Genomic DNA, 270232 nt, shown 5'->3' with positions numbered 1-270232 from the left:
GTAGTCACCTATGAGGAATGATGTGGGGTAATTCATAGCTGTTAGTAGCTTTCCATCAATTTATGACGTATGGATGAGACATGGTCCTGATCCCAGAGGTCTGCAGTCCCCTCTAGATAACTAGTTATGACATTTGCACAGAACCCAAGACTTCCTCTCTCTGCACCATGGTCATCCTTCCTACCCCCCCCCCAACCTCCTCCCTGACTGACAGACAAGGATGAGCAGGATATATTACCATGTAGAGCACTGATCACAAGCTGGAGATGACCAAAGCGCCAGAAAAACTGCTTTAAGAGCATTACAGACCCAGAGGCATTGGCTCTGGAAGTTATTCTCCAGCAATAACCTTTATCAAAGCCACAGACTAGATTCAAGTCTTAGCTTACTTGGCTCAGAAGCCTTGAGCTCTCCATGCTCCTTGCCTCCTTGGCTTTTAGAATAGCATACCTTTTAGTTCTTGTCTTACTCCGATGGTCATTCCTTCTCCAGCCCCACTCCTGATTTTCTCTTTGTTCTCACCTCTACTCCCTGCCAACTCAGAGTTTCTACTTAGCTGACAAATCTTCACGTTGTATCTGAGAAGGATGCCTGCTACCTCCTCAGCCCCACCCACAACCATCTCCTATTGTCTGGCTGCTCAGGGCAGAAACCTTGAGATTTACATGGTGTCCTCTCTTCCTCTGCTCTATAAGCAACAGAGTCACCAAGCTCCAATGTTACAGACATGGTTTGACTCCCTCTCGCCCCCTCTACCCCAGCCTCAGGCTGCCCACCACCAGCCCGTCATGAAGAGTCATTTGCCATGACTTTGTGTCACTCTTTCCAGCTCCCTTTCCCAACCCCTGTTCTCCACAAAACATCTAGATCCGTTTCAGCAGAAGTCACTTTGTGTTGCTTTTCTGTTCTGAAGCACAATGGCTTCCCTTTTCACTCCTAGAAAGAAATCATCACAGGGCTCTATGAGGACATTCCACAGACCCATATCCCACCATGCTCCATGCCCTGGGCACTCCCTGCCGTGGCCTCTTTGCTGTATCCTAAACTCTGCTGCTCTTCCCTCAGCATCGTTGTACTTCTTGTCCCTGGCTTGTTCTTTTCCACCATCAAGACTTTTCTCTCGCCTTGTGAGAGAAGCTGTCCCTCAGCTATTTTAAATTATACTATAATAGCCAGGCGTGGTGGTACATACCTTTAGTCCTATCACTCAGGAAGGTGAGGCAGGTAGATCTCTGTGAGTTTGTGGCCAGCCTGGTCTACCTACGAGGCTAGTTCCAGGACAGTCAGGGCTACACAGAGAAACCCTGTCTTGAAGAAACATTTTTTTAAAAACTATACTATAACAAATTCCGCCCCTCTGTCCCTCCCTGTTCCCCTCTCCTGCTTTCTGTTCCTGCAGACAGGCAGGCTGTTGTCTGTCAGACTTTTCATCACCATAACAATCCCCCAAGAAAAACAACTTAATCAAGGAAGGATTTATTTTGGCTCACATGATCAGAGGCTTCATGGTGTATGATTTCTCAGCACCATTGCTTGTAGGCCTATAGTGAGGCAGAGCCTCACAGCAGGAAAACGTGGCCATAGTAAACAAGAAAAGATCTCCTCAAAGGCATGTTTCCAGTCACCTGCTGCCTCCAACCGGGCCCAGACTTCAAGCCCATTGGGGAAATTACAGCCCTTCTGTGTGACTCAATCCCTCCTCAGCACAACACTGCCATCACTGGAAACTAACCTTCATCACACAAGCCTTCGGGAGAAACATTCCTATGAGAACCACAACAGGCATTTATCAACACTTAACGTAATATACCCGTGTGTTTGTTTATTATTTCTCTCTTCCTCTGGAACTGAAGTCCCAGAAGAGCATGTGTCGTTCACCATGTATCCGATACAGTACATGACCACAGTAAATGCTCAACAAATACTTATCAAATGATTGAATAAATTAGTCCTGGCACCAACACACTGTCCATTTGTAAGTAGGTCACCATTTATACACATACTCTTGGAAAACTATAGAGTTTTAATTAGGAAATGCTTGCATTTTGCCAAACTCATTTGGCAAACTCTATTCCCCCGGGGTCATTCTTTCCTTACTTGCAATTTTTTGCCAGTGCATTGATTTTTTTTTAAAATTCCTTTCCAGTCAGAGAACATAGGATTACCAAGGCAATGAACTATTTCTCTGCTGAGAAATATATTTACCTCCAGCTGGGTAGTTTTCTTTTCTTTTCAAATAAACACCAAACTTATGAACTTTGGGAGGAAGAAAACAATGGAAATAGCCAAGAGGACCCACGGCCTCGTCCTGTCAGCAAAACAACACTGACATGAATAGAAATGGAGGGCTCTGCCAGATCACAGTGGGCCACCAAGGCGGGACCAACACCGAACAGCACTAGAGGGAGATAGCCAGCTGCCCGCCATCCTCCTCTCCTAGCCCTGGGGTTGATACTGGGAGTCAAAAAATGAGAAAATGGTAACCAACTCTCTCCCAATGTCTAGCTTCCTCCTCTGCTCCCATAGCAGTGGCTCTAAGTGTTTTCAGGTCACAGACTCAGAATCATGGGCTTTGTTCACTACAGCAGTCATAACTAAGCAGTAAGAAATACAATGCTTTGCAACAAAAGACACTTCTCTCACCCATCTGCAGGCCGGAAGTCCAAAGTCAAAGTGTCCACAAGGCCATTCACCTTCTGAAGCCCTCGAGAGAAATGTCTTCTTCCCACACCTCCTCCAGCTTTGGGCAGCCTAGAGTGGCCATCTTCCTACCGCATGTGTCTATGGCCATATCCAAATTCACCCTGTGCATGAGGACACCAGCCCCATCGAATGAGAGCCCAGCCTAATCACCTCATTTTGACTTAATTACTTCTATCAGGAGTTTATTTCCAAATAACTTCACATTCCAAAGGAGGGTAGAACTTCAACCTATCTGGTTAAGGGGTGTGTACCCCAGTTGAACCCGCAGCCATTGACATTAACAGTTCACTACAACTTTTTTTCTACTTGTATAATGCCAACTCACACCGCTGAACTTACTTACTCTACCTTTCAGTTCTCAATTTGTAGTACTGGGTGGTCATGGGAAAAGGCAGGCACAAATATTTCCAAGGCTGGCTTTTAGCTTTAAAATACCAACAGTGGTCTATTAGTTGCTTCCGGTAAGGATCTGCACTTTAGAATCATCTGGGGAATATGAAAATATAAAAGAATATATGATTCCAAACGCATTTGCAAAATCAACTCGAGATGTACATAGAGGCTACACTTGACCCCAGAGCGATTCAACCGAATTCTCTGGGAGTGATAGCAAGGCAGTGGTGTTTTTTAAAGCTCACAGCACTGAGGACCCTACCCTAGGTGGCTGACCCTTGCAGTGACTGGTCCTATCCTGCGATTGGTGGTTACTGTCATTCTTCTCTATTGAGAGCTTGCAGGCTATATCAAGGACGCTGAGGAAAACTGTGCGGGCTCCTGTACCTCCGAGCGAAACATTCTTGCTCACAAGCCGTGCCTGTTTCTAACCCTTCAAGTGGTGACGATGAAAGGTAGAAATGGAACCAACCCCAGGTGTCTAGATCCCAGCCGGAAATCTGTTTGAGCTCTTTCGGGGTTAGTCTCCCATGTGGTCATACAAGTATGGAGACCAAGAATCAAACATCATTCAGATCAGCCAGGACAGGCAATACGGAAGAGAGAACCAAGATGTTTAGAATTCCCACCTACTAACTATCCATCACTTAAGTGTGGCAGACAGGCCACCAATGTCCTCCTACTGATGAGACATTTGCAAATGGTTCAGCAGGCAAGACCACCAGTAAAGTCTTCCTCGGGCCTCCAGGGCCTGCTCTATCCAGGATGCAGACACTGACAACATTACCCATACGTCTCAATGCACTCTCTCCAGGGTAAGAAGCCAGCACCACCACTATTCTTTAGCCTGTGTTTTTCCCATCTGCCCACAAAGATATCACAGGAAAGTTTCCCTGAGGCCAAAATACAGACACATTCTGTCAAAAAACACTTTTCACTCATACCAATCTTACGATCACACCAGATGAGGATATATGTGTTTGACAAGGCTTGCTTGTGCTAGCCCTTGCTAGTCTTAAATGAGCACAGATTTTTCTTTTCAGAATGCACAAACAATCCATGGGGGGAGGGGAGGGGAGATCTTAGTCATGAGCCCAGTGTGAAAGTCCAGCTTACCAGATGGTAGTTTGAAACCTCTGCCTCCTTCCTCGTTTAAAAGAACCAAGGCATGTTTTCCTTTCACCGAGGCTCTAATCCTGGTCCTGTTCTCTACCACTCTACTAAGACCGCTGACAGTGGGCAGCGGCTTCCTCTGTGGGTCCCCGCCTGAATCCCACCCTCCCACCCCGGCCCTGGTGCCTGGTTATCATTCCTCCCAGCCAAGAAACATGAACTCAGGAACAGCCAGGCTCTCCTCACAACCTCCCTACCCAGCTTGGGTTTCTGCTTCCTCCTCCCTATGCTTTTGACCTTCTAGGCTAAGCTAGAGAAAAGAAAATTCACTCTGGGAGAGAAAATGGGGGCTCAGTTTTGAGTACTTGACTTTGTATCTGGGACTTCTGATACTGTCCCCTTACCTGAGGGCACGCGCGCGCGCGCGCGCCCACACACACACACACACACACACACACACACACACACACAAAACTAGAATCCTGGGGAAAGTTGAGCCTCCCAAAGCACGGAAAAGGCAGTCAAGCCAACTCATCAATTAAGCATAAAGCTATCATCCACTTGATAAGCAAGCCCCTCCTGAAGACGACAGCATCCCCATGCAGGGCAGCTCTATGGGAGTCAGGTCCTAGCACATCCCTGCTTCCTGATGGGCAGCTCCTACCACAGCATCCCCGTGTGGGTGTAGAGGCAGGATCTGTCCACATCTCCAACAATGTGTTTATTAACCCCGAAGGAGTAGTGAGGATGGGTATAAATAGCAAAGTCATACAGGGGTGCTATGTAAAAACGTAAGAGTTTATTAGGGAATCTGTCTCCACTCCTTAGTTCCTAATGTAATCATCAGTTAATTAGCTGAGCTTTCAGATGATTGATCTCACGGGTGGGGCTCCACAAATGGGAACTTTCAATTCCTCAGCTACAAGGAAAGGAAAATTCCTTTCAGTGTGACTATTCCCCCGAGATGCTTTGCTTTAGTAATGCCTGCCCGACACAAAGTGATTGAGCATTTACCACATATCACTCTGAGCTCTTCACAGCCAGTCACCCCTCACAGCTCCACGAGGCTGGCTCTATTTCTATCCGCATTGGACAGGAGAGGAAGCTGGGACAGGAGGCATGAAGAAACATGGTCCAATTCACAAACCTGGAAGCTGGTGTGACTGCTCACTGAACTGGACAGGCTAGCTGGAGAACACAATAAAATCTAATTATTGAACTAAACCATTTTCTACCCTTTCCTGAGTCTTTGCTCAGAATCCTGTCACCAATGTTCAAACAACCCTGTGTAGTTGTCTTAAGGTAAAGAAACCACATGAAGAACAGTTACGTCTTTCTACTCTAGGGCATCCTGGACCAGTCCACACCAACCCCACCCCTAGCAGATCACAGATCTATAAGGAAGTCTAGCCACCATCTGTAGAATCCCTGAAAGAACCACAGATTCTTGAGAAACATGATATTGTTGCATTAAGCAACTAACTAGGGGGTGTTTGTTACACAGCTGCAGAAAACCGATACAAACAATATTGTCTTTGTAACAGGCTTTATCTGACTCTAGCACTCCCTCCCTGTAAATGGATAGCTTCTGCTATGAGGCTCCTTTCTCCAGGTGCCCAGTTCTTTACTTCTTGCCTATCCTGCTACTGTGAATTCATGAAGACATTTATAACTATTCCTTTCCGTGAGTCCCTATTTTTTCTAGAGTTGAGAAGAAGCCAGGGTTCTTGATCTCTTTGGTTCTATTTTGAGCTCTGCTTCCTTGCTGATTCTCTTTGCCCATCTCTCCGTCATTTAGGAGCTAAGTCAGATTTAGCCTAAGTGAATGGTGCCAACACAACGGAAGCAGGGTAATGAGGGGGAAAGCACAGAGAATACTGTACGTCGATGCCCCGCATCTCTGGCCTCTCCTTTTTCCCAGGGTGAGCTTCTTGCTCAGCCTGGATGGGGACTGGTAGTCCCTGAAGACAAACCCAGGCTTCACCACCTGATCCCCAAAAGAAATGTTGCAAAACTGAATTGTCCCTGCCTGCCAGGACTCAGAGGGGCAGCAAGCTGTACCTCCACAGGAACTAATGGCCCCAGCTGCTCAATTCAAATTAGAATGGAATGTGGAAACTGTTCCATAGCTTAGAAATCTTCCGGGGCATGCCTGCCAGGGGCCTCCAGCCACTGGGTGCCCAAGGAAATGGAGTGTTAAGCTCTGGGTTTGGGGGCTATTCCAGAGGCAGAGGAGGGCCATGCATGTAGGGTATCCTGAAGGATGCCCACTAAAAGTGAGGTGTGAAATATCATGCAAAAGAAAGACTCATAAAGGATAATTGTTTTCTATTGGAGTAGATCAAAACTTTCCACCATTAGGTAGTCCATAAATGTGAAATGATGGTAATTCTCTGAGTACTTCTTGCTTTATGAGTGAAGTTTGGATTGTGAAGGTTCATTGCTTAAAGGGCCAATAACTAAGTAACTTAGGCTGGTGAAGAGAAACCCAAGGCTCCCTGGGGCAAACCCATCCTTACTGTGCCATTAAACACCCACAACCCCTCACTCATTACATCTCAAGGATAAGGGTTTACTTTTAATTTCTTTTCCCTTGTATTTTGCAGCCTTAAGGAAAAAATATCCTGTGACAATTCTGTAATAGTAAGGCAATTACTGGCGACCTAGGGCTCCCTGCTGCCTCTGCCCCCCCTCATGACTGTGCAGTGGGGGAGGGCCCCTGCTTCTGCACCCTCTCGCAGCTGGACAGCAGGCAAGGACCACTTCTTCCCATATCAGGATGATGTGGGAAGGTTTTAGGTTTAGAAAATCAAAATCTAAAGGACTCTGCGCCTTTTAAAATACATGACCAAGCCGGATGAAAAGCCAGCCCTAGGATTGTCATCTTTTAGTCCCTGAGGAGAACTTTCAGTCACACAAATGCTTCCAGGGTGACTTGCCTACCTGACACCCACCGCCCACAGTGTGCAGAAATCCAAGAGGATCCAGACCCTGGATTCTCGATGTCTGAATTCCCTTCACTTTTCTCACCCCAAACTCTGCATGTTTCACTTTTACTGGTGATTGAGTTGGGGACAACAGACTTTCCTCAAAAGCAAAACGCAGACTGCTCATTTTTGCACCTCACCTAACTGAGTTTGTGAGAGCAAAGCTAAGGTATCCTAATGCCGAGGTGTGGACTGGACTAAGTCCCCAGTGGACTGGGCGCTAAAGTATTTTTTGTAACCTTAGCTTAGAGCTTAGAAAATACTCTCCCCTATAAACATAATGTTCTGTGGAGACTGAGTCCTTAGCCCAGGCTCTAGAACTTTATTTAGACACAAAATTCAAACAGTACACCCAAAGTACAGAGCGCTGGGTATTATATAGCCTCTTCCTAAAGAGATGCTCAAAAATACTGTTTTCATGAGAAAATGCATTCCCGCTCAGGATGCCAGAAACAGGCTTTGATTTTTCCCAGAGCCCAGAGCAAGCTTTCTCACTAAGAAATAATAGGAAAAAATTAGAAAAGGAGGGCGGCAAGACAGAAGATGTTGGTTATTCCAGAAATAGCCCTGGCCTGTTAGATACCATTTTTGCAAAGAGCACTCCATGAACAGAAACTTCTGGATAACAAGAATGCTGTTCTGAAGCATCTCTCTGTGCTTATGTAACATGTCCTACAAATCTTCAGTTCCAGCACCTAGGTACTCTAAATTAGGACTGAAAAGCTGTTGCTTGAAGAGGAGGAGGGGACAGATTCTAGATGGAGGGTCAAAAATTGATCCATCCTTAGAGATGTCCTGTGTGCACCTATGATGACCTCTGTGTAGCCCTCAATTCCCTGATGAACACAATCACTGGTGCTAATGTAATTTCTGACTTTTAGGTTGCTAACATTGTCTAAAATCGGGATTGGGGGCAGAATGCTCAACTGTAAGCTTTGAACAGGCTGAACCTGTGTCCTGTGTCCTCCAGGGCCATCACTGCTTGGCATAGCATCTGGAAGGATTCAGCAAGCCTGCAAGTGATATAGGTTTTAGGGCCAGCATCCTCATATTCACAGCCTCTCTCCTCCTATGTGCAGACCAGAGCCTGCAAAAGCTCTGTGGGCTTTCAGTCACCTAACCCACAAAAGGACTGGAGATGTCAATGACCTCCCAGGGTCACTGTGGGGCTCCCATACATGTTGGTGAAACACAGAATAGTGTGCCTGCCACACAGTTGGTAGCACTTGCAAGGTCTCTACTGCAAGTCTAGCATCATCCATTGCCCACATTCCTTTCTCATCACCCATGCCAGATGTTCAGGAGTTTTGCCTCCAAATTGGTTCCACTGAGAATCTGGTCACCAAGAACACTAGTTAAAGTACTGGGTCTAATTGTGGCTTGAGACGGACCTCATTTTGAGTCAGGGCCTTTGCAGGTATGACAATGAACACGCGGTTGTTACTCCCGAGATGTGTGATTCTGGATTGGGATTCCCATGTCTGGAGGGAGACTCCTAAACTCTGTGGATTGTGCCCTGGGGCCAGCAGGACCAATAAGTTTTGATTGTTCAAACTTGTTGACTCTCTGCTTATCTGCCGCAGCAACCCCGGAACTCACTCTGAACTCACTCGGCAGGGGGCAGGAGCGCCTGGATTTAGTGATGGAAACAGGAAGCAGAGATGTCCTCTCCTGAGACTCCTCACTGCAGGGAGAGCTAGCTCTCTCTGGGGAAGGCAGTCACCAGCTCTGGAGACTGGAAAGATCAGGCAAGTTTCTACTGGGAATCTTAGGGGTTTTGTTCTGTTTTGTTTTTCTCCTTTTTTCTACAGAGAGTAATGTGGGAACATGAAGTCGGTCATGAGGCACTGATCAAAGCCATCCTTCATGGGGCCTGAGTAAATAAATGCACAGGGTTGTTCTCCGTGCTTGTGTAGTAAACCCACATGGCAACCCACAAAGGTCTCTGTCACCTTTCTGAACCCATCCACAGTGGACAAGGGGAATCATTAACTACAGATTCTGAGCTAAAGAAAGATACATGGTTACCAAGAGACCAACATAATTGTCTATTTCTCTTAACCCTACTGATCCGTGAAATTATAACTGTGAAACAGATCCCCTCTAAAGTGAAATACACACACACACACACACACACACACACACACACACACATACATATATATGTGCACACACACACACACACACACACACACACACACACACACACGCATGCACAAACATACACATATAACCCTTCCAAGCCTTTGGGATTTTAAATGGCATCTTCAAGAAAATAACACGTAAGAATGAAATCTACAGATGCTCAGAGAAACGGCTTCTCTCTCTCTCTTCTAACTCTGGGGGAAGGGGAGGGGCAGCAGAAGCATCGGCAGTCAGGGGTGACTTTTTTGGAGCAAAGGCATTAGACAAGATGACACGCTGACAGGTTCAGAAAACAGTGGATGCCGTGCCAATCAGCAGATAATTTCTGTGTGTTTTCGGCGTAGGAAGAAGTGTGAGTCACGCAGTATTTCAAAGACAGGTCACAGTTGCCGTTTGTCTTCTTGCAATGTGAAGGTCAAGAGAGAGGAGACAGTGGGTGGAAGCTGAGAGGAGACCTGCTCGCGAGCAGATCAACCACAGCCAGACAGGTCCTGCTACATGGCTCTGACAGTGCCCAGGGAGCCTGTGTAATTACTGCCTGAATTGACATCTGAGGCTCTCACCTCCAGCAGCCACAAGGTCATTAATCACAAGTCCTTTGTAACTTCTGAAAGTCACTTCTTCATGACTCAGTCAAGCTTTGCTTCTCTTCCCCCACTTAGTCACTTACTCAGTTTATTTCCAAGAATAAAATAATTGCAAAGGAGAGGCCAGTAGGGAAATTCAAGGAAGGAAGCCTCCAGTTTTCCAGAACCCAGGGGACCATAAAATGGACCTCATTGTTTAATAGAAGAAAATTCCAGTACATTGAAAGTACATGTATTTCCTTTTTCTATCTGAAAATAAACTGAAGCCAAGTAGAGTCAAGAATTTTTGTCACTAATGTTATTTGCAGGGAAGGGAAGGGGGGTAGGGCGAGGGAAAGGAGTCTACCCTTATGAAATACAAAAATCAATAATTCAACTGGATATTTAAATATGTAAATGAGGACTGGCAAATTAACTCAGTGAGTAAGGTGCTTGCTGCCAAGCCTGACAGCCTGAGTTCAATCCCCAGAACCAGAATGATAAAAGTTGTCCTTTGACATCTATACACACACACACACACACACACACACACACACACACACACACCTTTTTATGCCTTCACAATAAATAAATAAGCAAACAAGCAAACAAATGCAATTTAAGACTTTTTAAATGTAAATGCTCAATTTCCTCACTTTCCGTCCAAGAGCTCTTCTTGAGGAAATGATTCAGTTTAGCACTCAGAATGAGCATGCACATTCACACAGCTCAATCCATAACCCTTCACAGAGAACTGTGCCGCTCTGAGGGGATAATTCTTTAAGAACTAACTTACTGAATATAACCCATGGCGTTCTCCCAGGGTTTAGGAAGAAAGCAGCTCTACCGTTTTAGCACGGAGGCTGCATTTCATCGTTTGTTTTTCTTCTCCCTGCCCAAGAATGGCAAGTCAGCCCATTAGGGTCGTGACAATGGCAAATGTTGAGCCCAAAGAATCACACCGACAATCTGCCAAACTATTATTCTGATATCTGATCCAGCATCTGAACAGGAAAAAGAAAGGCAGGAAGTCTAGGGGAGAGTGACAGAGTCTCAGAGTAGGCTGGGATAAAGATTGACTTCTTCCGGTTCCCTTGTTCTGTGAACCATTCTGCATGGAGGTAGGGAGAGGGCTAGTTATCTTTACTCAGATCTAAAGACTTCTCCCAAGATGCAGGAGGGGAGTGAGTGCTAGAATAGAGATGATCCGAGAGCAGAGGCTATGGACACAGAAGTTAGCTTAATGCTGGTCACTGGAGATCAAGGGTCTATTGACTCAATGCATGTACACATTCACACACACACACACACACACACACACACACACAGAGACACCTTTTTAGCTGCCTTGAATTTATTAGCTCAGATGATTTTTTAAAAACATTTCATCTATACATGAATGCATACGTTTAAAAAGGAAAGAATAAATATACCCAAGGGAATCTATTGAAAGTGTATACATCTCATAAAACCGGCTGCTATTTGGGAAACTATGTTGGTACAGCAAGCAAGCACTTGTAACACAGGGAACCACACAGAGAATCCTTGCAGACTGGTTCCTCATCTCTGCACACGTCACTGCCCCCTCTTGCTCCTGTGTCCTCAGGTCCCCTTGAATGCTCACCGGACTGTTAATTAAAAAGCCAGGAGCTTCAGCCGCTCCTCTGATCACTTGTTTTTGTGGTTTTGGAAAAGGCAAAAAGACCAGCCTGGCTTAAGCGAGGCTGTTTTGAGAATGTTGGCTGTTGGTTTGCTCACATCTGGATTAGGTATAAAACGATAATACTACGATGATCACCGCCTGAGAGCTCCATCTGCATATAAATAGGCCTAATCAGAAATGCAAATCGCAATTTCCAGAAATGTGTAAAGGCTGCAGATAGCTGTGCTTTTTGTGGGGATAAGGGAAGGTCAACACGTGTACTGTGACATCAATTCAGTTGCCCAGAGTGTTCCTTTGGAAGAGCTGTTGGGAAAATATAAATTATCTACCAATCTGCCCCCAGGCTGAGCTGGGCTCCCCACCATTTGACCCTCATAACATAGATCAGCTCAACTCCAGTCAAAGAACCACACTGCATGTACAGACCCCGAGAACACACAGAGTAGGCAAGACACTTGCATCTAAATCGCCTCCCAGACTCCTCTGAGAGGACTTCCCCACCGAGGGGTGAAGAATAAAATAGATGTCACTGCTGATCTGAGTGGATACGACAATATGAATACGTATTTTTGGAGCCCCCAAATTTTCCCAATACTACCGTAAGTACACTTCAAAAGAAAACTTCAGTGTTTAGACCGATTATTTAGTTCTAAATCGCATCTGTGTTTCTCTCACGCAAAGCACAAAAAAGAACATTTCAAAAAAAATTGTAGTGCTGGGCATTACATTTCTCACCATTTCTCAGGGGTGTGATTTTGCAGAAACAGCTTCTCCCCCGTGTCCCCCCAACCCTGATTTTTTTTCCTCATCTTTTTTGAAAAGGAAATATATTTCACAATCAAGCTTTCTCAAATTTGGAGAGAAATCGCATACCAACGAGCTTCCCTCCAAAAACGGGTTTCACGAAGCACCGACGAGTCAAGAGCGCCACCTGGTGTCCTACCTTGGGATCTTAAAGAGCATCTTCACAGGATGCATTTCAAAGAGGGGAGGGTCTCCATCGCCCAGCTCGATGGCTGTGATGCCCAAGGACCAGACGTCACAGCGAGCGTCATAGGACGAGTCATACTGCTGCTCACAAGCAATGACCTATCAGACAAAAACAAGACACAGCACATCAAGTCACTGTCACCCCAGATGCCTTGAAAACCCTTTTTTTGCTGTTGTTCCATTGACCGTGGGAGCAATGAGATGTTTGTATGCTAGACCTGGTCTGTGAATAACTGATTCGACGTCTGATACGTTTACTAACTTTGGTCCTCTTCCTTTCTTTTTGAACCTGGGTCTGACGACATGCAGGCCCATTTCTTCTGTTCTCACGTGACAGTCATGCATGCTAGGATTGCAGATGGATTCATCCCCTTTTAAAAATATGTTAGTTCCACTCAGAAACCAAATATTGAACCATCTCAGTACAAAGCATACTACGAGGTAGTGTACGGGAGAGGGGCTGCTCTGTCCTCATGCTGCCTGCCTTTTTTCCCCTTCTAAGAAAAGACTTGGGATGTAGTCCGTGCTTCCCTGCCTGCTGTTAAATCCAAACACAAAAATCAGCTGCTCTTAAAAATGGCTGCTGCAGAGTCCTAAGTGTGTAACTCACCGAGCAGAGGGATGTTGGAAGACCCTATGGTTATGAAAAGTAGCAGCCACCCCACCCTACGGTTTCCCTTTGACCAACATCAGAACCCTCCTCCAACAACCTCAACAGCTGTCATTTTCTGACCTAACTGGGGAGAGAGGGGAATCAGAATGGCTGCAGGCTTGTCCGTGGGTTGAAGAACAGGAATTCTTAGAGGATTTCGTTTCTATCGGTGTCCTAAGTCTCACAGAGAAAAGCAGACTCCTGACCGCCATGCAAGACTGGGAGAAAGGAGCATTAGAGGGTGAAGAGGGACCCAGTACTCCCCTTGACCTTGGTTCTGCCTCCCAGAGCAGGCCGGAAGCTGGTTGTGATGGCTAAGCACCGCGTAGGTGAGCATAGGCAGGGCAGTCTACTCCCCTCGGGCTGTGGTCTTTGGCTTTTACTCTGAGTAAGACAACAGCTACTTATGGTGAGCTGACAAGAAACAAGACAGGCAGACAGATCCCCTGGCTGCATGCTGAGGGCAGAGTCAAGAAAAGGGGACACACAGTCAGTTACAGTGCTATTGTACCATTCGTTTATGAGGAGTGAGAACCAGATCTTGAATGCAGTTCTGAAGGTTGGACCAACCGGAATCCTCTGAAGTGTTTGACCTGAGCATGTACCAGAGACCTGAGGGTAAGCAGCATGGAAGGGAGAGAGGGGAAGTGGGTTCAAGACCCAAAGCTGAAGCTTTTAAATCTCAGGCGTCGGGCGAGTATCCAATGGGAGATAGTGGTTTTAACCCTGAAGACCCCCCAAGGCCCCCTACTGGACATCTGACCTAGAGCGTTATAAGAAAAGTACTCTGGCCTGTATGTCCACCCCCCCACCAGTTCATGTGTTAGAAATGTGATCCCCAATGCAACAGTGATGGGAGGTGTAACTTCTGGGGAGATGTCCAGTCCGGAGGCTTGACCCTCCTGAATGGACTCAGGTCAAGTCAATGCGTGAGAATGGCGTTCTCTCCTTCTACCAGGCAAGGAGAGTAGGAGGCCCTCACAGAATCCTGGCACCTTCACATTCCCAGACCTTATGACTGAAGGAATAAATTTTTGTTCCGTCTTGATTGTCTGCCTTGGACATCCAGTATAAAGTAAATCAGCAAAATAAAGAATGTATATTGTGCCAAGTGACGGTGGCTGGTGGTGCACGACTTTAATACCAGTACTTAGAAGGCAGAGGTAGGCTAATCTCTGAGGCCAGATTGGTCTACAGAGCGAGTTCCATGACAGCCAGGGCTACAAGGGAAACCTGTCTCAAAAGAAAATGTGTGTTGCTTTGGGCCCCTGTATCTTTATCTTGTTAAAATAGAGATAGAAAACTAATGTATCTGCTCTCCTCCACACAGGTCATGTGAAAATGTTCTGAGCCTTCTATCCTCAGACTCAGCTTTGACTCTTACTGCTGCTGCTACTGCTGCTGCTGCTGCTGTCCCTCTCTCTCTCTCTCTCTCTCTCTCTCTTTCTCTCTCTCTCTCTCTGTCTCTCTGTCTCTCTGTCTCTCTCTGTCTGTCTCTCTCTGTCTCTCTGTCTCTCTCTCTGTGTCTGTCTCTCTGTCTCTCTCTCTGTCTGTCTCTCTGTCTCTCTCTGTTTCTGTGTCTCTCTCTGTCTGTCTCTCTGTCTCTGTCTCTGTCTGTCTCTGTCTCTGTCTCTCTCTGTCTCTCTCTCTCTGTCTCTCTCTCTGTGTCTGTCTGTCTGTCTCTCTCCCCCTCCCTCTCTCTGAACGAGAGAACATTCTTCCATGGATCTGTACCACAGGTCTAGCTGCCACCCACCCTTCCATCAGAATAGAATGTCTTCTCCCAGACTATTCTGTCATGAGTTCAATGCATTATTTTCAAAATAAAGGTCAGATAGATCACTCTGAATCTGGAACCAGAGGCTATTTCAATGCCTCTAAGGACCCCACTTTCCTCACCCCAATCAAGCAGTAGCCCACAGTATTTACAAGGGGCCCCAGAGAAGGTTCCTCAATACCTCCCAGGAATGACATTTTTGAAAGCGTGGGACAAACATAATTTTAGACCTATCAATCAGGAGACAGTTTGTCAGTTTACTAATGGCACTGTGATGGGCCTCATGAGAGCGAGAGCGAGAGCGAGAGAGAGAGAGAAAGAGAGAGAGAGAGAGAGAGAGAGAGAGAGAGAGAGAGAGAGAGCGAGAGCTCTACCCTCCCCCAAGCTGGATCTGGGGCCAGTTGAAATATAAAGCGAGCCTCTATTAGTTAAATGGCCGGCTCTGGCAATCACCAATGTCCTCAGACAGTGTGCACTAGCGTGTCTGATAAGGGATGTGGGCTCCAAAAGTAGTAGAGAAAGACTGCTCATGAAGGTGGTAGGAAGTGTCTTGCACTAGTAGTCTGTAGCTTCCAGGAAGACATTCTAGTTTCAGCCTCTCAGATGAACACAGCCAAGCATGGAGCTGTAGACCAGCTGACAATTTCCCCAGCACTGTCATAAAATATTCAGAACTAGTTTCAACTTGTCTTTCCAGACAGACGCTGACTTCATAAACAGAAATACACCTCTTAGCCAATTCGCCTCCCAAAACTCAGCTCATCAGACACCAAAGAAACTCTTCTAAGGAAGTTTGTACCAAAGCATACTGCTAAAATAATTCACAAATTGTTACTCTGTAGCCATGAGCCAGACGGGGGGGGGGGGGGGGGGGGGGGGCTGCAGAGGGAAAGGCAACCCAGCAGTTGAGTCTTCCCAAACAACCCTGAGAGAAGGAAGCTGTTATCTTCTTTATAGTTGTTTACTCAACAAGGGGAAACAGCCCCTCTTGTGGCAGACCTCTGATGGATTTTAGAAACATTCTAAGGATGCTTCCCATGAGAAGGCACATCTACACCTATAAATCTAACAGGAAACCATGGCTCTGAGAGGAGAAAACGCTCCATGCTTCTTAGCTCAGCCTTCTCCTCGTCTGGACTGAAGCCCAGTTAAAGCATGGTGGGACCATTGAGTCCTTGATTCCCTTGCTGCAGGAGAAGGGACCTCACAGAGGACTTCTGGGTTGAATTTTGTTAGGAAGCTCTGCTTAGCTGAGAGAGCAGCCATGGCAGGCAAGGCACTGCCTTGAACCAGCTTGACCAGCTTCTAGAAGCCCTACTGGAAGTGCAGAGACAGACAGGTTAAGATGAAGCTAACAAAGGTCTGGGATCCCACAAATCATCTCCCACCCGTCTGTGTCACATCACCACTCCACAGTGATGAGTGTGTCTTGAAGAGAGAGACACGGTGTCTATGTGAAGAATGGGAATGAGTGTGTGAGAGACTTCGGGGGCTGGAGTTAGAGCTTCATTTCACCTGGAGATGAGGATGGGCAACAGTGAATAGTAACACGCAGGTCCTAGGTAACAAGAAGAGGGAGTTTCATGTTCAGGATTGGATACATCATTTGACTAGCTCAAAGTGAGTCTCTGTTTACCCCTAATTGGGTGTAAGACATCACTGATGTCCTCAAGGTCTTTCTCAGTTTTTCTTCTTCAGCCAAGGACTTGGGTGATTCTGTATTCTACTCCTGAGTTATGTCCCCAGTACTTGGTTTATTAGTGCTATTATTCTTTATTTACATGTGTCTGTCTGTGTATGGGTTTGCCTATGTGAGTACAGTGCCCAACGAAAGCCAGCAAGGGACATCAGATGTCCTGAAACAAGAATTATAGGCAGTTGTGAGTGGCCCGAAGTGTATGCTGGGAACGAAACCCAGAACAGCCATTGCCCTTAACCACTGAGCCATCTTCCCAGTGACCAGCTCTTGGTTGTTTTCTGCTTTGTTTTGTTTTAGTGCTGGTTTCCCTATACAGCCCAGGCCGGTATCGAACTCATAATTCAGGAACTCTCTTGACTTAGAAAATGATAGCATTGGAAAAAAGAACCATTTCTCCTATCCCCTCCGGCCCTAACGTTCTTTAACTTCATGACTTCTAAGTAAGCGACCTTGGGATAGTATTTGAAAAGGAGGGGCTAACGTCCCTGTGCAGATTAGCTATAGAGTCGTGTAAGTTATTCTGGGGCAGGCACTTTCTTGATGGCTGGAACCTTGAAGGGCTTTCATCACTGATATTTTGTAGAAGGGCTTAAAGTCATGGAAAAGGTTCCAGTATCTGTGCTAACTCCTCCGTTAGGGAAGACGGATTTCAGCTAAAGAGCAATTGCTTGGATGCTGGTTAATGGAGCGTGTCAAGGTCCTTACCTCGAAATGCAAACTTAGGGCTCTTCTGGTGGCACTTAAGACTGGACTCTTGCTTATTTTAGGAAGAGGGAAAATACGAATGCTGGGATTACCAGCAGTATCTATGCACTGACAGCTTTAGTGCCCAGTACCAAGATCTATTCTACACAGAGGTGGCCTTCCCAGATGCCAGTTGTAAGCACTTTGGCCTTCAAAACTTTTCTTTCCAGGGGAGACTGGGAACAAGCAAGAACCTTCACAGTGGTTTAGGTCACGGAGAGGATTAGCATTGCAGACCTCAGAGACAGCTCTCTTTAGTCTTCTTCATGGGTGTTGGTGCCAGGTTGCAGACTCTTTAAGGCTTCCTAATCACCTCTTCCCACCCCCTGGTGGATGAGTGTCCTTCCTCTGCCTTCGGGAACTTCCTGGTCACGGAGGCTTTCTTGACTTGATGCCACGTTCACATAGCCTCACCATCTCCTCACCCCTCTCTGCATGGGCAGTCGAGTTCCAGTAAAGACAGCTCGTGGTCTTTTCTTTTGCCAGCTATGGGTTAAGGGAAGGGGACATTCATGGATCCTGAAGATATGGGCCTCTGATTAATAGAGGAAAATGTAGAACCATCAGCTTCATCTTGGTTTTAGCACCCCTCAATGGGTGACTTTGACAATATATTCAATCTCTTTCTTCTCCTTTTTTTCCCTGTACACACTGGGTGGCCCTTTTCTCAAGGACACCCTCCAAAGTACCATCTAGGAAAATAATGATTATCTGACCTTTTCTTTAGCACCAAAATCTTACCAGTAAATAAGTCGGTCATTGCTGCTGTGTAACTTTTAATTTTTTCGCTCCATTGGCATCTCTTGCCTTTTGTTACATGTCTATAGGAAGCATGAGTTATTGTTTTATAATAAAAGCAGCAAGTTCTTCATTTGACCTTTGTCGGGTAAGCACAAACATTAAAAACATCTGCCTGTCTTTTCCTCTTGCAGAATAGCTCCAAGGATTCTTCATCAAGGAACCACTGGGTTAAAGGTGTCATCCTGAGAAAGTAATGGAAAAGGAATGCACCAATTCCCATCCGCACCCATTTCTACTGTGGGCTCGGGGCCGGAAGAACTCTCTCACTTCCTGGGCCTCCAGATCTTGTGCAGTGCCCATGGCTGCAGCTTCATTTCAGCCGAGATAAACCAGTGGGGCTCACTGAAGAGGCTCCCAAGAGGTAGGTGAGAGCTTCTTTTAGAAAAGCCAGGGTTCTCGGAGCCCAAGGGAACAACAGCCCTTCTTATCACAAGGTACCACTATCTGTAGGGGACACCTGGACCACGCTGGATGTCCAAAGGCAAGAAACAGTCCCCACAGGAGCTCCAGAGTCCAGGAACCTAGATTTCCCCAGGAAGTTATTGAGCTTAAACCCTTATCAAATCATATCAAGAGCCGCCAGGCTAAAAAAGCTCTTCAATGATGCCTTCACGGAGATAGCCTTATCCCTAAAATCTTACCGAAGCTGAAATACAATACGTTATCCTTCAGATGTTATTTCCTCACTAATATTTCTGAATGTCATTAGGGATTTAATTAGGTTTGCATTCCCCATTCTGATTTCTCACCTTGCTAGAATCAATCATGCGATCCGAAATTATAACCAGAGGTCGAGATTAAATTTTCATCCAAGTACACAGGCAAAATGCTGTTATCTCAAGAGCTAAATTCAGCTAAATAAGAGGCAAGGCAAATAGACCTAAAGCTATTACTCCTTGGCTGACCTTGAGCCCCAGAGTACGGGCAACAGACTGGCAAATAAGACCGGCCAGGAGGCAGGGAGGTAAATAGGCTCCTTCATTTTGCCTACGCATCCATGCAGCACGACTGATAAAGGCTATTGATCACCAAGCCTTTTAAAATAGAGCGTCACCTCGGTAATCAGACATTGCAGCCATGAATATTCCAGCGCTAAACACTTTCCGTCAGTTTAGCACATGAACATCCGAATGGCTACTTGCTGAGACAGTGGTCTCCTCCCTCAAATGAAACGTAACTCGGAGAGCAGATGTGGCAGAGATTTTAAGGAACTTTATGTGTGTTTGGTTGGTTGGTTGGTTGGATTTTAATTTGTGAACCAGATGAACTAGAATAGATCTCCTCATCCTTCTTTCAAAAGCTCAAGAATGGGTCTGAGTCTATATTTTATGCGTTGAGAAATCGCTGGGAATAACTCAGACTGTTCTTTGACTGTTAGAGCGGTCTATAATTTAACTGCGATATATTTGACTAGACTTTTCCCAAACTTGTAACACTCAGCCAAAGCCTTTAGAGAAATCAATCTCGGTTCATATTTAAAATGCACACAGCAAGCTTATATAATGGCATCAACTTCCCTCAGGAAAGGTGAGAAAGGATGGTGTGGAGTGGGACCCATTCTAGGTTTTCGGCTAGTACACCGTTGACGTCTGCACGTCTGTTCTCAGAGTCCTTGGGTGTGTGTCCCACCTCTGCCTTGTCTGGCAAATCCCCTCCCCAGAATCATGGCTGGCATACATATACTCCTCCAGGAAAAACGAACCAGCATGTTAGTCTGTGCCTGCCTCAGGATTCCAGGGGCCTCATCAGCCCGGAGGCCCAGTGCATTCCCTGCCCTCCCTGACCCTGCAGCTACATCCATGCAAATGGACACAGAAGGACCTTAGGACTCATCAGAAGAGGAAACAGGTCTAGAGTAGGTAGTTAACTGACTTATCCGAAGCCACACACTTGGTTCGAACCCAGCGTGGGTGCAAAGCTTCACGATTCCCAGTACCATCTGAGTCAGGCACATTCTGGCCATTCCTCTAATACAGAAAATCCTGGGCCACCACCAGTGACACTGCATTTTCTTTGAGTGGAAGTAAAAGCAACTCTCCCTTCCCCCTGCCAGTTGTGGACCCTCCTCCAGAGAACAAACTAGAGAGGGTTCTCCAGCTTGGATCACTCTACAGCCGGTTAGGTAAGTACCATTATTCTGAGAGAAGAAACAGATTCAGAAGAGTTAAGCAACCTGCCCAAGGTCACAGAGCAGGCAGGTGAAAATGAAGCATGTGCCCAGAACAAGAAGATGGTGAGGAAAAGCTTGCCTTTCTCCTCCAGGATGCATTTGGAAATCAGGAAGAAAAGCAAATCAGAGGGATAGGATGGTCCAGCTGGACCAATGCAGCAGCATCTTGTTTGGGTCCTCACCCAGCAGACTAGCATCATAGACAATCACAACGCCCTGGGAAACATTGCGCTTCCTAACAGAGTGACTGCTTGACTTTCAGAAAAAGGTACGGAAACCCCCAGGGATAGAGGTCAGTGTTAGTCACCCTACCTCTGCCTGCTTTTGCAAGCAGAGCTTGCAAGGCTCTGCTGGAGTTCTTTCTAACTTGACTGCCTCCTTCTGTGGCTTTCCTCTCAGTGACCACTCAGGAAGCAATGGTAGATTTTAGCTTTAGCATCATTTTCCTTCCGCCTGTGAAGCATGGCTCCCAAGGCGGGGAATCCCCTAGAGGTTGGGACCCTGGGCTCAGGAGAGTTGTATGCCATCTGCTCACGAGAACATTGTGAGGGATGGGGTGGGGACAGTGGGGAGGGTACATAAACTCTGACCCTTCCCAGCTCTCCACAGGGGGGTTGGAGGGCAGCCTGAAAAGTTCCAAATGCTGGCTGGAGGCTGTCGCTTTGACACATACTTTCTACTTAGTGGGGTGGAGAGATCACAGGCATCCGCCCTCACACTCGTGTTCCCGGCACATCTGGACTTGAAGCTTGCAGATGGGGTCCTATACTTAGACCCACCGAGGAGGCTGGTGACGTCTCAGCACCGCCTACAGGGCTGCTTCCCACCTCCACGCTGACACATGACTCAGTTTCTCCACCCAGCTCCAGCTGACGGGGGAAACTTTCCCTGACACCCCGGGGACGTTCTCTCTGGCCCCATCCTTCAACTTTGCAACGTTCATTTCACCCACCGAAGCCACTTCTGAGAGCAAAAGGAAAGACAGAGGGGTTTCTGCTCTGTTTCCCAAATAGGAAGGGAGAGAATAAATGCCAGGGAAACCAGGAAACAGCGAAGGCAATAGAATCTCAAAGATGAGCCCACTGGGAGAGAACCAGAAGTCTTGAAGCCTTTCTCTGGAGTTTCCCAAGCTCTCAAAAGCCTTAATTTCTGATGATGATTGTACTGGCAGATGGGGTCCTCAAGCACCCCAGGTTTTGGCCACGTTCGTGCGTGCGTGCGTGCGTGTGTGTGTGTGCGCGCGCGCGCGCGTGCCCGTGTGTGTACAGCGTGTGGTAACAGGACCTTGTGCATGCTTGACAGGTGCTCCACCAGGAAGTCAAACACTCCACCATAGCCCTCCCAAGATTTCACAGATCAAGAGACACCGAACAAAAGACAGGCCACTACCATCACTTTCCCTTATCCAGACTTTGGTGAGGCTCCACCCCCATTATCCAAGGACCTTAAAAGCCATGGACTGTAAAAACAGAGAGGAACCTTCCCTGCTAAAACTTGCAAGTGTTCTCTGTGGAACATTAAGAGCAACAGAAGCAGAGACCACCCACGCTGGTCTCTGCTCATATGTGAGCACAAGAGGTTCATTGTTGTTTGTTTAGTTTTTCAAGACAGGGTTTCTCTGTTGCCTTGGTTGTCCTAGAACTCATTCTGTAGACCAAGCTGACCTTGAACTCAGAGATCCACCTGCCTCTGCCTCCCGAATGCTGAGATTAAAGGTGTGTGCCACCATGTGTGGCTTGTTGCCATCTAATTTATAAAGGGCAGAAATGTACAATTCTGAAGACGCAAATCTCAAGATCAAGTGCCATTACACTCAGTGCCTGTGGAGAGTCAGCCCCTCACAGACCATATCGCCTCGTGAATCCTCACAGGGCAACACTCCTGCCGCAGATGTGCCCCCTGCCCCCGTCTCCAGCCCCACTCCCACACTCTACTGTGCTATTTTACTTTATCTCTGTAAGCGGTTCTTTTCCTTCCTCATTTTACCTTTTTTGAAATAAATTTATTCCTCACATATTGCATCCTGACTGCAGTTTCCCCTCCCTCCTCTCCTCCCAGTCCCCTCTCCCTCGACATTCACCCCTCTCCATTTCCCTTCAGAAATGGGCAGGTCTCCTAGAGATGTCAGCCAAACAGGGCATTTCAAGATTAGGCACCTCCTCTCATAATAAGACTCTCATATGAGCCAACCTAGTAGGAGGACCAGGGTCCCAAAAGCAGGAAAAGGCATCAGAAACAGCCCCCCACCCTGAGCCCCCTCTATTAGGAATCCCATACCCCCCAAACTACACAACTATAATTTCTTCCTTTTCTCTTTTTCCATTTTTCTGGTCAAAAATATACAGTAAGTTCTGGGCTGAGACAAATTAGTGAGTACAGGGTTGCTCAAGTAAGAGGGTCTGAGTTTGGATCCCCAGCACCCAAGTAAAAGTTTGGTGTAGTGGGGAATGCCAGTAATCACAGCACTGGGGGCTGGCGACAGGCAGATCTCTGGGGTTAACACCTTCAGGAATAGCTGGAACAGTCACCCAAGTTCAGTGAATGACCTGCTGCACAAAACTAAGAGGGACAGCAATAGAAGATTGATGTCTGTCCTCCACACGTTAGTATACACACACACACACACACACACACACACACACACCCGCACATGCACGCACACAAGCACATGCACACACTCACATGAATAAACACATGTATACACATATACTCACACTAATCTTCAACAGTTCTGACATATATATATATATGTATCTCCAAACTAAAGCCATATTTTAAAAAATAAAACAGAGCAACCATTGTTTTTAAACCAAGAACAGCAGATCAAATCTTTTTATTCTCTTAAAATACTTTATTTCTCCAGATTCTTCTTTTGGGTTTAATTACTAGTGATTAGTGTTGTGTTAAAATATTACATTTTCTTCAACACACTAGAGTGAGCATTATCAACACCAAAACAAAGCCTCCTGCATCTGAGCCTGGTGGACTGGGGCTCTGTGTCATAAAGACCAGGCATTCAGGCACCATACTGTCCTAGTAGATACCATAGTAGGTATGTCTACTACTTGCTATATAAATGGAGCAATACATTAACAGGTAGCCACTAGCCAAGGACACTGGCCTCTGCTAAAGGACTAATGTCACCTCTGGGATAGCCCCTGTTACCAGTGTGTGTGGTGGCAGGGATGAACGTCAGAGGCTTGTGTGTGCAGGGTGAGCAAGCTCCCGGGTGCAGCCCCAGCCCTGCATCTGTTCCTCTGCCTAATCCCTGGAACCCACATAAAGGCAGAAGGAGGGAACTGACTGCATGAAGTTGTCCTCTGATTGCCACCTGTGGCTGGTGACATATGCACCCTTATAAACAACAATGACAACAACAGCAACAGCAACAATAGCAACAACGGTGACATGAAAATATTTTAAAGTTTCCCCAAGCTGAAGTCTCTTTGGATAACTGTTGCATTCATGAGTTACATTATAGCACCATGACTTGATGGATAAACGCTTTATTTAGAAAGTTGGCTTCTCTATTGCACATTTTAGGTTGACCTCAAGAAGGATACTTTGATTAATGAAGATATTAATTAATTAATTAATTAATCAAATATTAATTCAAAGATACTTATTTTATTGAGAGCACCAGTACTCACAATTCTTCTTTTTTTAGGACTTACTCATTTTTATGTGCATTGGTGTTTTGCCTATATGTATGTCTATATGGGGACATCAGATCCCCTGGAACTGGAGTTGCAGACAGTTGCGAGCTGCCGTGTGGGTGCTGGGAACTGAACCCAGGTCCTCTGGGAGAGCGGCCAGTGGCATCTCTTTACTACAAACCATCTCTCCAGCCCCAACAACTTCTGTGGAGTTAAGGAGGAGGACTTTAGGGGCTGGGGTGGCTCCAATTATAAAGGGCTTGCTGCGGAAACATGAGAAACCGAATCCAAATCCCAGCACCCAGCACATAAGAAACCTGGCAAGGTAACATGTGTCTGTAACCTTAAAAGCGGGATAGCAGAAATAGGCACATCCTTGGATCTCACCAACCAATCAGTCTATCCAAATTGATGTGCTCTGGGATCAATGAGAGACTTTTCTCAAAAACCTAAGATAGAGGAATAACTGAGGAAGACCCTCGCCCAACTTCAAGACCTGACACTCACATGTATGCAGATTCATATGCGCACAAACATTCACACATACACATGTGCACACACACATGCACACATACACATGTGCATACACACATGTGCACATAGACATGTGCACACACATGCACACATACAAATATATGTGATGATGCTGAAAAGTTCGGAACTAAATATCTCAGCTCCAATTCTAACTGTCTAAGGACAAAGAATGGTTGCTTCCTGTGATGTATTCATCTCACCAGCAAGAAACATTAGGGTAGAAATAGCCCCACCTTCCTCGGTTGGTCCCCGGGATCCTAAATCGAATAATAGACATAAAAATCACTCAGTGCCTCATATGCTGCATGAAGCACTTGTTTGGGAGCCAAACTCACTAGCAGGAGCTTAGGGAATATAAATGGTAATAATGGGGGAAAAAAAAACAACTTTCAGAATGGTAATGTTTTGTGGCTTTTTCAACCCTTCAACAGAAAATACCGCATTTGTCATTTCTATTCCTGGCAAGGCCAAAGGAAATGGCACTGTCATATCATTTAGCCAGGAATGGCATAATTAATGAAGTCAAGAGTGGTTGCAAAAAGCTTGCGCTATTTCTGCATTGGTGTAAGCTGGTTGTTGTGGCAACCGATCCTGTCAAGGACCCTGGGCAGGGCAGAGAGCGTGGGCACAGCGCGTCTGTTTCTCCACTCCGCTGATTAGCTCTTGTTTGCAACAACAAGCAGATGGAAGCAAAAGGCGGATGTTTTTTTCCAGAAAAGAAGCAAATGTTTATTTTATCCACGAGTCTGTTTTCTGATCCAGAAACCGGGTGCTTGCTGCTTTGGAAGGAAGCCGAGTATACCAGTCCTCGCTGCACGGGATGCTTCTCAATGCGCAGCATTGCAACATGAAGTCGGGCTGCACATGGCAGGTGGCATCGTTTTACTGATGTGTCTCACGTGAACTCCAGTTCCAGAGCGTCCTTCTGCCATACGTTTGTGTCTTGTTGGATGAGTGTTTCGTTTGCCGGGAGTGCATCTCCCACACGCAGCACCTCCTATGAACACCCTTAAGACCAAGCGAGCATGAGAATTATTTCCATGCCTTGCACTCTCACACTGCCTGGAAAACCAAATGGCTTCAGCACTTACAAGATAAGCAGACTGGGACATGGCTTCTCCTTCCTACACTTCTCCAAGCTTCGCTTTTCTCAGAAGTGAGATAGAAAAATAATATTTATCACTGAGGCTGAACTAGAAGTACCTAATTAAAAAGGCACCTATCAGAGTCATAGTGTGAGGGTGAGTCTCAATGGGGGAAGGTTTCCTTCCTGCTGGACTCACGCTTAGAAAGTTCCATATTCCAGAAACTCAACACTCAGCTGGCCTGTGGCAGTGGCCGTAGAAGGAAGATCTGCCCGTGCTGGCCCGAAGCTCCCTCCTCCTTACCAAGGCTTTGCCCCTGTAGTTAGTTAAGAGACTGGGGATGTCCTGGGCAGAGGCACGGTGTCTCTGTGATTGAGAAAAACTTGGGAGCTCTGGGTAGCAGGCATGTAGCACTCAGAATGGAGATATGTTAATATTTAATAGCTGCGCACACCAGCTAAGCACAGTCTACGACAAACTCAATGAAAACATCAATGTGCATTCCTTTTCCCAGACTGGTGTCATTTCTAACAGAACACACACAGGCACACACTCATCCACATGCACACACACACACACACACACACACACACACACACACACACACACACACAGTGTCTATGGTCTTCTGATTCTTGCCTATGTGCATGGCACTTGGTTTTCTTTCCACTGCCTCCTATTAACTCTGTTCAGTTTTTCCAAACATGTGATGGCAGCTCCGGCAGATTGTCAACTACCCTCACCCCTTGCTAACACAAAGTAGGCTCTGCCCCTTTCTGCTACTGTCAGGAAATTATCAAGTGTTTGTTGGATATAAATATGGGCTGAACAATACTAACATAGATACTAGCATGGATTATATTGGAGTCTTTTAGTTCACTGAATCATAAAAGATAGATTCCAGTCACCCCTGCTCATTCACCCACCCAGTGTCCCTGGGCACTTGGCCAGACCAAGTATTGGGTCCCTCATAACACTCTCACAGTCATTCTAACAGGCATCTATCTCCCAGATGAGCCTGGGTATTTACAAAATAGCATATGCACACACTCTATGCAATTAAGATGCTGTCATTCATATTGGTGGAATCAACCATCATCAAGAGGCAGTATAGGAGAAAAGAAACAATAAGAAACTGTCTGTGTTCAACACACACAAAGGAGGTCCCTTAGCTAAAATCACAGACCGACACCAGATTCATGCGATGTGTGTGTGTGTGTATGTGAATCTATTTATGTGTGCGTATCTATTCATGTGTGTCTGTGTCCATGCATGTGAGTGCACATGTGTGTGTACAGTCACTCTGGACCAGCACCTGTGACATACAGGGCTTGAAAGAGAGGGCTATCCAAGCAGTTACTCGACAGCCTTAGAACCGTGGAGACAGTGTTATGAGGGAGGGCACTGAGCATTGGGGGAGTTGTTATGGAATGGACTGTGTCCTCCAGGAATCAAGAATGTGAACTTACCTGGAAGCCGGGCTACTACAGATGCAGCTAGCATAGGGTGGGCCCCTACCCATGAGGAGACCAGTGTCCGCATGAGAAGACAGTCACATGAAGGCAGAGACATGCTGGGAGAATGCCGTGGCCACAGAAGTAGAGTACTACCATGCCTCTGCAAGCCAAGAAGCACTGAGGACTGCCAGCTAATCCCCAGCAGCCTCCCCTGGGGGCTTCAGAGGGAACGAGGCCTTCTACATCTTCATCCCCAGTTCCTAACCTCCAGACTAAGAGAGGACCCATCTCTGCAGTGCTGTGTTAAGTTAACCGCTCCATGACATTAGCAAAGGTTTACAGATGTGCACAACTGGCCCCAGGATTGGTGCAATGGAGTCAAGGAAGATTTCTTTCTTTCTTTCTTTTTTTTTTTTTTTTATTAACTTGAGTATTTCTTATATACATTTTGAGTGTTATTCCCTTTCCCAGTTTCCGGGCAAACATCCCCCTAATCCCTCCCCCTCCCCTTCCTTGTGGGTGTTCCCCTCCCCATCCTCCCCCCATTGCCGCCCTCCCCCCAACAATCTAGTTCACTGGGGGTTCAGTCTTAGCAGGACCCAGGGCTTCCCCTTCCACTGGTGCTCTTACTAGGATATTCATTGCTACCTATGAGGTCAGAGTCCAGGGTCAGTCCATGTATAGTCTTTAGGTAGTGGCTTAGTCCCTGGAAGCTCTGGTTGCTTGGCATTGTTGTACATATGGGGTCTCGAGCCCCTTCAAGCTCTTCCAGTTCTTTCTCTAATTCCTTCAACGGGGGTCCTATTCTCATTTCAGTGGTTTGCTGCTGGCATTCGCCTCTGTATTTGCTGTATTCTGGCTGTGTCTCTCAGGAGCGATCTACATCCAGCTCCTGTCGGCCTGCACTTCTTTGCTTCATCCATCTTGTCTAATTGGATGGCTGTATATGTATGGGCCACATGTGGGGCAGGCTCTTAATGGGTGTTCCTTCTGCCTCTGTTTTAATCTTTGCCTCCCTATTCCCTGCCAAGGGTATTCTTGTTCCCCTTTTAAAGAAGGAGTGAAGCATTCACATTTTGATCATCTGTCTTGAGTTTCATTTGTTCTAGGCATCTAGGGTGATTCAAGAATTTGGGCTAATAGCCACTTATCAATGAGTGCATACCATGTGTGTTTTTCTGTGATTGGGTTACCTCACTCAGGATGATATTTTCCAGTTCCAACCATTTGCCTACGAATTTCATAAAGTCATTGTTTTTGATAGCTGAGTAATATTCCATTGTGTAGATGTACCACATTTTCTGTATCCATTCCTCTGTTGAAGGGCATCTGGGTTCTTTCCAGCTTCTGGCTATTATAAATAAGGCTGCGATGAACATAGTGGAGCACGTGTCTTTTTTACATGTTGGGGCATCTTTTGGGTATATGCCCAAGAGAGGTATAGCTGGATCCTCAGGCAGTTCAATGTCCAATTTTCTGAGGAACCTCCAGACTGATTTCCAGAATGGTTGTACCAGTCTGCAATCCCACCAACAATGGAGGAGTGTTCCTCTTTCTCTGCATCCTCGCCAGCATCTGCTGTCACCTGAGTTTTTGATCTTAGCCATTCTCACTGGTGTGAGGTGAAATCTCAGGGTTGTTTTGATTTGCATGTCCTCAAGGAAGATTTCTATGGAATCTTACCATAGCTGGTGCTTTCTCCAGGGGCCACTGAAGTGCCGGGGTGACTCCTGCCTCTCAGATCATCAGAGGTGCCTGTACATCCACCACCAAGGAAGCCCCTGAACTCTGGAATCACCAGCCCCTTGTCCTATCATATGAAAACAGCTTCCTATTGTTTAAATTATTTTTCTCATGGCAATCTAAAACATATTTTCTATGTAGCAGCTCTCTCTCCTCTTCTTCCTCCTCTTCCTCCTCTTCCTCTTCTCCCTCCTCCTCTCCCTCCTCCACCTCTTCAGATTATTTTCCCTGTGGTCACAGACTCCTACCTATGTATTTAGTTCATGAGAATTCGTACTGACCTTGATGGTCAGATGGCCCCTATCACTATGTCCAGCAATTCATTTCCCAGCAGTACTATCTCAGAGTGTAAGCACCTTTAGAACCCTCCCTCTCACACAATGCTCGCTCGGTTTGCAGCACTTTACCAGCATTTTTCTTTGTCAGCAGTGCCTACAGCAGGCACTGAGGGGGAAAGACTGGAGATGTTGACTAGAGCTTCTCACAGCCCGAGAGAATCGTGAGTCTTGACAGCTTGTCAACTTTTGATTGTGGTGTGGTCACATTCTGTTAGCTACCTGGTTTGTGGGATAGCCTATGTGAATTAAATATCACAATTACTCACGCTGGTGCCATCAACATAGAAGGAAATAGTGGTTTAATTTCGCAGAGATAAAATAAGATCAAGGGTCTTTTCGTGATATTTTAAAAATATAGGCCATCTGCAAGTTTGATTCCACTGGCCTTGTTAGGACAGACACCGTTGTGTTTAATCTAAATCCATTTATTCACACAAACTGAAGGGAAAGCATATTACAATCAATATTGCATTCAGGGTTCACATGGAGACAATGATAATTTGAACCATTACTGATCGTACTGTTCAAAGACTGCATAAACGCCCGCCTCACTGATCTGGCAAATGGGGCTCCGAAGGGTTGCAGAGCAGAGGGAAGCTTGGCTGGGAAAAGTGATACACTGTTTCAGAAGTTAAGATGTTGAGGACAATAGAGCGTCAGGCTTCAGGCCAGGACCGACCCTCACCTGTGCCGCAAGGTAGAACCTCAGGGGCAGCCATCGGAACTGCGCTCTGAATGAGGCTCTCAAGGTCCCACCTCTCACACTCCCCACTTTTCATTTCATTCACTGCAGTAGACAGTGGGACATGGGATTGCCTAGCTGAGGAGGAAAACGCGGCCAGGCAGTCTGGGAAAGCAAAGCTCACATGGACCACCTCACTGCCTGTCCATGTGCTAACTTAACCCAACTGAATTGGAGCTACAAACATCTAATAATACACAAAGCCAGGGCACGGCTCTTCTCATCTTCCCCCGAGAAGCGGTTTGCTGAGATTAGAACAGGGATGCCTTCTTCCACATTAAACCACGCAACTTTGGTTAGCTTCCCTTTCGGAACACATCACTTGGAATCTAAAGAGTTAATTTGCCAACCCGATAGCTTTGGCACCTTCCTTGAACTGCACTCCACTTGTCCGATCCCTCTGGCTTCCTCACCAACGTTCACTCATCCAGCAAATATTCTTTGAGCACCTACTGTGGGCCAGCACTGAGTGGAGAGTTTAGTATTCTTCAAGTCCTGGGAGTCCTGCCCCTCCCCCACTAGACAGAGGTCAAGTTCTGGGAGTCCTGCCCCTCCCCCAGAGGGGGACTGAGGTGACTGTGGGCTAATGGAAGGTTGGGGTGTGAAGACTGAAGTGACAAGCTCCTACCCAGAGATAATAAGTAGGAACCTCTCTGTGGCCCAGGGACGAGGGAGGTAAATATGTTGCTCACTACTGTTGGGGAATTAGGAAGTGAATTAGGAGAAAGAAATTGAAAATGAACCTGGACAGATTAAAAAACAAGAGGTTACAATGTGGTAGGAGGGCTCTGCTCACCTCCCAAAGGAACTATGAGCATCCGCCCCTGTGGGGTTCACAAGGTCCTTACAAAAGTAGATTTCTTCATTTTAACGTCAGTGGTTGCATGGCCACAAACCAAACATCCAAGATCATCTGGGAACTATCTGTCATATGGTTTTAGTGCCCACATCCATTCGCTGTGAAGCTGTGCCCAGCTCACAGAACGACACAGCTGGAAGCCAGAGGAGGTACTGTTGGCAAAGAGAGATCATGTGCACTGAAATGCAGCCCCGTGGCAGTGGGTAGGGATCAGGTCAACACGTAACATGTGGTATGCCAGGCTCAAAGAACCCATACTTGTGTGCTGAGACCCAATCGCATGGCAAAACACAACTAACGCACAAAACAATAGCCCGTCTCATTAAATTGCTGGTTTGCAGGTTACTGGCTTTGTAGTTTTCTGGTTTTTTTTTTTCTTTTTTCTTTTTTTTCCCCCCTCCGGAGCTGGGGACTGAACCCAGGGCCTTGAACTTGCTAGGCAAGTGCTCTACCACTGAGCTAAATCCCCAACCCCTGTAGTTTTTAAATATATATATACATATATATTTTACAGATCTGAGAATATATGACAAGAAGTTTAGGTCTAATACCATACTTTTAAACCTGTGTAAGAAACATTTATGATGCGTAAATACTGTAATCTGCCAGCTTTTTCTTTTTGTTTAAAGTGGGTCTATTACTCAAATAAAAAACTGGAAGGCCATATACGGTGGGGAACGCTGAAGAAAACAGAGTGGAGAATTGGATGACCAGAAACTGGCATGAGCTGCCCTCTATCTTAGGAGACCACATGGTCCATCATACAGAAGACTGACTGTGCGTACAGAGTGGAGACAGAAAACTATCCAGGGGAGCGACTGCCTCTGCCCTCCGATCTAAAGAATCCATTTGCTTTCTCCAGAGAGCTGCTTTCAGGTGGCAGTCAGGGTGCAGGGAAATGCTGACCAGACAAACCAGCTGCACGGGTGACTCACACACAGCTTACCCAGCTGGAAAACTCCCGACTTCTGCATGCCTCATCTCTGTATTGAGGCCAGAACTAAATTAGGACCCACTCCTTTTCTATTGCAGAAAGCTTACAATGTACACAGGAGAAGTTGCTGTATCCATGGTCAGAACAGCTAGAGAAACTGCATGCAGCTCTGTAGGCTGCTTAGAGCTAAACTGAGGGCTCACCACCACGCCATAGGCTGTAGACTGTGTTTACCTAGGAAAGGTAGCTGTCGCTAATGTAGACAAAGGCTGGATGGATTTGCCAAGTCACAACTCTGGAAGAAAGTCACCTCTCCCAGAAGGCCACCTTTTCCTAAGGGCATGAAGGTACCCTTAGTCCTGATTCTCTGAGATGATACCTTAATAGTGTCCCTCATCAATGAGGATTTTAGAGTTCTATAAGGATAAAGGATTTTTCTCCCTGAAAACTGTAGAAAGCATGAAAAGCATGAAACTGCCCACAAAAAGGCACAACACCAAGGCACTGAGCAAGTGCAAAGAACTGGATATTTCCTGCTTACCTCTGGAGCCATCCAGAATGGGGTCCCAACCGATGTGTTTCTCCGTAGCCGTGTGCTTGTAAGTTGAGCAGAGACACCTATGGGGAAAGGGTACCAGACTTTACCAGTGAGCATGAGATACTAGATGGAGGTTGGCCATGTTTTCTATAGAAGTTCCGATAGTAGCTATTTTAGGTGTCACGGTCCCTGTCACAACTATTAACTGCTGCCACAGAGCTAAAGCAACCACAGAAAATGTGTCAGTGAATGAGTGTGCTCACACCTAAAGAAAACTTCATTTACGGATGCTGAAAATCTAAATCAAGTATAATTCTCACACATAATAATATATTCTTTTGAGGCTTTAGCAGCCGTTAAAGGATATAAAAATTAGGCAAATCGTGAAAGCACATGTTTGTAATCTTGGCGTTTGGGATCCTGCTGGGGAGAGTCAAGGTTTAAAGGCCAGTCTGAGCTACAACAAGCTCTGAGCTCGAGTTATAAAGACTGTTTATGGACATATATGTAATTCTTAGGTCGTGAGCTACATAAAAATAGAAGGTGGGTCATATCTGTCCCATGAGCTAACGTGAATGGAGTTTTGATCATTTTATCTAAATCATCAGAATTTCTGTTTCCTAATGAATATTCTTGCCCCTGTAAATAGAAATTTGGAATATAAAGAAAAACATCAACAACTACGATCAACCCAAAATATCTTCCTATTCTGTTTCTCAATTCTTTCAGATGATTTCTTTAATAAGTGCTTCATTTTGTGGAGGAGGAAGATTGGCAAGCATTATCTATAATAGAGCATCAGTGTAGACACAAAACGATCCCCATGCCTTATCTAGCCTACAAGACTGGAAACTTGGCAAGAAGGCATTGCTTCTTAAATGGAAAAAGAAATTGACAGTGTTATTATCTAAAGCTCAATGTTGAGGACCTGAATTTTAATATCATTCTAATGTCCTCCAATGACCTCTCTTCTCTGTACCATCAAATGGAGCAGAAGTGGATGCAGGCTGGGTGAAAGGTTCAGAGGCTCACTCGCCTGCCAATTCCACAACGCCCTTTCACTAAGGGTGCGTCCACCACATCTTTACACTTCAGTTCCTCCGTCCTCAAGCAAGGGAGAATGGTAACAGTCATGTCCAACCTATAGGTTCTTCTGAGACCAAATCCAAGAATAATCATGTCATGTAGTTTATAAATGTAATGTTATTTTTTTTACTAAGCAATAGTCTAGCACAGTCCTATAGAAAATGAGGAATTTGGACATTATTGCCACCTAAGACAAGGACTCAACCTTAATACCGTGTGCTACTTAGCAATGGACACACCCTAGAGACCATAGGGCCTGCATGATGTGCAGAGAACCACAGGCTCGCCCCTGTGGTTGCATTCTCTTCCTTAGAGACCCAGGAAGGGCTGCTGTCCCCAGACCCTACACTTAATCATGGACCTCAGCCTTCCAAGTAGCTACATGTCACAGTGCCACAGAAAACCCACTTTACCAAGTTCTCCATAACAATATAGCAAACAAACAATTACACCTTTCTGGTTTTAGTTTCTAGAAATTTCTCTTACAGAAAATGGATGTTCAGGAACTTTTTACTGAAAAGGTTAAGAACATTTTCTTTCTTGAAGCTTGCATAGCTGACACCTGGATAAATTAGATTTAAGTCCTATTAAATACCCTCAGGGCCATGTGGAAAATACACTGCTACTACATTGCTACAGTTCTGTCATTCCTCCTATTGACAGACGAGCACAGCCCAGGACAACTCAAAACATACACCAATACACCTAAAGCAACCTTATTTTTAAAATTGATTTATCTTCTATGTGTAGCAATGTTCGGTCTAGCTGTCTGTATGTGCACCACATGCATACAGGAGACTGAGTAGGCCAAAAGAAAGTGTCATGTTCTCAGAAACTGGAGGTACAGAGAGCTCTGAGCCTCCAGATAGGTGCTGGGAGCAACAGATGCTCTTAACTCCTGAGCCATCTCTCCATTCCCAACTTCATTCATTCACTGCTAACTTCTTTTTCTGAAAATAATTTGCTGACACATTCATATACCAAGTTATTTCTTATGAAAGAAAAATGAACATTAAAAACCACCATCTTCTTTTCACTCTGGTGATGTTGGGAACGTTTAGAAGTGCTCTAAATGGTTTCTCATCGTTTGTAACAATAGCCCGGAGGTACTAACTAATCTTAAACTTATTTAGAAGAGTAAATCATTCTGTATGCCAAAAAGGAGCTCTAAATGGCTTGTGGGTGTAGGACTCACAAAGCAGAAGGTTGGGAGAAAAGTCCACATTCTCCAGCCTCAGGTAGGACTGTCTGCCTTCCCTGCGAATGTTTTCAGGGCAGCCAGCCTCACGTGTTGAAGCAATAGTCAGAATTTCACGTCTCTCAGGCCCAGAGGACCAGTTTACCTTCTGTGCACTGCAAATAAGTATGCCCAAGGCTAGAGAAAGTCATTTAAAAGACCAAACTGCTTTCTCTTTTCATATGCAAAAGAGAGATGAAAAATGTAAATTACAGACAACTGCCCTGAGGTGGGGAACTCTCACAGAAGGCAAAAAAAAAAAAAAAAAAAAAAAAAAACCCAAACACTTTCTGTCAAATTTTTCTTTTGCAATACTTTTATTTTCTATTTTTCATAAAATCGTTTTGAAAGCTGAAAATAATTCACAGAGAGCATCTGGAAGCACTGCCCCCTCTTGGGCCCACTTGCCTAGAAAGCCCCTGAGCTCATGTGCAGCAGAGAGCCCCAGTCTTCAGAGATTGCAATAAATTGTCCCCTTGGGCTAAAAAAAAAAATGGCACACATCAAGAAAACAAATGACAGACTCATTACCAAAGTCAACGAGCTTAACTCCTCCTTCTGTCGTCAGAAGAATGTTATTCCCCTTCACATCTCGGTGGATGATTCGGTGATGGTGCAAGTGCTGAAGGCCCTGAATGATGTCCCAGCACCATTGCAGGACAGAGAAAGAAAGAGGAGCTGTCAGTACATGGACCCAACAGCCCTAATCAAAGCACACACTAGGTTATTCCATCCCAGAGTTTATTCTCCATAGTTAACGTGCAGTGAGAAGCCCAGCAGTACACAGCCATCCCCTCTTCACCACGGACATTCTTACCAAGAGGGATCCATACAGAATGTAGGAGATCAGAGCTTCATCCAGCCGCTTACCACACCTCAGGAGGCCCTTGACAAGCTCAGTGACGGAGCCCCCATTACACAGCTGGAAAGGAGGTACAGGACAGAGAGAGCCATGAAACCCAAACAAAAAGAAAAGACAAATACATTTAGAAGGAAAAATAAAATCTACTGATTACTGACCATGTGCTAAATTTGCAGATCACAAAACTCCAGACTAAAATTAGTTTGCAAATTTCTATTAGCCCACCAGATCGGGTTCTTTGAATAGGTCTGTTCTTTGTCCAAAGTAATGATTTATGAGCGATGATTTATGCTGATACCAAAGGCTGACTTTTTAATTGCCAAGTCAAATATAAAAGCACAAGTTATTACTTAGAAATTTGAAAAAGTGCATCTGTAACCATGGTAACTTACTGGCTACTTTTCACTTTACAGGACTATTGTCTTTAAAGACAACAGCAACATTCATTGTGAGGATAAAGAGAAACCGGAAGAGGAAAAATGAATGCCCTGGATACATTTGCCCAGGGCGGTCAGGAATAAACCATACTAATTGCAGAAGTCAATGTTTGTTTGCTACGAGCCCCTTAAGTCAAGGCATCTGTCAGCAGTGTGGTATACACCCGGGGGGTGGGGGGGTGTTCTGGGGAACAAACTGGGAGCTTCAGATGCCAGCAGTCACCCTTGAGCTTATGTAAAAACCCTTCTTTAGAGACTTGGGCTCCCTGTGGTGCTTTGTCTGAAATAAGAGTCTACTAGTGAGTTGGGGGGTGCTCCCCTGCTTGAGTGGACTGGCTTTCTTACATAATGAAACCCGTGGAAGCACAGGCCAGCGGCTGTGCTAAAAGAGACCGCGACCTATTAAAATCTGTTCAACCTCTCGTTATGAAGAACTGCAGCATTTAGTGAAGGCTGAACCTGTGCTTCGATTTAATATGGGTCCCATCCCTATTCTATGATTGGCAGATTCTAGTACAGTGCAATCAAACAGCTTGGAACGAAACGCTGATGCTTTTAACATTAAAGCTGCTCATAAGGGTGTGACTAAAACTTTAATAGGAAATCATGAAATCCTTAAAATTACCACAAAATTAACTATCAGGAAATATTTTGCAGGGACCCTCAAATAAATGATGATGATGACCCTTTGGGTTTGAGTCTATATTAAGTGACCGTGAGGTCAGCAGTCCACTAATATCAACTTGAACTGGTCACTAAATCCCATTGGCTCTCATGCCCCAAATGTTGTATTCCAATATTCTATCTTCCTATAGTTTAGATGTTGAATGTCCCCCCAAAGTTTATCCATTAAAAAACTGGCCTCCAGGGGTTGGGGATTTAGCTCAGTGGTAGAGCACTTGCCTAGCAAGCGCAAGGCCCTGGGTTTCGTACCCAGCTCCGGAAAAAAAAAAAAGAAAAAAAGAAAAAAAAAAAACTGGCCTCCAGGGTGGCACTATTAGGAGATGCTATGGGTCTTTTGGAAAAAGGGTCTTGTGGGAGGTCTTAGGTCCTTGGGGCATATTCCCCACCAAATGAGTGGTACGGGCCACTAGATGAGCCATTCTACTCAAGCTCCATTGCCATCAGCAGTCCTACCAGAGGCTCCAACCAGAAGTCTTGCTAGTCGTGGACTAGAACCTCTGAAACGCTAAGCTAGCATTTTATCTTTATAACTTAATTATGTCAGGTATTTGCCATAGCGATGAGCACCCAACAGCTCCAAACACAGCTGGAGCTGTGCGTTACAGGACCCTGGAAGGACAAGCAACATTCAGTGTTCATCGTTTTACTCCCAGTGACAGCAATTAGCCTGTTTATCGCCCGTCCATCCTAAGATGACACAGTCTCCAGTCTCAAAGGGCTCTTGGCCCAGAAATGGGCACATAAGTAACTCCATATGCGCTGTGGAGGGAGGATGTGTCCAGGGAGCAGGGAGAGTTTTGTTGAGGTAGAATGAAAGGGGATAGCCTGAGATATTTTCCCATTGGAGATAGCATTCCAGACGCAAGTCTGGAAGGCAAATGGGTTTGGAGTAGGGCATGGAAGAACGTCGGGAGCTGGAGACATCCTGTGCAGAGAGAGGGGGCATGACAGAATGCTAAGCACTACGCTGCCCTGGGGCGAAGGGACAGGGGGAGGGGGACAGAGCATGGGCATCATTGTTCTCTACTGCGTCTAGTGCAATACTACAACATCATGACACGAGGACTGTGAGTGGCTCTAGAGAAGCTTGAGGCAGGAGGTCTTCGGGTTTACATTCTGGGAAGATAGTTTTGGCAGCAGATTGGCATAGGAACCAAGCCCAACAGATCAAACACAAGCTATCATCCATGGGGAATTTTGGAAACATCTCTGGGAGAGGGGCTGAAGAGATAGCTCAGCTGGTGCCTTAGTCAAGGTTGCTGTGATGAAACACCATGACCAAAGCACCTTGGGAAGTAAAGGGGTTTATTTGACTTACATTTCCACATCACTGTTCATCACTGTAGGAGGTTGGGACTGGAACTCTAATAGGGAAGAGATCTGGAGGCAGAAGCTAATGCAGAGGCCATGGAGGGGTGCTGCTTACTGGCTTGCTCCTTATGGCTTGCTCAGTCTGCTTTCTTATAGAACTCAGAACCACCCAGTTCAGGGTTGGTGCCACCATTGCCATGGTGCTCTCCCCTGCCAATAACTCATTAAGAAAATGTACTGTGGGCATGCCTACAACCCAATCTTATAGAGGACTTTTCTCAGCCAAGGCTCTCTCCTTTATGTTGACTCTAGCTTCTGTCAAGTTAGCATAAAACTAGCCAGCACAGTTGGTAAAGTTCTTGTCGTGAAAGCATGAGGAGGGCCTAGGTTCAGGTTGGCATCACCCACATTAAAAGCCAGGTGGTAATTAGTGTCTGTGACCCTGGCATTAGGGAGATCAGTGGCAGTTGGCTCCCTAGAGCTTTCTGGCCATACAATTTTCCTGAACTGGTGAGCTCTGGGTTCAGTAAGAGATCCTGTCTGAAAGAGTGAGATGAAGAGCTACTGAGAAATGCATTGACCTCTAACTTCCAAACACAAGTGCACACACACACACACACACACACACACACTCACACACACACGCTCACACGAATCAAGGCTGACATATATGTCACGTACACAAACTGCAGTAGCAACCAAGGGCGTCGGGGCCCAAAATCAAGTCATGAATTGCTTTCAAAAAAGAATAGAAGGGTTTCTCAGCACCCCTCTGTGGAAGATGAAGACATCGTCTAGTAGATACAAGGAGATGAAAGGAAGCACCCGGAAAGCTCTCTGCATCTCTGGATACAAAGCCCAAAAGCAGGTCCATCGGCACTACTCCCCAGCTGGGCTCCCATCTCAGGGGCACATGAGCTTTCTCCTATTGGAGGAAAGTGCTGAAACCCTATCAAGAGACATTTAAATGGTGGGTGTTGACCCAAACTAATGTGATGCTAGAACGTTCCCCCTGAAGACTCTTGGGAGTTTCTTCCCCACCCAGCCCACTGTGTGACAAGAACAGCTTCAGCATGTTTCACTAAAGGAGCAAATTTGGAAGCTTTCTTCATCGACTCAGAACTTTGGAAGGGATTAAAGGTACCTATTTGTCAGCGGGATCAAAACTCAGCTGTGAATTTAGAAAAACAAAACAAAACCCAAAGAGGTCTTACTCAGCCGGTGCCTTTGTTCAGTAAATGTCAGAGTTAAGAGCTGTCTGACTTTCCCGAATTCACAGAAATGTAATTAAACTGTTCAGGATACCTCAAAGGAAGCTGTCCCAGGAAGCTGAAGAGCCCACTAGCAAGGTTTTAAAAGGGCAGCCTGTGGGTTACAGAAAAAGGCTGTGGTAACTTAGATATGAAAGCTATTTACTGACAAGAGTCAATGTTCAGTGAGATGGGCTGAGCTTTTTGAAAATAAAACAAAAAATTATATTCAAATGCATCAAATAAAATAATCCCCTTAGATGTCAAAGGCACCTGAGTCTCCTGCCCCAGCCCTGAGGGTTGGCATGAAACTTCCCACACGTTCTGCCAGCCATCAGATTCAAATACGGAGGTGTCTCTCCAGCCCACAGTTCCTCCCTCTTCCCTCAGGAAATGAAGCAGCCGGATGCACCTAGAATTTAATGAGCATTTTGCTGCAAACTAAGACAAACAGAAAAATGTCATTTGCCTTCCTCGTCTCATTTTCAAAACATCATTGAATATTGACTCTCTCCCAGCGTGTGCATTTGCCAGGACTGTCATAACTTCAAGCAATAAAATATTCCTTTCTCAATAACCATCTACTTTCCTCTGTGCTGTTAAGGAATGGCCCAGGCAACACAGTCGCCAGACTTCTGTTCTAACCTCAGCTCCAACTGTCAAGTATCTCATATACCACGGTGATGATTTGACTCAGTGAGGTGGCAGAATTAAGGGGAATTTCTCTGCAGTGCCTTGTGGTCAGCCTTTCACGGCTGTAAGGTTCCACAAAAGCACAAAGAGTCAAAAGACACCACAGCATTGCGCCTGCCTCTTGGTAACCCAAAACAGCTCAGTTTTCCACTCAAGTTGGGACAGATCATCTCGATTTTGCTGAATACCAGGTCAAGTCTCCGACTTGCAACTACTCAAATGAAAGCCATGTCCCTTAGGCCCCAGGAGCTCCATTTCCCACAGAGAGATGCTCAGTCCTTGAGTGTTCGCATTGGAGGCTTCCAACTCCCATCTCAGTGTGGTGGTTGGTGGGAAGGATTACTCCCACCAGCTGTTTCTTAATTCTCGTGTGCTGGACACAGATAGCATGAGCCTATGGTAGCTGTTCTGCCTTTCAGAGCTCTCTCCCCTTGTCCTGTCAGAAGTTTGCAGTCTTCCATCACTGCATTCTGGACTCCTGAGTGCTATCATAGCACTCAATGCCTAGGACGAACGTCATCCCACCAACCCTCTACCCTGTCAGACCCTGATCCTTGACTTGTGTAAACTCGATTCGTGCCACAGTGTCAGTGGCTGAAACTGGCTTGCCGTGACACTTCCAGTGACATTTGGGACTAGACTGGACTTCTAGGGCCTGAGAAAAGCAAGAGCTCACTAGACTATATGCTCTCCCAGCCTTCCCTCCCACCCCACCCCCTTCCTTCGTCCTCTCCCTTGCTTTGGCTCTGAACTTATACTTTGATCTCTAGGCAGGGCAGGGGAAGAGATTATTTTTAAGGCCAATTCTTTAACTTAATTTAAAAGCAAATTTTTTTTACTTTCTTTTACTTTGATTTTTTTTTCTTTGCAGCCTTTTCGTGATACTCTAAAGGATTTTTCAAAAGTTGAGCATTTGGTTCATGCTGAAATGATTAGTCTCTACCTGTCAAGGGTTTTGTCCTAAAAGGAGAAAAAGAAAGTGCGTCTTAGTGAGGATTAGATACCATTTTCCAGTGCTGTGCTGCTCTTGAGGGTCTAATTTCTTATTATGTCTTATTTGGGTAAGAGAAAATGGGACTTATGGATTTTTTTTAATTTAATACTTACTTAAAACAAATGCACACTGCTCAACACTTCACGAGTGTGTTATCTCTGTGCCTTCCTAGTGCAGTAGGTGTCTACCGTGAAGGGAGTTTTGTTTGCTTTCGACTAACAAATTGGTCATGAATTTCAGAGCTGACATTTTTATTTGCTTTTGTTTTCAGAGCTGTGGTGATTTGAGGAGCTTATTAATAACCTTTGTCTACCCTCTAAAATTACTCCATGAAATAGCTCCTCTCTGGCCCTCTCATCGCATCCAGCAGACAAAGAGCAAAGGCAATAGAAATTTAGTCTCAGCGTAAGGGACGGGAGAGCAACACTAAACACAACACAGTTATAGTGATTGGGAGTCTCGAAAGGCAGACCTTTAAAAGCCACAGGTGGAGCAGAACCGTGGGGATACACCTTGGCCTGCTGTCATCCATCCTGTGAGTAGGCAGGGGCGCTGCCACCCTGGTCAGTGTCCCCAAAGACCATGTACTAACAGGCTAACCACCAGCACATGGTGCTATTGGGAGGCAGTGGCCCTTTTAGTGTGTAAGGCCCAGTAGGAGGAAGTCAAGTAATCGATGGGGATGCTGAGAGGCTGCTCTCTCCTTTTGCTCCCTATTTTGCTTCCAAGCCACCATGAGGTGGACCATTTCCTCTTTGGTCTGTGTCTATCATGATGTACACTAACTCTTCACAGGCTCCAAAGCCACCTGATCACAGGATGGAAAACTCTCTGACCATGAGAAGAGGCATTTCCTTTTTAAAGTTGTTTGCCTCAGGCATTGTGTTATAGTAACGGAAAGCTGACCGACATAGTTCAAGTCTGCCATGCTCATGGAAATGTGTTGCTTCCCTCTCTGGCCATCCGTGGGATACCAGGAGACTGACGCTAATGAGGACTGGAGACTTCTGCCACTGTTAGAAGTCTAGCCATCCTGTGTTTCTGTGAGAACTGTGGAGGCACTGGTCACAGCCAGCTACCCAGCAGCCTGCTGTAGACAACCAATGCTGAGAGATAGAAGGTGGCATTCCATGACTACCAGCTCTGACAAAGCCACAATGATAAATGTCAGCATATTGCATGCTGAACTACGTCACCCCGTGTCTCTGAGTGGCCTCGTTACTGGACCCTGGTCAGTGGGAAATAGCAGGAGGGTACTTAGCTGGGGAGCATTAGCACAAGGCTCAGGTCACTCTGGCTCCTTGTAATTCACAGCTTCCCCGGCTGTCTGGAGTGCACCTGAGGTGCTGTATCTGCCATCTCACCTCATCAGGAAGAGCATTGACTCATAAGCACCTTTGGCATGAGCAGCCTCCTGCTGGCCGAGCAGCACACAGAGCAGACCCTTGACAAGCCTCGGAGAGTTCCTGAGAAGGTTAAATTCCCTTTGTCTGAACACTGAGATGTTTGGGGTGATGTGAGATGTACAGAGAAGGGAATGAGTAAAAGGGAGATTCATTGGTCACCGAGTCTTCATGATGAAGCTACAAAGAACCATTACAGAGCTATAGATGACTACAACCAGAGCCTCCAGACGCAATGCCATTCCTGAACATGGCATCAGTGTTTAACAGCTTTGCAGCAAGATAAAACCCTAACATTCTCAGGGAAGGGGTGAAGGGGAGGGCAGGTGGTTAATGAAACCCAAAAAAATGACAGGAGAATACATGTATGATTTAATATGACAATTAACATCTCAAAGATGGTTCATAAAAATCAAAACCCCCTGCACTGATAGACTGTGAAGAAGACAGCTAATATGACAGAAATATTGAGACAACCTTCCTCCCACGGTTGCCATGGCAGCCAACACACACTGTCCCATTCTCAGACTTCAAGAAGACAGGGACAAAGTGTCTGCATGTATCATCATTCTGAGGACACGGGCAGGGAGGTGTGAGCTGATTCAGAGGGGCTAGGCCCAAGACAAATCAGGGGGTCCAGTGAGAATGAAGGAAATGACAAGTCCGACTGATCTTGCTACCTTCTGTCTCAATTTAGGGGACTCCATTTTCTGTAACCAGATGACATTTATTCCCATTAATAAAGGAGAAAAAATGGGACAACGGTGTACACATTGTGTTCTCTTTACATCCACTCTGCAGAGCAGATGCTCCTGGGAGAGTCTACTGTCCCCATGCACCTTTCACTAGGAATTGTCCCCTCCACTATAGGAGACTGCCTTCCTGGAGGGCCAAGAAGCAGATGAGAACTGTGAACAGGCTCCTGGGTGTCCTTCTCCCTAGAGAGTTGACTGAGGCCATAATTAAAGCATCAGTCCTCCTTACCCTGACGTCTTCCTCACTTCTCTCTCATCTAGTCTCTTGTAAGGACCACACAGAACCCTCAGACTTACTTTTCAGGAGCTCACAAACAAGAATAGACAAATGCAAATGGCTCAGGCCAACTGCATTGTGGGCAGAGTCCAGAAAGGGACTGTACTGTTGAAACGTGAGCTCTGTGACATGTTTCCGGTTTATAGAACACAATAACGTCTTCCCATTGGATTCCTAGATAGACTCTGTAGTAGAAGAAAAGAGGATTATGTGTTTCCGAAGCATAGAAACAAGAAGCCGGATTCACACCGTGCTCTAAGCACCGCAGGGGTTCACATCTCTTCAGGTATCTGGCACTCAGGAGAGATCGACTCCCCCTGCACCTGCAAACACTCTTCCAGTCCACAGCTACCTGACAGGAGCCTCTTACCTCCAGAACCAGCCACAGCTGCCCTCCCACACAGCGATCAGCTTTGTAAAACATCCCATAAAACTTTACAACATTGGGATGGCTGGGGAGAAACTGCAGAATGTTGTATTCAGCCTCCACCTCCTCATCCACGTCCTAAACAGAGTTCAGAAAAGAGACATGTTTGATTATGACTCATGTGTAAGGAAAGGTACAAATAGAACAGTGTGCTCAAGCCATTAATTAATAAAGCATGTTGATTATGAGTTTGAGGTGTTTTTGTTTGGTTTTTTTTTTTTTGAAACATTATCTCACTGATGACCTCAGTTTCACTGTGCATTCCATGATGACCTTCATCCCCAAGTCCCTCCAAGCCTGCAACTCCCAAGGGCTTGAATTACAAGTGTGCAACACCACACTGGACTCTACTATATATCAAAGCCATCATTGTCATGTATTCAAAGTATCCAAGAGCAGTTCTTCTGATCTCCATGTCAACCTTTGGCTATTATAAGCAATAACATTTCCTTACAATAATTTTCCTTTAACTGTATCATTATAAATATCTTTTTATTGAAGAATGTCTCAATATTCAAAGCTTGAAGGGGCCCACACAGCATATAGCTTCACTGTGCAGACCAGTGCAGAGCTTGGTAACCTCAACACTTTGAAATAAAATGTCACCTCGAATGATTGACTATCATGAGGTTGGTTCATTTTGTAACTTACAGAGAGAACAGGGAATGGAATATTGCATTCTACCCAAGAGAATCATTTTTAATAGCCCAAGGCACTAAAGCTAAAACAGCAGTAAAACAGGCAAAACAACAAAGTCCAAGGGGGTTTGGGGGTTTTGTTTTTTGTTTAGTTTCATTTGGTTTGATTTTGGTTTTTCAAGACAGGGTTTCTCTACTGTAGCCCTGGCTGGTCCTGAAACTCACTTTGTACACCACACTGGCCTTGACCTCAGAGATCTGCCTGTCTCCACTATCACCCCCACCCCTCACCTTCCTACCCCCATCCTTCCTTGTGTTGGAATTAAAGGTATGCTCCACCATGCCTGGCAAGTCCAGGAATGTTTTAACTCCAAGTCAAGTCCTTTCCTTCAGAGGTGCTGACAAACCAGGATTCATTTTGAGATTTCCTGCCAGCATTCATGAAAATTATCGCTAAAATCAGGAAAAGAAATCACAAGCCTAATGTGTTCACAACACTGACTGGTCTTCCAACTCTCTCTATTACTCACATTGACGGAGTCCAGAATCTTCACGGCAGCCAGACTCCCGTCTCTTCTGTTGGCTACCTTGTAGACCTTGCCGTAAGTGCCTTTGCCAATGGTCTCTCTAATCTCCCAGGTGTCCATGGGGTCTGGGAGGGATTCCAGTCTAAGCATCATGGAGTTATAGTGAAATAATCCATACAGGTGTTTCCTGTCGAGAGAATTGTATCATGAGCAGTGGATTGCTGGATTAAAGGTAATGGGTTTCTGAAACAGAGTGATTCCTTTCTTAATCACTCTGTTACTTCTTTGGTTTCTCCTGCATTATCAATAAGGGAAACAAATTCAAAGCATCCACAAGAAATAGTAATAGGAGATAGTGTGGGGAAGTGGCAGGATTCTGACACATCCTAAAAACACAAATGTAAAAGATTATGTGGATGCTGTAAGAGGAACAGGAGGTGTCAGAAGGGAGGTGCTGGCTTTGTTTGAGCAGCTGTATTGCTAGGTGACGAGAGGCTGCTGCCAGAGAAAGTAGCTGAAAGACCCTAAAGTGACTTTGACCTGGTTCCCCAAATGATCCCTGGAAAGGAATCCCCACACTCTGTGTACAAGGTTAAAAGTGCACATACCAGATGTTGGTCTGTGCACAGGGCCCACAAAGCAGTCACAGGGCTCTTTGAAAAGGAGCCAAGCCCATGACCCATCCACACAGCAACACGCAGATCACACCAAGGTGCTGACTGGAACTGCAGGTTCTCTGCCTTGGCTCAAAGACAAAGATCTGCAGAGTTTAATTTCAGTGAAGCAAAGTCCTTTTACTGCAAAGCCCTGATGCTGTGAGAAAGTCCACTCCGGTGACCTCAGGCTGAGAGGACAGTTTTCACCTAGGTTTGCTTCTAAACCCCACAAAAAGGACCCAGGTTAATCCACAAGAGCCATGGCACCAAATCCCCACCTCAAACGTCAGCCTTGTGGTGAATATTCTAGTTTGCACTTCTAACCCTTTTCTAGATAATTCTCTAAGCAAAGAAAGCTCTGTGATTTGGTACAATAATGAATTGGTTTTCCTTTTGCCTAATTGAGAACATTTCAAAAATATTAGAGCTGATCACAGTGGCACATTTCTATACTCTAGCCCTCAGGAGGCTGAGGGAGAAGGACCATCACAATGAGTTCAATCCTGAGCTACACAGTGAGTTCCAGGCAAGGCTGAGCGCGCGCGCGCGCGCGTGCGCGCGCGCGCGCGTGTGTGTGTGTGTGTGTGTGTGTGTGTGTGTGTGTGTGTGACATATGTATCTGTTATAGTTGATTTTGATTTTGATGGTCAATTTCATAGGACTTGGAAATATGTCTCTAGGGGGCAGGTACAGTGGGGGTGAGGTTGGATGACTGGGGCAAGAGTAAAGTCGAGATGTGTCCAAACCCTGAATATCTCATCTTGAGACCCACAAGAATAAGAATCGCTCCCTCCCTGTTTTGGGCTTGTTGCCCAAGACAGACCCCCACAAACCTGGTGGCTAATTACAGGTTTAACCTTTTCTCTCCCTATAAGGACACATCCGGCAAGCACCTGGACTTTCTCTTCATGTAAAATGAAGCATCCCCCTCCCCACTCCCCGAGGTTTATATAGCCCTTATTATGCCTGAACAAAGAGAACTGTATCCCTGAAAACCAATGGCTGGGAGAAGGCTTCTCCCCTCCTCCTTCCTGTCCTCCTCAGAGAAAGCTTCTTCCCCGCCCCTCACCACCCACCCTCCCCCCAGCACTAAAGACAACTAAGTTCCTGCAAACCCACCCAGCCAAGCTGAGCTTCACTCCTGTTCAGGCCTGGTGCTCAATGGTGCCCAAACACCAAACACCCTGAGAGCAGAACCGAGCGCATCTAGGTTTATCTACGGATGTTTCCAGAAAGATTTAACTGAGCAGAAAAGATTCATTGTAACTGTGAGTGGCACTGTCCAAGGTTCTGAACTGAAAGAAAAGGAGAGAGGAGCCTGAACCGCAGTGCTCAGCTTCCTGACAGGGGTGGAGGCCAGGTGCTAGTTGCCTCCGATGCTGAGTTCTCTGACTTCCCTGTCACAGGGGGCTGAATTCCAGCTTAGGCCCCAGCACAAAACCAACCCCTCCCTCCTCAGGCATTTTGTTACAGCAATAGGAGCTAATGCAAAAACCATGAAAACAAAACAAAAAAATAAACTAAAACTTCTCACAAAACCAAACCAAAAACCCGTTCTCCCAAGAGTCTGCTGCCAGCCAGCACCGAGAAGGTGGAGCCTTGGTGCTGCTTTCAAGGTCCAGAGCAGTCACCTCTCCACTCACCCAGCCCTATAAAAGTCAGGGTTTCCTGGACATATATTCACAGCATTTGTGGCATCTCCACACCTGGGCTGTCAGTAATAAATACTTCCAAATCGATCCCTTTTCCCACCAAACATCTTTAAAAGACACTTAATAGCATTTCCCTAAATGCAGAAAACAATGTCATTCACTGCATATCAACGTGAACTGACTATAGTAGAAACAAATAAATTATTCCAGTCAAGCCAGGTACCCCTGGGCTTCAGGGTAACGGTGACCTTTTGTCAACCTGGGAATCACCCGGGGATGAGGAGGAGTTAATGGCTGGCACGCTCTTCCCGTCCTGTCATCAGAAGAAGTGAAGGAGAATTTGTTATCGAAGAAGTAACTGCCTTGCTAGGACTACTGTTCTTTGCTCCAAGACCCTTGTGTTGCTGTTCTTGTCACTGTGGCGAATATCTGGGAAGCAGATGGTACAGGTGGTACAGTCAGTTGTAATAGAAAAGGCATGATGGTGGGGACAGGCCCAGCTCTGTGGGTGGGTGTACAAGCCACCTGGTCACATTGCCAGTAGCACATGGAAACCAGATGTCTTGGGCGAGGAACAGAGTGGGTTGTGACCCTGCCTGTGACCTACTCCTTTCACCTAGGTCCATATGCTAAAGGTTCCACAAGCTCTTCCAAACAGCACACTGACTGTTGGCCAAGTTAGGGAACACTGCACAGTCAAGCCACAACTGCTAGCTTCTTGACCCCTGATAGCATTCTACAAGCATTCCTAATAGCATTCTGGGCTTCCACAAGAGCAAGAAAGAAGACAAACTGGGCTTGTCTAGACAGGCTGAGGAGGCCTCCAGAGCACATTCCTTTAGCCATTTTGCATCCACACATAGAAGATTAACTTCCCACTTCAAGTAACCAAATCTAGAAACTCTGACAGTTGGCGAGGGATATGCCTGCTGAGGGGTTCTAGATCCTGACAAGCTGTCCGTCAGTGTTAACATCACTAGTAGGCCACTGCACTGGGACCTGTGATGAACAGAAATAGAACATGAGCTTCACGTTGGCCCTCATCTCGCTTCCTGCCGGGGTGCAGTGTGACCAGCTGCTTCATATTCTTGTTATCTCGGCTTCCCCTTCAGGGTACACTCTACCCACAAACTCGGACCAAAATAAACCTCCCTCCTTAAGTGGCATTTGTCATGTTTGTCACAGCAGAAGACAGGTGAAGAGTACCTGACTTTACCACTGTCCCAGCTGAAGGCCCAAGCTTGGCAAGCGTCACTGCAGGCCTTGCCCTCTCCCCTTCCTTCTCTCTTGCTAAACCATTAGCCAGCCATGCCAATTACTGACTTTGGCATCCACGTGGTGGTAAACTGAGGCAGGCAGTCATGGGGGTGGGGAGTGTCAATGCTTACAGTCACTGATGGAGGTGGATCCAGATATCTACAAAGGCTGCTGCTGCTGGAAGCCAGCAATTAGAGAAATTACTCAGCAGACTTTTCTCTGAGGGAATGAAGCTTAACTTACTGGGGCTGGCACTTTCTGTGGTGAGCAGAAAAACTCATTGGGACCATCAAGATAAAGAAGGAAAGAGAGAAAACAGAGAGGGAGAGGGAGAGAGAGGGGGAGAGAGAGAGAGAGAGAGCGAGAGAGAGAGAGAGGCAAAAGGCAGAGTGCTATAACTTTATACATACAAATATATATACATGCATACAGACAGACACACATATAGACCTATAGACAGACATACACATTCACACATAGAATGGTTAGAACAAAGCTTCACCAAGCAGGCTCCAAGCATTTCACATATACACATGCATACATACATACATACACACACACACACACACACACACACACACACACACACACAAACACACATAAAACTGGTGTATAGAGCAAGCTCTAGCATGCACCCAGACAAGTCTTACATATATACATACATACACATTGTTGATGGGTGAAAGGAACAATGTTCCAACTCCCCCCTCCACACACACACACTTTATTCTTTCTCCCATAGCTTATATATCTCAGCAAAGTCTTTCTTTTTTTTTTTTTTTTTTTCGGAGCTGGGGACCGAACCCAGGGCCTTGCGCTTCCTAGGTAAGCGCTCTACCACTGAGCTAAATCCCCAGCCCAAAGTCTTTCAATCAGTATAAAATTACAATGTGATTAAGTTTTAGTTTTCTTCTACTAAACAATTATGAAAACACAGTGTGTTCCCAAATACCTTTACAAGAAATAACATTATGTAGTACAGGTAAAGGAAACAAATTATTCCCCAAACCCCACACATTGGTAACTAAACAACTTGTTAGAGAGTAACAAAGTGTGAGCAAGGGAGGTAGCTTTCTCAGCCAGTGTCTCTTACTGGCAGGCTGCAGTTTGTGGTTAGAAAGAGTAACTTCTTATTTATCTTGTAAGAATCTTAAAAGAGTCACAAATCTAAACGTTTAATAAAAATAAGTTAAAGCTGCCTTAAATCCTCAGAATGCCTATCTACTCATCAGCAATTCTTAATAAATCCTATCAGGAAGCCGAGAGCAAAAATGGGAATAAGTAATCAATCAGTCCAGCCTCAGTGAGAGTCACGTCAGCCAGTGCTGCTGTCATTCTTGTTCTCTGACCATAAAAGGTCCCTGACTTAACTAATAAGAGTGTTACTTTCTGAATTTCTTAAGTTGCTTCCTAAGATTTTCTACATCAGAGCCAGGAGTAAAAGCATCTCAAACTAGCTTCACGAACAATTTTTATTTTTCCGAATGTTTTCTAAAGGCGGTGGTCACTGCTGACAATCTACGTCTCTAAGTTCTTTCCTAGGGTGGTGATCAAATCATAATCTGCTCCAGCAGCCATGACAGAAAGAGATCAGGCATTGCTACTGAGGGCCAGAGTTACTGCCCAGTGAGGGCCTGGAAGCCCCCTTAGAGTTTTCATACAATTCTTAGATGAAGAGGGATGTGAGGGCAGCAAGCAGAGCAGAGCTCCATGACAGCATGAAGCCCTCAGGACACGTGGTCGTGCCACACTGAGGCTCACCCATGTGGCTGTAGGAACCAGTGGACTGCATTCCATGAGTTCTAAAGCCATGTATTGTTTGTGTCGTTCTTCCTCCATGGCCCTTGGCACAGCCACCAAGGTCTATTCCCTCATTTGGCCACTTCTTTATGCCTAGGTCCAGCTATCAAAACACCAAGGACCAGCAATCAAAATTTATTGTTTGGCTACATGGGCTAACATGTCCAATCAGGGCTCACTAACTCACTCTACCCCAGACTTCCCCTTTGTCTCCTCAGAAACTGCTCCCTCAGAGATGGGGGATCCTTGCTCCTTAGAAACTGCTCCTTGCAGAGCCACCTGCTGCTGTCTTTGCCCCATGCAGAGTCAGTCCTCTGCTTGTCCCTCCTGGGTAGATAAAATCTCCTTTTGCTGAGAATTCAGTGTCTGGGTGTGTTCTACACTGACTCCAAGGCCCCTTCAAAATGACCTGTGTCCCCATCATCGAAACCTGTACCCAGGCTCAGCTCTGGACTCATCAGGACTCTGGCCAAATTCTGAGGACTTTCCTGCCCCTCCCCTGACAAGCAACGAGCCTCAGCTAAGGCCACAACCTCAGTCTCACCACCTGCATCACAGAGTGGCTGTAACTGCCCTAAATCATGTCCCCACGTCATTCACAGAACTGCTGCCTGGATTGGAAGGGGACAGGGTGCGGTGAGCATGGGGAGCACTCGGGAGCATCAGGGAGCACCAGGGAGCACTACCCAGCATCACCAGAGCACAGTGAGATCTGCCTCAGGCCCACCAAGGTTTAGGAAAAGCGTTTTGTTTCACTTCACTTTCAAATACAAACCAACTGTGTTTTTTCTTCAATTAATTTTGGACGTGAATAGAATTCTAAGTTTGGACAATACTGTCAGATAGTGTGGCAGCAGGAGTGTACTAGACCCCTGGACCTTAGCACAACTGACACCATGTTAGAGGCAACACTCTAACCTTAAAACTCAGCACATAGTTCCCAGCATCTGCCAAAATGGAAACAAATATCTAATCTGCCAAATCCCTAGACCATAGCTTCAGGAAGATCCCTACATGGACTAACCTCGCTTTTTGGCTTCTGTAGTTGTGCTTCTTAGTACTGGAGTGTGACAACCTGGATGTGGTGTTTTGTGCATAAAAGACAAAGAGCTATGAGACTCGGGGCTGTGAGATTTGGGCAAGTCCCCTATGCAGCAGTTCAGACTTTCTTTCTGCTTTAATGGGGTATTCTCTGGTGGTCTTAATCCAAACATGGAGGACCACGGAGACTATCAGATCTAGGGGATGCTGAGGTAGAAGCTCAGATGGAGGAGGGCAAGGAACCAAGTGCTTGCTGCATCCTCTCTGGTAGCCTAGAGGGTGACCAGCTACCCTGTGTTGCTGTCATATTAGCGGTTTAGGAAATATCTCAGAGCAAGCGCTTTTTCTCGCCAGCCTCTGGAGCCTTCCAAGGACATGGACACTAGCAATCAGACATGATTAATAACCAGAACACTAGCAGGAAACCACCTGTTGAACTGAGCACCTCACTGCAATGACAGCTGAACTTGTGGCACCCTCTTTAATTAATATTTTGAAGTCTCAACCCTCAGCATCTCAGGACAAGACTGTACCAGAGCCTTTGCACGGGTAATTAAGGGACAACGAGACCAGCTGGGGATGTGGCGGATGCAGCATGACCTGTGTCTTAGAGAACAGTAGTTTAAGTCTCAGACACTTGAGCACACAGCAAGGTGTCCATGCACACCCAGGAAAGAAACTGACCGTGTTCACACCTTGACCCCGCTTCCAGAACACCAGCACATGGTTAAAGTAAGCCCCATTGTTCGAGCCAGCCACTCAGCCTGTGGTCCTCGGTTTCAGCAGCCTTTGTGAATGAATGCATCCTATTTTACAGAAGTTGAAACCCAGGCTGGTGACCCAGCTGTTCAAGGACAATGCAAAAATGTCAATCCAAGTTTGCCCCTGTCCAGTCCTATGACCTTTGTTCCACAAACTGAATGGGATCTGACAGTTAACAATGGCCTGTTTCCTCTGACCTATCTACCATTCAAGTATTGGAAAGTTCTATAGGAAAATAACTCCCAATCCCAGGAAAGTCAGTGCCCGTATATGCCTAAAAACAGCAAAGTGGGTTCCCCAAAACAAGCACAACTGTTCCAAAAAGTGAATCATTTCCAGCGAATATTGATGACAGAATCAGAGGGCTGGCCACCCAGGATCCCCTGGCCTGTCCATCAGGTACTTCTGGGCGTTATCAGACAAGGTTAAATAAAGGAGTGATAGGACCAGCCATTTCTAACAGCCATGCCTGTCTTCACTCTCTAAAAATCAATGATTCTGTAAATGCTCTGGCAATTGATTAAATATCAACCAGGCAGCAGCTGTTCTACGGCCTTGAAATGAAGATAGTGATCTGATCTAGGGAAGCAGCGTGAATAGCCTGCCGGACAGCCCGACAGCCCGACAGCTGCTTGGGTTAGCCTTGGGGCATTGTGGGCTCTGTCTGTGCTAGGCATGGTAGGATTGATGGAAAATGTTACAATCTACCATCATGGACAACAAAGGAAAGTCTAGGAGTAGTTTGTAGTGTCAGGGACAGTGCTTTGAAGCTCAGGATACCCTAAAGAGGCATCTAGACCTCCTACGGTTCTTCACATAACTACATATGAAATGAAAAGAGTAAACTCTCTAAGCTGGACACCTCAGGCTACGCCAGCTCCATTCATTGGAAGAGCGAGGTCGGTGGTGACCCTCATCCATACAGGAAGTTTGCAAGCTGCTAAGAAACCTTGTGCACTCTCTCTGATGGGTCTCTGCCACTACTCCCAAGCGAAGAATTAACAAACTTTGTAATACTACGCCAGTCAACTCCACAAACGGAGTTCTCATCTATACCGCACTTTGGAAGCAAAATCTCATGTCTTCCTTGTCCCTGTGTTCCCCCATATTCTTGTGTTTTCTGAACCCGTTCTCTACCAGGGACAACCAAGTCAGTAGCAAGGCAAAGGATCTCGCCTCAGAAGGGCGTTACTAGTCAGCAATGCAGACAGTAATGGAGAATGAACATTCTCCCATCTGCCCACACATCATCAGCCTAATGTCTGGGAAACACACTGTTTTCTCATTACCTAAACCCCCGTCTAAACAGATATTCATTTAGTGAGAGGCTTCACTAATGCAGCACCTTGGAAATTCAAAACAACACATTCTTTTTTTTCTATATAAAATGAACTCCTGATAGGCAGAGCTGAATGTCTGGTATTTGAAAAACTGCTCCCCCTCCCCCGACACATATGCATTTGCACACACACAGATTATGGCTTATTATTTTCTAAGATTTTCATTATACGTAGCACTGTTACATAAGGACGTTTTTATACAAATGCATACTGTACTCTGAACACATCCTTGCTCTCAATTCCGCTTCCCTCTCTTTTTCCCCCAAGGAAGCTTCCTCTTTCCTGTCCTATGTATACATATCATTTGATTTATCACATAAAATCCAGTGTGACAGATAATCTTGGTTGCCAACTTGACACTCAACTGAAGAGTTGTCTCCATCAGATTAGCCTGTGAGCACATTTTCTTGACTAATTGATGTAGGATGGCCCCGCCCACTGTGGGCGGTCCAGTCTCTAGGCAGGTGGGCCCCGGGCTGAATAAAAAAGAAAGCTGATATGAGTGAGCTTGGAAGAAAGCCAATAGGTAGCATTCGTCTATTGTTTCTACTTCAGCTCCTGCCCAGACTTCCCTCAAGGATGGATTGTAGATTGACGCAAACCTTTCCTCTCCAGGCTGCTTTTGCTCCTCTCTTTTCTCACAGCAACTAGAAATCTGACTAGAGCATCCGGTAACCACAAATGAGAAAAGGCACGGTATTTGTCTGAGATGCTTCGCTTTGTATGACTATCTCCTGTTGCATCCACTTTTTTTTAATGCAAACCATATTACTTTATTCTTTATGAGTGAACATTTTTCTTGTCTACACACACCCTGTTTTATTTGTCCATTGCTCTGTTCTGGGACACCGTGATTGGTTTCCTAACTTAGCTACTGAGCGATGCTGTGATAACCACTGGTGAGTGAGTGCTCTGGGACATGTTTACTTAAACCTTAAGGGTTGGTAGACCTGGGTCACAGGGTAGATTTTTAAGCATTTTTTAAACTTTATTTATATTTCCATAGTAGCTGGGTTAGTTTATACACCTCCCAGTAATATGTAAGGGTTTCCTCTTGTCCGCATTCTTGCCAGACTATATTGTTTTCCTTTTTAAAAAAATCTATTATAGAACCCAAGACAGCTGACAATGGATGACTGTTTAGACGTCAGTCTTCCTCGAAGGGTCAAAGCCACCATAATTTTATCTTTCTGTATCTTTCTAGGCACACTAGGACTTGAATTTTTGTTTTTAAAAGAGATACACTAATAATTAATTAATTAATTAAAATTAATTATTAAAAAAACAGGATTTCTTTGTGTAGCTCTGGCTGTCTTGGAACTCAATCTGTAGACCAAGCTGGCCTTGTACTCACAGAGATCCCCCTGCTCCTGCTTCCCAAGCTCTGGGATTACGAAGTAACAACATTCAGGGTTTCTAAACTGTCATCACTAAATATGCCCTGTATTTCATTAGAATGTCTAAGATGTGCTTGATGGCATATTACTCTTACCCACTTGGAAATCTGAGGCAGGCAAATCCCAAATTCAAATATAACCTAGGTAGAAACTGGGTTCAAAGTCAGTTTGTGAAAATAATTAAAAACCTATCTTAAAAAAAATTTTTAAATATAATAAGGGAAGGGAAACTGTGGCTGGGATGGCTAACTGGTTGGGACATATTGTATGAAAGAACAATCTATTTTTAACAAAAACTAATTAAAAATCTATTACAACTTTATTATAAGGATCTTACAAATAAAAAAGCATCTCACACACGCATAAGTGAAATTAACCATTCCCACAGTTTATACATCTTAATGAACCTCTATAGCTAGAATGGCCAGTCTGAAACAATGGGCCTTCATTTAATTTGTAAGTGTGTGGCGGTGTGTGTGTGTGTGTGTGTGTGTGTGTGTGTGTGTGTGTGTGTGTGTGTGTTTGTATGGATGTGGGTATGTGTGTAGATTTGGGAACATGGAAGGAGAGAGCATCACACGCCCTGGAACTGGAGTTACAGGTGGTTGTGAGTCACAACACGGGTGTTGGGAGCTGAGCTTGGATCCTCTGCAAGAGCAGTGAGTGCCCTTATCACTGAGTCACGTCTCCTGCCACGTTATCTGTTTTCTTCACAATTGTCCCTGACAGTGGTGAGGTGGACTTTCAGTGTAGTTCTGTATTGATGATCAGTGGGACTGAATGGTGTTTCATGTTCATTGATCATTTGTCTACCTTCTTTGGAGAACCGTTGAGGGTTTGTTGCTGCTCTTTGGTTTGGGGTTTTTGTTTGTTTGTTTTATTTCTCTGTATAGTCTAGATATTGATCCTCCATCAAATGTATGGCCAGCAAGAAGTTTTCTTCCATTCTGTAGGCTGTTTCTTTACCCAATTGTTTCCTCCACTAAGCTGAGACTTTTCAGTTACATACGGTCCCATATGTTGATATGTTTCCTGAGTGACTCTTATTTCCTTCTCTTCTGCTAGTGCTCTATGTAAGACATCAAGGGTCACATTGAAAAAGAGTGGACACCCTTGCCTCTTTCCCCGCTTTATTAGAAATATTTTTGAGTTTTTCTCATTCAGTACAATCTTGACTATAGATTTGTCATTTATATCCTTTATGTTTTGGGGTTTTTTTTTTTAATTCTTTGTATCTCCAGTACACATGTAACAGCAGACAACTCTGGTGACTGAATTCAGTCTAAGGGGATCTGATGCTGTCTCGTGGTCTCTGCAGGCACCAGGAACCCAAGTGGTGCACAGACACACAGGCAAGCAGAACAACCATAATTCAGAAAATAGTACAGTAAATACTTTTAAACCTTTTTTAGAATTTGTTGAGATGATCCTGTGATTTCTGTCCTTGAATCCACATACATAATATATTACACTTATTGATTTGTATAAATCAAACTATCTTTGAATTTCTGAAATGAAGCCAACTTGGTCACACTTAATTATATTTTAGTCACATTCTTAAATTCCTTATGCAAATATTTTACTGAGAATTTTTGCCTCTATGTTCATGAAGGAGACTGGCATAGTTTTTCTCATTTGTTATTGTATCTTTGTCTGTTTGGGTATCAGAGTAATATTCATAAAAAAAGAATTTGGCAGCCTTCCTTCATTTTCTTAATGTATGTAAAATAGCTAGGATAAGTTCTCCTTTGAAGTCCTGGTGGCACTTATTCTGTCTTGTCCTGGACTAGTTTCAGTTGGCATTTTTTTTATTACTATTTCTGTCTCATTGGTTGTTAGGAATCTGTTTAAATTGTTTATTTTAATTTTGGTTGTATGCACCTAGAAGTTTATTTTTTTAAACATTTTCTACTCTAACGAGTCTAAGTTTTTAAAGTCCATCCTGATGATTTTTCTGCGTTTCATCTTTATCGGTTGTAACGTCTCCCTGTGTGGGGCATGCGCAAGACTGCGCGTGCGCATGTGGCGCCACGAGAGGATAATAGATGTCGCTATCATTTTCCACATTATTACTTCGAGATAGGGTCTCTCACTGAACCGGAAACTTGCTAGTTCAGCAAGGCTGGCCGGTCAGTGAAAATCTCAGGATCTGCCAGTCCCTGGGGTTACAGACAGACGCAAGCCAGGCCTTGCTTTTTACACAGATGCTGGGGATTCAAATCCAGGTCTTCTTATGTGCACCGTAAGTGCCGTTTTCCACAAAGCCATCTCCGCACTCCAATGACTCCACTTTCATCTCTGATTTTATTAATTTGCATCTTCTCTTTTCTTTACTTTGGCCAAGGGTTTCCCAGTCTTGTTTACCATTTCAATCATTTCATTGATTCTTTGCATGGTATTATATTGTCTATTTCTAGTTCATTGAGCTTCGCTTTGATCTTTATTCTGTCTTTCTGTCAACTAATTTGGGGTTTGCCTTGTTTATCAAGTTCCTAAGGTAGCCCACTAAATTGTTGTTAACCTGAGATCTCTCTGGTATTATAATATAGGAAGATGTAAGATTACTTTTCGCTTCTAGCACTGATTTCTCTGTATCACGTAGGTTTAGAATGTTGTAGTTTCCTTTACAAATTCCTTATCTCTTCAGTGATACATTCATCATTCAGAATGTGTTATTTAATCTCTATGAGTTTGTGCATACTCTGCCATTTCTCTAGCTGTTGATTTTTAGCATTATTCCACTGTGATCAGCTAGAATACGAGAAACTTCGATTATCCTATATTCAGACTTGTGTCCTATTGTACCATCTATCTTAGAGAAAAGGCCCGTTGGTGAGGACAACTGCCTCTCAATAACATTCTGTTGACAAGAACAAACATACTGACGTCATTGACACAACGGCCGTCTGAGATGAGCAGCAAGGAGGTTGGTCTTGAGAAAAGAGCTCAGCTCACAAGCTCTCAGCTCACAGGAGCAGTGACCAGTCAACATCTGAACATGTCACTCAGGGTAGATAGCCCAGTCTTCTCAAGGCTAAGAGCTCTACCATCCTAAGGGAGGGGAACCCAACTTCTCAAACAAGCGGAAACAGTACTGTTCCAGCGGAAGTCGTGTCCACTGGGTCGATGGGGTTGAGTAAACTGCACTCAGGTTGGTGAATGGTCCCAACTGTAAACCGAGCATACAACCATGCTTTATCTAATCAAGATTGAATGTCTAAAGACTTCCCAGGAGTGTTAGTTTCAATCAGTGAACAGCAGAAGACGTGCTTTAAAAAGAAAAAGCCATGAAATACGGGACAGTTTATCAAACATCCTACCACAGAGAATTTTTCAATTCCTTAAATTGGAAGTGTAATAATAAGCAAGCCAGGTATTTTGCCTCCTGACAGAGAGTACCCCACTTTCTAAGAAGCAGATGGCCTGCCTGGTCCGTTCTGCTGGGACAGACTGCTAGGTAGTCTGTTCCCAGAAGAGGTTTATCTTCAGACATACCAGAGGATCCACTGCACTCAACATTCACTTCTCACAGGACAACAGTGTGACTGCTCCTCTGAAGACCCAACAGTCTGAAGGCCTCCCAGGAGATCTGCTGCATCCAGGGCAGCAAATCAGCAGCCTCTCTGCCCCTCTGAAGACTCCACAGTTGGAAGGCCCTACAGGAGGGCTGGTACAGCCAGGGACACAGGCCTACCAGGAGACCTGTGGCAACCCAGGGACAAAAGAGGCAGACTCTAGAGTCACCCAGACCAGCAAACACTAGGGATAACCAGATGGTGAGAGGCAAGCACAAGACCATAAGCAATAGAAGCCAATGTACATGGGCATCATCAGAACCCAGTTCTCCCACCGCAGCAAGTCCTGAATATACTAACACACCTGAAAATCAGAAATCTGACCTAAAATCCTATCTCATAAAGATAATAACGTCCTTTAAGGAAGATATAAATAACTCAGTGAAAGAAATACAGGTAAACAGGTAGAAGCCCTTAAAGAGGAAACAAATAAATCCCTTAAAGAAATACAGGAAAACACAAACAGGTAAAGGAATTGAATAAAGTGGTCTAAGACCTAAAAGTGGAAGTAGAGACAATAAAGAAAACACAAATGGAGGCAAACCAGGAAATGGAAAAACTAGGAAAGAGGTCAGGAATTACAGATGTAAGTATCACCAGCAGAATACAAAAGATAGAAGAGAGAATCTCAGGTGTAGATACCATATAGGAGATTAACACAACAGTCAAAGAAAATTCAAAACATAAAAAATTTCTAACTCAAAACATCCAGGAAATTCGGACACAATGAAAAGACCAAATCTAAGAATAATTGGAATAGAGGAGAACAAAGAATTCCAGCTCAAAGGACCTGAAAATGTCTTCAACAAAATCATAAAAGAAAACTTCCCCAACCTAAAGAAAGAGATGGCTATAATTGTACAAGAAGCCTACAGAATAACAAATAACAAATGGGACCAGAAAAGAAAATCCTCTTGTCACATAATAGTCAAAACACTAAATGCACAGAACAAAGAAGAATATTAAAAGCTGCAAGGGAAACAAGCCAACTAACATATAAAGGCAGACCTATCAGAATTACACCAGACTTCTCAATAGAAACTGTGAAAGCCAGAAGAGCCTAGTCAGAAGTCATGCAGACTCCTAAGAGAACACAAATACCAGTCCAGGTTATTATACCCAGCAAAACTCTCAATCGACATAGATGGAGAAACAAAAATGTTCCAGAAAATATTCAAAGGAAGCTTCAATACCAGGAAGATACCTATACCAAAGAAAAGACAAGATATTAAGCATCTCACGACAAAGCCAAATGGAGAAAACCACAAGCACATAAAGCTACCTACAAAAGCAAATATAATAGGAACCAACAGTCATCTGTCTTAAGTATCTCTCAATATTAATGGATTCAACTCACCTATAAAAAGACATAAGCTAACAGACTGGATACGCAAACAAGATCCAGTATTTTGCTGCATACAAAAAACACACCTCATTAACAAAGACAGACACTATCTCAGAGTAAAAGAATGAAAAAAGGTCTACCAAGTAAATGGTCCTAAGAAACAAGCTGGAGTCGCCATCTTAATATCAAATAAAATAGACTTTCAACCAAAAGTTATCAAGAGTGATGAGGAAGGACACTTCATATTCATCAAAGGGAAAAATCTACCAAGAGAAAATATCAATTCTGAACATCTATGCCCCAAATGGAAGGGCGGCCACATTCATAAAAGAAACTTTGGTAAAGTTCAAAACACGCATTGAACACCACACGATAATAGTGGGGGACTTCAACACCCCACTCTCACCAATCGACAGGTCATTGAAACAGAAACTAAGCAGAGACACAGGGGAACTAATAGAGGTTATGAAACAAATGGATTTAACATATTTCCAGAACATTTCATCCTAAAACAAAAGAATACACCTTCTTTTCACACATCATGGTATCTTCTCCAAAACAGACCATATAATTGGTCACAAAACAACCATCAACCAATACAAGAAGATTGACATAATCCCATGCACCCTATCAAACCACCACAGCCTAAAGCTGGTCTTCAATAACAGAAAAAGCAACAGAAAACCCACACACATGTGGAAACTGAACAACTCTCTACTCAATGATAATTTGATCAAGGATGAAATAAAGAAATTAGGGGTTGGGGATTTGGCTCAGTGGTAGAGCGCTTGCCTAGGAAGCGCAAGGTCCTGGGTTCGGTCCCCAGCCCCAGAAAAAAAAAAGAAATAAAGAAATTAAAGATGTCCTGGAATTTAATGAAAATGTTGATATATCATACCCAAATCTATGGGCCACAATGAAAGCAGTGCTAAGAGGAAAATTCATAGCACTAACAGCACACCTGAGAGCTCTAGAACAAAGAGAAGCAAATTCACCCAAGAAGAGTAGACCACAGGAAATAGTCAAACTCAGGGTTGAAATCAACCAAATAAGAGAACAATACAAAGAATCAGCAAAAACAAAAGTTGGTTCTTTAAGAGAATCAACAAGATAGATAAACCCCTAGCCAAACTAACTAAAGGGCCCAGAGACAGTATCCAAATTAACAAAATCAGAAATGAAAAGGGAGGCATAACAGAAATGGAGGAAATTCAAAAACTCATCAGATCCTACTACAAAAGCTTATTATCAACAAAACTGGAAAATCTAGATGAAATGGATAGTTTTCTAGACAGATACCACAAACCAAAGTTAAATCAAGAGCAGGTAAACGTTCTAAACAGGCCCATATCCCATAAGGAAATAGAAGTCATTAAAAACCTCCCAACCAAAAGAAGGCCAGGGCCAGATGGATTTAGTTCAGAATTCTACCAGACCTTCAAAGAAGACCTGATACCAATATTCCTCAAACTATTCCATAAAATAGAAACAGAAGGAACACTACCTAATTCATTCAATGAAGCCACAATTACTCTGATACCTAAACCACACAAGGACCCTACCAAAAAAAAGAGAACTTCAGACCAATCTGCTTATGAATATTGATGCAAAAAATACTCAATAAAATCCTCACAACCCAAATCCAAGAACTCATCAAACCATCATTCACCACGATCAAGCAGGCTTCATCCCAGGGATGAAGGGTGGTTCAATATATGAAAATCCATTAACATAATCCACCATATAAACAAACTAAAAGAAAAAAATCACATGACCACCTCCTTAGATGCAGAAAAAGCATTTGATAAAATACAACACCCCTTCGTGTTAAAAGTATTGAAGAGATCAGGAATTCAAGGCCCATACCTAACAGCCAATATCAAATTAAATGGAGAGATAACTTGAAGCTATCCCACTAAAATCTGGGACAAGACAAGGATGCCCACTTTCCCCATAACTATTCAATATAGTACTCAAAGTACTAGCTAAAACAATAATACAACAAAAAGAGATCAAGGGGATACAAATTGGCAAAAAAAAAAAGAAAGGTATCACTATTTGCAGCTGATATGATAGTATACATAAGTGACTCCAAATATTCTACCAGAGAACTTCTCCAGCTGATAAACAACTTCAGCAAAGTGGCCAGATATAAAATTAACTCAAATAAATCAGTAGCCTTCCTTTATACAAATGATGAACAGACTGAGAAAGAAATTAGGGAAACAATTCTCTTCCAATAACCACAGATAATATAAAATATCTTGGGTAACTCTAACCAAACAAGTGAAAGGCTTTTATAATAAGAACTTCAAGTCTCTCAAGAAAGAAATCAAAGATCTCAGAAAATGGAGAGAGCCCCCATGCTCATGGATTGGCAGAATTAACATAGTAAAAATGGTCATCCTACCAAAGGCAATCTATGGATTCAATGCAATCCCCATCAAAATCCCAACACAATTCTTCAAAGACATGGAAAGAACAATTCTCAAATTCATCTGGAAAGGCAAAAAACCCAGAATAGCAAAAATAATTCTTAATAATAAAAGAATGGCTGGGGGAATCATCATTCTTGACCTCAAGCTCTACTTCAAAGCAATAGTGATAAAAACTACCTGGTATTGGTACAGAGACAGGCAAGTTAATGAATGAAACAGAATTGAAGACCCAGAAATAAAACCACACACGTACACACACTTGATCTCTGACAAAGAAGCCAAAAATATACAATGGATAAAAGAGAGCATCTTCGATAAATGGTGCTGGTCTAAGTGGATGTCTGTATGTAGAAAAATGAAACTAGACCCATATTTGTCACCATGCACAAAGCTCAAGTCCAAGTGGGTCAAGAACCTCAACATAAAACCAGATGCCCTAAATACAATAGAAGAGAAAGTGGGAAAGAGCCTTGAACTCATTGGCACAGGCAGAATTTTCCTAAACGGAACTCCAATGGCTCACACTCTAAGATCAAGAATTGATAAAGAAAATGTGGTTCATTTACTCAGCTATTAAGAACGAGGACATCCTGAGTTTTGCAGGCAAATGGATAGAACTAGAAAATGTCATCCCAAGTGACATAGCTCAGATCCAAAAAGAATTGCATGGTATGTTCTCACTAATAAGTGGATAGAAACAGTGGGAAATGCTGCAGAAGACGGAGATTCTTAGTTTATAAGAATACCAGAATATGCTAATTACGAAGATTAACCCCTCTGCCCTCCTTTTTTTTTTTTTTCATCATGATAAATGCAAAGCCTACAAAAGCAAGGAATATTTTTGGGAGGCACACCAAGTGTAAAGTGTAGGTGAGTACTTTGCTTACAAAGGAGAAAGTTAAGCCACACTTATAAAAGACCAGCAACATCTTTTTTTTTTTAATCTTCACTCTATACTAGGGAATTAGACTGAGAAGAAAAAAATGTAACACCTTCAGTCATATTATCAAAAAGTGACCTTCTCCGTCCACTATCTCTGGGGCACAGCCCATCTCCCAGTAAGGTTGCTGTCCCAGCTAAACGCAGAAATGTAGTTAGGAAAAACTAATTAACCATTGGAAGGCACATGGAAAATCAATAGAAGAATAGAGTGACCTCCTTCTGCTTGTGGGCTCCTGTCCTCTCTTCCCAAGGGAAGGCAGAATGAACATCCATACTGTGAAGAGTGAAGACGCCACCGTCATCACCTTCCTCATCTCTACAACGTGCCATCACCATGAAGGGGAGTCCACCCACAGCTGTGGTCACGGGTGTCACAGAGCATCGCAGAACTGTGCATGACCTCACTGAGATGTCCCCCAGCAGCCAGGGGTGTGCTGAGGAGAGAATAGTGCAAAGTAAGCCTAGTTTTCAGCAGTAAGAATCCAAGAAATGAATTCCACACCGTGTCCTTAAAATTGATGTGTTTGGTGAAGAAAGATAAAAGATATCTTTCAGAGCATAAAGGTGCTCCTGACAGAGTCCCTACTCATCTACCTGGCCCCTCTCAAAGGCCTGGAGCTGGTCTTCCATGCTGGATCAAAAGCAGTAGAAGAGAACCAACTCTTTCCAGACCATGGTGAGAGCTTAGTGGACTCATTCAGATGTGTGGCTAAGTCTTTCATGTACTGCTGGGTCCTTCTATCACCTCTCAGATTTATCCACACCCAAAATGTGGGACTGGAGATATAGCTCAACAGTTAAGAACACTGGCTGCCCTTAGAGGGTGCTCAGTTCCCAGCACCCACGTGGTGACTCAACATCTTTAACTTCAATTCTAAGGAATCCAATGCCCTCTTCTAACCTCAGTGGACACCAGACATGGTTCACAGCCAAACATGCAGAAAAACTTCATACACACACAAAATAAAAATAAATACTTTTTAAAAAACTGAGTTGCTTATAGATAATGTTTAATCTTCTCGTCTTTCAAATTGGGTCACAAGTTAGTGAAAAGTAGCTAAAATATTATTTATGCATTCAGTGAGTAGGTATTAATTGCTAGTTGTATTCAACTATAAACCGTTCTATAAGAAACTTGAGGACAGGGGGAGGAGGAGGAGCAGGAAGAGAAGGAGCAGAAGGAGAAAGAAAAGAATGAAGTGAGGGAGCGGAGAAAAAGGAGGAGGAGGAGGAGGAAGTAGAGAATGACCGGAGGAGGAGGAAGAGGAGGAAGAAGAGGAAGGAGGAGGGGAAGGAGGAGGAAGAAGAGGAAGGAGGAGGGGAAGGAGGAGGAAGAGGAAGAGAAGGAGGAAGAAGAGGAAGGAGGAGGAGGAAGAAGAGGAAGGAGGAGGGGAAGGAGGAGGAAGAGGAAGAGGAAGGAGGAGGGGAAGGAGGAGGAAGAGGAAGAGGAAGGAGGAGGGGAAGGAGGAGGAAGAGGAAGAGGAGGAGGAGGAAGAGGAGGAGGAGGAAGGGAGCTCTGACCTGTGTTTAGCCTAACTTCATGAGTAAACTGGCAAAAAAGAGCTAGGCTGTTCCCTTCTCTAGGACCAGATGAAGAGCACTAACAACACAAACCCCAAGTGTGACTGACAGCACAGTGCAGTAGCAAAAAGCAAACAGAAGAGGATGTCATCTTTTTAAAGTAGATGACTAGCTGTTTTGGACACAGTAAAGGGACAACTCTCCCTTGTTAAGAGATAGAGTGAGTTAGCCATGGGAAAATGGATCAGAAAACAAGTACCCAGAGGCATGTGCCACTTCTCTGAGTCTGCTAAATGCTGTCACCTGAGAAGGGATGGGCTCCTCTACTGCTGTCCATCTTGTATAGGGGATTAGCTCTCAGGCCTTCGAGAGACTCAGGTAAAGGAACAAAGGATAGGAGTTTATTAAAACCCCTTTACCTGCCTTACCTAATGTGAGGCTTCTAAATGGAAGCTGAGGAGTTGGGCGTCTCCCATTCTAACCAAGGAACCTTACCAAAGCCACAACCACTGTATAAACGGGTGTTTGGGCACTAGGTGTATGTATTAAGTGAGGATATGACTTCTCCAAGGCATGGTTGAGGATACGGGGTTTTTGGGTTTGGGTTTGGTTTTGTAGATATGAGGAAGAGTCCAGAGCAGAGACAATAGTAGACTAAACACAAGCAGTAGACTGAACAGAACCATAAGAGGAGAAGAGGAGCAGAGCAAGAGAGGAGGAGCAAAAGAGAGAGTGGGAGCCAAGAGGACAAAGAGCACAGGGCCGAAATGACAGAGTTCTATAGGAATAAGAAGCTGGGGGAGGGGAAGCCCATGGGCTGGACAAGTTTAGGGTAGGGACTGGGGTGAGAGGGGATGGGAGGAGCCAGGTCCCAGCATGGATTCTGTAACAGGGATTTGCAATGCTGAATTGGAATGCTAATAGGCACTACAGTTAGACATTTGTCTGGAATTGTTTTTGGACTCAACATTCACCAAGAGCAAAGACACAGTACTTGAACATTTCAAAAGGAAAAGCAGCTGATTCCCAGCAACATGATGGCTCTAGTGCTAGGTAGATATGGTACTGAGGGAACATGAATACATTTTGGAACACAGACATTTCCTTGGGAAATTACTGATTAAGAAAGCAGAGAAGGAATTCTTCAGGGACCTAGGACACGTGTGTGTACACACACACACACACACACACTTTGAAACTAAAACCAGAACAAAACAGTTCAGTGAGAAAAAGGTGCTTGCCATCAAGGCTAAGAATCAGAGTTCAATGCCTAGGACCCACACAGCAGAAGGAGAGAACTGATTCCAGAATATTGTCCTCTGACCTCCATGCATGCCCCTTATCATGTGCACACACACTCATGTACACAAATAAATGCTTAAAATTTTTGTAGTGAAATTGAGATTCAATTATCCTATTTGAAATTATCAAGTTTGCAAAGCAAAACAGGATTAACAATAAGGAGGAAATACATCTGTCAATGATTCTATTTTATGTAAGTAGACAAGAAATAAAGGGCAGAGGCTAGACCTACAATATAAAATTATTAAATCTCTAAGAGCTCTACAAATAAGTTTTACAAATTTGACATTATCATAAGAAAATCCCACTCCAGAGGTGTGCATATGACAGAGACAAGTTAATGCGTGGGATGCGAGATAAGAGGTGCTATGGGTTATGGGGAAAAAAAGGGTTAAAGCATTAAAACTGGAAAATATAATGTAATATAGAAAGTACCAAAAATAGACCACATAGGCCCTTGGTTTAATTGCTACCCCCCAAACTCTAAGGTTAGAAATGTGTATTATATCAGGATTGCTTTTAAAAAGTCAGCCATAAACCAGGTAAATGTACTAAAACCAGAACTGTAATGTTGATCTGAACAAAATAACTTCATCATATAAACTGTAAAAGTAAAAGGCACATTCAAATATCTCAGTAGATATAGAAAGGGCCCTTAAAACTACAAATTCAGCTGATGAGATGGCTCAGTGGACAAAGTGCTTACTATATAAACCTGATGACCTGCATTCCATTCCCAAACACAGTTACAGTTAAAAGAAGAACCTCACAAAATCGTCCTCTGACCTCCACACATGAATACCCAACCCTGTCATATACACATACTAACTATAGTAAAATATAGTTTACAAATTAAGAAAAAATAATCGAAATAAGATAATAGTGTTTCAAATCAACCAAAAATAAGTCAAAATGAAACTTAAACACAAAAACAATCATCTAATAATATTGAACATCTACTCATGATTTTAAAACAATAAATTTAAAAATTAGAAACTGTCTCTTAATTTAATAAACAACATCTTAGGAAATACAAATACATTCAGGACGAACATAATTTAAATAATAAAACTCTTCTCATAGTAAAACAGATGGAAACCTCTTAAACCTGGTGCAGACATTTAGAAATGCCTAAAATCATCCTTAATGAGAAAAGAAAAGTGAACATTCCATGTAGGATCAGGAACAATGCAAATGTTTCTCTTCCCATCCTGTCATTCAAGTACCGTGTAGACCCCAAGCAATAAGACAAGAAAAGAAGTTAAAAGCCTGGAGGGAGAAGTAAAATGAATGTTACTTGCAGATGGTTTGATCATCAGCATTAAAATCCTAATGGAATTTTGTTGGATTCTGCTAAAACTTACTAGTCAGTGTGTTGAAATTAAAGACCCATACTTGTTTTTTTTCTATACACTAGAAGGAAAGCTTTTCAACAAACAGTACAGAAAAATTATACCAAAATGTAAAAATATGTCCTTAAACAATGTGTAAAAAATAGATTATGTTAATCATGGAATAAATTAAGAGCTAAAACAGTGTAATCTCTAGTTGGTAACTATACAAGGATCTCTAGTGTAACATTGTTTCCAATAAAGGAACTAGACATAACTACAATTATCTGTTATAATTATTACATAAAATGAAACGCCATCCAGCCCCTTGTTTGTTGGTGATGGGATGTTGCTACATAACTCAGGCTGGTCTTCCACATTCATCTTCCTGCTCCTCCACCAACCAACCGCTGTTAGAATCAAAGCTGCCTGGCATCACCTTAAAAGGTTTTTATTTTCATTCTTTTTTTTTTTTTTTTGGTTCTTTTTTTCGGAGCTGAGGACCGATTTTATTTTCATTCTTAAATTGTACAAAGGAAATGATAACTGTGTTATAGAGTGTTTATATTTATAGCTAATTTATGCAATGTTTCTGAATTTGTGTTTTTGTAAATCTGTATGCTATAGAATGTGTGTGTGTGTGTGTGAGAGAGAGAGAGAGAGAGAGAGAGAGAGAGAGAGAGAGAGAGAGAGAGAGAAGTTTTGCGTAGGGTTTTAGAAGGGGCAGAGAAGTTAGGAGGAAAGATTAATCATCAAATCCAGGACCTCCTGCATGCTAAGCACACACTCTCCCACTGAGCCATGTCCCCAGCTTAGACAAAAATTCTCAAACTTTAGGGAGTGACACCAGGAAGAAGAGGCATCGGGAAAAAAAGGAAAATAATATGTCTTCTTTTACACTTTTTTCTTTTTTGCAATGCACATGTTTACTCTATTTTAAAAGATAAATTAAGGAAAGGGGGAGAAGCGAATGAGAAATCTCTGGAAGGGGAAGTCTTCCTGTCTGGATTTACGGTGAGGTGGGAAAGGGGGTGCGAGAGGCTGGAGAGTGAGTGCATGGGGTGTGGGGGGCAGGGACCACAGGAAGCAGGAGAAGGCCACCCTGAGAAGAGAAGACACAGGGAGGAGCAGGAACCTGAACAGACCCTACCTGAGACAGAAGGGACTGGCAAGTTGTCTAGGAATTCCTCATCCCTGCCCTCAGAGGGCCACCAAGCTTAGGTCCTTAGATCCCACCACACCTCCTAGGCCGTTCTTTTCGGAAGTGTCCCCCACCCCCAACACACACACAAACCAATGTGAGATTCTCACAAGCTGGCCTCAGCCCTTACAGAATATCTTCATTTAGTCCTAATGGAGGTGTCTTACCTGCGACAGGTTCAAATCAAAGCAACCTGCAGCCTGCGCCCGCCCGGACCTCCTAGGGTTGGTCAAGCCTATCAAGTAGGATATAAATAGAAACCTGTCCGGCAACATTCTGTGCTCAGGAGACTGACGCCATTGCAGAATATTGCTATTCAGAAGCCTCTTCGAGATGGTAGGTAGAGCACAGTATATATAAGCCACAACTCAGGAAAAAGGTTTTCAAATCTATAGAACTTTTAGGAAGAGGAGCATTTTAAAAGGCAGAGGGAACATACATATTGTATATTATCATACATTGTCATATAGCACACATATAATAATATATACTAAATACAGCGAACATCCATAGATATGCACAGTGAGAACACACATCCCTGGCAGCCATGAACACACAAGGGAATAATTCCTGACCTAAACACAAGCTAGCACCACATGGTCATACTGCCAGAGTAGGAACTGATTTCTTCACCACAACTTATCTGCACACTGATAGGACCCGTTCAAGCAAGCTCTGACGGCATCTCTTCGGAAGGCTGCCCTCATGTTCCTGCTGACAGGAACCTTCCTTTGATGGCCCCACTGATTAGATACTCTTTCCTAGTTCTTACCGCATGGCCTGACATTTCACTGGTTGCACATTGGTCTTCTCCGCCAGTGAGTTCCCTGTACATAGAGGCCATGCCTTAGTCCCGTACTCTGACCTATAGGTAAATAGCTATCAAACCAATGCTCAATAGATGTTCCATACTGGAACAAAACCCTGTGAGGGTGATGGTGTAAATCTCAAAGCTCGAGAGGTCAAAGTTGGAGGATCAGAAGTTCAAGGCCACCCTGGCTATGTAGGGCATTTAAGGCTAGTCTGGACTACATGAGATGCCATGCTGGCTAGTTTTTATGTCAACTTGACACAAGCTAGAGTCAACTGTGAGGAGGGAGCCTCGCATTAACTTAGTCAATAAAATGACTCCATAGATCAAGCTGTAGGCAAGCCTGTAGGATGTTTTCCTAATTGTGACTGATGGGGGAGAGCCCAGCCCATTGTGGGTGGTGCCATCCCTGGGCTGGTGGTCCTCAGTTCTGTAAGAAAGCAGGCTGAGCGAGGTATAAGGAGCAAGCCAGTAGGCAGAACCCACCCAAGCCTCTGCATCAGCTCTGTCTCCAGGTTTCCACCCTGTTCCTGCCTTGGCTTCCTTCAATAGGCCATGACATGTAATATGTAAGGCAAATAGACCCTTTCCCCCCAAACTGCTTTTGGTCGTGATGTTTTATCAAAGCAATAGAAACCCAAACTAAGACTGAGTGTGTCTCAACTAAACAAATACCAATTAGATTTTTCTCCTTGAAAATAAAACCTTGTTGGTCTAGGTAGATGGCTCAGCAGTTAAGAGCACTTACTGCTCTTGTGGAGAACCTGAGTTCCATTCCTAGGACCCAAACCAAGTAGGTCAGAACCACCTGTAGTTCCAGCCCTAAGGAATCTGATGTTCACTTCTGGCCAGGGCGCCTTCCTTCACATGCTCCTACCTACACATAGACGAACACATATACATATGCTTTTTTAAAAATTACAAATCTTTGTAAACACTGATTCCATGCAATATTAGTAAACTAGAACATTTACTAAATCCTACAGTTCAAATACTATCTTTCTTAATGAACATATTTCTACTGTTAGGCATGGTGACGCACACATTTAATGCCTCCTAGCATTCAGGAAGCAAGGCAGGATGTTCTCTCCGAGTTCGATCATGTCTTAACGTGAGCCAATCATGGGGCTCAATGCCTCTGAGCAGGGCAGCAGATGACTTGAGGTGGGGAGGTCTGGCATTTTGTACTCAATAGGAGCCTGGAAGTGAGGGCCGTCAGCTGTGAAAGTGCTTTGGGTGATGTGTGGGAGCAATGGCCAGGGTAAGAAGTCCGTCCCTGACCTACTAGTCAGGACTCTGGAACATTCATGGGTGTCCCAGTCACCCTATTCACAGAACCGCACCCCTTGGGCAACCAGGCTCAGCCAATAGTTGCTCCGCCTGGGTCGCTGCTCCGAGCTCCGGAGAGTCCTGGGTCCTGAGCTGGCAGGACAAGGAAAGTGGATGCACGCTAAGTCTGATTTACAGAGAAAGCAGATAAAACGACAGTTTTCATAGGCTGGTCATTTGTCCTATTGCCCTACTCTCACAAAATAGCTTCTGTGGATTGCAGTCTTAACACAGACCTTACTTGTAGAAATGCTCAAAAAGCCAAGAGTAACTGGAAAAGCACGAATAATCCGTCACAACCCACTCTGTAAAACACTTGGTTTGCCTCACTTCTTGCGCTCCAGGATGGAAAGCTAACAAGTGGTAGCATAAATCAGAAGAGAGGGACAGGAAAGGTGGCTCAGTGGTAAGGAGAACACGGTGCTTCTGCAGAGGACTCAGCTTCAATTCCCAGAACCACCACGGCCACTCACAAATCTCCCCGTAACTCCAGAAGCTCTGATCACTTCTTCAGACCTCCCAGGGCATCAGGATAGACACATGCAGGCGAAACTCATGCTCATGAGATTAATAAATCTAAATATTTTTATCAAAATTAAAAAATGCTATGATTAGGTCGAGGAATCTAAATGAGCAAGAGGGATTAATTAACCCCAGCAAATCCCAAATTGCTTTACGGATAGGCAACCTGCTTATGAAGGCCTGCTTCTAGGAGAAAGTGCTGTCAGCTCCATGCTGAAGACACATCTGTAGCGTAAACACCTGTCACCACTGCCACCGTAAGTCACATTAGAAAAAGATGACCCTGCAGCAAGGGAACGCAACCTTTTGCAAGACGCATGGCTTGGCAAGCAGAGCATGTCTGACTCTGGACCTCTTATCACCTCAGCTACCCCTCTGTCAGCTGCTCTTCCTGCCCCAGCCCCCTGCACCGCATTCCCACACAGCTGTCTGCCATGGGGTCTTGTGAACCGTGTGAGTCCATTAAATAACTATTGCTTTTATAACAGGGCCCTAGGATCTCCAGCATCCATCCACACAGGCCCTTCAGATCTGCCGCTCTTGTCCTCTTAACGCCTCTTGCTGTTGACCCTTCCTCAGCTTCTCTTGGGTCCAATACCCTTGTAATTCCTTTGACCACAAACCACTGTCCCATTCCCTTCTTGCCAGGGCTTCCCAACCTCATTTAACTCATCTTCAGAGGATGCTTCTAGAACCATTGCCATAGTGTGGATTCTGATATGTGGGCTGGCACTGACATCCTGTCTCGGTGCCTCCACAGAAACACAGTGTTAGCACAGACATCAAGAGGAAGGGGACCACGAAGTGGCAGGAGAAGATGTACAGTTCCCTGAAGTGGGAACTTCCTGAGGGGTTGAGCTGCAAAAGACATGAACTTGCCTTTGCCTTTTAGTCGTTTCTCCTAACCCAGACCTTTGGTTGGGTGGAAGGCCAACCTTTTGGGGAGAGGGGACTAGGAGTGGCATGCATGACTCCCTCTGACAAGGGAGACAACGGGGCTAGAAGAAGCAACAGTGGTAGTGGCATGGTGTATCCTTCCTTCCATAAGGATCCATGTCCCCACTGCTTATGAGGGGCTAATGACCATGCGGGCTGACTCCAGAGCAGGAACGTGAAGCATTACTTCCTTAAGGGACACTGGCACCAGGAACAGCAGCCATGTAGATCCCGGCAAATCTCTAAAGTCTCTTTGCCTTTAACACCCTCCCTCCCCTCCGTCTGGAAAATGAAGTAGCTGAACTAGTCTCTCAAAGTTTATTGTAGTCCATCCTTGCTGAGTTGATCAAACCTGGGGCTGTTGACCCCGAACCTCCAAGAGAGACACCCAAGCTTGAAGCCACCGATGCCCAGGTTGACTTCTGAGTTTCCTTATACAATGGCCGATGGATTTTAAACGCTAAACATCAATAATACCAGGAGAAAGAGAGATTTGTGACATAATGCGATTTGCTTAATATTGTTCAGATTGCTACCTAATTCACAGGCCAGTCACGACGTAGCCACCACTAAGGAACAAAACGTAGCCATAGCCATGACAATGATTAACTAAATGATCAGATTTTTCACTTCCTTACCAAAGCCTAGGGAAATCTGAGCTGTGGCTGCCTTAAACCTCTCTGAGTGAAATACGTTTAAAAGCAACTGCAAATTACTGATGACTAATGCCCTCCAATTTGGCCTCAAGCTGAGAGACTATGTGCAGAAATAAAGTGTTTTATATTCCCACAGGCTTGCTCTATCAAAGACTGCAGGGGACAAATCAAGTGGCTGTGAACATGTTAGGTGCACGTGTGTGCTCTCTGTGAGCTATGTCCATGATGTATACAGGGGTCACAGTTGTGATTGTGTGGCTGTAAGGCACATGTGGTGTATGTATATGTATGTTAGTGTGGAAATCAGTACTGAAAAAGCACATTTCCCCTATTTAATGGGAGCTCAACAGCTCAGACAAGGGCAGAGCTAGCTCTGAGGATCTGGGAGGCCTAACAGGGGCCCAAGGCCAAAGCCCCTCTCTCTCTCTCTCTCTCTCTCTCTCTTTCCCTCCCTCCCTCCCTCCCTCCCTCCCTCCCTCTCTCTCTCTCTCTCTCTCTCTCTCTCTCTCTCCTCCCTCCTCCCTCCCCGCCCCCCCACACACACATATACACCAGTTGCCTTTCAGCCAGGGTAGCCACATCTGCCCTTTGCAGAAAAGCAATCTCAAGCGAGCCCAGACGAAAGCTTGAAGGAAGATAACTGCAGCTCACGTGGATGACCTATTTTCTGGATCCAGCTTTTGTGCAGCTCTCATTTCTTCAGAGAACGGCAGACCTTTTCAGGCCCAGAAAACAAAGCAGACTGCATTGACTAGAATGTATGGAACACCGTCACATCACCAAAGGACTTTCTTTAAAGATTATTCGGTGCATGTGTGTTTTGTGTCAGTGTTATGTCATAAGTGTGTTATTGATTTCTGAGCCATCTCCCCAGCACCAGAGGAAAGGCCTTGCTTCCCATCCAGGTCCTGAGTGGGTTAGCCTCAGATGACTATTATGGGAGGGACTGACACATCCATCAAATCCTTGCTGACTTTACTTCCCCATTAATCAAAAGATTAACTTGAAGGCAACAAGCAGTGAGTGAACCTACTGTGTGTCACATCAGCACATCAGGCACAATGACAGCCACTCTTGAGGGGTCCCCATGCATGTCATTTGATAATTTAAATTCTTTATGTCCGAACTTCAGGGGGCAAAGGCCCTTCCTTCCCAGCACTGCCCAACCAAAACAAATCATCTCCGAGTTCTGGGCTCAGTCGCTGCAGATCCAGTTGACAGGGTCTCTTTAGAATTACAGATGTGACAGGACCCATAGCATTATTAGTGGGTAGTCTCTGAAGTTGGAGGAGCATCTGATAGCTTTCAGTGACACACCCTGGGATGTTTGTAGAGGACTGAGGTAAGGAGAGAAAATGGAAGCCAGGAATAGGAAGCCAGGAAGCTTCCCTTCAGGTCAGCATGCCACCTGAGACCCTCGAGCCCTATCCGAATCCTGCAGAGCCGCAGGAGCCCAACAGTGCTGTGTCTGATGAGCCCACAGATTCACAGGAAGCAGCTGATCAGCTCAGGATCAAGGCTCAAGTTGGAGGACGTGGACGTGTTCTGGAGGACGCAGTGAAGTGGTTGGTGTGGACACAGAACACACAGAGCCCAGGGATGCACAGGAGGATGCAGAAGGCAAGATCGTGCCTAAGAGACCAAGTGCCTTGCTGCTATTGGTCAATAATGATCTCTCACCTTTTCATTTACTGCTATAGGGATCTTATATCTCAACATCAATGGACTCAATGATCTTAAAGGGAATGTGGGAGCTGGGGCGATGGCTCAGTGGTTAAGAGCACTTGCTGCTCTACCAGAGGACCCAGGTTTGAGTGACAGCTCCCACACTGCAACTTCAGTTCCAGGGTAGTTAGTGCCTTCTTCTGGCTTTCACAGACACCAGGCAGACATGTGGAACACAGATGGACATGCAGGCAAAACACCCATACGCATAGAATAAAGAGAAAGAAAGGATGTGTTCCCCATCTCTGTAGTACCTACCGAATACATAGCAGTCACACACAGGCTAGCTCAGAGACGCAGGCTGCCATCACTGGAATTAATGTATTCACCATCTTGTCTGCTTGGGAATAAACTAAAGACTATGAACAGGATGCTAACCAGACCAGTCTGGTTCCAGAAGAGGGATCATAAGGACACTGAACAGTAGCACTGGATTAGAGTTCAACAGTCCCATTGGGGCAGAACTTTCCCACAGCATGCATGGGGAGCTGAGATCTTTACTTTAGAAGTGATAGGAGAGCTACTGGTGAAGGGATGCTGGGAATCTGGTTTAAGAATGAAAGGGAGGGAGGGCAGATCAGGGAAAACAGCAGGGTCCCAGATCAGCAGGGAGTTACAGCCTGTGAAACAGGGACACAGAAGGTCACAGTCTGCCCAAGCTGAGGGTAAAGATACCAGCTGCCCCTGCACAGGAGTGGCCCAACAGACTGCACTAGGATTGTCCCTGCCTTCCTAGAGGGTTTGGGCCTGGTAATAGACCTGCCTCCTCCCTCCTCGCCTTAACCGGAACAGTACTTCTTAGCTCAGAGGGACCTCTAGAGAGAGAAATGGGATCCTGAAAGAAGTTAGCCAGCCGTCTACTCTGCTCCACACCAAGCATTTCCACAGTAAAAACTGAGGTCCCAGTCCCAGTGTGAGAGCAGCTGCAGCCTGGCAGCCATATCCCTAACTCCTCAGCCAGATAGAATCTATGCATTTTAGATTTGCTTGGGCTACTATCCCCAGTGGAGCTAACAACAAAAGCACCATAGAAGCACGCGTGTGCGCATGCGCAAGCACACACACACGCACACGCCCCATACACCTTACCACCAGCAGCAGCAGCAGCAGCAGCAGCAGCAGCAGCAGCAGCAGCAGCAGCAGCAGTAGCAGCAGCAGCAGCAGCTCAGAATAGAGCTTTGAAAATGCCCCAAACATCACATAGCATCATATAGACAGGGACCTACCATACCTCGCCAGAGCCTGTGCTAGGTGTGGGACCACATAAAATTAAAATAGATCGATGATCAGATGAATGAATGAATGAATGAATGAATGAATGCAGTTTTATTCCACAAAACAGGTAATATACCTGACAAATGAGGGTATGAGATTCATTTTTTCCTAGTAAAAATAGATTTTTTTCATCACACTGGTTCATAATCAAATATGCTCATGTGTATGCACAAGAGCAACCTCCAACACTCACAGTGTAGAAAGGCTTGGTTCTCCAGAAGGGAGGGCCATTGAAACCAACTTCCTTGTAGTTTTATGGAATTCCAGCTACTTGGTGGCTGAAAAATTGCAAAGGGAGACAAAAGTGCTAACTTCTGGCTTTCCCCCTCTAGGTCCTTTCTCCTAAGAAGGTCCTATTACATTTCACTCTAAACAGATGCATTTCAGGCAGAAGCGAATCATCCATTTTCTGCTCTATTTTACTATCCACATTTTCATTTCATGGGTTTTATTCCTCAATTCCAAATGACATTCTAAGTCAAATGAGAATTTGACCAATGTCACCAACTAATAGCTTGTTTGTGGTTTTTTTGTTTTGTTTTGTCTTGTTTTTTAAATAAATCTTAGTGGTGAGAAGAGGGCACTGGGTATTAAAACAGGATAGGCAATGTATGCAGTGACAGATTAAACACTATATGAATCAGAAACATACCTATATCTGTTGCCCACATATATGCTCAGTGTTAGACATGTGAAGACCATGCCTGTGCTCACACAGACACAGAAGGAGGAGAGACCTGCTGAGGACTGTGGCTTCCAGGTGGTTTATGTAACAAGGCAGCAGCTTTAGAGAAGCCTTCTCCCACCATCTTAAATACTTAAAACTGTGTGACACTGTCATACCCGTTCCCTAATCAGACTTTGGATGAGATTGTGTTGAAATACTTTTAGAATCCACATTTTTAAAAGAGTCCTTCTAATCCACCCTTTAATCGAAGGACGGTGTGTCTTATTCTGTCAAAAAAAATATGCAGTGGTGCCTAGGACAAGACCACTGGTCTCATGAACGTTTGGCAAAGAAATATAGGGTGTTATAAGCATTGGGGATAGAAGCCCTGTGGTGGTTATCCCTCTGGGACACACTGAAAACATCTGGGGAGATTTTAACATCCTTAGCCTCAGGTTCCAGCCTTGGGAATTCTAGTTCAATTGGTCTGGGCTACAGCACTGAGAAGCTTTGGGTATTAAAGCCTCCCAACCAAAGAGACAGGGTCTGAGGATCCTGGTGTGTTCCCCAGTCCTAGCCAGCGGGAGAAGCCCTGCAGACTTGTTCAACAGACTGTCAGGGTCCTGACACTCCCTGAGGATGAAGACCCCAGAGTGTGCATCTCTTAGGAGTTAACAAGAGATGTGGGAGCATACCATAAGAAATGGCGCACCAGGGATGGTGGAGGAAGGGAGGATGATCTGTGCTCTGTCGAGGAGAGCACCATCGAAAGGCCCAGGGAAGAGGCTGAATATGGGCAAGAGACTTCCTGGAATCAAGGGTTTCCTGTAGCGCCAGTTTATCTGCAGGGCAATAGATCAGTGTGCAATGAGGTCTAAGGGCAGGTGGGTGTCTACCTAGTTCTGGCATCTGTAGTTTTCAGTGATGGAGAAATGACTTCTCCAGACGAAAGAGACAGATCCTCCCCACCCCTCTTGCCTGTTTGATGTTTTATTTTTCAATTACATTTCACCAAACTTCACAAGCTGTCCTTGAACTCACTCGACAGTCTAGGTGAGCCTTGAACAGGCAACCTTGCTGCCTCAGCCTCCCGAGTGGCTGAGATGACAGACGTGGCTTACAAATATCCTCTCGAAGGAATCCACGCAGCAGGAATGTCCCATGAGTTGGCCCTTAACTCTCTGATCACTCAGACATCTAGGCTGGATTATTTTTGAAAGACAGGAAACACTTTGTATGTATGACGTTTCATGTCTCCGTGGTCCCCTTGCAAATGCCACCTCCTCCAGTTCTTACAGAACTCCCGGAACGAGGGCTGAGAGCATCAGTTAGTGTTAGAGGACTTGTCTAATATGCCCCAGGTCCTGGGGCTAAACCACCACTGCCATGGAAGGGAAAAAAAAGGAGGAGGGGGAACAGAAAGAGGGAGGGAGGGAGGGGATAGAGAAGGAGGAAAGGAGGGAGGGAAAGAGGGAGGGGGATAGAGAAGGAGGGAGGGAAGGAGGGAGGGAGGGAGGGAGGGATGATAGAAGGAGGTCCATAGGCCTCTACTGTGTGCTTTCACCAAAGCTCTAGCCAGCTAACCACTCCTGCTCCCACCTGCCTCCCCAATCCCCTCCCCACTCCCACCTCCCAACCCCCACCTCGTGAGCATTTTTCGAGACCGTAACACTTTACACTCATATGTCTCTACTTAGTGATTTTAGGTTAAAGTCACTGCTGGAAACATGACTTGAGCATGCAAATGGTTTCTGCAACCCATTTAGGAAAAGACATAGCACGACTAGATAACCATCTGAAGACAGTCCCCGCCCCCCCACCCCACCCACCCCCACCCCCGCATGTGAGCTGTCTGCAGCCCTGGCTCTGCTGTCTTTCTCTTCCTCACTTAGGTGCTGAGCAGGGCTTCCGTGGTGCGCTCCCATCTACCTGACTTGCCGTCTCAGGAAGACCAATTAATTAGCTTCTTAATTCTCCTAAGTACCTCTGGCCCTCTCTAACTGCCCATCACAGAAAAGCTTTCATCTCTCAGTCCTTCCCAGTCGGGAAAGGCTACATACACTTGAAGACATGCTGTCTGCCCAGGCCAGCCCACACCTGCTATTCTTCAACCCAGAGAGGTTTCCTTGGCAACCATCCACATCACTACCCCCACCGTTCCTGCTTGGTAAGCCCTGGTATTAGCAAAGAACACGACCTCTTTATCGGGATTCGGGATCTGAAACGTTCCTTTCACAATGCCCACGCCCTTGCCAGACTATATTTCCTTGCAGACTGGGATAGCGCCTAACACCAACTGTTCTTATCCCAGTGTCTGGCAAGGGTTCTCAAAACATGTTTGCTGGGTGAGTGGATGTGGTTTAGCAAGCTCCTTTCTGTATGCAAGACTTTAAGTACCCAAAGGGCTTACGCTTATTGGGTATTTAAAAACAAACTTGACAAAGCAGTTTGCAAACAGGCATATGGTGGTTACCTCAGAGGAGATATGGAAAATGTGAGCATTTGACTTCCTCTGACTCCATTTAAAGAATCAACAATGCATTAGGACGGCTGTCTAAGAACGCAACACAGAGGAACCTTACTGCCTCACACTGGGGTTTCAAGTGGGCAATTGGAGAGGTTGTGCATTGCTCAAAGTCTCCCAGCCAAAAAAAAAAAAAAAAAAAAAAATTAACAGAAGCTAAAAACCCAGCCAAAGGCTCTGCTCACAATGTGTGTGAGCCCTAGTTCATCTGGGCTTCATCTGCCCAGAGAAAAGGACAACTCTTTGAAACCATCACACAGCCATAGTTGCACACCAGGCTGACCACTCTTCCATAGGTCACATAAAACCAAATGTAGCAGCAGCCTTTAAGATGGCAGGTACCGTATCAATGCACACTAGCGAGACTGAATGAGTGCGTTGCTAACAGATACACGGAATGCTGTGAGAGAGGAAAAGTCTCAGAAGAAGCACGACACTCTGACACTCATTTGGAATCAAATATCACTTCAGCATTTGAAGAGAATTCAGATAATGTGCTTCCTCATTTAATAAGACAAAGAGGTTCTAATAGGTCACATAGGCGTCTAATACAAGAGTGATGCTCTTAGCCAAGTCAGAGGTAAATTTAATTTTGTGTTAGCTTAGGCCCCGAATAACACTTCAGCATCCTAAAGGACTCGCTATTAAGTCTCCAACGAGAGCAGCCGATGATGAACGGGCAGCTTTGCAATTTAATTGAGACATGAATTCCTACAGGATCCTTGCACTGTACCAAAGGATTTTCCGTATCTGTTAGTATCGAGAATTCCCCCCTAACTTTCAAAATTAACTCCGATAGAAGAGAAATAAATCAAACTTATATAAGATCTATTAGATGTCGGGCTGTTCTTTCCCTGGCAGAAATTCTAATCCTTTTTTTTTTCTTTTTCGAGAAAAGATTAATGACCAAAGCAACTTAGTCTAAGATTAAAATTCTTCATTTATATTAAATTTATATCGTGTGTCGCATATATCAATTCCAGAGGGGTAATTTTCTGTGTTGAATTATTTATAGTCTTTTGTAATAAGATAGCTGATAAACTTTTAAATACTCATGTATCAACGTAATTCCGAGATGGTAAGTGAGGCAATACGGACAACAAAAATCCTGGGACCCTGCAGGATTCGTGTTCGTCTTTTTGTCTACTCGCACGTACGCTCGCTCACTGACATAATTGTGTCTGCACTATGTGGTGAACCAAAATGATCGTAAGGAATAATGAGTGATGGTGGCTATTGAATGGTGAATACATAGAATAAATTCTGTGACTTAAGATGACAAATCAGATAATGTCCACTGTGGTAGAGAGAGCAATAAATTATCCAATTATTTGGGTTGTCTATGAATTTTAATATACCTGACCCTGTTATTGTCATTTCTCTAGGAAAGTCTGCCTGGTGTTTGATTTCTGCTACCATCCTAAGACTCTCGTGGTACAAATAAATATTAACTACCATATATTCATCTGCAAAACAATGGGCTGCGTTGTGACATCTTCATAAATCTGCATCACGGACTTCGCTCGCCTTCCTCCCACCTACAAACACGGCTTCACTTGGCCATAAGGACTCCCAGTTAAGACACAGCTATCAAAGAAGAAGAGGAAACTTGCTCTGGGTTGGTTAACAGTCACCCCTTCCATTAGTTTCCATGGCTGCTGCACATTTATACAAATTTCATACTTCAAACCAACACCAGCTCGGTCCTGTGCTGACGGAGGGCAGACGTCAGCAGCGGATCTGAGTAGTCATGTTCCTCCTGGAGGCTCGGGTGAGAATCTGCCTTCCCAGCTCATGGCCCCTCCATCTTCAAAGCCAGCGGTTCTCAGACTCCACCCTTGACTATGGCTTCCCTTTCTTCCTCGATGGACCATGTGATGACAGTGAGCGCTCTAAGGTAATCTCCTTATCCTTCCTTTAACTACAACTATAGCTTTGTTTGCCATGTCTTGTGGCACATAACAGTCTCAGGGATGAGGATACAGGCATCCCCCAGGGCCATCACTCTCTACCACACCTCCCAATTCTATAGTTGGCATACTGGCTGGATGGTCTTGTGTGTCAACTGGACACAAGCTACAGTCATCGGGAAGGAAGGCGCCTCCATTGAGGAACTGCCTCCATGAGATCATTCTCTCAATTAGTGATGTATAGAGTCTGTTTTAGACCATGGTGGATGGTGCCATCACTGGGCTAGTGGTCTTGGGTTCTATAAGAAAGCAAGCTGAGTAAGCCATGGGGAGCCAGCACCCTTTCATAATTCTGCATCAGCTCCTGCCTCCAGGGTTCTCTGCCTTGTTTGAGTTCCTGTCCTGACTTCCTTCAATAATGAACAGCAATATGGAGGTAGGTGTAAGCCAAATAAACCCTTTCCACTCCAACCCGCTTCTTGGTCATGGTGTCTCATTGCAGTAAGAGAGACCCTGTCTAGGAGAATAGTGTTGCGTGCTGTCCCAGAGGTGCTGTGTAGAACTGGACTATAGAACATACTTGGGGGATGAGGGAAACCACTGCTTGAAGTTTGGCTTTAGCCACTTGCTGGCTGTGGGAAGCTGATCCGTAGACTCAAACTCTCTGAGTTTTTAATCTGTGAACAGAAGCCCATGCTTTCAAGGATTAAAGGAAAGATGAGCACAAAGCAATTAGCTCCCAGTCCACTGTAAGACTTGAATACACAAGAGTGCCCGTCTCCCTACATGTTTAAAGGTACAGCAGCTTGTAACAGACTACATTCTACTGTATTGGCATGTTAAAGAGAGCGAAGAAAAAGACAGTTGAATAGTAGATTAGTGGGTCTGTTGGACAACACCTTTAAACATTCAAAAGACTGAAGCAGTTTAAATGCAACCTAATAAAACCGTAGATCTTTTAAATTAGTCTATCTCAGTATTGATCCTCATTGTTACAGTAGCGTGCATGCATCCGTGCATGCATGCGTATGCATGTGCGTGTGCCTGTGTGTGTGCGTGTCTGTTTCATTCAGCACATTTTAAGAGCAGATCTGCTGCAGCTAAGTTTGGGGCTATTACAAGCAGCTGCTATGGGTCTCGTACAAAGCTATTTTGTGTGTAGGAGGGAACACTTTCCTATTTTGTAGATAAATACCCAGGGACAGAATTGTTGGTTTGGCTTCTTATTTTGCTTCAATTAAACTTTATGCTCCCCCCCCCCCCGCCAGCGTGCCACTAAGTTTGCAGCATTTAAAAATCTAACCCACAAATCAAAAACAGAGCCAGGCAGTAATGGAGGGAGGGCATGGGAGTCTTGTTCACTCCACCTACCTCACACAGAGCCCTCCAGAAGGTTGGCTAATGTCCTTCACCACCACCAGGATCCAGGCGATTCTGCCCATGACACCCACACCCCCTACTGCCCCCCACCTCTCCCCATGCTTGATTCTCTTCCTGCCTGTATGGCAGGGCATGTCAATCAGCTTCTAGAAGACACTCCTAGCAAAGCGTCTCACAGGAATCCCAGGCAACAAGGGCAAAATTTCAAAGAGCTGTAAGCAGAATTCAGGGTTCCAAGAAGGCTGGAGATTATACAAAGGCCATTGGCCTTGCTGGTCAGGGCTGACAGTGGGCTTCACATTTGCAGTGGAAACAGAAGCCAGCCTGTAGATGAACAGAAAGCACACAGACACAGCTTGCTCATATATGGTGCTGGAGAGTGAGTCATGAGACCAACTGAAATTAGGAAAAAGAGACGCTGGAGTCATTTTTTCAGCAAAGGCTAAAGAAACAGATCAGGGCACCAACGCCTAAGGTGCAATATCGTGTCTCGTTGATGAAATATTTATACCTATTTGTCACCAAGCATGGACTTCACCTTTCAGAAGCTTTAATGAATAAGTGGGGCCTGTAGGAATGTGCTCCTGGGCCCGGGTCAGGATGACGCAGGCTTGTGTTTATACACGCAAGTCATCTTAAAATTACAAGCGCTGGAGGACTCTTCTGACCCCTTTTGATTGAATCCAACTGGCATAAAAACAAGTAATTGGAGTATTAAGAATCAATTAACGGTGAGCCGGCTGATTGCCGTTATACCTTTAATTAGCAGTATTGGCTTCAGAAGCGTGGGCCTTGGTCTGCAGCTAGGAGTGAATGGATTGCACAGCCACCAGCTGACATTTTGAGAACCTTGATACATCATCACTTTTTCCAGATGCTAATTAAGATCTATATCTCCCACCGTATTAATACTGCAAAGGCCTTCGTGACAGAGACAGGGGAGGGGGGCGGGGGCGGTTTCCACCGCCTTTGTTTAGTTCATTCCCCGTCTGGGTGCAACAGTAAACAGCATCAGGGAGTCAGCTGGGAGAGGAGCTTCTTACATTCCTTCCACAGACTCCCATCAAAGGACCCCTTGGCCCAGGTCATTGAGCCAAGTGGCAGGGGGGGGATGGGGGGGACAGTGCTGAGACAATAGGGCGCTCGCCCTAAAGTTAAGAAGATGGGGGAGGGGAGATGCAGACACACCACTGCACCAGCCTGGGAATGACAAGGGGGTAGAAATGTCAACCAGAGCACAAAATGGAGTGGTTCTTGCCGACCTCTTTATGTGTGTTGTCACAACCATGCAGCTGGTCTTCCTCAGACCACAGAGCTGGAAAGGGGCCTTTTGTCCTGGAATTCCAGGAGCAGCCAGTGCACCCGTGTGATGAAGACAGCTCATCCAGGAGCGAGTGTCCCCATCCAGACTCGGATAGAGCGAGAGTCCAGTCAGAGAGAGTAGTGTGCTCTCTCACAGTTTCTCTGTTCTTCCCGTCTCCCGGGGACAACTGTCATTTCCACAGATGGGTTCTGCTCTTGTTAACATAAACACAAATCCAAGTCATTCTGAAACCATTTTAAAAGCTCTTTTCCAGGTCCTTTTCTGAGGTAGGTATGGTGGCACATTAGCAGGCCCAGCCTTTGAAGAGCTGAGACAGGGGCATCGCTTGAGCCAAGTAGGTTAAGACTAGCATGGGCAATATGACCATAATAAGAATAGTAACCATCACCTTCAACAACAACGCAGACTCCACTCAAGGAGATTTTGTCTAAAGTAGCCCCTGATATTATTTTGATACTAGGGATCACCAGTCTGCACCTCAAGAAATTCAGCCCCACCCCCACCCCCAGCTGAGGCAAGTAGCTTCCCCTAGGACCTAAGTAATGACAGCAAACGCTGGTGTGTGACACCTAAAAGCCAGGTACAGTTCCAGATATTGGACGTATGCAAACAGATGTCATCCATTCTGTCCTCTAGGTAGTGGTTGGGGTTGAGGACTGAATTAGCTTTCTCAAGGTTCACTGACCTTGAACTCAGACTCTCTGACACTAACGTCCTCACAGCTACTACCCCTGAACCCAGATGGGTACCCAAACAACCGTTCTCTCCAACACCATGCTGCGTTGATGGTTGTAAGTCTCCAGTCAGGACTTCAATCAAGGCCTTTGCTGATTGCCAGGGAACATCAGGGATCTTTCCAGAAAGAGCTGGCTCATTTCAGACTTCCCTTGTCACTAGCTCTTCTTAACTGAACTCTCCACTTGCTCAAGGCACCATGGGAGATAAGAAGCCCCACATCAGCACGGCAGTTCGGCTTAGCGTTAGCCAGCTCTCCCTTCGAGTGTTTACAATGATGTGTGTAAGTAGCAATTCCAGGAAGGCCAGGACAACCATAACCTGCACAACGGGTAACTGAGTGGGTCCTGGAGACCCCAACACTACAATCCCAGTTGCTTCACTGCTGAAATTCTGAGTCTTCTGTTTTTGAACTGGTTTGGAGATGGAGCTTGTCAAGGGAGTTTCAGGGAACTGAAAGTTCCAGATCATTAAGAAGAAATCTGGGGAAGTCGAGTTCACAGAAATGAGCTCAAAAAACAAGAAGCTCTGTCCACAGATTCAAGTATTCCCATCTGCACAAGAGACTAGCCTTAGTGAGACATTTCTCTTTACGGCAAGCTGTAATACTGATTGAACAAGAGCTTTCATTTCTGAGTCCCTTCGATAGAAAATAAAGAACAAAGCCTCGCCCACCACCTTGCGAGTAGAGTCGAGTCATTCCTCGATGCCTTGCAGCTCTCTCTGATGGTCTTAGTTCTCAGCCGCTTGCTTCCTGGCTGTCAGGAACCTCATTTCAGGTCCCTGCTGCTCCGCCGATGAAGATGCTGATGGCCGGCTTTCTTTCCCAGGAGACTTCCAAGTTCACCGTCAGCTTCTGTTCCGGGAGCCTTATCAGAGCCTGGATCCCCGTTTAGCAAACCTGTGCTCCACCTGCACAACGTTCCTTTCACAGTCTCGCTCCCATAATTGGCATAGACACATCGTGCAGGCCACATGGTTCAAGAACCCAGGCGCACTTATCCTCGAAACAGCTCCCCGGCTCTGGGTCAGGGATGATGAAGCAGTTTGGGGAATAGCGTTGTCGCTGGGATGTTGTCGCTGAAACATGAAAATGCAGCCATCCAGGGTAAAGTGACCTGGAGTATAAGGAGTCTGATGGTTTTACCACACCCAAGGTTGCCGTTGATGTCTTCATCAAAGAATTTCCCTTTTATTTCTAGTTTTCTGTCTGTTTTGTTTAATCACGAATGAATATTGTGTTTTTCTAAGTGATTCTTCTGCACTGGGACTGATGACCTGGTGGTCTCCTTAAGACTGTTCACAGGGCAGACTATATTAGCTGGTTTCCACACACCGAACTAGTCCTGCATTTCCAAGTTCCTCTCTGCTCCATAGTGGAGCTGTGTGTGAGCTGCTGGTCATTCGGTGGCTGTGGGTAAAAAACGTTGGTCTGCAGCTTTCTTGTGTTATCCTGATCCCGTTCCCAGGTAAAGCTGGCATTATAAAATGCAATGGGAAGTGCTTCTCTTCTGTTTTCTGAAAGATCCTGTATAAGACTCCTTTCTTTAATATTTGATGTATTTTGTGACGTGATACTTTTGCAAGGGTTTTGGTTATAGATTTAATGTCTTTTGACCTTTGTTATCATGATGTTTATGCGCCTATGAATAATGGTGCATGCCTCATACCCAAGAAGTCCAGAAGAGAACAGTGCATCCCCTAGACGTGGAGTAACAGACAGTTGTGAATCACCATGTGGATGCTGGGAATCTCTCTAGCCTCTACTCTTACCAGTTGTAAACCATTCTGATTCTCTGTGAAATCTTGGTTTACGCATGCGCGCGTGTGTGTGCGCGTGTGCATGTGCGTGTGTGTATACGTGAAAAATAGGCCTGTTTCACCTTGAATAACAAATGTATGCCAATAGGAAGCTAATGCTTCTGGAGAGGGGAGGGGCATATGAATTCTCAGTCCCAACTGAGGACTTACTGGCAGCTGATGATGTCTGGGGAAGGGAGAATCGGTTTTCCTTAGCTGTGGTTAGCCGGGAAGGTCCTCCATGCTCTAAGGATGGCGCCACATCCTTAGAGATCTGGACAGCACTAAGTGAACTCAACGGGAGATAAAAGGTAAAGAAGACAGAGATTGGGGTTGGGAGGGATGGGAGGTGGGTTTGAGAGAACTTAGGAGGAGGAATGGGGCATGGGTCTGACCAAGATACATCGAATGAATAGATAAAATTCAAATAATTTATAAAAGTATTGAATTTATTTAAAAATAAAAGAAACCAATGCCTCCATCCTTCAGCCACAAAGAAATGAATTCTGCCAGCAAATTCACATGTTCTACCTGTTGAGCTCCTGGTCACAGCCCAAACAATGTCCCAAAAGTAGAAACCCCAGATAAGCCACACCACGTTCCTGACATGTGCGACTCCAGGGTGCCGAGTGTGTATTTGCTTGTAATGTAGAAAACAAGGATTCTACCTTCTATCCATGTCATAACAAGACCTGGGTGTCTCAGAGACAGTATATGCTATCTTTTAGCCACTCACATCTAGTAATCATTGATAAGTTTGCATTAATTAGGTCCAGTTAGCATTTGTTTTTATTTGCTTTTCTTCTGTCTAGTTGTTATTATTGTTCTTGGTTAGAACTTTTTGGTTAATCCATTGGATGATCAAATTTTTTGTATTAATATTATCTGGAATTAGTTTTCTTATCTTACCTTCTTTTGGATTTTCACTCATTTTTCAATATATTCCATAAGTTTATTTACTTTGCTGTAGCTATTCATCTAGAATTTTTAGTAGCTGTATAGGGAATGCACTGAGCTAATTTTCCTGAATCAATGAAGGCTGGGAAAAGGTCTCAGTAGTTAAGAGCACTGGACCTGACTTTGATTCCCAAGACCCACATCGCTGCTACTTTTGCAACTCCAGTTCCAGGGGATCCAAGGCCCTCCTCTGGCTTTTGCAAGCACATGGTACACAGAAATACATGCAGGCAAAACACCCATATACATAAAATAAAAATAAATAAATCTTTTAAAAGATCTAAATGTACTCCTGGTTTTAAAGATACAGATTAACAGGTAAAAACAAACTCCTGGAGAGTCTCTCATGACTGCCTGATGAACGGGTCAAAGAAGAAATCAAGAAAGAAAATTTTCTTGGAACTAAAAGAAAATGAAAGCTGGACACGGCAAAGCCACGTTGAAGGCAGTCCTAGCGGCGAACACAGAGCTCGCCATGTGTAGTGGTCAGTGGAAGTCACGCTGAGCAAGGTTCACTGGGCTAAGATCCCAGCCGGGTGACTTCATCAAGGCCTGAACTAGTGCTCCACGCTCGCCTCTCTGTTCCTCTCCCCATTCTTTTCGATATGAAGTAGAACAGCAGCCACGCCTTCTAGTTGCTGCCCCCTCCCTGTGCTAAGGACCTCTCCCCACCCCCGGGCCCGTGGTTCTGTTCCCTCTGTAAAGATGCAAGGATGTCTTGAGGTTTCGACATGAACAACGTACACAGTCACTGAAACAGCACAGGTGACAGGAGGGATGCGCATTGCGCAGCTAAAGGGGTAGGTGCTCCCAGACGGGTAAGTGTTCCATTCTCCCTTAGACACGCGCATGCACACACACACACGCACACACCTGTGCATGCGTGGCATCCCACAGGCTGCCCCGTAGATCTTCGTCAAGTCCTGTGATAAAGGTGACCTTAGTCAGACCCATTCAGATGCACCTAAGAGCAGTCAAGGGAGAGTCGATATTAACAGTTCTGACCCTGAATGTTTAGGGAGGTTGTAGTCCATGTTCCCATACTGCTTTTTCCTGTTTCTCTCCCATCGATTTACAGTAGATAACAAGATGAAGAAGCTCACTGCCTAAATCAAAGGGGGAGGCAGTGAATTTGAGAAAGAGCACAAAGGAGGAGGGAGCACAGGAATGAGTGGAGGGGAGAAAAGAAAGAAGGGAAATAATGTAGTTATACTGTAAGTCCACAAGTGTTACTATTAAGAAGAGACCAGTGCTGTTTAATTGGCTTCCCCAAGCCTACATAGAGTCAGAGGGCATGTGCACAGAAGGAGCACATCATTTAGAGTCTTCAGGAGACACAAGTCATTGCTTAGTACTGAAAAGATAAGATTCAGTTTGGGGAAGCATGACCCTTCTCCGTAGCTGTCCGCTGGAAACAGGCAGCCCGCATGTCTGCACTGGACTTTTTCCCCTCTGTTCCTTCATAAGTATTTGACAACTCACTCCCTAGCGGGCACCGTGTTAGGTCCTGGGATATTTATCTGTGGTCCCAGAACCAGGCTGGGAGAGTTAGAGAACATCAACTGCCAACCCAAAGCCATGTTTTCTCCATTCCCACCTCGCCCCTCCCCTCCGCACCCCATATTGTGAACACTGCTGAGTCTGCAGACTTGGGGGAGGGGCAGCAATGTTTGTGCTTTCCACCATGAATCCTGGGAGGGAAGGTGTGCATACACTATCACTCCTGACTGAAGCCTTCAAAGCAAGGAATGCTTCTCCAGGTTTTCTTCTCTTCAGCATGGGGGGGGGGGGGGGACACGACAACACGACTGAGTGGCTTGCAGGTCCTAAAGATGGAAAGGTTGTAGCTTTCCCCACCCCCCACCCCCTAGCCTCTGTGCCAGGGAGATCACTGAACAGGAACACACATCAATTACCTACACTCATTTATGTTTGAACCCTTAAACAACTTACCAACTGAACTGTATCTTAACTGTCTCTGAAGTTGATATTTTGAAGTGGAGAGCCGGTGTTTTGAAAATATATATAATAAACTATGAGAAGCAGGCAAGTCATCTGGCACTGGATAGCAAAATACACAAACGTGTGTGTGTGTGTGTGTGTGTGTGTGTGTGTGTGTGTGTGTGTGTGTGTGTGGTGGGCTGGGATGAAAAGCTGGAGCTTTTTTTTTTTTGAGCAAAGTACTGGATAAAACTGGGCTTTGTGTTAACGTACAAGGTTAGCCTGAGACCTACCAGGCCTGTAACTTTGGCCAGGGGTCAGAATATTATGATCCATGGGACAAGTTCGACCTGCTATTTCACGCGCACACAGCCGTGCTGGTCGCCCACCTGTTTGCTGTCCACTGTGCATTACAAAGGGGAAGCTCGGTGCTTCAGAGAACCATGTGGCCCTCAGAGGGGGGATGGCTACTGTTCCGCCCTGTAAGAACGTGCTCACCCTTGAAGACAGCAGTCATAGGACACGGCTGAGGACAGAGCTACCAAAGAATCCCACTGTCAAATGCGCAAAGATGAAGTGTGTGGTATTTCAGGCGTTTTGTACTTGGAACTGGCTGGTCAGTTTGTCTCAGCAGAGGAGCTCGCTCTGCACGTGGGAATATGGCCGCAAGTCTCCCTGCTCCCCAGGGCTCTTTCCCGTGACGCTGTGTGGTTCCCTCACTCCGACCTTCCATTTTGGGTTTAGCGTATGACCTGCAGCAGCCTCTGGGACGTTAGCAAAAATGAAGCGAGGGAGGGTTTGGAAACATGCTCGCTTATCTCTACGACCTCTGACTTTGCCGTGAGAACGGATTCACTGGTTGGGGGAGGAGGAACATGGAACAGCCCCTAAATGTGGGAGCCCAAGCAGGGCCAGCAAAGCCACCCGAGCAACCTAGACATGCAGAAGTGAACAGGACCTTTAGCTGTGAGGAACACGGGGCAGCGTAGCCTAATGGCCGTTGCGGCTCTGAGTAACTGCACATCCCTGACTCATACACTGCTGCTCCCTTATAAGCCAAGGTCTATTCTGGCGTCAAGCGACTGCAAATCTTATGAGGCAATTACCATATTTCCGTTTTATGTGTGAAGGAAAAGGCTCAAAGAAGAAAATTGATTACTCCAACCGGCCCCAGCTGGAAAACGCCAGAACTTGAGCTTTAACCCTAACTCCACCCTCCAACGTGCTTTGCTTCAGAAGTCTAGCGTCTCATCGAAATTCTTGCCTGAGTATCATGAACTCAGAGGCAGGAGCCAGGCCAGTGATGTGGGTAGCAAACCAGGGGCTGTCAAGAAAGGCTCGGATTTGGGGACTGGACAGCACGTGACTGCAAGCAAAGACAGCCGCGGCTCAGTGTGGTATCCACAGTCAACACACAGAAATGTACCAAGTCACAGTGTGTGGTTTTGTTTCAGGAGAAGTCAGAAATCCAATATTTTCTGTAAATTGTTCAATTTTTTTGAAGGTCAACTCTATCTTTTAAAAACAGAAGTCTACCCGGAGCTGAGAGGGGAGAGTGGACATCCGCTCCCACTCCAAGGCAAGAAGCTCTCTGCAACTGATACCCTCAGCAAAGGGAAAAAGTAGTTTTCCAGTGGAGCCTCATTGTGCATATTAATCATACTTCATAGTAAAGCCCCAATCCCAGGAGGAGCTGGGCAATGCAAAACAAACTTAATAGTATTTTTGTAGACATTTTATCTCATTTTGCTTTGCTTGCATAGTTTCATTTCCAGTGTTTGCTTTTATTGTTTCTGTAGGGTCTTGTGTTTGTTGTGGGTTTTGTTTGTTTTTAAAGAGAAAGTAGTCACGAAATTGAGTGACTACTAATTGAATTTGGGGAGAATCTGGGAGGAAAAAAGCATTTTCAGAACATTATATGAAACAAATACTTTTCAATTAAAAAAGAATACAGGTCCAGGCAGCATATTTCTGTACACACAACTAATCCCACCTTTCAGGAGGCAGAGGCAAACTGATCTCCGCAAGTTCAAGGCCAGCCTGGTCTATGTAGACAGTTCCAGATCAGCTGGGAGGACATAGTGAGATCCTGTCTCAAAATAAATAGATCTACAGAGGTCATTGCAAATGACACATGTGGGCAGCATGTAAAGTGCCTCACAGGGTCTGTCCCTCCTGTGAACCCTGCAAACAGCTGTGCAGACATCTTGTCATTTCTCTCTTATGAAGGTCCCAGAAAGACAGGGAAAATAGATAGATATCATTACTGACACCCCTAGGGACATAGAAACGGGCACCAAGAGAAGGCCAATCACTTGCCCGGGTTCATATGATGGGTTGATAAACAGTGTCGATATGCCTTTAAGTTTGAAGTAGTTCATTCCCTTTGCACATGATGGTGAAAAGTTTCCTGTATCCCAGGTGGGGGATAGACAGAGAAAGCTCCGTTATTTCCAGAATTGAGGTTGTAGTCTGGCGGCCAAAGCTCTACTCTCTGTTTAGATCTTTGCTTAAATTAGGGAACTGATTATAATCATTTCCCAGTTCCCTTTCTCTCATCTCCTTCTCCTCTGCAACTGAACCACATCTATTTATTTAATTCATATATTTAAAAAAATGTCTACCCATCAAACAGCCTTAGGCTAGAAAAAACAAAGAAAAATCTTAATTAAAGCATTAATAGAGTTTTTAAAGCTAGCAGAAATACTGATAAAAAAACCACAGGCATCAAATCTATAAATTAAGCACAAAATTACATTAAGAAATAATTTCCTCCTAGTATCCAATCAGGGTGACTAGCAGACTGCAGAGGCAAGACCCGTCCAATCATCTCATGAGCAAACGGCCCTCATCAACACAAGCGTGTAATTTCTGCACCGGCGGAAGCAGACTGATTTCACTCACTTGGCCTTTAACCATTTTTGTAAGTCTACATTGAATGAGAAGAATGGAAGAACAAGTCGGAAGTAGAGAAAGTTGAGATGACAGCGGCCACAGAAGCATCCTAAGGCCAGCCGTTCCTGGGGTCACCTTTCTGTATCTGGGGTTCTAGTTTCTCAGATGAGCCCAAGAGGCTGATGTGAGCACCATAGGCTCATGGGGACGGTAGCAGCGGCGCCCAGCGGTGCCCACCGAAATCAGAGAGATTGCCTGCTGTCTCCACCGGAAAGGGTATTCTCAAACAGAGAGATAGCCTGCTGTCTCCACCGGAAAAGGTATTCTCAAACAGAGAGATAGCCTGCTGTCTCCACCGGAAAGGGTGTTCTCAAACAGCGCGGTCCGGTGAACCAGATCAGGATCTTAGACAACAGCGTGGAGGCTTAAACAAGTGGGCAAACGACTCCTGCCCCAGGAAATGTTTCAGGTGATGCTGATCATAAACTGAGAAGTTCCCATGTTGAAATCTCAGACTTTTAGGATATTCTAACACTTAAAAAAAAAATCCCACACAAAATTATTCTCCACCTGCCCAGTGAGTAAATCACTACTCCTTAAACAAAAGCCATGCCTCAAGCCGGTAAGCAATTGTCACCAAAGCAACTCTTAGTCTTTGCCAATTGCTTGTCCAGAATAAAATTAAAAAAAAGAAAAAAATTCACTCCGCAAAAATACTCTGCAGACATCACTGTGGATAAAAATAGAGACAGGACAGCTAGACAGACTCGGGGAAAGAGTACGGATGTGGCTTCTCCACCACTAACGTCCCAGAGTGCTCAACCACAGAGGTAGAATTTCAGGGGACTCCTGTACCCAGCAAGCAACATCTGACATGACTCTTTTGTCAGAAGCAGCTTCGCGTTTTACTGACTGGCTAACCAGTATCATCTTTAGACCAGACACTTACAGGTGGCTGGTTGAAAGCTGCCCGCGGGGGTGGCATCCGAGCGGGGGAGCTGCCTCATTCACTGCTAGCCCATCTGCTCCGCCTGGCTGAGCACCAAGATTGTGTGGAGTGGGAGACAATAAGGTCAGGTCCCTCCCTCCACAGGCAGCCACCAGCTCCAGAGAAATCCATTAGCCTTTCTCCTAGAAAGAAACTGGCTTGTCAGGGAGAGAATGGCTGTTTCCCCACACCCTACGCTGGCTGTTACAGGTATGTTTAAAACACACGACAAAATACTAACATTTAGGATTCCCATAGATGACACATTTGCTTTTTAAAAATAAATTAAAAGTCAGATTTATTTTTCTGTGGATACAACCACTTCCAGACCTTTGTTCTTAACATTATTTCTAATAAAAGATTCTTAGAGCTTAAAATTAAGAGTCTTATTAGATCCTGCCTAAATCATATCTTTTTAGTTATAATCTACTAACATTTTACTTAATGTCAAGAGGAATGAATTTAATGGAAATCATTTGGAAAAAGGAACAGTTGTCTCCTGCAGACTTCCTTCCCTTCACCATAGAGTCTTGTCTTTAACTAGTCATAGAAACACATAGAGAAGCCCACTGTATTTATGCTGCTGCCCTAAGCCCAAGAGACCTCGGTTAACAAGTCACCATCCCCTAGGGCTATAGTCTCCGATGCACCTGCTTGTGCCTTTTCACATCCCGCCTGTGCCTTTACTTGTGAGATGATTGGGATCCAAACTTTTATATTCATTTCTAAAGAGAAACATATAAGATATAATATATAACATATGTTTCTTTTTAAAAATGAATATAATCCATACATATGTATATATATATATGAATCATGTATTCACTTTAGATATTCAAATTTAGATATCAGTGAAGAAAAGCAAACTCATGCATGGTTTCCTCACTGAGAGACAACTGGGGGGGGTGCAAGGAAGACAGCCATCTAGAACTTTCTCAACAAATGCACACACAATTAATATTCTATTCTGAAAAATTTGCTGTTGGAGAGAGAAAGCGTAGAAGAGGGAAGAGAAAAGAAATGAGGTACAGAGGAAAATGGAGCATGGAGCAGTGGCAAGCTGGTGGTGTGTTGTTACGTCATCTTAGGACTCCTCCTCAGTCTTGGGGTCCTAGACAACTAGTTAAGAGGCCCCTACCCCCTGTCTTATGGCTCTTTGGTACACTGTAGGTCATCACACCTGGTCCTGCAGTAGCCTCTTGTCCACTGACACAAGGCCACCGAAAATGACATCAGACCTATTTAATGGGGAAAGAAAGAAGTAGGGTGGAGGTGGGGGAAGGTGATGGGGTGGGAGGAGAGAGGGAAAAGTCACCATGTTTTTCTGGTACTGGTTTAAGTAAAGGGCTAGGAAACAAGCCTCATGTCTGTCGTAGAGTTAGAGTGCCACGCTGATTTATCTGTGTATTCTGTTCTCCTCTATGCTTCTTCAGTCTCGGGTCATTTTCTCACATCACCCACCGTTTTTGCAATAAAGTTTATTTGGCAAAAGACAAAGAAAATACCTATTCGTGACCTGGCAAAAGATTCTGGCTGAGGCCATGATCAGAGCTGTGGAAAAGCAGACTTGGGGTTTTCAAATGTTCAGAGCATGAGTTTTGGCGAGAAAGTACTCGTGAGTCACAAGTCGGAGAAATACCGAGAGGCACGGTCTTATCCCTACAGAACCACAGTGGCTTTTGCTTCAAATGGCAATCAGTGTGTTCTATTCCGGTCAGAAAAGCAGAGCAAAGTCTTCAGTAAGACCCAGTTGGAGAGTTGGTTTTAATGTCAACCTGGCACGAATTAGAATTACTGGAGTAGGGAGCCTCCATTAAAGAACTTTGTCTTAATTGAGGTAGGAAGACCTCCCAACCATGGATAGCAGCTCCCCATGGCAGCCCAGATGGTTTGTTTATTTGTTTATTTATTTATTTATTTATTTATTTATTTATTTATTTATTTTAGGGCACAGCAGAAGAAGACTGCATTTTGCCTTCTTGCCCCCCCTTCCCCCCGCATGGGAAGGTTTAATGAGAGAAGAAGGGTAGAAGAGGGGAGAAGGAAAGGCCGGCTATGGGCACATGGAGGGAAGCAGGGAGGGGAATGGGGAGAGAAGGGACAAAGGGGAAGAGGACAAGAGGGCAAGAGCAAGAAGCAAGAGCAAGAGCTTGGCTTTCGCTTTTGTTGAGACATTATCTACCCTGTTGCAGCAGCACCATCGCCACTGCCACCAACACCACCACTGCCAACACCACTGCCGCCAACGCCACCGCCGCCACTGCGGCTGCTGCTGTTGCTGCTACTACTCATTCACTCATTGACATCAGAACCGGTGTTTTCAGACCTCCATTATTGACCAAGGCACAGCAGCTCTCTGGGCACCTTTGAGGATTTCAGCAGCAGCTTTAGACTGCTGAGATGCTCAACCTCAAGGATCAAGCAGGATCTCAGCCATTTTTTTACACAACCTGATTTAAAAACCATGTCTTCTCTAGGAGCTGCACTGTCTACTCATGAATGGTACCTTTCAAGCTCCCTTTGAAATATAGAGGGTGGGGGTGCTGGAGAGAGCTCAGCAGTTAACAGCACTTGGCTTCTCTACCAGAAGACGTGTTTGGTTCCCAGCACCCACATCCAGCAGCTCACAAGTGTCTGTAACTCCAGCTCCAGAAATCTGATGGGCCATTATGGGCACCAAAACTCATATTCGGACACTCACATGTAAACATATGCATCTACACATAATTTAAAAATAATAAAAATAAATAGTGGGTTCCCATAACATTTCTTCATGTATCCTTAGTTTTGATTAATCCAACCTTCTCCTCTCCCCGACTCTTCTATCTACACTCAAACCTTTAACCCCAGTAAAGACGCCCCCTCCCAAGATACTGTGTTTTATTGTCCTCTCTAGCTGAATTTTTATGGTCTTATCCTTTATAGTTAGCCCCTGACTGCCACAGTACTGACCTGCTAATGAGATGTACCCACTGACATGGTAGTGGTAGGAAGTTTTCAGGGGTAGTCAGCCGCTTTCTGATTAGACATGAGGCCTGATCCACAGGAGGGATTCTGTGCCTGGTCCGTAAACCTGGCCCAGAGCCCATGACTAGGAAAGACCACAGTCCCTAGGGCAGAACCCACTGTTGTTTTCCTAAATGGCCAAGCTATCAAGCTACATTCTAAACATGCATGTTTATACCCATGGGTTTGAGCTGCTCTCAATTTCGGATAGAAAGTTTCCTTTTTTTATTTCATGGTAGTTAATATGGAAACTCATACCTCGTTAAAGTGCTAATTATAAATAACTCTTAGTGCCACCCACATAGGCCTCGCCTTCCGAGTCTCAGAGAACTTTACAAGTTCATGCAGGAGCCAGCAGACGGAGAGGAGAGCTAAGATGCTGACGTCCACAGATGACATCGTCTACATCCTACACACCGACTCACAGCAGTCACAATTCCAGCATGACTTAAGGAGGGGGACCTGAGACTCCACTGCTGTTAAAAGAGCATCGGTGGCAGTTGGTGGTGGCTGAGGGAAGGGACAATCACTCTCGATGGCCGCACATCATTGATTGGACTTGGGAGTTATCGACCATAACAAAAGAAAAAGGGTGTGGCACTGGAAGAGAAATGGAGGATCTGAGGGAGGGTAGTGGTAGAGGAATGTGGTAAACATACATTGTATAAAGATACAGGACTTTCAGAGAAAAAAAACACTATTGTATTATTATTATAATTATTAATAATTTTAAGAAGCTTCCTAACTACACGGCTTGGGGACTGCTCTCCCTCACCTCCTTTCTTCTGGGGATGACTGTAGCCAGCCTAGAAACATGAGGCCATCCTAAAGCAGCGATTATAAGAATAAGGAGAGCCACAGGCCTCTCTTTCCCTCCACTGTCCTAACAGTGATCTCACCACTGTCTTAAAGATGTGGCCTTGCATAAGCCTGCTGTTCCTCAGCTGTGGTGGAAGCCTAGGGGACAGGAGGTGGGGAAGGCAGAAAGAAGCAGAGGGTAGAAAGTCTGAGACCAGCCTGAACTACATAGTGAGTTCATGGCTAGCCTGAGCCACGCAGCAAGACTGTCTCAAGCAGAAAAGAGAGAAGCCTTCCATCCTTTCCCTGTGTTTGGGATATGTCCTGGGATTCATTGCAGGCCAAACGTTTTGTGCTGCAGAGCAAAACTCTGCATTATCTCAGCAGAGCCCCCAGAGAAGAATTTGAGCACCCAAGGTCTGAACAACAGGCATCGTGCTCACAGAGGTTTGACCGTGGCTCCCCCTTGTTCACAGCTACTCAGCATCACTCAGGCAGGGTGACTGCAAACAGCCCCAAAGAAGAGAAATTTGAAGTTCCTGAGTCTGACAGCAGCAGGACTGAGCCATTATGTGAGACATCTAGAATTCCAGCCCTTGGGAGGCAGAAGCAGAGGGTGGAAAGTTTGAGACCAGCCAGAACTACATAATGAGTTCACTGCTAGCTGGAGCCACATAGCATGACTCTGTCTCAACCAGATCGGATAGAAAAGGCGTGAAGATGTTAGTGTCCAGAAGAATACTTGTCTAGAGGTCACAAGGCCCCAGCGTCTCACTTTTCCACTGCCCTCGCGAACGCACAGACACACACACACACACACACACACACACCACACAAAACACACACAACATACATACACTCACACACAACACACACATACACACACACAACACACACACAACATACATACACTCACACACAACACACACATACACACACAACACACACACAACATACATACACAACACACACACACAACACACACACACACACACCACACAAAACACACACAACATACATACACTCACACACAACACACACACACAACACACACACAACATACATACACTCACACACAACACAGACACACACACAACATACATACACAACACGCACACACAACACACATAACACACACACAACACACACACAACATATACACACATAACACACACACAACACACACATAACACACACACAACACACACAACACACACATAACACACACAACACACACACACACACCACCACCACCACCACCACCAACAACAACAACAACAAACTGTTTAGCCGGGAATCTAGTTAGACGGCAAATAATTTTACATGCTTAATACTCACCTGGAATTACATTAAAATTCCAAATTGTTGCCTTATTTTTTTAAACAGGAACGCATCAAACAAAAAAGGGGCTAGATACACAGCGAGTCATTCTCAATCACACTTAAATCAAATCTACTAAACCTCACTAATTTTAATTCTGAACAATAGCTGGCATAATTTTGGTCAGTGTGCGTGTGTGTGCACATGTGCGTGTGCGTGTGCGTGTGAAATTTCTTCAGGATAAAAACAAATACAGCAAAGCAGAAAGCCTCCCACCTCCTCTGCACATCTGATGGCTTCAGACTGGCTCTCCTAAGTGCAAGAAGGGACAGTTAGAAATTCTTTCTTACCCTGTTTTGTCCTCTGCGTGCTCGCCGCTCACCTCCGAGGCTGCTGCAGAGGACAAACAAAAGCAGAATCATGACAGACACCTGACACCGGAGGCCCTTGACTGGTGCCAACACGCTGGGGTCGCCCAGGACACCAGGGTCTGGGCATTAGTTTTCATTCCATTCCTGGCCGGAGCAGGAAGTGCCTTACCTGCCATTGTTCAAGTGGCCTAGAGATGGGACTCAACCCAGAGCAGGGAAGCAACAAGAATAAAAAGATATGAATAATGAATACAACGCCAGAACTTGAGGCGGCCGGGAAGCAGGAGGCCCCAGTGGAAGAGGGAGAGAATGTTAAGTGGGCTCTTCCTAAGAGGGCTCAGAGAGAGGAAGTCCATGCTCTGTGATGAATCTGAGGCTCTGTATCAAACACCAGCTCTGGATGGAGACCTGGCTTTAGAGTCCAAACATCCCAAAGGGCGGCTTGTACCTGCTTGACCTGCTAGTGGATGTTGGGGACCCATCAGTGCTCCTCCCTGTCCTAATGGCTCAGCTCCTGGGAAATCTTATTTTCAAAACGGTTTACATTGTAAGTACAATTACTCAACAACCACGGTGTGTTCGCCCACCCGTCCTTCTCCCAACAGGTATTTATGAAGCCCCTCTCTGTGCAATCCTTGGACCCGAGAAGAAGAAGGAGGAGGAGGAGGAGGAGGAGGAGGGAGGAAGAGGAGGAGGAGGAGGAGGAGGAGGAGGAGGGAGGAGGAGGAGGAGAAGGAGAAGGAGGAGGAGGAGGAGGAGGAGGAGGAGGAGGAGGAGAAAGAAGAAGAAGAAGAAGAAGAAGAAGAAGAAGAAGAAGAAGAAGAAGAAGAAGAAGAAGAAGAAGAAGAAGAAGAAGAAGAAGAAGAAGAAGACAACGACGAAAGGGCCTGAAATGTCTCCAGACAGGGAGTCCTAGTCATAGGCTAAGCACTTATTTTGGTGGCCTGCTCATGGCTTAGCAGTCCAGGTTTCTCTTGTGAACACAAACTCACCTCCAGGAGTTCATGTCTAACATTCACCATTTATGTCCAAAGCCAGACTCTAAGCCAGCTCAGCTTACAACCCTGTCTATCTTGACGAAGGGCAACCCTGGGTTTCACTCAGCTTGGGTCTTTCAGAGCTGTTTGGAAACAGACCTCAGGCAGTGGTTCTAACGGAGATACTCATATCCCTTCCTGAGCAAGGGACAAATGGGGAACTCTGAGGTATCTACTGCAAAAGACAGTCTCTGCCCAGCACTGGGTGAACCAAGGACTGGAGTGTTGTTTTACTTAACACAGGCTCTTGCTCTGTAACCCAGACTGCACTATGTGGCCCAGATTGACCTTGAATTTGTGGCCAATTCTTAGGTTCAACCTCCCCAGGGCTGGGATTACAGGTATAAGCCTCTATATCTTGATAATCTAGTAGTAGTAGTAGTAGTAGTAGTAGTAGTAGTAGTAGTAGTAGTAGTAGCAGCAGCAGCAGCAGCAGCAGCAGTAGTATTTCTGATATCCTTAAGGCAGGTACCACAGAACTGTACCTGACTTCTGAGAGGAACTACAGTCACAAGTGCTCGCCATTTAGGGGCCCTTTGAGGTATGGAGAGAGCTAGAACTTGCAATCAGCAGTATGGTCGACATTTGTTAACATGTTTTATATATAATCAAGTTGGTGGTCAGGATTAACAGGGGTGGCGATGTTCTCTGTTCCCTGGACCCTTCTCCAGGCACAGTGGGCGCTTAGGATGGAACCCCCGCCCCATATATAGTATGTTATGTATTATGGTGCCCATTCGTATCCCATGATGCCATAGTACTCATGGCCACAACAGTATCAGGCTTGATCCTTAGCAGCATAAAACCAGTCAACTCTCTCTTTGTGATTCTCTCTCTTCCATTTTTCCAGGACCTGGTATTCTTCTGGCTCCCATTTTCTAGCTGAGTGTTTTTAAAGATTTATTTATTTTATGTATATGAGTACACTGTCACTGTCTTCATGCACACCAGAAGAGGGCATCAGATCCCACTACCGATGGCTGTGAGCCACCATGTGGTTGCTGGGATTTGAACTCAGGACCTCTGGAAGAGCAGTCAGTGCTCTTAACCACTGAGCCATCTCTCCAGCCCCGTCTCTGAGTGTTTTTAAAGAAGATGAACCTGGGGGAAAGACCTACCCTGAATGCGGACAGCACCATCTGGTGGGCGGGTCCTGGATGGAATAAAAGGAGGGAACCAGCCAGTGCCCCACCTGCCTCCTTCACAGCTGCCCTGGTGTGAGCCGCCATGGTGCTGTGCTGGGGTGGACGTAAACCCCTGAGACTGTCAGGCCAACACATCCTTCTCAAGTTGTTTCTACCAGGCATGCGGTCGCAGCAACAGAAAGTCCGGCATACCGTTAAGTCAGACCAAACCCAGAAGCAGTCTAGCAGCCTTGGAATTTGGATCAAAGACTTCAAATTCTATTTCCAGAGCCCTCTTTTCAATTTGAAAAGCACCAGATTCATCCAGTCACTTGTTAGTAGCCCCGCATGGGTTCTAGGTGTCAACTTGACAGCTCGGTCCTGTGGCTCTGAGTCGTTCCTGCATGGATCATATTGATGCTATTTTCAAGTGTCTGTGTGAAATCCCAAACTATACCTCTCAAGGCAGGAAATATAATTTGTAGCAAGAATAGACTGGTTTAAACCCAAACACACCTGTGCTCCAGCTGGCCCTTGTCCCCTGGGTCATATTAGATGAATAAGTTTTCATGGACTTGCAAGTTTAATCATTGAAACTTCCTTTTAATTTCACTCCTATGAGGCAAAAAGTTTTCTGAACAAATATATCCCAAGTTCCATGACAAAGTAAAATGACCATAACTTCTAGTCTAGAAACTCAGAGTCACAAAAAAAGTTACTGACAACTGGTCAGATCTAGAGAAGACAAGGCTATAGGGATCATTTAACGCTGTACTAAATGGGCCCAGAATTCAGTTTGGAGTTTAGGACCGTTGCAATAGTCATTTCGATCAGTCTTTTCACCGCTGGGAGTAGTTCCTACCCATCTACTTATCTTGTGTCTTGCGTATCTGAGAGTTTAGACACTTCCTTGGGGGTCCCTGTGAAACTCATGTGAATGACTTCTGGGTGCAGGGTGCGTCACGTGGCATAAGCTGCCCCTGTTCTGGTGCATTTCTGACAGTGAGCCTGTTGTGAGTGACACAGGCCAACTCCTGTCCCATCCATACTGGCTTCTTGGATGTTTCACTGTTCTTGCTTTGTTTTTCTCACATCCTGTTTCAGTGACCTGGTGACTCTCGTCACGCTGTACATCAGTCAGGCTGGTGGCCTGTAAGCACTCTCTCTCTCTCTCTCTCTCTCTCTCTCTCTCTCTCTCTCTCTCTCTCTCGGATTAGTTCTAAGTGCATCACTCTTTCATTAAGCATCACGTGAGTGCATACGGTACCAGTCACTTGCGTCAGTTAACTTAAGAAAAGCTTCCTGGGGAGCAGGAGGCAGAAAGGCCCCAGGAGGAAGACACGCGCACACACACACACACACACACACACACACACACACACACACACACAATGTCCTCATTCTTACAAAAAACTATGGAATGTGAGGCCTCTCCCCAGCCCAGAGAAAGCCTGCTCCACAGGCTTGGTTTGGAATGGGCCTACTGTGTACAAGAGGAAGGCCAGCTGCCAGACCCCACAATCCTGAACCCTGAATAAACAGTTCAAAAGGTGGGCCTCTCTTCCTCTGCCTTCTCTTACTGCAGACCCCATATTTCTCTACACCAGGAGAAATCCCCCTGCTCGACGTTCAGTACCGTCTTGGGGAGTATTATCAATGGGTGAGTGAGATTCCTTAAACAGCAGAAATCCCAACTGTTCCCGGGAGCCTGAGCACTGAGTCGGAAAGAGTCCCGCTGCTTCAGCCTTTCCCCAGCCCCTGGCATAGATCTGCCGAGACACTGGGTTCCCCAGCCACAGGGACTTGTGTGGGCAAAAGGCCCTTCCCAACTTTAACAAACTCCTGTCTGCAGACTTTGCTCCCTGGATAGGGTAGTCTAGGAACAGCTCTCTAGCCTTTTCCACTGGGCCCCTCAGGCTCATCTGACCTAGTTCTACAAGTTCAAGGCAGAGGACAGAGGCGAATATCCAACCACTACATGTTCCGTGTCCTGCCCCAGCTATAAATTACACTGTCAGTATGAGACACCACCTTTGAGAAGTGCCTCGGGTTTGTGGTCATGTTTATGCACGGCCAACTTATATATAATAAAAGTAAAATAATCTTTCCCCAGTATATTTCATATATATGATAAATATGTATATATGTATATACATATACACACATATGCATATGCATACATATGCCAGGAAATTAAGGGTTTCCCGATTCACCATCAGGACAGAACTCCCTTTTATTACTGGGGAGTTTTAGCTTCTGTTCTTTTCTGCCTCCATTCCAGACAGAGTTACCACTCAAGAAAAAGCCATTGGTCCAAAGGGTGGATGGACTTCCAGACAGACAGACAGATAGAAACGTGTTTATGTTGTTCTCTCCTAGGTGCCTTACCATCACGGTGTAGAATCCTCACAATGTGTTGGGCATTTATTCAGGACCTGTAAACCGAAGAGCACATCTCTTAAGCCTACCTGGTGTTCAGACAATACAATGCAGCGATGAAGACTCTGGCGTTTGCTTTTTGATTTTACCTAAGTGCAGGAGGAAATCCTGGCCACCCAGGACATGGCTGGGCCTCCTAAGTGAACCATTGGATGGGTTTGCTGCCAGTGCTGCTGAGTTCTGTCGGGCTTCATGTCTTCCGCCTGGTTCTGAAATGGCTGTGCACGGTTTGGAGTCTGTACAGAAGTTCAGATGCCTCCTCTGGGGTTCAGAAAGAAGGTCAGAGGTTTCTCTCCTGTTCTGTGGAGTCTTTTAAAACTAAACTCCCATGCTACTTTCTTAATCTTTTCGGGGAGGTGGAGAGCAGGCAGAGTACTTGCCAGACAATGGAAACATTGCAGGACACCTTAACTCGTCCAAATTAACTTCACTCTATGGGGCAGATGCTATCCTGCTGCTCCAGATGCGATACCCTGGATGAAATACCTACATCAGCCACCACAGTGATAGAACGACAGTTAACACATGTGGATGATCTGCTCTTCAAACAGAACGGCAATCCGGTGAGGAGTGCTTGGAGTGTTGACATCCCCATTCCAGGTCCTTATCTACAACACCAAGTGTGGAGACAAAGCCTCTATCCTGGTCCATAAGAACTCAGCAGAAAGAAAGATGGATGAACGTAGGCAGTCAGGGCTCAAAGACCCTATACTGTGCCTCTCGATCTGTTTTCCATGCCAGAAGAGCAGCTAATTAAAAATGAAGCATCCAATCCCAAACGCCAGGCCCTATCCCTCTGGATCTCCGGGTTTAGCATTGGGTTAGCCAATTCTAGCCGGAGGGACACACAGCTACAACTACATCACTCTGTAGTTTTCTTGACAGTCAGTCAGCCTGCCTCCCTCACCCCCAGGTTGATGCTGCTTCCTTCCGGAGCTCCACATTTGCTCCAGTCCATTGAGTCCTGGCTCTGCCACCCATTCACTGTGCGTTGGTAGAGGTTATTGCCCTTCTTTGGGCCCCTGTGGCTTCATCTATTAAGCTTGGGTAATAATTTATATCTCACGGTGTTAGTATCAACTCCTTTCCATCTCACTGAGGGGCATAAGTAACAGACCTAAGATTTGCCATTCGAAAAACAGCACATATATAACCAGTCACTTTGCTCGCAAGTCCATCTATTGATCTCAATTTGAACATTTAGTTAATGGAAAAGACTTCAGACACAGCAGGGGTTCCTCAAAGACATTTTTCAGAGGGTGGCTGGTTTTAAGGAGTCTCCAAGCACTTTGGATAGCAGACAATTAGCATGCCTTTCGCCTGAGAAATCAGACTAACCACTGGCATTGCTTGGTTAATGGAGTCTTTTGTGGATTCTCATCCTAAATAGGAAATCTTTAACTCTCTACAAAAATCTCAATCTCGTTTTTCTGTGGATTCCTAGTATTTCTAAATAACTGTTGGCCCTCTGGGCTTTTGCAGTCAAATCACCCATATCAAACCAAGCTCCTCTGTGAGAGGGGAACAAGGTATGTTGTGAGAATCTATGGAAAGGAACTTGTAGAAGGGGGCTCAGCTTGCTTGAAGGGTGTTGTGTTAGCCCATCTAGGAAGAGGTACCTCGCTGAGCTACTTCACTGGTGAATGATGACCACTGTCTGTCTCCCTCACTTAGAGACAGGGTCGGACGGAGACAAATCCTCTGTGACTAGGGAAAGGAGACAAAGAAGACTTGACAGAAGGCAAAAGGCTGAGGAGGCAAGAGTCATTTGAGACACAAGACACTTTAGTCATGGACATTTCCCTCCATTTCTGTAGCAAACATCAGTCACCTAGGGATATGGAACCTTAGAGCTCCCAGCACCACACACTAACTACGGGATAGCTCGCAGCCAGGGTCCACAGCCCACGACAGCGGCTGCCTCTCTCTAATGATCACAAGGGAACAAGAGTCCTAGCTTCCATGCAAAGCCATCCCAGTGGTTAATAGCTCTTAAGTGTAGGGAATCTCTTTCTTAAATTTAACCAATTCTCTCTCTGCAAGACTCATCAGCTCCCATTCTGTTCTCTGTAGAGATGGAAAAGCCAGTTGGTGCACAATTTCAAACCCTTCATTGAATCACAGCATTGGAGCTGAGAGAGGTGGCAGACATTATTATTCGGCGTTACTTTCCACCCAGGTGGACGCATGCCCAGAGATGCACATATATTCAGTGGGCTTTAGTGTCCACTACACGCAAACATTGGAGGGGAAGCAGGGGGTATCTGACTTGACTAGGCCCCTCTATGCACATTTCTACTCTACGGTGTCTCCATAATTTGAAGGGGCACCTGGAAGCATCCTTCTAACCTCTGCTGGCAGAAGGATTTGAGTAATGTGTTCGTCTCGTCTCACCTAACTGAGAAATATCAGCAGCCCTCTAGAAAAATCTGTTTCAAAGAGAGTGAGTCTGCACCGACTGCATTTCTTTACCATTATCTACCAATGGTAAAGGACTATTGGCACTGTGACCGGCATCAGTCATTCTTGACACCATTGCTTCCATTTGGAGAGTGGAGGCCTCAGGGTCAGAGAGCAGGGTAACCAGACCATAGCCACACAAACCCTGTTCTTGGTTTGGCTCCTTCGGCATTGGCATTGACCCCTTCCCTACCCTGAAGTGGAAATTCCTGGTTTCTTTGAAGACTCAGTTGTGTGCTGTGATGCTTTTCTTCTGGAAACTGTCTTACCAGAGGATGTTTTTGCTGAAGCAGACATGCAGGAGGATATTTTTCTGAGAACAGACAGGTGGTGTTTCTCTGGAGGCAGCCTGGGAAAAGGGCATGTGTTTTGCTAGAGCAGATGCTTGTGAGAGAACACATGATGTTTGGAAAGGATATACACATAACCCAACAGTCAGTGGATAGCTCTATGTGGTATTGGTGTGCCTTGCCACCCTTTGCTGACTCTGGTCTTTACTGATGATGCTGTACATGGTATTGGTTTGACTTGCTGGTCGTGTTGGTCATCATTTGCCATGACATCATAGAGAGAAACATACCAAAGCACTTCTGGTGGTATTCTAGCAGCTTCTTGCCATGTCTGTGGACCCGGGCAAACTGGCAGAGCCTCATGGTTTCTTCTGGGACTACCAGTGCTGATTTGTAAATGGTGTTTGCAAATGGATTGTGCTACCACTGCTGATTCCTGAGAACTAAATTGCTGATATCCTGACAGTGTAGATTGGATTCACTCCAAAGAACTTTTTCTAAACAGGTCCACATCCTCCTTTGTTCTAGTAACCTTTCCTTTTCACTACCTCTGATGTGGCGGGCTAGAAGGGAGGTTAATGCACTTAAGTACACTTATTAAAGAAGGTTTTGAAAAATATAAGTCTACAAACACTCATTCTCCTTGTCTGTCAACATCAGTATTTAGAGAATGCCCTCAAGATTACCCCTGGATATGAACCTATTTCTCTATTTCTATTTTTGTACACAAATTTTAAGTGTCCATAACTGGTTTCTACTGTCAGTTTAATTCATTTCTCCCCTCTCATCCAGTGTGTTTTGGGGACTCTCCCTGCCCTGCATATTCACCTCGTGGCTTTGACAGCTGTGTATCACACTGAGCATGCACTTCCTTTCTCCTTTCTCTCTTACGATGAGTGTCAAGTGAACACCCCAGAGAACATGCAGAAAGGGTCTCTGAAGTACGTCCCTCCACCCGAGTGGAAGTGGTGCTGATGTAAAACACTAGTGCCACAATCCCAGGATCCAACAATGGACTCTAAAATCCTGAGTGGACAAGTTCTCTAAACTCTGAAATTCCCCAAGAATTTGGAGATCTGCCTTCAGATTTCTGCTGTCATTGTACTTGATTTGACTTCATTCTTGAATATTTGTAGTCAGATCTTCAGTTCACGAGCTCTTTCAACATTGTGTTTTCCTGCAGCCTTCTGGCTTTTGGTGTTATTGAGAGGATAGGAATTTTTGAGGTAACTGATCCTTTCCCACAAAGCAACCTGGTTGTTTGGTTGTTTTACATTTTCATTGCGGTGCCTCCATGCTTGGGACCTACTAGGTTATGAATCTATGGCTCACGGCCACTCCCTCATCACCTCAGGGAAGTCTTCCTTCCTGGTGGTTTCAGCCTTGTCACTGCAATCACCTAGCCTCATTTTCCAGGACCCTAGTTAAAAGTATTTGACAGTTACTAGGGGTTGCCATGTCTCCTACCTTTAAACTGAATTTCTATCTTCTCTGCCTTCTTCCAGGTAGTTCCTTCTAATTTAAGATCCAGCTAAGTCTTTCCTTAGTCACTTTTCAATGGGTATTCATCACATCCACTGAGCTCCATATTTGTTATATTTTTAATAATAGGATTTCTCCTTGGTTCTTCTCAAATATAAAAATGAAAAAAACTCATGATTGCCTGATAACTTCAACATCTTGAATTCATGTGGCCTGTTAGTTTTCTATGGGTCATAGCTTATTATATTTATTGCCCTACTGTATTCCTTTACTTTATTTGAAACACGTTCAGGGCTGCGGGCATAGCTCAATGGCAGAGTACTTGTATATAAAGCTCTGGCTGTATTTACAACCACAAAATTCTTTCAAAACTAACTCAAGAATCTAGATAATGTCATCACCCTCCGGAGGACTTTTCTTTCTCTAGCACCTTTGTTCTTGGGCTACATTATAACTAGTGCCTCAAATCTATCCGGGATCTTGTGGTTGCTATATTATTACTATTATTTGCTTGTATTGCAGACTTAGCCTACCCTGCCTTTTTGTTTCCAGTCAATAATTCCCTTAATAAGATAAAATTCAGCCTCACTGGGCCCCACTAGTCACTGACATTCCATGGGAGTTTATTATATGCCTTGCTAGGGATGGAACCCAGGGACTTGTGTCTACCAGAAAAGCTCTATACCTCTGAGCCATGCCACCAAGGCCTTTAGGCTGTTGTTTTCATGTTTACAACTAATTTTCTATGGTCTACGTATACGGAGGTCAGCATGATCTAAAATAAAATCTCAGGGTCTTTTGTTAATTCTGTTTTGTCTGGCTTTTTAAGCTGTGAAAAGCCTAAGGTTGGTTAATTTTTATCTTCATGGTCTGTGGGCCCTGAAAACTTATGTCAGTTTTTCAAGAATAATGTTGAAGTTAACTGTTGTGGTGGATTGAATAAGAATGGTCTCCATAGGCTCATATTTTTGAATGCTTAGCTCCTAACTGGTGGAGGAGTTTTAAGAAAAACAACGAGGTATTGCTATAGGACATATGTCACTAGGAATGGGCTTCGAGGTTTCAAAAGCCTATGCCATTCTGTCAGTTTTTTCTCTGCCTCCTACTGGTAGATAAAGATGTAAGTTCTTGGTTTAGTCTCTGGGAGCTCTGGTTGGTTGATATTGTTGTTGTTATGGGTCACAAGCCCCTTCAGTTCCTTCAATCCTTTCTCTAACTCCTCCAGTGGGGACCCTGTTCTCAGTTCAATGGTTGGCGGCTAGCATTCGCCTCTGTATTTGTCATGCTCTGGTAGGCATCTCAGGATACAGCTATATCAGACTCCTGTCAACATGCACTTCTTAGCATCAGCAATAGTGTCTGGGTTTGGTGGCTGTATGTGTATGGGCTGGATCCCCAGGTGGGGCAGTCTCTGGATGGCCATTCCTTCAGTCTCTGCTCCAAACTTTGTCTCTGTATTTCCTCCTATGAATATTTTTGTTCCCCCTTCTAAGAAGGACTGAAGCATCCGCACTTTGGTCATCCTTCTTCTTGAGCTTTATGTGGTCTGTGGATCGCACCTTGGGTATCCGAGCTTTTGGAAGCTTTCTTATACATCCTTAGCCATCCTTCCCTTGTGCTCACAACTCACACATTCATAGCACAACCAGCAAAATCAGCTGGCATTAGCTTACCACTAACTAAACAGTTCTCACTTGAATTTTGTCAGTTTCACTTTTATTTATTTTGGGGATTTTATTTCACATTGTATTCAGTTATTTTTTCCATAGTTCCTTCCAGTCTTGGCACTCTGAGAACAGTAGTGCTGACAACTTGTGGAACAAATTTCTAATAGAGACTGATGGTTCTACAGGATTGGAATGAAGTCATGATGATAAAAAAAAAAAAACAACTAATTTTCTATGTGTTCATGTTTGTGCACATACACTTGAGTGTGTGGAGGCCCCAGGTTGATGTCAAGTGTCTTCCTCTATCGCTCCCACCTTTTTACATTTTTATTATTATTCTCTATGGGGGCTAGGAGGGTGGTATGCGATCATGCTCATGGGGAAGTCAGAGGACAACCTTGTGGGATGTAGATTCTAGAGACTGAACTCAGGTTGGCAGACTTACATTGTGACAATGCCTTCCCTCTCCCAGCACCATCTCATTGGCTCCTCCACCTAATTTTTTGAGGCAGGATCTCTCTCTCTCTCTCTCTCTCTCTCTCTCTCTCTCTCTCTCTCTCTCTCTCTCTCTCTCTCTCTGAACCTAGAGCTCCCCATTTCTAAACTGCTGGCTAGCAAGATCCCAACACTTCCATTTCTGCCTCCCCAGGGCTGGGATTATGGGCACGTGCTGTTGTACCTGCGTGCTGGGGAACTGAACTCGGTCTCATGTTTGCATGTTTGCTTTAGACTTAGTGAGCCCTGTGTGTTATTAGTAAGTCACATTAAGGAGAACAGAAAATCAAAATGCTTTATTTTTGGCTAAAGTGCTCTCTGATTTGTTTCTACTGTGGTGTCTGTCTTCCTCTTTTCCTTGTACTTAGCACAAATTTGGGGAAGTAGCTTTTGAAACACAAGTAGCTGGGTGCTGTGCAAACAAGCTAAGTCCTGGCTGTGCTTGGAAGCGCTGGAAAATTATTTTCTATCCTCTGTGTTATCCTCAAACTTCATTGTTTTACTGCAGAAGTCATTCTGGCTTCTACCTGTACAGCTCACCAAAGCTGTCTGACCAAGGCATCAATTACTTCATCACAGAACTTCCGACACCCTCTGGGTTCTTGTCTTAACCTCCTCTCAATACTTGATGCTTGCAGATGACTTCTTTTTCTTAGGTTTCCTTCCTTCCAAGATTCATACACCAGTTTTCTTTATCTACTCTCGCCTTCAGCCCCAGTCTTTACATAAAGACATTATTTAGAGTATTTCTTCTCTAAAGAAATCAAGCAGCTTCAGTACAAGCCATGTGTAGCTGTCTTCCCCGTCTAACTCTGCATCTTACAATGCTAACAGAGCGCCTCACCTCGAAGACACCTCTTACCAACAGCTAGATGTGACCAATAGGAGTCTCATATTCAGTGTCCAAATCTCGGTACATCAACCAAATTTGACCACCCCACCCCCCCCAACTGCTTTCTAGTTCTTAAAAAGCTGCCAACACTGACTATAACACAAATGGTTTCTGTTATTTTCCCAGGACAAACCATCTTCATCTCTCTTTGGCTTCTGAAGCATGTTTCTACCCTTTCCAGATTCCTTTGGATCTTCCTTACACCAAGAACTAGCAGGTTTATAGCCCATAGCCCTCATTTGTATGTTTTTATTGGGACACAGTCATAGCCACTCACTTAAATATGCCTATAAATGCTTTTGCCTTTCAAGAGAGCTGAACAGTATGACAGACAGCCTCTGGTCCTTACAGAATAGGTTTGCTGACCTATGACCTGAGGCTAGAGCCAAAATAAAGGCCATGAAGACCATAAGATGGTTCAAGAGGCCAGGTTTTTCTGCACCACCTTCTTAGACTTCAGTCTGCTTCGTCTCTACCACGTGCTGTTACTTTAGGACCTACGTGTTGAACACTTAAAACATACCCTGACTTCCCACCTGTCAGTGGCTCACCTCTACTCTTTTCTCAGTCCTCAACTTAAACATCAATTTTCCTATGTGACTACTCATGAAGTCTCCATGCTAAGGGCTCATTGGTTCCCAGACTTGTCTAACCTGCTAGTAACTTCCTGTTCCCCTGCAGTACAATGTTACACCTTCTACTAGAGAGTAAAAACAGGACTTTTCATGCCTTGGCCAGCATGGAAATCACAGCATCTACCTGAGTTTCTGACTCATGAAGTATTATTTGTCCACTCCGAGTACTGTTAAGACTCTTGTGATTCTGTCCACACCCTTACGTCCCCAGCACAAGTTCCCTTGCTGAGTGCTGCATTTAGACTGTAAAGGCTCCAGTCTCCCACCACTCACTTTTTTCCCACAGTTCAACCAACTCCCATAAAATAAAACTCTGATCATACTATTCAATCATCTAAAGCCCCAAGAACAATTTGCTACCACTCTAGTAAAAGTATTAAACCATCAGAACAGCTTACAAAACACTTGTATAGTCTACAGTCCAGGTTGCACCGTCCTCTCAAAACCACCTATGCTCAGGGTCAGGATGATTTCTTCTCAGGGCCATTGCTACAGGTATTCTTGCAACTTTGGTCTCTGAAGTAGGTCTGACAGCTGTCTGAAGTTATTCCTCATACCCCCATAATGTCTATTCAGTATTTAGGTGTCATCTCACACATCCCTATTGCCCAGAGCCTGATTCATATGCCCCTAGTCTGATTAGGAGTGGCTCTTTCCTTCTCCTCCTGCCCCCAAATACATACATACATAAATAAATAAATACATACATACACTCTCTCAAGCTTTTATCACACCCTCAATCACATATACACCACACACACACACACACACACACACACACACACACACAATCTTTAGCCTTTATCACACAAACACACAAGCATATTTTTTAAAATCTGCTCTTTAAATCATATGACCTCATTACGTCCTTCAATTCATTCCTGATTGGGAGTTCTATAAAGTGTTGCGAATAATGTCTATTCAGTATTTAGGAGACACCTTACAATCATGCTGCTCATCGCTGTTGAATTAACAAGTACTTACTATAATCAGTCAGTTATAAGGCCTGTTAAAGCACTGGCGTGAACAGGAGGGCAGAGCCACACTTTATTTATCTCCTCTCCGAGCTGTTAACTATCAGGTATATCACAGAAGATTTATCTTGGTGATTTGATTCTCATGGTCTCATAGGTTTTGTTTTTGTTGATACTTTATTTTGTTGTTTTCAAACATGAACTCAAAAAAACAAAAAAACAAACAAAATAAAACAAAACAAAACAAACAAAAAAAAAAACCACACAAAAGGAATTTGAGAATGAGCAGTTACAATCCCAAAGGCAGTATGGAAGGTCTTGGGTTACATCCCCTTCAGTGCTTATGGTCAGCATCTTTTATAACTACCTGGTGAACTACAGGACAGAGGTGCACTGAAGAGAATGGTGAGTTCATGTAAGACCACAGACCACTCAAGACAAATGCCCTTAGGAAGCAGTTTCCAGGCCTAGATGGGAACTCTCAGCAGATAGCAGGCAGGGACCAGGCCAGCATCATGCTTCTGCTCTCAGCACAAACACTTACTCTTAGCAAAAGTGCGATCAAGAGACCACAGAAAACAAGCAGGACCTGGTCCTGCAGGAAGCAAGAGAGCACAGTGAAAGGCAGGTCCTAATTATGCCATCCCTCTCCTGTGTCACATCATTGGAAAAGAAAACATAAACATTCAACATTTTAAGGATCTTGCACAAAGCAAATGACAGTAGGTTTTATTAACATATCTTACAATGTCAATTATTCCTAGTTTTGTAATTTCTGCTTAATTATAAAGGTTGATTTCACTTCTACAGTAATGTACTGTATTTAAATGATCATTCATACAAGATCACACCAGTACATGTTTTTGAATAATATACACACATCACTCTAACTTGGACCTGTTATTTTAAAAGTGGGTTTATAAATGGGACTTATAAAAGTTAGGGGAAATGGAGGCTCTAATTTAGCAGCATGCATGTACGTTTTCAAGTACAATTTCAACCAAGTGCTTTTTTAAAATTTACTGGTGACTAATTCACCAATATCAAAATAAACACTATCAAATATCCAAATTTTAAAGTTAAGGCTAATATTTTCACTTCACATCCATATGCAACACCATAAACATTCCATTTAAATATGTAGTGATCAAAGTCTGAATACATTATACCATGTATATATAGCATCAGAGTTCCAAACTGTAAAATTGCTCAAGTTCATGAGTCCTGTAACAGTATTTACTAGAGATGTAGTTAGCATTTGCTCTTCAACCACACTTACGAATGGTCTGCTATTTATAATGACCAAAGCAAAAAGGTAGCAGGCTGAGCTCGTAGCACAGCGTTTTAAGGAGCAGGTGTAGGAAGGACAGGGATTTACCTGAACAAGTCATTCTTGTCTTAACAAAGTTATCTCACCATTTGGAAATGTATATAAAAATAGCAAGCTATTCCCACATATTTTCTTAAAATGCCTCAGGCAGTCTTCTGACATTCTGAAGACATCTGTGTGTGTCCTTCTCTGTTTCCTGTATTTTAATGCAAAGCCACTGTTTTACGTTAATTTCATATTCTGTAATGCTGTGTCAATTCAAAACATTTTGGAACATGGGTCTGATGTTACTTTGATATTTTCTTATTCAATATTTCTTACTTTCACAAGTAAAAAATGTAATTTTATGTAATAAGCCTTGGAAATCAGACGTACCAGGAATTGCTTGATAGTAAGTACTACGGGTGAAACAATCACCTGGAAAAATCCTGGTTCCAATAAAATATGTTCTTCTCCCTCTTACTCAGAGGATTTTAGCCCACTCATTCCCATTCTGAATTAAACCCCCACACAAGCTGACCTTCACAGCCATGTCTAAAGCAGAAGCATGGCTCTTTGGCAGGGTCAAGACCTCTGAGCCTTTTCTGCCGGAGGAAAGCACACAGAAGCAGCCGTGAACTGTGACCCTGCAGGACTGTAACACAGATGAGCTTCTTCAGTCAGTCAGGGGAGTTCCAGAACTTAAAGTTCATGTGTTGGGACAAATGAGCTTTTCGATCTGATCATATAAATAAAGGCTTGGTTGGTAATAAAAGGTGGGCATGCACAGAATCAAAACTCTGCCATGTATATGTTCTTAACCCTTTGATTTTATTGTAACATCTGCTCGTCACTAACAACTCTAATAATTCATTCAGTTGAAATGGCAAGTTGATTTTGTGTGTGTGCGTGTGTGGTGCTTAAGATGAAACTCGGGTTCTGTACATGTTAGCCAAGTAAGCATTCTGCCACTGAGCTACACCCTCAGCCCACAAATGTTTATTTTTAAGGACCCCCGACCACACATACACCTTGCCCCGCCTTGTGCGCTGCACTACACTGCACTATATTTTACAGCTAGTTCAATTATTTACCCGGGGAAAGCATTTATGAAATTCCTGAGAATGAATTAAGTTTTCAGCAAAGCCTTAAACTTTTAACAGATTCCTCACAATAAGAAAAAAATTTAAAGTTCTACTATTAGACCAAGTTTTACTATACAATATTTCACATAAATCATGTTTTACATTTGTTTCTAATTACATACAGCAAAAATCTCAAATCAACACAAGGATGACAAAGGAAATGATGCATTGTGTTTAGCAGATGCAAATAAAAACACAAAAAGAGCAGTAAAACCTCAAATAAATCACATCCTCTCTGTCAGTGAACAACCGCTAAGGGCATTGCAGGGAAAATCATTTCTGAATGATTTCTGTGGACAAGTTGTGCTTTTTATTAATTGTGCACTTAAAAGTGACCACTGCAGGATGATCTAAGTTACTGTTGCTGAGATCCTTTAGAAGAATATCAGACCATTGATGTGGTTGCCAAGCACCTAACTTTGGGAAGGCTTCATAATGGATGTTTACTTTTTATCTCTCAGCAAAGACATCAATCCCCCAAATTAAATTAAAGCTTATAGTTGATGAAAGTCAATCTCAGTGAAAATGATAATATGTGCGATGCTGAGGTGTGTGTCACAGCCCATTGTAATGTGGACCCCATCTTTTATTGATGTGGTCAAAAGTGTGGGAAACCCACTGCTGCTCGAGAACTCGGTACCGCTCCTCGCAGATGTAGAGAGGCTTGCCCCGCCTGCAACACAAAGGAAACACACAGCATTAAGTCCTAAGGCCCACAGCTTACCCATGCATGCTTCTTTAGCACTCTATGGCAAAGATGACATTATAATCTCATTTTATGTGTCCTGTATTTTGGATAGGAAAAATATCTCAAAGCTAGAAATAACTAATTAAATTAATGATTGCCATACTTTGTAATGTTTTAAGTTATAATTGCAAAACCGGGTGTGGCACACTGGTTTCTACTGCTGAAGCTTCAGGAAAACACTTGACACATCAGGCAGGGCTAACCTGAGGTCCCGGTCCTCTTCTCCATGAGCATCCAGATAGACAGAGCCCCAGAGGCAGAAGCGGTGGCCTCGGATGATGATAATCACTGACGCATTGATTAAAAGGAAAATCCCTGTTCCGGCACCACAATTCTGAGAATGCTAAAAAGAGTAATGTAACAATGTAGTCATTAGTACCATAGAACTGTTTAATGTTAAAATAGAACTTTCTCTCTTTAAACCTGTAACTCCAGCCCCACCAGCTGACTAATACCTTAGGAAGAGTTTAGGGAAGCATAGTGTAGGAAGCAACTAACAGCCCATCAAGCTCCAAGGCTAGTGCCACCCTCAGTGATCAATGAAGACTGCTTCCCAGGGTAGAAAGTGGGCGACAGAAAGAAGAACTGGAACTGTACTTAAGAAGGGTGTTACTTCTTAAACACAGTCTGAGTTTTACCAAACTCTCACTGTGCTATAACTCACAGACCGGCGAGCTCAGAGTTTCACTGTGCCACATTCCCCAAGACCTGCTGCCCGGCCGAGCCTGTGCCACCTGCTTACCAGCACACATTCACAGTAGCTCTGCTGCTTGCAGCACAGGCCTTTCAGGCAGACGAAGGCGCCACACACAAGACAAACAGCTGGGTCTTTAGGAACCTTGGTGCAGACACTGCAGGTTTTTCTGTGGTAGTACTGAAAAATAGTGTTGTAATTCTCGGGCAGCTGTAACAGGTGTGGTAATTTCCATCTTGACTCTTGGATTAGCAAAGCCTAAAACATCCAAAAGTAGTCATCAGCCCTACATAAACAGGATACCAAAATTATATATTCAAATTTTAAAATGATTTTATTTTAGGATGAAAAATTGGCTTTCAAGAATGTGAGTTATTTATTAAAAATATTTCTTTTTCCATTTGACAAAAACAGCCCATTAGCAATTATTATTCTTTATTTCCATATAGATCTCAATTATAGCAGATGTAAAACTTTATAGAATAAGCACACTAAAACACATTTATTATTTTAAGAAAGAAAAAAGTATCCCTGAACATGCATGAAAATAAATCTCTAAACATGCAAAATATCAAACACTTCCCGACACCAGATCCTGACCTGTAATATATATGATTCTTCACCTTCTCCTTAGCACAAGTCAGAGCCATAAGTCATTATTCCTATTTTAATGCTTTACACGAATTCTCCCTCCCTCCTAGAATATGCTATGTTCATATACCTCAGGCTATCAAGATCATTTGTATCCGTAAGTGCTAAAGGCCTGAAACTCTTTGAATAAACTTCCTGTCTAGGTATGGGAACTCCAAGCTAACACTTCCTGCAGGGCAAGTTCTATTTGCTATTTGCAGTTGTAAAAAGGTACTGGTGATGTTTTTCTAGATATTACTCCATTCACACTATAATTCCATGTATTTATTAGCTAACTAATTTCTATGAAACACTTTCTATGAATTGGGGAATTACAAGAAAAATAAGAATTTTTGTTTTGTGAAGTCTTCATTACATTAAAGAAACAAATGTGATAAAAAGAAGCTAAGCTCTGTGACACTTGGGGATTCAGAGCTCATCACACGAGGCTCTGGGCTGACTCCTGTCCATAACTACAGCAATGCTTATAGAGAGGTGCAGCAGCAGAGATGGAGAGGTTGGGCTGAAAAGAAGACTGGCTAGCAGACAATTCCGCTGGAAGAGGCAAGGCCTAAAAAGCAATGAACTGCACAGAAGACAGTGCTGCTGCTAGGGACAGAAGCAGCAGCAGTAGGCAAGCTCACAGACACCTTAATGGCTGCAGTACACTTACACATATTTGTGTCAAATAGAGCAAGGTGGCAGATTCATGGTATAACAACAATGGAAACACAAACAAGATGGTGATGTCTCTTGACCGCCAAGTGGGGACCCAGTCAATTAGACACAGCAAGAACATGTTCCACAAGAACTAGAACATGCAATGATATCATCTGAGATCAGAAGTCACCAAGGCTATGTGTTCCTCTCAAATGACTCTTGCAATAGTTACTTTCTGACTTCTACAATCAGAAAAGTAGTCTGGACTCTCTTCACCTCTGAACAACCTGGGGATGTATCGTCTTACCTTGTCTACTAAAAGGTCAACAGAGGACCCTGTGAAATAAGGTTCCCATTGTATGAAGGCTGTACAGAATCATGGCAAGGCACTAGCCTGCTGCCTGCCTCCACTCTCAGTCATTGGTCACCACAACCCTTTACCAACCAAGCTGGCAGCACAAACCCACATTTAAGTGTTACAGATATAATCTTTTAGTTTTCATATCAAATACATTTAAACAGGAGACAGCTCTACAATTAAGAATATTATTTATTAACTTTAATTTTTTTTATTTTCCAACAATACTATAACGGATGCTTAAATGATTTAATTAAAATCATTAATTAAAACTTAAGCTAAAAGTAACAACTAATACACTTTTTAAGTCAAATATTTCTGCTTTTTTTTTTACTACTTATAACTCAAATATTATTTCAACTTTATCAGTTTAAAACCTGCTGTCACCAATGACCTAAATTTGACTTCTTCCATTGGTCACCTCCCTCGAAGCACATTGTCCCCACTCTTTCTACATACCTTCCCTTGTTCTGCATGCCTCTCTGTAAATGATCTTATCTCAAAACACCACTGAGTTATAATGTCAAATGCTGCAACTGGCCAGTCCAGACACGAGGCACTGATGAATGGGTGATCTGTTTGGTAAAAAGTTGGCAGAAGTCCCAGGCAGCTGGCAAGGACTGAAAATTCCTCTTCTTCCTTTAAGACATGAAACAGAATTCTCAAGATATTTTAACTGTGATACTCACCAATGACTTTGGGCCAGTGGGAAACCAAGGCCGCTGACCACAAGTGAAGGGAGCACAGGTAACAGAAGGAGAGGAGTCTCCTTTTTCCCTTTATCCAAGCATCCTCCAAATACTTATCTCTAAAATGTAACTCCTACATGGTTCAACATCTGCTTCTCTTACACAGCTGTCACATACACACCTGATGAATAGTTTACCGGCATTAGCCACTCTATAAAAGCACTTCAGACGACAGAAGAGCTATTTTGGGTTTCAGAAGCATACAGATTGATCTCTGTGTGGTGGGCAGCCCTGTACTCTAGGAATATCAAAGTTCAAGTTTGTAGAAAGACTCTGAAGGCAGCATGGAGTATAAACAACGAGACCGTGTCTTAGTAACCGAGCGCTGGGTTGAGGGGCCCGGTGCTTGAAGGCTCTGCATCTGGTCTCCAGCCCAAAAGATAAACAGGGCTGTGATGGAGCGCCTGCTAGTGTACACGGAAAACAACAAAGTCATAAAATTCACAGAAAGAGCTAAATGATTTTTTTGGGCTCTCAATACATATGAAACAAAAAAAAAAAACATTTTAAGTGGGCTGGTGGTGGTGGTGGTGGTGGTGGTGGTGGTGGTGGTGGTATTGGTGATGGTGGTATGTGGTGTGCTTTTTTAAAATTTATAGAATGATCGGTCCCAATCTGAAACTCTCTTCACTAACAAAAGAATTAGAGAAATTAGAATGAATAAATTATATTCATTTGTTTGTTTTTCTCCCCCTTTTTGAGATAGGCTCCTATTATGTCACCATGGCTGGCCTGGACTCTCTAAACCACACTGACTTCAACATTTTATTTTCTGAGACAATACCTCATATACCCAGGTTCATCTCACATCTCCTAAATAGCTATGACCTTAAATTTTGGTCTTCTTGCCTCTACCTCCCAAGAACTGGGACTAAACACAAGGTTCTGTGCATGATAGGCAAGAATTCTTCAACTGAGCCACACTACTAGCCCTTTAAGATTTCTTTTAAAAGTGTTTGTTAGTCTTATAAACACAAATATACATCTTTCAGACTCTATTTAATCAAGACTATATTGGAGGCTCATAGATCTCTTTTCCTTGTTTGCTGGATCAATTCCTATTCCACTCAAAAAGAAACCAACCCTTCCATACTTTGAAAATGTTTCAACTCCAGCATAGAATGTGAGTGTGAGTGTGTGTGTGTGTGTGTGTGTGTGTGTGTCCACACTCTTGACAACCAGCAACCACTGATATTCTTTCTACTATCACAGTTTTGACTTTAATTTTTTCATATAAATGGAACCATACTCTACAGACTTTTGTATCTGATATTTTACTTAAAACAATTTTCAGATTCATACATTGTGCATATCAGCTTTCTACATTGTTCCACTTCTGGAGACAGGGTCTCACTATGCAGCCCTGGCTGGCCAAGAACTCACTAGGTAGAGCAGGCTGACCTTGACTTCACAAATATCTGCATGTCTATGTCTTCCAAGTAGTAGGGTTAAAGGTGTGAGTCACTCATCTGGCAAGGGGTAGCCCAGGCTGGCCTGGGATGCATGATCCTCCTGCCACTACCTTTTGGCATATCCCACCAGTATATGCCATTACAACCAGCTACTCTTTTAATAGCTCAGTGTACAATACAGACATACTAAATTTCATTTGTGTATTCCTAGATGTCCGAACCAATCTTCACTAGCATGAATCAGGCTATTTTAAATATTTATTTAGTCTTCATATAGATAGATACCTTCATTTATTTTGTTGTACATCTACAAAAAGAATTGCTGATTGCTGAGCTGTAAATCAAGCACATGGCTAATTCTTAAAAGAAACTAAGAGGTCTTTTCCAAACTGAGCGTCCCGTTGGGTGTCTCTAACGGCAGTTATGACAATCTGACTTTCAAGTCTCCAGCAATACTTGACTTAACGGCGGTAACTGGATGCCATCGCCTGTATTCGCTTGTGCTTTTTTTTTTTTTTTTTTTCCGGAGCTGGGGACCGAACCCAGGGCCTTGCGCTTGCTAGGCAAGCGCTTGCTTGTGCTTTTTGAAGAAGCAATGCACTGAACACTTTTCCTGTTGGCCATTCATATATATTCTTTTCACAAAGTGTCTAATATTTTTGTTCATTCTTTTACATTTTATCACTGAATTTTAAGATTGCTGACGTATGTTGGATGCAGGTCCTTTGTCACTATATTGCAACCACACCTGCTTAGACCCACTGGCACACTCTAACTCTAGGATAGCTTTATATCGTCTGTGGTGATCAATTACTACCTAACTTCATTTTTATTTATACTTAGTTATATCTATTTATCTTGAGACAGAGTCTATGTATCCTTGACTGGTCTGGAATTCACTTTGTAGAACAACCTGACCAAGAACTCAGAGATCTGCCTGTCCCCTGCCCCTGATAGCTTAAACTGATGGCAGGCACCACCACACCTGGCTTATATTCATTTTTAATTAATTATTTGCAAAGTGTAGAAATAAAATTAATCTTAATACATATTTTTATGTACTGAAACTTTGTTAAACTTGTTCATTGCTTAAGTATATTTTTTCAATTACTTGTGAGGCTGGAGAGGGGGTTTAGCAGTAGAGTACTGGCTTTACCCTCTTTCTGACTCTTTCAAACTATGCCTAATTGTACATGTTTATCTCGGTCTACATACACATCTGTTGCTCTAGAATTCACTGATAGTGACACAAATGCCATGCCAACTTTCAATGGCCAAATCCAGAGCATCTGCCTCCAGGGACCTTCCAAGTTAGAGGGGAGCTACCTGCTAATAAAACAAATGGAAGTGAAGTATAGGGAGCAAGCACAGAAACAACCCAGTGAGTAGCCTGCTGTGCATACAAAGCTCAACAAATAAAGGGAAAGGCTGACTTTCCTTGGGCAATCTTCATGTTTAAAAATGTTCTGCATATCAGAAAACAAGCTATCTATAAAATTAAGATTTTTTTTTAAAAAGCCAAAGAACTCAAAAAAAGAAAGAAAGAAAGAAAGAAAGAAAGAAAGAAAGAAAGAAAGAAAGGGAAAAAAAGGAGGGAAAGAAGAAGAAAGAAGTATTTTATGGTTAAATGTTTTAAATTTGACGACATCATGTAACTCTAAACAGATGCTAATGGTAACAAATACATAGGTAACCTTGGGGAATTTGATAAAAGCCAAACTATCTAACTACTTAACATCACATTCAATTACTCAAGACAGAAGAACAGAAATGCTATTTTAGTCTGATATAAGTCTAAAGGCCATAAATATGGTGAGTTCTGATTTCTATATCAAATTCCTTGAGCTGGCAGCTCAAGTCAGGACCAAGTTAACACGTACATTGGGCTCACTTACCTTTAGTCTCCTGCCCTATTCCTCTCTTGCCTGTTCTTTTGACCCCCAGCTCTATAGACTAGATTAAACCTGCAGTAATTCAGTAATGTGGTCTAACGGTTACTCTTCTGAGCAATGCACCTTTTTTTTTTTTTTTTTTGCAGATATTACATTTTTTTTTAACTTGAGTATTTCTTTTTTTTTTTTTATTATTATTAACTTGAGTATTTCTTATATACATTTCGAGTGTTATTCCCTTTCCCGGTTTCCGGGCAAACATCCCCCTCCCCCCTCCCCAATGCACCTTTTAAACGAGTATTAAAAGCACGAAATGCCAGGGATAAAGTATTTTCAGAATGAACATCATTCTTACTCAAGCATTTGGCCTGGATCTAACGAACCTAATCTAAAACTGCTCAACCATCCCAAATTAGCAATGTTATCAGAAAAAAAAAAAAGTGGTTGCTAGTAACATAAGAGAGTTAGTATTTGGGATTATCTAGTGTTTTGGGGTAAACTGGCTTATCTTCATAACACGCTCTGCATATTAAGAGACAAAAGTGGTCTACTATGCACAAGTACAATCTGGAAATCAGCCTACTGTAACAACAAGGCCACATTATACCTGGCAACTGGGTAAATCTTCCCCAAAGAGGTGGTGCTGAAGAAGGCTGCTGATCCTGAGGAAAGGTAAGCAGAAATCCTGTATGTATCTTTCCATGGACTCAGGAGACCAAGCAATAGGACTGACCTAAAGTAAAAAAGAAAAATGGAGGAATTCGTGCTGCAACAGATGCAGCTTTTCAAACGTTCACTCTTCGAGGCAATAAGATCCAAGTTAACAGACATACCATGGTACACTCCTGAGCGCCTTCTTCACAATATAACTTCCCTTTAGACAGCTCACTTATGACAAAGCCCAACAATACTTCGTAAGACTTCTCTGCATCACATGTATCCTGGGAAAAATTAAAATATTAGTTTTACATGGGGTACTGAGAAATTACAAAAGGAAATTCCCTGGAAATAATACCCTTATGTAGTAAAACTGTAATTGAATTATATCTCAAACACATGAATTTCATTACCTCTAAATCCAGGTTAACTTTGGAATCAGAATAAAACTGAGTAGGTGGTTAAAATTATTCTAGTTATATCTTTAAAAGACAGAATGTAGTATATATATATTTATTTGTAGACTACATATTATATTACCATATACTTTTATGTATAATTGTACACACACACCTTCTACTGCTGAGAACTTATCCTAAGGAGTTGCCTGACCTAGGGAGCATTGACTCAAAAATACTTCACAGGCAACAAATACAACAAATTTGAACCACATGAAAAATGTTTGCAATCTGAATTATAATAATTATATATAAATCAGAAAAAATATTTTTCTATGATGTCATTGTACTCATTAACTATACTTTTAAAATATAAAGAATAATTGAATAAATACCAGGTTTGTCCTGAACTCTTACTGTTATGTTTATTAATTAAATTTTAAATTATTTTGCATTCATAAATGCATACACTACGTACTGTCTCCTCTCATCAACCACCTTCTTACCATCTCTGTCAAGTGTTTCCCTCCAGCAACCAAATCCAGAGCTTAGGCATGCTAGACAAGCGCTCCACCACTGAGCCCCATCTGCGGCACCATCCTAACACTGACAGCATCCCTCGCTGGACCACAGATCCGTTACTTGATGATGCTTGTTCTTTTACCCTCAGTGTTTCATCCATGTTGCTCTATTCTTTCCCCGGCAGACTTCCAACTCCAAAATGTCTGCTATGCTTTCTAGTTTTCACAAATTCTTCTTCATAACGGAACTCTAGCAACAACTGTCTTCTAGCTAATGAATGGAATTTATCTTGATAATTTTGGAGCTTCTGGCTTTGGAAACTGACTGAACATGCTTTTTTACTTTTTTTAAATAATCCTTTATTTAGGGGTTGGGGATTTAGCTCAGTGGTAGAGCGCTTGACTAGCAACCGCAAGGCCCTGGGTTCGGTCCCCGGCTCCGGGAAAAAAAAAAAAAAGGAGAGAGAGAGAGGGCCACCTGGGCATTTAAAAAAAAAAAATCCTTTATTTAAAATTTTTTCTTCTGCTTTCTATTATGCCCAGTCATGTATATTGTGTTCTAATTCTAAACTACAAAAATACTTCTAATTCACAACTGCTCTTTTTAGTGTGAATTGCCTTATTCTTGCCCAATTAACAGAATAAATATTTCCTAAATATGACCACTATACATTTCACATAATTTACACAAATCAATACCTTGATAACTATCAGAATAGTAAAATGTTATTAAAATCTGTTTGAATCAAATCACTTCATGGATTGGCTACATGTGAGTCAATAAGATGAGAACACCAGCCAGCTTCCAAAGTGTAGTCTACTCTTTAGAATTAAGTATTTCTAGAATATTACAAAAGGAAAGTTTTAAAGAGTAACATTATGCTCAGATCACTGAAATAAGTTACTAGTGAGAATAAAGTTTTTGATTTTTTTTTTCTTTTTGGCTTTTTGGTTTTTCAAGTCAGAGTTTCTCTGTGTAGTCCTGGCTATCCTGGAACTCACTTTGTTGACCTTGTAGATCTTGAACTCAAGAGATCCTCTGCCTCTACCTCCCAAGTGGTGGGATTAAATGTGTGCAGCACCACCACTCATCCTGACAATAAGTTTTAAACCTATTATCAAATGCATATCAAATACACTGTCACATTCAGAAAGCTGTGCATCACGATAGAAAGCTGGCTTGACGTAATAATTACGGTTTACATTGTCAACTCTTTCTTACTAAAGCAGTGCTGGAACTTTTGAGGATTTCACACAAGTACTGTACTTACATAATTCCACTCCCTCCTCCTTATCTATTTTTCCTTGTACCCCTTACTTGTTCTCAAATTTATAACCTCTTCTTTAACTATTAGTGGTGTGTGTGTGTGTGTGTGTGTGTATGTGTGTGTGTGTGTGCGTGCGTGCGTGTGTGCGAGAGAGAGAGGGGGGGAGAGAGAGAGAGAGAGAGAGAGAGAGAGAGAGAGAGAGAGAGAGAGAGAGAGAGAATAGAGAATGAATAATTTCTGGGTCCACTTAGTCTTGCTCCTATGTGTATGTATTTATGCTGTACACTTGAGATTAGATGACCTGTCAGAGGGCTTGTCCCTGGAGAAGACTGTTCTTTCCTTCTCAACAGCCACTAACAGACTCTAACTCTTCATCTTAGGAGGAGGCTGTGGGAGACTCCTCACCCCCACATTGGCATGTCAACTGGATGTCACTGTGCAGGTCTTATTTAGGTGACCAACCATATTGTTGCAGTTTTCTACATGCAGCTTCCCTATCATCTACAGACAATGACAATCTTCCTGTAGACGTGCTGACCCTCAGGCTCTAACCATCTTCCCAGTGCCTTTTCTGGGAGTGGTGTGGGATGAGAAACTTTATTTTATGTATACACAGATACAGGCAATTTTTGGCTAATACAGAGTGGACTCATGAAGCTTAGGATAAAACTAATGAGAGCATAGACTCTGAAATCAAGAACTGACAAACTAGGGAAGAGGTAGCAAAAGCCAATGGATAAACAAAGAATGGCATCAGAATCCACAGGCACAGGACAGAAGGGACGCTCAGTGGTTATGGGCTCTTGCTACTCTGAACTCAGTTCCCAGCATACACAGAGGGTATCTCACAACCGCCAGTAACTCTAGCTCTAGGGAATCTGGCATGTTCTTCTGTCCTCTTTAGTTACCCATATGCATAAGTGTACACACACACACACACACGCACACACACACACACACACACACACACACACACACACACTTTTGAAAAACATTCAGTGATGCACAAGGTCTATCAGCGTAGGTTCAAAGCTTTTGTCTAAGCACTGCTTTGTGAACTTTGGGACGGGGGTCATGTCCTTAGAGCATATTTCAGATACTATGATCCTACTTTAAACAAACAACAACAAGTATTTTGAAGTGTTTGTTTTGAGACCGTCCCATGTACTCCAGGGAGCCCCAGGCTCCTTATATGAAGCAGGCTCCAACCCAGTTTGAGCTTACAATCCCTCTGCCTCTGCCTTCCTTTGCTAGGAATGCTAGCAAATCCCTAAGAAGTCATACAGTCTGGATCTGCAGTTTACCTTTAAGAAGGCTGAGGCTCAGACAGTTTTCCATTCTTTGTCTAAAGATGTAACATCTGTCTTCAAAGGCAGACTGGCACACTAACTAACTTCAGTTTGATAGGCGATTGGCTGATACCCCACCTCAAGGCACAATGCACTCTGATATGCTGTGTTAAATTTCTGGGCATATGATTGTGATTTGGGAGTGAACTGGCAGAACAGTGAAGGACAGTCAGCACATTTCATGCACTTACAGGTGGATTTAGCTCTTTTGGACCAAGAGATACAATTTGAAATCGTGCATTTTAAAAATAACTTCTCTTCTATTAAATTTGATAAAGGCCAAATTTAGAGATACTTTCTGTATCTAAAACAGTGTATAACTGCAGTATCCTGCTTAGTTTTATCTCAACTTGACAAAAGCTAAAGTCAAAGAACTGAAGGAGCTGAAGGGGTTTGCAACCCCATAGGAACAACAATGCCAACCAACCAGAGCTCCCATGGACTAAATCACCATGCAAGAGTACACATGGACTGACCATGGCTCCGGCTGCATATGTAGCAGAGGATGGCCTTGTTGGGCACCAGTGGGAGGAGAAGCCCTTGGTCCTGCCAAGGCTGGATCCCACAATATAGGGGGATGTCAGGGCGGGGAGGCGGAAGGGGTGGATGGATGGGTGGATAACACCTTTATAGAAGCAGAGCGAGGGGAGATGGGGGCTTATGGATGATAACCAGGAAAGGGGATAACATTTGAAATGTAAATAAAAAATATCCAAAAAAAAACAAAGAACAAAAAAACAAAAAAACAAAAAACTAGAGTCATCTTAGAAGAGGAAACCTCAGTTGAGGAGATACCTGCCTAAAACTGCACTGTAGGCAAGTCTGTGGGGCATTTCCTAAAACTGCACTGTAGGCAAGTCTGTGGGGCATTTCCTTGGTTTTTAATGGGGGAGGGTCCAGTTCATTGAGGGTGGGGCACCTTTGGTTGTTGGTCCTGGGTTCTATTTAAAAAAAAAAAAAAAAAGCTGGGCAAAGCTCTGAGGACAAACAGTAAGCAGCACTCTCCAAGGCCTCTGCATCAGCTCCTGCCTCCAGTTCCCTTCTGGTTTTGAGTTCCGACCTTGGCTGCCTTCAGTTTACTGTGACTCAGGATATGCAAACCAAATACAATGAACCTTTCTTTTCTAAGTTGGTCATTTTATTTTATCACAGCAACAGTAACCCCAAGTAGGACATGCAATAAAACATTTTTAACTTTTTCTTTCTTTTTCCCCCCATAAGTGTTCCATTTCCAATTAAACCCATTGTTAACTCTTTTGTCTCTCTAACGACCGTTCTTGGGCTAGGCTGTAGCTCGCTGTAGAGCACCTATCTAGCACTCAGGTGGTTTGCACGCAAATCTGAGCACCTCAAAAGCAAAACAAAAAAGTTCACACAGAAAACATACTCTCAACTGACTTCCACTCCACCTTACAGGCCTCCCCTGACGACAGAGAACTCAGGGACGAGACTACCTTTTTAAGAGCTCCAAGGTGTTTCCAGGCTGACCGATCCTCTTCAGTGCCCTTCACTGAGAGCGCTGCCAGGGCCTGGGTGTAGAGCAGGGTGAAGAGAACTTTGACAATGCAGGTGAAGTGCTCTGCAACAAGAAAGACAGCACCGGCTCTTTGCAATGCACATCTTTTGAACCAAAAAATATCCCACATGCTTATACCTTTGCCTGTGTGTGTAATTTTCCAGCATTTGTGTGGTTAATGAGATTATACTGTATTTGTTCTATTGATCTTATTGCTAGTACGACCAAATATTTGACATAAACAACTTAAGGGAGGAGAGAGTTGCTTTTGCTCAGCACTTCAGTTATGGTGTAAGCCATGGTGACAAGAGGGCAGATGCTGGGACTGGCTCTCAGCTACTTTCCCCTTCTCCCCTTTTTCTCGTTGGCACCAAACTTGTGGGATAATTCTGGTGACATTCATGGCTGGTTTCTCCTCCAAGAAACATGCCCACAGATACAACCAAGTTGTACCTCCTTAATCTCCTAGAGACAGGTTCTCACTATTTCTGCAAGGCAGTTCTTATAGTTCAATCAAATAGGCACCCAAAACCACCCATCACACTTCCCAACAAATCAAATTTATGAAAGCACTCTATCATGATGCACACCCCTACGAGATGTGTCAGTGTCAGGCAGTGTCTTCTATAAGGGTGTTCTCATGTGAGCCCGGCAGAGCAGGGCTGTGATCCCAGCTACTTCGGAGCTGTGAGGCAAAGAACTGCAAGTTCAAGCCTGCTCTTCCTGTAGACTGAGCCAAGGCCAGTCTGAAAAATCAAAAATACTTCTAATTCTACAGCTGCTCTTCATAGTGTGAATTGCCTCATTCTTGCCCAATTAACAGACTAAGTATTTCCTAAATATGACCAATATACATGTCACATAATTTACACAAATCAATGCCTTGATAACTATCAGAACAGTAAAATGTTATTAAAATCTGTTTAAATCAAATTACTTCTTAAATATTTAGGCAGAGCTCACTTCATCCAAAAGGTTTAACTCTCAAATTCAAACAGCACCCCCGCCACCACACACACACACACACACACACACACACACACACACACACACACACACACACAGAGTCCATGACTTGGCACAGAGAAACCTTGACTTCCCAAAAAAAAAAAAAGAAGCCTCCCAAAAACCCTTTATTGTCACTAAGTAACTTATTTCAGAGATTTGAGCATAAAGTTGTTCTTTAAAACTTTGTAATATTCTAGAACTATAAACAGACTAAACTTCGGAAGCTGGATCATGTTCTAATCTCATTGACTAACATGTAGCCAATGCACGGAGTTAAGAAAAGAAACAGATGGGACCTGAGGAGGCGGCTCAGTCAGGAAGTGCTGGATACACAAACATGAGGACCTGGTTCTAGCCACTAAACCCACACACCTCTAATACTGTATCACTGGGGTGTAGAGGAGGAAGATGAGTTCAGTGACCAGCCAATGTTGCCAAAATGTCAAGCTCCAAGTTTAATGAGAGACCAGCACCCCATAAAAAATCTTAACTGGGAAGCCTTTCAGACATAGTGCCCAGAAACACTGCTTAAGTAATTTCTTCTCATAATAAACTGTGTGTTATTAAAAAGTAATCCAGCAAGAGAAGTAACAGCTACTATAGCCAGTGTTTTAGCCATTTCTTGTAGAAAGTCTTAATTCAACCAAGCAGTAGTACCACAAGCCTTTAATACCAGCACTTGGGAGGCAGAGGAAAGTGAATCTCTTGAGTTCTAGGCCAGTCTGGTCTACAGAGTAAGTTCTGGTTGCTTCTTGGTCATGATGTTTTGTGCAGGAATAGAAACCCTGACTAAGACACAAGGCTACACAAAAAAACCCTGTCTAAAAAGCTAGAGGGGCAGGGTTCTTATTTTTAATCATTTTTAATATCCTTAAACTGACAGTTTTTAAAGCCATTGTAGTTCCAAGTTTTGGCATTCACTTATGTATTCACTTATATTATTATGTAATCTATTGATGGAATTGATATATTCCATCTACTGATGGAATAACTCTATATGTGACACCAACATCTTTCAGGGACTTTAAACAAGGAACCACTGTTCAGAAATGAATACAAGTAAAGCCATACAAATGCAATTCTAAAAATTTTTTAAATGAAAAAGGGGATTGTCATGTCCAGTTGAGTAAATGTGCCTAAAACAGAGAAATCACCATGAAAACTGAAGTTGAACAGAAGCTCCATCCCTACTTAAAATGCTTGTGGAGCGAGAAGACCCCAGCTACCATGCCAACTTCAGCTATCACAGTGTACCACACCTTAGGAACAGGGCCCTGGCTCTGTCTCTGCTACTAGCTTGACAGTTGCACAGTGCTCACATGGCAGGCATATGCTGGGGCTCAATGCCAGCACAAGACACTATTAAGTAGAAGCAGTCTGTTCCTACTGTTTACCAGGATAAAGAAGGTGGTATGGTAGAAATAGCAACATGGGGAGGGAATGGGGACTTCTGGACAGGAAACCGAGAAGGGTAATAACATTTAAAATGTAAGTAAAGAAATATATCTAATAAAAAAGTTTAAAAAGGGGGAGGGGGACAAAAATATTCATAGGAGGGGATATGGAGGCAAAGTTTGGAGCAGAGACTGAAGGAACACCCATTCAGAGCCTGCCCCACACGTGGCTCATATATATATACAGCCACCAAAACTAGATAAGATTGATGAAGCCAAGAAGTGCAGGCTGACAGGAACCGGATATAGATCTCTCCTGAGAGGTACAATCAGAGCATGTCAAATATAGAGGTGAATGCCAGCAGCAAACCACTGAACTAAGAACGTGGTCCCTGTTGGAGGAATCAGAGAAAGGATTGAAAGAGCTAAAGTGGCTTGCAATCCCACAAGAACAACAATTGCGGGGTTGGGGATTTAGCTCAGTGGTAGAGCGCTTGCCTAGGAAGCGCAAGGCCCTGGGTTCAGTCCCCAGCTCCGAAAAAAAAAAAAAAAAAAAAAAAAAAAAAAAAAAAAAAAGAACAACAATTGCAACCAACCAGAGCTTCCAGGGACTAAACCACTACCCAAAGACTATACATGGACAGACCCATGGCTCCAGCTGCATATGTAGCAGAGGATGGTCTTGTTGGGTACCAATGGAAGGAAAGCCCTTGGTCTTGCAGAGGTAGGATCCCTAGTGTAGGGGAATGTCGGGGGGGGGGGGGGGGGGGGGGCGGGGCGGGGCGGGGGTGTTGGGAGGGGAACACCCTTATAGAAGAAGGGGAGGGGATGGGATGGGGGCTTATGTCTGGGAAAACGGGAACGGGAATAACATTTGAAATATAAATAAAAAAATCCAATAAAAGTTAAAAAAATAAAATAAAGAAATAGCAACATGGGACTTACAAGGTGAATTTTTCCTTAAAGTTACACATTGTTTACATTCCTAAATTCCTATTCTTGAAAGGGCTAAAACAAGAACAAGCTGCCATACCTGACCCATTACATTATTTCAGAGTAAATAATATTAACAATTTAAATAAATAATATGTTAAAATGTCCCTACATTTGCTGTTTTTTTTTCATAAGGATGAAATCTTAAGATTATCTTAGAATAATTCAAAAGGCATTGTCATTAATTGGGAACTGTGTCTGACTCTAGACTGATATCAAGAGAAGCTCACTGAGCATTGCTTTACTGGTTAATGCAGGAAAACACAGAAATATTGAAAATTTGAGTACTGACTGAGCTCAATATTGAACGAAACTGAATATTTGACATGTGACTATTGCATTCTGCACTTTGTATAGGTTTTCCAGGGAAATCTACAAGGCTCTGGAAACAGCTACATCCACTGATTTTCTGGCTTGCCTGAAGCTTTAGGGCTTTACTGCACGTAACGAGGGAATGGAACGTCAAGCATTACAAAAGCTCTTCTCACACAAACTGTGTTAGAGCTAAGATTTATAAAATGCTCTAAGTTTCCCTTTAGGCTGAGGTAAATATGTGAACCAAAGACACTATGGAAAGAGCACTTCTGAAACAGGAGAAGGTGTGAAGATGCATCAGATACTTTATTCTTTTCCTAAAAGCACCATGAAGTTTCTTGTAAAAAAAGAAAAGCACTTTGCACTACATGGAAATGCCAAATTTTCTCACTCTTCCCTTCTCTCGCTTAAAGTTACTAGTTACATGTTGCCTGAGCCCTTACTCAAAGAAATAAAGCCTACAAAAATTCATTTCTGATATGCTTTCTTGGAGCGGAAGCTACATCGTATTTTCTCTTTGGTGAGTGAAGAACCCAAGTAGTTTAAGAAGATTTTATTTGGCTTAATCACGATAGAACTAAGAGAAGATTTCAGTGCACCTCATACTTAATAAGGTAGTTAACACTGGCTCCTTGAATATATTTCAGGCAACTAGATATTCCAATAAACTACCAACATTCCCAAAAACACATTACATAAATGTGATCACAACAGGGGTGCTAAAGATTAAAGTGTGAGCAATAATAGTGTTTTTGAATTTCAAATAAGAAACTATGCAGAAAATAAAGGTCATCAGATTTTTGACACAATCATTGCATTCTGCAAATATTGACTAACTGCATGGTGGTTTGAATGAAAGTGGCCCCTGCAGGCATTAGAAGTGTGGCCTTGTTGGAGGAGGTGTATCACTGGAGGTGGTTTTTGAGGTTTTAAAAGTCCATGCCAGGCCCAGTGTCTCTATGTCTGTCTGTTATCCATCCCTCCTTCCCTCCCTCCTTTTTCCCTCCCTCTGTCTCTGCCTCCACCTTGTGAACAAGATGAAAGTTAACAGCTTCTGCTCCAGTGCCATGCTTGTCTGCTTGCTACCATGCTTCCTGCCATGATCATGTACTGACCCTCTGAAACTGTAAGCAAGGCCCCAGTTAAGTGCTCTTAAGTCACGGTGTCTCTTCACAGTAATCAAACACTAACTAGTCCATACTGTAATGTCCCAAGTGGCAGGGATATACGAGAGTTGGTCTAGTCCTGGAGGAGCTGATAGCCTACAGGGGAAACACTCAAGAAAACCTAGTGACAGTATGAGTGTCAATAGTGAAGTGTGGGCAGGTTAATATGGGAAAAGGAAAGGGATGTCTAAAAGAAAGGTTGAAACATTGGGAGTTAGTGAGTGAAGAATGGAGAAAAAGCAAATACTTTTTTTTTTTTTTTGGTTCTTTTTTTCGGAGCTGGGGACCGAACCCAGGGCCTTGCGCTTCCTAGGTAAGCGCTCTAACCACTGAGCTAAATCCCCAGCCCTGAAAAAGCAAACACTTAAATATACTCATTGTGTTCCCTTTTAGCCGCAAGCATAATAACTGCCATGGGTTTTGCCCAACAATTTAACCCCTTCCTGTCCATCACTGCCTTCACCCATTCTCTCTACACCTCTCTCTCATTCTTTATTCCATTATAATTTGTTATTACCATAACTAAACAACTTCTTACTGCTCTTCTTTATTATAGAATTATTTCTAGTCTATGGCCAGAGATCCTTAAGATATTATCTATACTATCAATATACTTTTAAACCTGGTAAGAACTATTCAGAAAACGTTCCTATACCAAATTTTCCCATACAGTGGGAAACAACAATTTCCCACTGTACAGTGGATTCAACAATTAAGTGTAGAAGCAGATTAAAAAGCCCCGGTCTAAAACCACCATCAAAGGTCTAATGCAATTAGAGATGAAGGCAGGCATATCTCTGGGAATTAAAGACTAACCTGGTCTACATAGTAAGTTCTAGGACAGCCAGGAATACATAGAAAAATCACATCTGGGGCAGGTAAGGGGAAAAGAAAGAAGAGGAGAAAGAGGAGGAAGGGAGGAAGAGCAGCAAGAGGAGGAGAGGAGGAAGAAGAACCAGCAGCAGCTATGTGGTCAGGCTGACCTGACATGTAGCATTATAAAGAATATAACACTACTATATCTTCCCAGTGCTGCTTGGTTTTGTTATTTTAAATACTTGACAGTTTTGTAGAAACAGCTTGGATATTAAGCATCCCTCAAAGTCTAATATAGAAAGTCTTGCCAGCCTGTGCCAGTAGTGGGAGGTGACAGAGAGGGTGTACACTTCAAAGGAATACTGGGACGCTGTCCCCTTTTCCTCTTCTCCCTGATTCATGGACACCATGAAGCAGCCTCATCTCCTACAGCCTTCCACCACAGTACTACCTTGCCACGGGGCCAAAAGCAGTGAGACAAAACAAACGATGGACTCTGGGAGCCACAAGAACTCTTCTTTTAAAGCTGATTGCCTATCACAGTACTTTGTCACAGGACGGAAAGCTACTCCAGATAAACACCACAGATTATTATGAAATTTTAAAGTACAAGTTTTGGAACTAATTTAACTACAGGCAAATTTAATGACTACTAGATAATCATCTACTGAGTCCCCAAGGGCAAAGTCCACATTTTACTCATCTTTGCACTTCTAGTATCCAGTAAAGCGTGTCTCAACACAGCACATAGTAGGTGTTTACTAAACATTTCTTGGGCCTGTGAAATGGCTCAGCAGGTAAAGGTGGCCACCAAGACGGATGATGAATTTCACCCCAGACCCCAACTACAGAAGGAAGAGAACTGAGTTCTATAGCTTTTCCTCTCACTTGCACCTGGTTCAGTGCATATGTGACCTCATGGGTACACAGCATCACAATGTAAATTTAAAAATGTTTTTTTAACCAAAGCAGACAACGACTTCACAACTTAGTACTAAACCAGCATTTGCTTACTAAATCTGTTCACAAAACTACTTTTAAATGACATTAAGGAATGATTTAAGGATCACTTACTAACAAAATTTTATACAGATTTTTTTTCCCTCAATCTAGTCTACTCCATTTATTTAACCTAGAAAATCCAAACTTGTTTTAGAACACAACTTTAGGATTTGTTTCTACTGAATAAGAATCTGTAGGATCAAAAAAACTCAGCAACTGAACTCTCTCCTGTTTCTGAGTAAGCCTAAGGCCAACAACAGTCCTTTCTGCAAAACGACCCAGCAGCTAATGAGGCAAGCATTCGGGCACCGTCCTATACTATATAGTTCCTTCTACACAGCAAGTGCCTTCTCTAATAGGTCCTCTGGTTTACATGAAAAAACTATCCCTATAAAGGAAATGTATATTGAAATGCTTAAAATATAAGACAAAGCAACTTTGTGTAGGTTAAAGTATAATATACTGTGCATTGTTTGAATACATTAGGAAGAAACCACCGTGAGCCCTAGCATGTTTTCCTAAACTAATAAAAACTAACCAAAAATTTTCCCCGTACACATATGAATATTAAGAAATTTAAAATTTATTTTGTAAAGAGACTGAATCAGGTTATTTGACAAGTTTAGGTTTTAAAGTTTATAAATGAATAAATTCATAGCTATAGACAATCTCACAAAAACAGTATTAAAAATATCTACTGAATGTTAAAAGGAGAATATGGGGTGTAACTACTGATATCATTCCTTTTGTGTTGATTAAATGTTTCTGGAACTTAGTAAAGGTAATTAAATGTCAATGGAACCATAATTGTAAAAGATGTCTAAGCAGCACACCGTTTGCTATGTGAATATTGTAATTAAAATATAAAATCAAGCCAAGTGTTGGTGGCATGTGTGTTTAATCCCAGCACTTGCAAGGCAGAGGCAGGTGGATCTCTGAGTGAGAGGTCAACCTGGTCCACAGAGTGAGTCCCAGGACAGCCAGGGCTGCACAGAGAAACATCTTACAAAAAACAAACATCAACAACAAAAATTAAATCAAAATTCAGAGTTGCTGTAAATGTGACTTACATATTAATGACATTTTACCATTTACCAAGTATAATTTACTTGAAATATTATAATTTGTCTATATTTAAAATAAATGGTCATTTCCTACCCCTAAGTTGATTTTATTAAATTATTGAAATATACGCAAAGACTGTTTTCCACCGGGAGCATTTTACACCAACATTACACTGTGACTTACAACAGGAAAGCAGGGCTAGGCATGGAGTGTACCATTAACCCCAGCACGCCAGAGGCAGAAGCAGGGGGATCTCTATGAGTTCCAGGTCAACCTAGTCTATACGGAAAGTTCCAGATTAGGCAGGACTATATAATCAGACCCTACCTCAAAACAAAATAAAGTAATAAACCAATTTTTCAAAACAAAATAAAGTAATAAACCAATTTTTCAAAACAAAAGAAAGCTTATTAGCTGACAAAATATTTTAAATGCTTTAAAGTAAAACCTATGAAAACTAGCAATACTCAAAATGTTGCTAATTTAATATTAAAGTTGTTCATCCAATATTATGATGCTAACACTAATTTAAAATGATAGAATATCGCATTTTTAATAGAACTGCAATTACCTACTGTGTACATGTAGATTCAGTGGGGATATTAAACCTAACACTTTGTTTTTTAAATATTCTTTTACATTAATACTTCGATTTAAAAAAAAACAATATTTAAGGTAATTTCCTCAAGCATTTTACATCTTATTGAAAAAAAATTGACAAGTTTTAAAAAACACCTTTATTTCTCTCTCACCTTCCTGACTGCAATAAAAATATACTACTAATAAAATACTATTTTTCATTAAAAATTTTTCTTTTCTTTCTTTTTCCTCTATTTCTTTTTAAGAAAGATTTTACTTGATTTAGAGCTTGAGGAAGAGTCCCTCCTAGCAAGGAAGCGGGCAGGGCACACACGGCACCCTGTCCCATTGGCCTGTAGGGAAGGACAGTGGAAGAGACCAAGAGTGAAGAGTGGTGCACAGCTTCCGTCCTGGGCCAGATCCAGTTAGGAGTCCAAATGTGTCCAGCTGGCTTCCCAACTCAGGATAGTCTTCACTGCTTAGTTGACACTTTTCTCCATCACTCTCATGGTCATTCTATCAGCCTGGATGTCCTATTTGTCCCTAGAATCTCGACAATATCCCAAAAGTAATCTGAGAGTGTGAGGTTTAAAGACCCACCTTTCTGTAAGGGCTGTGGCATCATTAAGATCTGGATGAGCAGGAGCGATGTCACATCATGATAAAGGACTGGAACTTCAGGCTGCTGGTCTTCACTCCCCACCCTAAAAGAAAAACCGCATGGTCACGCTCTAGTGTACAGCATATCTTTCTAATTCATTTCACATATAACATGTATATCTACAAACCAGAAACAGAAACAATAAAGAAATCTTAACAGAAGTACTTGATGACCATATTTTGTTTTACTATTATTATGATTGTTTTGGTAATGCATATATTTTCTTTGGCTAACTTGAAAACATTACATAAGAACTGTATTAAGCCTTACCAAAGTTAAACACCTGTACTGTATTAAGGTTACGCTGAGATTTTTGGATCACTGAAATTACAGAAACCAAGGAAGGTATTGAATAGACACAAGAAAACAGGTCAGATGAGGCAGCTCACAGATATAATCACAACTAGCTCAAGATAAATAAATGCTCACCTAATGAAAAGGCACAGGCACAGATCAGCAATCTGGTCAGGGTAATATTCTCTTTAAAAAAGACTTAGCTGTCTCCTGAGAGGCTCTGCCAGAACCTGACCAATACAGATGCGGATGTTTGCAGTCAACCATGCATCAGACTGAGTGCAGGGAGCCCAATAGAGGAGTTAGGGGAAGGACTGAAGGAGCTGAAGGAGTTTGCAACCCCATAGGAAGAGCAACAATATCAACCAACCAGACCACCACAGAGCTCCCAGGGACTAAACCACCAACCCAAGAGCACACATGGAGGGACCCATGGCTCCAGCTGCATTATGTAGCAGAGGATGGCCTTATCTGCATCAATGGGAGGGGAGGCCCTTGGTCCTGTGAAGGCTCAATGCCCCAGTGTAGGGGAGTGCTAGGTTAGTGAGCTGGGAGTGGGTAGGTGGGTGGGGGAGAGCACTCTCATTGAAGCAGGGGGAATGAGGGGTGGGATAGGGAGTTTTGTAGAGGGAAAACTAGGAAGGGAAACATTTGAAATGTAAATGAAGAAAATAATCAATAAAAAAAAATAGAAGACTTTATTGCTGACACAATTTCTAACAAAAGCCTTAACATTTACATTTTTAACACAGGATAATCAAAGTCGAACTTCTCACACACCACAAAAGGTATCAACCCTAGAGATGTGCAGCAATATGAAAGCACAGACCTCAAAGCAGGACTTACACTAAGTGTGTATGTGAGGGGGTGGTTTCCTACCTAACTGCCTGCCTGACTGTAAGTGAACTCTGAGCCTCATACACTCTATATATCTAACAAGCACTCTATCACTGAGTATAGTCTTAATATTGGAAAGTGAACTATTTTTATTATGTTTAATTTTTCATAAAACAGTAAAAGTAAATCTCAAGCTTCCAAACCTGGCTAAATTCTGAAACTGTACTTCTGACCAGGCTTGAGCAATACTGTTTGAGCCTGTGATTAGGCTCTATTACCAGCAAGGCAATCAGGAAATGCTGGTTACCTGTTTAGTACCAGGCACTGGACAAACAGCCAGATAAGTTGATTCCTGCGTCTATGAATCTTCAGACAATAGATGAAACATAGCACTTTGAATTTCACCTTTCCCTATAAATATTTCTCATCTACTGTACTTATATTCCTCTCTAAGGCTACAGCTCCTATTATCCTATGTACCAGGCCCCTTATTTTATAAAACTGGGTAGGGAAGGAGGAAGAGCACCACTTAAGTGTCAAAATCCCTCACAGGAATCATTCTCCCTATGATCAATAGTGATCTCTTAATTATAAAGTTTAGTGGACATTCTAAATCTTCATCTCATTGATCCTTGACCTTAGATATACTTGAGTACAACTACCTGAAATTATTTTTATCTCTATCTGCCTGCAGATGGGAAAACTGACTGCCCTTCTACAGGTCCTAAGTTCAGTTCCCAGCAACCACATAATAAGTAAATCTTAACATATGGAGATAGCTCAGCAGTTAAGAACTCTTACTGCCCTTACAGAGGACCCAGGTTTGTTCTCATATTTTTATAACAGACGGTGATTGATACAGACACTATCAATCAAGACACAGAGAAGAAAAGACTGTGGCATGCCCACCTCTAAATTGGACAACTCTATCACATTTGCTCTCCCTAAGGCTCAGGGATCATCACAGAAGAATGAGCAGAGAGAGTGTGAGTGACAGGTAGTGGGCATCACAGTGGCAGTATATGTGACAGCCCCACTGCACATATAAGTTCAGTGGCTGTAACTCCATGTCCAAGGCATGCAGCAGTTCAAGCAACCATCATCCCAGCACAGAGAGGGAACACATCAAGTCCCATCCCTAGATGAAGAGCTATTGATAATTGAGGGCTACGAGGCGGGGACAATCAATTATCTTTGGAGAGGTGGCCCTGAGAAGCTACAACACATCCAGTAGGTGTACAACAGGTACACCTTGCACATACAGGTACCACTCAGTAGTCTCAGTGAGGACAAAAGGAAATTGGAAGGAAAAAACGGTAGTGAGTCTAAGGGAGGAATTGGAAGTATGTGTGTGTATTGAGGGTGGAGGGTGCTACTGATTAAAAAGGATTACATAACTTGTATAAAATTGTCAAACAAAAAAGATTGTTTCTATCTCAGCACTTTTAGGTAGTAATTTAAAACTAAACTCTAGAAGTAGACTGGTGGGGGAGATAGCGAAATTCAACCATTGTAAAGAATACTAGTGATGTGTACTTATAACTCCAGCCCTAGAGAGGCTCGGAAGACCAGCAAGCCCCAGGCCAGGGAAAGACCTTATTTCAAACAAGACAAAACCCACGTGGAAGGAATCCAATGAATAATACCTGGATTTATTCTCTGGTCTCCACATGCACATTGATCTGCACATGCTTCCCCAAAATAAACAAGCACACGTGTGTGCGCACACGCCCCCCCACCAACCCACACACAAACAATACTATTACTTCTATGAATGAAAACAGAAAATAAAATAGTGTTAACAAAAATAATTTTCCCATTTAAAAAATTTTGGGGGCTGGAGAAATGGCTCAGGGGTTAAGAGCACTGACTGCTCTTCCAGAGGTTCTGAGTTCAAATCCCAGCAACCTCATGGTGACTCACAACCATCTGTAATGAGATCTGATGCCCTCTTCTGGTGTGTCTGAAGACAGCTTCAGTGTACTTATATATAATAAATAAATCTTTTAAAAAATTTTGATTATCAACAAAAAGGAAATAATTTCCATTTGTATACAATAAAACTATATTTAAAAATCTATCAAATTAGACACAGAAATTTGTTAGAAAGACATCAGAAAATAAATATCTTTCCATTTTAAAACTATAAAAATGTAAAATATAGATGATGTACTATAAAGCAAACTTTAATGTTACAATTTTATGACCCAGTGGACCATAAAAATGAGAGTAAACACAGGGATGGGGCATGTCAATCAGGCTTTCCTGAAGATACCCAAATGGACAGGGTCAGCGTAGGTAAAGCTCAGTCCCAGGTCTGCTCCTCAGTGGCCACGCCCCTAAAACACATAGGAGTAACCTTTCTAAGCCGCCAAGTTCTTTTATGTAAAAGATGGGTTGATCGTGATGATTAAACACAGTGTCTGGTGTGTAAGTAAGTACTGTGAAATTGTCTGCGTTACTACTATCCTAAGGCACATTACATGAGGCTTGAAAAGGACCACAGCCTAAGCACTAGGTAGTGTGGAAAGTAAACCCCTGCTTACATCTTCACCCTTCTAGAGGACCAGCATTAGACCTAGAAAAGTTTTGTTTGCTTATCATCCTTTAGATTCAGGAAGGAAGGCATTCTCAGACTTTATTTGTATTTACTGGATATTTGTCCTTGAGTTTCCAACTCTACCTAAAAAGAAAAGTACTACTAATTGGCAAGAAAGCTGATTTTCTTTATTATGCAAAACATTCATAGCTTGCTAAGCTTGGCTAAAAACATAAAGTATATACATATACAAAGGTTTGCTTTGTCTTGAACACACACACACTCATTCACATAGATATCTTGCCTCAAGCATCTTCCTACATGATACTCTGCAAATACAAAGAATAAAATACCTTCCAAAGGGAGAAGCCCAGCAATTATTCCCACAGCAAATGATCAGAGTTATAGGTCATGCGACAAATCGATCATGTCTCCTGATATTACACACTAAGAATACCTTAGTGTGGTGATTCTTCAAAAAAGTTTATAATCTGAGTCTGATCACTGGGACATACTGAACAAAAAACAAAAGATAATCTATGAAATAACGGGCCTAACCCTTTTATAAAAAACAGGTCAATGTCATGAAATACAAAGAAACATTCAGAATCAATTACAAATTACAAAAAACTAAAGAGACACAAAAGATACAAGCATGATCTTTAAAATCTACAATTCTTTTGCTATATACTTTATCAAAGTAATAGCCAAATCTGAATAGAACGTGTGTGAGTAACAGTCAGTACCGTCTTTCATGTGACTACTCAGTCACCATAGGACAGTATCAGACAGATGCTCCTCCAAAAGCTTGTCTATCATAAACTCAGTATCTAGACATACTGTGTTTTTCATTCCTCAAACACACACACAAATACATGCACACGCCCACACTAATTTTCTCATTCTCTCCAACCTTTGTTATACAGACAGTATAGTATACTCTCCATTTTTTCTCCTGGCTGTTCTCTTTGAACATTATAGATCTTTCCATAGCAGTAACCAAAAGCATCTTTCCCTTTTCTTTCTTTCTTTCTTTTTTTTTTTTTACATTTTTTTTTATTAACTTGAGTATTTCTTATATACATTTTGAGTGTTATTCCCTTTCCCGGTATCCGGGCAAACATCCCCCTCCCCCCTCCCCTTCCTTGTGGGTGTTCCCCTCCCAACCCTCCCCCCATTGCCGCCCTCCCCCCACCAGTCTAGTTCACTGGGGGTTCAGTCTTAGCAGGACCCAGGGCTTCCCCTTCCTCTGGTGCTCTTACTAGGATATTCATTGCTACCTATGAGGTCAGAGTCCAGGGTCAGTCCATGTATAGTCTTTAGGTAGTGGCTTAGTCCCTGTTCTTTCTTTTTTAATTATAGTAAGTTCATTTAAATTGGCAACTATACAAAGGTAAATGATATTTTACAGCTATATAGAAAAGTAAACTAAAATTCTATGGATTATACACTATAATAATTCCAAACGGATCAAAACCCTTAATGTAAAAATTAAAACCATGCAAGCACTAGGAAAAAACATGAGTAAACTGCTTCATAAGAATAGAGTGGGAGAAGCTTGTTGACCCAAAATGAATAATTAATAAATTGCTAATTTTAAAACTTTAACAAAAATAAACAAATCAGGTAAAAAGACATTTGAGAACTGGTGGAATATATTTTCAACTGACAGCACAAAGGACCAACATTGATACTATACAAGTATGGCTGGAAATGAGAAAACTGACCACCTAAGTTTTACAACTACTTAACAGATCAGAGGCTTCACAATAAGTAGTCCATGTGGATGGAAGTGGAAGACAGAAGTATCTAAATTTACTTGATTGTTTTTACTTTTGAAAATGTCCCATATACCAAAACATATCAGAAGAAAGGTCAGTCTTTAAGTAGTGAGGAAAAATAAAGAGACTATACAGCAGGCTGATGATCAGTAAAACAAAACTTCTCAAGTTACTGTAAAAACTTTTTTCTGTTTGCTTTTTTACTATATACTCCTAATGACACATATTCTAACAACAAGGGGGAATGTCTGATGGAGTGGTTAATGCTGACCATCTACTTGATAGGATCTAGGATCACTGAGGAAACAAACCTCTGGATGTGCCTGTGAGGGAGTTTCTAGTTTGGGTTCCATGAGGTAGGAAGACCCACCTTCAATGTTCATGGTATGGTCCCAGACACAATAAAAAGGAGAGAGGAGACACCAACAGTATCAGATTCTGTCTGCATATGCACTACAGCAAGCTACCTCCCACTCCTGCCACTCCCCATAGGACAAGTGATGCCTTTAAACTATAAGTAAGATAAACTTTCTTCTTCAAGTTGCTTTTGTCAAGCAACTTAGCTTAAAGTTACTTGTTTATACCAATGAAGTAACTAATTTATGTTTAGCAGTAATAGTGACATTTAAAATCAACAGTTATGCAAATGAGTAATTACATTAAAATAAAGAATAAAGATTTTTAGAACAAAAAAGATAAACATGACAAAACGTTACAACTTAAAAGCTTTGCAATACTACAATATGCCTGAATTAGAAATACCAGTGAGAACTCAAGATCTTTTTAAACCTTAAAAAAGGAAAATAGAAAAGAGAGGGTTGGAGAGATGACTCAATAGTTGGCCTTGCTTCCAGAGGACCAAGGTTTGGTTCCCAGCATGTATATCAGGTGGCTTACTACCCTCCCATAACACCAGCTACAGGGAACCCCACACTCTCTTCTGACCTCCATGAGTATACACAGACATGGCTTATATTCACTCAAACCCATATACATATAGAAAGTAAATCTTACAAAGAAAGGGGGGATGGATAGGTGGGTGGGTAGGTGGATCGATGGACAGGCAGACAGGCAGGCAGGCAGGCAGGCAGGCAGGCAGCAATGGCCTATAAACAATGATAACCCAGTAGCTGTATCAGGCCCCTTAAGACCAAGATCATGGTTTCTAAGCATTATTAAAGAATTACATAGGGAAAGGGCAATTCCAGGTATAAAGTGACCAGTGTTCAATATGAACACTACCAGGAAACAAAGATATTATGAAATACTATATATAACATGTCAAACATGCAACAGCCAACCTAGAAGGATTCTCTCTCAACTAAAAAAGGAACAATGTGAATTGAAAAGAATGACTAAAATAAAATGAAACACATTACATATATAAAAAATATCATCATAAAATAAACAAGTAAGTGCAACTTACTGGTCATCAATGGGCGTTACCAGAGCACTAACTTATTACTTTCAAAGATTATAAACTGGGAAAGACTCAAGCATTCATCCTGCCGAACTATATATAATTTCAGAACCAACAAACAGTCTGTATAAGAAAGTTCTTTATAGAAACAATCCAGCTAATACCTATCAGATGAGCAGATTCTTCTCTATTACTATTTTATGACACCTAATGAAACAGAGGACTCAGCGAGGACCACCAGGGGATCATACCATCAGCTGAAGAGTACTAAGGATCTTTCAAGAAAGAGTGAAAGGCTAAAGGAACCACGGATCAAACTGACATGAAGTAGCGACAATCTCTATGTACTTCTTCTCGAGTGCTTCACTTACATATAACCAATAGGAGTCCTCAAAAGACTGTCCCACTTGGCAAAAACTTTTGTATAATTGTTACGGAGAGTATAATTGTGAATTGTTTTAAATTTTATTGTACACTTAATGTTTCATAAGGAAATATATTCACACAGAAATTTAATACCATTTTTAAATTTAACAACTATTTTTCTAAAAACGATTTTAAGTGTTTTTAATCTTTCAATGATACTTACTGTGAATTCATCTCTTCCACTAAGTGGGTGAGTTTTTTCCATGGATTACACTCAGAGTCAATGGTATAAAGCCGCATGTGCAAGGCTAATACATGGAACAGCTGATCTAAATGAAGGGGAAACACTAATGAGAAAGTTGACACACTTCTTCCAGAACAAAATGTTCTCAAGTTTTAGTTACTTTTTTGAGTAGCTTTATTAAGGAAATTTTATCCTTTTAATTTGTTCAGTCATTATAATTAATCAACTTTACCCTTTGTCTTGCTTAGGTTTTTCTTGCTGCAACAAAATTACTTTGGTGAAGAAAAGGTTTATCTTAAAACTCTCAGGTAACACTCTATCAGTGAAAAAGTCAAGGCATGAACCTGGAAGCAGGAAGTGACGCAGAAGCCATGGAAGAACACTACTTACTGGCCTGCTCTCCATGGCTTGTTCAACCTGCTTTCACAAACCATCCAGAACCATCTCTCCACTGCCCCAATGAGCTGGGCCCTCCAACATCAAGCACTAACCAAGAAAATGCCTACAGAGTTGCCTACAGGCCAACCTTATGAAGAAATGTTCTTTATTAAGAGCCCCTCTTTCCAGACATGTCTAGGTTTGTGTCCTGTTGACAAAACACAACCAGCAAACCAAGATTGGCCATCATAAGCTACAACCGCTTCATTCCCTTCTACAGTGCACTAACCATAACTCCCATGATGCCTCATAGAATCTAAACATGTCCTTCTCCTCAACCCTCTCTCAGAAGTGGTCGCTTTCCTCATCTGCTCTACATCTGCTTTCCCTCCACTTCATGCTGCAGCTATGCCTGTTTGTACTTCTTGGTCCTGTAGTCTTTTCCTAACTCCAATTTGCTACCTTCAACTCCAGACCTGGCTGAGTATTATGGACAAGATATCCTAGCAGTGCAGATAAAAGTGAAGTTCTTCTGTGGAGAATCTCTCCTTCCAGGTCTTCATTCTTAACAATTAAACTATTTTAAGTTGTCTATACATTTTAAATTGCTGTTGTAAACAGCATACACAGACAGAAGTTATTTATATAGATCATGAATTAGATCTACATTAGGTTAGAACTTCACAAATCCAAGTGTGAGAACTAGAAGTCCCCCGAGCGTGTGACTAAAGTTTAGACTAGTTCTGTGTTCCATTTTGTTGTTGATGATGATGTTTGGGTGCTGAGCCTGGAACATGCCAGAGAAGTGCTACCACTGAGCTAGACTCCTAGAGTCCAGAATTTAATCCTGGTGAAATCCTAGAATCCACTTGAGATGCAAACTGTGGCTTCTCAGCTACAGTAATCAGCAGAGAGTCTCAGAGCCAGGTACACAAGAGAGTTTATTTCCTGCCAAGAGAGAACTGTCCTCCCCACGATGCCCAGATAACCCTTCCAATGGCTTCAACAATTTCTACTTCTGGCAAAGAAAAACCTCAAAGTCTTCCTTAATGTCACCAGAATCTATGGAGTTTCATATCTACTTTTCAATCATTTTAATGAAGTAAACAGAATAAACATTAATAAAAACTTTCTCTTAATAAAAAGTTATACCTTAATTTTTACATTAGTTTGGTCCTACATCTATTGAAGTCATATGGATATGAAGTTCTTTTGTCTAATTTGCAACAGAGGCTTTCTCATTACCTTTCAAAGCCTTGTTGAAATGCCATGTCCATGAAAGCTTCACTGGTTCCATATAGAAATGATCCCCACCCTTAAAATTCCTACAACAACAGTCACAGGCAACCGCTCATCTTATAATCAAGGCCAAGAGCCAGGCATGTGCTGTACACAGTGCCCTGTGTCTGGCAGACCTGGTGGACAGGGAGACCTCAGGGTCTGACTTAGGAACAGGAGCAGCACTGGACAGGAAGTTGCTACAGATGCCCACAGGTGATACTCCTCAGGACCAAGGGAAGTCAGTGGTTAAAAAGAGAGAAAAACCAGAAGCCAAAGAACTTGAGGAAAAAGCCACTGGAATTTTATTCCCTCATGTCAAGATTATGTATAAATTCACTAATTCTAAGCCTCTGAATTAATGTAAGTCTCAGAAGAAAAGTGTACAAAACTCCCCAAATCCTTTACTGAAAACCTTCTAAACAACACTTTCTAGAATAGTACCAAAACTATTAAAACTTATTTAACTGTCCTATGTACTAACTCAAAGTATAAACCACACTTTCTTCATCTTAACAGTTGCCCATTTAAAACATTATTATACCACAGAGCATCTAAATGCGTACATTAGAGGTCACTAAACACTCAGCAAAAAAAAAAAAACAGTTTCTTGAATTTTATTCTAGAAATAAAGTGGTAGCCCAAAATAAATAATAATAGTATCCAAAATAAATAATATCCAAATCTATTATAAACATTAAAAAATGTATAAATAACTATCAAATTTTCATGATTGTATTTTTATGGTACAAAATTTTAGGTATTTTGCTTTTAAATCAACCCTAATACATACCTTTGCAAATTTTTATATATATACATATATATGTATAAATATATATTTTTATTTATATCTGGTTTAAATTTATATATATATTTTAAAGGCTTATATTTGCTATTAGATATTATTTTGCTTTAGAAAATATATTCATTTTCAAATATACTATGTATTCTAAACAAGTTTAATTCCTATGCCAGCACCTGAGATAACATTTCAACTCTACCAATTCGGGGTTAATAATAAACTATATTGTGACATTAAGTAATATCATTCCTGGTATTCACATCAATTCTCTAAACAAGTATGAAAAGTCATGTTCATAAAAAAAACTAGTCTGAACTGTAAATTAAGCCTCTCTTAAGATATCTTTATTAATAGTGTTAAAGAATTATATCTCTAATGTAAAGCATATAAAGGAAACAGGTGGTCTTTTAATATATTTAATACATATATAGCAAAATATAGTAAATCTCTTCATTAATAGCAACAATATAGTAGGAATCTATAAAAAATAATTATCTTTATAAAACTATATTTTAAGCAAATCAAAGTAAAATTTCTTTCAAAAACTTTTTTATTCCTAAGAATAATACATTTATGTAATCTGATCAATTAGACATTTATATTGCTGACCAACCACAAGATAAAAAAGGCTGAATAGCCATATTGTTTTTCTAAGGATAGCAGCATTTTGAACATTTATTACTTTGAAAATTGAACTATATGGACAGAATTTGAAAGAAAACAAAACACTGAATGACCACTTTGCCTATACAGACTTTCCAAACTGACACAGATAGAAATCCTGTAAAATGTAGCAGTGTTCAGCACTTACTCAAACAAGACCTCTTCCCAGCCGTGCTTGCACCGCCTGAGCACAGGCTGCCTCCTCTGTGAATCAGCTCCAGCTCTAAATTGGTTCTGTAAGCAAAGCATTGACGTCTCTCAGTCACGGGCTAGGGAGACTGCACTGATAAACAATCAAGGTGGAGAATACCCTTCAACCTTATTATTTGCAAAAGCACAGTTTATGCAGTCTTAATTTTTTTCTTATACTTAGCAATTAAAAAGTAACAATTTATCCATCTTTCCTAGATGTTTAAATTTAAACCTGTAAAAGAATTACACATACAACTATGTAATTGTTGCAGTCTCAGTCACTTGCAAACTAAAAACTGGGCCTTAACAACAAAAAAAATTCCTGCAACATACTTTATAAGCCTATATATAAATTTAATGAAAAATATGTACTTCAACTGTCAGCCAGCAGGTAGATAATTACTGTCATTAAAAAAATACAAGGCATACTGATTTTTCTAACAAGGAAATGGTTTTCATTCATTGGCGATTAGATGGTATCTGGAAATTAGTATCATGAAACAAAACCACCAACACTGAAGTGACTATGATCAACACATAATTAATCATGGTCTCTTTTATGGATTGCTACAATTTCAGTTCTATTAAAATATGCTGTGTGACTATTGATAGTGGTAAAGATCAGCACTGCTCACAAACATCTGAAATTACAAGGCATTTAGCATTTATTAGCTTACCAAAGAGCAACTACGAGTAAACTGATGTTTCAAAAAGCAAACCTATACAAAACCGAAATACTCAGAGTAACAATAGAACAATTTTACCAAAATAAAAAATAAAATTTGAGTTATACTTCAACTGTGCTGTATTTCAACCATATCACCTTAAATATTTATTTTCAACAGACAAAACTGAATTAACTAGTTTATAACCAAAGTATGCTAAGGAAAGCCCCACCTTAAAGATAGGTGAGGCTACGAGCCTACTCTGCTGCAAATTCAAAAAGGACTATATCCTATTTAAAACAAAACATTTAAACTGGGTTTGACTATATTTCAAAATGATATTTCACATATAATACACAAACTTTAGGAGATTAATATCCCTGCGTCTGTACATCTGCCACCCATTTCTAACGGGATGTTTCATCTTCTTCTCAGGGTGGGGAAGATGCACTTTAACATGGGTAATGGTCCTGCTCAGAGCTCCATCTGGCTGCTGCTGATAAGGGCATCTGTGTGACAAGGGAATTTTCCACCCTTCAGGCGATTTGCAATGCTCACTGAACTTCTAAAAACCTACCAGCAAGGAAGCAGGGACAAGGATTTCATATTAGTGGACAGAAAGCGAGCGCGGAGACCAGCATGTGTTCCTTCATCAAGGGAATATAAATGAGATCAATATATTTTGTTTTCACAAATCTTCTGTTGCCTAATCTGTAGAAAAAAATTAATGGCTATATTCTCTTATAAAAACTATGATTTCCTAGATAGCACTTTTTAAAGTACCAACCAAATACACAAACAAATCTTACAAATCAATGTCAGAACTAGAATGTCAACTTTCATCTCACTATATTTATAAAAATGTCACTAAATTATAACAACAGTTCTGTTTATTGGACCACCAAATATACTTTAAAGAATGACAAATAAGTTATTATGAATTTTACTCTAAAGAAAATAAATCTATTAAGTCTGACATTATTTTAAAATATGACTGGAAGATCTATGCAACATTTCTATTTCATTTTGTAAAACTAAACAAAAAGTTAATGCATAATATTTAGAATTTTAAAAAAAAATCAATGTCAGAGGCCCTAACCATCAACATTGCATTGCTTCATTTCCACCCAAACTTTAAGACTCACTAGACTAAGCCATCCAAGTGGGCATTTCCCCTATTACATTCCACTGTTGAAAAATCACAGCAATCTGCTTTTCTTTCCTGAATGTATAATACAAAAATAAGCATAATTTGGGAGTGAACTTTTTATGTTTTTTATTCTTGAAGAAAAGTAAATTCTATTTTCTATACTTTCTACCACAAACATACCCTCTGAATTTGGCAGCAGAGAAAAACCTCTACATTTCAAAGAATGACAAGACTGTAGAAAGCTATCACTGGAGACTTAGATACACCAAGCATTAAGAAGTCCTTTAAAGAAACATCAGCCCCTTTATCCATGCCCAAAGTCTGTGCTCCTCTTACGTTCCCCTTCTTCCTGTTATTTTTAGGGCAATAATTTGAAACAAAAATGTGCAGGCATACATACACACACACAACCACATACATATACACACACAACCACAAAACACAAATGTGCAGCATACATATACACACACAACCACAAAACACAAATGTGCAGGCATACATATACACACACAACCACAAACCAATGTGCAGGCATACACACACAACCACAAACCACAAATGTGCAGCATACATATACACAAACAACCACAAACCACAAATGTACAGGCATACATATACACACACAACCACAAAACAAATGTGCAGGCATACATATACACTCACAACCACAAAACACAAATGTGCAGCATACATATATACACACACAACCACAAAACACAAATGTGCAGGCATACATACACACATACAACCACAAAAAAAACCAAATGTGCAGGCATACATATACATACACAACCACAAAAAAAAAAACAAAACAAATATGTGTGTGCATGCACACGCACACACACTCACACTCACACTCTCACACACACACACACACACACACACACACACACACACACACACACACACACACACAGAATGAGAATCAAACCAAACTGTAACAATAGAAAGTACAAAGATTTTAGAGAACAGATCTGAGGCCTTGAACCAGCCACTTCATTGTCTGAGAAAGTTATTCTGTTGGGTTGCCAGCCTAGAATGAGGACATAACTCTTCTAAGAAGCCTTTCTGAGAGAGAAAACAGATATTTCATACACTTTGTTTTAATTTGTTTATATTCCCTTTTGAAGTTCTATAGCATTTTACCAATATAACATTTGTAGAACCTATTTTATTCTGTTTACATACAATGTTGCTTAAGCAACCATGACTTAGTATCTAAATCCCTAATGATACTTACCAATATGATTTATTTAAAAAAAAAAAAAAAAAAAAAACAACCAACCAAACAAAAAAGAGCCATGGTCAGACTGGGAAGATGGCTCAGTGGGTATGATGCTTGCCTTGCAAGCAGAACTCTTACACCTACGCAAGGCCAGAAAGATTTACCAGACCCTCTGAAAGCCCAGCATTCAGGAACTGGATAGAGAATCCCAAAGCAAGGGGCTAGTGAGGTACCTAAACAGAAAGCTCCAGGTTAGGTGACTGAAGAAGAGACTCCACATCAACTGCAGACGACACACACACACACACACACACACACACACACACACACACACACACACGGGGTGGGGGGAGGCGCACATGCACACACGCACACATACACACACACAAAGACATACTGCACACACACTTTTATTTATTGATTTGTAGTTGATCTCCTTTTGTTTTATTCCAACAATCCTTAAATGCAACAACAAAAGAGAAAGAAGTGGGGCAGGCAGACTGTTTTCAAGGGGAACATTACCTCAAAAAGTGTTTTAAATCAAAAGCAAAAGACTAAAAGAGTTCAGTTTGACACTGGGTATGGAGGCTTAGGCCTGCAGTCCCTACAACTCAGGAAGCTGAGAGGGAAGGATTGCTTAGCTCAGAACTGTGCACTCAGCATGTGCAGAGAAGCCAGTGCTTCTTATAAAAGCCATCATTACTTGGCATTTTAGGAAGTACTCCTCTAGTTTTCAACATAACTACTTTTAAAGATCTAGACTTACAATACAGTATATAAAGATATATATTCACTCTACTGAATACCAATCCATTCATGATTGCATCTCAAAAGGCTCCTGTCTGTGTCTTCTCTCTACCATTTCCATGTCCTCACAGTTACACACACAGAGCTATAGACCAACATCTCTAACGTGTTTGTGACTTAGATACAAAAGTCCTTGGTGGGAAAATCAAGTACTGAAAGTCTTGTTTCCTTAGTTTCAGTAATGCAGTAGTGAACGAATACTAGAGGAAGCCTTCTTACCTAGTATAATCTTTTCATAATCCATTTTCATGACTAATATTTGCAATAGAACAAAAATTTCATAAATAGGTTGAAATGCATAAAGTTGGTATGGTTAATTTGAGAAATAATTTTTAAAAATACAGTTTCCTTCTGTTGCTTTCAATTTTTTTTCAAAAGGGTGCTCATGTAAATCAAATTAAAAAACAAAGACGTGTACGCTTTCCATAAAAATACTAAGTTCTCCAGTCAGCAAACGGAATATTCTCTTCCCAAATATCAAAATTTTATGCTCCCTGAAGAACAAACAAAATTACTTACAAAGGAGAAATACAACTCAAAAACCAGAACTGTGTCCTACTAAAATGCCAAATATAAATGTATCTTCAAGTTCTGGGAATCACAAAGAATTAAAAATTAAGTAATTTCAAAGTAAGTTTGAATTACAACTTATTTCGTACTTACTTGAATAACATTGAATTGCAACTTCTTTCATAAATAGTTAATAGTTTCAGAAATATTTTTTCTGAAAGGTAGGTATTAACATATTTCATAGGATTTAAATAATGAAACAAGTTGCATGTTAGAGTGAGATAAAGGCCTAGTATTGAATCTTGGCATTATGTTCTACTCGATATGATGACAACTTTTTTCTTCATTCAGATTTAAATTTTGAGTCACTTTGGCCTTCATTTGTTTTCTTCAAAAGAGCTAAGTGAGACTTAGGGGGGACTGCAAGCTCACTGTGAGACTGTACGTGTTTGATTATTCTAATCAAATAATCACTGTCTCACTGTTTTAGTTTATTATTAGGGTTCAGAGAAGGGTGGGATGTTAGTATGACTTTTCTGTTTCTCTCCCTGTACCTTTAGCATCTGACCCTGTCCTTGCTTCTCTATAAGAGAGAGAAACATATTGTTACTATAACCTTTTTATAAGCTATTTCTATTTTAAGGCAAAAACAAGGACCTAAATTTCAGTTGAATTATACTTTAATGAAATTATTTAATTTGTCATATTACAAGAAAATTCCATGTATTGACCACTCCCTTTCAATCACGATCTCAGGATCTCCCAATAATGCCAACTCTAGTGGAACTGAAGGCATAATACACAAGAGAGATGAGAGACAGACAGAGAGAGTGTGTGTATGTGTATGTGTGTGTGTGTGTGTGTGTGTGTGTGTGTGTGTGTGTGTGTAAGTACAGCAGTTGATCTGCATTCAACTGAATTTCTATGTTACAATTCTATATTATATAGAAGCTATGCATGATCCTAGATCCTTAGTAACATTAACTTATATTAAATTTAGTTTTATAAGCATATTTACTTATAAGCACGCAATAACAGTAACTCCCCAGAAACAAAATAATAATTATATTCCTCACCACCCAACAAAACCAAAAAAGCATTCTAGCTACACGACAGCCTAGGAACACATGGACTGGGAGTCATTTTCTGGTGCACAGATACTCCACATCAACCTGGGTCTAGCACTCATGATTTCAGCCTGAGGAGTACGGTTCCTTCTCTCGAGCTCTAACTTGCTGGCTGAACTCCTTCTCAGTCTGGACCCACTTCCCTGGTTTAAAGGTTACACAGATTCTTTCACTTACTGTTCTGTGGCACTGCTATGGGAGTGGGGCAAAGAGATTAAAAACAGAACACAGCCTATGAAAGGTAAACACAAGACAAGAAGATGACTACCTGAAAAAACAAAACCACTGAATTCTGACTCAAATGAAGTCCAGCCAGTAAAGTTGTTGAATGGCTTCAGGTCCCATCATCTCTCTAAATCTTACCAACCACACTATTATTTGAACAAAATAAGAAGTGTGCTGCAAAGACAGACACGGCTCTGCAGTGCCGGCTTCAGCAGGGCGTTTGCTCATGTCTAGCTGTATATACCTCCTTCTTCCCTGTTTCCCTCTTTTACGGCTCTCCACTTTCAGACATTCTCCAGAAGTCCTGCTTAGATGTGTGCATTGGATGATCCAGCTACTCAGCAACTCGGCTAATTCCCTAATTCAGAAGATGGAAACGAGTGCTGCTTCCCTGAGTCTGCCAGCCAAAGGCAGAGGCTAGCGCACCTGGCTGCTTGTTTTGTCTGCCTTCGCTGGCTTTCTAAACCACCTGGCATCTCCTAACACCAGGAGAGCCCTCACTTGGTTCATGTAAACAAAGAAACAAGTTCCACTCCTGCAGCTTTCATTTCTGTAATGAAGGCATATAACATGAGGTTTTAGTTCTCGGCATAAGCACTTAACAAGACTCCATCATACATAAAATGCCATATGTTAAGGGACTTATCTGCCCCAAGTATTAATAATATACTTTCCCCTTATGTTCCATGATGTTCAACAGCAGCCAAATTGTGTATCAAGTAATTTAAAAATAACTTCAGAAAATAACCTCCTGGGAGGCTATAAAACTAGCTAGACTCTTAACCAACATTAAAGATACATAACCTTTCTTTACACAAATACAAATGGTAACATAAAACAAAGATTCACTAAACAATAAAAAACTAATACTAAGGAAATACTAGTATCTATTACACATACCTACCTAGCAACAGAGTACATAAAGAGAAAGTCATTGTCTGGCGAGCCTGGGGTCTTGCTATAGTCTCTGTATTTCTTCTGAGTGGTGTTTTTTATATCTTTCATTACAGACTCCATTTCTTTACTTAGGTTGGTTTCTGACTATAAAAAAGTGAACATACATATAAAACTTATATTAATTCTCTTTAATAACAGCTTAAAACTGAAATATTTGACATATTAACATACTAGAAAATTCACATTAAATCAAAGGAGATGGAACATGAACAACTTTGCACAATTTAGTGCACAAAGAAAAATCAACCAAAACTGAATCTATCTTATTCAAATTCTGAATGGCAACTGATAATATCCAATTATGATAAAAACCAATTATGAATTATTATTTTGAGTTAGCAATACAAACTCTAGTCTAATCTAATGAGTACATAATGCTAAATAATATTTTAGAATCACTTCCATGTTTCTAAAAATGATGACTTTATTTAAGTTGAGTTTTCAAAGAAATATAGTATCAATGTCCTTTACTTTCAGGAAAATTTTAAATAAAATTTACACACCAAAAGCCCCTCAGATTCTAAAGGTAGTCTTCATTTGAGAAAGTAAATGCCAAGATGTAATCTGGATGGTTTAGTGTCCAAAGTTTTGTTTCATGGCAGAGCACTTGCCTAGTATGTGAGAAGCCTTAAGTTCAATTCTCAACACTACAAAAAAGTAGAATGGCAGGCATGGTAGAGGAGTAGTAAAGTATGTCACAGCCTTTAGGGGCTGTAACAGAAGTCTACACTATAGGTAAAATATATTAAGAGCTTAAACCACACAAATCCTACTGATGGGGATTAAAAAACAGAATCAGTTAGCCAATTCACATTACAGAAGACGAACTTGTAGTGAACAGTCACGTAGCATTTTCTAATACACACACATAAATAAAGACGTGTGTGAGAGTTGTTAATTTTTATTGCGTTCACTTGGCATGTGGACACATGCATACATGTACACGAGTGGGCTCACGCGTGCTACGGCACACGTAGAGAGGCCAGAGGACCGCCTGGCACCTTAGCTGTCTACTTCTGCCACGTGATCCTTAGGACTTGAACTCAGGCTATCAAGCTGAATCTCAATATAATAATGATATATTTTCAAACATTATATTTGATACTTATATGCTATATTATATTTGTACATTGAGACAGAGATAGAGTCGCGTACCATGGTACAGAATAGGCCACATATACTTTGGTGGTCCCTTAAAATTATATTGCCTAGAGACATCAAAGCCATTTGGTTTGTATAAATATATTCTGATGTTCACACAGAACATCACAATGGCAAAATTATCTACTGATGCCATTCTTGGAATCTATTCATTGCTAAAAAAGCAAAATAACAAGTATGTCTTTGCTTTGCTTTATTTGTAAATATCCCAACATCTAAAGAGCCTAACCATACTTAAGCTTGTGCTGGCTGGCTGTGTGTCTACTTGACACAAGCTAAAGTCATCAGAGAGGAAGGAGCCTCAATCGAAAAAATGCCTCCAAGGGATAAGGATACAGGCAAACTTGTAGGGCATTTTCTTAATTAGTGATTGGGGTGTGGGGGAAAAGGGGCCAGCCCTCCAGATGCAGAGGCAGGCGAATCTCTGTGAGTTTGAGGCCATCCTCTACATCAAGTCCAGGACAGCCTGGGGTAGTTATACTGAGAAACCTGTCCCGAGAGAGAGAGAGAGAGAGAGAGAGAGAGAGAGAGAGAGAGAGAGAGAGAGAGAGAGAGAGAGATAAGCAAGTCATGGGGAGCAAGCAAATAAGCAGCACCCTGTATGGCCTCAGTGTCAGCTCCTGTCCCCTTCATTGCCCTGTCTGAGCTCCTGTCCTGACTTCCTTTCATGATGAACAGTGATGTGGAAGTGTGAGCCAAATAAACCCTTTCCTCCCCAACTTGTTTTTGGTCATAGTGTTTCATCACAGCAATGAAAACCCTAACTAGGACAAAACTTAAGTTCATGATCTGGAAGACAATCTTAATACATTAAAATTATAATGATTTTGACTAAAGAAAAGCATAGCATCTGATAATTCCTTCTACAATTTTCATTCTGCTATTCAATAAGCACAAACAGAAGATATGAACTATAAAAATCAATTTCTACTAAATGTACAAAGGTCCAGGGTAATTTAGGAAAAAAAGAAAAGACTGTAGGGAGCAGGGAAGAGATGGGACTAAAGGGAGGGAGGGAGGAGGGAGGGAGACTGAAAAACAGACAAAGTTAATAAGTTAGCCAGGATATTTCTGCCTTACACTGATGCTTACTGGGAAAGCTCCCGGCCGTCCCTGCAGCTCCTCCACTTCCTTTATGAGATCTTGTGTGCTTTTGTTACTAGGACGTTGCCAAAGGTTATTTTCCACATTGCTTCCAGGATAACATGGAAGAACGCTGTTAGCAAACTGTCTGCAGAGTGGACATGTGAATTCTCCTTTGTCCACTGAGAAGCCCTGAAGAACCTGGTCATTCTGAAAGATGAAATAAAGAAATATCTGATTCAAACATTTGTAGTAAACACAAATTACACTACCATATTTTACAATAAACTGGCATACCATACAAAGAAAGGCATCTCTAAAGTGTCACAAAAAATAAAGTTTCTGGTTTAGTTGTCATGGTTAACAAAGCACTTCTTATAATACAGCATTATGTCATATTCACATGCAAGACACTATCCTTTCTTAAGTAATACCACAATATTTTTCTGTATAAGCAAACATTTAATATCTTTTTTCTGAGAAAGCTATATAAAATCTCAATTATTTATTTACATGGACCACAAAGCCCTTTACAACCTGGTTTCTCACTAGGTCTTTGGATATACAGATTTAAATGATTCAAAGGTACCTTACTACATCAAATGTTCGGGCACACTTCAGATGGTCACTATACCCTGTGTATACTTTAAATCAGTTAGCACTTTGTCCACCAAATACTGTCCACCAAATACTGTCAATTTAACAGATCAGAATCACCTAGGGGACAAACTTCTAGGCATGCATCTGAGGGAGTTTGTAGATTGATTCAACAGAGATGAGAGCCCCACTCTAAATGGGAGTAGCAACATTTCACAGACTAGAGTCTGAACTGGGAAAAAAGAAGGGGGGAAAGCAAGTTCTTGTCTCTCTCTGCTTCCTGTCTGGGAAGCAATATGTTCAGTGCCTCATGCTCCTGCTGCCATTCTACTGTACTCTCAAACTATGAGCCAAAGAAGTCCACCCATCCGTCTCTTGTCCTTCCTTCCTTCCTTCCCTCCCTTCTTTGCTGCCTTCTATTGCTTTTGTGAGGTATATCATCACACAATGAGAAAAGTAACAAACACACATCATAAACATCATAAATTCTTGAATAAAGGATCTGTCTTATTTATTGTTGTGTCCCCAAGATTCATCCCAGAATCTACAATACTCTAGACACTAAATAGTTATTGAAATGCATGATATGCTTAAGGACCATTTATTAGTTATTAATTAGCTTATTAATACTGTATCCTAGCCAGTCCCTTCTTTTCTGCTTCTTGGAACAGAAGTCACCCCTGCTTCTGCTGAGAAGCAGCCTCCCCGTGTGTGTTGTAGGAGTCCTTGGTCTACAGCCCTGTGGAGCCTTGGTCACTTGGTAGGTAACATCTTCTTTCTGTGTTTTGTTGTCTCTCCTGTCCTTTTTCAGTACATAAAAGTGTTCCAGTCTGCCTCATTCAGAATCTTGACCACACATCAAGCTGAAGTTAGGATAACTAGTTCATTAGCTTATTAGTCCTGAATTGATGAAAGCACAGCAGAGACCACAGGCAAAACTCAGACCATGGAGTGAGCACATGAATGGCACTAAGAGATAAAGTAAGGTTCATCCTATCAAGAGGAAAACAGGAAAGTATTGGCAAACCACGGACATATTTTAAGAAGGGAGTGAATGAAATAGAGTAAGAAAATCAGTATTGAAAGCAATCACAAAGAAGTCAAAAGAGGGCATACACAAAATATTAGTGGGAATAATGAAGGTAGATTAATGCCACGTGGTTCTCAAGAACAACCAATAGGATCATGGCTAGGGAATGAACAATGAAGAGCAGGAAAGAGAGAAATGCTTCTGAGTTAGAAACCAATAAAAAGAAAATTTACCTTTATAGTAGAAATGTTTTTAGGAAGATGAACTGAAAGACTGAAAAAGACTTCAGCTGTATGCAAGGTCAAGGGAAGGATTCTGAACCAAGAGACCACGACTTCTGCAGGGCTGTAGACAGGGACCTCTACAGCACACAAGGGGAGGATCTCCTCAGCAGAAGCAGGAGTGACTTCTATTCCAAGAAGCAGAAAAGGGGGCTGGAGAGATGGCTCAGCGGTTAAGAGCACCCGACTACTCTTCCAGAGGTCCTGAGTTCAATTCCCAGCAACCACATGGTGGCTCACAACCATCTGTAAAGAGATCTGATGCCCTCTTCTGGTGTGTCTGAAGTCAGCTACAGTGTACTTATATATAATAAATGAATAAAATCTTAAAAAAAAAAAAAAAAGAAGCAGAAAAGGGACAGGTAGGATACAGTCCCTTACTAGGGAATTAATTGTACTGTAAATGTAAGGAGAGAAGGGAATGTGTGGTGAACACACATGGATTTCATCAGAAGAAACAAAGGCTGGGGGATGGGGGGGTTGAGTTCTTAGGATTTAAGATTAAAATGTCTGGGTATGGGATGGCAGACTTGGTATAACTGCTGTGGCAAACAGGAAAGAAACAATGAAAGCAGGAACCTAAATTAGTAAATGTATTTATAGGCCATGGACATAATCTCAGTCTCTGAAATAGGAAATCTTGTTTGCATAACCACTTAGTTTTATGATTTTTTTACCATCTTCTAGTTTACTTCTATATCTAAAATCAAAAGAAGCTGACTAATGCCTGGGAATAAAGATAAACTAGGCTCAGCACAAGAAAGTGGGGTTAGGAAAGAGCTAATGAACAAGGAAATATGTAAAGGTTAAAAGTGCTGAAGATAACCCAGAAATGAACCCACACACCTATAGTCATGTGATCTTTGACAAAGGAGCTAAAACTATCCAATGGAAAAAAGATAGCATTTTTAACAAATGGTGCTGGTTCAACTGGAGGTCAGCATGTAGAAGAATGCAGATTGATCCATGCTTATCGCCCTGTACAAAGCTTATGTCCAAGTGGATCAAGGACCTCCACATCAAACCAGATACACTCAAACTAATAGAAGAAAAAGTAGGGAAGTATCTCGAACACATGGGCACTGGGGAACATTTCCTGAACAAAACACCAATGGCTTATGCTCTAAGAACAAGAATCAACAAATGGGACCTCATACAACTGCAAAGCTTCTGTAAGGTAAAGGACACTGTCATTAGGAAAAAACAGCAACCAGAAGATGGGGGAAAGATCTTTACCAATCCTACAACTGTTAGAGGGCTAATATCCAAAATATACAAAGAAATCATGAAGTTAAACTCCAGAGAACCAAATAACCCTATTAAAAACTGGGGTACAGAGCTAAACAAAGAATTTTCAGCTGAGGAATATCAAATGGCTGAGAAGTGCCTAAAGAAATGCTCAACATCCTTAGTCATCAGGGAAGTGCAAATCAAAACAACCCTGATATTCCACCTCACAATAGTCAGAATGGCTAAATTCAAATACTCAGGTTACAGCAGATGCTGGCAAGAATGTGGAGAAAGAAGAACACTCCTCCATTGTTGGTAGAATTGCAAACTGATACAACCATTCTGGAAATCAGTCTGGAGGTTCCTCAGGAAATTGGACATTGCACTACCTGAGGACCCAGCTATACCTCTCCTGGGCATATACCCAAAAGATGCTCCAACACACAACAAAGACACATGCTCCACTATGTTCATAGCAGCATTATTTATAATAGCCAGAAGCTGGAAAGAACCCAGATGCCCTTCAACAGAGGAATGGATTCAGAAAATGTGGTACATCTACAAAATGGCGTACTACTCAACTATCAAAAACAATGACTTCATGAAATTCATAGGCAAGTGGAATGAACTAGAAAATATCACCCTAAGTGAGGTTACTCAATCTCAGAAAAACACACTTGGTATGCACTCATTGATAAGTTGACATTAGCCCAAAAGCTTGAATTACCCAAGATACAATCTACAGACCTCATGAAGCTCAAGAAGAAGGATGACCAAAATGCAGATGCTTTACTCCTTAGTAAAAGGGGTAACAAAAACATTCATAGGAGATGATAGGGAGGCAAAGTTCAGAGCAGAGACTGAAGGAATGGTCTTTAGAGCCTGCCCCACATGTGGCCCATATATATACAGCCACCAAAACTAGATAAGATGGATGAAGCTAAGAAGTGCAGGCTGACAGGAACCGGATATAGATGTCTCCTGAGAGGCACAGCCAGAGCATGTCATACAGAGGTCAATGCCAGCAGCAAACCATTCAACTTAGAAGGGGACCCCCATTGGAGGAATTAGAGAAAGGACTGAAAGAGCTGAAGAGGCTTGCAACCCCATAAGAACAATGCCAACCAACCAGAGCTCCCAGGGACTAAACCACTACCTAAATAATATACATGGACTGACCCAGGGTTCCAACTGCGTAGGTAGTAGAGAATAGCCTTGTTGGGCAACAATGGAATGAGAAGTCCTTGGTCCTGCCAAAGTTGGGCCCCCAGTGTAAGGGAATGTGGGGGGAGGGGGGAACAACCCTTACAGAAGAAGGGCGCTTATGGACAGGAAACCGGGAAAGGGAATAACATTTGAAACGTAAATAAAGAAATATCCAATAAAAGGAGGAAAAAAAAAGTGCTGAAGACAGTGAAAATAAGAAAGGGTGATCACGTGACAAGATGACCCATAAGGCAATGGAGCTTAGCACTGCAGAGCAACAACAATCAAGACTAAGACCAACAATGGGGAGGCACAGGAGTCAGCTGTCAAAGTATAAAATAACAATCCCTCAGACTGAAGAGGAACTGGGATGTGTATGGTACAAAAATAATAATACCTGCGAAGGTAACAGACACCTTTCAATTTTCTTCTAATCAACTTACCCGTAATGATTCCATATAGGACTTATGACAATCTATGTGCAACGTGTGGCCACAAGTTTGTACATAAACACCTCCTTCCCAGCCAATTGATACTGCCAAAAGGCAAGAACTCTTCAAAGAGAAATAAAAGACAAAGAATTAATTTTAAAGAATTACTAACATAAAAAATAATTATGAATATATTGAGATACATTCAATCAAACTTGCCATGTTTCTATGTATATCCTAAAACATAGTTTGTAGCTTTTTTTTTTAGCATTTTGATATTAATTAACAAATGATAGCCCTAAAGCAAGATCTTTAAAATTAGAATACTGTAAGTTTTAGTCTCCAAATATCCAAACTTACAATAAAGGAGAATAAATATCATAGACAATACGTTTTCTATCCCATAACATGTAAGTTCACAACATTATAGTTTAAAGGCTAGTCCGTAAAATGCCTTCCATAAAAACATAAGGACCTAAGTTTAGACTCAGTCCCTATGTCAAGCTAGGTACAGCAGGACACGTCTGTACTCCTACACTGGGAATAAAGACATAGGCAGCTGCATCCTGGAGCTAAACTCAAGAGAAGAGTTCCAGGTTCAGTGAGAAACTCTATCTCAGACCATGAGTCACAGAGTGATTGAGGAAGGCACCCAACATCAACCGTTGGGTGGGCACATGCACACACACGTTCATACAGAAAACGTGTTGTTGTGCTGACTCCACTGCTGCTGGTCAGTTCATATGTGCACTGGCCTCTCCACTTCTGCATCAACAGTTTCATTTTGGAATTCAGACCTCTCTCCCTTGTGTCTCTTACCCTCCCCTGTTTATACTGAAGGGACGCTTGTACTCCCCACAGAAGTGCTGCTCTCATCACTGAAACTGCACCTGCTATGGAATCAGTAATTTCCCCATCCTATAATCCTGGCTGCCTTGCCTGAGGAAGGGAGGGAGGGAGGGAGGGAGGGAGGGAGGGAGGGAGGGAGGGAGGGAGGGATAAACAGACGAATGGATGGATGGAAGGACGGACAGAAAAATATATAGATGCTTTTTCCCAAGGCAGAGAGCAGATCTTTCTAGCTCAGTTCCCTGGCTAACATAAAATCGCTATGTCAGAACTATCGTCCTCCCCATAAAGCTTTCCTTCCTCTTGACTTAGAACTCCAGAAGCATTTACTCACTGTCAAAAAGAAAATTAAGTCATTCTCTATCAACCCTTATTTCCCTGCACACCACAATATGAGTTCCCAAGCCCTATAACACACTATAAGCGAGATAAAGACTTCAAAAATCAACGTTCCTTCCCTTTCTCCTTTTCTGTTGTCTCATTTTCATCATCTGATCTGCCAAATAGCATTTAGGACTAAGCCTGAATTCATCCTGTAGGATTTGCAGTAATAAGATGGGCAGAGTCATATGAGATACAAAGGACATGAGTGACGACCACATAATCAAGTATTTGAAAGCTGTCATAAAAAATGTTTTACATGCTTAAAAATAATGTAAATCTTTACATTTTCAATGTTGGAAAGAAATTTACATATCATAATGCAAGGTCTTTAAATGTTTTTAAATCCAATGTTCCAATAGTTAATTAAAATTCTTCATGAGAACATAAAAGTTGGAAATACTGCACAGGGGCTAGCAAGATGGCTCAGCAGGGAAGAACATTTGCCATACAAGTATGAGGACCAGAGTTTAATCCCTAGAACCCACAGTGGGAAGGAGACAACTAACTCCCCTGGAGTTTGAGCCACACACACATACGAGCTATAAAAAGAAAGACAAGTATGAAATGCCTCTCCAGATAAAGACGTGCAGCCGCATAAACCAAACACTCACAGCAGGTAAGCAGGGCCCCATTGTTACAAACCAGAAAAACAACAGGAAGCCTGCTCATCTCTGTTTTATGTTTTGGAGATCCTTAAAATAGAAACAGATTTGAGGGCTACATCATTTCCAAGTCAGTGAGTAGTCAGTTAATAAACATGCTGTTCTCTTCAGACAGTATTATAAAAAATATGAATAATCTTAACTTTAGAAACACTAGTTAATGGTTTTGTTTGTTTATTAAGTACTTTTGAGACAGGGTCTAATGTAGGCTGTTCTTAACTCATTACATAGCCTAGGATGATGGCCTTAAACTCTTGATCTTCATGCCTCCACCTCTGAAGCACTACAATCACAGGCATGCTACCACCACCCTGGCCAGTTGTTAGCTTTAAAACTGAAGATAGTAGCCACTGGCCTCTGTAACAGATGCCTTATTTCAGTTTGCTAGAGTCAAAAGTCCAGGGAAACTGTCATGAGAAAATATTTTAGAGAGATTTTGACTATACGTCCACTCATTTGTTGTGATTTGCCCTGGAGTTATCTGTATTTTGATGCTAATTCCACTGCCCCAAGGGCAGCTGCCTGGTCAGTACTCAGGACTCAGGTGACTTCACCAGAACCTTCTCCCCATTGAATTTGTAAAATACATTTGAAGGGCAGGTACAGGATAGGAGGAGGCCTGTCATTGGAGAAGGAAGGAAGGATGGGCAGGAGAGAAGTCTGAAGGAAGAGGAGGAGTCTGGAATGAAAAGGAGGAAGAGACAGGAGGGAGAGGGAGAGAAGCCATGGCAGGACAATATGGCAAAGACAAGAAATGAAAATACTACTAAGGTCAGTAAGTTGTGATAGACGCCATGTCCAAAATCAACTCAAGGCTCAGGTTCCCTCTCCCCCATGTCACATTGCCCTAGTTTCTACAGTAAACATACATGCTACTTACATAACTGCATCTCTGTATGTAAGTTCTGCAACATGCACAGCTAAATTCTATAATCCATATCAGTGGCAAATCAAGTTACCCTTCTGCCCATGAGTGGAGTCTATTCTAGCCAAAACCCCTGCCCTCTGTCTTATAATCATTCAGTAACAAGTAAAAGAAGTTTCTATTCCCCAGAGAGGAGGGACTAACCCTGAAGGAGAATACAAAATCAACATTGGCCCCAACATTCAGGCACAAGTTCAAGAAACATACCATATAACTACTACAGAAGTACACGGAAATATTGCCATCAAGAGAAAAATCTAATAGTTATTAATGCAAGAACACAACAGTCAAGGTCAGTTCAGAGCCTTTCATTTAAAACCAAGCAAACTTATTTTGAAATGAACTATTTTACCTTAGAAAGTGATACCCAAGAAATCTTCTTTTATTAGATCTCTTTTCCTCACAATTATCGAACTGGGCTATATTTTGATTGAATTAAAAATTTTTTAAAAATTTTCAGGTCTGGGAGATGACTCAGCAGGTAAAGGACCTATAGGCCACACAGTTCTGATCCCAGAACCCACAGGAGAACCAGTCAGGTACAGCAGCTTCCTGTGCACCATATGTGTGCCTGGTGTCTGCAGAAGGCAGAAAAGTGTGTGAGATCTCCTAGGACTGGAGGTAATACAGTTGTAAGCTGCCACGTGGATTCTGGGAATTAAACCTGGGACCTTTGGAAGAGCAGCCAAAGAGCAGACTGCTGAGCCATCCCTCCAGTCCTCAAATAAACATTTTCAAGGGGAATCCTGTTGGTAAGATTGTAGTAAGATCGTTCTTTTGTGCAGCATGTTTGAAGATTTCTTTTGATTCCTGTGTATGTGTCTGTGACTGTGTATGTGCCGCAGGTGCACAGACCGCCATGGAGGCCAGAAGAAGGGTTCTATCTAGATCCTTGGAGGTGGAGTCACAGCAGTTGTGAGCCAGCTGACATGTGTGCTGGGGACTGCACTCGGGTCCTGGAAGAGCAGCAAGTGCTCATAGCCGCTGCCATCTATCTTTCCAGCCCCTGCTTGTACCATCGCTTACCATCTGATTAGGTGCACTTTTGACATAATACTTTGCATTTTATTTGAATCGCTTTCAGTCAAATGTATAAAGGTGAATAACAAAGCCAAATAAAAAGAAAACTTTTTTCCCACGTGTAATGTGTGGTGTTTGTATCTAGCCTGCTTGCCTGGAGGGTCTTGCTTCCTCACAGCAGTAACTAAGACACTCATATACGTAAAACAAAATAAACCTTTAAAAAAAAATGTAAGGGTAGAAATAGACTCCAAAGTTGTCTTCTGACCTCTACAAAGACATCATGGTCTGCATGCCCCTCCTACACAAACACAAACATCATTCATGCATTCAGACACATTAATAATAATGATGTCAATAAAGCAGATATATACACAATACATTTTAAAATAACCATACCTTCACTTTGAAAACTCTGAAAATAGACCCATGATCATTCATTGTCATCGAAATTGCATTGTAAGGCTAACATGAGAGGTCCTAATTAGCTACCCTAACTATCAAAAAGGCCACTTCACATTTATGACCAGAAAGGTCACTGCAGAAAAGATCCCTTGCACCCTTTACAAATAAGAAAATTGAGGTTTAGTATGCTTGGCCAAATGTACACAGCTTTAGAAAAAAATCCCTTTTCCTTTTCCTATACTGGACTGAGACTTGTGCTAATATACACAATGCCTCCCTGACTAGAACCACAAGCTCCTCCTAAGTCACCAGCAACCCCACTCCATGAATTGGAAGCGAAGTGGCTGGGCTACTGTTGATTGTAAGCAAGTGTGTCTTCTGTCTGCGCTACTGCAACACACAGGCAAGGAAGAACTATTTGGAGAGCAATCAAAACAATAATTTATAGTTAACTAAAATGACACTTGTTTTTAAAGTATTTTAAACTACTATATGTTTACCTAATTCAGGATTTATTGGATTTAATCTACAAAAGTGAGGAAATTTTATTTGATAATCTTCTCAAAAACGATGAGAATGGACAGTTCTGGAGTTGGAGGCCATGTTCTCACATTGGGTAGGGAAGTGCTCTGCACTGAGATGTTGCAGTTAAAGAGCTGCTGCTGTCAGGGTAAGGTCTCTCACTAGTGCTATTGAGTGCTAAGGCTTATGCAGAAGCCGGGAACAACTGACTAATGGACTCTACCTCTCCTTTACATTTTGAAAGTACCATATGGACCCTGTGCATCTTTACATAACAGTAAAAGGTGGTAAGAAATTCACACACTAAGGAAGTTATTTTAATACCTACTTTATTTCATTAAAGTAAATTGTGTAGACTTCACAATAAACATTTAAAATATACATCACACTTATTATTTTAATTTTTATTAATAGAAATTTATTATGCTACTACCCACATACTAATTATTAAGATTTTTCAACTAAACTTCATGGTTTGAAATCAGAATGCCATTTTAAGAGAAAAAAATAGTTTAAACTAAAATTCTGGAGGCAAATCATCATCAATCTTGCCATCAAAATTACAATTCAAGGGGCTAGAAACGTGGCTCAGCTGTTAAGAGCACTTGCTGCTCTTACAGAGCTCTGATCCAGTTTCAGTTCCCAGCACCCACATGGTAGCTCACAAGTATCCATAGCCCAGTCTGATGTTCCTTGACTTCCACAGACACCAGGCACACACATGGTGCACTTACACACACGTAGGCAAAACAGTTACACACATACAATAGAAACAAACAAACAAACAAACAGGGATGTAGCTCAGTGGTAAATCTTGCTTAGTATGGATAAGACCCTAGATTCAGTCCTGAGCACCATTAGCAGGAGGAGGAGGAAGAGGAAAGAAGAGGAGCAAGATCAAGACTGTTCTAGAATAAAATACTTACATCTTTAAAATAACGTTGCAGTAATGAAAGCCTCACATCGTGAACGGCTGCACATGTGTCCCAAGGGTAAATCTGTTCCTCTTCAGTGATAGGCAACTTTTTTGGCTCAACATTGTCCCGGCACTGACCTAAAACTAAGTAGCAACAGAGACAAAAGGTCATTAAATAATACACACCTAATTTACCACAACAACCCAGGTTATCTACCACAACGACCAACAGTAAATTTACAATTTTTCAATTTTTTCAAATATCAAAAATTAATTCTATTTAAATGTCAATCATTAATGTTTAACTCTTTTATTTAAATGTTCTGAAGGTCTTAATCCTAGCAATCAGAAAGCAAAGGCAGATGTTTCTCTCTGAGTTTGAGGCCACGCAGTGATCTACACAGTGACTGAGTTTCAGGACAAAACAAAAAGTGTTTAGTTGTCAAGTAAATAAAGGCCCAAGATCTGACAACAGTCACTCTTAAAATAATATTCAGAGATGGTAGGACATCCCTTTAATCCAGCACTTGAGAGGTAGAGGTGGGAAGATCTTTGTGAGTTCCAGACCAGTCAGGGCTACGAAGTAAAGACCCTTACATCACAAGGATAATAATAAAATAAGTATGAATGCATGGTGGATGATTTCCTAAGTATGTCACAAAAAAACAAAACAAAACAAACAAACAAAAAACCCCTAGAAACTATGCCTATTCCATGTCAAGCTACTTCATTTGTAAACACAACCAGACTCCACCCTACTCCCCTACCCAGCTCCCAGGGGCTCAACCACCATCCAAAGAGTACACAGGGATGGACCCATGGCTCCAGCCACATATATAGCAGAAGAAGGCCTTGTTGGGCACCAATGTGAGGAGAAGCCCTTGGTCCTGCTGAGATTCGATGCCCCAGTGTAAGGGGGATGTCAGGGTGTTGAGGTAAGAGTGAGTGGGTGGGGGAACACCCTCATAGAAGCAGGGGGAAGGGGTTTGGGAGAGGGGGGAACTGGGAAAGCGGATAACATTTGAAATGTAAATACATAAAATATTCAATAAAAAAACCAAACCAAAATAAAAAAGAAAAAAGGAAAAAGGAAAAGGAAGCAGTGCTGCTGGGAGAAAGCAGTGAGCCCAAGGCTGGAGAACTGCATGAGGTGACAAGGACAAGTTTTCCATCACTGAGGGGATAACTTATGAGGAACGAAGGAAGAGAAACAGGACAAGTTAAAGAAATTTAGTATCAGAAAGCATGGTGCAAGTGTCAGATGTTATGTTCACACACTCAGGCAAAAAAAAAAAATCTGGTAAAAGATAAAGGCTAAAGTATTTAACTTTATGGGTTACCAACCCCTCGTCATAGCTATCACCTAAAACAGAACTCTGACATGGATCCTCCTAACACGATGCCATCAGAAGAACATGCTGTACAATGCCCTTCTCCAAATGTTTACTCTGAACCTACAATAAGAGAATAATCACACCAATCTACACATCCAGTCTATGAACAGTCAATCTTGGGAAAAGACCTTGAGAGACTATTCTAAATTTAAAAAAGCCACACAAATGACAACTAAACAAAGAAGAAAATATATGCTATAAAAGATACTACTGGTTCCTACCTCAAAGAAATAGATAGTTGAGGTGAAAAGTTAGGTCAGTTAGATGTACATACTCACTCTACAATATAGGCATGTATCAAAACATCCCAATTATTAGAAAAACAAAAAGCAAAAGTTTAGATAACTGGGAAATTTAGAATATAAACATAGTATGTAGTATTGATATTAGATCTGTTGATTGTGATAGTGGACAAGGATGCTTATGCTTCATGCCCATACACGCATGTGTTTTCTGAGAACACAAAGGAGCAGATGGACAACTGGTAGCAGGTAGAAGGTATTCAACTTTCTGAATACACAAAACATGGAGAAAAAATTGGGAGTCAGACATAAATATGGCAGGAGAAAACGAACTAATGCTATAATTTTGTAAGTATAAAACATCAAAAACCAAAAGGATTACAAACACAGACATATCATATCACACAGTCCATATACGTTCTTTTTTTTTTTTTTTCCGGAGCTGGGGACCGAACCCAGGGCCTTGTGCTTCCTAGGCAAGCGCTCTACCACTGAGCTAAATCCCCAACCCCGCATATACGTTCTAAAACACCACTGCACCACAATTTGTGTATTTTTTTAATGTATCATTGAAATAAAAATAGTACTTTTTAAAAATGCATTTGCAGGGAAAGAGCTTCTCTAAGGAAGGGAATAGTGTACGCGATACACCTGGCTTTAGGAGAGATTTCAAGTAACTGTGGAAATAAAGCATAGAATCGAGAGGATGCTCAAGCTAAAATAGCAGGCTGTATAATCCTAAATACACTACCAAATTCATTCATAGAATTCTGCTGAGGGTTTTTGCATCTACACTTGGTAATGCATTCTAGTGCTTACGTATGAAGAGAACACTAACCTCACATGGTAACTTTAAAAAATGGCCCTTCCTCTTTATTTTTGACATTTCAGAAGGCTTGCTATTAAATCTTTTAATATTCAACAGAATTTGCTTTCCTGTACTTTTCTTTGTTGACAGGGATTCTGACCTTTCTGCCTCCATCCCTCCTGAGTGCAGAGATCACAGGTATAAATCATCACCCCTAATTATACATCCAACTCAACGCTCTGTGCACAGAGCAAGTATTCTACCAGCTGGGCTGCATCCTGAGGTCACCTTCAACCTCCTATGTCTTTACGTCTAAAGTAAATCTCTCCTTTTAAAAAAAATAAACTATTTCTTTTAATTTTATACATTTTGGGTATTTTCCCTGCATATATGCCTGGGTAAGGTTGTTAAATCCTCTATAACTGTAGAAACAAAACAATTGCTATGTGGGTGCTAAGAATTCAACCTGGGCCCTCTGGAAGAGCAGCCAGCTGTCTTAACCAATAAGCCTCCTCTAAAGCCCAAAAGTGAATTTCTTATCCATAGCATATAATGTGGACATCTTTAAAATTCACTCTCTTAATCTCTATCTTCTAAGTAGGAAACTAAGTTCACTGTATTTCCAAGATTACTAACAAAGAGCTTAATTCTGCAACCATGCTCTTTGTTTGCTATTTGTTCATTCATTACTGCTCTCTTCGTAGTTAAATTATCTAATGTGGAATTTTGAGTCCCTTCCCATTTTTTTTTCTTTTTTTTCGGGGCTGGGGATCAAACCCAGGACCTTGCCCTTCCTAGGCAAGCGCTCTACCACTGAGCCAAATCCCCAACCCCCCCATTTCTTTAATATGATTTTTTATTTTTTTCTTGCTAAGGAGGTTGTTTTTGTGGTTACCTGGAAGATAGAATTAACATTTCACTTTATAAGAGGGAATTTTAAATTAATATCTACTTAGCTTCAAAAACATATAAACTTCTATTCCACCCCATCCTCTACCTCTTACTCCGTGTTTTTATGTAAATGCCTCTGCGTTTTACTTAAAAATACACTGATACTGATTTAAAATCTAGATATGCAGTTCTTCACAGACTTACTCTGTTCATACTTCCTGTTGAGGAAGAAATAAATTCATCAAAACAAGTTCGTCTAAGAACTATTACTACTTCAAAATACCTCAGAATGGGAAAAAAATGGACAACATTCAGACCAATTTTTAAAATGTTATGAAAGATAATTGGCAAACAACATCTACACGCTGTGTCAGGAACTACTTCTGCATGCTATTTCTTTTTTCTTTTTTCTTTTTTCTTTTCTTCTTCTTTTTTTCTTTTTTTCGGAGCTGGGGACCGAACCCAGGGCCTTCCGCTTGCTAGGCAAGCGCTCTACCACTGAGCTAAGTCCCCAACCCCCTTCACGCTATTTCAAGAATCTACGAAACTGAAGCAGAACTGGCAGGACCTGTGATACAGTTAGAATATTTAAATGGACAACACTGATAGACCTCAGAGGCAGGACATGCAATACAGTTAGAGTATTTAAATGGACAACACTGATAGACCTCAGAGGCTTATAGATTTTAGAACAGCTACATGAATGAGAAAACTGAACTCTAATACAAGATCCCATTTAATATCCAGGTATCTGTTATAGACGCCATTCTCTAAAATGTTTCTATCAAAAAGTTTCTTTGAATTCACCTGATGATGCTTGTAACAGTACAACCAGTCCTGTAGGTCTGTCTTCAGAAGAAGGACCACTCTGTCCACAAATAACACAGTCATACACAGCTTCAGAAACTTGAGGTTCTGCTGTGGTAATTTCCATAGGAATATCGTTTTCAGGAGAATCTGGAAGGGGAAAGTTATAACTCTTAAAAGAAAAGTCCCTCTTCAATATGCACTCCCCGAAAAGATCCATTCCAAATACTTTTTAAGTTAAACACTAACAAAACTTTATCATAATACAACTGAGTCCATTGTTCAAGTAAAATGTCAGCTCTATGAAAGAACAAAAATGTGAAGTTGATTAAAACAACTTTAAATAATGCATGAGTCAATATTTTGCTGTAAAATTATTACAATTACAGGTAAAAGTTGATACTAAAAAACAGAAGCAAAAATATCCATGTAGGAGGATGGAGAGATGTCTCAGGTTAAGAGCACTGGGTGCTCTTCCCGAGGCCCTGAGTATAAATCCCAGTAACCACATAAGTGGGATCTGATACCCATTTCTGTCACACGGGCATACGTGCAAATAAAGCACTCATATACATAAATAAGTAATCTTTAAAAAACTCTGTAAGAGAAAATTTTAATTACATTTTTAAGGAACAGGTCATTTGTTTTAGTTTACACTGAGGTTCTGAAGAGAGAAAATTCGTAAGGTGGCAACTCTTATTTTAAAGTTGGTAGCAGCATAACATAGAAAAACAGAGGAATCACTGGTTCCTAATGCTCTATTTCAGTAATATCTCTCAAGTAACTGTCATCAGGGTTTATACAAGGAAACCATTGGATATCCTCATATTATGTGTTAATAAGGCAGAACTATTACAGAAAACAACAATGATCTGGTAATATATCACTAACAATAAGAAATTAATAGCAAGGCATATAGCAGACACAGAAAGGTAAATATCAGGTATTTTCTCGTATATGTAGAAACTACTAAACTTAAGATATGATAATTTGAAAGAAGAACTATTATAGAGAAAACAAGGAGGAAAAATATTTTTTAAGTAGACTGTTCATAGCTCTACAATCACATAAGAAATGGTACTTCTCCTCATTATAAAAATCCTAATGCCAATATGAACTGAATTAAAAGGTGAACCTGATGTTTAGAAATATCAATGTGATGGCACTCAAAAATATTTTAAAATATTTTAAATCATTATACTAATCACTGCACTTAATTAATTAATTAATCACTATATTTCAAAATATTTTAAAAATCACTATAAGGACCTTAGAATAACTTGAGAGAAGACCATCAAAATAAATAATCAAATGCTTATTGACAGACCTGACATATGTGAGGGCAGATATATAGAGAACCAAGTCCCCTTAACAACTGCCTCTGCTCAACAACAAAATGGCTAAAATAACGATCTAATCTCAGGCAGGCAATATGGTTCCGAGGGTAAGGACACTTGCCCCCAACCTGACAACCTGAGCTCCATCCCCAGAACCCACATGGTAGAAGGAAAAAGTTGTCCTATGACCTCCACACACTGTAGCCATGGGCACACCTGTACCCATGTGCACGCACAATAATTAAACCACTAATCTGATCATTCTATTACTCTACTGTTTAAATAAAGACAGTAAATTATCTGTACTATTAAAACTGGTAGGGGTTGGGGATTTGGCTCAGTGGTAGAGCGCTTGCCTAGCAAACGCAAGGCCCTGGGTTCGGTCCCCAACTCCGGAAAAAAAAAAAAATAGAAAAAAAAAAAACTGGTAAAGATTCAGATTAAATTATCACTATAAATAATAACTAGTTGTAAGAGCTTCAAACTAAAATTTCTGACTTACCGACATCCATTGCAGTCTCCATAAAGCTTTTCTGTCGTGAGGCAAACTCTGCAAGCAATTTCTGCTGCCTTTCTCTAGCCTTTTGGCGCCTAAAGAGAAATACAATTATAAATATATGATGTGTTCAAAACCAATCTACTGTCTTTCAGGAACATATGATGTAAAAATGGCCACAAAATCAAGAGCTTCCTTTTTCCTGAATTACTATATTAAATTTCATGCAAGATTTGAATGTGCCTGAGCTGATTCTATCCTTTCCAAATGGCTTCAAACCTACTGTCTGTATAAGTAAAAATAAAAGCTAATTATCTATTTTAGAGTATGAAACAATGGATAGATTAAAAAAATCCAAATCCTCCACCAATTTTAGCAAAATGGCTGAATACAAGATTAACTCAAAAAAAAAAAACAAAACAAAACAAAAACAAAAAAACAGTAGCCTTCCTAATATGTAAATCACAAATGGATTGAAAAAGAAATCAGGAAAAAATACCTTTCATAGTAGCTTCAAATAATATAAAATATCTTGGGGAACTGTAACCGAGCATGGGAAGCACAATGAAGTCACGTATCATGTTTTATCATTAAAAAACTTTAAGTCTTTCAAGAAAGAAGTTGAAGAAGCTATCAGAAGATGGAATGATGTCCCTTGCTCATCAATCAGTAGGATAACAGTAAAAATGGCCACCCTACTGAAAGCAATCTACAGATCAATATAATCCCCATCAAAATCCCAACACAATTCTTTACAGACTGTGAAGGGACAATTCTCAACTTCATATAGGAAAAACAAAAACAGAATAGATAAAACAATCCTGAATAATAAAGAACTTCTGGATGTCTTGTCATTCCAGACTTCAAGTCGCACTATAGAGCTGTAGTAATAAAAACACATGGCACTGGCATAAAGACAGATACACTGACCAATGAAATCAAACTGAAGACCAGACATAACTCTACACACAAATGAACACCTGAGTTTTGATAAAGAAGCCAGAAATACACACTAGGAAAAAGACCACATCTTCAACAAATGGCGCTGGTCAAAATGGATGTCTGCCTGTGGAAGAATGTATATAGATCAATGTTTATCAACCTACACCAAACTCAAGTAGATCAAAGACCTCAACATAAAACCAGATACACTGAAGCCAATAAAAGAGAAAGTGGGGAATAGCCTTGAAGGCACTGTATAGGAGATGACTTTCTGAACAGAACATTGATAGAGCAGGCACTAAGATCAACAATAGTAAAAGGGACATCAGGAAACTGAAAAGCTTCTGTAAGGCAAACGAACATCATCAATAGGACAAAGTGGTAGCCTATAGAATGGTTGGCTACAGACTCTACATCTGATAAGAGGACTAATATCCAAAATATATATGAAGAATTCAAGAAACTAGATAGTATCAAAATTCAAATCTAGCTTAGAAATGGGAAACATCTAAACAGAGACTTCTAAATAGAGGAATCTCAAATGAATGAGAAACATTTTAAAAACATTCAACATCTTTAGCCATCTTATTATCTTTTATTTTGTCATGTTTAGTTTTTATCTCTTAGAAACCAGTTCTTTTCTAATGAGAGACAGAAAGGGACTGGAGAGAAGGTGGGGAAGAACTGGCGGAGTAGAGGGAGAGGAAACTATACTGTATGAGAAAAGAAACTATTTCAATTTAAAAAAGAGAAAAAAGAAAAGAAAATCTGGATTTCCAACAATATAATATCCAAAGTATTTGTCAGAGGCAGCAAAAGCAAGAAGTCCTGTCAGCACGAGACAGTAAAGAGGTTCTATAAAAACCTACGATGTGGGGCTGGGGATTTAGCTCAGTGGTAGAGCGCTTACCTAGGAAGCGCAAGGCCCTGGGTTCGGTCCCCAGCTCCGAAAAAAAGAACCAAAAAAAAAAAAAAAAAAAAACTACGATGTTTACATATAAAGAAAGTCTAAAAGATAAGAATAGTCACTTATTGCTACTCTAAGACTAGCTGTCTCCTAATAGCAGGAGCAGAAGCCATTAAATTTCTCAGCTTCTAAGAGCATCTCTAGGTTAGATTATTTTGAGTGAAGTAAAAGAGGTGAGTCCCAAAATTAGCAAAGAATAAAAAGCATTCTAAATCTAAATAATTATTCCTTTGGATTATTTCATTGTTCTTTTAGCATTTACCATTCATCTTCTTCCAAAGAATATTTTAGGACTGTTGGCAAGCAATGATAATAAATTAATAATATAGAATTATACATATGAATACAAAAGCAAAAGGAAATTGTAAAGACTTGGGCTTCCCTGATTATATTATAGAAACAATACTACTACCATGAAATTGTACTTCTATTAAGGAAGTTAGAACAATAATTTTATCAAAGAGAAGAAACGGGTGAAAAAGGTAAGCTGTTTATTAGTCAAATAGACAACTATTTAAGTTTGCATGACCATAACCAGATACAGATCAGAGCCTGTGATACAAAGCACACAGTATACAATATACATCTCACTTCCTTCTGATACCAATCTAAGCTAAGCACAATGAAGTCACACAGAATGCTAAACTGAGTTCATGTATAGTCATTTCTATGGGAGCCTAAAAGTAGTTTTCTGTTCATCTGAAATGAAGCAAAGTTGTAACATCTAGAACTTGAAAGCTGAACTTCTAATAGCAGTTTGAGAATCCTTGCACATTGCTCCTGTCAAATCAATGGAGGAAATCAAGAACACCTACAGAGAAAGGACTGTGGCACTTGAAAAGTCACAGTTTGCCAACAATTTTCAAAACAGTTTTACTTACTTTGTAGGTAATTTAAGAGTTATATAAGAAAATGTGCCTTGTTGTCTTATATCTATCTCTCTTTTGCATTGTTTTTAAGGCAAAATACTATATAGGTTAATCATTCATCTTATCCCAAATTTAATTCTGTTTGATACTGATCAGTTCAAAAAATAAATAAATCTACCTACCCACACCTTCCTGAACATGAAGGAAGGCTCTCATTGCCAGAAGTAAACAGTCTAGCACAAGAGGGTATTTTATGGTTAAAGAGTACAAGAAATTGGTTATATGTAGCAGTTGGTGGGAACAGATACAGAGACCCACAGTCGGACATTAGGTGGAGCTTATGGAATCCAGCAGAAGGGAAGAAGAATTGTAGGAGTGAGAGGGGTGAAGGGTACCTCAAGAAAACTCACAGAATGAACCGACCTGGGCTCACAGAGGCTCACAGAAACTGAACTGACAATAACCAGGAGCCTGCATGGGACTGACCTAGGCCCTCTGCACATAAGTTACAATTACAATTATGTAGTTTGGTCTTTGTGTGGGATTCTGAACAGTGGGAGCAGAGGCTGTCTCTGACTCCGCTGCCTGCCTTGGGACCCCTCACCCCTACTGGGTTGCTTTGTCTCTTCTCAATAGAAGATGTGCCTAGTCTTACTGCAACTTGATGTGCTATGGCTGGTTGATATTCATGTGAGGCCTCTCTTTTCTGAAAAGGAGCTAGTGGTAGGGGAGAGCATGGAGAAGGAGGGGAAGCTGCAGTCAGGATATTGAAGAACAGAATCAGCTTAAACTCATAGTTTTGAATACATAAGGACAAGTACAAAAATTTGTCTTCTGTCTCTTCAACCCCTAATGCAAAGACACACAATTTTTTTTCCAGTTCTATTCATTAAGAGGACCTGAAAGTAGCTATACTTCATTAGAAAAGGTGCAAGGATTATAGTTTCTAAATCCCATTCTCCAGTAAAAGTAACCAGAACTCCATGGGAAATGGCTGATTCTAGGGCAAGATGAGCCTGGGGACACCTCTCTGCCTATAGAGGGTAGCATGCTCAGTTAGTGAGGAGAACTGACCAAAAAAGATGAAGATCTTAGCATTAACTCTTGGTGGCTAACCTACAATGTTTGATCATCAGAATGAATACTGAATAGATCAGATAGATGATAACTCAAAGTAAAACAGAAACTCCACGAGTTTATGACTAAATAAAACAGTCCCCTCAAAGGTGATAAAAGGAAAATTACAGAGTCTCAACGTATACAGCAGCTGCAAAGAAGAGTAAGGTAAATGGACAGTGCAGCAGTCGCCTGTAGACACACTAACAGGTCAAGTAACATGACAGAAGCTGCAAGCTCACTGATGTCCCTGCCAGGCAGCAGACAAGCCCACAATGTCACTGCTGTCCTGACCCTTCAGAGGTTCCACAATCGTGAAAATAATAGAAAGACTGATAAAACTGATCCACATTGAAAGAGACCAAAAAGATAACAACAATTCAATTCAATAAGCAATTGTACACTGAATATTTCTCTAATGAGAAACCTTAAACGACTATTTCAACATGAGATCTTATAATTTAATCATACTTAAATACAAAGTTAACTCCTTAATCTTATAGAATCTTACAGTTCTGCTGTGGTTACATAAGAAAAGGCCTGTACCTCTAGGAACTAAAGTATCCCAGTGTGGAGGGCAGCACACCAGCAACCTACTCAGAAACCTCAGCAAGGCCCTAAACCATTTCTCCACATTGGAGATTACTTTAAAATAAAGCCCATGAAAATTTAAGTGTATACTCAAAGAAATGGTGTCACTAAGGAATATATATAAATGTATTATGTATCTGCTTAAAGCACTCCAAGAGTAATACAGAAATGCTTCAATAGACAAGCTCTGATCAATCCAGTGGGTGTGGCCTCTCTCACCACCTCTGGGTGAGCTCTGAAGATGAGGATCTTCTTTCATTAAAGCCACTGTGCACCTCACCTCTAAGCACATATATTATGAGTCTACCTGCTGATAAAAGAACATTCCAAGTAATAAATCTGTACATCAAACATGGTATGATCTATTGTATAACTAAAATTCAAGTGCATTTCTTGGGTACTCAGGAGCTAAGAGCATTTACTGCTCTTGCAGAGGATCTGTGTTTAGTTCCCAGTTCTCCATGTGACAATGCACAATCACCTGACACTCCTGTTTCAGAGTATGCAACACCCTCTTCTGGGCTCCACACGTACCAGGCACACACATGGTGAACAGTCATACATGCACCCATGCATATAAAATAAACCTTTTTTAATGTATTAATCAAAGTTCTGTGAAACCAACTTTTTAACAAAATTCTACATTATTCCATTAGACACACATGTTAATAAGGACAAGTTCCGTGAGATTCAGTACATTTAAGAACTATTCTGGACGTTGAGAATGCTAAAGGAAATTATTAAGACTAAGACTTCTGTGTTGGCTAGTCTTGTGTCAACTTAACACACAAACTGTCTGAAAGGAGGGAAACTTAATAGAGAAAAATCCCTCTATAAGCCCCAACTGCAAGACATTGTCTAATTAGCTGTTGATGGAGGAGGGACTAGCTAGCCCTTGTGGGTTTGGGTTCATATGAAAGCAGGCTGAGCAAGCCATGGGAAGCAAGCCAGTAAGCAGCACTCTGCCAGGCTTCTGCATCAGCTCCTGCCTCCAGGTTCCTGACCTGTTTGAGTTTCTGTGCTGACTTCTTTTAGTAATGAACATCAATATGGCAGTGTCAGCCACCTAAACACTTTTCTCCACACCTTGCTTCTGGTCATGGTGTTTTGCTGCAGCAATAGAAACCCTGAGGCAACTCCCATTTGTACTTCTGTGTTCTTTCTATGGAACCAGTGTATTGTGGAAAAGATGCCAAAGTTTTTATAGGTGAGAGAGAACTGCCAACACCAAGAGTTTATAAACTGCCTTTTGTTATCGCAAAACTTAATCTAAAACAGAAGAGACACAGCAAGGTTCAAACTCACCTCCCTTAACTGTCTGCTATAGAATTAGTTCCAAATGTTCATCAATGTCTTCACTCTTGAAAGGAGTTTCCTTTGCCTTCTCTCTCTCTCTCTCTCTCTCTCTCTCTCTCTCTCTCTCTGTGTGTGTGTGTGTGTGTGTGTGTGTGTGTGTGTGTAGGGAAGGGAGAGGGAGGGGAAGGAATAGAGGGACAGAGGGACAGAGGGACGGAGGGAGAGAGAGAGAGTCTTCACTTTTTTGTAGTGCTGGAACTTAACTCCTGGGTGTTAAGCATGAGTGCTACCACTGAACTACATCCCCAATTCCTACAGCATCACATTAAAAGGACTCCTGTAGAAATGGTATCTAAACTATGTCTTCTAGTGTCATAGCTATTATTAGCAATAATTACAAAATACTCTTAACCAAATAAACTTTGATTCACTGCATGTTTACCTTCTTAAAACAGAACAGCCTAGTACATAATCAGGAGGGAAAAAACCTCCAATTTAAAGAGATTAGCAGAAGTAAGTCAACTCATTTTCAACTTTCCACTTTTATTAATAGATGCATTAAATTTAAATGCCATTTAAATTACACATCAGTTCTTTAGAATTCCTATTCATAAAGTGTAATCCTATAAGAAGAAAATAGGAATGTTATTATTATTCTATTTATCCCTTTTTTAGGACTTTTGTGGTTTGCTTGTGCTTTTGACTTTGGTCAACATATGCATGGAGGTGTGGGTGGCAGCATGGGGACTCTTTCTATCATTTTCTCCTTATTCCCTCCACACTGGGCACTCAGTGAACCAGCAGCTGACTGTTTCAGCTAGAGAGTCCGGTCAGTGAGCTCCAAGGGGACCGCACACAGGCACAGCCATGCCCAGATTTGACAGCTGCTAGGCACTCGGCTCTCTCCTTTGTACAGTGCACTTACCCACTCTGCCATCTCCGCAGCCCCTATGTACTTTCTTTGTCTCTAAACACAATTTTTTCTTACACAATCACATATGTGACTAAAATGGCTTCTCACACAGTTATTCCAGGACGATCTCCCTCATAACTAGCAAATTACGTGGGACTGTCAAACTTATGTGAACTCAGAACACCAAACAAAATTGATAGTTTTTTTCTCTGTCCTTTTACATCGTCGTCGTCATTAGTGCCACCTGTACTCGTTAGTTTTAATTATCAACTTTACCAAGCTCCAGTCACCTCAGAAGGAAGCCTCAGTTCAGGGACTGCCCAGATCAACTGGCCTGGGGATTTTGTGGGGAAATCGTCTTGATTGTTACTGACACAGGTAGTCCAGCCCACTGTACGTACCACCATTCTCTGGGAAGGTGGCCGTGGGATGGATATGTGTGTGTGTGTGTGTGTGTGTGTGTGTGTGTGTGTGTGTGTGTGTGTGTGTGATCTCCCAGGACCCACAAGACAGAACAGACTTCTAAAAGTGGTCCTCTGACCTCCATATGCACACAGTAGCCTATGTATTAACATGCATACAAGCATATGTGCATGCACACACACAATAAATAAATGTTTTTTTAAGGAAATATCCAAAAATACTTTATTTGCTATTTAAAGTAAAGTTAAACCTTCTTTCTTCACAGCAAGAGAATCCTTAGGTGCTGCAGCAGTAATAGTATTAGCAGTGTTTCTGAAGACGCCTCCAACTTTCAGTGTAATTTTACACTGGAGTCAGCAATTCCCATCTTTTTATCCATAAAGTACTCCGCATCCCACACACACAAGCACTAGCTGTGGCCAATCATTCACCTTACAAAGCAAGCAGCTGTGGCTGTTGTAACTCAAATAACCAGGTCATTATCCCTGAATGACCGAAGAAGAGAAAAGCCCAAATCATAAACTGTCCTGTAAATATTAGAAACAGTAAAAATGACAATACCTTTCCTCCTTGTCCAGAGTCTTCTTCTCTGCTGTGGTGATCTTTTTGGGTGGCACGGGAGGAGTCACTTTTCTGCATATCTCTTCAATGATGCGCTTGTTCATTCTGCTTTGCACTGCAGCTTTTAGCAAAATCCTTTCTACAGCAGTTATACCGTCTCCATGACTGTATTTTGGAATTTCTGGTTGTATTAAAACTTCTATGTCATCAAGCCATGGAGGATAGTAAGAGTTTTGTTTTCCTGAGAGTTTGTGGTGAAGTTTTATTAGCAAAGACAATATGCTTTCCTTAATTTCCAAAATGGCTGTGGTTAACTGGGGAGCTGAGCCAGGAGCTGACCATTTACTTGGAGTCTTGGGCCGAACCACCTGATTTGCTTCACTGTTGTTTCGATTGATGATCTCCTGAAATTTCTTTCTACGCTCTGCTACTAAGCTGAAAACTTGAGCTGTACCAGAATTCTACCAGTAAAATTAAGAACAACAGAAAGATGAAGAAGTTAGCCAATAACCAATTCTAAAAATGTATCAATCACTGTATTTATCCAAAAGGAATGCTTCATTTTCATCCAAAGATTTCTCTAGCAGATAACTCATTTCCTTCATTTCTTTCTCAAATAGATATACGACCACTTTATGGGGACAGCGGTAAGGAACAGAAGGTCACCGCAGTTGACCCTCTGTTCAACCTGAGCCAATGTTCCACTAAAAACAAACAAAGCGTAGGCCAAACCTGCAGCCATATTACAAAACAACAAAAATTAAAGAAAACTAAAATACATAAACTGAGCTTCTCAGTTTAAGAAAAACTGCTGTCTCACACACCACTCATGAAGAAACTGCATAGACTCTGTTACCTTCTGCAGGGGTGCTACAGCTTCCACACAGAAAACACATTCCATTTCCCTTCATTTTTTAAGACAGTAAATATTAATTTCACTTTTAAGGAACTTCAAAGTGAAAATTACAAAGATTTCAAGTTTTAAAACTGAAATATAAGGATACAATCTAAAGACTAAATTAATTTGCTTCACACTGCATATCACCATATGTTATTTGAATAGACATTTTTAGTCAAGTGCTCTTCTCAATAATTTGTCTTCTAAACAGTCCTTTTGCCAAAGCAAACACATCAGTCCTCTTAGACATCATCTTTTAATTAAAATATGAATCAGTTTAATGGATCTCATCTTTCTAAAAAGAACACTAAAAAGTATCCTTTTGTAAGTCTAATTACAGTATAAAATTTTAACATTCAATGTTTTTAAAGTACTCTACAACATTAGGATCAAAAGAGCCTCTGATAGAGGTTCCAAGTTTTTAATTAAAATCCTTTATAGTGTTCACAACAAAAATATGTCAAATGCAAGAAATATTCTAACCAATAGACTTGACTAGAAGAAATACTAATTCAGCTCTCTCTATTCACATGATACGTAGTGTATAGGAAAGAAAACTACTTATCTGACACGTCATCTTAATACTTTTTCTTTTTTAAATTTTATTTATTTTATATATATATGGGAGTCTTAGCCACATATATGTCTGTGCATCATGTGCATGCCTGGTGCTTGGGACTGTGAGCCAGTATGTGGGTGTTGGGATTGAACCCAGTTCCCCTGGAAGGGATGACAGTGCTCTTAACTGCTGAGCCTTCTCTCCCGCTACACTTCTCACTTTATTTTAAAGATTAATTAAGCAACATGCAAAGAGCTGGTCTTCACAATGAGTTCCAAAACACAACAGACGAAATACAAGTACTTATAGGCCTGTTTCATTAGTTAATTGCCTGTTTCATTAGTTAATTGCCACAGAAGCAAAAGAAAAAAAAATATTTTTAATAGGCATGCTGCCAGCAATAATATTTATTTTGATTTAGGAATAGTCATTTTTAAGATGTTAATAAGACAATTGAAATTCTAATGTAAGTAGATACAAGTAGGCCACCTGAAACTGTCCAGAACACTTTTAACACTAAAATGAAAAATTTACTACTAACCACTCTGCATTTTTTGATCAATAACATAAATTTACCTGAAATTAAATATAAATAACCTTATTAAAGGTAAAAAACTAATTTCGAGAAATCTTTTTTATTTAATTATATTAATCACACACAAACACACACAAATACTTCAGTGTTTTTTTTTTTTTCCTCATTTCCAATTAGCCATGTTGCTAGTTAATGCAAATACCATACACATCTACCTCTCTTTGAAGAACTTTAGGCCGTCGGGAATTCTAGCAGGTTGAAGGAAAAAAAATGGTTAAGGCCACAGCGCTCAGACATGTCAAGAAAGAAAAGACAACCTAAAGCCCCCTAACAGTGTTTTCTTCCGAATGCTGGAGGTTATCTAAGCATATCTCAGTACAACATAAACCTTTCCCTTTCATCTCTCTCGCTTTTAAACTTACTTGTAAAGAGCCCAAGCCATCAGAGCTCGTGCTGGCGAGGGAATCCCTTTTCAACTCAGGAGCAGTCTCTGGGACTCGCACTCTGACATAATTTATAAAGTGCCGCATGTTTGATACCAAGTTACTGCCAGGGAACCAACTATCATGACAACGTTCTGGTCCACCCATTGATACCTAAGATATATGCAAACAAATCAATCAATCAATCAATCAATGGATCAATTAATTAATCAACAGAAAATAAGTACTCACACATATGTACACTCCCCAGAAGCCATAATTTTTGTTCCCACTATAACACCAAAAGTACATAAACAGCTTTCTTTAATTTTTTTCATTTAAATGATAAATTTCAACAGTTTTGTGCATAAAGTAATTCCCTAAGTGTCGAGGAAAGTTTCAAAAACCCATATGCATTTTAAGAATAAAGCCTTTTTAGGCCAGAGAGTTGGCCCAGCAGGTACACTATCTGTCAAGCCTTATTACAACATGAGTAAAATCCCCAGGTTCCATATGGCAGAAGGAAAGAAAGAGCTCCTGCAAGCTGTCCTCTACCTGAACATGGGCATCATGGTGTACATCCATACATATTAAGTAAATTAAATAAATAGGACCTTCTTACCAGTTCTTCAAATTTAAGAATTAAAAATCTAAAAACAGGGGCTGGAAAGATAGCTCAGTGGTTAAGAGCACAGTCTGCTCCTCCAGAAGAGTCAGGTTCCATTCCCAGCACCCACTTGGTAGCTCACAAACATCTGTAAATCCAGTTCCCGGGAACCTGACGCCCACTTCTGGCCTCCAAGTGTATTGCAAGTAAATGCTGTACAGATAAGCATGCGGGCAAATGCCAATATACAGAAAAAGCAGCAGTGCACACGTTTATCCCAGCTCTCAGGAGGCAGAAGGAGATGGATCTTTGAGTTTGAGCCCAGCCTGGACTACAGAGAGGGTTCCAGAGAAACTCTATCTTGGGAAAAAAAAAAAAAAACAACAACAACAATAAAACCACCCAATCGAGAACTGTACCTAGAATAAGTGCCCGAGACAGACAGACTGCAAGAGCAGTGCTCACCTCTTCCTCAGAGTCGTCCTCAGCAGAGTCTTCCAGGCCTAATTCAATCAGATACAACACCATGCAGAGCACGTGTTCAGACAGATTTTGATGATCCATCAGAATCTTTAAAAAAATAAAAACTCATAAATATTTTTCACAAAATTTATTTTATTTAAAGATTCAAAAAATTCTATTTTAAACAAAAATCATTATCAGATAATTATCAAATATAAAATCAGGTATGTAAATGAAAGTCTTAGTAAAAACACAATCTGAAACAAACTCTAGGTTTGCTTTGACAATTTGTAGAACTTTTATTAGATTTGTTTTTTACGTATGTGTATAGAGTGTGTGTGCACAAGACTGAAGATATTCTCATAGACCAGAGTCATATATTGAATCTTCTGGGCTGGAGTTACAGACAGTTGTGAAATGTACAATAAGGTTGCTGAAAACTGAACTCAGGTCCTCAGCAAGAACAGGATGGGCTCTTAACCACTGAGCCATCTTTCATCTCCTACATAGGAATACTGTGCAGTAACTGAAAACAGAAGTTTGAAGACTTCCTAAAGAGTGCCCCATTAAACAGTTCACAAATCACTAATATAAACATAGCAGTCTCTAATAAAATAATTTACTAAGGATACTTTACATCATAATCTTCTGATAGTCTCCTGAAGACAAGAAGCCAAATTTAACAAAAACAGTCATTTATTTAAATGCAACTGCAGTTGGCTAGCATAACAAAATAGATGCTGTCTTCAGCATTCTGGGTCTCTAAATATTTTGTGTATCTATATAAATATGTAAGGCAATGTGAGGTTTAAATGATAAGGAACAAGGAAAATTCTATGAACTTCACCACATACATAGATCATCCAACTAAAACCTTACTCATCTTATACAGGATCTCAGGGCTGTAATAGCCCAGTGATCAGAAGATCCCTAAACTACTTCAGGAACAAGATGGCACAGCAGCTACTGTTTGTCTCATTATAAAAAGGTGACCAAATGGGGAAGGAGAGAAGAAAGGGTTCAGCAAGAGGTGGCCCGGTCAGTTTGGGGGTTGATAATGGACTGAAAAGATGGTGAGCTCAGCTGAGCCTGACAGGAGTAGTTCAAATGAATGGCTGAGGAAAAACTTAATTCTTTGTAACTAAAGACAGATACTCACTGACTGATTTCCTACTATTTGACAAGTAGGAGGGCAACTCCACTTTCTCTTGCAAAACCTCATTTTTAGAAAGCTCTGTTTATATCTACTTGACATGTAGTAACACTCTTTGGTCTTAGCTTTTCCATATCTAAAGGTGAAAAAGAAGCCCAGATTACTTGTGATTGGCTTCACTTTGAATCTGCCATTTGCTTAGAACAGTGCCTAGCAATTAATGTCCAACACACAGTGAGCAGGTGGTGCCGAGCAGACAGAGCCTAAGGAGGAGTCTGAAGTGGGAGCGCCCAGGCTCCCAGTTTCTAACCCAGCACATTATGGAGGGAAGCAAGACCCAAACATCCTCAGCTGTCCAAATATCACTACACACAGCTCTTAGCCTCTCCTGCAATGCCCACCATTTCTGTCTCCTCTTGATAGAGCATTGCTACTAAATCCAAAGAGATTTTGAATAGAAATCCAATGGCATTACAAATTTAACTGAGAGAAATAAAAGCTAAAGATTCTGAACAAAGAAATAAAGCCATTTTCTGGGAAGTGCCACCATGTTCTTTAGTAACACACATGGCAAGGAAGAACAGCATCTTGCTGCAAGAGCCTTCTGCAAAGTTGACTTGACAGTGCTGGGCAATTAAGAGTATGCCAGAAAAGCTAGCATAAACAAATTCTAAATGTGAAAAAAAAAAAAAAAACCTGGCCAAAAGAGTCTTGAAACAACTAAAACACTAATCTGTCATCTCTGATAAAAACACGTCTAGATTGAGTAAGTTTTAAAAGTTGAAAAAGTAACTTCAAAGAGATTCTCAGTAAAGCTTCCTTCATTTATCATGAATTATTATTATTCGTCATTTGAACTAGTTACTAACCTCTGAATCTCCACTCTCCCCTTATGAACTGAGAACAACACAGGATTTCCTGACACACTGTAATGTCTATAGTATGCATTCAGTACAGAGGCCTGGCTCTGGGAAACCCTACCAATTACATTTGCCTACAAAATCAACACAAACTGCTCTCCAATATGAAAGTGTTCTACATATTTTAATGGAGAAGGACACTTTACATCATTTTTTTAATAATCCTTTTGATAAATTATAAAAATAAGTTTTTCAAGGCACTTTTTAAAGGCACTGATCTAAGAATCTTGGTCCAACATAACTTCTAGCTTTTATAATGGCCATGGGTGGTATTGAAAAGAAGTATATAGAAATCTAAAAGCACCGGTTAATTATGTGGCAAACACAAAGAGATCTATTTAACCAAGTAATGCATGCTTTCTTAAATAGTTAAAAATTATCTGTATAGTCAATAGAAATTTGTAAACAGAATAAGCTCTTAGGTTTCCTTTAATTTTTTAAATGAAAAAGAAAAATTATACATTTTCTTTATTTCTAATTATATAACATTTATCCCTATTATTTTATAGATACTACAGGAATAATTATCTTTCATCTCTTATTAAAAATCCCAGAGTATACACACATATTACATATATGTGCATATGAGTATATGTATGAACATATATACACATTCTCTTTATAATATATTTCATGTAACTTTTAGAACAGAGTAAATTGGTTTTGTGAGAGAAAACCCCAAATTGAAACAAATTTTAGGTAATGGGAAAATAAAGGATGTTTTTAAAAAAGTGTCTAAAAGAACCCACATTCAAATCCTTCTGCGTCAAATTCTTAAGAAGCAAAAAGCAGAGATAACCATTCTAAAGTAAGGCCACTGGCTCACACACCGACACTTGCTTTTGTCAAGCAGTAGGAATGGCTGACTGTTCACTTCCTCCGTCTTCCCTGGCACAGCTCCTACAGCCACACCACCTCTCACTTTACAGAAGCCATAACAAGTACTCCAGTCTCAAGTGTTTGTCTGAAGCTAAACAACAAACACTTCTCTACAAAGAAATACAACTGCTTCCTAATTTTTCAATATGGAATTCAAATATATGTAATTATAATTTACCCTTACACATCAAAAAATTTATAAACACACTTTTCTTTATAAGTGGAACCCTCATATAAATAGTCATTTAGTTCTTTGATTTGAAAATTATGAAAATAAATTGTAATCTTAGTCATTCTATCTAATCAAATTACTACTCTACCTTGTAAAGCAGAGTGAACAGCACAATGTGTAAGGTTTTACAATGCAGAAGTCTCATGAGACCTTTATAACTGGGATGGAGTGATGTTCTTTTCTTATAAGGAGGCCAGGGATTTCCAGAAAATTTTCCACTCTGTTTTAAACTGTAAAAATAAAGCAAAATCAAGTTTACATGACAGACTCATAAACTATGGTTTGAACAGTAATTTACAGGCACTCATTTCTATTTTCTATACATTACTAATTATTCATAAATGCTTTCAAAAGCCAAACAGATATTTATTCTTATACTTTTACTTATACTTTCACTATGCACATTACTTTCCCTTTACTTTTGGATAGAAATCAGTTAAAAAAGCAAAACCAAAAACTTGAAAAATGAATGTAAAAAATGCTAACAAAAAAAAATGAAAAGGATCCATAATAAAATTTTTAGCAAAGTGACTTTCTATTCTAACCCTTGACAAAATCAGTAATCAGAAAATATCCCCGCTACTAAAGGCTGGAAAGCAGGCTGGATAGGAGTGTGACCTTCTGACCCCACCCTTGAGCTCCTAAAAGAGAGTACTGGGGCAGCAGAAGAAACATGATCAATAAACATCAACACTGCGGGCATAGTTTACCACCTTTGTGGGCTGTCAAGATGGCTCACCAGGAAAAGGTGCTTGCCACCAAGACCTCAAGACCTAAGTTCAACCTGCTGACCCACATGGTAGAAGAGAACTGACTCCTACGAGTTGTCCTCTGACCTCCACACAATCACCTGTGGCAACATGTGCATGTGTGCATGCATGTGCACACACACTAAATGAACGCAATTTAAGAAATAAAGTCTGAGTATATGTCTACTCTACTATTTAAAGGTGTTGGACTCACACAAGGTTCAGTCATGGAAATGAGATCCTTCTACTGCTGAGACCTAGAAAGTCTTTAAAGGAAGAGAATAACTCACAAGAAGTAACAAGTTTGTCTGTGTCTTCTAGAACAGGAGGACCCCAGGAACACAGTAATGACAATCTTTTTTTTAAAAAACCATCCATCTTTTTATTGTTAAATCAAAGAGGTATCACTACTAAGGAGCATCAAAGGGAGTGGAAACAGAACTAGGCCCAGAGCAGTGAGGAATTAATGAGCACAGGAAGGCTAAGGAGGGAGAGCAGTGAGAATGTGCAGACGACTCTAGGCGAGGGGATCTGGTGCTACTTTGACCTCTCACAAGTGCCTAGGCAAATGAAGAGTGGGATAGGATTTCTAAGTCCACTGTGTGCTTAATTAAGAGTCATCTTCTCCTTCCTCGGCCTCCTCTTCACCGTCATTCTAGTCAACAACCATAGGTCACCCCAGCAGCAGTCATCTGCACCTGCCTCAGACTCCATCTTCACATTTCTCATCGTTCTTCACTGAGAGCTGCTCTGCTCTTCCTCAGACTTTGCATTCTTCACCTCTACTGGGGATGAGAAGGACAAGTCTGCTTGTTTGCTTTGTTCTTTTTCATTTTTTTCCAGCATTTTCAACTTATCTGAGCCAGTTCTTTCTTAATAGCCGTAAATCATCACCTTTCAACTTTCCAGACGTGGTAGAAGATCCCCGTTGTGTATTCTTGAAATTAAATCCACTTCTGCCTTTCATGAGGCGTTCCCGCACATGAGGCGTTTGGAAGCTCCGGTCTATCTCTGCTGCAGATCGTTTCACACCTGCTTCTCCTCGGTTCACTTCTACTCTGCAGCCAGGTTGATATGGAAAACCTGGCCAGCGGTCACTCTCCCATCCTCTCCAGCTACAGCAGCTCGGGCATTTTTTTTCATTAACATACTAGACAAAGGCAAAGTCCCTATGCAAAGAGAACCCACAATTTTGCCATACTTTAAAAAGATGGCCTCCAATGCCGAATGGCTGAGAAACACCTAAAGAAATGTTCAACATCTTTAGTCATAAGGGAAATGCAAATCAAAACAACCCTGAGATTTCACCTCACACCAGTGAGAATGGCTAAGATCAAAAACTCAGGGGACAACAGATGCTGGCGAGGATGTGGAGGAAGAGGAACACTCCTCCATTGTTGGTGGGATTGCAAACTGGTACAACCATTCTGGAAATCAGTCTGGAGAATCCTCAGAAAATTGGACATTGAACTGCCTGAGGATCCAGCTATACCTCTCTTGGGCATATACCCAAAAGATGCCCCAACATATAAAAAAGACACGTGCTCCACTATGTTCATTGCAGCCTTATTTATAATAGCCAGAAGCTGGAAAGAACCCAGATGCCCTTCAACAGAGGAATGGAATCTTTTTTTTTTTTTATATATTTTTTTTTTATTAACTTGAGTATTTCTTATATACATTTCAAGTGTTATTCCCTTTCCCGGTATCCGGGCAAACATCCCCCTCCCCCCTCCCCTTCCTTATGGGTGTTCCCCTCCCAACCCTCCCCCCATTGCCGCCCTCCCCCCACCAGTCTAGTTCACTGGGGGTTCAGTCTTAGCAGGACCCAGGGCTTCCCCTTCCACTGGTGCTCTTACTAGGATATGCATTGCTACCTATGAGGTCAGAGTCCAGGGTCAGTCCATGTATAGTCTTTGGGTAGTGGCTTAGTCCTTAGTCATTGTGTAGTGGTACATCTACACAATGGAATATTACTCAGCTATCAAAAACAACGACTTTATGAAATTCGTAGGCAAATGGTTGGAACTGGAAAACATCATCCTGAGTGAGCTAACCCAATCACAGAAAGACATACATGGTATGCACTCATTGATAAGTGGCTATTAGCCCAAATGCTTGAATTACCCTAGATGCCTAGAGCAAATGAAACTCAAGACGGATGATCAAAATGTGAATGCTTCACTCCTTCTTTAAAAGGGGAACAAGAATACCCTTGGCAGGGAAGAGAGAGGCAAAGATTAAAACAGAGACTGAAGGAACACCCATTCAGAGTCTGCCCCACATGTGGCCCATACATATATAGCCACCCAATTAGACAAGATGGATGAAGCAAAGAAGTGCAGACCGACAGGAGCCGGATGTAGATCGCTCCTAAGAGACACAGCCAGAATACAGCAAATACAGAGGCGAATGCCAGCAGCAAACCACTGAACTGAGAATAGGACCCCCCGTTGAAGGAATTAGAGAAAGAACTGGAAGAGCTTGAAGGGGCTCGAGACTCCATATGTACAACAATGCCAAGCAACCAGAGCTTCCAGGGACTAAGCCACTACCCAAAGACTATACATGGACTGACCCTGGACTCTGACCTCATAGGTAGCAATGCATATCCTAGTAAGAGCACCAGTGGAAGGGGAAGCCCTGGGTCCTGCTAAGACTGAACCCCCAGTGAACTAGACTGGTGGGGGGAGGGCGGCAATGGGGGGAGGGTTGGGAGGGGAACACCCATAAGGAAGGGGAGGGGGGAGGGGGATGTTTGCCCGGATACCGGGAAAGGGAATAACACTTGAAATGTATATAAGAAATACTCAAGTTAATAAAAAAAAAAATATATAAAAAAAAAAAAAGATGGCCTTCACATCAGACTTCTTGACCACCAGAGTGTTGAGATTACCAATGAATACACAGGAATCCATGGATCAAGGATCTGCCTTGCTGGTAACATTGCTAGCCATCTCCTTTGATAATAAGCTTTCTCACAAAGCTGAAAATATAGCTGAAGATTTAAAAAAGTCTCCTACAAGGAAGGACAGCGACAAGAGACTGCCTCTCCTACTGCAGGTCACGCTGAGATGCCAGAGCTACAGCAGCAGGGGACCACACGACTGTTCAGCGCTCTGTCTCTTCACAAAATGCCAGTAACTACAACCTTACACACAACTAGTTGCAGGCTTAAGGCACAATAGGCAAAGTTTGAAAGAATTATGTAGAAAAGTTGACAGACAATCCATGTTGCTCTGAGCCCAAGGGGGAAAAAAGGAAGAATTTTAACAACACTATTAATAAGCTTGAATCACAACAGTTAGGTGCTCTTACTATATTTATACAAATTGCACTGAGAATACCCCTCAGTACCACATAAAGCTGGGTACACAGGAACACACCTGGAATCCCAGCACTTGAGGGTAGAGGCAGGAGAATCGGAAGGTCAAGATTACCCTCAACTATATAATGAATCTGAAGCCACCAGCTGCATATGTAGCAGAGGATGCCATTGTCTGGCATTGATGAGAAGGAAGACCCTTGGTCCTGTGGAGGCTCAATACACCTAGCATAGGGGAGTCCTAGAGCTGTGAGGTGGAAATGGGGGGTGGGGGGGACTCCCTCATAGAAGCAGAAGGAGGGGAATGGATAGGGGTTTGGGAAGGGGAAACCAGGAAGGAGGATAACATTTGAAATGTAAATAAAATAACCAATTAAAAATATATGATATATATAACATATATTTTTTAAAAAGTCAGGCATGGCCATGTCTGCTTGAAACTCCAGTTTCAGGAGATGGAGCACCCTCTTCTGGTCCTCAGAGAAACCAGGAACACATGAAGTGCACTTATATATACGCAGGCAAACACTAATACACATACAATAAAAATAAATCTTTTTAAAAATTAAATAAACAACTCTTAAAAGAAAGTCTACCCAAGAAAATAAAGGAAGCAGGGCAATCAATGGTAGCACACACCTCTCATCTCAGAACTTGGAAGCAGAGGTGGGTGGATCTCTATGAGCTTGAAAAGCAGCAGTCTGGTCTACAGAGTTCCAGACAGCCAAGGTTACTCAGAGAAATCCTGCCTCAAACAAGAAATGAAATGAAAATAGACAATAAGATTTGTAGAAATGGCCCAGCAGTCCACAAGACTAGGGTTTGTTTCCCAGCACCCACAGCAGTGTTCAGAAGCTCCCTTTAACTGCAGCTGCAGGGGACCCAATACCTCTCAAGTACACAAACACCATGCATACATGAAACTAAGAACAAAATCACTCTTTCAAGTAAGAGTGATGGCAGCCAAGTCTAGGGACCTAAGATCCATCTCTGTAACCTACATAAAGGCATACGCAACTTATAACATTGTCCTCTGACCTCCCTTGACACTCCATGGTATGCATGTGTCCTCACAAAGACAGCATACCCACACATATAATAAAGTTTTTAATTAGAAATCTTAAATATGCAATGGCACTCTCAGTATCTGCCACATCAACAATGACCGGTGAGACAGTAAGAGCTAAAATAAACAGAGGATGAAGATTGCTCCTCACCATTGCAAAGGAATTCTGCTGGGAGAATCCCTCTCTACTGAGAATAAAATAGCAAGCTTAGTTAAAGGTAAGAAGACAAAATAGTAAAACCATGATTTGAATTTGATTGAAAGCTACTAAGCCTGATTTCCCTCCCATTTGGCTCACAGACTAATGACAAGGCAATTGTATTTGGGGCAATATCTGAAGATACTTCTCTGAGAAAGCTACCCTAAAAAAACCAAACACAAGGTTTCTTAACAAACCTACCTAATAGTCTATGAAAATTCTTATTCATGTACAGCCAGAATTATGAGAATCTGAGGAATGCCTATGCCTAGAAGCTAAAGATGAAACAACAAGTAATGAATCTCAGGAATGAGCTACATTATCTCAGGGATGAGGGGAGGGAGAGTAAAATGAACATCATTACAAGGCATCAGAATTAGTCCTGCTGTAACAGACTGCACAAACATGAGAGCTGAGCTTGGGTCCTATAACCCAGAGAGCCAGGAGCAGTAGTGCATTCTCATAACTGCAGCACTGGGAGCAGAGACAACAGATCCCGGGGGCCTCTCTGGGCAATAAAACCACCAGGTCTAAGCTTAGTAAATGATCCAATCTCAAAAATAAGATGGAGAAGTGACTAAGGAAAACAGATATGCCTATGTTAGTGAGCACAGCTATACACAAGCGTGCGCGCACGTGCGCGCGCGCACACACACACACACACACACACACACACACACACAAGAGTGGTGAGAGGGGCAGAAACTAAAATGATAAATAAAAGGAATGTGGATAATCAAAGAATAAAATGCAAAAATAGAAAAGTTGTTTAGAAACAGTTTAGGGAGTGTGATTTTATTGAATTGTATAAAGTAGTTATCAATAAAAAAGTACTTAGACCTACAGAGCTAATGACATATTATTCTTCCATAGACAAGGTCTAAGTCAGTGTGTACCCACAGGTTCCTCTGCACTGGTAACCAATGACACCTGAGTCAAGATGAAGCTGTGGGAATGAGACGTCAGCAGCAACTCGACCACTCTTTAGGGAATGCCAAACTCCTTGGAAGACAAGACTGTGCCTTGCTGAGAACTTTTGCTCTAAACGAAATAAAAAGTCCTAATATTCATTAGGCACAGGGTCTCTAAATTTGAGGCCAGTCTGTTCTACATTTTGAGACCCTGTCTCAAAAGAAAGAGGGGGGGGGGGAGGAAAGAAGGAAGGAAGAAAGAGGGTGGAAGGAAGGGGAGGGAGGAGGGAATAGGAAGCGGAAGGGAGGGGAAGGGAGAAGAGGGAGGGAGGCAGAATATAGAAGCAAAAAAATTAATTTTGCATCTTTAAATTTTTTTCTTTCTCTTTTTTCTTTTGATTTTGTTTGATTATTCTTTGAGACAGAGTCTTACTATGTGGTCCTGGCTGTCCTGGAACTGGCTAAGTAGACCAGGCTGGATTCATACAGAGATCTGCCTGCCTCAGCCTCCTGAGTGATGGGGTTAAAGGTGCGTACAATCATGCCTGCCATGTTTCAATTTTTCAGCATGATCTATTCAATTTACTTACCCAACAAATAGCAAGTAGGTGAATGCCTACTAGGACAGCGTGGAGCTGCCACAGATCCTGAGGATGAGTAAGAAGCAAGCCGGGCAGGAGGAGTACCTTAGTCCAGTACTCAGGGGGCAGAGGCAGGTGATGTTGAGGCCAGCCTGGCCTACAGAGTGAGTTTCTGAACAGCCAGGACCATACAGAGACACTGTCTCAGAAAAAAGAAGGGAGGGAGAAAGGAGGGACAGAGAGAGGGAGGGAGGCAGAAAGAGAAAATATAGAAGCAAAAACGTCTCCCTTCGTTAATAAAGATAAAAAAAAAGGGGGGGGGGCTGGGGATTTAGCTCAGTGGTAGAGCGCTTGCCTAGGAAGCGCAAGGCCCTGGGTTCGGTCCCCAGCTCCGAAAAAAAGAACCAAAAAAAAAAAAAAAAAAGTCTCCCTTCAAGGAGCTAAGAAGTGAATAAATGCCTACAAGCAAATGAATTAGCACAAAAGGACAGAAAATATGCAAAAGGAGGTGGCCAGGTAAACAGAGGAAGGGGAACCTCTAAGTGCCTCCTCCAGGATTCTGCGCAAAGGCAGAGAGGTGACAGCACCTGAGCTAAATTAATCTGGTTTTTGTTGTTTTAAGGAATTTTGTTTTGTTTGTGGGAAGTTTCATTTGTTTTGTTCAAGTACAGTCTATGATAGATGCTAAAGTAAACATTTATCTAGTATTTAAAACTCCTGGTGGAAAGAAGTTCCAGTTACACCTAACAACATTAGATACACATTAACATCTACTTGAATATTATCTGAATAAAGACTTTATCAAGACCAAATTTTTTCCTGTAACTAACATTTTAAAATACTGTTGCGGGGCTGGGGATTTAGCTCAGTGGTTAGAGCGCTTACCTAGGAAGCACAAGGCCCTGGGTTCGGTCCCCAGCTCAGAAAAAAAAAAAAAAAAAAAGAACCAAAAAAAAAAAAAAAAAAAAAAAACATAAAATACTGTTGCATTAAGTAAAATTCATTTTGCTCTATTTTCTCAACTCTCAAGAATAGCAACATTTTCATACTTTTTGTAGATCTCCATCATCTCTGATATACTGTTTTATTTTTATATCCATGCTTCCACACTGATTCAAAAGTAGAGCAACATAAAATCAAGTTTCCAATCTAACTGATCGAAGAGCAACCATGTTTTTCTTCTTTTAATTTATAATCATATTTCATAAAATTTACTTTATCAAGTCAATTAACAAATTTTGTCTGTTTTGTTTCTTGAACAAAATTCCACTGTACAGTCCAGGCTGGTATTACAGGATGACCTACTATGTACAGCTTAATATCAAAATTTTATAAAGATTCTGAGGCAATAAGTCTCATCTAAATTGTTTTTGAACCTTTATTAAAATATTTCATTTATTTTCATTTCAAAATTTGCCCCCCTTCCCGGTCCCCCCCTCCTTAAATTCATTCACCCTCCTCCTCTGAGAGGATGCTCCCCTAACCCCAACCCTACCTCACCCCCACCAGCATCAAGTCCCTGGGTGGGGTATCAAGGCCCAACAGGATGGAGGGCATCCTCTCCCACTGAGGCCATACAAAGCAGTCCTCCACTACCCATGTGCCCGGGGCCACAGACGAGCCAGTGTATTCGTCTAAATTGTTTTTTAAGAACATTTAAGTGATATTTTCTCTTAGATTAAGTATATCTAATGAGACCATATCGTGTGTTATAACTAAAACTTCTCTACAAAAACCCCAGTTATTCTGTAATGACACTGGTCAGCTTGTTAGACTTACAATGCTGTGTATCTGTCCATGGCAGACTGCACATCTCGGCGATAAACTGTTCGAAGAATGACCATGACAGGATCAAACTCCTGATCCCAGACTTCAGCTATCAGACAGAAGAAAGCAGAAATAAAATCTGACTTAAAACCAAACTCAAATTACTTATTATATTCATTGGGAACATTTAAATTGAAAACTTGGAAGTTAAACTTAATCAATTTGCCTGAGAGAGATCTTACTGTTATGGTTACTTTTACTCAGTTAAAAACATACCTTTTAACATCTGGAATGTTCTCTTAGGTTCTTCAAGCCTCCACAAGCAAAAGTTTTATAACATTAATATATAAATGTTTAGATAAAGTTTAGATCACTGCTGTTTCAGTTTAAAGATTTTTTTTTCTTATTTTCTTGGTAAGGTGCATATTAGAAAGAAAGAGTAATACCTTTAAAATGATTCAACTGTAAAATTATGAAAAAAATGTACTGATGAGCTGATTTTCCAAGTCCCTTTATAATGGTTCTTTTCTACTTCTCAACTAGAAGTTAACCATGATCCCCTCCCTTCTGTACAATTGTGAGTTATAGTCCTATGACTGTCTATATACAGTTGGTCTACACAGGGTGGCTTTAAATAGTAAGTGTCTATGCATCGTTTTCCTTTAGTGGTTATATAATTATTTTCAACATGTAATTTTAATATTTGATATAGAAGATACAAATAAAATTCAAAGTCTCATTAATAGTCATGTTAGGTTAAAGTGACATTTAAAAAATAACTAGCCCACTGGGAAACCAAATAGCAAAATCCTAAGTACAAAGTGTTACAGATGATATTTAGATGGCACAGATGTCTAAAAGGTGGGCTTCAGGGCTGGAAAACTGACTCAGCAGTTAAGAACACAGGCTCAATACTAGCACCCACATGATGGCTCAGTCACCTACAACTCTAGTTCCAGAAGATCTGATGTCCTCTTCTGACTTCCAAGTGCACTTGAATACATGTGGCACACACACACACACACACACACACACACACACACACGATAGGCAAATACTCATAAAATTCTTAAAATAATTTTTAAAATGTGACATGTGATGGCTCATGAGACAGAAGCAGGAGGATCTATGTTGTTTGAAGCCAATGAAGTCTACATGGGAAGTTCCAGGCCAGGGTTACATAGTGAGATTCTGCCTCAAAAAATAATTGGTCAGCCTTAAAACCACATATACAAGAAACACTGAGCAGACAAAACAATTTGTATTTATATATTCGTGCATGGCTAAAAAGAGGTAGGGACTAGAGAGAGAAAATGTAATATTTTAATTTCAAAATGTTTTAAGTTAAAAATAAATAAAATACTAAAAGATGACCTGAGAATAATTTTAGAACCAGTATCTCTTTCCCTAGGTTAAATTTTTTTTTTTCTGGGCCTGGAGAAATGGCTTAGCAGTTAAAGAGCACTAAGTACTACTCTCCAGAAGGACCCAGGTTCAGTTCCCAGCATGCACATGTCAGCTCACAACTGTGTTTCACTCCAAGATTTGACACCCTCACACAGACATACATGCGGTCAAAACACTAATGCACCAAAAACTAAAATAAAAAAAATTTTAAATATTTTTCTGTTTTTTACTCTCTCTAGCAAAATCATTAACAATTACAAACACAGAACAGAGCTTAATTATTTTAATTTCCAGCACAGACCCTAGTTTGCCTTGAACTTTACTGTGTACAACAGCCATCTACAGAGCTTGTTTATCAGGCAGTTCCCAGGATTTGCTGATGCTGAGAGCAGCGAGGGCTGAGGGCTGGCTATGGGCAAGCCTCCTGGTGAGGCTGGTATGGTTTGTTAGACACCACATCACACAGGAGCAACATGCCATTCAAGTTCATCTAGACATAATAAAGATGTACTCCCCTTTTTCTTTAATGGAATATATTCCACCCAGATACAATATTAATCCTGCTAATTAAGAATGTCACTAGAAATAATACATAGGCTTTTCTTCTGTCCTTTGTCAAAGACAGTATGTGTTATATGTGACTTCAAAATTCATACTGGACTTTAATTTAGAAAATAAATTTGAGGATCAAAGAGCACAAACTTCAACCCCTTCAAAAACTTAAGTTAATCAAAATCTCACCTATTTCTCACACTTGTCAATCAAATCATCTACAAATGGAGAAAAACCTTAGAAAAGCAACCACTTAAAGAAAAGGCTTCTGTGTATTTAAACATAGCTACACATGCTATAGGCACCCTTGGCATCCTACCAGACAGTGAGCTGTGCATGGTGGGAAATTCCATTGATTCTAGCACCTGGGAGACGATGGGAGTGGGTAGATCTCTGTGAGTGTGAGTGAGGTCAGTTTGGTGGACACAAATTTCAGGACAGCCAAGGTTACATAGTAAGACATTGTCTTTAAGAAAATACAATGAATGAATAAATGAAAGAGAATGGGGGAGGGAGAGAGAGAGGGGGGCAGACAGAGACAAAGACAGAGACAGAGATGAGGGGGGAGGGAGGGAGGGAGGGAGGGAGGGAGGGAGGGAGGCAGACAGAGACAAAGACAGAGACAGAGATGAGGGAGGGGGAGGGAGGGAGGGAAGGGAGGGAGGGAGGGAATGAAGGGAAGGGAAGGAAACTGTTTAAAACTGAATTAAGAAGGATAATATTGTGCTATAATTTATGATTCATTCCTGGTTAGTGGTCACTTACAGAAATAGAGTACCTAAAGTTGTTTTTGTAATTTAGTCATTTAAGAAGGCCACAATGTAACATAAATACTTTCTGTTGTTGTTTGAGACAGGGGTATCTTAATTATGCAGCCCTGATTGTCCTAGAACTAACTAGATTGGGCTGGCTTTGAACTCAGAGATCTACCAGCTTCTACTTGCTAAATAGAAGTAATATCATACTAATAAAAGCATAAATTTATAAAAAGAATTTGGCAGCATACTAAAACTGAATTAATAAAAGATAAGTACTGAGGGAAAGCAGGAAAGAACTTGTCTTTAGAGAACAAGGATGGAAGTCCACCCAAGAGACACATAAAAAGGGCATGGTGGCATGCACACACAATTCCAGAACTGAGAGGGTTGAGACAGGCAAATGCCTGAGCCTATTAAGGAAGCTCCAATTTCAGGGAGAGACCCTGTTGCAAAGAACAAGGAGATGGCGCCTGAGGAATTAATGACACATCCAAGGTGACCTACCTCTGTCTCCATCCATACCCAAACCCACACATGCACACTAAGTAAATAAATGTACAAAGGAGCAAAAAGAAAAGCATTTTGTTTCCGAAAATACAGGAAATAATACATTTGTGTATGCAAACATACCTTTGGGAGTATACATGCCTTGTTGCATGGAGCCTCCAGGTTCAAAAACGGGAGCCTTAAAGTCAGCTACAGCAGATAAAACTGATTCAAAGCTATAGCTTCCAGGAATAATGCCACTTTTAGGGTTGGGATTTTCTGGGATATGATGTATGTGTCAAGAAAAAAACAATATTAATGACTAGCACCAGCTTCAACATCCGCAAATTACTCAGTTCAAATTCATTTTATCAAAATAGAAAATGACTGGCTGCAATGTATAATGTTGGCCACAAGATGGCAATATAATAGTTCAGTATTAACTTCACTGTGGTTTTAAATCTAGAAGGCAAATAAACTATATGATGAAGTGACCCTAAGTATACTTCCCCTCAAATAAATTGACCAAATTCCATTAAATGAAAGGAAAATAATTTCAATTATCTCCATTTTCATCACTGAATATACTTTATCCTTCTTCAGAAAACTAAAAAGAATACACTAAAACCTAGCACAGATTTGTAGAAGTAAAAATTACTTTTCTAAATGCAAAATTTCCACCAAATATAAACATGTGGGTTCAGGCAAAGGGAAAGCATCATGCCACAAAGACTCTGTCCTATTTCATATTAAGGCATATAATTCTTAAACTAAAATCAAATTTGAGAGAATGTTTTTGCTCTGTAATAGCACTGATAGTCTATAACTGTTTGAAGAAATCATCAAAGGACGCTGAGGCGAGTTCAGGCACTTGCCTGGTACATCCCAGACCATAGGTTTAACCCAGCTCACTGCAGTGGGGCTGGGCTTGCTACCAGGCTACTGAACTGATGCTACAAAATCTTCAAAGTGGTCAAGAAAACAAATGTTCTAAACGGTACAGTCACACTAACTTTAGTCAGATATTTTCACCATAAAAAAAAACAAAAACAAAAACAAAAAACTACCGTTTTTAAGGTTTCATTACCTTGCCGCTATGATGGTATTGGCCTCTAACAGCAGTATTTGGCAGGCAGAAGGAGGAGAATTTAGCCAAATTCAAGGCCGGGCCCTGGTCCACACTGTTAAGTTTCAGGCCAAGCAGGGCTATACAGTGAGATCCTACCTCAAAAATGTCCGCATAAAAAAAAAAATAAATAAATGTAATGCATTTAAGAGGGATAATAGTCCAGTGGGTAAAAGCAGCAGCAGCTCTTGCAGATGACCTAAGTTTGGTTCCCAACACCCACATAGTGATTCACAACCATCTGTGACTCCAGTTTCAGGCACTGTGACACCTTCCTCTGACCTCTGCCAGGACCAAGCATGTATGTGGTGCACATACATACATGCTTGCAAACACCCATACATATAAAATACTTTTAATTTAAGAAAAAAAACAAAACTACTACTGAACATTCAGTTCTATCCCAGGCACCATGCTTCCAGTCGGTAGAGGATAATCCACAAAGTTGAAAATCCTCTAAGACTGATTCTAACAAAAATCATGGGAATATTTAAAGCCCTGATAGTGGGAATTAGAAAGCCTCTCCCTAAGCTCTAGGTACTCCAGCCTAGCTACATAAGGAACAAAGACAGGGGTCCTGTTTCCAAAATGCCCAGACTGCTCTCCCCAGTGTTGTTATGTGAGGATCAGGTCCTATGTGTCCAGAACTGTCAAGCCCGAGGTCAACCCTGAAGTCTAAGAAAATCTTCCTGAGAGACAGCGAGAGACAACACCACATACCACCTGCCCTGAACACAGCCTTCACCAAATAACTGATATTTTTTCTACATATTTTCAAGTTTAAAAAAAATCTTTTAAATTGAGATATTTTTAGTCTACAAATGTATTGGTTACCATAAGCACAAAATTACATTTTCAAAGGATATGAGGTCAAGCAAAGAGCTATGCGTCCTGTCATTCATACACAGCTGGGCTACCATCTCTGCCCTGAGAATCTCATCATCAGACATCCCTAAAATTATTAAAAACAGAATTAACCTATATAGAGATGCATTATAAAGAACTCACCACATATTTAATTAAGATGTTCTACAAAATGTGAAATGCCTTAAGTTAAAGAGTAAAAACTGCACGGCCCAAACTGAACAGCAGATGCTCTGCCTTGATACTGTAGCTCCTGTAAACAGAGGATTTTTAAAGGACTCTTCTAAACCGTGTATTAACTGCACATGTCAAATTGTCAAAGTAGATCCACATCCTTTTTCTTTTTTAATACAAAGGTGCTAACAGAGGGTTAGGGGAAGAGAAAGTAACAGTAGTTAACACTGTATTTATCAGTAGTTTACCTAGGTGTAAACGAAGACTCAAAAGAATCACGAGGAAGGTGAGCGCGCCCTCTAGCATTGACCGCTCGTGCTCCACATCGAGCACCATGTTGTGGTGCTGGGAAGCCATGGTCAGTAAGTCCACCACCTTAAACCTGTAAGAGGAAATATTGCAAATGCAGTTTTAGAAAATAAAACAAAACTAAATTAAATTCCATATACTTCCTACCTGTCTTGATAAACATACACTCACCTTTCAAAGACAGATGATATAAAGTAATCTGGGTCAAGTCTAGAAGCACAGACCTTTAAAAGACACAAGGGAAGCTTTACTTCTCTCATTCAGTTTTGCTTTATATTAGTCATGCTCTTAGATTTTCTGTATCTTTTCCTACTTCAACAAGCCATGAGCCACACAAAACAGAGAAAGACTCAGAGACTAGTGAAAGAGCTGTGTGGAGCGGATTCCCACACAAGAGAGACCTTGCTCAGGGACACAGCCCAAACCAAGCACCCAGCCACTTCTAACTGACAAAGGGATACAGTACTTCCCAAGACCTCGGTGAAGCTAAGGCTGAGCATAGATAGCACAAGGAGGTACAGAGCCTAGGCTACAAAGCCTGCCAGAACAATTCACAGTCCTTCCTCCACTCTGTCTTGCATTTCCTACATAAACTCTCAAGATGATGCTTGCCTAGGGTTTCTCCTGGCTCCTGTTTCTGCCTCCTGACTAACCTGATGCTTCCCTTGTGGCCCATTTGGTACAGCATCCTTCCTCTGGGAAATTTAATATATTCTTTCTCAATGAACTAACTTCTCCCATCACCACTGTCACCTCTGCAGATTAAGATACCAGGCACATCAAGGCACTCCCAAAGCACACCTGGTTCTCCATCTGGCTCACCTGTAATAAGTAAATATCTGGATCAATCATGGAGTTACAGAAATGAGACTGGACATAGGTCATAGCTTGTCCTTTGATTTGCAGACCATTTCTTACCCACATGTTACTGTGAATTTCAGCAAGACTAGCCTAATGAAAAAATGAATTAGAAAATATATCATCTAAATTCAATAAAATCATATTGTATTATACAATCATTTAAAATATTTTACTTAATCATAATATGAGCTTAGCATTCTGCTCAGAATTAGATATTCAGTTTATATATACAATTTTTTTTGGTTTGATTTTTAGGACAGGGTCTCAATATGGAAGATATATATATATCTCCCAGGCTGATCACAAAATTCACTATGCACCTCAAGTTGGCCTCTATCCCACTAAATAGGCTTATTTTTAAATATCCAAACTAATGACTATATTTTATATAGCTTTCTTCTTTGAAGTATATGAATGAGCTAGTTTTCCACTATGGTTTCTAGATATATTTATAAAAACTTCAATGAAATCTTTTTGAAAAGCCAGTGCTTACTTTTCATTCTATTTCTCCTTCAATCCCTGCCCTACAAAAAACAAACAAAAGAACCCATACATAATGAATGCTTAAAGAAATGAGTATAAAACAAATCTAATTGGTCAAAGTCTTTAATTCCATCTTACAAATAACTATAAATAAAATAAGAAATCAGACCAGAGAAACTGCTCTTACTCTACTGGAATTTAATTCTTTATGTCCAGCATTAACTAAAACAACAGGAGAACGAGTTAACCAGGAAATCCTATTCCAAACGTTTCAGAAGCCGTAATACATACTTGAATTTGGAGTGGGTGGATCATTAGTTTCATTAACATTTCCTGATCCGGTAAAAGTGAATCCAAATCTAGTTCTTGACATTTCACAGCCTAAAAATCCATGTTTTAAAAAGTTAGTAATTCAATATTCTCCCCCAAATTATAAATAACACCAACAAGAGAACTCCTTAAGAACAGTCTCACCTTACTCAAAAACATAGCATAGTAACGGTGCAGTGGCAGGTGGAAAGTGACTTGGTTAGGAGCTGGCTGGGGTAAACAGAATACACAAATCAAAGAATGCTTAACACAGGTTTCAAATTTTCAAACACTATAAATACAGTCCCACTTACATTAATTCCTATACTGTTTTTGTTAATCGATACTTACAATCTTAGAGCCAAAGCTTTGAAAAGAACATCTCAACAGTAACTTCTGAAGTTTCAAGGACCAAAATAGAGTAGCTTCTTCAGTGTTAAAATTTCAGATTGAACTCATCACTATATATATAGTTATAAAAATACGGACAGATGCAGATATTTCTATACTCCTAGCTATGTCCCTACAGCCTGCTTAGTTAACTCTGGGAGGAAAGAAGCACCCACAGTATGAATACACCTACACCCAACTCTTGCTTCCTAAACAATGCTCTGCACTAGAAATTAAAAAGAAGCTCTACAAATACAGACCCAAGGAAAGGAAAGGAAAGGAAAGGAAAGGAAAGGAAAGGAAAGGAAAGGAAAGGAAAGGAAAGGAAAGGAAAGGAAAGGAAAGGAAAGGAAAAAGGAAAGGAAAAAGGAAAGGAAAAAGGAAAGGAAAAAGGAAAGGAAAAAGGAAAGGAAAAAGGAAAGGAAAAAGGAAAGGAGAAAGGAAAGGAGAAAGGAAAGGAGAAAGGAAAGGAAAGGAAAAAGGAAAGGAAAAAGGAAAGGAAAAAGGAAAGGAAAGGAAAGGAAAGGAAAAAGGAAAGGAAAAAGGAAAGGAAAAAGGAAAGGAAAAAGGAAAGGAAAGGAAAGGAAAGGAAAAAGGAAAGGAAAGGAAAGGAAAGGAAAAAGGAAAGGAAAGGAAGGAAAGGAAAAAGGAAAGGAAAAAGGAAAGGAAAGGAAAGGAAAGGAGGAAAGAAAAGAAAAGGAAAAAGGAAAAGGAAAGGAAAGGAAAAGGAAAGGAAAGGAAAGGAAAGGAAAAGGAAAGGAAAGGAAAGGAAAGGAAAGGAAAGATGAAACTGTAAAATAACCCTAAACATCTCAAGGGACAAAAAACAGGTGAGTCTTCAAAAAGGACAGATATCCAAAAGAACACAGAAACCAACTTGAAGGGTCTCTCACTGGTTTCACACCTATACCCCTATCTGAAACAACCTGACAACCAAACAGAACACAGCACTGAAACTAGAATACCATGAACCCTATCATACAAAAATAAGTTAGTGAGCTGAAAACTAAATGAGAACACAAAAATATCTGCATAGTTTCAAGGTGTTTCCTCACAAAATATCTTATTAGTTACATTGAGAAAAAGAACAACGGTATGCGAAAAAGCCCAGAAGACATCTGTCTCAGTCAGGGTTCCTATTCCTGCACAAACATCATGACCACGAAGCAAGCTGGGAAGGAAAGGGTTTATTCAGCTTACACTTCCACATTGCTGTTCATCACCAAAAAAGTCAGGACTGGAACTCAAGCAGGTCAGGAAGCAGGAGCTGATGCAGAGGCCATGGAGGGATGTTTCTTACTGGCTTGCTTCCCCTGGCTTGCTCAGCTTGCTTTCTTATAGAACCCAAGACTAACACACCAGGCACGGCACCATCAATAATGGGCTGGGTCCTCCCACCTTGACCAATAGTTGAGAAAATGCCTAACAGCTGGGTCTCATGAAGGCATTTCCACAACTGAGGCTCCTTTTCTGTGATAACTCCAGCTTGTGTCAAGTTGACACAAAAAATTAGCCAGTACAACATCACACTGAGCGATCAAAGAGAGCAAACACTGGGACAAACACTGCACTAGATTAGATGCAATGAAAGCCTCCAACAACCTTTCTATGATAGATATTTCTGGAAAAAATATACGTAGTCTGAGTCTGAATTTAATCATGAGGCAAACTTAAACTGAGGAACATTCTACAAGATGAATAATCTATACCTTTCAAAATGCCACAGTCTGGAAAGATAAAGAAACATTGAGAAAAATGTTCCAGAAACAGATCTGAGACAAGGTAATAAAATTCTCCAAGTGATTATGAATCCCATTATCTTGCTATGAAGAACATCACTGAGAAATGGAGAGAGAGTCAGGAAAGAGTATGTGAGAACTGAGTCCTATTCCCCTAGAACTCACGGGAGGGGGGAGGGAGAGGAAGGAAGATGAACAGACATCCTGTGATGTCCTTACAATTCCAGCACTGGGAAGAGAGAGAAAGGCAGATCCTTAGAGCTAGCCAATCAGCCTGACCTTCTTGGTAAGCTGTATGTCAATGAGAGAGACTGCTCAAAAACAAGGTGGACAGGTGGGTCCTAATGAATGATACTCAGAGTAGTCTGTGACAGGCACAAGCAGTACTATGGGTGTACATGCATGCCCCCCCCACACAAAAAAAAAAAAAAAAACAAGCAGCTACTAAGGCAAAAATGACTTCTAAAAATTAAAATGCTTAGAATACATGATTATAAAGTTGTATTTTGCTTATATAAGTGATATTGTAACTTATTTATAATAAGTATATATGAAAGTTTTGAGCAGTAATGGGGATAACTCAGAAGATTCCAGAAAAGGCAGTTCTTTGTATTCCTCACTTTTCAGTAAATTTCTGACTGTGTCAACCTGTTTTTCAGAACAGCAAACTGTACATAAAGATGCCAGGATAAAGCCCATAACTTTGTTTGCTTAACCAATTTCTTTTTTAAAAGGAAGAAACAGAACAATTCACCTCCTTATGCAATAAATACACAACTAGGGTCCTACCTGCCAAGGGTTCAGAACTTAAATTGAGGGCTGGACAACTGGGGAGCACTGTCTGGTCTTTCTTCAGTACTAAGCATGTTCTGAGCTCCTTCTAAGAGAAGGAGATTCTAATAGAAGGAATGACTTCTTCAATGCCAACAGAGTGTGCCCTGTGCCAGCTCTCTGTTCATTACTAATAAAAACACCTTTGTACAATCTAATATTCTCTACCAAGAACATTGCCCAAATAATAAAGTTGAATATACTTTTTATTAATCTCTTCTGCCCCATTCGTATTTGTGCCACCACTCTTACTTCTTCAACTGAAGTCAACTGTCACCCCATGACGTATATACACTTAAGATGGAGAAAATATGCCTCTTTTCTCTATGACATAAGCAAGCACAATGAAGGTACTCTGCAGTTTCCCAAATGTCAAAGAATCAGCCATCCCCTCCCATTAGCAGACTGTGTGCAGTCTCATTCTTCTACTCCTATCCCATGAAAAGATCCTCATAATCTTCAATGTTAAATGAAATCTAACAGTTTTTCCTTAAATGCTTTTATATATGCCAAACTCATACCTACCTAGACTGGTGAGAGATGCAGTACAGCATTTGCACAGCATGCACAAGGTTCTGGGTTCAATCCCCAACACAGTAAATGTTAAAGCTTATTTTTATACAATAAATATACATAAGCATACCTCATCTACAAAGTTAATAGCATCAAACCAATCTTGAAGAGCTTCAAGGCAGTACCTTACAACATTTCGGGTATACTCTTGAGTTTCCTTTAAAAAAAAAAAAAGTTAAATAAGCTTCAAGGTACATAAACATGTATATTTCCAACATTAAATCACATGTAACAGTAAGCATTGCATATTCAGTAGTAAAATTCATTCATTTTCAACATAACCTCTATATGGTTTCTGCTTCAAGAAACCATTCCTTCATGAACTAAAAGTAGCAACCAATGACAAACACATAAATTACAGAATACAATGCACTTGCTTCTATGTAATCATTGAAGTAAAGCAAAGTTGGAAAAGACTTTAAATAGATTAAATGTAGGTTCCATTTCAATGTTCACTCCAAAAATTACTACAAATTCAGTAATATTATTATTCAGGAAACACAGAGTCTCTTCGGTGATAATGAAAAAGTACCAAAAATAAATCAGGGTGATGGTTAGAAATCACTGGCAATGAACTTAATGTCACTTAACTGATAACCTGAAGATGGTTAAAGAGCAATTTTTTATGAATATATACACAATAATAAAAGGAGGATAGAACATATACATGCTATAATCACCCTGTAATATCTTGGCTTAGAAAAAGAAATGACATGAACCATTTACAGTATTAAAAACTCTGAAAAGTAAACACAATGTTTTATGATAAACTAGATCCACTCAAAGACTTAAGTTTTAAGTTAACAGAAAATGTAACTCTAAAGAGAGCTCTTACCAAAAAATCAATCTCTCTCTCTCTCTCTCTCTCTCTCTCTCTCTCTCTCTCTCTCTCTCTCTCTCTGTGTGTGTGTGTGTGTGTGTGTGTGTGTGTGTGTGTGTGTGTGTGCGTGAGCACGCACATCCACACACCTGGAATAAAAATCTCTTCCCCTTCCCTCTAAAAGAATGTGTAGTTTCCAGGACATACTGGGAGGTCAGAATTGATAAGTAAATGGTTCCTTTGGCGGATAATGAAAATGTTCTATAATTAGTATGGTGTGGATGCACAACTTTGAAAATAAATTATAAACCACTGAATTATGTAATTTAAAATGGTTAGAACAAGATATTTTAGCTAAATTAAGAGAATTATGAAATATATTTTGGAAGCCAATGTATAACATGAAAGTGAACGTCAAGTAGGTCAAGTCAACCTCATCAACTGCCTGTGTTAACTGCCTGTGCCTTTAAAAACACAGGCAAATCTCACATTCCTTTTCTTTTTTGAGACTTCTCATGTATCCCAGGATGGCCTTGAACTCCTGACCCTCTGCATTCAGCACACTCCCCATTCAGACTTCATTTCTTCTTTACCTTGCTCTTCTCCATGTCCTGTCACTTCTTCCATGACATTATCATATAGGTCCTCTCCTACTTTGCTGCCAACATCCAGTCCAAACCAGTCACCTTGCCAACAGTCTCACTCTGTCCCAATCTACCCTGTATAAGATTTATCTTTATAAAAATATTATCTTTTTTTTTTTTTGGTTCTTTTTTTCGGAGCTGGGGACCGAACCCAGGGCCTTGCGCTTCCTAGGCAAGCGCTCTACCACTGAGCTAAATCCCCAACCCCTAAAAATATTATCTTAACATATTCTGCTCCCCATCTCTCACTGAAATTTAATGACACTTAGAAGTTAATAATGTGTCCTAAACAAACTAAAGTAAAAGTTAATTCCTATATAAACGAACTTTGAACATCCACCAGGTGGATCAGCAGGTAAAGACAATTGCTACCAAACCTGAGCACTGAGTTCATCCCCCAGGACCCGAATGGTGAAGGAAAGAACTGACTCCTGACTGCCAGACCCTACACTGCGGTGCACTCGTACAAACAACATCCCACAAGAATAGATAGTAGGTATAGATACAGATATATACACAGAGAGGCAGACAGACTGACAGACTGACAGACTGACTGGCTGACTGGCTGGCTGACTGACTGGCTGACCGGGGTGGGGGTGGGTAGGGGAGGGATGATAGATAGATAGATAGATAGATAGATAGATAGATAGATAGATAGATAGATAGATAGGCAGGCAGGCAGGCAGGCAGGCAGAAGAAACAAAATGTAAAGCTAGTTTTTTATTTAAGGAAAAAAATCTGAAAATCATATATGCCATTTTCAGAATTTGGACACTCTGTTTTATGACTGAGCATAAGTCTGAACAGCAAGACTTTACCACAGAACAACTTAACTAAAGATATTAAGAATGAATTTGAGGATAGCCTATTAATTCCATCTCTAAAGAAAGCATATTGCAACATTATGTTAAGAAAATCTCTCGTCATCCTCCCAACTATATACCCCACCCTAGTATGCACACTGATAATACATCATTTATAACCTGCCACAAGGAACTTAAATTTTATGAGTTTCTCCATAATATGCATAACACTACACCTACCTCCTAGTAGTCATGAAAATACAAAAATTATGCATATAAAATATTTTATGTCTGTCTAGCACTAAAACTTATTAGCAGGTACTTGTATGCCCCAAGAGTCAAAAAGAGACTCATTAAGTTTGTGGTAACCTAAATTTGTCACTAGATGGAAGTATACAAAACAATAAATCATATGACCCATGACTTTTATATTACTTAATCCTTTACTTTTATATTTTATAATGTAGATACAAAATAGATGCTTAACTTTAAATAGTATTGCTTCTTCTAGTTTCCATTTCTAAAAACTGTCCACACTGCTGCTAAGACAGCTCTGACAGTCTCACTGAAGAATAAATAACAGCAATTGGGTAAAGAGCCAGGTCCCAAAACCAGACACATCTACTTTCAGACTGTGCTTCTAAGTTGTGTCAAGCAAGAAAGTTGTCTACTCTCTGGAGGACACGGCGATGCCATGTGCATCCTAGGAGACGCCATGAAGGTTGGATGACAGCATCTGCACAGTGCCTAGCACAGCATCTAGTATCATCTTGAAGCTCATCCAGAAAACATCTTATCTAGCAACTGGATGCTTCTTTAACTGAAAAGTTGCTCTCTCAGTTACTGCAAAGATTACAGAAGAAACTCTATTCTATAGGCTTGTTTTCTCACTGTCTTCTTAGATTAAGGGGTGATACTTACATCTAGAAAACATACAATTCTGGTCTTCAGAGATGAAAAATAAGCCATTGCTTAGAAACAACGATTTCTCACTATCACAGAGACAAATATAAATCTAGCTTCATAATTCAAATTCAGCCCCAAGCAGAACTGTCAGAGCGATCTGCCTGAAGCTATACAGCTGCCTTCCTGAGTAAGTCGTATTGGCTCACAAGCCTGTATGGGGTGATCCACTCTACTGGGTCTCCCTCCCTGCGTTCCTCACAGTTCACGTCTCCTCTTCCTGATCTCGTTCCCTACCTAGTGATGAGCACCATCGCATGCCAAAGGACTGAAAGCACAACCTCAGCCCAGGCTTCTCATGAGCATGAACCTCACACCAGTGCCTTCTCACTATTTCCACCTGGACATTTCAACATCTCCAAAAGTGAGTGATACTCCAAGCTCATCTTTCCATCCCTCTTTTCCTCCTCTGTATCCATCATCTGACAGTCAAGCCTTCTCAGCAAAAACATACACCAAGTCTATCAATTCTACTTCTAAAATACATCTTGAATACTTAAAATATATATCTTGAGTATGACAATTTCATGCTCATATTTAAGATCACACATTTAGACTATTATCATGGCATCTTCTAAATTAACAAATACTAGGATTTACAGAGTAAGATGTGACATTTTGGTGCACATGCACACCAGCTATCATCTCAGATGCCTATCTTTTTTTTTTAAGATTTATTTTTTATTATTTTTAGTTATGTGTAGGTGTGTGCCTGCATACAAGTGCAGGTGACCTCAGAAGCATCTTATTTCCCCTGGAGCTGGACTTACATACTATCGTGAGCTGCCTGATATGGGTGGTGAGAACTGAACTCAGATCTTCTAGAAGAGCAGAAAGTGCTCTTAACCTCTGACCCCTTCCGCCCCCTTAAATTAAGAAAGAAAAAAGAAAAAAGTTTGTTTACTGTTTTTTAACAATGAAAGTATTTAAAATCTATTCTTTTAGGAAACGTCAAATAGTAAGGTGGGCCTAGTGAGGTAGCTCAGCATGTGAAGATGCTTGCCTCCAAGCCTGATGATGTAAGTTTAACTCTTGGACAAATTGTCCTCTAACTATCATATATGTGCCATAACATGTCGTAACCACAAACATTAAATTTAAAAATGAACTAATCTGTCTAATCTTTAAAACCAAAAATACACAAATGTAAACCAGGTCCCCTCAAAAAACTCTGCAACATACACTTGATAAATGATGACCGCAGTGCTATGCAGCAAATCTCAAGGACACGCCTCTGGTCAGATGGGGACTTGCAATTCCTTGGTTAAAATCCTCCTTTTCCAAAGCTCCCTCACCACCAATTTCCAGGGACCATCATCTTCTCCTCACTTCTAGAAGTCCTTTTTAAGAATCATTAGTGAAATATCCATGAATTTGCTTATCAAACATCTTAAACAACCTACTCCTACTCTGTGTAAACACACACATGTGCCCGACAAGAGCTCTACCACCATATATACCCTCTTATACTTAGCTTTTATGTATAAATCTGATCATAGCAAACTTTTAAATTCTTCACAAATTTCTCTTTAATTAAAGTCAAGACTCTTCTATTCATCTACATGATTTGCAATCTGATTCCTCTCTCGCCAATGAATCCTCTCTATGCTCTTGTCTGAGGCACAAATTCTCTCTACAGACAAACTCCCGCGGGAGAGACAAACTCTCACGGGAGATGGTTTGTTTTCACCTCCCCTGTGATTACCACTAACCCTCTTTTATTCCTCAAACATCTGGTTCCTTCATATTCTTTTTTCAGAAAGGCCGTCTCTGATTTTCAGATTTAACCTGCTTTTCTCTCCCACAGGAATGAAAAGGTGTTATTTTGCCACACAGCCTAATAACAGAATAAATGCTGTGTACGTAGATAGTACCAAACAACCTTTCTTTGAGTAAATGAGCAAACAAACCTCACTCTGTGTGGCAGTTTTCTGAGATTAATCAAGGAATGATGAACACACAGGGATGGTTTCTGATGAAAAGTCATTAAGCTTGAGGCTTACCCACATTTCCAAAAGATAACCCTAATAGTGCTTCCCTCTAGCTAGAATCCCCACTCAGATTCAACTGCATAACGAGTCAAGTGGGGCACAGACATGTGTGTTTTGTTGTGGTGGTGGTTGTGGTTGTTGTGGTGATGGTGGTTCTTTTTACTTCCCAGATAACTTTCCAAGCAAGAGAAGCACTGCGCCAAGGAAAGAGAGTGAGAAAGCATATGCTACAAATGGGGAGATGGGGCAGTTGGGGGCTAGCTTGCACCAAAGCTTGGAAACAAAAAAAGGAATACTTGTCAACCACAGCATAGGGGGGTATAAGAGGATGAATTATAAATATAAGTTCAGACAAACTATAACAATACTTCAATCATTTAAGATACCAATAAATGACACGAAGAACACAGGATGAAATATAACATGAACAGGTGGTGTTTAAAAACTAAATAGTTGGGGTTGGGGATTTAGCTCAGTGGTAGAGTGCTTGCCTAACAAGCGCAAGGCCCTGGGTTCGGTCCCCAGCTCCGAAAAAAAGAAAAAAGAAAAAAAAAAAAAAAACAAAAACAAAAATAAAAACTAATAGCTGTCATAGTAATACCGATCTGTAGTCCCAGCATTGGAAACTAAGACAGGAGGATCATGAGTTTGAGACTTAAGAATAAAAATTTATGTCAAAAACAAAAACAAAATCTAATGAGGCTGGGTAACTGAGATTTAACTATGGTTTTTAACACACCTAAGTCCCTAGCACTAAATACGTACATATTCCCCCCCAGTCACACACACACACACACACACACACACACGCAATTATTAGAAGTTTGAGAAATTTTACATGCCTAAAAAAATCAACATGAATAATATGACCTTTTGGAATTTGAAATTAGACTACACTAAGCTGTAAGGCATCTGCATTTAGAAAATAGATAACCCATGGGAGAAAACAGACTCAAAAAAAAAAAAAAACCTACTGAAAGAAACACATAAATTTAAAATAGATGGAAAGAAACCTCATTATTACCTATAAGGAAAAGCTCATCTTCCTACCCATTTCTGTTTCATATTGGTTTCTTTGTATTTATAAAAGCATTTAAGGAAAAAAATTGACACAAGTCTCAAATATATTTTCATGGTTGACCTAGTAATCCTTTGTAACGTATAAGAACCAAGACTAAAACAATGGCTTCAAAAAAATCCCTACTTTAAAAAAAAAAAATCCCTACTATGACAGCTTCCGTAGAGCCTTGGCATGGTAGGCACACCTCTAATCCCAACACTCAGGAGGTACAGACAGGCAGATCTCTGAGTTCCAAGCCAGGCTGGGCTACATAGCAAGCTCCAGGCCAGTCAAGGACATGTATTGAGACCTGCAGAATCTTTACTGATACAGACTAAAAGACTGAGCTTCATGAGGTAAGTTATCAAAATCTTCTCAAAATCCTTAGTTTAATTAACTTAGAGGATTCTTTCTGATTGCTTTTTGTTTTTAATTTTCTTTTTCTTGGATATTTTATGTATTTACATTTCAAATGTTATACCCTTTCTCTCCTCTCCCTCCCCCTGCTTCTATGAGGGTGTTTCCCCACCTACTCACTCCTACCTCAATGCCCTGGTATTACCCTTTATGGGTAAAATGAGCCTTCACAGGACCAAGGGCTTTCCCTCCTATTGATGCTAGACAATGCCCTCCTCTGCTCCATATTCAGCTGGATACACATGGGTCCCTCCCAAAGATACTCTTTGGGTGATGGCATAGTATAGTCCCTGGGAGCTCAAAGACTCATTAAACTAATGCCTAAGTATATAACAGCATCTGCAAGTTGTATGAAAATGATTTTGTGCTTAGATTCTTAAAATTATAATCTTTAAGTCGATCATGATAGCATACACCTGTAATACGAACATTTGAACAGCCTGAAGCAGAAGGATTGAAAAATCAAGACCAGCTTGTGAGACAAAGAGAGTTCAAGGCCAGTCTGGGTTATATAACAAAACTTTTAAGACCATCTTTATCTTTTGAAAGACACAAACTATTATTAGACAACCAGTAACGGTTAAAATGAAACAATAATGCTAAAGATAGATTACTATGAAATGTCAATAACTGTTCAAAACAGGGACAGCTGGGAAGGTCTGATGATTCATTTATATGAGTTTCAGTATGCCCAGGAAGAAAATATGTTGTTACAGGTAGGCTTCCAAAGAGATGAATTTGAATTCAATTTGAAATCAATTAAATACTGCACATTACATATGATATTTTCAGGGTTCTTTTTTCTTAAGTTGTTATTTTCAAAATGCAGAAATTAACAAAATATTTCCAACATACCCTGACTTTGCAATGTGATAAAAGCCCCCACATGGGTTGTGCACAGGCTTCAAGCTCAGCAGCAAAGGCAGCATAGTAAGTTTGAGACTCAAACTCCACGTGTTCATTGAGCTCTCGCTTGTTCAAGTTCATACCTTGTGAAAAAGGAAAGCACAGGTGGGCGTTGTCAAGCAGACACACAGATGTGGCTTAAAACCAAACACTTCTCTGTACTCACATGTTTTAAGCAAGTAGCACCGATTACATAGAACACACATAAATAAGCTTGCAGTGAAACACAAAACAGCTGGCTCTGTTTGTTTTAAGGTAACATTTCTAGGAAATATTTTATAAATGTCACAAACAAGATTTATTAATTTTATATGAGAAAATAAAAAACAATTTTAATTGTTGCTAGTTCAAGTTGTTATAAGCAAGTTACAAATTTGAGAAAATAGATTTTAAGTTTCTAAATTAATGTTTTAATATACTACCAAAAAATGCACTCGTTTCTTAATAAACCTTGCTATGTTGCTGTAAATAACATGTTAAAATTCTTACAAAAACTAATTCAAATGATAAGACACTAATTTACAACCTCAATGGTATACTATTGCTGTTTTAATTTGTATTTAATAATTTACCACTAGGTACTTTTGAACAAGAAATAAAGATTAAATTCATACCTTGAAAGAAAGAAACAAAGTTCATCCACGTAACTAACAAGCCATGATCCTCCAAAAACCTCTTCGCCACACTTTGGTGAGAAAGAATATTAATAAAGTCACTAACAAGAGGCCAGTAGGTGTTATTCTTCAGTAAGGCTTCTCCACAGTTCACCACCACATGTAAACTGTTCTCTTCATCTAAAAAAGCCCAAAAAAGCAACTTCACTAACAGTACAGACGATGGTCACACATGTTAGAATCAGAAACACTGAAGTCCTAATCCCAGCATACCAGTTAAAATCCCAATGGCTGCACGTGTTGTTCAGATGCTAGACCAAACTCTTCATTCTTAAATTAAAGGAGGGGGTGTATCTCGGAGGAATTAAACTAAATGTTAACATAAAGCACTGAGCACACTGAGACATTACTTAGTAACACTACATATCCTCTTCACTGCTGATACAAAGCTAGCTATGTGCTTATAAAACCTTATTTTCTTGATTCTAATGATATATTTTTATTGCAGTCAAAAAATCATCTCATACTACGTTATCATTCAAGTCTGCTGATTTCAAGTGGAGCATATTAATTACCTTCTTCTAGTCAAAGAATATGGAGATGCAATTTTTTACCAGACTCAGAGATAAACACACAAAAACCACTGAAGCCTCTTTAACATGTCCTCTCTAAAAAATCCTCCAAGTTTAAATTATTTTTGGATTAAGGGGAATAGGCTGTATAAAATTTTCTGACATTAACACCGGTTTTGAGTAAAGTAGCCCTTTAACCTACTCCAACTTAACCAACATACTGGAATAAAGAGCCTCATTACGACGGGACACAGAATGTTCAAAGCCAGTACTATTCTCCAGTATGCACTGAGGTATGGCATCAGGATGAGGTATTTCCATCAAAAGGATGGAAAAGTCCATCCTTTTCTGTTCATGTTAACTGTTCTTTTTATTGTAACTATAGAATTTAACCAAAAGTCTCTGAACTAAGGAAAAATGAATTCATATTAAGAAGTATTATAAAACTAGATTATATGCTTTGAGATGCAATAAAATTCAATGCATGAAGACAGGCAGGCTAAAAAAAAAAAGACTCAAGGCAGAAAAGCAAGATCATTTCACAGAGACACACCAACTCTACTTAAAACAGACTGAAAATTAAATTTACAAGTACTGTGTGTATAAGATGAAATTCAACCAAGGCAACACTGTAAAATCATCTTGCCCACAAAACTGAAAGAGTGGAAACTGAGGATTGACATCCAGCAGGGGAAGGTGCTTGCCCCACAAGCCTGGTGAACCTGAGTGCAATCCCTGGACTCCGTATAAGGAGGAGAAGAAAACTGATGCCACAAAGTTGTCCCCTGACCTCAACAGGCAACATGACTAACCATTTTTTTTAATTCATGAACTAGAAAATAAAAATGCATTCCTATTTAAATTTAAAATACAAGGTATGGCTTTTAAATATTCTTCATCTTATCAGATTTTCAACTAACTATGTACTTGACAAACTCATCACTAAGGAGGGCCTGCACTAAACGTCTTCATTTCTACACATTAATTTACTATGTTTTAGTCCATGAAATTATTGTCCTCTACTCTTACAGTACACCAAATAAAACCAAGAGCCCTTACAAGTCAAGATAGCCTGTTTCTCCCTGACTCCCAATATAAGAATAAGGAAAAACTAAGTAACTCCATTAGGGAAGAACTGCCTATATCCAAAATTCTGAAGCCCAACTAAAAACCTCTCCCAGTGGGAACTGATGAGCCAGCGCCACTGACAGCAAGACAGTGTGCCAGGATGTTGGGAATGACAAAATAAAAAAATAAATAAATTTAGAATTGCTGTCCCATTTAATTGTAACTAGAGAATGAATAAGCAGAAATAATAAAAAAAAGACATTTTCTCTAACACTACTTTAAATATAACTCTGTTCTTGTGAAAAAACACCCTGTAATTTTTAAAGAAATAAAGCAATTACAATTTCTATTTTTATCCAAGCTGGTACTTTCTTCACTAAAGACGTAAGAAGCAATGATTCAGGATTAAATAAAATGCACTCATCAAAAAATACTTGTTGCCAGGTGGTGGTGGTGGTGGTGGTGGTGGTGGTGGTGGTGGTGGTGGTGGTGGTGGTGGTGGTGGTGGTGGTGGTAGCGGCGGCGGCTCTATGACTTCAAGGCCAGTCTAGTCTATAGAGTTAATTCCAGGACAGCCAGGGCTGCACAGAGAAACCTCATTTCAAAAAACAACAAACAAAACAGAGATGGCTCAGCGGTTAAGAACACTGACTGCTCTTCCAGAGGTCTGAATTCAATTCCCAGCAACCACATGGTGGCTCACAACCATCTGTAATGAGATCTCATGTCCTCTTCTGGTGTGTCTGAAGACAGCAACAGTGTACTCATATAAAATAAATAAATCTTTAAAAAAAAAAGGGGGGGGGGGGGGGCTGGGGATTTAGCTCAGTGGTAGAGCGCTTACCTAGGAAGCGCAAGGCCCTGGGTTCGGTCCCCAGCTCCGAAAAAAAGAACCAAAAAAAAAAAAAAAAAAAAAAAAGGCAAACTTAAAAGGCAAACTTAAAACTTGTTAAATACCTGAGGTCTGAGGTCAAGTATTCAACTAATCTTCAAGAATAAAGTGGTAAGATAAACTCTTCCTCCCCCACCTGTCATATACCCCACACATATACAGTGTGATAAGGCTACAAAAAGAGAAGTACACAGAGTCTGATGAACAAATGCAGCTAATTAAATATCAAAAGCAGACTCTCTTAACTGAGAAACATTTAAACTAAGAGCTATACTATGAAACATGAGTTAGGGTTCACTATGCAAACTAGGGGAGGGAGAGCAAATTATGTTCTTGACATTTGAGGCAAGGTTCCAAGTCACTTAGACAAAGAATGCAGAGGGCAGATGTATAAATGAGTCCACAAAGCCTTCACGAGTCACACCATTTTCATAAAGAACCGTTTTGATATAACTATTTTTTTAAATGGGAAATAAACTCACTTTTTTTCCTTTTTCTTTAAAGACCAAACACAAACTACATATAAGAACAGCTAAATCAGTTAGTCAAGAAAATAAACTCCAGGAGCTGAGGAGACAGTTCAGGGGGCACAAGCACTTGTTTCTGTCAGTATGAGGACCTGAGTTCAAACTCCCAGTACCAATATAAAAAACCGAGTATGACTGCACATGCCTGAAACTTCAGCGCTAGGGGACAAAGAGAGGCGGCTCCCCAGAGTACAGTAAGCTCCTGGTTCAGAGAGACCTTGTCTCACTGAAATAAGGCAAAGACTGACAAATATATATATTTCTAAATTCTACATTTTCTAGTTTATGAATCTAAACACTACTATGTCAGAAAAAAAAATCTACCAAGTATAATTCTGCAGCAAATATCACTGATACAGATGGAAGATTATAGATGGCATTTCAAAATGGGAAAAAGAAACTGTGAAATGGCAGTTCAAGAGCCATGCTAGCAAAGTAAAAAACAAAACAATTTTTAATTTTCTTCTAAAAAGCAAAGGCGGTGTATTATTTAATATCAATGGTATATTGTACAATAATAAATTAATGCTTTCTTTGTACTTACGGTAAGAATAAAGAGTCACTTCATGCGTTAAGGAGCTGTTAGGGTTTAGGAGACTGGAAGAGACTCAGTTCGTAAAGTACTTGCTACAAAAACATAAGAAGGGCCTGATAAAGGATCCCAGGACCCACATGAAAAGCCAAGTGTAGCCAAGCAGTCATATCTGTGACCCAAGGAGGAGGGCAACAAGTGAGGCCGGAAACAGCTGGCTCCCTGGAGGTTACTAGCCTGCCAGTCTAGCCAATCCATGAGCTCCAATTTCAGAGTTAGCCTCTGGCACATGCACATGCACACGCACGTGCATCATAGGTTAAAAGAAGGAGTTATTTATACAGCAAATGCTAAAAGGATAGTAGCCATCATACTTAGTCAGCTATCCTTACATATAAGGCTCTATGTCTTATACAAAGTATATGTAATTTTCAGGATATAGTTTACCTCTAAGTACAATAAGAAAACAGGGGCTGACTGATATACCTGAAACAGCAGAGTGGAACAAAACGGGGCCCAACTACAAGAATTCTCAGGAAACCTGAGACTGATATTGGGAATCATCCTAAATGGCCTAAATCTTCCTTCCACCTTATTCATCAAGGTAGGGTCTCTTGCTCTGTGTAGCTTGTCTCCACTTCTGCAATCAGTGGTGAGACGGGGCCAAACCCACTGACTTACATGAGTTCTGAGGACCTTAACTCCACCCCTCATGCTTGTGTTGTGTGACACACACTTTAACCACTGAGCCATCTCCCCTGCCCACTTGTTAGAGGTTTAGCTCTGAGTGTCAGTAAGCGAGGACACAGTCTTTCAGAGTGGTTCTGTCCGTGTCCTGGCACAGATCAAAGCTCTGACATCAGGAGACATGAAGTCCTTCCTTGCACTGCCATTTGTTAGCCATTTAATTCAACAGTAAATGATTTAACTTTCCAAGGACTTCATAATCTCATCTTTAAAATAAAGGCACTAAAGGTAATCTTGGAGTTTTCAGAAGTTTTACTAGGACAACACATTTATACTATTCAGTAACAATGCCCAGAACACAGCAAGTATTCAATGGCATGGATTATTTAAGGGAAAAGTAGATGAAGGGAATAGGAATGGAAATGTGTGGAAACATTAGGTCAAGAAGGAGCAACTATATACTGGGCATAAAAGACAATTATAAAAGTTCTTCCTAAGGTATACACACACGGCAAGGTTTATTCCAATTCAAAGAGACTTTAAGTATAATTATATAAAAATATCCAGGACAGACAGCAACAAGTCCACGACTAAAAAGGAGCATATGCTGAACGTGCTGGCACACAGCTTAAATCCCAGCACTCAAGAGGCAGGTGCATCACTGAGATTTTGAGACTGGTATGGTCTACATGGTGAGCTTCAGGATAGTGAAAGCTTTATAGTGAGACACTGTCTCAAAAAATAAAACCAAATAAAGAAAAGCATAGAGCATGTTTAATAACAAAATAAAGCATGATTGGCAATGACACTATCATCAATTACTAAACGCATGTACACTGATGACACTTGTTTAAAGTAGTCCTATCAGTAAATAAAGTAATAGCACATAAAACATGGGAAAAAATACAGCAGTGTCAACAGTTATCTGTGAATGGCTAAACTAGGGATGATTTTAACTTTTTCTTTAAACTATAAATTGTCAAATAATTATTTTCCTAATATGTATTATTTTTACAGCATTTCTGAAGTTATCTGTGGGATATAAGTACTTTTAGAACTTTTTGCACAAGCGAGAGCACAGTGAGAGATTACCTTGCAGCTCACTTTTGATGAGGCAGCTCTCCATCATGTACAGCAGCACGGTGACCATGATGTCCAGGAGCTGACACTCCTCTGTCACCTGTCTGGCTAGCTCCTCATTGCTGAACAACTGGACACTAATATGCACAATTCTGTTGGACATCGTGTCTGACTCGTGACTTTTCTTCAGTGTTTTCATAATAAATGCATAATGCTGAACAAAAGTTTTTGTAAAAGCAACCTGTAAAATTTTTAAATAGCAAACAAGAAAACATCAACCTAAATGCAAATTTAAAATCTGTTAGTATTTTATATCACCTATTATAATCAGCTTTTAAAGCTGTTAGTAACAAATGATGTTATACAAGGTAAATGAAAATGTAATTAAAATAATGGAAATTTTAAGTCATATATTTTACCTTTTTATGAAACATTACCAAAATACTTTAATAGTTTTAAAAAGCTAATAATAAACATTTAAGTTTCGAAATGATTGTAAACTGTGGTTCAAGAATTTAAAACTTAACTTGTTCAAAGTTACATCTATTTTTTGAAACTGTATCCTTAGCAGGGTGATGGTGGTGAACATCTTTAATGTCAGCATTCTGGAGACAAAGACAGATTTCTGAGTTCAAGACACTACTACACAGTGAGTTCCAGGACAGCCATGGATACACAGAGAAATCCTGTTGGTTTTGTTTGTTTGTTTTGTTTTGCTTTTTAAGTGTCTTCATTCCATGAGACCTACAAATATAAAACCTAAAGTCCTGGCTAGAAACCAGCAGAGTGACATTACTAAACAAGGCGGTATGGTTATCCCCACAAGAAATAATCTCCCCACCTGCTCTGAGAGCTGACCAGCAACCTGACCAAACGCCTGCAGTATCAATTATAGCTGGAGTTATTTCCTGTCTGTCACAGGTTATCTTCCTGTTACACATGTTAGAGTATTAAAAGACCCAAATTAATGTGACTTCAGAGTTCTCTCCCAGTGTGTGTCTTATTCTGTTGATACATTTTGCCATAACCATATGGTGCTCAGAGGTGGATCCATGCCCTTTGGGACTAGAAACCTCACCTCCCTGCACCTGTATTTGATTAGTAACTATTCTCCCATAACAACATAACCATGCTAACTAACTCCATAATGTAAGCTCAATCACCCCATTACATGTTATAACAGCACCTTGTAACTGTCCTTTAGAGGACTCAACACTTAGGTTACAAATTACTTGCTTCTGCAATCACTTTATTACTGTTTATCTCCCACCACTCCCTTCTCATAGAGTTCCACTTGTTTAATACTGTTACTCTAGTGATTTCTAGCTAGGACTTCAGTTTTTATTGTTGTAGGCCTCACAGAACAAAGATAAAATTGACGTGTAACTGTGAACATGTAAAATTTTATATCCTTAAACAAGAGTGTATATAATATTTTAAAATTAAAATTTGAAATAGCAACACTGTGGAATTCTGCTGAGCAATGCTAAGTCAAAGGAAAGCTGAGATTCTGTGTATTCTGAGCAGACTCTCTACAAGAAAGTAACAAACACCCTTTCATATTATATCCTTGTATTTATCTTATAATGAGCCTCAGCTAAGAAATGCAACAAAAGAAAAAGACTGAACAATAAACAAATAATGAAAGCAAAGTTCCAAGAGGAAGGAAGTAACAGGTACCTTATACTCTTGATCTGGAAGCATATTGAGTAAGAAAGTTACCATCTTCTGGGGGAATTCATACTTTATTGTCCAAAACAATAGTTCTTCTAAAAAACTTTTATGTTTCAAAACATCCATTATGGATTGATCTGTATAAGAAAGAGAAAATGTATCACTAATTAAGTTGCTCATCTCATGTAAACCTTCCCATACAATCCAAGAGCCCATCAAACTCATCTGAAAATACCTACACTTCAATGATCTTCTTTCACTATTGTACTAAAATAGCGTCACCAACGTCCACAGTACACAAATAACGAAACATTTAACCCTAAAAATAATAAGCAGCTACTCAAAAAGTATTACCTGTTCTTGAACATAGCCATGTACCTAAAATTTCTAAGTTTCAAATTTTAGATTTGACATCACTAATCCAAAATGGAAAATGCTACAAAATCTGAAGTGCTTTGAGCACACAGACCTTGAGGACAACCAACACTGTACAGTACAACCGTTTCAAATGACCAAAAGTCAGCTAAAAAATTGGGGCTGTAGAGAGCTCAGCAGTTAAGAACAATAACTGTGCTTCCAGAAACCCAGGTTTAATTCCCCAAACCCACAATGGTGACTCACAACCATCCATAAACTCCAATTCCAGGGGGCCCTCTGCCCTCTTCTAGTCTCCTTGGCAGGCACTGGGCACACACGACCCTGTATAGTTATATACAGACATAACTATAGCCCAAACATCTATACAGGTAAACTAATAAAAAATTTTAAACACTAAAATCAGAAACTAGTCCCAAATGTTTCAGACAAGACATTCTAGAACTGTCATTTCCTTAAAAGAATATCATGGTATATAAATGTAAAAAATCCGAAGCTAAAACTAAACACTACTGAAAACATAAAACTCAAGCAATTTAAATCTTAAATGTATTTATTTATTTATTTGCTTCTGAGATTTTTTTTTTTTAAGACAGGGTCTTGGGTCTCACTATGTAACCAGGATTTTGAAATGTTAAGGGTTTTGTTTGTTTTTAAGCATTTTTTAAATGAGGAAAACATAATCAGGTGTGGTGGCAGTGGCACACAGCTGTCATCCCAGTAAAACTTAGGAGACTGAGCCAAGATTGTGTGGGTTCACAGTCAGTGTAGGTACACAGTGAGTTGCAAGGCCAGTCTAGATAATGTGGTGAAACCTATCTCCAAAAAAAAAAAAAAGGCAAACTATAGATACCTTTGGTGCCACTGCTTAGCTTTACCCGCTTCCTCTTGCCCAAGCCTTGACTCCCGTCTTGGTCCTCCTGGAGGAAATAAAGTCAACATTAGCCATAGCCATGCTCATAAATGTGTTCTACATAAATGTAACATATGCACTCTTACATACTGCTGATCAACATAGTTCACTTCTATGCATCTATTACAATGACTGTTTTAACGCAATTTTATTGAAATTCATAGTAAAATAGCCTTACTATTAAAATATGACAATCTATAATCTGTACCTATAGGGAAAGACTCTTGATTATTCCAAAATATTAAAATAAAAAGTTTTCTAAGTTTACACACATAATATTAAGGCATAAAGAAGCTAAAAGAATAGGAGAATTTACCATAAAAAGGAAGGAAAAGGAGAGGGCTAGAAAAAGATTTCATAAAGAATGAAACAAAATGAGTTGATACTCAAATTAGCAACCAGAGAGATGATTAAGTGGCCAGAGTCACTTTCCACGAAGACCAACAACTTGGAGTTTGATCTCCAGAACCCCTCTCTTTCTCTCTCTCTCTCTCTCTCTCTCTCTCTCTCTCTCTCTCTCTCTCTCTCTCTCTCTCTCTCTCTCTCACACACACACACACACACACACACACAAGCTAGAGTCATCTAGAAAGAAACACCAATTAAGGAACTGCCTCTATCACACTGGCCTGTAGGCAACTCCTCTGGTAATTTCTTAATTAATGATAGATGTGCAAGGGCCCAGGCTACTTGTGGTCAGTGCCATGCCTTGGCGGGTAGTCCTGCATTGTATACAAACAGCAGCTAAGCAACTCATGAGGAACTAAGCCAGGAAACAGCATTCCTCCATGATCTCTGCTTCAGTTCATGCTCTAGCTTCCCTCAAATGATTCACTGATCAGAATGTATAAGACAAATAAATAATAATATGCTTTGGGGAAAAAAATCCAAGAATGTAGGGCAATTTCTGCTCACTTGTGATGCATTCATTTGTGAAAAACCTTACACTACAAATGAAATGGATTAATTAGGGAGAGCATTAAGGAATAAATCCTTCACAATCCAGTCAACTTTGTAGCCAAAGAAGCATATAAGCGGTGATTGATACCTGGGAATTTAATTTAATTGCCAGGAATATCTGTCAATAGGCTGTCTCAGAGGATGCTGAGGGCTGTACAATAGACTGAGAAAGCTAATTAGCACAGACAGTGTAGACCCCAGTGTCCAAAGAAGAGTAACAGAGGCCAGAGCTGTCCAAGGGAGAGTAACAGGTCAGAGGTCTGTGAGAACCAGATGAGAAGGGAAGAAGAAGGGAGGAGAAAAAAGGAGGGGGGAGAGGAAATAAGGGGAGGGGAGGGGAAGAGAGGGGAGGGAAAGACAAGACAAGACAAGACAAGACAAGACAAGACAAGACAAGACAAGACAAGACAAGACAAGACAAGACAAGGAGTCTTGAGTGCAGGTAGTTGTTTCCAAATAAAATACAGCTGGAGAGGTTCCTACTACCTTCATCACAGAACTAAGGGATTTTTTTTTTCTCTCTAAAGGTTATGATTTACTATGCCTAAGCAAGGGAACCCAGGATACTACAGCAAAGGAATCAATAACTTCTAAGCTGAACTGGCACTTCATGTTTTTCAGCTGTAAACTTCCTATAAAAGAGATACCTTCAATCAATACCATGACATTCAGGGTGTAACAAAGTTCTATACATTTCCTGTGCTTGTAGTCCTAAAAGACAAGTAGAATTAGTAAGAAAAAGTCATTCAAAAAGAAAACGTGGGCGTGATGCATAATTCAATAATAGTGTGCTTGCATATAGCATGGAAAAGGCTTGGGTTGTGTCCTAAACACAAGAGCAAGGAAGAATGAGAAAAGACAACAAAGGTTCAAGGCACAAAAGCAAACTCTGAAGACATGGCTCACTGAATTGACTTAATAAGATGGCAGATATCACACACAGTGAGGAAAGCAGACCAAACACCTAAACCTGTAGGACAATGAGTACTCCTGCAAACTGACGGCTGAAGGTTAGTACAGCAGTACACACTTCCTAGACAGTAGTTTGACAGTGCACGGGTCAACAGTCTTTAAAAGTCATTAATAGAAATTTCAATTCTATCTTTTCTAAAGAATACTGAAATAAACAAAAAAAAAAAATCTATCACTATCACTATAGGTTTTTTTCTTTATTATCTCCTCTGTGTGTGTGTGTGTGTGTGTGTGTGTGTGTGTGTGTGTGTGTGTGTATGAAAGAGGCTATGAAAGTAAAATCCAAAGGAAATCTTCAAGGACTAGAATAAAACTTAAAGATTTACTGTGCCACTGTAATATAAAACTGTGCTTTACATCAAAATTCCAAGCACAAATCAGGGAAGAAGTCCATCAACTAAAGAGGACAGACGTCCCAGGTATTCCATTTAACCACTGTGACTACAACTAAAGAAAGTTGCTTGAGGGCTGGAGAGATGGCTGAGTGGTTAAGAGCAATCACTGACTGCTCTTCCAGAGGTCTTGAGTTCAATTCCCAGCAACCAAATGATGGCTCACAACCATCTGCAATGAGATCTGATGCCCTCTTCTGGTGTCTGAAGACAGTTACAGAGAAAGCAAGAAAGCAAGCAAAAAGAAAAGCAAGCAAGCAAGAAAGCTAACTAGCTGCTTCAAAGAAAGGCTAATGAAAGGTCCTGGTCTTAAATGACAGCACACTATTCTCATTGAAGATACCCCATCACGATGCACTAATCCAGGCCATAGACTAAAGAAGGAACAAAGCTTACTTTTTTCCTTGAAAAGTTACCTGTACAGTGGAATGGTGGGCCACACCTGTAATCCCAGTACTCAGAGGGCACCCACCTCAGGAAGATGAAAAACTTGAAGCAGCCTATGCTATGTAAGTAGACCCTGCTTAAGAAGAACAAAGTACCCAGCTCTACAACATGTTCTCTTCCCTCTCAGAACATCTAGTTATAATTAATCCCACTCACATATAAGAATGCTGATGGTCTTCTTATTGAAGTTATCTGATAGTCACAAATTTAAATAATGTATATTAAATTTTTTAAAAGTTCACAAAATTAAGATGTGTTCTTGATTTTATTTTTGGTTCCATACAGCATAAATAATATTTTCTCTTATTTCAGATGAGCTACAAAAAAAAACAGAATGAGTGATGTTGCAAAAAATCTTAGTGCAGTGTTCTGTTAGTTACTCTGAAGACAACAGAGACAAGAACCTGACACGCTGACAAGATTAAGTAGACTGCAATACTTAAACCCATCAACTAAAACTCCAAAATAGAAATAAATCTTGCTACTTCTGCAGTCTCAAATCCATTTCTTTATTTAAAAATGTTATGTATATGTTTGTAGATACAGCACATGTGTGTGGGTTCCCTCAGAGGCCAGGAGGGAACATCAGATTCAAATCCACTGGCACTGAAGTTACAGGTGGGTGCTGGGAACCAAATTTAGATCCTGTGGAAGTGCAGAACTCTTAACCACTGAGTCATTTCTCGAGCCTGTTTCTTTACCTTAAAACTGAAAGTTGAATTAGTTCTCTCTTCCCATTTAAAACTGGGCCCACCATTCCACTGTACAGGTAACTTTTCAAGGAAAAAAGTAAGCTTTGTTCCTTCTTTAGTCTATGACCTGGATTTATCTTTGGCTTACGGTATATTTCTGCATATGTTGAGGATCAACCCCAGGGCAATGTGCATGCTAAACAGATGTTCCTATGTAGCTACAGACCCAGACTTGAAAATCATTTTTAATTGCTATAACTACCTCTCTGTAGAGTTAATTAACATGTACTGTGCTGAATTACAAGATTGAAATCATGGAAGGGCTAGCTCGATGGGTAACCTGTAGAACTACAGAGTAAAAGTGTGGAAACTCCAATCCTCAAGCCTCATTAGATGTCAACATGAACACTAATGCAAATTTGTCATGGTACTTAAAGTTGCCAGATACTAAAAAATAAAAAATAAAAAGTAAAGCAGGAGGCAGGGGCAGTGAGGTTTTAAGGTATTAATTAAATTTTCAAAATGGCAGGGCTGGAGAGATGGCTCGGCGGTTAAGAGCACTCACTGGCTGATCCCCCAGAGGACCTGGGTTCAATTCCCAGTACTCACATGGCAGCTCACAACTGCCTATACCTCCAGTTCCAGGGGATCCGATGCCTTTACACAAACGTGAATGTATGAGAAATTTTTTTTTAAAAATTAAATTATATTATATTTTTTAAAAAAAGAGCTCTTACTCCTCTCTTGCCCTTACTCTTCTCTGCCCTCTTTGTCCCTGTCCCTTCTCTCCCCATCCCCCTCCTTCCCTCCCGTGCTCATGGTCGGCCTCCTTTACTTCTCCCCTCTTCTACTCTTCTTCTCTCATTAAACCTTTCCACATGGAAAAAAAAATTTCAAATGGCAAAACTTATTCACTCAAGACGCCATCCTCTGCTCAACTTCCACATGATTCGCGTATTCTGGTCTTTCCTGAGTTAATTCATTTTTAATCATTTTAATGATGTGTAAAAATGTTTTGAAAGAACTACAATATAAATTTTAGATAATGCCATTAGTTTTGTGAGTGGGTAGAAATGCTTCTTCTTCCTCTTGAAAAGAATCCCAATACAACTTAACACATCTTGTGCTTATGATAAGGTACAGTGCTGGTTTTTTCATGCAAGGCAATGGTTCTAATACAATCATATATCGCATTTTAAAAAAATAAACAAAAGAAGAAATAAAATAGTGTCAAGAGGTAAGCTCAAAAGACTAACAGAAGATTAATAGTAACACAACTTCCATATACACAAATTTTAAAATGGTTTGTTCTTTAAGTGTAAACAATGCTAGCAATTCCTAGTACATTCCCTTTTCCTGTAGAAAGGAAAATATCAATTCCCTAAGCCAGGTATGGTGGCTTATGCCTATCATTCCAGCAACTGGGAGGCAGAAGCAAGTCTGTGAGTCCAGCCAGTCTGCACTATATAGTAAGTGCACCATGCCAGGACCTCTCTGAATTCAAGGCTAATCTAGTCTACACAGCAAGTTTCAGACCAGCCAGAACTACATAGTGAGACCATGTCTTTTTTTTTTTTTTTAAAAGGTGAGAGGGATAAAATGGAGAGATGGCATCCATTCTGAGTGCTTGTTTTTCTTGAAGAAGACTGGGGTTCAGCTCCTAGTATCCCTCTTGGGAGGCTCATAACTACAAGTAACTACAACTCTATAGAGTATCCAACAACTTGAGGAACCACACACATATTCATATGCACACACACACATAAATAACAATATTTTTAAATGCCCTCCTCTAAAATATCTTTCAATCTTAAATATAAGCTTTCTTTCTCTTGAAGTACAATAATGGTCATTATACATAAGGAAAGTTTCTTTTTTTTTTTTTTTAAATATTTTTTTTTTATTTATTATATATATAAGTACACTGTAGCTGTCTTCAGATGCACCAGAAGAGGGCATCAGATCTCTTTACAGATGGTTGTAAGCCACCATGTGGTTGCTGGGAATTGAACTCATAACTCTGGAAGAGCAGTCAGGTGCTCTTAACCACTGAGCCATCTCTCCAGCCCATAAGGAAAGTTTCTTATTAAAACTCTTCAGTATTCATTACTAGCTACAAGGATATCTCATATTTACTTATAGTATTTGTCAAAAGATATGTGTCAACTATTGGAATGCTATTTAACTATACTTCCTAGACATTATCAACTATCAAGAGAACCCAAGATCTCTTCTTGGCCTTTTAGCTAAGATCAAGTGAAGAGAACCCAAAAAGAATGGCTAATGTCATATTGTAGTTGTAGAAAGTTGCTTATAAATTCCTTAACATTTTTCCAATCAAGAAGTAATCTATCTCTCTCCTACAGTTGCAAGTGTGTGGGCCTACCTTAGCAACTTCCTTATACTTAACAGCAGACAGTAGAAGAACTACTTGTAATCTCCAAGCTAACTGAGAAATGGCTCAGCCAGTTCTGGTCCTGAACTACTCATACTGATAAGTCACCCACCATCAAAGAACTCCAATTTAAGATACCATGAGACTCCAGATGTAAACACTCTGATCAACAAGCAGAGCTCCCTCTAGACAGTCAGCATCAATTGTGAGCTAAGTGAGTAAACCATCTGAGATTTCCATCTAAGTTTGGCCTTCAGATAACTTTAGCTTTGGCCAACAAACTATCTGAAACTCCATGAGATAATCCAGACAGAACTATCCAGCTGCCAGTCCCAAATTCCTAAGTCATAAAAGCAAGTAAATTAAAATGGTAATTTTAAGCCATAGAACTTTCAGACAAACTGATCCATAGCAATTAACAACTACCCCTCCAGTAACAATAGTTTCTATACATCAACAGAAACAAACGATAGCCTATCTACTTTATAGTAAGACTATCAGATCAAACAGACAAGAGACTTTGTGTCTAATTTCAACTCTATCACTGGCTACATGAAATTCACTACCCTCACTGAATTCTTGGGAATTGATTCTCGGGAATTCAACTTCATCAGCCTCACAATGAACTCTCAGGTTCCTAAAACATTCATAATTTATATGTTGTGTTTTTGCTATATCACATAACTCTCCTACTCCTACTTCTAAATCAATATTTAAAAAATAAATTGAAAATGGGGGTGTATATCAATAAAACACAAATAAACATCATTTTATATAAAAATTACTTCCAGGCAGTAATGACACACTTTAGTCCCAGCTCTTGGGAGGCAGAAGCAAGCAGATCTCTGCCAGTTCAAGGCCAGCCTAGTCTACAGAATGAGTTCCAGGACAGCCAGGGCTACACTGAGATACAAAATGCTCTCTCGAAAAACAAAAAAACAACAATTCTCCAAATAGTAATTTCCCTGAAATAATCACTAAAATAATAAGTATAACCTATTAAAATGTAGATATATATCCTATAACTAAGTAATCCCACATCCTAAAGAACCGGTTATGTACCTGCAAAACATGGAAAAGAAATGGAAGCATTGACTCTTAGAGTCTGACTAGAATCAAGAACATGATTGGACAGTATGTCATTCCCCCATTCCTTTAGAATATTATACCACCAATGAAAAACATACAAAGATAGATTTACATAGTTTAGTACTGAATAAATAAAAGATCATAAAGTAGTGAAACACATTTATTTGCCTGTTATTTAACTATATAGAAATGGATCAGCCAAAGCTTCAAAACTGTTAAATGGCAATATTAGGAGGGACTAGTAATAGAAAGAGTACATGGTAACTTTTATTTTATCTCAATTGCCCAGTAAAACAATCAAAATGCATTTGTATATTACTTAAGCAATTAAAAGTTGAAGGGTAAAATTAATTTTCTTTAAATTGTGTTTTAGTATTTATTTCTCAGGAAAGATCAGCTAAAATTTCTATAGTATGACCCACAATAACTCAAGAACTTATACATTTTAATCCCTTTACACATAAGGCTGCAAAATAGAAAACATTTATGAGACTCAATTTTGTGGAGCAGTGATGTAGCCTAAGAGGTAAAGTGCGAGGCTGGCAACACACATGCAGCCATCAGTTCAATCCCAAGTAAGCGGGTAATTAGTATATGCCTACATTCCTAGAACTTGGAAGGTGGAGGCAGGAGGATTAAACCTCAAGGGTATATCCTTGGTACATAATAAATTCAAGGCCAACCTACATTACATGAAACCCTGTCTCAGAAAGAGAGGAGAGGGGAGGGGATGGAGAGGAGGGGAGGGGAGGGAAGAGGAAGGAAGGAGGGAAAAAGGGAGGAGTTAAATTTGTGGCAAGTATAGCAAGTATATGAATGTGATTTTAAATATATTATTCCAATTAATATTAATATTAAAATTATCACTATTTTCTTTATAAGAAAACTAATGTTGGGGTTGGGGATTTAGCTCAGCGGTAGAGCACTTGCCTAGCAAGCACAAGGCCCTGGGTTCGGTCCTTAGTTCCGGAAAAAAAAAAGAAAAGAAAACTAATGTTGAAAAATAAAACAATCTGGCATATAAGGCCATATGAGACAAGATTTAAACCTAGATCTAACCAGCTCTGAAATCCAAGTTTTTTAAGATGACTATTATGCCACCCTAGGGAACATGAAAAATTAACTAGAGAGTAAAAGGAAACAAAGTGATGTTTCTTAAAGTTCTCATAAAGTTATGTAGAGATGCATTCAGTCTACTGCCTGATAAACAATTTTAAACATTTATAGGTTATTGTCCTTATTCTTGGTTAATTCCCAGAATTTGATGGTAAGACCTTATTGCTTACATACTCAACACTACATACTCCAGTCCCAGGACATAGAAAGATCAGGCTGCTACCCAGCTGGGAGTTTCCTTCCTACTATCACAGTACTAGAAGGTGCTAAGCATCTGAATTGGAAGAGCTACAGTAACAACTAGGCTGGCCCAACAACAGCACAAATGGTATTGGAATAACCAACCACCTTCTGATTGGAATTAAACCTGCTCCACAAAATGGAACTTCTATTTGACTAGATCACTGGCCCTAGAAGAAAATAATAAACTATCCCCTAAGTTCTTTTATGCTTAAAGATTAGTGCATCTCTCAAGCCTCATCAGAGAAGCTTCTTATGATGATTAATTTAGAGACACTCAACTGCCCAACATGCAGAAAACACAAGTATGAGTGCTCAGCTCTAAATGACAAAGATATGTTACTTACACACACACACACACACACACACACACAGGCTGAGAGACCATTGTGAAGAGAGGGTGGAAAGACTGTAAGAACCAGGGGTAATGGACATCCACAATGAAAAGTATTTGCCAGACATGACAGTACCATTGCACATGACTCCTAGTGGCTATGGCTGCATGAACAAGACCTACATAAGGTTCAGATGGCTAAAACTCCAGGACAGGAAGAGGAGGGGTTCTTGATGTTCTACCCTAACTGAGTTGCTACTGACAACTAATGGCTGCTAGAGGAGGGAGAGCCATTTATCTTCAGAGATGTAGCCTCTGAGGGACTACAATGTGTGTGTCCAGTAGATATTTTACACCAGGGCACATACAGCAGCACTAAATGGACCAATGGGTTTAAGAGATAAAGAAAGGGGGATGGGGGACTCTGGAGGAAGAAAGAGAGAGCACGCACATAAAGTTGGGAGGAAACGGTGGTAAGATAGGGAAAGAATTGCAGAGGAGGGAAGGAGATGGAGTTGCTTAAAGCACATCATGAATGTAGGAAATTCTCTAGTTAAAAACCAAACTAGTGGGGTTGGGGATTTAGCTCAGTGGTAGAGCGCTTGCCTAGCAAGCACAAGGCCCTGGGTTTGGTCCCCAGCTCTGAAAAAAAAAAACAAAAAACAAAAACAAAAAACTAGTTCTGAAGCAAGTGAAAAAAAAAATTACACATATAAGTTGATGAAACACAAATTCTAAGAGGAGCAAATGTAAGAGGCCTTAAAAGACACAGTCAAGGGGCTGGGGATTTAGCTCAGTGGTAGAGCGCTTACCTAGGAAGCGCAAGGCCCTGGGTTCGGTCCCCAGCTCCGAAAAAAAAGAACCAAAAAAAAAAAAAAAAAGACACAGTCAAGGGCTGGAGAGATGGCTCAGTGGTTAGAGCACTGACTGCTCTCCCAGAGGTCCTGAGTTCAATTCCCAGCAACCACATGGTGGTTCACAACCATCTGTAATGGGATCTGATGACTCTTCTGGTGTGTCTGAAGACAGGAACAGTGTACTCTTACACATAAAATAAATAAACCTTTAAAAAAAAAAAGACACAGTCAAAAAATAATGAACAAAGTAATGAACTATATTTCAAAGCCGCAGATGTTACTGCAGAAGGATGTTATTCTATCCAACTAGAAGACACTATGTTGCTGCAACTGGAATTCTAAGCGTTTAAACCAAAACAAAACAAGGTACTTCTTCCCTCATTTCAAATTCAGCTTTCTAACAGGTCCAATTCAACTCAACAATTCTAACAATGAAAATAAAGTACAATTGTCAGAAGCAGGGAGATAGAAGACAAGAGCTGGTAGGAGAAAGGGGAAGTACGAGCAGAAAGTGTCACCATGAAACCCGTGCGCACTGGGTCCTGCAGGTGGACTGTGGAGCCTGCCTTCCAAATGCTGAGCAAGCAGAGCACTCCTAAGCTCCTCAACTTACTTGTCTGTCTTCTTACCAAGACAAGGTCTCAGCTAACCCAGACACCCCAACTTCATACATCCCAGGCTGGTCTCAGACACGAGATGCAGCTGAGGGTGACTACACTGACCCCTGCTTCCACCTTCCAAGATGATGGGCAGGAACCAGCACACCAGGCTTTTTCTCTGCCTTCGTGTGGAAGGACTACAGCAATGCACCACCATCTCCAGCTATTTAACTAAATGTTTAAATTTTCTATTCTAGGTATGAAAACAAGTAAAACCCTATTGTAGTCCTTCTATTGTCACTAAGAAATTGTGACTTAGAATCCCAGAATGTTGTCTAACTGCATAAGGAATTTATAGTAGATAACCACCAGACACTTTTTTCATAAACCTACAATAATTGTATGTTAATTTTGAGTTCAGAGACTGAGATGTGTGTGTGCAGCTGGGTGCCTCCCTCTACCATTCTCTACTGCACTTATTTGAAAGCAGGGAGGGCTCTCACTGAACCTGGAGCTCTCCATTTTACTTAGGCTGGTTGGCCAGTGAGCACATCCCCCCAACCCCCACCCCCAATCTGCCTATCTCAAACTCCTACCACTAGCTAGATTACAGACATAAGCTCACAGCTGGCTTTTATGTGGGTGCTTAAATCCAAACTCAGGTCTTCACACTTGCACAGGAAAAACTTCACCCACTGAGTCATCTCCAAACCCCCAAACCATAGATCTCTACAGCTTTAAACACTTAAAATTCTCTTTTTTTTTTTTTTTTTTTTTTTTGGTTCTTTTTTTCGGAGCTGGGGTTAAAATTCTCTTTTTAAAAAGTGTTGCAGGGTCCCCAGCTCCGAAAAAAAGATAAAAGAAAAAAAGAAAAAAAAAAGTGTTGCAGGATATTTGATCACATCATGAACCTCCAAGACTATGAACTGAAAAACCTTTGCTGCAGTGTGGCTCAGCCCTAGCACACACCTGTAAGCCAAGAGCTTATTATAAGCTATGGAAAGTCAAGGATAGGTCAAGAGGAAGAGCAATCAGTTGACAGGGAGTGGACATAAAAAAACGCAGGAAAGAGGAAGAAGGGTCTTTGAGCTGAAGGGTATTTAAGAGTTTGGAGAAGGAGTTTTTCCTTCTGGAATGTTGGTGGAACTGAAAGGTCAGCCGGTGCTTTCTCTGTCTCTCTGAGCCTGTAGGCTTTCACCATGGTGTCTGCTCCTGAGTCTTCATTGGTAAAAGTGAATGTTCGAGATTTTATTTTAAAAACAAAAAGTTTTAAACTTTAAATCTCACCTCATCTGAAGAGTCTATCTGACCCAGTGTCCCAGTAGCACCTGCAAAGCCTCCAGATAAAAGAAAAGAGAGGTTGTCCATCATAAGTGCCACATGCTGATGTACTTTCAAATTATTTTGAGACACACAAATATCAGAACATTAAGTAAAAACAGCTCATTCTAAAAGTAACCCCAGAAAAGTTCAACTTTACCTTTAACAACATGTTATCTAATGGGCTGATACTTCAACAGAAAAATCCCAGGAAAAGCCCAAATTTATTAATTACAAGTTATTTCAGGAGGATCTTGCTTTTTAGGTTTAAGCCATGATTACTAAACCACTGAGCTCGAAAAGTCTGAATAGCAGTTGCTGCACTTCTCACGAGTCAGAACTAAACCTGATGAGTTCAGCCTTAAAACTTAACAATCTGTATTTAAGGAAAATTAATTTTCTTCATCCAGTTGTCTAACTACCACCCCTCTTTTCGTGACATTACTGAAGCTCAAATGTTCAATCATGGAGAAAAGTTTAAGGGGCTGTCTGTTGGAATAAAATGAAGTCACTATGGTTCAAATTAAATATTTAGACAAACCTTGAGCTGCCAGAGTGCTAGTGCCAGCAGACGGCTCCTGTATCCCGTACACAAGCTTATCCTCAGGATACGTGAGTCCGGAGCTCTTCAAAGCTATAAGGTACTTCTCATGACTCTTCTTTGCACAAGTATTTTCTCCAAGACCTAATATTGAAGACAAAGTTAGAGTCAGAAGGAAATATTCTACTCAAAATCTAAATAGTCATCCTGTGAATACACAAGTAAATAATTAGAGAAGAGGAACAATTACAATAAACATAAAATTCACTTCTGATAATATCTGTGATTATACTTGGCACTGACAATCCCAGAATAATCAATTTATAATAGGAATGAAATCCATTGAACATCTAAAATAAATGAGGCTTAGACAAGGCATGCTAAGGCATGATTTCAACCTTCCAGAAACCTGAAGATCAGTGGTAGAAAAAGGAAAGAGGGGCTGGAGAGATGGCTCAGCGGTTAAGAGCACTGACTGCTCTTCCAGAGGTCCTGAGTTCAATTCCCAGCAACCACATGGTGGCTCACAACCATCTGTAATGGAGTATGATGTCCTCTTCTGGTGTGTCTGAAGACAGCTACAGTGTACTTATATATAATAAATAAATAAATAAATAAATAAATAAATAAATAAATAAATAAATAAATAAATCTTTTTTTAAAAAAAGAAAAAGGAAAGAGAAAACAGTGAAGATTACTTTTTGTTTGTTTGTTTGTTTTTAGCTGTCTTCAGACACTCCAGAAGAGGGCATCAGATCCCATTACAGACGGTTGTGAGCCACCATGTGGTTGTTGGGAATTGAACTCAGGACCTCTGGAAGAGCAGTCAGTGCTCTAACCACTGAGCCTTCTCTCCAGCTCATGAAGACGATTACCAAGCAGACTTCCTCATGTGATCTGACCATCTGTGGTCTTCGGATACCAAGTACTCAGGACTTACCAAGAGAAGAATACTCAGAAAGATTTTCAGAGAAGATAAAGCTTCAATAGAAAATTTCAAATAGTATAAATGAAATTACATTTAATTCTTGTTTTTAAGAAATGAAATGTATAATTTATAAAACTGGCATGATCACACATGCCTTTAATCCCAGCACTGACAAGGCAGAGGCACATGGATCTCTGTGAGTTTGAGGCCAGCCTGGTCTATACAGAATTCCCAAATAGCCTGAACTACATAAAGAGACTGCTTCAAGACTGAAGGAACGGCCATTCAGAGCCTGCCCCACATGTGGCCCATACATATACAGCCACCAAAACTAGATAAGATGGATGAAGCTAAGAAGTGCATGCTGACAGGAACTGGATGTAGATCTCTCCTGAGAGACACAGCCAGAGCACGTCAAATACAGAGGCGAATGCCAGCAGCAAACCACTGAACTGAGAATAGGACCCCCGTTGAAGGAATCTTAGAAAGGACTGGAAGAGCTTGAAGGGGCTCAAGACCCCATATGAACAACAATGCCAAGCAACCAGAGCTTCCAGGGACTAAACCACTACCCAAAGACTATACATGGACTGACCCTGGGCTCCAACTGCATTTGTAGCAGTGAATAAATAGCCTAGTAAGAGCACCAGTGGAAGGGGAAGCCCTTGGTCCTGCCAAGGTTGGACCCTCAGTGTAGGGGATTGTTGGGGGGTGATAGTGGGGGGTGGATGGGGAGGAGAACACCCATATAGAAGAGAAGGGGCTAGGGGGCTGATGGACAGGAAACCCGGAAAGGGAATAACATTTGAAATGTAAACAAGGAATATCCAATTTAATAAAAATGGAAAAAAAAAAAAAAGAAACTCTGCTTCAAAAAAAAAGTCTAATTTACATTGAAATATCACTTAAGACAATTTATCTCCACAAGTATGGGAACACTTAGGTTCCACAACTCATCTTAGAAGTCTCACTTAAATATTTCAGTTTACTGATTATTGCTATTTTTTCTCTTATTTTTTAATATATTGCAGAGAATAGAAAAGTAGTGAAAGAAAAGAGTAGCAATTTACAGTTCTTTGCAATAAAACTTACTCATTCTCTCTTATCCTCTATATAAAAGCCAAATATCCAATGCATTTGCCAATTCTTAGGTAGCTTATGTCTTCCTTAAGCTCTGAACACTGCTGACTCTGTGACCACAGGAGTTTCAAGTGGGATGAAACTCTCAGCACCAGTGATATAAACCATCAACAGACTAACTGTGACACAGCCCAGAAAATGACCCTCCTGGGTTTTGCTGTAGTTGCTTCTATTTGCTTCAGCTCTCAAACTGTCTCTGTTTTTAAAGAAACATATTAAATAAATGGGACGAGGGGCTGGGGATTTAGCTCAGTGGTAGAGCGCTTACCTAGGAAGCGCAAGGCCCTGGGTTCGGTCCCCAGCTCCGAAAAAAAGAACCAAAAAAAAAAAAAAATAAAATAAATGGGACGAGTCCCACCTTCAAGTAAGGTACAATACTGAAAATAACTACAACTAGTTTAAGAATTAAAAATGGCGTGAAGAGAAGGCTCAGCAGTTAAGAGCACTGACTGCTCTTTACAGAGAGAGGCGTGGAGTTTGGTTCCCAGCACCCACTTGGCAACTCATGACCACTTCTAACTGGATTTCAGGGAATTGGACCTTCTGATTCCTACAGGCACCAGGCTCACGTCTTGTCCTACTTTCACACATGCAGGTAAACATACATATGCATAGGCTAAAAGTAAATATTTTTAAAAAAGTAAAAGCATGCGGACTCCTATAGAAATGAGTACGTGCTAGGCTCTAACTCAGTGTTTTGCCTTACATATGCCAGGCTCTGGGTTTAAATTTCATCTTTAGTATCACAAAAAAGTTTCCTAGATAATAAAAGCCCCACCGCAGATGCTGTCCGTTGAACTATCAATTCCTCCCAATCTCCCTGAAAATGAATGCATTTTTACCATTTTTAAAGTAAGGAAACAGGCTTAGAAAGGTAGCATGACTTTCTAGTGACGACTAGTGAACATGGAAGCTAGACTGGAAATCTCAAACTGGAAATTGAGCCTCATGCCTGCCAGACAGCCAGCTCTCCACTGATCTATAGGCATCACTGTTTTGATTTTAATTTTGAGACAAGGTCTCAGAGTTGTCCAAACTCAGAGAGGGCCCTGACCTTATTCTATACCCCACATAGATCTTAAACTTGTAATTCCCATGACCTCAGCCTCCTGAGTAGCTGGAACTATAGAAATATCCACAAAACCTGGTTCAAATTTCAAACTGGGGAATCAAAATCTAATTCAATGTCCATCAATAAAAGTTAACTAAGGGTTCTTGTTCATGTTGTTTAGTTTCAAGAAAAAAAATTTTTAATTGTAGAAATGAAGTAAAACAATCATGACAACTCCCTTTTAAAATTGCTACAATGGTTAAGAACAACCTGCTTGCCAGGCAGTGGTCATACATGCCTTTCTTTAATCCCGGCACTCAGGAGGCAGAAGCAGAAGGATCTCTAATTCAAGGCCAGCCTAGCTTACAGAGAGAGTTCCAGGACAGCCAGAGCTACACAGGAAAACCCTATCTCAGTGCCACTCCCAACCCCTGAAAAAAGAACAATTTGCTTAGCTAGGTCAAGTGGTGCAGGCCTTTATTGCAAATGCTCAGGAAACAGAGGCAGGCAGAGCTCTCTAAATTCAAGGCCAACCTGGTAAAGAAAAGAGAACAAAAGAAAAAAGAAAGAAAATTCAAGACAATTTACCTGTTCTCTTTCTCAACAGTTGATAGTTTCAAAAAATAAACAATTTCTAGTTTAAGAAAATAACGGATATCTAGGCATAATTCCTCCCCCAACTTTTTTTTTTAAAGATTTATTCATTTATTATATATAAGTACACTGTAGCTGTCTTCAGATATACCAGAAGAGGGCATCGGATCTCTTTACAGATGGCTGTGAGCCACATGTGGTTGCTGGGAATTGAACTCAGGACCTCTGGAAGAGCAGTCAGTGCTCTTAACCTCTGAGCCATCTCTCCAGCCCCTCCCCCAACTTTTTAACTTTGTATTGACTCTGTGAATTTCACATCATGCACCCCAATCCCACATCTCCCCATCCCTTTGTATCCATCCACCCTCCACCCTTGTAACCTAACCTCAAAAAGAAAAAACAGTAATAATAAAATTAAATAATTAAGTAAATAAATAAAATATCCCATTGTGGAAGCTGTAGTGTATCACAGCATACCCCCCGGATACCCTACTTTTGCCAACACATCTTTACTTGCAAATGTTTATTGCAATGAATCATTGGTCTGGTTCAAGGACTCTGGCTTCTGCTACACTATCAATACTGGGTCTCCCTGGGACTCCTCTCAGATATCTTGTTGTTACCCTATGTCATGGAGATCCTGCATCTCTGGATTTGTAAGGCTACCCCTTTCAGAGTTTATAGATGGAGTAGACATTGGGGTGGGCCAACTCAAAACCCTGATCTGGGTTGTGTGGCAGCTGAGTTGGTCAGCCCACCCACTTTCCTGCACTGCCACAATCCACAGCCAGCAAGGGGCAGGGCTACCTCTCCTGCTCTCATGACCTTGGGACAAGCTCTCCTCTAAGGGTAAGAGGGGAGGAGGGGGCATCTGTCCCTCACCCACACCACCACACAGTAAATGAATGCTGGGGCCATCTCTCTCTTGCTCACACCCTCAGAGCTGCTTCACCTGTGCTCCTGCCACCAGGGACAGCTCTACTGTGTGCTGCCCAGGCAAAGTGCAGGGCCCACTCACTCTTGTGTTGGTGACAGACAAGGCCAGCTCTACCTCTAGTAAATGGTGGTGTGACGCAAGCCTTCTCCTCCCCCCCCCCTTTTTTTTTTTTTTTTGGTTCTTTTTTTCGGAGCTGGGGACCGAACCCAGGGCCTTGCGCTTCCTAGGTAAGCACTCTACCACTGAGCTAAATCCCCAGCCCCTCTCCTCCCCTTTTAAAACAGGATTCTCACTATGTAGCCCAAGCTAATCTCAAACCTGAAATCCAATCATCTCAACCTCCTGAGTACTGGGTTTATAGTCCAGTTTCATCACCAAGCTGAAACAGATGTCACCATCATCATTCCATGAAACAATGCCTGAGCTGCCTTTTTCACCCTTTTCAATTACTACTGGCCAAAAAAGGATCAGATCATCTTACTTTTGAGCTCAAACCTTTGCATCATGTAGTATTTTACGTGAAAACGGTTCCTGTTAGGCTCAAGTTGCTCCCCAGTTGTTGCACTGTTTAGGAAGGTAGTGCAGGTTGGCTGCAAGAAGTACGTCACTGGGTGGGGTTTGTGAGTTCATAACTTTGTCCCACTTTCAGTTCATACTCTGTTTGTATTTGTGTCTCAGATATGATTTCTCAGCTTCCTGACCCAGCTCATTGCTGCCATGGGCACCATCATCACCCCATCATCACCCAACCATTATAGACACTCCTAAAATCAAAACCAAAATAAATTCTTACTTCCATGTCATTTTTTGGTCTTGGTATTTTATCAGAGCAACATAAAGGTAACTAATACATACGACTTGCCCATACAGTCAGAATAGAATATAAAATTGATTATTTGAGCTACTATTAACACCCTAGGCTTTTTAATCCCTCCAAAGAAGTAAGCTTGGGGGCTGGAGAGATGGCTCAGTGGTTAAGAGCACTGGCTGCTCTTCCACAGGTCCTGAGTTCAATTCCCAGCAACCACATGGTGGCTCACAACCATCTGTAAAGAGATCCGATGCCCTCTTCTGGTGTGCCTGAAGACAGCTACAGTGTACTAATATTAATAAATAAATAAATCTTTAAAAAAAAAAAAAAAAGAAGTAAGCTCATCCTGATCCATACATATTCCCACCTAGTGGTCTCCTAACCTGGTGTCTGGAAGGTACGTAGGGGTTATGTGTCTATCCTTATTGGAGTTCACTAAATATTTTGTATCTTCTAATCAATATTTTTAACAAAACAAAACATAAAGGCTTCATTTTACACTTTGTATGAGGCAGATCTATGGAAAGTTCAATGTGCTGAAAGGACTTCTCTCCTGGAGGAACCACTTCATACTCTGCCTTCTATCCTTCTATGCAGGTATTGTTGGGTGATGAGGCTCTTTCTAAATTGTATATGCATGTGTGCATGTATGTACTTGTGTGTGCACACATGTGAATACAGGTACTGTGTATATGTCATGTCATATACACGGGGCTGGGGGAGTGTCAGAGGACAACTTCTGGAAGTTGGTTCTCCCCTTTGCCTGGGGATTCTGGGGCTGGAACTCAGGTTGTCAGGCTTGTCTGCAAGTACTTTTAGTTGCTGAGCCATCTGTACTGCCTAGGTTACAAGCTTTTTATTTTATGTGTATATTTACGTGTCTAATGTGAGTTTGTATATGTGTGTGTGGTGCTCTCAGAGGCCAGAAGAGGATGTCAGATTCCCCTGGAGCTGGAGTTACCAGCAGTTGTAAGTTGCCCAAATATGAATGTTGGGAGTCAAATCTGGGTCCCTTTGAAAAGCAGCCCCACACCCCCATTCTGCTGAGCTGTACCTGTATCCTCTGATCCTGAGCTTTATGTTTTTCTTTTTCTCATTTTCTCTCTTGATTTTACGGTTTCTTAAAACTAACCTGAAGTTGACCTTACTCAAGGTCTATCCTTCTGGAATCTGAGAGTCAGATGCTTACAGAAATAGAAAGGTCTATTTCAACTGGCTAAACTAAAATCTAACTAACACTGCTTCCCTACAGGTAGCTGTTCTATTTTAACCTGTAACACACAATCCCTAACAAACCTTACCTGTAGTGAGAGGGGGCTCAGCAGTTGAGAGCATTTGTTCTAGCAGAAGACCCAGGTTCAATTTCCAGTACCCACACATCAACTCAGTTGATCTGTAACCCTAATTTCAGGGAATCTGATGTCTTCTATGTCCTCTATGCCTCCACAAGCACCATAAATACATGTGATGCAAATGCATACATGCAGACAAAGCACTCACACATATAAAATAAATCTAAAAAGAAAAACTTTCAAAAATCTTAGGTAGTCTCACACTGGCTATTCACTGATTCTCCAAGAATCTACGATCACTCCCTGGTATTCTGCCCCAAATTTTCCATTTCCTCCAGCTTCAGTGAACCAATATGATTTTTTTAACTCAGCAGGACCACCATGATCTGCCTCAGGGCCTGATCTGTATATAGTCAGAAAGTCTTCCAGAGCAATCATGAGACACATCTCACACTATTCCTTTTCCCAAGAGCCTGCAGTGTGTACTACCAGCTCTGCTATAGTTTCAAACCGTTGCCTCCTTTTGTCCTATTGTATGTTGTTTATGGCGAACACTAGAACATCTACCTGGAATCTAACGTGTTATCACTCAAGTCCACGTCCCTGAAGCTCACAACTCCCTTAGGTTTTACTTTAAATAAATACTGCCTTCTTAGTGAAGCATTAACATAACTCCACCTTCACCCCACCCTGCAACTCCAGTGAATCAGGTATTCTGGTCTGTGAGATGGCTCAGCAGGCAAAAGCACTTGCCAGTGACCAGCAAGGTGAGCGGAACTCTCACAAGTGTCATCATACCCAAGAATGAAGAGGCCAGATACTCCAACAGAAATTAGTTGAGAAGTCTTTAAAAAGTTGAATAATTTTGCTGAACTTCAGTTTTCTCATCTATAAGAAATTTTCTTAATTTCAAGCTTTAGAATTCTATGAAAAGTACTAAGTTCTGGGGTTGGGGATTTAGCTCAGTGGTAGAGCGCTTGCCTAGCAAGCGCAAGGCCCTGGATTCCATCCCCAGCTCCAAAAAAAAGAACAAAAAAAAAAAAAAAAAAAAAAAGAAAGAAAGAAAAGAAAAGTACTAAGTTCTAAAAGACGCTACTTTTTTATTCCAACAAATCTGAATAAGTAAAATGTGAGTCTGTTCACTGTCTCACTCACCAGCAGTCAGGTCTTTGTAGCTCTGCTGGTTTGTCAGCACCTGAGTGAGAACAGCCCTCATTGCTCCTCCCGTTTTAGTCAGGTCTTCTAAAAAGGAAATCTGAGGCTCCAAAAGCTGAAGGACTTTGTTCAGATCTTTTTCTGATGGTGTATCAGCTGCTAAAGAAAGAAAACAATATTCATATATACGTATATAATATATACACAAATATTAGCACATAATTATATAACTAAGGATAACAAACTATTTTGTTCAGAACAATAACATTTTACTCTTTCAAAATTTTGGTGGTTTTAATGATATTTTACAGCCAAAAAAGTCAATATTAAGTCAGTATTAATTAATGATACATAGTGAGAATCTAAACTTGTGGGGCTGGCAGATAGCAACGTGGGAATGCTTGTCCCTAGACCTGGCTTCAATGTCCAGAAACACACGAGTCCTCAGACCTCTCAACAAGAGTACTGTGGGCATGCACACTCAAGGAGAAATGGAAATAAAGACTTTAAAAAAAAAAAAACCTCTTTAGACAGTAAATATTAAAGATGAAAGGAAAGACCCTGTGCTTTTGCCCTTTAAAAAGATGTCCTAAACTGGAAGAGCTTGAAGGGGCTCGAGACCCCATATGAACAACAATGACAAGCAACCAGAGCTTCCAGGGACTAAGCCACTACCCAAAGACTATACATGGACTGACCCTAGACTCTGACCTCATAGGTAGCAATGAATATCCTAGTAAGAGCACCAGTGGAAGGGGAAGCCCTTGGTCCTGCCAAGACTGAACCCCCAGTGAACTAGACTGTTGGGGGGAGAGCGGTAATGGGGGGAGGATGGGGAGGGGAACACCCATATAGAAGGGGAGGGGGAAAGGTCAGGGGGATGTTGGCCCGGAAACCAGGAAAGGTAATAACATTGGAAATGTAAATAAGAAATACTCAAGTTAATAATAAAAAAAAAGTCCTAAAGACCCTATGGCAGTGGCTCTCAGTCTTCCTAAGGCTGCAACCCTTTAATATAGTTCCTCATGTTGTAGTGACCCAAACCATAACATTATTTTGTCACTACTTCATAACTAATTTTGCTGCTGTTATGAATCATAATATAAATATCTGATATGCAGGATATCTGGTATGTGACCCCTGTGAAAGGATTATTCAACCTCCACCCACAAGGTTGAGAGCTGCTGCCCTCAAGTCTAAAAGATAGACGTAAATAAACAAAACTTCAAAGTTTAGTAATGACTAGCTAAAAGAAGAATATGTCTACGGAGCTCAGGGAGGGTCTGTACATCCCACAGGGAACAGTTATTCTGCACCAAACTTTACTTTCTCAGCTGAAAGCAAGTACTGGGAGTGACACGTGTATACTCTCACAGCAACACAAACACAGGATAACTGATGATTGACACTTGCTTTAGCCTCCAGGGCTATGAAGACATGTAATAAAAGGCTAGACATTCTAAGGTAAAATGACAAAAAGAACCCAAAGCAACTATGAATCCACAGAATTTCTGAGCTTCCATGACCTCAAATTTATAGTGAGCTCGCAAACAGTTTTGGAGTTTTGTTTGTTTGAGTTTTCTTCCTTGTTTTTTCTTTTGATTGTTTACCCAACTAAGAAATTAATAACTTTAATGGATGTGCATTCATGACATTCACCCTTAGACAGAAATGATTCCCTAGCTTCTTGATATTTTCAGAAAAACAAGTAAAAACAACAACAAAAGCTAGGTGTGCTGGCACATGCCTTTAGACCTAGCGCTCTGGATGCAGAGGCAGGCAATGTCTACAAGTTCAAGCCCAGCCTGGTCTACATAGACTTCCAGGACAGCCAGCGCTACACTGTAAGCCCCAGTCTCTAAGTAATTAATCATTAAACCAGGTAAGAGTAGCATACAACTATCACAACTATGCACTAGAATCAAGTCACTCTTAATCACTAAATGTTACTGAGAGAAAAATGACACACTTTGTGTGAAATATTCTTTAATCGAATTAAGTGTGAATTTTAAGATTCTCACAAAAAAATGTTTTAATACTTTTTAAAAATAGAATGCCTGTAATACAAAATGCAAACTTCCAAAAAGTTTAGCAAGTTCTTGAGAAATAATACAGAAAACAACTTCAACAATAACCTGTCTAGTATCTGGAGTTTCTTCATTCTAGAGAGGCAATATTTTGGAATTAAATCAAAGTAATTTTTTTTATTTTAAGATGCATATTCTGAGAGACGTACTTAACAAAGGATTCTAAACTGTTGCTTAAAACACAATTAAGGGGGGCTGGGGATTTAGCTCAGTGGTAGAGCGCTTACCTAGGAAGCGCAAGGCCCTGGGTTCGGTCCCCAGCTCCAAAAAAAAGAACCAAAAAAAAAAAAAAAAAAAAAAAAAAAAAACACAATTAAGGGAGTAAAATGGCTTGCTCACAGTAAAGAGAATTTCAGCAATGCAAAGACATTACATGATGGCTGTGGTGATGTAGAGCTACAATCCCAGCACTCGGGAGGCAGAGTGAAAGGAACACCACATATTTGAGGCCAGCCTGGTCTACACAGGGAGTTTCAGGCTAACCAGGAATACTAAACAAAGCCCTATCCCCAAAAAGTAAAAAATTTAAAAAAAATCTAATATCTCCTTCACAATTTACAGATGCAGATAGAAGATAAAAATGCATGCCATATTCTGGTTTCAAATTGAATATAAGACTTATAGGCTAAATCATTTAAAGCATGTAAAAATAATATAATAAGGAGCACCACAGGATAAAGATGCCAATGTCGGAGCTGGGGATTTAGCTCAGTGGTAGAGCGCTTGCCTAGGAAGCGCAAGGCCCTGGGTTCGGTCCCCAGCTCCGAAAAAAAGAACCAAAAAAAAGATGCCAATGTCACTAGAAAGGCGAGGACACAAAAAAACAAAAAAAAAAAAAAAAAAAAAAAAAAAGGGCTGGGGATTTAGCTCAGTGGTAGAGCGCTTACCTAGGAAGCGCAAGGCCCTGGGTTCGGTCCCCAGCTCCGAAAAAAAGAACCAAAAAAAAAAAAAAAAAAAGAAAGGCGAGGACATTATAAGAAGTTAGCAAATGTGCCCCATGCTACTGCCATCCCTAGTTCATAACGTCCCAATGAACTCTAATATGTGCCTAAATCAAAATTTCAAAGAGTAACTGGAAATTGGGTGATTTTCCTCTTTTTCCTTAGGACTAACTTAATATACACTTAGCAGTGATACAATAATATGAAAGTCAACAATTTAAGTCTATTGTAAGTTGTATACAGTTACCTGCATGATTTATTTTCCTGAACTTCATAGTCATTACTTTAGAAATGTTGAGCAAAGGAGCATAAGACCCAACAGAGTGTAGTGCAGAAAGGGCATAAATTAGAATAAGATGTAATGTATAAAAACAGCATCATGATGCCCATAATTTTGAATGCTATCTTTAATATTTTATGTTAAAAACAAGTGGTATCTTGGGCTAGCAAGATGGCTCAGTGGTTAGAAGGATTACACTGCTCTTACAGAAGATCTGAGTTCAAGTCTCAGCATCCACATCTGAAGGCTCACAGTTATATGCAACTCAGAGTATCTTACAACTCTGGCCTCCCTGGCCACCTACACGCTCATGCACAAACACACACATACACACATAGTCAAAAATATAAAATATAAAATCTTAATGATGTCTTTAAATTGTACTTTAAAATTCAGTGATTTGTTCATTTAAGAGTATTACAACGAACATATTAAGACATACCTGGTTCATTATAGCCTTCTCTTAAGTACTGAATAAGACAAAAAATGAATCTTGGAAGAACAAATTCAGACATCATCAGTAAGTCTTTGGGGACACAGGGAATATTAGAACTTGATTTAATCTGATGTCTTCTGCAAAACCTGTAATAGGGAGAAAAAAAAAGAAAGCTAAGAAAAAGGGAAGGAAAAACACAATGTCTAATCAGGCAAGAATGTACTATTCTATTTACAATACTAAAACAGAAAATACAAATACTGAAGCCAACGTAAGCCTTCTTTATGATTTTTAAAGCACCAAGTTAAAAAATATATAACTTTAGTAGGCCTTTAAATTAAAAATGGTACCCAGAGAGATTTTTTCCTAAGAAAAGGCTATACTAGCCATGTCCCAAACAGAACACTAAAAGAAAACCACCATAGGATTGACATGTTTGACTGCGATATATTACTTTCAAGTGTTATTTTATTATTTCTGTCCTTTATAAGCCTGTGAGTACAACTTGATAGTTATCTAAAGCATTTACATTTTCCATTCCTATCTCAACAATAATCAATGGTATAAATAATTGAAGCTTATTTTTTAAAGTTTATATATTTAAGTGTATATATGCTTGCTAATCTTTACTACATATTATTTTTAAAAAATAACTGGTACATTTGAGCAACAAAGACAAATATTCACAATCCAAATGGTCACATAAGTTACTTTGCTACCAAACACAAAATTACTAATTAAATACATAAAAATGTCTAAAAATAAACTTAATAGGAAGAGTACAAAAACTATTTAAGCTAAAAAACATTAAAAATCTAAATACACCAAAAGTGGGCTTTTAAGTGGGAAACTGATTTTATTTCATAAAACACAAAAATTTAAATTCTGTAAATTTAATTTCACTGGAATCAACCAAAACTATTTCTATCAAATGGAAGAGTCTATGCATAAAATATGGTAGCAACTCTTGGAAGAAATGATTAATGAGAATAAGCTAATCCATAAAACGCAGTGTGAATATGGTAATTTAATAACACCAATAGACTACAACTGAGTCCAGGATGCGGGTGTGTAAAGTATGGGTTTAATAAATAATAAATACAACTGGATAAGATTTGTATTATTATTTTAAGAGTATGTGTATGTGTGTGTTGTGTTCTGTACAAGAGAACAGGTGCTCACAGAAGCCAAAGCAGGTCTCTGTGAACTTGAGGGTAGCCTGGTTTACATGATCAGTTCCAGGCCAGCCTGGGCAGCACAATGAGTCCCTGTCTCAAAACAAAAGAGAGAGATGAAGGATGGAAGAATGAACAAAAGAATGAAGAAAGAAAAGGGGTTGGGGATTTAGCTCAGTGGTAGAGCACTTGCTAGGCAAGCGCAAGGCCCTGGGTTCGGTCCCCAGCTCCGGCAAAAAAAAAAAAAAAAAAAAAAGAAGAAGAAGAAAGAAAGAAAAGAGAAGAAAAGAGCTAGAGAGATGGCTCAGTGGTTAAGAGCCCCGACTGCTCTTCCAGAGGTCCTGAGTTCAATTCCCAGCCAACCACATGGTGGCGCACAACCATCTGTAATGGGATCTGATACCCTCTTCTGGTGTGTCTGAAGACAGCTACAGTGTACTTATATATAATAAATGAATAAATCTTTTTAAAAAAAAGTGACAGTGAAAATATGTATGATAAGTATTGATCAGGGAATGAATTGTTTATATTACAAGATTCAGAAGCCTAAGATAGCCTTTGTAGATGCTGGTACAAACAATGATAAAAGACATTAGAAGCAAACTCCCTTAATACATGCTAAAACAGAAATTTGTCTCCTTTTCTGTCCAAGGGTAAAATCTTTGCTGCTCTATGTAAAGCGGGCATATTGAGAATAAATGCAGCTTGTTCTTTAAAAAAAAGAAAAGAAAAGAAAGAAGGAGCATTTAAGCCTAATAAAAAATCTAATGCTGGGGTTGGGGATTTAGCTCAGTGGTAGAGCGTTTGCCTAGCAAGCTCAAGGCCCTGGGTTCGGTCCCCAGCTCCGGGAAAAAGAAAAAAAAAAAATCTAATGCCATTGGTGACTAATAAAAACGGATCAGGAAAAGCCATATTAGGAAAAATTACCCCACACATTCACTTGTCAATGGTAAAACAAAAGAAAAAAAAGGTTTACAATTGATAATTGGCCAAAGGGTTACCTAATATTACTGTGTTTTTAGCCCAGAATGGCACCCTGTCCCATTGTAACTTTTGACTCAGTACACTTAGCTTACTACTCCCTTAAGCATGGCCTGCTCTAACTTCTTTCTAATCTTAGTATATAATCCTTTAACTTTCTACTGACCATTTTTTAGAAGATGTAATTTTTTATTTATGTGTATGTGTGCATCCCACATTGGGGATGCTGGGGTTGAGGAAGCCTGGTTTCAGAGCTCTGCAGCTGGAGTAACAGGAGGTTGTAAGCCATAAGATGTATTCACCAGGAACCAAGCTTCGGCCTTTTGAAGGAGCAACAAGCACTCTTAATGCCTGAACCATCTTTCCATCCCCTCCATAAGCTCTTCAAACCTTCTGAAATTTTTATTTACTTTCAACACAACTATATTTGCTTGAGTTCTTTTTAAATTAGAATTAAGATATAAGATAAATATTTTTTTTCTAAAGAAAACAGTGATCCATGAATACCCACACGGCAGGGGTTTGTTCTATTTTGTTTTAGAAGGGGGCTTGCCATGGGGATTTTTTTAATTTTTTTATTAGATTTATTTCTTTATTTACATTTCAAATGTTATTCCCTTTCCTGGTTTCCTGTCCATAGACCCCCACCCCCTCCTCCTCCCACTCCCACTCCCCCATACAGGTGTTTCCCCCCATCCACCTCCCTTATATCCCCCCCGACATTCCCCTGCACTGGGGGTCCAACCTTGGCAGAACCAAGAGCTTTCCTTCCACTGGTGCCCCATCAAAGCTAATCCCTACTACATATGCAGTTGGAGCCCTAGGTCAGTCCATGTATAGTCTTTGGGTAGTGGTTTAGTCTCTGGAAGCTCTGGTTGGTCAGCATTGTTGTTCTTATGGGGCTGCAAGCTCCTTCAACTCTTTCAATCCTTCCTCTAATTCCTCCAAAGGGGGTCACATTCTCAGTTCAGTGGTTTGCTGCTGACATTCGCCTCTGTATTATTTGACACGCTCTAGCAGTGTCTTTCAGGAGAAATCTATATCTGGTCCCTTTCAGCATGCATTTTTTAGCTTCATCAATCTTATCTAGTTTTGGTGGCTGAACATATATGGGCCACATGTGGGGCAGGCTCTGAATGGCCATTCCTTCAGTCTCTGCTCTAAACTTTGTCTCTATATACCCTCCTATGGATATTTTTGTTCCCCTTTTAAGAAGGAGTGGGAGCATCCACATTTTGGTCATCCTTTTTCTTGAAGTAATTCGAGCTTTTGGAATAATATACACTTACCAATGAGTGCATACCAAGTGTGTTTTTCTGTGACTGGGTTACCTCACTTGGGATGATATTTTTAGTTCATTCCATTCGCCTATGAATTTCATGAAGTTATTGTTTTTGATAGCTGAGTAGTACTCCATTGTGTAGATGTATGTCATATAGATCTTTCACTTGCTTGGTTAAAGTCACACCAAGATATTTTATATTATTTGGGACTATTGTGAAGGGTGTCATTTTCCTAATTTCTTTCTCAGCCTCTTCATCTTTTGATTAGAATAAGACTACTGATTTGTTTGAGTTAATTTTATACCCAGCCACTTTGCTGAAGTTGTTATTAGGTTAAGTAGTTCTATGGTGGAACTTTGGGGTCACTTAAGTATACTATCATATCATCTGCAAATAATGATATTTTGACATCTTCCCTTATAATTTGTATCCCATTGACCTCCTTTCGTTGTCTGATTGCTCTGGCTAGGACTTCAAGAACTATATTGAATAAGTAGGGAAAAGTGGGCAGCCTTGTCTAGTCCCTGGTTTTAGTGGGAATGCTTCAAGTTTCTTTCCATTTAGTTTGATGTTAGCTAACAGTTTGCAGTATATTGCTTTTACTATGTTTAGATATGAGCCTTGAATTCCTGGTCTTTCTGGGACTTTTATCATGAAGGGGTGTTGAATTTTGTCAAATGCTTTCTTAGCATCTAATGAAATGATCATGTGGTTTTTATCTTTGAGTTTGTTTATATAGTGGATTACGTTGATGAATTTCTGTACATTAAACCATCACTGCATCCCTGGGATGAAGCCTACTTGATCATGATGGATGATTGTTTTGATGTGTTCTTGGATTCGGTTTGCAAGAATTTTATTGAGTAATTTTGCATCAATATCCATAAGGGAAATTGGTCTGAAGTTCTCTTTCTTTGTTGGGTCTTTGTGTGGTTTAGGTATAAGAGTAATTGTGGCTTCATAGAAGGAATTTGGTAGTGTTCTGTCTGTTTCTATTTTGTGGAATAGTTTGAACAGTATTGGTATGAGGTCTTCTATGAATGTCTGATAGAATTCTGTACTGAACCCATCTGGTCCTGGGATTTTTTGGTTGGGAGACTTTTAATAACTGTTTCTATTTCTTTAGGAGTTATGGGGTTGTTTAGATGGTTTATTTGTTCCTGATTTAACTTTGGTAACTGATATCTGTCTAGAAAATTGTCCATTTCCTCCAGATTTTCCAGTTTTGTTGAATATAGGCTTTTGTAGTAGGATCTGATGATTTTTTAAATCTCCTCAGATTCTGTTGTTACGTGTCCCATTTCCTTTCTACTTTTGTTAATTTGGATACATTCTCTGTGACCTCTGGTTAGTCTGGCTAAGGGTTTATCTATCTTGTTGATTTTCTCAAAGAACCAGCTCCTGGCTTTATTGATTCTTTCTATAGTTTCTACTTGGTTGATTTCAGCCCTGAGTTTGATTATTTCCTGCCTTCTAGTCCTCTTGGGTTTATTTATTTCTTTTTGTTCTAGAGCTTTTAGGTGTGCTGTCAAGCTGCTGACATATGCTCTTTCCTGTTTCTTTCTGCAGGCACTCAGCGCTATGAGTTTTCCTCTTAGCACAGCTTTCATTGTGTCCCATAAGTTTGGGTATGTTGTACCTTCATTTTCATTAAATTCTAAGAAGTCTTTCATTTCTTTCTTTATTTCTTCCTTGACCAAGTTGTCATTGAGTAGAACGTTGTTCAACTTCCATGTATATGTGCGCTTTCTGTCATTATTGTTGTTACTAAAGACCAGTCTTAGTCCGTGGTGATCTGATAGCATGCATGGGATTATTCCTATCTTCCTGCATCTGTTGAGGCCTGTTTTGTGACCAATTATATAGTCAATTTTGGAGAAGGTACCATGAGGTGCTGAGAAGAGGGTATATCCTTTTGTTTTAGGATGGAATGGTCTTTAAATATCTGTTAAACCCATTTTGTTCATAACTTCTGTTAGTTTCTCTATGTCTCTGTTTAATTTCTGTTTCCATCATCTGTCCATTGATGAGAGTGGGTGTTTAAATCTCCTACTATTATTGTATGAGGTGCAATGTGTGCTTTGAGCTTTAGTAAGGTTTCTTTTATGAATGTAGGTGCCCTTGCATTTGGAGCATAGATATTTAGTTCATCTTGGTGGATTTTTCCTTTGATGAATGTGAAATGTCCTTCCTTATCTTTTTTGATGACTTTTCGTTGAAAGTCTATTTTATTCGATATTAGAATGGCAACTCCAGCTTGTTTCTTTGGGCCATTGGCTTGGAAAGTTGTTTTCCAGCCATTTACTCTGAGGCAGTATCTGTCTTTGTCTCTGAGGTGTGTTTCCTGTACGCAGTAAAATGCTGGGTCCTCTTTACATATCCAGTCTGTTAGTCTATGTCTTTTTATTGGGGAATTGGCTCCATTGATGTTGAGAGATATTAAGGAATAATGATTGTTGCTTCCTGTTATTTTTGTTGTTAGATGTCTGCACTTCTGGGTGTTCAGCTTTCTTCCCCACAGGATTTGGGTGAAGGGAACTGTGGGATGGTATCAGCTCATATCCATATATACAAATATATCTATATATATATCACCAGCAATCCACCACTTTCTATTTTCTCAATAAGAAAAAAAAGGGAGTAATACTATTCGCAGTGTTACAGTTCCAGATTGTAGAAATTTAACCTTCCTTTATTTTAGGGAAAAATTAGAGGATAAGCAACTGAGTAGATATTAAAAAATAAAATTACGACAATATAATAATAGTTTCAGAAACAGAGGTCCTACCTTACAGTTTTTCCTACTGTTTACAAAATATTTAGTGTATACTCACAGAATCTTATAACTACAATTCCTTTTATTTATTCTTTTATGATTTATTTATTTTATGTATGCTGAGTACACTATCTCTCTCTACAGACACACCAGATGTAATGGCATTAGAAAACATTACAGATGGTTGTGAGCCACCATGTGGTTGCTGGGAATTGAACTCAGGACCTCTGGAAGAGCAGTCGGGGCTCTTAACCACTGAGCCATCTCTCTAGCCCATGACTATAATTCTTAATGTCTTTTCTTTCTTTCATCCTTCCTATATACTATATCCATACATAAATGTTTGCAAGTTTCAGAAAAATCAAGTCCTTTTTTTATAAGAAGAAATGCGGATGTCTGTATATTATAAGAAACTGCACAACTTGAAACTCTGACCAAAATACTGTTTCTAGCTTAGAACAAACCCTAATTGATAATAAATAAGTCATTGTTAGACGAAAGGGGAAAGTTCATACAAGTCATGTGCCACCCACCTAACTTTTCTCCACACATTTTGTAGAACTGCTCCCTGCCCTGGGGCTCATTAATGCAATTCCTAACAACACTGTTTTTTCAAACATTCTTAAGTAACTCCTTCCTCTCAACTTTCAGCATGCAATTCAAATGATTAGGTGACTGTTACATTTAGACTAGTACATAACAAAGAAAATGTCATAGTAAAACCAAGGCATATGATTTACATCTGTTCTTTCATGGTTCTTAGATCTGGATAAGATTTTAATATGTATCCACATGTTTCCTAACCATTTTATTTATTTAGGAAAGGAAATTTTAAATTCACAAAACCCTGAGGCTATAGTATAGAATTCAGCCCTTTTTTTTCTTAGATATAATATTTTCAGCCTTAAAAGCCTAATACAGTCTGTTACAAACATTCAATGTTGCTTTTATAAAATAAAAGAAAGAATGAGCAATATTAAACAAATGAGAATGTAAGTTTTTATTTTTAGGGCTGGAGAGACACAGTGTCACTATGTAGCTCTGGAACATAGCTGTCCTGGAGCCTGCTATGTAGGGCAGACTGGCCTCAAGCTCACAGAGATGGTCTGTTTCCCAAGTCTGAGCACCTCACCCAAAGTGTGATGTGATCTAATGAAATGCTATTGTCATAAATAAGCAGGGAACTCTTGGACAACAGCTTGCCAACAAGGATAGCCACAGAACAGACAACACAGAAGTCTTCTTAACTAGTAATCAAACTAGCCCATTATTGCACTGAACTATTAATCAAGTAAAGTCTTCTTAGACTGTAAAGTGTTTTACTGAATCTAAGTCAAGGGTATAAGGTGCATCTCATTCACAAAATAGCTGGCAGCAAATAATCTCCAAGATGGGTTCCAATATTAAAATTCTATGTGCCCAGACATAGACAATAACTCCATACAGGAGCTGGAGAATAGCATGAGAAACACAGTAAGATTTCCCTCACAGTATCAAATAAGATGAAAACAAGGAGGGGAAAGGGAAAGGAAACAATCTTTTGAGACAATGGCTATCAATGGCTATCATTGAACTCGATCCCCCTGCCTCTACATTTCAAGTTCTAGGACTGTGCCACCACATCTGATTTCAAAAATGCATTTTAACGGTAAATACAGTGATTTATGTAATTTTAAAAGATAATCCCAGCATCAGGAGGCAAAGATAGGAGAATTTTTGTGAGTTCCAGGCCAGCCAGGGCTACAAAGTGCCCTGTATTTAATTACTTATAATTATATATTTTTTTAAAAAATAAAGCTAACAAGATAAGTTTTCAGGAAAATCTATACTGAAATTTGTACATAAGTTTCCATGAACTTGTACTAAGTTTGGTTCCTTTTCTAAAAGATGATAATTCTCTCCCAAAAATAGAGCAGAGCAACACATTTCCAGAGAACATGAAGACAACAGAAAATATCCTTAGGTGACTGGGCCTAAGTGGTAGAATTCTTAGCATTAAGGTCTTAGACTCAATGGAGAGAAGAGAGGAGGGGAAGGAAAATAAATTTAACACAGAAGACTGTACATTCAAAAATATGTACATAATTAAGGGAATTTAGTTTATCATTAAAAAACATATTTGTTTTCCAGGAGGGGAGACAGACAATATCACATTTTCTTCAATATATTTTAATCAAAACACCACTTAACTACAGGTGATGGTCACCTTTAATCCCAGCACTTAGGAGGCAAAGACAGGTGGATTTCTGTGAGTTCAAGGCCAGCTTGGTCTACAGAAGGAGTTCCAGAACCTCCCAAGCTATATAGAGAAACCCTGTCTTGAAAAGCAAAAAAGTAAAAAAGAAGAAGAAAAAAGGGGCTGGAGACATGGTTCAGCGGTTAAGAGCACTGGCTACTCTTTCAGAGGTCCTGAGTTCAATTCCCAGCAACCACATAATGGCTCACAATCATCTGTAATGGGATCTGATGCCCTCTTCTGGTATGCAGGTATACATGCAGATAGAGCACTCATATACATCAAAATTTTTTAAAAAGGAAAAAAAAAAAAAAAAAAAAAAAACACCTACCACTTACCACTTAACTATAATGGAAACAAAGAAGCCACTCTCCAAAAACATGCCTTATTAATAAAAAAAAATAAAATAAAATAAATTCTACATCAAAAGCAAAGATACAAGACCCTTGGGACATTAACTTTTACCCTAGATAAATTAGACACCAAATAACTCTTTCATTTAAAACAACCAAAATCTAGCTAACGTACAAAGTGCTATTTTTCAACAATCTGGATATCAGGCAATAGGTAGGAAACAGACTGAGCCCTACCAAAGTCATCTTACTTCATTAGGAGATTTTCCCAGATCCAACACAAACAAGAACCAAAATGGCCTAGGCAAATTTCCTGACTTGAGAAGACAGAACTTGTTCTAGAAAATGAATGCAGCTATACTTTGAGCTATATCAAAAAGAAAAAAAAAAAAACTCTAAAGAAATTATCCCCTGAATGCATAAAGAATGTTCCAGAGTCCTGAGGTACTGATCAGCACATAAATGTAAGAAAATTACCCAACACCAGAGATAAACACCTCTGAAAGCATAGGACTCACATGTTAGATCAAGAATGGTATAAATGGGTTGGGGATTTAGCTCAGTGGTAGAGCGCTTGCCTAGCAAGCTCAAGGCCCTGGGTTCGGTCCTCAGCTCCAGGTAAAAAAGAAAGAAAGAAAAAAAAGAATGGTATAAATGGTATTTGTTCCCATAATCATACTGGAAATTACAAAATTCAAGCAAGAAGCCAGGTGTGGTTGAACAGACCTTTAACCCCAGCATTCATGAGACGGAAGTAAATGGATCTTTTTTGAGTTTGAGGCTAGCCTGGTCAACAAGTGAGTTCCAGAACAGCCAGAGAGCTCCACCATTGAGACTCTGTCTAAAAGTAAAAACAAATAGATGAATGGATGACTACATGAATAGACAGATGTCAGAGAGAAACAGAGAGATGATACAGAGAGAGCAGATAGATAGCAAAAGATAGCTGTTACAGACAGATAAATATAGAGATATGACAGAAGGCAAGAAGTAATTTTTAAGACTTCAGAGACTGAAACTTGCAAATGCTAGGTAACCACTTTCCCACTTAACTACATCCTCAGTCAAAATTACACTAATTCATGAGACTTCAATAACTCAAAAGAATCTTTCCTCAGAAGAAGACAAAAATTAACCCCAAACTAAGCACTTCATCAGTCTTTTATGATTTGTTTCTTAACATTTTCAAACTATTTCCAAGAAAATAACTATGCTAAAAATAAAGTATATACATAAAAACAATATATGAACAATATATAGGGCAGCCAACAAGGTACAACTTACAATGTCAGGCATCGAATGTATGGAACACAGAGAAGGAAGGAATGAAAACTTTTGAGAATCATCTATTACAACTGACTCAGGATACAAATGTGAGAATTAAGCAAAGAATGCTAAATGCCCAAAGGAAAAGTAGACAAGTCAGGGAAATGGTCCCAGTGGATAAAGTCCTTGCTAAGCAAGCATGAGGTCCTGAATTTGGATCCCAGCACACATAAAAATAAAAAGCAAGAAGAAAGAGTAGCACCTATTTGTAACCCTAGCAACAGCAGAGGGGAGACAGGCAGACTAGGGACTCAGTAGCCAGAAAGTGTAGCCTGAACACCAAGTTCCAGGTTCAACAAGAGACCCAGTCTCAAACAACGAGTGAAAAGCAATTTTTTAAAAAGGCACCCAACATCTTCCTCTGGTCTCAATACCTACCTGCATGCTTGTCCAGTTACACACACACACACACACACACACACACACACACACACACACACACACAGAGAGAGAGAGAGAGAGAGAGAGAGACAGAGACAGAGAGAGAGAGACAGAGAGAGAGACAGAGACAGAGAGACAGAGACAGAGAGAGACAGAGACAGAGAGAGAGAGATTAGAAGAAAGTGGATAGATCCTGACACTCAATTACAAAATATCCACAATATCTATCTGGTCTGATATATCTGACATCAATTATACCACCAAAATTTCTGGCTTCAATCAACCAGTCCTTGGTTTCTTTTCTCCCAGGACACTTAAATTACTTTACTTCTGGATAGTCAGGGAGGCATTTTAGCATTCTTCTCGTCTCCTTGTCAAATGACCTACACTAAAGCTCTTTCTTTTTGCAAACACCTATTATATCATTGACACTGAACTTCATACCATAGTATAGTAAAAATTATAGCACATAAACTAGCAAAGGAAATACACAGTTAACAACAACAACATCATTCAGAGGAAAAGGCAACCAAGAACAAACATGACAACTTGAAAACAAGAAAACAGACTTAAATTAGTCTTTAGCTCCAAATGTTCTTTTTTTTTTTTTTTTTTTTTTTTTTTTTTTTTTTTTTTGGTTCTTTTTTTCGGAGCTGGGGACCGAACCCAGGGCCTTGCGCTTCCTAGGTAAGTGCTCTACCACTGAGCTAAATCCCCAGCCCCCAAATGTTCTTAAGTATAAGACCCAGGTACCACCACCAGAGGTTTATATTGAATAAAAAAGCAAGAGCCAATGAAAGAAGCTTCTTCGTGTGTTTATTTATTTTTCTATGTGTATGTGGGGGTGGGGGTGGGGCGCATGTGCCATGTATAGAAGTCAGAGGACAACTTTCAGCTTTCAGGAGATGTTTTCCTCCTTGTACCATGTGGAATTAAACTCAGGTCTTCAGGCTTGCGGGCTTTGACACTTGCTCAGAAATGAATGGAATAGAAAAGTATTAAAAATGTAAGGGTTACATATGTAACTTGATAACATAGTTTTTTCGAAGATTTCATTGAGCCCCTAAATACAAAAAGTCTTCTAAGTTGGAAGAGCAGGTCACCACTACAAACAACTCCGACGAACACTAGACCCTTTCCAAATGAACAAGGAACAAGACTGACAGAAGTATATTCTAAAACCAAAAGAAGCTAGGCAACAGTGGTTCAGGTGTGGGCACGCCTTTAATCCTCATTCTCCTGAGTCACAGGCAGGCAGATCTCTGAGTTCAAGGCCAGCCTGGTCTTCAGAGCATTATGTAATGGTCAGTGTGTAATGGCCTCTGAGGAGTTCCAGGACAGCTAAGCTACACTGAGAAACCCTCTCCCAAAAAATATAAAATACAATACAATCAAAACAAAAAGCTTATTAGCAGAGCAGCACAGAGTTGAGGAGGGGTGGCTCAGTAGTAATGTGTCTGCTGTGCAAGTCCAAGACCTGAGGACTCACATAAGGAGCTAAGCATAGTGGTGCATGCCTGTAACTCCAACAGGGGAGGAGACAACAGAGCTCTGAGGCTTACTAGCCAGAGGTCAGAGAACAACTTGTGTAATTGGTTCCCTCCTCCTACCATATTGAACCCGTGTGATGGTCTGTATATGCTCCATCCAGGGAGTGGCACTATTAGAAGATGTGGCCCTGTTGGAGTAGGTGTGTCACTGTGGGTGTGGACTATAAGACCCTCATTCTAGCTGCCTAGAAGCCAGTATTCTGCTAGCAGCCTTCAGATGAAGATGTAGAACTCTCAGCTCCTCCTGCACCGTGCCTGCCTGGATGTCGCCATGCTCCTGCCTTGATGATAATGGACTGAATCTCTGAATCTGTAAGCCAGCCCAATTAAATGTTGTTCGTTTTAAAACTTGCTTTGGTGATGGTGTCTGTTCACAGCAGTAAAACCCTAAGACAACCTAGAACTTGGTGTTTAGGCTAGACTTTCTGGCTACATAGCCCCTAGTCTGCCTGTCTCCCCTCTGCTATTGCCGGGGTTACAAATGGGTGCTACACTATCTTGATTTTTATGTGAGCTTTAGGTGCAGTGAGACTCTCTCTCAAAAAACAAAAGTGGAGGGCCAGCAAGATGCCTCAGCAAGTAAAGGTGGCTCCTGTCCTTCCTGACCACCTGAAGTTTAACCCCTAAGTCCCCTGATGGAAGGAGAGAACCAATTCCCTCAAGTTGTTCTCTGACCTACACACACACATACATACATAAGCAAAATTTTAATAAGAAGAATGTGGAGAGTGATAAAAGCACTATTAACTTCTAACTTCAATATGCAAGAAACACACACATGCATGTACATATGTATACCCGCACATGTGCAAATGCCCACTGACAAGTATAACACAAACACAAACAAAAGCCAGAATAGACCAATTATTAATCTATGTAGAGATAGTGTTTATATGAACTGTGCAAAGATATGCCTCCATCCTTCCTTGTTTGCCTAAGGCATCTCCAGATTGATTAAAATAAAAAGCTGATGGACTATAGCAGAGGCAGGAAGTAGGAGGTAGGACATCAGGCAGAAAGAGAGGAATTCTGGGATAAAATAGTCAGGCACTTAAAATTCACCATCTGGAGGCAGAGGACGCTGGAAACTGAGGAAAGGTAATCAGTCATGTAGCAGGACATAGAATAATAATATAAATGTGATAACTGTGTGAAGCTAGTCGGGGAAAAATCTAGATTAAGACCTAGAAATTTATAAATTTATAAATAAATAAAAAGCCTCCAAGTCATTATAATTGGATACTGGGGCACAGGTGGAAAAGCTGCCAGTTACAAATGGCCCCAATCAGCTAGGGTCAGTGGCTTTGAAGTTGTCCTGGAAGAAATTTTAAGAGAACGATGCCTATTCCCCAGAAAAGAGGTGGGTGAGTTTTTGTCGTTCAATGGGAATCGATATCATTGTTTGGGGGAGCTGGTTACAAATTGTCACGGGGAAACAAAATAAGGAGGTTAGATTCAGAGATTTATTTCTCTTTTTCTTTTCTCTATCCTTCTCTCTTATCTAATGTTAGGTGAAGAGTGGAGAGAAGAGATAGAAAGAAAAGGATGGGAATATAAGAATGATAGGGTAAAAAGGTAGATTACTCACCCTCCTTTTAGACTAAAGAACTTCAACAAACCAAATATTTATGTATATATTTATTTTACATAATATAATACTTTATGCCTACATACACATACAAATATATTTATATGTGTATTTTACATATTTACATATTTGTGTACTTTATTTATATATTGTTTATATGTAAAAATTTACATATGTGGGGGGGTGCGCATGTTTTAACTGTACCTATGCAACTCCTTTAAAAATGTCATGTGAAGTTCTAGTCCTTGAAAACTGCTATTGCAAACTGTTGAGGATAGTAAAGACAGTTAAGAAATTCAAGTTAGTAGTCAGTCAAACTTGTGACGGTCATGTGACTAGCTTAATTACATAAATAAGCTTTATTAAGCTTCCTGTAGTTATTTCAAAATTGAACAGATAATGGATAGCAACATTGGACTACACCAGATGTAATAGATAATGTAATAGAGATTAGATGTAATAGAGATCGATGATCTTCAAAATCCTCAATACATGGCATTTAGAGATGTTTCATTACTGTAAGGTTTTCATGGCAGTGAGACAGGCCTGCTCCTGCCAGCACCCCCACTCGACTTCAGAGAAGACGACAGAGCTAGAAGAACCTCCTTATGGAGCTTGCTTCAGATGTGGCAAACTAGCCACTGGACAAGAACCTGCCCCTGCCTCAACTGCTGACAGCATGCTGTCCAAAACGGACAAACAGGACACAGGGAAGTCAACTGCTGAGCTTTGCCAAGACAAGGTAGGCAGTCATTCACAATTCCTGCTTCACAAAAAAAAAAAAAAAAAGCCTGTCAGATATTCTGGGTCAGAAGGCTGAAGATGATGCTCCCAGGACACAGAGGAACCTTGGGAGACTGTCCAGGTAGCCAGCAACCTTTGTCATTTCTATAGTTTTGGAAGCTGCTTGCTCTGTACTTCCTGTTTACTCTGGTAATAGTTATCCTTCTCAGATCTCAATGGGGTTAAAGACTAGATAGTTATAGTTTCACAATTAAACGTAAGTTGTTTAGGATTCAAGATAACAATTTAAGGTCTAAGAAGATATTTATAGGTTAATAAATTCAAATTATGATAGAAAGTGAATTAGGTACAGAACTTTGAATTCACCAAGATAGGATAGATAATATTTTCTCCAAGGTTACCAAATATATATGGTCTGGACATTGTGAATATAATTCTTACCTGATGATTTTCATAACTGTTCTTATTGTATATAGTTTACTGATGTTAGAGAAAGAGCCTTTTATTGGACTAAAAGAGGGAAATGTAGGATAATGTTTATATCACTATGTGAAGCTCCTCAATGACCTATAGCAAAGGCAGGAAGTAGAAGGTGGGACATCCAGCAGCTAGCAAGGAAATCTGAGATAAAATAGTCAGGCACTTAAGGTTTGCCATACAGACTCAGAAGAAGTCGGACATATAAAACTGAGGAGAGGTACCAGCCATGTAGCAGGACATAGAATGGAATAAACCAGATAGTTGAGTTACAAATAGTTTTAAAGTATTATAATGATAAAAGAAAACATAATTACAACTAAGAGGACTTCCAATTTGTTGCTATACTTCAGATGCCACAAAGTCCTCTACCCACTGAAAGCAGAAATCACATCTACACTACTTCTGGTAAATTAGTAATAGAAAAGGGCAATGAATACAAAAAAAGAAGTAGAGTTTTCTTCAGCTCTTCTTCCTCCAACTTCTTACATCATGAAAGGTATTTTGCTCCTTGTGTGAATTGGTAACTTCACAATTAGATGACTATTCCATTAAAAAAAAAATTCCAAGTTCATAAGGGAAGAAACTTTACAAGTAATCCATGCAAATATATACAGACATACATTAATTTAAGAGATTAGCTCTACCAGGAGTGGCAGTGCATGCCTTTAAATCTAGCACTCAAAAGGCAGAGGCAGGCAGAGCTAGCCCAGTCTACACAGTAAGCTCAGGATAGCCAGGTATACAATGTGACTCTATTTTGAAAAAACAAAAAAAAAAAAAATCATTCTAATACTTTCTACCAATAACCATATTGTATTAACTATTTTGCTAAAATGCCAGTATGTGTAAATAGGATATAAATGGGAAAGTAAAGTCATTTTTATTATTAAGTTTGTACTGAAAGATTATTACTTGAAGAAGTACAAACTGAGGATAAATAGAGCTGTTACGTCATAAAATCAAACACTGCACCACAGCCTCACATATGTGCCCTGCTTGTGTTGCCTTGTGAATGAGTTCCATTCATTGTGGAATTAAAACTCGCACTGGGGGTTGGGGATTTAGCTCAGTGGTAGAGCGCTTGCCTAGCATGCGCAAGGCCCTGAGTTCGGTCCCCAGCTCCAGAAAAAAAAAAAAACTCACACTGGGCTTCTTCAAGGATAGGAATGTGAAAAGTTCAGTAAAGATAGATAATAGAGAGAGCCCCACCAGCACAAAGAAAGGCAGAAAGATTGGCATGTAGGTAGATATCATACTGAGACAGGCAAGACAACGATACCTTACAGAATAAGGCATGATGTGACAAAGGCCCTAGACTCGGGGGCTGGGGATTTAGCTCAGTGGTAGAGCGCTTACCTAGGAAGCTCAAGGCCCTGGGTTCGGTCCCCAGCTCCGAAAAAAAGAACCAAAAAAAAAAAAAAAAAAAAAAAAAGGCCCTAGACTCTGATGGTAACAGACAATGGGAAACACCAAGTAGACACAAAACAAAAGAACAAACCTTGATACCAAAGAAGGCAGCAAAGGGAAAAGGACACTATGCAATATTAATTTCTCTGATTTTCCCAGGGCACAGGACAACAAAGACCAAAAGCCACAAAGTCATGCAACAACAGTTCATTAAAAAGAAAGATACCCAGGGGCTGGGGATTTAGCTCAGTGGTAGAGCGCTTACCTAGGAAGCGCAAGGCCCTGGGTTCGGTCCCCAGCTCCGAAAAAAAAAAAAAAAAAGAACCAAAAAAAAAAAAAAAAAATCAAAAAGAAAGATACCCAATGACACTAATGAACTAGTGACAAATTAATTTCTGTGCCTCAAGATAGGGATTTCCTACAGCACCATCCAAAAGAAGGTAGGCTAGATGTTTAGTCAAAGGACATGCACCACCATCACCTTCAACAGGTTAACCCAGAAAAAGAGGAGCCCTGGCTAAGCTTGTAGAAGGTCCCAGGACCAATGGTAATAACATGATGACATCTGCCATCAGTGGAAAAGCAACATCTCAGGTACAAAATGCACAGCTTGATGGAAAAGCAACACTGCCAAGCTGGAAAGGGGGAAAGGCTATACAGAACCCATGACTAGACTGCTATCACTGCTGAGTTTTCTGTGTGAAAGTAAAAATATCTATGAAAATCAAAGATTAAAAAAATAGTATATGTTGTGGGCCAGGATGGAAAGAAAGTAACTCATACATTGAGAAGACTGTAAATTTTTTGAAATAAACTGACAATATTAACTAGAGTAGTATCTATAACAGCTCCCCCTAAATGCAGTGGAATACAAAATAACTGTCTTAAAAACATGGGAGTGTGATGCACATCTTCTATCCCAGCACTCAGGAGGCAGGGGCGGGTGAGTTCAGAGCACTGACTGCTCTTCCAGTGGACCCTGGTGATTCAAAACCATCTGTAACTCTAGTTCCAGGGGGTCCAAGGCCTCTCTTAGCATCAGGCATGCAAGTGGTCCACAGACATGTATTCAAGCAAAACACTCATATACATAAAAGAGGAAAAAAATTTTTAAAGAAAGAAAATAAAATGCACTATGTACTAATATGAGACATTGCCCAATACATGTTGAAGAAAATAATGAAGAGAAAGAGTGTTAACCAGATATTCACCACTTAAGAACTCCACTTAAGCTCTGTCACAAAGCAAACTACCTAAATATATCAACAAAATAACCCGACATGCTCATCCACTCTTGCTAGATCTTTTAAGTATATAACTGCGGTCAAATGAAAATGAGAGAAAACCCTGATTGAGAAATAGATGAACATAAGGACCTCGACCTTTTTTTTATCTTTATCCACTCTTTTATTTTATAGCCAACAGTTACTGCTTTTGACATTTTAAAGGTGGGGAAAACTACCCTAAACCCTCTGAAAACAGCTGCTATGAATCTGATAATCAATGCCATCTCCTGAATAATAAAGCAATGTAATCATAGGGCATCTTTTCAGATACTATCAGCCCAATTAACACTTAGGAAGCCATCTACTGAATGCATCTATGCTGGCCTCTAGGGTGCTCCCCACTTTTTTAAAGGACCTTAAAGTCTGGGAGAAAGTAAGCAAAGTGGATATATACATTTTTTCATAATATATATTAAAAATAGTCAAAATACAACAAATTAAAGGAATGTGTAAAATCACAGTTCTGTTTAGTACCCCATCATAGCCTAAAACCAGCCAGTCAGAATTTATTCTACATTTTTCATCACACTGTTTTGCTTGCTTTCTTTTGTCTTGTTTTTAAGTTCACCCACCCATCAACCATTTATGACAACAATTACACTTACTCTATCGTGACTCTTGTACATGTGGAAAGCATATGTACTTCAACTGCCAGCGCCACAGATACAAATGTTATATCATTATACAGTGTTTTTCTTTTCAAGATTTTTTTCTATTTTTTTTTTACTTTAGGTGTATGCATTTTGCCTGTATGTATATGCATACCACATGTATGCAACACCCCCTCCCCAGACTAGAGGAGGATGCTGGATCCCCTGGAACTAGAGTGACAGTGGCTGTAAGCCATAATGTGGGTGCTGGGAACTGAACCCAGGTTCGCAGCATGAGCTATAATTACTCTTAAGCACTGAGCCATCTCCCCAGCACAGTCAGTTATTACAACTATAAAAACATTCCCATGTCCTTTGTGCTATCATCTCACAAATAAATTCTCAATTATTCTTTCTGTTTCCTGTGTCTGCTAATTCTACTATTACACTGACAACAGCAATGTTACCAAAACAAAAATAGAAGAAGCCAGCACTTGCCTTTATCCCAGCATTCAGGAGGCAAAGGCAGGAAGCACTCTGTAAGTTCAAGGCCAAGTTTGTCTATAGAGTATTTTCTTAGGACAGCTAGTTAAAGGTAAGTAGAAAGATCCCTGCCTTTAAAACAAAACAAAACCAAAAACCTGAATATTTCCCTTATTTCTATAATTGCAAATTTGTAAATGAAATGCTAATACCATTATAATAGATAATCTCTAATCACACAACATCTTACCACAACAGTCAGACACATAAAAAGGATGAAGGTACACCAAGATTTCTTTCTGTATTAAGCACACAGACACAAGGATAAAGTATAGCTCTGGGGTAGAGCATATTCCTAGGAACAAATAAGGCTGGGGTTCAATCCCCAGCACTGCAACTGATCGATACAGTAGTAAGAATACGGGGAATGGGATCTTTCTGCGATTGCCTAACCAATGGGATAGACACACTTTATGCTAATGAAAGAACAATTCCAAAATACATACATTCTCAGTTTTCAGCAACCTTTAAGGACTGTTTTCAGGGTAACGCGGGTCTGCCCACCTGGAACACAGTTATAAATTGTTGATGTCTAGCCCTAAAATAGCTTCAGGAGCTGAATTTTAGTCTGTAACTCTGGCCATCATTATCTAGCCCTCTAAAGGCAAGAGAGTAGGTATTCAGCCCAAAATTATTTCATCTAAGCCATTAAGTTGTAAAAATCTCAGACTAATCACATGGCTCCAATACTGTCCCCCTGTTCAGTCTTGTCCATGACCCTGGACACACAGGCAAGAGCTCTGTTTCTCCAAGACAACAATTAATCAGTAAATATTAAGTCAATCCAAATGTAACTGCTACCATGGGGAAAATTACTTCCCTGAAATCTCATGGACCGATCTACTGCATGGATGCCCTAAATCTGTGTTTGTATTCTCAACAAATAAATGAATGAATAAATAAATAAATAAACTTAGTAGAAGGTGGGCATAACGACTCACACCTGTAATCCCAGCATTTGGGGGAATGAGGCAGGAAGAAGACTGTGAATTCACAGCCAGCTGGGGTTAGACATTAAGACCCTGTCTCAAAAAAGAAGCAGAGGCAGAGGAGGAGGTCCCCAACATGGTGGCTCATACCTGTAACTACAACACTTGAAAGTCAGAAGCAAGAGGGTTACTCAAAGTTCAAAACCAGCATGGTCTACATAACAAATTTCAGGAACCTATCTCAAACAAAAGAAAAACCTTAGTAACATTATTTCCACTTCCACAATGATGCATCATAATTTTAAAATGCCAGATTTGCACTTCATCCAGAAAAACCTGATAGTTATCACTTTGTTCCAAATTTCAGAGAAGGCCCAACATTATTTCTTTCATTATTAGTTCCCCTGAATGCTAACCTAGAACAAGAAGTAAAAATGTCTCAGTATATGCAAGAGACTGCGCTAAGTCATCCATGACTTGACATCCCTCTTTTCAAAGGGGATGGCTCAACATGAAGAGCTTGCCACATAAGCTCAACTACCTCAATTTGGTCTCCAGAGCCCTCATAGTAGTGTGAGGAGAGAGCTGACACAACAAACTTGTCCCCTGACCTACACACACACACACACACACACACACACACACACACACACCCCATATACACACAATAATAAAAATATGTTTTTCAATTGGAGGTTTTCTTTTTATTTTTTTATTGGATATTTTTTATTTACATTTCAAATGCTGTTCCCTTTCCAGGATTCCTGCCCATAACATAAGCCCTCTATCCCATCCCCCTCCCCAACCACTCCCCCCTTTCCACCTCCCAGCCCTGACATTCCCCTGCACTGGGAGGGTCCAGCCTTGGCAGGACCAAGGGTTTCACGTCCCTCAACTGGAGGTTTTAAAATGGCATTTAAAATCAAAAAGACAAAACAATACTGAAGAGAAAAACCAATAAGAACAGAATTGATTCAGGCTGGAGAGATGGATCAGTGGTTAAGAGCACTGACTGCTCTTCCAGAGGTCCTGAGTTCAATTCCCAGCAACCACATGGTGGCTCACAACCATCTGTAATGGGGATCTCATGTCCTCTTCTGGTGCATCTGAAGACAGCTACAGTGTACTCATATAAATAGAATAAACAAATCTTTAAAAAAAAGAAACTGGAAGAGCACATTCTTAGTATGCCCAACACCCCAGGTAAACACCCAACACCCCCTAAACGCCCCAAAACAAGTTAAAGAATGCAGTTTAACACAAGCAGTAGGGAAGTGGCTAAGAGGTCAGCAATTATAGCATGCCTAGCTTACCATCTGGGTGATCTTTATCAAGTTTTAAAAATCTATGCTGTTTTCCTCTCCAATGGGAAAGTATCTCAAAAGTTAAAGATTATATGAGTTAAATTATGTAAAGTAGTTAAAATTTGACCACTTCCACCAAACAGAAAAAAATCTAAAGTTTTATTAACACTATTAAGGAAGTTACTGGGAAACAGCCATTCCATACAGTAATTATTACAAGCCTTAGGAAGGACAATTTTTACACTTTTGTAAATTTACCCCAGTGATATTCTTTACAGGTGAGAGAAGAGTGGCACACCAGGTTTTTATTTTGTTCTAGGAATCTTCGTGCCCATAAAATGACAGCATTAATTAAATCAAGGGCAGCAAACTCATGGAACATTGTATAGTCATGTTTACACTATAGAATCAGGAACTGATTTACTGATAAGAGCCGACATCAGAGTGAAGATGTACAACAATGTTACCTTTGGTGTGAGAGGACATAGCTGGAGGAAACATTCATTGTTGCCTGGTTTGGACTAAGAGAAACTGAAAGCAGTGAGAAGGAACTGGAAGATCAGAGACCAGAAAGGAGGAATTTTTTTTTACTGTAGATTATTTGGGCTTCACTAATATATAAATATTAAAATGCTAAAAGTAAAGCAAAAAAAATTCTAATTGCTAGCCCTGATTATTATCATTTGCAAGGTCTTGCTAACTCCTGAATCCTTTTTCTTAATCCATCTGCTCAGACACCTCTTCTCCAGCCTCTAACTCCTATTTAAGGTTTGTAGTGTGAGTGGATTAAGGCATAGGTGGCATGGCACACCAGGTGCACCGCACACACCAATGCGTTCGTCAAAAGATGCATGTGTCTGTCAAGTGTCTCCTTTTAGACGGATGTTCTCATACTAATGAATAAGGCGCCCTTAACTAGATAAAACCCAGCACTTGATTCCTATTTCGCTCAGTGATTTTCTCCCTCTTCTGGTGTAAGGGGTATTCTATATCTGATTGCTCAGGAGCCCAGTTCTCGGTCACTCCAGCGTATCAAATACTCCACTGACAGCTCAACAGTCCTTTTTTATGCAAGCCCCTCCCCTTCCCTCCTCCCTCAACTCCATTAGCTCCAGAGCTCGGTCCCTCACACAGACAGGCACACAGACAGTTCAGACGCCCCCCCCCCGCCCGCAAAGGATCCTAACCTGCAGTTATAAGACCCTCTCCCTGGCCCTCATCATCCTATGACCCAACTGACCCGACTGAGAAGCCAAATCACTCTCTCCCAGTCAATCTAATTCCCTTCTAAGGCTCTTCTCCAGAACCAGGCAGGCAGCTTTGTACACCCTTTCGCAACAAGTACACAACTGACAGCTCCACACCAGATTCCTCCAAGTGTCCGCTCCTCCTCCCTGCCTCTCGCCTCAAACACTAAATGAACCACCCTTTTCCCCATCACTCGCCCACCCTGACCTCCTCGAAAATTCCCAGCCTGGTTCCCCGCACATGCTCTCCTCTCCTCCCCACCCCCTTCCCACCAGTGACAGCTCAGTCACCTCCAACCCCTTGTGGCTGCGCTCTCTCCCAAGCTTCCCCGGACAGATGCGGGTCGGCTCCCAGATCTCCCCCTAGAGCTCCCCGGACCCCACAAGACCACACCGCCCGGGTCGCCTCTCCAGGGCTCCACTCACCCACTCTCCCGCATTACGTTGCTGTCCCCGCAGTCGCAGGCGCCTCCGGCCTGGCTGCGGAACATGTTGAAGTCGTGTCCAGTGTGGTCGCCCTGGTGGAAGCACTCCGCGCACAGCGACATGCAGGGGGAGATGCCGCACGTCCGACAGCGGTAGGCCACGAAGTTGGCCGTCCAGACCAGGCCGCAGAGCGCCGCGGGGTCGTAGGCCCGCACGGCCGCGCAGAACTCATCGTAGCCGCCGCCGCCGGCCAGAAGGCACTTACACCACTCCAGGGCATCCTCCTCGGCCTCGCCTGGGCTGCCGCCGCCCGCCGCCTCCTCGCCGCCCGCAGCCCGGGCCAGCGGCCGCTCTGCGTTCAGCACCCGCTCCAGCAGCGCCTGCAGCTCCTCGGCGCCCGCACGGTTATCCGGCCGGCTGAGAGCGGCCTTCAGGTGCGCGGCGGTGGCCGCCTTGTCTAAGGCCGGCCCCTGCGCGGACACCTCCGGCTGGGGTGGCTGCGGGCCCCCGACGGCCGCCGCGGCCGCCGCCGCCATGATGAGAGCTCAGAATTTGGAGAGTCCAGGGCCCCCGGCTCCTCCCGGGAGGGTGGGGGAATTGACTGCTGCGATGGCTCGCCCGCCCAACTCTCGCGATACCGGGCGCCGCAGAGCACTTCTGCGCGGTCCCCGCCCCTGCTCACGCCCTCCGGCCGAGCCCCGCCCCTCGTCGGGCTCCCCGGTCATCGCCTCCACCGAGCCCGGGTACTGCTCCTGTGATCCCTCTCTACCTGTTGGCTCCCAACTTTCAAAACTGACAACTCCTTACACAAGAACTCAGCGCCAAGGCAACCTTTAATAAAAGCGGCTTTTCTGCAGTCGGGATGTAGTCTATGAGAGAAGAATAAATAAATAAAAAGAAAAAATACAATAAAAATGCAGGGTTTTTTCCCTTTATTTGCCTAGAACGTAGGGATTATACACATCTACCAGACGTACTTTAGGTATCTGTATCTGGTCTTCAGATGTTGATTGCTGTCATCAGAACCTTAATTACTACCAGATTCCTGCTGCTATTAAAGCTGCCTCCTATTTCCCTCAGTCGGTTCTCCTCATACTACTTCCAGGTGAATCTCCTAAAATAAATTCTTTTAAAAGGTAAGGTATTTCCTTTTTTGTCTTGATTTACTTTGGTTGGTTTGGCTCTTGGTGACAAGATTTCTGTGTAGAACTCTTTCTGTAAACCAGGCTGGCCTGGATCTCACAGAGACCCACTTGTCTCTGCCCACCACTGCCCACATAAAAAGTAAGGGGTTTTTTGTTTTGTTTTGTTTTGTTTTTCGTCCTTTTAAAAATTACATTCAATTTATTCGTTTGAGTAGAAGTCCTCTGGTACACATGTAGTCAGAGAACACCTTGTAAGAGCTGGTTCTCTCTCCTTTATCATGTGGTTTCCTCAGGAT

The 270232-nt window shown here is 41.3% G+C and overlaps 2 protein-coding genes and 1 pseudogene across 21 annotated transcripts in view; all 3 read right to left on the bottom strand.

Annotated features, from left to right (window-relative positions):
• Myo3b (myosin IIIB) overlaps positions 1 to 98502 on the bottom strand; it is a 406405-nt gene extending 307903 nt beyond the window's left edge. For 6 of the 7 annotated variants that reach the window (XM_087653545.1, XM_087653546.1, XM_087653547.1 and 3 more), the window contains exons 1-7: positions 68598 to 68676; positions 44874 to 45057; positions 43649 to 43783; positions 35430 to 35534; positions 35144 to 35243; positions 32293 to 32369; positions 12514 to 12659 (exon numbers count right to left, since the gene is read on the bottom strand). In XM_087653545.1, the coding sequence (XP_087509671.1) occupies positions 12514 to 12659; positions 32293 to 32369; positions 35144 to 35243; positions 35430 to 35534; positions 43649 to 43783; positions 44874 to 45023 (713 nt within the window). In that variant the 5' untranslated portion in view covers positions 45024 to 45057; positions 68598 to 68676. 7 annotated transcript variants of the gene reach the window in all.
• A 13451-nt stretch (positions 98503 to 111953) lies between these two features.
• On the bottom strand, positions 111954 to 269647 carry Ubr3 (ubiquitin protein ligase E3 component n-recognin 3). 14 transcript variants are annotated; one of them, XR_015682848.1, is made up of 41 exons: positions 268792 to 269381; positions 246193 to 246332; positions 242443 to 242601; positions 234535 to 234678; positions 233961 to 234010; positions 222521 to 222587; positions 221299 to 221429; positions 219631 to 219859; positions 214261 to 214440; positions 213596 to 213729; positions 206113 to 206199; positions 202675 to 202740; positions 202492 to 202581; positions 201679 to 201807; positions 201028 to 201080; positions 200796 to 200929; positions 200376 to 200461; positions 198528 to 198669; positions 195193 to 195289; positions 186671 to 186812; positions 183402 to 183506; positions 182330 to 182503; positions 182123 to 182155; positions 179916 to 180376; positions 172244 to 172332; positions 170405 to 170554; positions 166273 to 166406; positions 160592 to 160702; positions 155802 to 156014; positions 153508 to 153644; positions 148137 to 148270; positions 146851 to 146936; positions 143561 to 143666; positions 136040 to 136143; positions 127040 to 127164; positions 122226 to 122333; positions 122000 to 122125; positions 117799 to 117978; positions 115740 to 115949; positions 115201 to 115340; positions 112488 to 114922 (listed from the first exon to the last, which is right to left on the bottom strand). XR_015682848.1 is itself a non-coding variant. In XM_087651696.1 (40 exons), exons 1-40 carry the CDS (start codon positions 269325 to 269327, stop codon positions 114805 to 114807), a joined length of 5706 nt encoding a protein of 1901 aa, XP_087507822.1. In that variant the 5' UTR covers positions 269328 to 269381; the 3' UTR covers positions 112488 to 114804.
• Positions 187843 to 194513, bottom strand: Hnrnpc-ps5 (heterogeneous nuclear ribonucleoprotein C, pseudogene 5; annotated as a pseudogene).
• Positions 269648 to 270232: the final 585 nt, after the last annotated feature.

The sequence above is a fragment of the Rattus norvegicus genome, chromosome 3 (genome assembly GCF_021556685.1).
Source record: "Rattus norvegicus strain SHRSP/BbbUtx chromosome 3, alternate assembly SHRSP_T2T, whole genome shotgun sequence".
Lineage (NCBI taxonomy): Eukaryota > Metazoa > Chordata > Mammalia > Rodentia > Muridae > Rattus > Rattus norvegicus.
The sequence above is the reverse complement of the archived record's forward strand: the minus strand, read 5'-3'. Positions and strand labels throughout refer to the sequence as shown.

What these genes read in the sequence shown, in the direction of transcription:
- Ubr3 (XM_087651696.1), bottom strand. Translation starts at nt 269,327, where the DNA reads ATGGCGGCGGCGGCCGCGGCGGCCGTCGGGGGCCCGCAGCCACCCCAG. An exon ending in TATCACATTGCAAAGTCAGG is followed by an intron (nt 206,200 to 213,595) that starts GTATGTTGGAAA and finishes TTTTTTTTAAAG; the next exon opens with GAAACTCAAGAGTATACCCG. An exon ending in GAAGAGGACCGGGACCTCAG is followed by an intron (nt 114,923 to 115,200) that starts GTTAGCCCTGCC and finishes TTTGTGTTGCAG; the next exon opens with GCGGGGCAAGCCTCTCTACA.